The 288358-nt window shown below is 40.6% G+C and overlaps 2 long non-coding RNA genes across 9 annotated transcripts in view; one reads left to right on the top strand and one right to left on the bottom strand.

The window, feature by feature from the left end:
• The window catches only part of LOC138752378 (uncharacterized), a 98264-nt gene extending 75435 nt beyond the window's left edge, over nucleotides 1-22829 (bottom strand). For 5 of the 6 annotated variants that reach the window (XR_011350576.1, XR_011350580.1, XR_011350579.1 and 2 more), the window contains exons 1-3: nucleotides 22664-22829; nucleotides 21764-21848; nucleotides 19813-19921 (exon numbers count right to left, since the gene is read on the bottom strand). This is a non-coding gene — a long non-coding RNA (uncharacterized lncRNA). The remainder of the gene's footprint in view (nucleotides 1-19812; nucleotides 19922-21763; nucleotides 21849-22663) is intronic. The other variant, XR_011350577.1, reaches the window with a different exon arrangement.
• Nucleotides 22830-49826: 26997 nt separating this feature from the next.
• On the top strand, nucleotides 49827-205081 carry LOC138752377 (uncharacterized). Of its 3 annotated transcripts, XR_011350574.1 has the most exons (5): nucleotides 49827-49990; nucleotides 96795-96853; nucleotides 105803-105929; nucleotides 106935-107134; nucleotides 129654-129852. It is a non-coding gene; the product is annotated as an uncharacterized lncRNA (long non-coding RNA). The 3 variants fall into 3 exon arrangements; XR_011350575.1 differs by lacking the exons at nucleotides 105803-105929; nucleotides 106935-107134; nucleotides 129654-129852 and adding an exon at nucleotides 204131-205081; XR_011350573.1 differs by lacking the exons at nucleotides 105803-105929; nucleotides 106935-107134.
• The last annotated feature ends 83277 nt before the right edge of the window (nucleotides 205082-288358 follow it).

Raw genomic sequence — 288358 nt, 5'->3', positions numbered from 1 at the left:
AGAAAGCATTTGCTGGAGGAAAAGCCAAGACATGGGAATTAATACCTTCAACCAGATCATGTTAGTAAAAACCCAATGCGAGAAACTTAGCATACATAACCAACATTTCAGGCTTGAGCCCTTCATCAAAGTATGACAAAGTGCAGGCAGGTGCCCAAACAAAGTGGTGGGGGGGGGGGGGTGGGGTGAGAGGAGCAGGGTCCCACAGGCAGGAGGTAATAGGTGGATAACGGAGGGAGGGCACACTAGCAAGCAGGGAGAGGGGGGAAAGGCTCTGATGAGTGAATGGAGAGAAAAGGGGGTGGAGAGCTGGTGGAAAGAAGACAGAGGGAATGGGAAAGGAGGGAGGCTAGCAGAAACAGAAGTCAATGTTAAATAACCCACACTGCGATCTGAATTAAAGACCCAGGTATTGAACAAACTGTCATCCAAAAAGTGAATTCAGGAGAAAATCTTTACCCAGAATGTTTAATGAACTCCAAAGGGCATTTAAAGTTAAAAGATATCAACGTATTTAAGAGAGAGTGACATAAAAACTTGGAGAAAAGGTATAAAGGATTATGCTGAATGAGTTAGATGAGAGAGAATAGAGAGAGGACAAGTGGACCATAAATGCTGAAATTGTTGAGCCAAATGGCCATGTCTGAATTAATTCATGTAATTTTATGTACATTGGATCTTAGTTATCACCATCTTAAATATATGTCAGACTATTTAAGAATCCAATAAAACTGATGTCTCTCACCAAACATTGACTGCCTTTCCCTAGAATCAAAATTCTAGTAATTTGTGTTTTAAAAAAAATAATAAAACCTAATAGTCTTGAACTAACTCCAAAGTTTTGAATTTTAGAAGCATGTTTCAAAAGGCTACCTGCTGAGTTTATTTATATGAAGTTTGTGTGATGGCCACTTTAATCAAATGCTACCGCATTGCTCACTGGCATTCAAGAAATTGTATATCCAATGGTGATTGTTCACAGATTACTGCCCTTTGCCATTCAATAATCAAGGTGGAAATTCATTGTATGGTGAAGTCCAGGGCACTAGGGTATCAACCAAGAGAGAGAGTAGAAAAATCGAGAAGGCCAGTTGAGGGATTAGTATCCAATTTATGATAGGCTTTAAAAAGATCATGGTTCCCTTTTATTTGGAGAACATTAGTGGAATAGAAAAAAAATAGTGGAGTCAGCCGAAGTATGATGTTTAAACAACTCTCATTCCCTCATAGTACTGCACGAAACACATCTGGGCCTGGAATAATGTTCATGGTTTCTTGGCATAGCGTTGCTGTAGCCTTAATTTCACAGGCAACTATTTATCCAACTAATACACAATAAGAAATAAATCAAGCAATTTTCAGTTGGCTGAAACTGCTTATCTGACAGATAATAATGGAATGGAAGAAAAGGATCATCTTCCGTTAAAATGTGAAATTCAACTCTGGTTTGGAGCGGGGGATAAACCAAAACATTGAAATGGAAAACATTTTTATTGGAGATCAAATCCCTCATCTTTTTAAAGATGGATTCAGCGAGAAAAATGCTGTTGAATCGCAGAAGTGACTTGACTCACTGAAGATTATTGCTCTGTGAGTAATTAACCGAATGTTATTTGCTATTTATCTACACAAGCCTTTATTTTAATGTATTCATTCAGCAGATTTGGGCATAACTGGCAAGGCCAGCATTTATTAACCATGCCCTTATCACCACAGGAATGAAACTGCAGTTATCAGTTAACAATATCCATTGGTCTGGAGTAAGATAAAGGCCAAAACGTGGCAAGTATGGCAGACTTCTCCAACACTAACGCAAAGAAATGTTCTACTTAAGGTCTTTTCTGTAACAACCATAATGTGTGAAATGCAAATCGAAAACTGCCTACTACCTCAAAGCCACTGGCTCCCTTTCATTGGGAAATAAAATTGATGTACCACCAATGACTACAAAAGACTGAAGTTGAGCAAATTGATAGGGCTTTTATTTGCTATAGAATAAAGCTTGATGGTCGATGGTCCTGCACTGGAGAGAGGGCTGTGGAACAGACACCTTTATTTAGGAGCCTGTGGGAGGAGCCACAGGTACATTCAGCCAATGGGGATGCCCAAACAAATAAATATCTAAATACTGTGGTTTACCATATCCCCATTATTTAAATGATGAGTAAATCAAGAAGGGTGCACAAGGATTATTAAAACAACATTGTTTTGAGAAGCCAATTCTAGAAAGGGTAAAACGGTTATTGGGTAACTTCTTCTGCTTCAAGTTACCTGCGCAAAGTGGATAGAGGTGTTGAACCGCTCAGATATTGAAGAGGTTTTTTTCATTAGGTGCCTGAAAAATTGGGATAAAGTGCAAATATTTCTCTGAAACAACACAGCTGTTTTCAGAGGAACGAAAACAAGAGAAAGCAGTGTTAATAGTTCCAGAGGGAAGGGTGCAAAGATCATAAATATGGCAGAACATCCCAAAGAAATATTTCAATTCAAAAATTAACTTATTTCCTGGTAGTAATTCAAATCAAATGTTATATTCCTTTACATCATTGTAATTAATTCCTTAAATATTTCTGCAGATTTGTACAGGGGAATGTGACAGACTCCACATTCATTGAGCAAAGACAATTGCTAGAAAATGAATATGTGACATTTGCTACCATTTAAAGTGCTCTTTTTCTTTCAGCGTTTTAATTAGATCACTTCCTTACAGATCAGCTGTCTTTCGTCACGGATCTCTAATTTTAAACTTCTGCATTTTTCACCTATTTATTTTCCATGATTTTTTTGCCAGTTGCTTAAGGCTGCTGGTTGCCGTGCAGTGCTTTATTTGTCATTTTGTAACAAGTAAATTGAAAAGGAGTTGGTTTTGCAGCAGCAAGGTCGGCAAGAATGCTTTGGGATGGAAAACATCTTGAATTTTATCCTTTCAGTTTACACTGCCATCACGTTGTGCAACAATCTGCTCCATTCACTTGACTCCCTCACCAAGCCTGAGCAAAACAGATTTATATTCTGCTGTAGCTCTGTTCTGTCATACTCATTCAGGGAGATCAACTTGTGCTGCTGGAACATCACAATCAAAAGGGGGACCCATTCCCATTATATCCATGGGTAAATAAAAATAGATAGAAAGTTAATCCTACTTCCCAACTAATGGTTCAAGGTGAGACATAAAAGTCTGCAGAAGCTGTGATTGTAGTAAAAACACAGAAATGCTGGAGGAACTCAACATGTCTCGCATAGGAGGTAAAGATCTACCTGACATTTCAGGCCTAAACCCTTCTTCAAGAAATGAGTAAAAAGCACTTGAATTAAAAGGCTTGGGGAAAGAAAATATGAGGGGGAGAGGCCTAATGGAAACTGGAGAAGTCAATGTTAATACCATCTGGTTGGAGTGTTCCCGGATGGAATATGAGGTATTTTATCTCCATTTTGTGGGTCACCTCAGTCTGGCAGTGCAGGAGGCCATGGATAGACATGTCAGTAAGGGAATTGGGTGGGGAATTGAAAGGCATGGCCACTGTGAGATCCCCTCTATTGCGGCAAACAGAGCTGATGGGATAGCCATTCACAACCCTGTGCATTTTCATATGGTCTGAGGTAGTGCAGTTCCTGTATCATATAATGATTCATCCCAACAGGATACTGTCAGTGGTGCATCTGTAGTTGTTGAAGGATGCAAGTGACAAGTCACATTTCCTCAGGCTTCTAGAAGCTCTGGTACACTTTCTTAGCCATTGCGTAGACATGGATGGACTAAAACAAGACCATGGAGATGTTTACTCCCAGAAATTCCAGGTCTCTAAATGGATTTTTGGTCTTGCTGACAATGAGGGAGAGGATGTTGTCCTGATACCAAGACATGTCCCTTCATCTCCATCTATATTCTGACTTGTTGTTGTCAGAGATTTGCCTACAATGGTGTTGTCATCTGAAAATTTATAGTTGGAGTTCTGTTTGGCCATGCAATCGTGGGTGAACAGGGAGTATTCTAGGGGAGTGGATACATAGCTTGGAGGGCCCCTGGACAGACATGTGGAGTTGAGGATGATCAGAGAGGAAGTGTTGTCACAGATCATCTGATTGCAGCCTGCATAACGGGAGTCCTGATCCAATTACAGAGGAGGTGCTGAGGCCAAGGAAATGGAGTCTGGGGAAGAGTGGAGCTATTGCCTTGTTGTCCAGGTGTTTCAAGACTGAGGGAGATGGCATGTGCCTTGGACCTCTTGCTTGGTATGCAAATTGGTGTGGGTTGTGTGGTGCTGGGAGGTGGGGGTTATGGACCACCATATATATTCATGTAAAAGTCAAAATTTGGAGACCATTTTTTTAATGCTAAATTTCTGGGGTGACTATTACATAAGTACTACTTTTGAGGAGCTGAAATTCACACTAAAATCCAAAATACCCTATCAGTAACAGAAGTCCAAATGATCTCTGATGAATAAGGAACAATGAATTCAAGAATCCACGAATCAAAACACACGTCCTGCCATGTGGAAGGTTGGGACTGCGGTAAGTATGTGCGTCGTTGGAGGCTTTGGGAGTTCCGATGGGTCGGGACCAAGGTGAGAGTCCATGTTCAAGGTGCCTGGAGCTCTGATGGGTGCACGGCCAGGGCCGAGGTAGGTTTCCACATCGGAGGTGTCGAGAGCTCTGTTAGGCATGCTGCTGGGCTGAGGTGAGAGTCCACGTTCACGGCATCGGGAGCTCCAGTGGGCGGGCAGCCGGGGGCGGAGGTGCACATTCACGGGTGGGCGGGTAGCCAGGGGGGTGGAGGCGCGCATTCACAGATGGGCAGGGGTGGGCATTCACGGCTGATGCGTCGTGAGCTCCAACTTATGGGCAGCCGGGGCCAAGGTAAGAGACTGGAGTCGACTTATACACGAGATATGTGGAAAATTCAAGATTTCTTTGGCCAAATATAGGGGGTTGACCGTTACATGAGAATATATGGTATATTGACACCATGGAAAACTTGGTCTGTGATTCAATGAGCTCTCCATCAATTGTTTTAGCCACTGTCAAGTGGTTTGTCTAGTTTTATTCTTGTCATTCTTTGTAGCAGTTGAGTATACTCACACCTAGTATCCTATTATATTAGTCCAGATTTATTTAAATTCCCAAACCAAACCACTGCACAGCCATTGGGTTGTGTCCTGGCCAATAACCAGGATTAGTGATTACAAATCCAGTAATAAAAACATAATGTGACTGTATGCCAAATTATCAAAAGTATTTCAATTTTAGCAAGGCGAATGGGACAAAAAGCTTCATCTCACCATCAAAGTTAACTGACATGCAAGCCCTGTGGTCACTTTGTGTAAGGAAGAAAGGTCTACAGGAAAACATGATGAAAGAGATTAGCTAAAGATCGCCAATTTTGGTGGCAAAGTTTGCTTAGCAGTTAGCACAGTTTCATTACAGCACCAGTGATCTGGATTTGAATCTGCCACTGTCTGTAAGGATTTTGTATGTACTCCCGTGCCCACATGGGTTTCCTTCTGAAGCTCTGGTTTCCTCCCATGTTCCAAAGACTTGCAGGTTAGTAGATTAATTGTTCATGTAAGTGACTTTGGCCAGCCTGAAGGGCCTGTTACTGTGTTGTGTCTTTAAATTAAATTTTTAAAAATTTAGAGAACCATGGGTGGAAAAAAATGTTTATGCAGTAAATAGTAAAAAGCTGTCCTGTTTGCGCAGAATGCAAACTGCAATACTTCAAAGCTCCAGAGGCCATTCTCTTCAAGGCAACCCGACCTTTTGAGGGGGTTAGCTTAGATTCTAAAGGGCCGTTACCTTCCAACAACAAAAATGTATATTTTCTTACTGTAATTGATGAATATTCCAGGTTTCCCTTTGCGATACTCTGCCTGATGTCTCGTCAGCATCTGTCATTAAGTCACTTGACAGAATTTTCAGCATTTATGGTTTTCCCAATTACATTCATACCGATAGAGGCTCAGCATTCATGAGCGCTGAACTACGGCGAGCCCTGCTACGAAAGGGGATTGCCACCAGCCGTACCACGAGCTACAACCCACAGGGCAATGGGCGGGTTGAAAGGGCTAATGCTACAGTCTGGAAGACTGTTAATCTTGCTTTAAAAATGCATGGTTACCCTGTTACCATGTGGCAGGAGGTGCAGCCTGAGGCACTACATTCTATTCATTCTTTATTGTGTGCTGCAACAAATCAAACACCTCATGAACCTATGTTTGCCTTTCCTAGGAAATCAGGAACTGTGATGGACTGGCCAGACTGTTTATCTGATCCTGGAACCGTGCTGCTGAAGAGCCACACTCGGGCGTGTAAAACAGACCCCCCCTAGTCCAACCAGTTCAGCTACTGCATACTAACCCCAACTTTTTTTTTTCTTTGGCTTGGCTTCGCGGACGAAGATTTATGGAGGGGGTAAAAAGTCCACGTCAGCTGCAGGCTCGTTTGTGGCTGACAAGTCCGATGCGGGTCAGGCAGACACGATTGCAGCGGTTGCAAGGGAAAATTGGTTGGTTGGGGTTGGGTGTTGGGTTTTTCCTCCTTTGCCTTTTGTCAGTGAGGTGGGCTCTGCGGTCTTCTTCAAAGGAGGCTGCTGCCCGCCAAACTGTGAGGCGCCAAGATGCACGGTTTGAGGCGTTATCAGCCCACTGGCGGTGGTCAATGTGGCAGGCACCAAGAGATTTCTTTAGGCAGTCCTTGTACCTTTTCTTTGGTGCACCTCTGTCACGGTGGCCAGTGGAGAGCTCGCCATATAATACGATCTTGGGAAGGCGATGGTCCTCCATTCTGGAGATGTGACCCATCCAGCGCAGCTGGATCTTCAGCAGCGTGGACTCGATGCTGTCGACCTCTGCCATCTCGAGTACCTCGACGTTAGGGGTGTGAGCGCTCCAATGGATGTTGAGGATGGAGCGGAGACAACGCTGGTGGAAGCGTTCTAGGAGCCGTAGGTGGTGCCGGTAGAGGACTCATGATTCGGAGCCGAACAGGAGTGTGGGTATGACAACGGCTCTGTATACGCTTATCTTCGTGAGGTTTTTCAGTTGGTTGTTTTTCCAGACTCTTTTGTGTAGTCTTCCAAAGGCGCTATTTGCCTTGGCGAGTCTGTTGTCTATCTCATTGTCGATCCTTGCATCTGATGAAATGGTGCAGCCGAGATAGGTAAACTGGTTGACCGTTTTGAGTTTTGTGTGCCCGATGGAGATGTGGGGGGGCTGGTAGTCATGGTGGGGAGCTGGCTGATGGAGGACCTCAGTTTTCTTCAGGCTGACTTCCAGGCCAAACATTTTGGCAGTTTCCGCAAAGCAGGACGTCAAGCGCTGAAGAGCTGGCTCTGAATGGGCAACTAAAGCGGCATCATCTGCAAAGAGTAGTTCACGGACAAGTTTCTCTTGTGTCTTGGTGTGAGCTTGCAGGCGCCTCAGATTGAAGAGACTGCCATCCGTGCGGTACCGGATGTAAACAGCGTCTTCATTGTTGGGGTCTTTCATGGCTTGGTTCAGCATCATGCTGAAGAAGATTGAAAAGAGGGTTGGTGCGAGAACACAGCCTTGCTTCACGCCATTGTTAATGGAGAAGGGTTCCATTAACAACTAACCCCAACTAACCCCAACTACGCTCATGTTAAATACCCAGACGGGAGTACTGACACTGTACCCCTAAGAGATCTTGCCTCGCCTGGTTCGCCCCTTCCTCGCACCCCTACTCAGAAGGAGCCTGAGAGGTTGGACTCATCCCCCCCTCCCCTCCAGACTGTGACCCCTAGTAAGCTTTCGGATGAAAGCTTGTTGAGGCTCCACTGCCTCATGCTGGCGATTCTGGAGCGGGTTCAGAAGCCAGTCCTTCCCACGCTACAGACCCAGGACCTGTACCAGTTCCCAAGGTTGCAAAGGAGCCACCTGTTTTGAGACGAAGGACCTGAATTCGTAAATAACCTGATAGGCTGACATATTCATAGAACATCTCATTATATTTCGATTGCTTGCTAGATACTGGCGTATTTTGGCTTTTAGAGTATCTCAAGGCCAAACATGTTATCCATGTATCGCTTGCTTCAGTCTTTCCAAGCAGCTGTCCTTTTGATTTTAACTATTCTTCTGCCGGGGGAAGACTGTGGTGAATGTCTGCCAAGCTGCCTGTCTCTCCCCTCTGGTGAGCCTTGCTGTACTAACATTGGCTGTGCATTATCTCTACTGTTAAGGACACTCCCCTTGGATAAAACTGTATATGCATCTATTGTCTTTCATTATTGTACCATGAGTTTCTGCTAATAAAAGCCATGATTATTGTTTGACCACATCGTCTTTGTCTACTTCATCAACTGGCCCTTCAATAGTTATCACTGTTAATGTGAAGACTGGAAGTTCAGTGGATGCACTGAACTATGAGGAAGTAACAGTGAAGGGAACAAAGTGGATTTCTCTAAATAGTTTACATAGACATTCATCCCAATATTTTTTTTCTGCAACGATCCCATGATTTCAAGAAGACCTCAAGATAGTATCAGTGCTGTACTTATAATTAAACACAAACTATAGTTAGACATTATTATCCTAGTTATCGCATTGTGAAGGGAGATTTTCTTCTGGATTTTTAATGTCTTTCCTGGAACAACTGATAGGTGAATGCTATTTAAAGGATAGATACAACTGTTAAAAAGTATCGGTTTATACATTTTGAAATTATTATAGTTTTCTCTTTAGCTTCTGCCTCCATTTATTTTTTGCTTATTCTCCGTCCTCAGCTCAGTATGACGCTTTAATTTAATTGTGGGCAATTTGTCTAACTGTTGGCCCTGATCATAATGAAGCAATTTTCACCTTTAGTCTCAACTCCAGAATTCAGATTTATTAATGAAATTCAGCACTTTAAAACTGTTGAGACATTTCCAATGAAGAGTGTCAGGGATGGCACAGTTCGCGTGGCCGTTAGTGCGATTCCATTACAACACCGGTGACGTAGGTTTGCATACGGTGCTGACCGTATGCTCTCCCTGTGTCTGTGTGGGTTTCCTCCTGGAACTCTGGTTTACTCCTACCCTTCAAAGTGTACAGGGGTTGGAGGCTAATTGGGGTATTTGGATGGCACGTGCTTGTGGGCCTGTTACCGTGCTGTTGTCACACTGAAGGTCAAATAAATGCCAAGATAGATTAGAATATCCGGATTTTGAAATTAAGTAATTAGCAATGATTTAAAAAGTAACTACAGTCTAGTGGAGATCAGGACATGTTCATAAAATGGCCTATTTACAGTCTGTCTCTCTAATGAGCTGCGACCTGCTTGAGACTCAGTACTATGGGAAATCCAAGAGTATCTTGAGAACAAAATGCCGACTATGAAGTAATAATTCATGGCTTAAGATGTGCTTCGTTCATTTTGCCACTAAACTATGTCTTGCTTTTATATTTTTACTTTTTCATATTTATTGATCCAAGAGGATCAATGTCAAAAATCTCAAGGAGCCCAAAAAACCCTTTTTTTCATTCAGCACCTCACACAACCTGATGTAAGATGTTTTGATGTAAGAAAAATAGAAGGTTGTGGGTGTGAGGTAGAGAAAATTACATTGTTGCAGAGTAGATTTACATGGGTCAGCACAACATTGTGGTCTGAAGGGTCTGCACATGTTCTATGTTCTACCCTAATGACTCCTAAGCATCAGGGGTTGCAGGATGTCCACTTCTGCCAGATGCCCATCATAATTAGCACCTTTTGAAGAAATTCTGGGATTCCCCAAGAAAACATTGTGACTGATTAGATGAGATTAACCTGGAGGTACTTGAACTAAGTTGTAATAAACACAAAGCCTTCACGGAACAGAATTATCATCACATCTCAAGGGCAAAGGCAGAATTACAGACAACTGGTCCAATTTAAAAAAAAACTCTGGACCCAAAGCAAAGTGGAATCTTAATACATCTTTGAAGATTTATTCATGGTTGAAATATTTTACACCAAAGTTAAAACCTCCATGAACACACTAACTTCTACAAGATATTTAGATTAATGATTATTATACTTGACTAAAGTGAAGGAATTAAAATTAATTTTGCTGGGATATAATGCTAATATACTATATTTTTTCTCTATTGGAAAGAAAATCAAACGTGACAAATTGTAATTTTAAAATGTTAAGTGAGTTTATATTGAAATGCAAACCTCTTTTGACCCCTTTACTTATTTTAGAAATTGTCATGTTGTTTATCTAACATCTAGTACTTACATCCCTAACGTCGAAGTACTCGAGATGGCAGAGGTCGACAGCATCGAGTCCACGCTGCTGAAGATCCAGCTGCGCTGGATGGGTCACGTCTCCAGAATGGAGGACCATCGCCTTCCCAAGATCGTGTTATATGGCGAGCTCTCCACTGGCCACCGTGACAGAGGTGCACCAAAGAAAAGGTACAAGGACTGCCTAAAGAAATCTCTTGGTGCCTGCCACATTGACCACCGCCAGTGGGCTGATCTCGCCTCAAACCGTGCATCTTGGCGCCTCACAGTTTGGCGGGCAGCAACCTCCTTTGAAGAAGACCGCAGAGCCTACCTCACTGACAAAAGGCAAAGGAGCAAAAACCCAACACCCATCCCCAACCAACCAATTTTCCCTTGCAACCGCTGCAATCGTGTCTGCCTGTCCTGCATCGGACTTGTCAGCCACAAACGAGTCTGCAGCTGACGTGGACTTTTTACCCCCTCCATAAATCTTCGTCCGCGAAGCCAAGCCAAAGAAAAGTACTTATTACACTGAAGTTTCCAATAACTAAATTTAGTAAAATTAAAGTAATTAAAGTCACTCGTGGTTAGAAAATCATTCCCTACTCACCCTTCTCCCTGGTAATACTTAGGAAATGAAATAGACTTCTTCATGAAGAGTTTCCATAATACTTTATAATAAACTAGGTGTTATATATGACCTCAGTCTGAGCTTAGAACATCATATCCATTGCCATCTCTAACACTGTAACACTGTGTTCCAACTGCATTGCTTTTGCTTTCTTGAGACTTGACTATTCAAACAGACAGCTGGCGGGATTCCGAAGAAAATCAGAAGTCATCCAAATCTCCTCTGTCTGCCTTGGGGTGTTTTTGTTAAATTCAAATATGCTACATAAATGGAAGTTATCATTACTAATAAATTGTCAGTAAACATTGGATTAAGATGTACCGATGCCTATTGCTTTAAAGTTTTGAAGTTTTCTCGAATCCTAGCAGTTTGCGGAGAAGTATTTGCTAAAAACCAGGAGGTTCAATTGATGCACAGCATTAAAAAAGTAGAAACCTTTGTGTGAAAACATACGCTGACTTTTCAGGATAAAGCAGGAAGGGCCCAATGATTATCAGAGTGCCTGGGTTCACCATTTGGCTAGTAGAGCCAATCGAGTGGTCAAAAGAGTAGAAATGGCTGCTGTCTGAGAATGGAAATGGGTACCCCAAAGTTCATTCTATTGAAGCTGGTGGTTTGAAATTTTGAAGGAAGACTACCACACATTAACACTACTCTGTAGTGTTTATTTACCTGAATTTTCAGGTAAATATTCTGTACAGTTAATAAATGGCCTTGGATGTACATTCAGTGTAACGGTTAGCACAATGCTATACAGTTTCAGCAAATCAGGTTTGAATCCAATGTTGTTTGTAAGAAGTTTGTATGCTCTTTCTATGTCTACAACTCTGCGTGGGTTTTCTCTGGGTGCTCCGGTTTCTACCCACTCTTCAAAATGTATGGGGATTGTAGATTAATTGGAGTCGTTAGAGGCAGGATTGGGCTGGAAGGCCCTGTAACTGTGCTCTTGATCTAAATTTTAAAAATGATATGCTCAATATATAATGTATTTATCCATTTAAAATATTTGTGGTTTATTAAAATATTTTAACTAGCTTTTATTTTACTTTTGTGAAATAAAGTTAGGTATTCAATCTCACCGTTTATAAAGTTTAACCATTTTTTTGAGAATTATATAAGATGATGTATAAATGATAGGTTGCAGCGAAGTATTCTATACTGAGCTACTATAGATGTCAGGGTACACATGGAATCTCTGTACATGTTGTTGAGTTGATGCATGCTGAGCTTATATACATCACTGCTTCTGTCACATGGAAGGAAATGACATCATCAGTGATGTCATCGGTCCACGTTGGATGCAGGTCAATTTCCCACGTTTTCCACAGCACGTCTATCACCTTGAGAGCCACAACATGACGCCTCCCCAAGAAATGGCAATCCCGCTGCAGACCCCCAAAGTCTGTATATTTTTTTTTGTTTGGGCAGCCTTCCTCTATGCCAAGGTGCCTGAATCACGACTGATCCATCCAGATCCAGGTAGGCAAGTTTGAAGTGATCAATTGCAAAAGCTTCCTCTTTACCTCCGATGTCCAAAATGTACATTGAACCTTTGCATCTTAGTACTTCGAAGGGACCCTCATACAAACACTGGAAATGGTACTCGATGTGCTCCTTTCTGTCTGAAAACAAGTTCTGGGATATTTAAGGCCAGGTCTGATCATGTTGAGATGTCAGTATGGGCACTAAAGAACCAAGTTTCTTGTGGAGCTTGCTTAGGACTGCTGCGAGTCTCTCCATCCATCCTTGTGAGTCTGATATAAATTCTCCTGGAACCATCAGGGTGCTCTGTAGACCAGTTCTGCCAATGAGGCACCTATATCGTCCTTAAGTGCTGTTTGTATGCCCGAGTACTCACAGCAATTCGTCAACGCAGTTAGATTCCTGTAGATGCGCCATAAGGGCTGATTTCAAATGCCTGTGGAACCTTTCTACTGGTCAATTGGATTGTGGGTGCCATACAGTTGTGTGGTGCAACTTGGTGCCAAGCAGGCTGGCCATTATTGTCCACAGGCTTGATGTGAATTGGGCACCCCTGTCAGATGTGATGTGTGCTGGCAGACCAAAATATATTATCCACGTTTGGAAATGAGGGCCCTGGCACAGGTGTCGGTAGTCATGTCTGCCAGTGGAGCCGCCTCTGGCCTCCATGTTGCCCAATCCACTGTAGCAAGAAAAAACGAGAACCACGTGACAGCAGCGAGGGGCCTACAATGGCGACATGAACTTAGTATCGCCAAACTGAAGCAGGATCCTACACATCCCAAAGGTCTGGACATTACTGCAGTTTGCAGCTTCAATGATGGCCCAGGTTTTCTGTTACTTGTGTCATGCCCTGAAGGGGGGGAAAGCATGCTGATCTCAGCCACTGTATCCACCAAGAAATGCCAGCCAGAATGTTTATCCCAGACATATAAAAGGCTGTCTTGATGGCCAGCTGCCACAGCATTTGGCAATGGCTGGCTCCTGCATTTCCCTGAAATGCACAGGGAGGTCAGCAGTGGCAAGATTATGCGCCCCATGATTGATGGTAGAAACACCAATAGGTGCCATCTTCGTCCCGTTGTCTCCTGGTCGACTGGTGGTCTGTCAATGGATTTGATCGACCCGGCTGCTGATCTAATGTTGGCGTTGCACAGTCCTGCTGCTGTGAGCAGGATATGGTGACCTGTCCTATGAGATGTCACACTTTCTTGCTTAGCCCACCATAGAATGTTAACATGGGCCATGACTCTCTGTGGGTGGCTGAAATCCTCATCAGCCAGCAGCATGTGGATATTTTCTGGCAACTGCTCCAAGAAAGTCTGCTCAAACATGAGGCAGGGCCTATACCCCGCTAGTGTCAACATTTCATTCAAGAGCACAGAAGGGGTCCTGTTTCCCAAACTATCCAAGTGAAATAAACTGGCCTCTCACTCATTTTGTGAGAGGCTAAAGGTATGCATGAGCAGACTCTTGAGTGCCATATAGTTGCCCTCCTCTGGAGGTTGTTGCAGAAAATCAGAAATTCAGCATGCTGTCTCTTGATCCAAGGCACTTATTACATAGCAGTACCACATGGAATCAGATGTCATCTGCTTCAACTGAAATTGGGTTTCTGCTTGGTCAAACCATACACATGGTTGTGAAGTCCAAAACATTGGCAGTTTCAGAGCCACAGCATGCCTCAAAAAAATTTTAAAAAATCATGTCAGGGTCTAAATATCATTTGAACCATCAGGGTCACCAATGTAGCAAAGTATTCTATACTGAGCTAATATAGACATCAATATAAACATTATAGCATCTTGGCAGGAAGTGACATCATTAGTGATGTCATCAGACCAGATTAAAACCTTGTGTTGGATACAGGTCAGTTTTTCCACAGTATGACCATCATTTTGGGAGCTGGTTCACTTTCACGTATATGGGTTGCCACAATGTGACTCATATTCTGTATTGCACTATATAAAAGCTATTAATATCAAAACAAAGTATACATGTAATATTTTTCTCTTATCAAATTAATAAAATGTTTTAAAAAGAAAAATCAATGTTTAACCATTTAATCTCCACATGGTTGTGTATGATTAGCTCCAAATGCTAATTAGTGAACACGTGCAACCTCTACTTTGGTCGTAACCAGAGGCCACCCCTGCTTACCAACCAAATCACTTCATGTTTTCAGACATGAGACTCTCCTTTGTTTGTCCATTGTTTGACTCCCTTTTACTGCTCGAGTATTTGTGGGCATGAGTCTCAGCCAAGAAACCCCACATCCAATTCTGATTTACTACCTTTGGATAGAATGATTGCATTTGAAATGACATCTCTATCAAGTAGACATCAAAGTGATGTGTAGTTGTTAACTGTATCTAATGCAGCTTTTTGTTTCAACCCTTTCAGAGTTCATTATTGGCATTCAGAATTGATTCATCCCTTTGCTACAGTACATAGTTCTGATGAATGGTTGCAGACCTGAAATGTTGGATATTTCTCTTTAGAGAGTTGCTGTCTGACCTGCTAAGTGTGCCCAGCATCTTCTGTTTTAATTTCAATTTTATATTTTGAATTTTGCATTTTTATTAATCACATATTAAAGATGTCCCCTCGTAAATGAATCTCAAAAAACATTGCAATTAGGAAATTTAATGGTATTTTATTGCTGCTGGAAAATAAACTTGCTAATCAATTTAATCAGATTTTTAAACACAAGACATTTGAAAAAAAATGATTTCAATGAAGAGTTTGAATACTTGCCATGGAAGAAGTTAGCTTTCAATTCTGAGTGCTCAACATTCTGGACACAAACCATTTTAAAGCCATCACTGCAGCAGTCAGCTTTTCTTTTGTTGGTGACAGCTACAAGTCTATCTGTATATTACTTCTGAAAACAGCAACATCATTCTGCTGCTTTGAAGTGTGTGCATGCGAGAGGAAAGGAGTGAGAGCCTATCTGTGTACGTGAGAATGATTGTGTGCTTATCGATGTGTACAAGAGAAAAATGAGCATATTTATGTGTGAGAAAAAGCATGAGAGCATATTTTTCTCTACGATTAAAAAAAAAGTGCACGTGTGCTGGCATCCTCATTTCACTACATGTGATCTCCTTCTGTGTGGATGGATGCAATCCATATTTTCACATCCAAAAGCTTGAATATAACACAAGGGAGATATGCATTCCTTAATTCATCTGTGATATGTGGATATTGCAGTCACATTTAGCAATTATGGCCCCATTCCTATTGTCCTGGAGAGGTTTGTGGTGAGCTTCCTTCATAATAACTTGGGCTTTAAATGGTGCAGATCGTTGTCTCTTGTAACGACAAACTCTTAACGTGGGAAAAATGTAGCTTATAGATTTTAAATCACATTGGTGTTTATTGACAATGAATGGATTTGTGTAGAAAAAAATTTAAGTGAGTTGGCAAGAAGCGACAAGAAAAATGAAGAAAAACTTGTAGCTTACATGGTTAGCTGTTGATAGAACACACCGACTGAACTTGTGGAAGCAGATTCAAAAGAGAATTGCATTTTAATATAAAATAGGAACATGAGAACGAGATGTAAGAGTTGGCCATCTGGCCCGTTGAGCCTTTTCCTTGACAATAAAATCATGACTGACCTGGCTGTGGACTCAGCTCCACCGACCGTCCCTTTCCCCATCTCTTTAATTTGACTACTATGCAAGAACCTATCTTTGTTTTAAATATATTAATTAGGCAGCCTCTGCAGCTTCAAAGAGCAGAGAATTCTACAGATTCATTATTCTGGGAAAAGCAGTTCCTCTTCTCTGCCATCCTAGTTCTTGAGCCTATGTCCCCTTGTTCTAGTCTCACTGAGCAGTAGAAACCACTTTCCTGCCTCTATCTTCTCTATCTTTTCCATAATTTTATGTTTCTTTGAGATTCTCCTCTCATTATTCTGAATTCTAGCAAGTATAGTCTCAGGCAACCCAGTCTCTCCTTGACTGACCCTCTTGTCTTTGGAATCATCTTGGTGAACCTCCTCCCCAGCACATCCAAAACCCTTCTCCAGAAAAGAGACCAGAACTACATGCAGTTCCCCAAGCGCAGACAGACCCTCCCTGTTCTTAAATTCAATCCTTCTAGCAATAGAAATAAAAATTTCAATTGCCTTGATTATCTGTTGCACCTGCAAGCCAACTTTTCACTATCATGCTTGAGTACCCATAAGTCTCTCTGCACAACAGCATGTTGCAATATTTCACCATTTGTTAAATTCATGGAAAATGCAGAAAAATATGCAATGCTGTCAATTATGTTATTTGCAGATTAATATCACTGCACTTTCCTCACAGTCTCTGGAGACATGGAGTGTTCATGTGAACCATGTGCATGCAACAATTGCTGCAGTATATGGAAATGCTATGCATATGCAAACTCCCAAATGCCTGTAATCCGATTTCTTATTGTACCTGAACACAAAGAATTGATCGATGTGATGGAATTTTAATGAGTTGTTCTGGACTATTTTGAATTGAGTTGGAACATGCACATCTCATTATCAAATCTTAGCTTTTTATTTTAGTTTTAAGAGAAACAAATGCACACAGGAATGTGTCTTTGTGCCTGTAGATCATTATTTTCCGATTCTTGGCAATTGTTTCTTACTGTAATGAAAAATGGATGTGGAGCTTCTATTTGGCATTTAAGTCATTTCAACCAAATTGTTTGGAAGCGTATATTTGGCTTTGGATAGCTATTGCTAGCATCCACTAATGACATCCACCTCTCTTCCATGATTTTAATGGTGAGACTGAGCAAAATCTTAATTTAAGATTCCTTTATTTTCATGCAATAAAACAGGTGTACATGAAATGTGCTTTAGTCTGCCGTGAGGTAGAAATTGCTGGGTGCCTCTTACCGTCAGAGAAATGGAAGCAGAAGAGTGTTTCCTCTGGAGACATTGCATGTCCATGGATGTTCCTCCAGCACTTCCGCAGCCTCTGTAGCCACACAGACTCCAGTCCAAACCATCGGCAACCTGAGCTCCAGATCCAAACCTCTGACACAATCAGGATGTCTTCAGTGCCTTTGGCACCCTCTTGCATCCCGGTTCTGCTATCTGGTATGCCTTCAGTCAGTCGCGAGCCAGTCTTCAGCAGTCTATTGCCTGATGTGGGTCCTTTGACCGCAGTCACCAGCATGTTGCATGGGTCTCTTGCCTCGAGTCGCCAACACCCGTCCACGTGTGTCTTCAGCCACAAAGCCCCTCACTGGTCTGCTGCTGTGCCCACCATTCTGTGGGTCATCTCAGCTTCTCCCTCTCAAACAGGGGGTGGGCTCCCTGTTTTCTGGCACCCTGCGCCAGTCCTCTGCTCCCGGGAGTCTCAAGGCTGCCGCCAATCTTAGGTGCAGCCATCTTGGGCCCAAACTTTGGGTCGCAGGATTTTAAAATAAACCACTATTGGCTCCTTTAACAGGCACTTTAATGCCTCTACAGATCCATCAATAGTTTTGGACTGAGCAGTAGAACACAGAGGAGTGCTGTGTCTCCTCGCTCTCCGTGGGTCTACACCAGCAGACTCACTTCTGTTACAGCAGCTCTGGCAATACTGTCATTTTTCTTTATGCACAATTAAAGCACAAGAGGAAGTCATTTAGCGGGTCAAATCTGCACCTTGGTTGGGGGGGAACCTTGTCAGTGCAATTGATCTCCCTTCCCCCGTGACCTTGCACCTTATTTTCCTTCTAAAGCATATCTTTTCTTTTGTGAGACCCGATTGACTGTTTCATAGCTTTGCAGACAGAGCTGTTTGAATCACAACCAATCCCTTGATTAAACACCAGCTTTTTGTCACTCCCCCAGTGTATTTCTTTCTCCATCACTTCAAAGATGAGTCCTTGGTATTTGAAGCATCCACTGAATAGGGACATCTTCTCTCTGTTTACCTTATCTCAATTCATTATGGCCTGTGTCTGTCAATTGTATCCCCTTTTGTTCTTCTTTGCCCCAAGGATAACTCCAGCTTTCTCAATCTAACCTATGAACTGATATCCTTCAGTCCATCACTTCTGAATATGAATGGGGATGCCAACTCTCTTCTGCTGGGAACTCTCTCTTCCCTTTGAATCAGCACTTGTACTTGCTGCACTTCTCTGTCTGAAGAAGAGCATTTTCTGGTCGGCACACATTTTTCTAGTCAACGCTGAGTCCCACTATAAAAGCAAATTATGCTGTTGTGTATTTTTGTTTTTCAAATTAATTTTATATTGGGCATCTTGGGATATTTGTGAAACATTCAAAAATGAAGTTCTTTATTGTAAGTTAAGCATCCATAGTATTCACCACAAAAAAAAGACAATTACAGGCCTCCCTCACCTGGACTGATTTTCATTTTTTGTTTTATTTATGAGAAATTGTGATGTTCAGATCAGACTTAAATCAAAAATGCTTGGGAAAAGGATTTAAATTTGACTATATCTGATGTGGATTGGTTAATAGCACTTTGTCATGTACTTGACATTGTCTATTACAATTCAAAGTGGTACATAGAGTACATTTGTCTAAGGCTAAATTGTCTTGTTTTCATCCTGATATGACTCCCTGGTGTGTCAGTGTAAGAAAGGAGAAGCATCGTTAATTTATATGTTTTTGGACTTGTCTTCATCAAGAAAAATACTGGAGAGAGGTTTTCCATACTCAAAAAAACTTTTCATTGTAGATTTAACACCAAATCATTTGGTGGCCCTCATCGGCATGGGAGGGAATGGTTTTTCTTTATCTCTGGTTCAGAGTCGCACCATTTCTTTTTCCTCTCTTTTGGCGGGGTACGTGATTTTACTTAAATGGAGGGATGCTGCCCCACCTACTCATGATCAGTGGTTGCATGGCATGTCCTGTTTGAATATGGCAAATATTTGTAATTCAATTAATATTACAGCAGATAAAAGATTCCATAAGTTATGGGGGTAATTTATGACTCACTCTTACTTTATAATTTTAGTCCATTGTAATTGTCTGACTTGTTTCTTTTCCATGTTCCTTATTTTTTTTAACCTTTGTTTTTCTTTTAATACCAGTCATATATAGCATCTGGCAACATGGTTTGAGTTTTTCTTCTACTATTTACTATATTCTTCTTTGCTTCTTTTTTGTATTATTAGATTTTTTTTCTAAAAAAGTATATACTATTTAGAATATGAATTATGAAATTATCTACAATTTATATATGTTAGTGATGTATGGAATATCTTATTTAGATAAACTAAATGTCTATTCTATCTTTTTGAATTGTACCCTTTTTGTTTGTACAAGTTCTTCAGTAAAATTAATAAAAATATTAAAAAAATAAAATGAATTATTTCTTGTAATAACTACGATAATCTGAAGCCAATAACCTTCCCTTTGGCTCCATCTCCACCAGTAACATCTGATCGGAGAGTCCGTTCTCTACAGTGCAGTTGGATTTTTGTCACACAGAGTACACTTGCAAATTTTAAATTGGCAAACTGCGTGGGAAAGTTACCTTTTTGAATAAACTGTGCATAGGAATATCTGATGCCATGTTTCCCTGTTCTTCTCCCCACCGAAAAATAATTTTACAAGCAATCTTCTTTCTCGAAGACTTGGCAGCTCTGGGGAAACAGATTCCGCAGAAACCGTTAACGTGGCCATCTGTGCATCAAGAATACTGAATCTTGCATGCCAAAGTTCAGCAAGCCACCTGCATTTTTATTTTCTTGGCAATGAATATGCTAATAATATTTTAGACTATGATATATGAGATTAATTTACTCAATAATCTTTGTGGATTTTATTTTGTTACTGGCACAGTGGAAGTACATTTAAAACATGTTTTGCATATGTGTGCTTTGAGGATGTGATGAGGTAGAAATTTGTTCTTGGTTTTCTGTGCTGAGCAGGCAGTATAGCAGAGACTGCAAGTTGCACTGAACTGGAGTTCCACTAGAGGAACTGGGATTGTGGAATTACAAAAGCAGGATATGAAGTCCAACTTCCTCAATTGAGGACAAACTGGCATTAAGAAGTTTGTCATTGGTGGCTCTTGCGACAGAGATTAAAGATGATCAGTGCTTGCTTTAAATAGTTTTACCCAATTGAAATCGGTGGAACATAATGACAGGATGAAAAATTGAAATTACGGACACATAATCCCATGCTCTCTGTAAGGAGCTTGTATGCTCTCCCTGTGTCTGCTTAGGTTTTCCCCTGGCACTCCAGTTTCCTCCCGCCATTCGCAACATACCTGGGGTATAGGTTAATTGGGTGTAAATTGGGCGGCATGGATGGACTTGTGGGCTGAAATGGACTGTATGTCTTAAATTTAAATTTAATTTATGATTTTGTGGTTTAACTTTTGAATCTCTTGATTATGTTGGTACCTTACAATTGCACAAGTGTTTATTGACCTCTGCCCAAACCTTTCAACCCTGTCCACACTATACTGGCAATCTCACCCCCACTCCCCGCACTCTCAGTCTTGACAAAAACTTTTGACCTTGCTTTTTGTTTCTCTAATGCTGCTCAACCTGCTGAGTTCCTTCAGCAGGTTGTTATTTTTATATTCTGATTTGGTTTGCTCTAGACTACATCGCAGCCTTGAGGCAAAACAATATACTTTGGAGAGTAATGCTGCCAAGTTCTTGAGTAAAACTAACACCATTGATGATTATAGTGAAACCTGTCCAGCAATTGGAGCCAGGTCGAGCAGAAGAGAAAACACAGTCTGCTGAAAGAACACAATGGGCTGAATAACATCAATAGCACAAAATTAATAGTTGATGTTTTGGGCCAGAACCCTTTTCAAGACCCATCAGAAGGGAAAATGATCTGAGTGCATGTGCAGATTGCCTGATGAGTCCCAGTCGAGCTTCCACCATTCTAATGGATAGTTGCCATCGAGGTTCAGGCAGTTCTTGGGAATGTGTGTCAGTTCCTCCTGTGCACACGTTTTTAATCTCTTATTGTCAACATTTTCAGTCATCCTGACCTTCTCACCTTCTCTCTGCATATTACCAAACTCAATATTAATCTCTGTGAGTAGAAGATAATGTTTACTTCGATGCTAAATATCCTAGGAGAGCAGAAATTTTTTTTTGCCTCGGATTTTTTTTAAAATCAAGCATGTGTTTAAAGGTTGTACAACTTGAGAATATAATTGATGTTATATTCCTGAAACATCTGTGCATTGAATCTGTGAATTCAAATTTTGTCATAAAACAGGATTTTATGTCCTTTCCCTCTACTTAACCCTTGGGTTAAACATTCTTTTCTCATTATCTATATGTATCCAATTGTTTGGGTATTAAGATGTGTTGAGTCTTACAAACTGATGTGTAGCATATGTCCCATTGACTCTGCCAGTGGATTAGCCTTGGATGCATTTTGTGTATAAAATGTGATTTGTTCATTTGACAGATTCACTGTGCTTGAAGTAAAGTATCAAGCTTGCCTACCAATCGTACTTGTTTCTCCTTGGTCCAAAAGTGGGTTCATATGCTGTTCAAAAATATGAGCACTCAGATCCTTAGGAGCCATGTTCTATTTAAAGTAAAACAGATGAGTCCTGATTAATATTTGTCCATCAACAAAGATCACTGAAATTGTTGAGGTTCCTATTGTGTGTGAGATCTTCCTATACACTGGATTTCTGCTGCATTTTCAGAGCGTACAAACTCCTTACAGAGAGCATGGGATTATGTGTCCGTAATTTCAATTTTTCATCCTGTCATTAGGTTCCACTGATTTCAATGGAGTCAAACTATTTAAAGCAAGAAATGATCGTTGAAATTGACATGAGTTGAAAAGGAATGTTGTGAGATCTCAAGTTGCAACACACAGCAAAGAAACAATTTTCATTTTTGTTCTTCAAATAATATTTTGTACTTTTAATGTTACATTAAGTGTTGTGAAGGTAATGGCATAAGATAGTAGCCTTCAGATGGGAAACAGTCAACTATAATTTATAAGACTCAACTATTATTGCTTCCTGTAGCTATAATCTAACTAGTCAAGGAATCAAGACAAGCACTCTGAAGTTTGCTTTGTTAATGAAGAAGTTAAAATAGGACACCATTAATAATTTATGTAACACTCGTAGGCTTAAAATGATGTTTTATGTTCCCAACTGTTTCAAAAAGACATCAATCACCCCGGTGCTCCAGAAGAGCAGAGTGAGCTGCCTCAATGACTATCGCCCAGTCGCACTAACTTCTACTGTGATGAAATGCTTTGAGAGGTTGGTTGTGGCCAGAACTCCAGAATTGGGTACATGAGTAAAGTATAGGATCCACTGCAATACGCTTACTGGCACAATCGCTCCACAGCAGATGCAATATCACTAGCTTTCCACTCACCTCTGGAACACCAAGTCAACAACACCTCATAGATATGGCTGCTCTCCACAGCTCAGCCTTTAACACCATTATTCCTTCAGTGCTGGACAACAAGCTCCAAACCCTGTGCCTCTGCAACTGGTTCCTTAACTTCCTCATCGGAAGACCACAGTCAAGGAGCTTCAAGGATGTGTGCTAATCCCTTTCACAATAAATAACCTTTCCTTCAGAGAATGGATCAAAAGAATAGAAAATTGTTTTTTTTGGGAAATAAATCATTATCTTTTGAACAAATGAAGGACAAATATAATATAACTCACGATACAATGTTGCATACCACCAACTAAAAACCTACTTGAAGGACAAATTGGGAAACAGTTTGAGGTTACCAGAAGGAAGCAATTTTGAATATGTGATTACAGACACAATGATAATTAAAAGATTTATAACAAACATGTACATCAAACTGCAAGAAAAGGAAAACGACAAAACAAACTGTAAACCTAAACAAAAATGGGAACAAGATCTAAGCATAAAGATAAAGAATGAAACATGGGAAAAGCTATGCTCCGGAACTATGAGAAATACAATAAACACGAGGTTACGCATGATACAATATAATTGGTTACACAGGCTATACATCACACCCCAAAAGTTAAATAAATGGGACCCAACAGTATCAGATAGATGTGTTTGCTCTAAGAAGGAAACGGGAACAACAGTACATGCAATTTGGGCATGTGAGAAAGTGAAAAAATTTGGGAAGATCTAAACCAGATATTAAATAAAATCACAAAAAGCAACATACCAAAAAACCCAGAGATCTTCCTTCTAAGTAATATAAGAAATAAAGAATTTGGACTCGATTTGGATGGAGCACAAAAAAGATTTATTATGATAGTCTTAGCTGTAGCAAAAAAATGTATTATGTCAACCTAGAAATCAGAAGACAACTTGAGAATACAACAATGGTACATAGAAATAAATAAATGTATTCCATTAGAAAAAATAACATATAATTTAAGAAATAACATCACAATATTCAAACAAATATGGGAACCATACATGAAACACAATAGAGAAATCCTACCACGGACCTCCACCACCTAAAATGACAGAAGGAGGAGACAACAAAATGAACTGACTCAGTATATAAAAGTAAAAGATAAAAATTTCTTGTTTATTTTTAAGTGATGACATTGTTTAACCGGTTTAATGTATCTTATAGATTGAACTTTGAATAAATGGGAAGGGGGGGAGTGAGGGAGGGAGGGAAGGGAGGGGGGGAAATAGGGGAGAAAATGACACTATATATTCAAGAGAAAAATGTCTGTATGTATTTTGGTCGTTATGGCTTATAGTGTGAAAAATAAAAAAATTTAAAAAAAAATTAAAAATAGGATGTGTGCTTAGCCCACTGCTCTCCTCACTGTCAACACCCATTACTGGGTGGCTCGGCCCAATTCAAAATGCTATCTACAATTGCTGATGACATCATGGTTGTCAACAGAATCACAGACAGCAATGAGGAAGTGTACTGGAGAGATAGATCAGCTAGTTGAATGGTATAACAACAAAAACCTTGCACTCACCGTTAGCAAAATCATGGAGCTGATTGTGGACCTCAGGAGGAAATAAGGAGAACAGGAACCAGTCCTCATTGAGGGGACAGCAGTGGAGAGGGTCAAGAACTTCAAATTCCTGGACGTCATCATCACTGAGAATCTGTTCTCGAGCCTCCATGATGATGCAATCACAAAGAAGGCTTGTCAATTGCTAAACTTAGTAAGATGTTTGAGGAGATTTGGTATGTCACTGAAGACTCTCAAACTTCTATAGGTGTGGAGAGCATTCTGGCTGCTTGTATCACGATATGGTAAGTGTCAATGCTCAGGACAGAAAAATCTCCAGAGGGTTGTTAACGCAGCCTATCACATCACACAAATCTGTCTTCACTCTGTCGAGGACATCTACAAGAGTCAGTGACTTAAGAAAACAGCCTCTATCCTCAAGGACATCACTTTCCTCCCCCCCCACCCCCCCCAACACCCAGGCCATGGACACTTTACTCTGCTATCACTGGGAAAAGGACAGCTTCTTCTCCACTGTCATCAGATTTCTGAATGAACTTTGAACCACAGACACTAACTTACATTTTCTTTTTAACCATATGGCAATTACAGTATGAAAACAGGCCATCTCAGCCCCTCTAGTCCGTACCGATTTAAGTGATCTCCTCTCGTCCCACTTAACTGCATTCTGTCCATAACCCTCCAATCCCCTCATATCCACGCACCTATCCAACTTTTCCTTAAATGACAAAATTGACCTTGGTTCAACCACCTCTTCTGGAAGGTCATTCCACTCAGCCACTACTCTCTGAGTAAAGATGTTCCCTCTCATGTAACTTCTAAACTTTTGCCCCCAACCTTTAACTCATGATCTCTCATTTCAATCTCACCTACTCACGAGGGGAAGACCCTATTCACATCTACTCTATCTATCCCCTTCATAATTTTAAACACCTCTATCAAATCCCCCTCAACCTTCTAAGCTCTAATGAATAAAGACCCAGTCTACTCAATCTTTCTTTGTATTCTACATACTGCAATTGCTGTATCATTGCTGTATCAATGCACCAACCCTCTTTTCAATCTTCTTCAGCATGATGCTGAACCAAGCCATGAAAGACCCCAACAATGAAGACGCTGTTTACATCCGGTACCGCACGGATGGCAGTCTCTTCAATCTGAGGCGCCTGCAAGCTCACACCAAGACACAAGAGAAACATGTCCGTGAACTACTCTTTGCAGATGATGCCGCTTTAGTTGCCCATTCAGAGCCAGCTCTTCAGCGCTTGACGTCCTGCTTTGCGGAAACTGCCAAAATGTTTGGCCTGGAAGTCAGCCTGAAGAAAACTGAGGTCCTCCATCAGCCAGCTCCCCACCATGACTACCAGCCCCCCCACATCTCCATCGGGCACACAAAACTCAAAACGGTCAACCAGTTTACCTATCTCGGCTGCACCATTTCATCAGATGCAAGGATCGACAATGAGATAGACAACAGACTCGCCAAGGCAAATAGCGCCTTTGGAAGACTACACAAAAGAGTCTGGAAAAACAACCAACTGAAAAACCTCACAAAGATAAGCGTATACAGAGCCGTTGTCATACCCACACTCCTGTTCGGCTCCGAATCATGGGTCCTCTACCGGCACCACCTACGGCTCCTAGAACGCTTCCACCAGCGTTGTCTCCGCTCCATCCTCAACATCCATTGGAGCGCTTACACCCCTAACGTCGAAGTACTCGAGATGGCAGAGGTCGACAGCATCGAGTCCACGCTGCTGAAGATCCAGCTGCGCTGGATGGGTCACGTCTCCAGAATGGAGGACCATCGCCTTCCCAAGATCCTGTTATATGGCGAGCTCTCCACTGGCCACCGTGACAGAGGTGCACCAAAGAAAAGGTACAAGGACTGCCTAAAGAAATCTCTTGGTGCCTGCCACATTGACCACCGCCAGTGGGCTGATAACGCCTCAAACCGTGCATCTTGGCGCCTCACAGTTTGGCGGGCAGCAACCTCCTTTGAAGAAGACCGCAGAGCCCACCTCACTGACAAAAGGCAAAGGAGGAAAAACCCAACACCCAACCCCAACCAACCAATTTTCCCTTGCAACCGCTGCAATCGTGTCTGCCTGTCCCGCATCGGACTTGCCAGCCACAAACGAGCCTGCAGCTGACGTGGACTTTTTACCCCCTCCATAAATCTTCGTCCGCGAAGCCAAGCCAAAGAAGAAACATACTGCAATTCAGGCAATATTTTAGTAAATCTTCTCTGCACCCTCTTTATCTTATTGATGTCCTTTCTATAATTTGGGGACCAGAACTGCACAAAGTATCCCAAATTTGGCCTCACCAATGCCTTGAATAGTCCCAACATCACTTCCCAACTCCTATATTCTATGCTTTGATTCATAAAGGCCTTCTTCACCTCTATCCACATGAGATCCCACTTTCAAAGAATTACGAATCATTATTCCAAGATCTCTCTGTTCTTCTGCATTTCTCAATGCCATCCCCTTCACTGCATATGTCCTGTTTTGATTATTCTTCTAAAAATGAAGCACTTCACATTTATCAGTATTAAACTCCATCTGCCATCTTTCAGCCCACTCTTCTAAGCAGTCCAAATCCTTCTGCAGTCTCTGAAAACCACAACTTCCCCTATTTTTGTATCATCTGCTTATTTACTAACCCAATTTACCACTCCATTCTCCAAATCATTAATGTAAATGACAAACAACATGGGACCCAACACCAATCCCTGAGGCACACTGCTTGTTACTGGCCTCCATCCTGACAGACATTTATTCACCATGACTCTCTGGCATCTACCTTTTAGCCACTGTTGAACCCATTTGACTATCTCAACTATTTTATTTATTTTGTAAGATGTCTTATATAAATATTTGCACTGTGATTTTGTCACAAAGCAACAAATTTTGTGACATGTTCATAATAAGTTTTAATTCTGATGTTGAAATAAAAAATGGATTTGATGTTTTTTAAACTTTATTTATAAACTTTTAAAAACAACGTAAAATCAATAACAACAGCAGATAAAAAGATTTTTTATACAATATAATAAACCCCCTTCCCTCCCCCTTCAGCCAGCCCCCTCAAGGAGGGCTTTTGACAGGGATGCAGACCTGCAGCCGCACTGGACGAGTGGCAAGCGCGGCTGAAGAAGAAAGAAGTCCTGCCATGCTGGAATCAAGGCAGGAGGAATTTATGGAGGCTGGGATCAAGGAAGGTAGGCCTCAAGAGAGTAGTGAAACCTGGACTGGATTCTGTATTTACGATTTTGGAAGGGATTGCTCATCAGATGGAAAACATGTCAGTACAGATGTCTACACAGTTAAATCAGGGATTTCTGGAAATGAAAAATAAAATGAATAATATTTGTGAAGAAAAGTCTTCTGTGAAGAATGATATGAATGTGGTTAAGTGATGTTAATTGATGCATTAAGGCAGTGGATACTGTACAGGATAATTTTTTAAAAATTGAAGAAGCCTTTTATGAATGTAAAGATTAAGTGGAGCGAAATAGAGAAAAAATTGAAAAAGTGGAGGTTTCTTTTGTGGATTGGGGGATTCAGAAGAAGGAATTGTTTTTATCAGAGATAATTTAGGCTTCATGATTCAATCTATTTTGCTCTTCACCCCAGATATTTTGTTCTCATCACCCATCCCCTTGCTGTGAAACTTAAACTGTTCAATCTTTGAACTTTTCTCAAACTGGATGAAAATTCATTGATTTGATGTTCATTTGCATCCACTGTGACATTTATTTCCAGCAATTTTCCTCCTTGTTACATCAGATTACCAGCATCAGCAATTTTCTTTTGCTTTTTGATGAATTGCAGGCTTAATATCTGCACGTGGAGCAAGAATATCCGGATGATCCAATGATTTTTGGCTTTGTCGTCTTGTGAATCTAATGAATTGGTGTTAAACAATTCCACCTCTTTCTTCAATGGGTTGTTTGGTCTTTTAAAATATTCAGTATTGTTAGCAATTCTCTGAAAATTTCTGTCATTATGTAAAAACACAGAAATGCTGGAGGAACTTGATAGGTTAAGGCAGCATCCATAGCAGGTAAAGATATATTGCCAATAATACCTATACATCTTTATTGATGTTCTGGCTGGAGACTTTCTTCAAGGTATGAGAGAAATCTGCAGCATCTGAATAAACAAATAGCAGGGGAAGAAGCACAGACCAAAAGACTAAAGGTGATGGTTGTGGAGAAGAGGCCAGGAGAAAAGAGAGGTGAGACTTGATAAGGAGAGGGGTGGGGTTCCACTCTGTAAAGGTACAGCTGGGGTCACGGTGACAGGGAAAAGGGAAAAGAGAGACAGAGCTACAGGAAAGGAGAGGTGTGGGGGTGGGGAATGGAAACTGGAGGTGTTAATGCCATCTTGTTGGAAGGTGCCCAGATGGTATATGAGGTGTGTTCCTCCATTTCGCTGTCGACTCAGTATGGCAGTGCAGGAGACCATGGACAGACATGGCAACAAAGAAATGGGATGGGAATTTAAATGGGTGACCACTGGGAGATTTCTGCTACTGAGACAGTCAGAGATGAGGTTCTCAACGAAATGATCTCCCAGCCTCTCCATACAGAGGAGACCACAACAGGAGCAGTAGATGACCTCTGCAGATTCACAATTGAAGTGTTGCATCACTTGGAAGGACTGTTTGGGCCCCAAATGGTGGTGAGGGAGTAGGTGTTGCACAAGTGGAGCATCTCCTGAAGTCACAGGGATAGGAACCAAGGGGGTAATTGGTGGGAATGGAAGAATGAACCGCGGAAGCAGTCTCGGCAGAAGGTGGAGAGGTTAGAAGGGAAGATGGGTCATGGTGAATGGATTTGGTAGTAGGTGGTCGAGGATGGTATGTTGGATGTGAAGGCTGATGGCATAGTAGGTGAGCACAAGGGGAATTGTCCTTGCTATGCATAGGGGTAGAAGGGGCCAGGGCAGAGATGTGGGCAATAGTGATTAGGCAAGTGAGGGCTGAGTTGATGGTGGCAGAGGGGAATCCACTTTGTTTGAAGAAGGAGGATATCGGGGGGGGCGTGGCAAGATTACGTAAAGTTCCAGTCCTCTCCTGTCTCTTTGTTATTGTTTTGTCCCGTTGAAACTTTTTAAAAAGTTTATAAGTAGTTAGAGGTGTTAAACTAGCTTCTAATGGTACAATTGCTGAAAAAAAGTAAAAGAAAACGGAAACAGATCGCTAAGAAATTACATTTCCAAAAGTTATCTGAGCCTACCTGTTTACAAGAAGCCAGGACTCAGCGTGAAATGGATCCAAGATGAGAAGTTCAGGATTCGGCAAAGGAGCTCCGCACTGTACTGGTAGGGCTCTTTAAAGATGGCGCCTGGCAGCCTTTGGAACAAAGGGCTAGCCAGGCGCGTGTATTTCAATCAACGCCCGCTATGAGCGCTGTCACTGAACTTTTGACAGCTGAAACAGCTGGGATGCCGCCAGCTGAAGACTCGACTTTAAAGAGACGTTCACCGATTGATGTAGCGGTGGCACTGCGAAATGCACCGCCAGTTATGAAGACTTCAACTGATCCCGATGTAATGAAGGCTCTTGATGTAATATGGGTTAAGGATAACCCTGAATACCAGTCTTCTGATACTGCTGAGGAGGTTGTGGCAGGGATTTCTACACGGAGTCATACTGCAAGAAAAGCAGTTAAACTAAGGGAAGGAATAGAAGATCCTTTGACTCAGCAACAGCAGGATCCTATTTTCCCTGAATCTATTCCAGTTGATATGCTTATTAAGAATCTTGAATTTAAGTTATCTTCTTCAATCAAAGAGTTAGGTAAATCTTTGGTTCTAGTTAATACCAAGCTTAATACCTTGGTGGACATTAATACTCAACAGATGGTTGATTATGGAGCTTTTAAGCTTGAAACAAATGAAAGACTTGATGTTTGTGACCAAGGTACAGTTGAGGTACAAGACCAAATACAAGACGTAAATAAAACAATTGAAACTTTACAAATTCAGAATAAAAATTTAGCGAAAAAGGTTGATTATTTGGAGAATCAGTCTAGACGAAACAACATAAAAATTATTGGTTTGCCAGAAGATATAGAAGGACCAGATCCAAGAAAATTCTTTACTGATTGGATTCCTCAAGTTTTAGGAGAAGATAAGTTCCTGGATGGTTTAATACTGGAACGTGCTCATCGAGCTTTGAGAAGAAAACCTTTTTCAGGACAGAACCCAAGACCTGTTCTGGTCCGTTGTCTAAACTATTATGATAGAGAGACAATTTTGCGTGTGGTTATTAGAAATGCTCAACAAAACAGATCTCCTTTGATGGTCCAGAACAATCGTGTTTTTTTAAATCTGGATTTGAGTCAGGAAATTATGTCTTAACGACGTGAATTTAATCTTGTGAAAGAAGTGTTATGGAAAAAAGGATATAAAGCAACATTTAGATACCCTGCAGTATTGAAGATTTTTCAAGATGGATATCAACCAAAATATTTTGATAATCCTAAGGAAGCTATGGACTTTGCTCAATTGTTGCCAATTACACAATTCCAGGAACGACGTAGTCCTCCACGGTCTCCAAAGAGAGTGGAGACACAAGATGGGAATCGAATTTCAAGAAGAAATGGAAGCAATGGTGGTCGAAGTGACAAAGCTGATTAAATTTAAAAAAAATTTTTCTCAAGAAGATTTAGATAATGATGATAGTTTCATGTGAAATGGGAGTTAGGAGAGGGAACTGGGTGGGCATTATTTTCCAGAAGTCGTCAGCTACGTGTGAGTTATCTCACACCCAATATTTTGTGGGAGTTACCGCATTGTGTGGTTTAGACAGGAGGAGGTAGTCGTAACCTCTTACCTGTTTTTTTCATTAATTTTTGGATTAAGGAGTGAAGTTTCTTTTTATTATATTTTTTAAAATATTTTCTTTTTTTTTTAATTTTTTGTTGTAGTTTTAAGAGGGGATAAGGGGAGAGTTTTTTTTTTCTTTCCTCTTTTTTTCTTGTTTTTTTCTTTTTTTCTTGTTCTGTTGTGGTAAGAAATGTCTAAATTAAAGTTTGCTTCTCTTAATGTTCAGGGTTTAAATAATCCTATTAAGCGTAAGAAAGTACTTGCTTACTTAAAAAAAACTAAAAGTTGATGTGGCCTTTTTGCAGAAAACTCATTTAACAGATAAGGAACATTTGAAACTTAAACATGAATGGGTTGAGCAAGTTTTTTATTCTTCATTTAATTCAAAGGCAAAAGGAATGGCAATTTTGGTGCATAAGAATCTACCATTTCAGTTACAGAACGAAGAGAAAAATGGTGGAAGATTATTAAAACTGAATTGTACAATCTTTAACGAGGCTTGGACTTTGCTTGATGTTTATGCTCCAAATGTTGAGGATACAGCTTTTGTTGTGGATATGTCTTTATTACTTGGACAAGCAAATTCTAATGTGATGATTGGGGGAGATTTAATGTGATATTGGAGCCTTTATTGGACAAGTATCCAAGAGCAATTAAGAAATCTAAAATGGCAGTACAAGTGACTAATATGATGACAGATTTGAATTTAGTTGATATTTGGCGAAGATTTAATCCTACAGAGAAAGATTTTTCTTTTTACTCTTCACGCCATAATTCTTTTTCAAGAATTGATTATTTTTTAATTTCAACACATTTGCAAGATAGAGTTATATCTGTGGATTATAAGGCAAGGTTGGTTTCAGATCATTATTACTATTATTAGAATATCAGAGTTCACAAGATGTTCAGAGAACCCCAAGATGGAGATTTAATAGTATGCTATTACAAAAACTAGAATTTATTAGTTATTTAAAAAAACAAATTGAGGTTTTTATTAAAAACAAATTGAGGTTTTTAATATTAATTCTGTTTCTAGTCATTTTATTTTATGGGATGCAATGAAAGCTTTTTTTACAAGGTCAAATTATTAGTTATGCTTCTAAAGTAAAGAAAGAGAGAATTAGAGAGATTGAAGATTTAGAGAAAAAGATAACTGTTACTGAAAAAGAATTTCAAAAAAATCCTACTGAAATGCAAAAGAATCAGTTAACTAATTTAAAATTTAAATATAATGAATTACAAACATATCGGTTTGAATGTTTAATGAATCGAACTAAACATAAGTTTTATGAATGGGGTGAGAAAGCTCATAAAGTTCTTTCATGGCAGTTGAAAAAGAACAATTATCTAGGATTATACCAGCAATTAGAAAGAAATCGGGCTTTACTTTTAGACAAAAAGAAATTAATGAGGAATTTTGTAATTTTTATAAAAAATTATATACTTCAGAATGTAAAGATGTAGCTGAAGATGCAATAGATTCTTTTTTGAAAAATATTAAATTGCCACAATTGAATCAAGAAGATAGACAAGAGTTGGATAAATCTTTTACAGAAAATGAAATTGAAATGGCAATAAGAAATATGCCAAATGGAAAGGCACCTGGTGAAGATGGGTTTTCTATAGAGTTTTATAAAACTTTTTATGTTGATATATCTTCTATTTATAAGGATATAATACAGCAAATTTATAAAACTTTTCAATTACCTGAATCTTGTTCTAATGCTATAATTACAGTTATACCAAAAAAAGATAAAGATCCTTTACAGGTTTTTCTTATCGACCAATATTGTTGTTAAATGTGATTATAAAATTGTAGCTAAAGTTATGGCTAATAGATTAGCTCAATATTTACCTAAAATAATACATAAAGACAAACAGGATTTATAAAAAATAGATATGCGTCTGATAATATTTTGCATTTAATAACTTTGATAAACAAATCTAAATCTCAAATGAATTATCCAATAGTGGTTTTGTTGGATGCAGAAAAGGCTTTTGATAGAGTGGAGTGGAAGTTTTTATTTAAAGTACTTGAGAAATTTTGTTTTGGTTCCTCGTTTATTGGATTGATAAAGGTTTTATATAATTGTCCGAAGGCTAGAGTTGCTACCAATGGGCAGATTTCAGAATCCTTTGATTTAACAAGGTCTACTAGGCAAGGATGTCCATTGTCACCTGCTTTATTCGCTATAGTTATTGAACCTTTGGCACAATTGATACGTCAAAATGAAAATATTAAGGATATGAGAGTTTTGAATGAGGAATATAAGATTAATTTATTTGCTGATGATGTTTTATTATATTTGGTGGATCCTGATATTTCTTTACCAGCAATTCAAAAATCTTTAGAAAATTATGGTCAATTATCTGGTTATAAGGTAAACTGGGCTAAAAGTAAAATTTTGTCAATTTGTAAAGATGATTATTCAATATATAAAAATATTATAAATTTGAAGTGGACTAAACAAATTAAATATTTAGGAATTAATGTTAATACAGAATATCAAGATTTATATTCAATTGATTATATTCCTTTAATAAAAAAGATTAAGTTAGATTTGATTAGGTGGAAGGATTTACCTTTAGGTTTATTGGGGAGGATTAACACTATAAAAATGAATATTTTTCCTCGGATACAGTATTTGTTTCAATCAATTCCTTATTTAAAAAAAAAAAGTTTTTTTAAGGATTTATATAAAGCAGTTAGAGATTTTTTATGGAAGGGAAAATTTCCGAGGGTAGCAATGAGAAAGTTGATGTGGGATTTTCAATTTGGAGGTTTGAGATTACCGAATTTTAAATATTATTATGAGGCAGCTCAATTTAAATTTCTTAGTTTATTAATGAATACGGAAGACCCACCTAGTTTGGCAAAGATAGAAATGGCAGTTATTTCAGAAAAAATTCCACATGAGTTTTTGTTTCGATGGAATAAAAATTTATTACGAACTTATGATGTACCAATATTGAAACATTTATTGAATTTATGGACAAGTAAACTTAATAAATTGGGGCTTAAAAATAAACGGTCTGGGCGATTGCCATTATATAATAATCAACTTGTTCCTTTTACATTCTCCAATATTACTTCGAAACAATGGGAAAGGAAAGGAATAAAAAATTTATCAGATTTTTTTTTGAAGGATGTTTTTGTTCTTTTGAGAAATTACAAAGGAAATTTGGTATTAGTGGAAATTCTGTATTTGTATATTATCAGTTAAGATCATTTGTAAAACAGGTATATGGCCGACATATGATTTTATTGTCTGAAACTAGTTTTGAGAAATATGTACTTTCCATACCAAAAAAGGGGTATATATCTGATTTGTATTGTATTTTACAAGAAAATGAAAATAAGACAGATTGGGATAAAGATAAGTTGAAATGGGAAAAAGATTTAGGTTCTATAATAGCTGAAGAAGCTTGGATGGAAATTTGTCAGAATAGTATTCGGAAATTGATTAATGATAGATTAGCGATGATTAATTATAATTTTATACATCAATTATATTTAACACCAGAGAAATTAAAAAAGTTTGGTCTTAGTAAGGTAGATTGTTGTTTTCGTTGTGATCAGATGGCTAATACTTTTTTACATACAGTTTGGTTTTGTGATCGATTGCAACAGTTTTGGAAAGGTATTCAATCTATATTTAATAGTTTATATAATATCTATGTTGTATTAGATCCTGATATATTTTTATTAGGGAATATGCAATCATTAATCGATTTAGGCTTAAATGATTATCAGATTTCTTTTATCTATTTAGCCTTAGCAGTGGCTAAGAAATGTATAGCGCTTACTTGGAAAGATAGAAATATACTAACCTTAGATAGGTGGTATTTAGAGATGAAGTCTTGTTTAATTATGGAAAAGATATCTTTTTCAATTCAAGATAAGATGTCTTTTTATAAGTTGAAGTGGACTCCAGTTGTTAAGTACTTGCAATTAAGTCTGATTTAAATATGTTTTATGTGTGATATTTTAGATTTGATAACTTTTTTAATTAATATTTTTACTTGTTATTTTCTTTTGTTTGTGAGTGTTTTTTTAAATATATAATATTACTAACTTTATTAATTCTTCACTCTTTATTTTGGGAGGGAAGGGTGGGTTTTTTTATATATAGTTTTTTTTTAGTAGTCGTAATAATGGGGGGGGGTTAGATTGATTAAAGTTAGGTTATTAATGTGTTGCAATAATTACTTCGTTTTTATTTTTTCTTTAAATGTAATTTCTTTGTTTTATTCATGTAATAAAATCTTTAAATAAAGTTTCAAAAAAAAAGAAGGAGGATATCTTTGATGATCTGGCATGGAAGTCCTCATCCTGAGAGCAGAGGCGATAGAGACAGAGAATCGAGAGAAAGGAATGGAATCCTTACAGGGGACAGGGTGTGAGGATGTGTAGTTGTGATAGCTGTGGGAGGTGGCACATTTGTAGGTGTTTTGGGAGAGTTTGTATCCCAAGATGGAGAAGGCAGACAGTGTTGCTTGAGATGGACCAGGTTGGCAGAAAAGTGGATAAAGTTGATGAGCTCAGGAGGAGTTCATGAGGCAGCCCTAAAATATATAGGGACATTAGGCCCTATTACACAGTGCTTGAAAGCCAGATTTTCTCTGCCTTTGAGCTGTGTGTGTGTGTGTGTGTGTGTGTGTGTGTGTGTGTGTGTGTGTGTGTGTGTGTGTGTGTGTGTGTGTGTGTGTGTGTGTGTGTGTGTGTGTGTGTGTGTGTGTGTGTGTGTGTGGATCTCCCAATCTGCCTTTGAATTAAAAAAAAAATTGGGGGATCCAAACTCACCCATCTTCGATCTGCCAAGAGGGGTACTGCCAGCGTGGAGCGTAGCATTCTGTGACCAATCCAAAATGGTGCACCCATCTTGTCGGGTCGAAATAGGAAGGGCAGATGACATCTTCAGCCTGCGTTGAAAGCACAGGAAATTCAAATTCATTTTAACTGTGCAACAGTGACACTTCTGGGGATGTATGTTTTATGTCACAGTTGACACTGGTGCTGATGTAATGAATATCCCACCTCATTTTCTCTGGGAAGCCAGCTTGCAGTGTGAAACATCTCACGGAGCTGGCTTTTTTGTACTCAGTGTGAACATGCAAGCTGGCTTCCCAAGGCGGGTCATGTCTACAGAGATACTGTGGCTTTGCAGTCTAAAAAGCCCGATGAAATGCTCCATAGAGCCAACGAAAAAGCAGACATTGCCATGGCTACCACTTTGACTCGGAGAAAGTAGGATGTATGAAAGGAGAAGATGTTGAGAGTGAAGACAAGTTCTTGCAGCTGAAAGAGGGTGGTGGTGGTGGAGGGATATTGGTTGGGTCTATCATGGAGAGAGAAACAAAGGATATTGAGTACATTGGTATAGAGGTGGAGGTGTATAATGATTGGATGTCCATGATAAATTTGAATTCAGGGAACTGGAACTTGAAGTGTTGAAGGGTATGTGAAGGATTACAAATGTAGGTGGGGAGGGACAAGACCAGGAGTTGAGGTAAGTGGTGGTTAAGAGTTAGGAGAGGCAGGAGCATGTGGAAACAATGGGTCTGCTGGAATAATTAAGTTTGTGGATCTTGGGTAGGCGGTAAAATTGGAAAAGGTTGGCAAACTGAGGCTGGAGGCTATGGGAGGGAGAGGACTAGAAATGCTGAGGTCAGAAATGTTGCGTGAGATAATGGCTTGATGTTTTTATGGTGAGGTCCTGTTCAAAGGAGATGTCTGAGGGTTGTCGTCTAGCTCCCGCTATGTGCCCACTTCTGCAATGAGGATTCTTCATGCTCCACTGCAGACCCTTTCTCCTGCTTTAAACCTTTATCCTCTCCCTGGACAACTCATTCTGGCTTTCTGCCTGCTCTTGACCTTTATATTTCTAATGCACTGAAGCGGTCTCTTCTTTATAACACCTCTCACCCATCCCAATCTCACTCCCTCAGAATGTCTTGTCCTCCATTCTTTCTGCACTAATTTTAACCACACTGCAAACCTGCAGACAAGGGTGGGATTGTTGTAGTCTGACCTCCATCTGGCTGAACCCAGTCGACAACTCTCAGACACCTCCTCTTACCCATCCAACAGGATCCCACCAAATCTTATCAAATCACTAAATCTATACTCATAATTTCCGGTCATCTCCCTTGCACAGCCTCCAACCTCATTGTTTGCTAACCAGGTACTGCCTGGTAAAACCCCCTACACAAGATCCACAATCCCAATTGTCCCAACAGACCAATCATTTCTGCATGCCCCTGCCCCACCAAACTGGTATTTGCTTACCTCAACTCTGCTTTGTCTCCCTGATCCAGTCCCTCTCACCTATACCGTGATATTTCACAACCTATTCATAACTTTGATAACTTCCAATTCCCTGATCTAGACTTCCTCAACATTACTGTGAACATACAACCTCCATCACCCATACCAAAAGCCTTAAAGCCCTTTGTTACTTTCTCAGTAATAGGCCCAACCAATACCCCTCCATCACCACCACCCTCTGGCTGGCAGAATTTATTCTCATTAACCACTTTCTTCAAGTCAAAGGGGTAGCCGGTACCTGTATGGCCCCTAGCTACACCTGCCACTTTGTTGGCTACATGGAGCAGTCCATTCCATAAACCTACACATGCAAGGGCCCTCAACTCTCTCCTACTTTGGTGTTGCCTCATGTACCAATGATGAGCTCGTCAACTTTACTTCGCTGTCAACTTCCACCCTGACCCCAAATTTACTTGGTTGATCTCTAACATTATTCACTTCCTTGATCTTTCTTTCCCTATCTCAGGAGACAATATTCTCAACAGACATCTTCTACAAACCCACCAACTCCTACAGCTACCTCAACTGCACCACTTCACACCCTGTCCCCTGTAGGATTCCATTACTTTCTCTTAATTCCTCCATCTCCATTGCTTCTGCTCTCAGTACAAGGCCTTCAATGCCCGATCATCAGAGATGTCCTCTTTCAAACAACGCGACTTCCCCACCATCATCAAATCACTCCTCGCCTGCATATTCTCCATTATCCACACATTTACCCTGGCCCCTCTGCTCCCACATGTAACAAGGACAGGATTCCCCTTGTCCTTACCTGCTACCCTCCGCATCAAACATATCATCCTTCACAATTTCAGCCATCTGCTACATGATCCCACTACTAGACACATTTTCTCTGCTCTGCTCCTCAGTGACTCCCTTATCCAATCCTCCATTCACATTAATTGCCCTCTTGGCACTTACCCCTGTGACTGCAAGAGGTGCTCCATTATGTCAACACCTCCTCCTTTACCACCATTCGGGGCCCCAAACAGTACTTTCAAATAAAGCAACACCACATGAATCTGCAGGGATCTTCCAGCTCTGATGATCTGTTGTGCTCTCCTCTACATCAGAGAGATTGGACACAAACTGGGCAATCACTTCTCTGAGCACCTCAGATCTGTCCACTGCAAGACCAGGGATCTCCCAATCACCACCCATTTCAATTTCCTGCTCCATTTCCATGCTGAAATATCTATCCATGGTCTCTCATGCCCTGCCAGAATGAGACCACTCACAAAATGGAGGAACCACACCTCATGGGCACCCTCCAACCTTATGTCATTAACTATTAGAACTCCTCTCCATATCCAACGATTGTTGTTTTTTCATCTGTTGGTCTGTGCTCCTCCTCCTGCCATTTCTTTTATTTAGGCTCTGCTTGTTTCTTTTTCTCATACCTTGGAGAAGGGTTCAGACCTGAAACATAGTAATATATTTTTATCTCCTATGGACGCTGTGTGACCTTCTGAGTTCCTCTGGCATTTCTGTATTTTTACTACAATCACAGCATCTGCAGATTTTTGTATTTCACAAGTTTCTGTCATTGGTTGTTATATTCAACCTTTCACGCAATAACAGTGGAGGGGAAAAAAAAACTGTTGGATGAACTCAGCAGATCAAGCACCATCTGTGGAGGGAAAGTTGGGTTGACATTGTGTTTCAAGACCCTGAAGTAGGAACAAGACTGGAGAGGGAAGGTAGCCAGTGCAAAGAGGGGAGGGTAAGGGGTATGATAGGTGGACTGAGGAGAGATTGAGGTAATTACAGTATCTTTATTCTCTTGTACCTGCAATAATGCTGTGATTAAAAAGGTTTGACTCAGTGTTTCCCAAAACTTTTTCTTTCCACTTACATTACACCTTAAGGAATTCCTATGCAATAGGTGCTCTGTGATTATTAAGGGATTACTTAAGATGGTATGTGAGTGGGGGAAAAAAAATGTTTGGGAAACCCTGGGTTAGAGAATGCCGTAAACCAGGTTTCCTTGGTGTGTAATGAAACAGTGATGTATCCACAAGGACAAGGAAGCTCTCATGATGTAATCTCAAACTACATGGTGTTAATTGGTATCTGACATAGTGGGGTATGGATATTATAATGCCTTTATTAAAGACAATAAATCATACACAGTTCTGCTCTTGAAATTTACAATTATTCCCAGAGTAAGTTCAAGAATGCTTCTCCTGGACTCAACTAGCTTTGATATCCCTGGGGTTGCAATAGACTCTCTCTTAAACACTGGACACTTGAATAGTGTCAGAGTGTGAATCAATTCCACAAGACACTGCCTCCAATATGTGATGTATAGAATTAGTTATTGTCTTGAAAGTATCCATTGCAGGAAGGAGAAGCCCCATAATTATGTATCTTGTTCCTTATACTACAGTTATGGCTGGAATCAAACCCACACTTCCTGATGTCACAAAGCAATTTTTCACTTGGTGCTCCTCTTTTCAGATTTCATTTTTATTTTGAATCCATTGTTAACTTTTTTTTGGGGGTAAGGCCTCTTCCTCTGTGATTTGATGTCATTCAGAGCGTGAGAATGAATATCACACCATTTTAAGGAATGAGATGATTTGGGAAAGTTTCACCATTCAGCTGTAGGGTGTTAATATTTTTTTTGCTAATCTGATATTAATTTACATTGGAGTCACTTCAAATTCCATAACCACTTCACTAAGTCTTCCATAGTTTGTGTGGAGACATAGACGTCTGGCCTTTTACTTTTTGAGCAATTTTATGTCCAGTGTGAGGCCATTGCAAAGCTCAAGGGCGTTTGCTTCATTTTTGAGCTTGGCAACAACGGTTCTGAAAGGCCTTTGGGAGTTTGACCTGCCCAGTGAACTTCCTGAGATATAGGAGGATATTTGGCCTAGAATTCATTGCCTACTTTAATTACACACTAAAAGATGATCAGTTGGGATCGTTTTGTGTTTTGCAGTATGCTTCACTTTCTGGCCACAAACTTGAACTAATGATTTACAGATATATCTGTGTTAGAGCAAAGGAAAATAAAAAAATGTGAGAAGAAGCAAGCAGTATAGTCCCTTGAATCTGTCCAAATGTTAAGATCATGATTGATCCTCTCATCTACTGGCATTTTACCCTTTGGTCTGTACACAGTATCTCTTGATTTCCTTAGGTTCCAAAAATATATTGGAGCTATTCAACAAGGTTAGTCAGCAAAATTTAAAAGGTTCTTCACGTAATTGTTCAGTAAATATTACCTGCCACTTATCAGCCTGAATCTGGGTGTGTTCCAGGTTCTGTGGTTGGTTTGTGCAGGCTCAGAGAAGTTGTGATCAATGAATTGGTTTCCTGCTTGATAAGTGGCTGGAAGATGACGGCTGGAGTGTTGGAAGATGGTTGATCCGAGAACACTGCTTTCTGGAATTCAGTGACTAACATCGTCACAAAATTTCTTTTTCATCAGTCACTAGGAGTAAGTTCACTTTGAATGAATTGACCTTATCTTTGCTTGGGCATTTTGTGCTCATAATACTTCAGATCTTCTGTTCTCATGGCCCTCTGGCATTCCAATCTGGAATAAGTCTGGAGCCAAGCAAACTTGAGAATTCCTGAGTAAAAGAGCAAATAAGGAAATCTCAATGGAAGGTTATTAAATATGGATTTTACCACAGTTGGAGTATTATTTCTTGTTCTAACTCCCAGAAAGAGCACCATAGCAATTATGCTACTCTCATGAATTTCATACTACAATGAAGGTTTGATGTTTTGATCCAAATAATTGATTTTATGGGAGTAATGAAATGGTTGATTCTTTTTTCTTCACAGCGCTTTAAGGGTTAATGAGACTTAACAGTGTTGGGTGTTCAACTGTGCAATTACTTCCCTACCCCCATGCCGCCAAGATGACCATTCTGTGTCCTTTACTGGATTCCGAATGAATGATTAGAGCGGTTTGAGGCATGGGAGAATTGAGCAGACATGCAGATCTGCAGAGCAACATGACTGAGTTGAGTGAACACAGACCAAAGTTTTCCAGTGTCAGGAAACACTTCCTATTCCTTTCATTGAATTGGAGGCTGGCTTCACAGCTGTTTTGTTTTTAATACATCTTTAAACCATCCTACCTGGCATTTTTAACAGAATTTATTCATTCTTTTTAAACTTTTGCTTTTAAATTTATTATTTTAATTCTATTTGGTTCCTTGACATAAATGATGCCAAATAATAGGATTATTGTAAAATAATAAGAGTTATTTGACAAGATCTTGAATTTATTTACTCATGCCACACAAACTTAAACTTTTGCACTGGGATGTCCTATAACCACTTGGTAAAGAGCAGAAAGATTTACTGTGTAGGATGTATTTTGGTTATTTTAAAAGCTGGTTGAAAACGTCTACTAAACAGTATTCCACATAGATGCAGTAAATATTTTGTGAGCATGACATCCAGTTTTTTGTCAGTGAAATAAGGTCAGGTAATACTAAGCTAGGGCTAATGCATGCGGCTTACATTCAATGTTGGGATGAGAAATGTTGTTTGATGAAAGATTGTTTTCCCTTCTGAACTGGAGGTCAGATACGGAGCAAAGGAAATATGTGTCATACTCCCCAGCACATCAAGCAAGATAAAACTGGAAGCTCTGAGGAACTCCATAATGATCCATATATAGTTAGACAATGTAGTGGCAGGCCAGATCAACAAATTTCTTTATTTAGCAGAGTTTATGTTAGTTAATAGATAATTCTCCAAACCTCCCTTAACCTACTTGTCTTCCCACATGCCACATCTACAGAGTCTTCCAAATTTAGGTGTAGGGGTATTTTTTGTGAAAACCCTTGAAGCATGTTTCTGTCTCTTGTTTTTGTCACTATTTTGAATTCTGCAACATTTGTTACCCTGTTGTCAACAGCACAGAGACAGGATGTTAGACCCACCATATGCATTCCACACTTGTGCCTGCAGTGAGCTGATTGTGTGTAGTTCAGATACCTGGCTCCTCCCTTAGCTCCACCCTCACCTACCCCAATATAAACCCTGGTTTTCCTGCCTTACCTCAGATTTACCTGAGGACTATTGTATCTATCGGCCATTGATTGTAAGCTATTAAGTGCGTTTGTCCTCCTCTCAAGTCTGAGTGCAATCGATTGCATTACAATTGTAATAACTTAACTTTTGAAGCCAGGCATGCTTCAGGTCAACCCTCCGTCCACAGATGCCCCGGAGGAATTCGCCTACTGGCTAGAATGCTTCCAGTCTTACCTGACGGTCATGCAAGGTCTTCAACACCAATAGTCTCCGTAGGTCTGCACTTCTCACATGGTTAGCTGTCGTCAAGGACTGCACAGCTTGTGAATCTGCCATAGGAGGCTTGAAGGCCCACATCATGAGGCCTCAGAATGACATGCTGGAGAGACATTGGCTCTCTCAACGTTGGCAATGGGTGAGTCGCTGGATGATTGTCCTTGAACTGTGGGCCCTGACTAGGATGTGTTACTACGAAGTGGTCACAACCTGAGTGAGAGAGGAGGAACAAATCTGGGATACCCTCGTGACATGAGTGAGGTTGAGGTATGTGAGGCAGCGACTGCTAGAGTTGGGGAAGAAAGACTTGGCCAGCACCCTGGAGCTGGCAAAAGCACTCAAACAGGCCCAGCTAGGAGCTGAAAACTTCACGAATGAAAGCGGCACCTTTTCGAAAGACCAAATCAGTGGGCGCTGCCAACCCTCACAGCCCCAGCACCCACTGCTGTGGCCACGTGCAACCAGTGGACAGGCCTGTGCCCGATGCCCCACAAAGGATGCCATGTGCTCAGAATGCGATAAGTAGGGGCACTGAGTGCAAATCCAGAGGGCCAAGGTCACCACAAAGGGTGACCACATGTATGACCCCTGAATTGGTGTACGACCTGTGCCCGAGTTCAAAAGTGCCAGCATTGGCCTCTCCATGCTGCTTGCCATTAGCATCTTGTTGTGCTTTGTGGTGAAACCTGCCACTAGAAGTGAAGCATTGCGAGAAGCAATGGTGGCCGTCTTGCTATGCCTCGTGGTTGACGCCACCTAATCCTCCCTCAGATTAAGACAGAGGGCAGCCATCTTACCTTACCCCATGGTTGATGGCATCTTGTCTGCCTGTGGGCCAAGATGAGAGAGTTGACATCAACATGGGGAGCACTAGCTTCACTTATCCTGGATCAGGCAAGACCTCACCAATTGAATGCTAGAGGTGCTAGAGGTGAGGGTAAACGGATTCTTGACTGATTGCTTGGTAGACACTGGCTCCACTGAAAGGTTTATAAATTCTGGAACTGGTCTGCAGTACAACCTAAAAGTGCATCTGTCAGACTATTGTATTTTCCTTGCATTGCACTCACGACTATCCACTATCCAGGGGTATTGTATAATAAAAGGGGGGAATTATGCAAGTTCTGATTGTATGTACTGAAAGATTTGTGTGCTGCTGGGCCTGGACTTCCTGTGTTACCTTAAAAGTATAACCATGAGGTACTCTGGCCCACTTCTTCCAATTATGGTGGGTAACAGAGGGTCCCAAAAACCGGGTGCCACAAGTAGTCTCTCCAGCCTAAATACTGATTTCTCTTCCTCTCACAACTCTTTCCAAACCTGATTCCTGATTGCAGGCTGATGGCCACAAAGTACAGTGGATTGGGAATTTATTAGAGCTGAGACACAGTGGCTGCTTAAATAAAATATAATTGAGTCTAACAACAGCCCAAGGAGAGCCCAGATGGTAGTCATGAAAGGGGGAGAGAAGTCCAGGCTAGTGATTGACTACAGCCAAACAATTAATTGTTTCACACTCCTGGATGCATACCCTCTCCCTTGACATGGTAAACAAAATTGCAAGTTATTGGGTCTATGTGACCATTGGCCTGAAAGCTGTATACCATCAGTTACTGATCCATTCTGAGGACCATCCCAACACAGCATTTGAGGTAGACGGATAGCTTTATCAGTTCCGGAGGGACCCTTTTGGTATTACAAACGGGGTTTCAGTCTTCCAGAGACAGATGGACAAAATGGTTGATGAATATGGGTTAAAGGCCACCTTCCTTTATCTTGACAATGTCACCATTTGTGAACACTCTCTGGAAGACCATGATGCCAACCTTCAGAAGTTTCTCCACACCGCCAAATCCATGAATTTCATGTATCGCTCCAGAAAGTGTATGTTCTGGGCTATGTGGTGGAGGATGGCATCATTGGTTCTGACCTGATCGAATGCACCCCCTGTTAGACCTCCCGAAACCAAAGACCACGAAGACTTTAAGGAGGCGCTTGGGCTTCTTTTCTTACTATGCTCAATGGGTCTCTCACTACGTGGATAAGGTCTTCCCCCTCTTAAAGTCCACCTTCTTCCCACTATTGGCTGAAGCCCCAGTGGCTTTCAACTATGTTAGGAAGAGCTATATCACAAAGGCCACCATACATGCAGTAGATAAGAATGCATCATTCCAGGTGGAGAGCGATGCCTCTGACATAGCTCTGGCTGCTATCCTTAACCAGGCAGGAAGGCCGGTTGCCTTTTTTTACCCCCCACGCTTTACAAGGCCATGAGCTTCAGAAACCATCAGTGGAGAAAGAGGCCCAAGCCATTCTAGATGGTATCAGGCACTGGAGGTATTACCTGGCCAGCAGAAAATTTACATTGCTCACTGACTTGCAATCTTTGGTATTAATGTTTAATAATGAAAGAAGAGGTAAAATAAAGGATAAAATCTCCACCTATAATTATGATATAGCATACAGGCCAGGTATACACAATGAGCCTGCAGATGCTCATTTATTAGTGAAGAGCTATGCCAGTACCTGCTCGTAAGAAGTATTGCCTCAAGCAGGACAATTAGTTACAATCCCAGACAAGTTGAAAAGGAAATGCAATAGTATGGAAGATCATGAAATTAGCCCTCCTGTCTAAAGGCCTTCCAGACTCACACTAGCAAGAAGTCCTACCCATGGTGCTTCACTCTATCAGGTCACTTCTCTGCACAGCAACCAATGCAACTCCTCATGAGCTAATGTTCACATTCCAGAGGAAATCCACATCTGGGACCACCCTCCCATCTTGTCTAATGACACTGGGGTCGGTCCTGCTGAGAAAACATGTGAAAAGGAGTAATACAGACCCCCTGATGGAGAAAGTGCATCTGTTGCACGCCAACCCAACGTATGCCTATGAGGCATACCCTAATTGCAGAGAGGACATTGTGTCAATCAGAGACCTGGCACCTGCTGGAACTGAGGATCCAATGCCTCAAACAGGCCATAAACCACCGTACCGCCCCCCCCCTCCCCCCCGGGTTCTGGATGACACAGCTCACAAAATGGGTCAATCCACTCTGCGACCAGAGCTGGAGGCCTCGAGACCTATAACTCAGCACCACAGAAGGTCCAAGAAGTTCAGGAAGCCTGAAGTCCTCCAGTTCTGAGGCACTCAGCCAGAATAACTAGACCTCCTGACAGAGTCAACTTGTAAATATATATAAACTATTAGTTTTTTTTAAATGTAGGGGCTCCTCTTTTCACCCGCAGATTCTCTTCTGAAGGGGTGAATGCAGTGAACAGGAATTCACTGACTTTGTGTAGTTCAGATGGCTGACTCCACCTTTGGCTCCACACTCACCTACCCCAATATAAACCCTGGTTTTACATTATGAAACTGTTCCCTCAAGCTTAAACCTTCTCAACTCCTTGGTAAATATATATGCGTTTAATATGTTAAAGGCTAAATTTAATTGAAGTTATTATAATTTTTGTAACCTGATATCTTTTTCTTTTTCATACTATCTTTTTTCTTTCTATAACTCATTCTTTTTATGTTGTTGGGTTTATTATTTTGGGGGGAGGTTGCAGGAGGAATGGGGGAAATACTATATTATAATAATGAAAAATATCTCTGTATTTGGATATTAATACATGTATGAAATTTAAATAAAATTTTAAAAAAGCTAAAATGTGTTGAGGTGAAAGGTGACGAGAGAGTGCACCAGGATGGGTGATAGTTGAAAAAACTGAGAGGCCTTCCAAGCTTGGTGGGTGCAGAGGAAGGCAGCAGGGTACGGGACAAGCAGCCCGTGTAAGGTCAGGTAACAACAGAACAACAAATGGGGAGCAGTAATTGCATACAGGGACAGCTGGTTGATTGGATGAAGACAGTGAAAGGTGCTGGGACAGCGCACCCAGGAGGGAGCAGGTTAGACAGAGTAAAGCTAGCATGATCCACATTGGGCTCAGAGTTCACGTCTTGTTGTCTTGCACATTGTAGCATGAATAAAAGCTCTCATGACTGGAAGGAAAACAAATGCTTTTATTAGCTTATCGCTAGGGGGTAGGGTTTTGCAGTAGTCTTCAGAAGGGTTCTGGGTTTAGGCAGGAAACCAGGGTTATATGTGAGCAGATGGGGGGCGGAGCTGGGAGGCGGGGCCAGCCATCAATCCCAGTTCATTGCACACCTCTATATGTTTTCCACCCCACTTCCATTCATTTGGCTCTCCCTGTGGCGAATGAATGTGCAGTCATTGGAATGACGTGGCTCCTCGCCCTGCTCATCTCTGCTCCTGGTTTTCCCTCAGTGACCCGTAAATCCACCACCATTTCAGGTCCGCTTGAGCTGGCCGCATTTTGACATCCGATCAGCCTGCTCTCCCTGTGTTTAATTATTCTTTCGCATTCATTGGTTAGTTGCCCCAGAGCCCTGACCATTCCTCTACCTGACACAGTCTGATAGACCAGCATCTTTTCAGGGTGGACCTAAAAGAAAGCCAGCAGGGTGGCTTTCAAGTGGACCTGAAAGGGCAATGGCCATCGGTGAAGCAGGAGCAGCAAGAGGCTTTGCAAATGGGTAATGACTACACAACATCTTGAACCTCTTCGCATGTCATGGTCCAGCATCCATGGGTTAGTTGCTCTTTACACTCTCCATTCTTGCTCCTGATGTAATGGATGTGATGCTGAATGGGTAAGTCTGGAATAATCATAGCAAATGAGATAGGTACATTAATTAGACGTGCATGAGGTGATTTTTTTTTGTCTTGGCTGAACAGATATGAACTTAGCTCCATTGTTCCTTTGGACTGGATATAATGCCATTGGCTCCAGCTGTATGAGTGCAGAGGACTCCCTAGTAAAAGGTCCATACAGAGAGCATGCATGTGTGGAAAATTACAATGGAAATTCATCCCTGGTTCAGTAAATATTGCAATTTAATAACATTACTCTTGTGGTGGAATAATGCAATGCACGACTGCTCAATATATGGTGTTCTACTTGGTTTTGCTACAATTCTCAATATATTTTTATTTCTGTTAAATATGTCACAGAATATTAAATTTGAATTTTTCTCATGAACTGTTTTCTTTCATGGCGTGTTGTTAGCAACGAGATGTAGACAATGTTTATTTTTGCTTGTCTTACTGAGCCATACTGAAATTATGAGTCATTCTCCTACTACGATAATTCTTACACTGCTGTGCAATTTTTCTTCCTTCACTTTCCATTTACACAGATTCTGCTCACCGCCTGCTTATCACCTAATTGGGCACTAACAAGCCCTATACTTAGAGGATTCTATAAGAGGAACAGAATTGGGTGATTCAGACCACTGAGTCTGCTCTGCCATTAAAATCATAGCTGATGTATTTTCCTTTCAACCTAATTCTCCTGCCATCTCTTTGACACCCTTAATAATCATGAACTCCAACTACTTTAAATATACCAAACAACTTAGCCTCCGCAGCCATCTGTGGCAATGAATTCCACACATTCACTACCCTCTGGCTGAAGAAACGTCTTATCTGTTCTGAAGGGGCATTCCTTTATTCTGAGACAATGTCCCCCACTACTGCAAACATCGTCTCCATGCTCACTCTATCGAGCCTTGTCAACATTCAACATGTTTCAATGAGATCCCACTCCTCATCCTTCTAAACTCCAGCAAGCGTAGGCCCAAAGCCATAAAATGCTCCTCGTATGTTAACCACCTTCCTTAGGATTATTCTCATAAAACTGGAAAGGAATAATGCCCAAGCTAGAAATGAAGTGATAACATTCTCACTTTTGAATCAGAAGGTTGCGCTTATTTGATGAGATGTTAAGTGACAACTCCATCTTTTCTGTCATTTGGATGAGGAAGACCCCTCTGCATGATTCAAAGGCTCAGAATTTCTCCCAACTGCCTTCAACTATTCCCCTGCAAATATAGATGAGAGAAATAGATTATTACATTGCTCAGCTGTGACTTTGTCTGTTAAAGATCTTTGAGACAACAGGAAATCAAAAAATAGAGCAGCAAATCTCTTTGTTTTTAGAAACTAATGACTGTTTCTGTGACATGAAGACTGTGACAGTACAAATTCTATCACCAATGTGTATATGTACAGATTGTAGTGTAGGATGACTGTGATTGGCTGAGAGCGTAGCCACACCTACTGGCAGGTCTTAAAGGATTGCTCCTAGCCAGACCAGGTCATTCTGGACAGGTCGACCTACTTGTGATATGCTCCAGTCTTTTAGTTAATAAAACCCTTGGTTTGGATCAACAAGTCTTTGGTTCTTTCGACGCGCATTACAATTTTCGAAACTAATGACTGTTTCTGAGACATGCAGACACAATCTAATTCCAAAAAAGGTTCTTCATAAATGCAGGGCTTTTCTTCAGATTTGTATTAAAACAAGACCTTTGTGGTGCTCAGAACTTTTCTGAGTCCAATGGAGTATTTTGAATTTTTAGTGCAATTTTACTTGATCAGGATCATTCAAATCAAAAACTATTTTTTCTCCTTCTGTTGACATCCGCTCAGATCTATGATTTTGATCTTTTGAAACACAGTCTGAAATTACTTTCAAGGGGCCTTTTTCAAAAGGAAAGACTTTAATATTAAGGCTGTTCCATGTTATTAATAAGTTGGCCTGTTCTTTGTTGTGTTCTCTCATTTCTTTATTGGAACACTTCAGATGTGTAGCACCTGTAAACAAATCAACACAGTTTGTTCTATCATTCTCCAAGTTCTCAATTTAAGTTTGATGCACTTAGTTATTTATCTGTTTTGTCCATAAAAGTACCCTAAAAAAAAACATTATTTGAATTGAAAGGATAAATGTTGGCACTCTCCCATATCAGTAATTATCTGACTCGTTTGAAACGTTCATTCCTAAAATTGTCCAGCCATTGTGATTGGATTACTTTGCTCTCAGATTTCAAGAGGTTTTAGGTGAGATAAAATGCTTATTGTAGAAGTGAGTTTAAAAATTAACATTTATATTTTACATCGCCAAGCATCAAACCATATTTTATTCAGTGTTTTTGGCCTTTAATGGACCATGTTTCTCCCCCATCTGGTGGGTGACTCATGACAAATCATTGCTGCTGTTTCACTGTCATCAAATGACATAATAATAGAGTCCTGTGTAGTGTGCTTCTTACATTTTCTGATCTTGGTGCTGTGGGGTCCCATGGCATTTGACATCAATAATGTTATCAGTCTGCTAATTGTATTGAAGAATTGATATCTGGAGGGAAAATCCAATGATTTCAGCAACTTTACGGAATGGAAAGTAAAGACTGAATCCTGTGCATAAGTTTATGAAAATGGTAAACGATCATCATTATTTAAATAAAAATAAATACTTCATTATTTTAAAATCCACTGGCTTGGATTTGGCAGGGAAATACAGCTAGTTCTGGACCTAAGGGCCACTCACTAAGTGTGGCAATCCTGATCTGTGGAGGCCTTGAAAATGCTGCAAGGTATTCACCAGCATTCCCCAAAATGTCCTCGCTTGCGGCACATCAAAGATGATGCATGAAGCTGTGGCATTTTCCCTTTATTCTGTTAGTGGAACTGGTACCACAGCTCCTCAGCAGCTTGGGCTCAGTCCTCCACTTCGATGTTGTCTGTTTGGAGTTTGTACATTCTTCCTGGGACTGTGGGAGTTTCCCCCAGATTCCCTGCTCCCCCACACCCCAAATCAGAGAGATATGTTGGTTGGTTGTCCACTGTTACCCCGAGCATAGATTAGTGAAACTATCTGGGGGTGGGTGGGGAGAAATTAAAGACAATGTGGCTAATTGAAAGTAGGATTTGTTTAACTGGGTGCTTGGTTATCAGTGTGAACTAGATGGGGCCATGCTGTATGCTGTTTTAACGTGGCATGCACTATAACTTGAACAGTTTAGACCTGAGTAGTGAGTTCAGCCATGTGAATAGAGAAGGATGATTATGAAAAACAGAGGTAAGTACTTTATTGTATTTTTCACAGGATTGTATTTCATTGGTTTCAAATTTTAATATCTTGTGTACTTTTAACTTTTCTGCATAACTTTGCTGTCAGAATAATTCAAAAACATTCAGAGCATTTCAGTTGTTGGTTAAACATGGTTTATTTACCAGAAAAGATTTCTCTGTGCATCTTCTTGTGGGTAAGGCCCACTCTAGTCACTAACACTGGACAATGAAGAATTTACTTCCTGAAAACTTTTGGGTGTATTTTATGGATTTTGGGGCTGTTGATCATGAAAATCACTTTAAAAGTTTCCTATCACACACAGTGTTTTAGATATGAACTATTTTTGAGATTTCCTGTCGTATTTTAAGTCTACTTCAAGCATACAAAACCATGAACTGCAACGTGTCATTGAAAATTCATTTGCTGCATTCACACTTGAACTTCTTCCCTTCTGATCTTGGAGCAGTAAGTGACGAACATGGTGAAAGGTTTCACCAAGACATTGCGACCAAGGAAAAGTGGAATCAGGGCAAGTGGAATCCATCAATGCTGGGCATCAAAAAGTCTGAGCTCTTCTCAGAACCCATGATGCTGTTTTTAGGACAGGATTGGATGCCACTAAGATCAGCCAGGGCTGAACTCTCCCATGCAATCCAGAAGGTGAAGTGGGGGTACACACAGAAGAAACAAAGACAGCTATGCGACACTGGCAACATGTGGCAGGGGATCAAGATTATTATGGAGCACAAATCAACCTTGTAAGTTAAGAACAGTGATGTCTGCCTTCTGGACAGACTGAACATCTTCAACGCATGATTTGATGAGAAGAACAGGATGATGCCGAAGAAATCTCCATCCCCTTGATGAACGCACTCCTGCATCGCCATGTCCGAGGTGAGGAGAACCCTATCCAAAGTGAACCCACACAAGGCAGCGGGATCAAGACAACATACCTGGTTGGATACTGAAGGACACCTTCAACACCTCACTGCAGTATCCATTATTCCCATAGGCTTCAAGACAGCCACTATGATCCCGGAACCCAAGAAGGCGAAAATAACAGGCTTCAATGATTACTGCCCTGTGGTACTGACCTCCATCATTATGAAAATATTTGAGTGTCTGGTGATGAAACACATTAAAGCACACCTCCCAGAGATGGTGGACCCATTTCAATTCACCTATAGAAGAAACCGTTCCACAGACAATGCTACAATTTTGTCCCTTCATTCTATCTTGACCCATCTGGAGAATGAGACCTCATATGCCAGGCTGCTATTCATTGACTTCAGCTCAACATTTAATACGATCAGTCCTCACAGGCTGGTGAAAAAGCTGTCCTCGCTGGGATTCCACACCCCTCTTTGTAACTGGATCCTGGACTTTCTAATGGACAGACCAGTCTGTCCTGGTTGGTCATAGAATATCAAGCACTGGCACACTGAGCACTGGCACACCTCAGGGCCGTGTGCTCAGCCCGCTCCTGTTCATGTTACTGACCCACTACTGCATCGCCAGATAAAGCTTTAACAGTGTCATCAAATTTGCAGATGACACAATAGTAGTTGGTCTCATCAGCAACAATGATAAGTCGCACAACAGAGAAGAGATGGAAAATCTCATGAAATGGTGTGAGAATAATAACCAGATTCTCAATGTGGACAAGATGAAGGAGATGATCGTGAACTTCAGGAGGACCGGGAACAATCACCCTCCACGATACATCATCAAATCTGTAATAGAGAGAGTGGAGTAGACTATCAACATCTCCTCACTTGTGAGGAAGGCACAACTGTGACTACACTTCCTGAGAAGACTGAAGATGGAAAGGCTACTATCCACCGTTATGTCAACTTTCTATAGGTGCGTCCTGGCCGGCTGCATCACAGTATGGTATGGTTGTGGCAGAGGAGTGGATCGGAGATCAATTCATAGGACCATACATGTGGCAGAGAGGATCACTGGACCTTCCTTTCCCCAACCCCTATCAATGTGATCAACTGGGATCATTATCTGAAAAGGGTGCGCAAAATCATTGAGGATCCCTTCACACAGCATCTTTCAGCTGCTCCCATTGGAGAAGAGATACTGGAATATCAGAGCCAGGACCACCAGGCTAAGGAACTGCTTCTACCCATGTGCTGAACCACCTGAGGAACTGCTCAGACTGACCATCTGAGATGTATTGTTTGTCCGTATATGTGTTGTGTCGAGTTGTATTGTCTGCATATTTTGCACCCAGGGCTAGAGAACACTGTTTCGTCTGGTTGTACTTGTACAATCAGATAATAAATAAACTTGACTTGATTTGACTATTGTTGGACACTAACATAAGAGGCATGAGATGCTGAGTAATAATGAAAATTAGCGGCAAGACATTGTTAGATCAGTTGAATGAACACGTGTCAACATCATTATGGTTAAGTATGCTAAATTTAAGAAAGTTAATGTTCCTCCAACTTCCTTTGTGACATAGTAAATCTGAAATTCTTTGTGCTCAACTTGACGTTGTCTATCAGAATCCCCAATTTTTTTTCAGGAAACAAACCTTTGGAAAAAGTTTGTTGTCCAGTGTAATCAGTAATTGTGAACCATTTCACAATTAAAATTTTGGTCATAACAAGAGTGGTTTTGTAGTAACTGAAATTTTCCTCGATGAAGCTGGAGGAGGGTTTCAAATAATCTATTCCACTGGGCACAAAAATATTTTCCCTCGTGTTTCATTTCAAATGAATACCTTTAGTTTGTTGCTCTGGACATCCCCCCCCACCCACCCCCCCACCGCCATCCTTCCCCTTTTCTCTCCCAATCTTTATTCAGATGCCAGTCTGCTTTTTGTTTGTACCTTGAAGAAGGTCTCAGGCCTGAAATATCATTAGTATATCTTCACCTTCTATGGATTGACTGAGTTATTCTAATATTTACTGCATGTTTTTAACTACAATCACAGCGTCTGCAAAAATTTCCATGTTTCACGCCTTTGACTGGCATGCCTGGCCTTTACGCTAATTTTGTGCATTTTTTACCAATATTTTGTATCTATCCATCAAATCATCTCAGCTTTTTTTTTCCTAAGATTGACGCAAGTATAAAATCATTGCTGATATCCTTCATTGCTGGAAATATTTTCTCTACCCTTTCTGGGCCATTTACTGTACATCTACCAGGTAGCACACTCAGCCTAACAAGTCAGTTGGGCGTTATATCTGTCACAAAAGACTCAGACTGACAAATTCTCATCAAGGGTATTGATATTAACTGATACAAGCTGATGGGGAGCTACTTTATGGTAAAGTCCAACAAGTTTTGGGCTCATATCACCAATGTTCTATATCAGTAAACAGCATTGCTGATCTTTTGTTGCTGCAAAGGATCTCCCAACCCATGTTCTCTGTCCTACCCTTGTTGGACAACTCAACTTGACCTCTCTTACAGAAACACCACACTAATGTGTGATAAAAGAAGGGGAAAAACAGGACAGCAACTTGCATATAATCAAGATGAGGTAGTGAATAAAAAGGATAGGTTTAGTCAAGTCCACACTGAGTTCTTGTGGAGATCCTTTCCAGGTCTTCCCCTATGTTAACCCATCTCATCTCTGTCTCATTTGCTAGAACAGGCTGACATAGTCATATTAAATACAATGCCTACTGATGATGTGCTTTGCTATTTATGAAGGACAGATCTGGACAAGAGAAGGAGTATTTGATTCTCAACACAATAGGGAAGAACCCATTAGATTTCAGATTTATTGTCAGTGTACATACTGACAAACATAAAATCCTGGGATTTTCTCTGAAAAAATTACCATTTATTGGTAGTGCAAAAGAAAAGTACTGAATGTACACATGGACATAAATAAATAAATGTGAACCAACTGACTGATGCAATACTGAGAGAAAAAAAAAATCAATAAATTCCTATTTAATTTCCTAAATGAGTCCCTGATTGAGTTTGTTGTTGAGGATTCTGATCGTGGAGGGGTAGCAGCTGTCCCTAAAGTTGGTGGTGTGAGTCTTGTGGCATGTGTACATCTTTTCTGATGGCAACAGTGAGAATAGAACATTGCTGGGTGCTGTTGATCCTTGATGATTGCTGCTACTCTCCAACAGCAGCATTCCCTGTAGATCTTCTTGATAGTGGGGAGGGTTTTGCCTGTGATGACCTGGACTGTGTCCACGACATTTTGCAAGGCTTTACGCTCTGGGGAAATCGGTGTCCCCGTACCAGACCATGATGCAGCTGGTCAGCACATTTTAGTCAATCCCTTTGAAGGTAATATAGAAAAAGAAGAGGCACTGTTCTCAAAGGGAGGCTATGCTACATGGATTAGAAGGTTTCCATTCTGAGAGACGCTTTGATGTTCATGCATGGAAGATTTCTCCAAGTGTAAATGATAGTGATGGTATCCTGTAGTTTTGGCTTCAAGAGTATCTGTAGTGTCTTCATTGAGAAACTGAAGCTAAGTTCAGTTTGTAAGGTGAAGCCAAGAAGAGTACACCATGATACTTGATCTGGAGAAAGTTAAAGAACCTCTGCATCAGCCCAGACAGTTTAATATACCTTTAAAACACTGCTGGGCCTACTGATGACTAAACAAGTCATGGTGAGGCTCCCTTTCCATGTCTCTGTTCAAAACTAATGGAGACACTGCCCACCAGAGTAGGGGCAGTGTTTGTCTTCCTGATGTGCTTTCCTGAAGATAGGTGAGAGCAGAGTTTAGAAAGAGGATCGTATTGTGAAAAATCTTGCTTTGACTTGTGTGATTCATTGTGAACCATACAGTTATCACATGTGCAGTGGAAGGTTCTCCGTGAGATGGTTTCTTTTCTTTCAGAGAGAGAGAAAACAAAACGTCGATTGTTACCTTGGGCCTTGTGAAAGCCAACAACCTTATTCTACTCTTTACTGGTGACATAGTCAGTTTGAAGAATGAAATTGTTCATTAATGTAAATATATTTTTAATTCTCTGAGTAGATTAATCTACTTGCATAGATATGAATGTATTAGAGACTAAACAATGTCGTAAACCAAACCAAATGTTGACCCTGTTCTCCAGCTGTATACTCTCCATTAGTGCATTGGCCAACAACCGGGAAAGCCATGGGAATTTGAACCAGGAAACTGCTCCGGCTAACCATCTGATTATTGCATTTCCTTGAAAGGAAACCATCCAGATTGTTCGATACTCCACTGGCCATGTGTAGGCTGGATGAAGTCATTGAAGGGATGTCTGCAATGTGCTGTCAATCCTAAGGGACTTTACAGAAATTATGCACCGAGTTTCCGAAATCTTCTCTAAAGTGGTGATTCAGTGCTTGATTAATGAATAGTTTTTAAATGAGCATCCCAATCTAGTTATTCCTTCTATACGTAACCTAGTTCCCATTATCACTTGCCACTAATGTGAACAGATTGGAAGTTATTTGTGAATCATGAGAATAGGACGAAGGATGAGATAGAACTGGGAGAGGGGGTGGTCATCTGCCCTTGAGTTTATTTTCTTTTGAGTGCACCATTGGGAGCAGAAGCAATGACATGCGTGGCTCAGAGACTTTTTTTTATAACATGGCTAGCTTTTGTTTGAATTGAAGCTCTATCCTCAGTAAAATGCACTCCTTGAAGTCAATGGTAGTAGATACTGGGAGAATTAGGGGCAGAGACTGATGGATTTTTATTAGGTAGGACCAGTGGAATAAAGGGAGGCAGGGATTAATTATATGGAAGTGGATATTGACCATAATTGAGTTGAAATAGCAGGAACAACTGAACAGCTTGATGTTCTTAATATGAAAATGGCTATAAATAGTAAAATAAAACCCACAATGACAAGATACAAGCATTCTTCAACTCAATTTTTCCATTTAGTGTGCTTCACTTAATGATAGCAAATTGCTTGGTAATTTTGTGGTGACCTTGAGCTTCATTGTGATAAGAACTGAATTTAGCAGAAGCAATATTTAGTTAAAAAAAAACTCATGCAAACTTTGTTTTTTTTTCCCCCTGGTTGGCTCACATGTCAGTCAAATCAAATCGAAAAGGGAACAAATGATTAAAGAATGTCATGCAACTGTGACTGGGAATGCCATGTCTTTTAACTAGTAGGTAAGAGAATGTAGTTGGAATTTACCCCACAGGAAATCTGCAGACTCCTGCTGAGAGATAAAGGCAGTGCCTCTGACATTTGGGTCTGTGGAAGATTATTGAAGCATTTCTGACTGGTTAGTGCAAATAGTATCTTCCAGTGACAAAAAAGAACACTAATTGACTCATATTCCAATGATCCAGAAACACCAGAGGGTTTAGATAGCACCTCTGCAGATGTTTATGCTTGATTGACATTCAGAACTAACTCTCAAATGTATTTCTCAATATATTAACCTATTTCTACTTAAAATCCCTTTTATACAAATGTGTAAAGTAAAATTTAAAAAAAAAAGGACTACCAGGCATTTAGCTTTTGAATCTTTTCTGCTTTTTAATAAAATCATGAGTGGCTGATATTTTGAAATGTGTTCATAGAATTTGGGCATCACTGAGCAGGATGGTTGGCGTAGCGGTTAGCGGAATGCTATTACAGCACCAGCGACTTGGGATCGAATCTGGTGCTGTCTGCAAGGAGTTTGTATGTTCTCCCTGTGTCTGCGTGGGTTTCCTTTGGGCGCTTTGTTTTCTTCCCACCCTTTGAAACATACAGGGGTTGCAAGTTTAATCAGGGAAACCACCTCCTTGATAGTAGTGGATCAAAGATATTGGATGAAAAGGGTCTTCTATAATCATTTGAGCCTTATTTGAGCAATGGTCCTGGAGAATGTCAACATTAGAGACCCCAAGTCATCTTCTTGGGTGGCACAGGCTCATGGGCCAGAAGGGCCTGTTACCATGCTGTATATCTAAATTTTAAAAATAACTGAGTTAGCATTTCAATCCCTTTCCAAGTTCAAGCTCATTATCATCTGTCTGTGCACACAAAACCCGACAAAACAGCTTTTCTCTGGACTATGGTTCACAAACTACACAGGACATAATAATCACATATATACATAAATATGTAATTTAAAATAAATCTATAAATATTTTGGTAAATAATTTACTTAGTTACAGGGTACTCTTCATCAATCTTACGGCTAGCTACAGGATGAAATGGAATCAAATGACAATAAACCTGATGACACCAAGGAACATTTTACTCTCCTCTCTACATGATTGAGCTACTGTTGAGTAATGGAGAACAGTTGACCTTTATCCTGAAATCCGTAATCATCCCCTTTGTCTTGTCTACATTGAAATTCTGGTTGTTGTTGTCGTACAATTTTGAGTTTCCCATCCTCCTCCCTAAACCGACTCATCATTTTTACTGAGGAGACCAATTTCTGTTTTATCATCCACAAAATTGATGATTCTGTGTGAACTGAATCTGGCAGTGCAGTCATGAGCCAGCAGCGTGAACAGTACACAGTCAGGGGTGAGTACACAATCCTGGAGTGCGCCAGTGCTCATTATGATGGAAATTGAGATTTAGTTGACAACCCAGACTGACCGTGGTCTTTCCATCAAAAAGTCAAGAATCTAGTTACAGAAAGGGGCGTTGAGTCCCGGTGAGGACAGTTTATCCACCAGCCTCTGAGGTATGATCATGTTGAATGCTGATCTTAAGTTCCCAACTTTTTAACCAAGGCTGGATACACTTAACCCTGACTGGATTATATTGGCTTTTTTTTCTGTAATAAACATTGTTTTACAACAATCTAGAGGGAGTTTTAATCCAGATGATCCACTGAAAGGAATTGTTGTTTCATATGATATAATCCCTGCCAATATGGTGAAGTTGTACTCTTGGTTTTGGAATTAGAATGAATACATCTTTTCCTTTCAGTATTCAGATTTCATTTTCCAAATACATTGAGATTGTCAACTCTTCCAGTTTCTATCGGTCAACATTTTCAATGACAACTGTGTCCTTGAGGTTCTTGCAAAGCTTCTCATTTAGCAGAACTCTGAATGGATAATTAATCTGCATAAATAGTGTGTAAACTGCATACTTGGAATACTGGCTCATTCTGTTAAGATCAGTGGGTTAGGCAGAATCTGTTAACATTATTGTTAGCTCTTGGTGGGGGTCATGGTTAAGTGCAATAAATTTTAGGATCATACCCTTTGCATCTTAACTTTATCCCTGTATGGCTGAAATCCCAGGTATGCAGTATATTAAAAAAAAACTCCTTGAGCTCTTGACTGTCTCCTGTCTGTCTTATCAGGAGGCTCTCTGCTGTATTGCAAAGCAGAATTTATAAGTTGGATTGTAATTCAGCAAAATGATACAAATATTTTAATGAGTTTAATTTATTCCCTTCCATTCCCTCACCCCCTCAGTAACAGAAATGATAAATTAAGTATTTATGACAGGTAAGAGATAATAATTGCTAAAACAGTTAACATTGAGATATAGCGATGATGTTGGTTTTCCATTATAGAGCACATTTAAGGCAATGTAGACTTGAAAGAACACTACAAGATTGGAGGAAGAACACTTCGCATTTCCGCACTCTCCCAGTGTTCAATACGATCTTGGCTGATCTGACCAGCCCTAAAGTCCACTGTTCCACATACAGTGGCCCTCAATTCTGCAATGTTTCTAAAGGATGATCTGTCTCCCCTTTTTCCTGGTTTTCCCAACTCTCCTGAGTGGAGAATTCCAGAGATTCACCACTCTCTGCAGAGGCTTCCTAAACAGCTCAGTTTTAAATGACTACCCGGTTGCACATATGTTCCTTCATGTATGACTCTCCCACAAGTAGATTCATCTCAACTGTTGCCTCATCGTGTCCCACTTAAAATCTTGGATGGTGATGCACAATCAATTACACAAAGACAGAAGTTGCTGAAACTAAAGGCTTTTATTAGCAAGAGATGGACAGCATCCCTGTGTTGAGAAAGGAGAAAGCAGCAGGCAGGATCCTGATGACAATTGTAGTTCTGAGCAATGAAGTGGGCAAGTGAGTAGGTTTTAATGGGAGGCTATTTGGAGAAAAATTAAAAAAAAAAATCAGCAGAATGAAAAGAATTGTGGAAGATGACAAGCAACAATCCAGTAAAAAATTCTTAACTGAAAGAAAGCTAACTTTATGGAGAAAAGGAATGTGGCTCAGAGAGATTAAATTCCAATGTCAAGAGGTAAACCAGAATTAAACAACAAGGGAGCATAAATGGACACAGCAGAAATAACCCCGTGACAGTGAAAGACGTCAAAAATGAACTTCACTGATGACTAAAATGATTAGAGATATTATGACCTTTATTATCAAAGCCCAAACAAAATAGGAGAAAAATTAACTGCTGGAGAAACTGAGGCCAGGCAACATCCATGCAGAGAAATAGGCAGTCAATGTTTTAGGTTGAAATCATTCCCATCCAGATCAGGGTTATGACTAAGTCACCTGCCAGACCATTTTGACTCATTGAGCTCCAACAGCAGAGTGCTTTTCACTCTGGATTCCTGCATATGTGCTCTCTTTTGTCACTAAATTAAATATATCTGTACAACAAAGATCCAAAAAAAGAAATATCGAGGAGAGTTCAGAATACATCAGCCATCAAAGGGAAAAAAAAACCACAGATGACATTTAAGGTGTGAAAAAAATGGGACTAACTTGGAAAGTAATACTCTGGAGGCAGGAAACCTGAATGTTGCTCACCTTCTCTGTTAATTCCACAAGCTGCACCACAACCAACTGCCAAATTGAACCAGTCTAACCATTTAACCTCACAAACAACTTTCTCTCTAAGATCCAAATTCTCCTCTGCAAAACACTATGCCTCTCGCTGTCCCATTCTGCATCTCCCACCCACTTTCTCTCCCCCCACCTCAATTTGGCCTGGCTCCTTGCACACCTCACTCCCTGCCTTTCTCTTTGGGTCTCTCTCTCCCTTGGCATCTGTCAGTCTCTCTCCACATTCTCCCTCTTCATTCTCTCCATCTCCTCCTTTCTTTCTTCCTCCTCACTCTCCCCTATCTCTACCTGACTCCTCCTCCTCTCTGACCTTCTCTCTTTACATTTCCATTCCCCCTCTCTTTGCATGCTCTTTCTACTCTCTTTCTCTGGCTCCTTTGCCTCCTGCCACTGTCTGTTCTCTCTCTCTCACTCTCTGCCTGTCTCTGCTCCTCTCTCTTCCCCTCTCCCTATCTTTCTTTCTACATTCTCTCCACCTCCCTCCTTTTATATCCCCCTCTCACCCACTCCCTTCCCAATCCCCTTTTCCTTTCTGCTCTTTATCAGCCCTTTCCTCGCTCTGACTCTGTTCCCTCTCTGCCCTTTCTATCTCTCAGTTTCTCTCTGCTTTTCTTCCCCTCTTTCTCCCCCTCTCTCTGCCCGATCTTTCTCACTGCACCTCTACCTTTCTTTATCTCTCTCCCTCTCTGCCTTCCCCTTCCTTTGAATGCCCCAACTCTCTCTGCCCCCCTCTCTCTGCCCCCCTCTCTTTGCCCCCTCTCTCCGCCCCCCGCTCTCTCCGCCCCCTGCTCTCTCTGCCCCCGCTCTCTCCGCCCCCTGCTCTCTCCACCCCCCACTCTTTCCGCCCCCGCTCTCTCCGCCCCCCACTCTCTCCACCCCCCGCTCTCTCCGCTCTCCGCCCCAACTCTCCGCCCCCCTCTCTCCGTCCCCCTTCTCACCTCCCCCCTTCTCTCCACCCCCCCTTCTCTCCACCCCCCCCTTCTTCCGCCCCTCTTCACGCTGCCCCCCTTCTCTCCGCCCCCTCTCTCCGCCCCCCTCTCTCCGCCCCCCTCTCTCCGCCCCCTCTCTCTCCGCCCCCTCTTTCCCTCTGCCCCCTCTGCCCCCTCTCTCCCTCTGCCCCCCCTCTCTCACTGCCACCCCTCTCTCACTCTGCCCCCCCTCTCTTTCTCTCTGGCCCCCCTCTCTCTACACTGTGTTTTCCTTTTCTCATTTTCAATCTCTCTTTCTGCTTCAGTTTTCTCCATGTTCCTCCCACTCTTACTTCCTCCCTGACCTCTGCCTGATCTTTCAAATGTCACTCTCTTGCCCTTTCAAACTGCCATGTAAAATGGGGTTAGTGCCCCAGTTATGCGGCAGTTAGAAAGGGTCCCACAGGGTTAACCTCAATGGTACCCAACTGAGTCCTTGACCTATCTCAGAAATAGTCAGGGAAACCAATTAAACTTATCTAGGTCTCATCTATGACCAATTTGAAAATGAAAAATGCCGACTCACTTATTCCGGTGACATTAGTGCAAAACTGGACAGCCAGCATCTGAACATCCAGCAGTACTGCCAATGACTTAATGGGTCAATCCCCCTGCGACTTAAAAGGTGCTTCCAGCTCCTTTGCTCCAGTAGTCGTGCCTGGCTCCAAGGAGGGCTACCCAGGTGCTGCAAGTTAAAAGGGGATACTGATCCTCACACTCCTTTTATTCCTCTCTGTGATATCCATTCTCTGCACTGGTAGTGCATTGAGGAATCAAAACATTTATGCAAATTTCCTCATGTAATTACCATAAAAGACAGGTTGTGAAACTGGAAGACTTTTGTTGACTATAGACTACAGCAGCAACCTACCTCATCGATTGATCATGGCAGGGTGAATGGGAAGCATGCAAAGGGGTTTTGGGTAGGATTGGTCTTGGGAGCCGTGTCCAGCCAGCAGTATCCAATCATGGATTAACAATGGTTTACCACAGCGCAATGTGAGGTTTTATTATGAATTGTAGATGAATATGTAAAGATGCAGAATCTATTTCCACACGCAAATGTCGCAGGATTCGGAAGTCCTGGTTTGAGGGAAAGGAACAAAAAGAAGATACATTTAAACAGGAAAGTTTGCAGATGCCGGAATTGTAGAACAATACACAAAAGTGCTGGAGAAACTCTATAGGATCTACAGGAAGCAAAGGGTAAAAATTACTAACTCCTTATCCTGCAATTTTGTCCCCCTTTTATGACTCTCTCTCTCTCCCTCCCCCTGTCTCCTATCCTCCAGCTCCCCTTCCTTCTTCATTTAGAGAGCTACCCCTCCCCTATCACTTCTCAGCTTTTCCCTCTTCTGCCCTACCACTCAGATCCACCTTTGACCTCTTGCCTGTTGGCGTGCACTCCTCCCCCTGCCCTTCCTTCCTGTCCTCTCCTCTCCCCACCTTTTTATTAAGATGCTTGCCTTCTTTTTGTTCATATTTATGATTAAGTGCTCAGGCTCGAAATTTTAACCATATAACCATATAACCATATAACCACTTACAGCACAGAACAGGCCAGTTCGGCCCTACTAGTCCATGCCGTAGCAAATCCCCACCCTCCTAGTCCCACTGACCAGCATCCGGTCCATACCCCTCTAGTCCCCTCCTATCCATGTAACGATCCAGTCTTTCCTTAAATGTAACCAATGATCCCGCCTCGATCACGTCTGCCGGAAGCTCATTCCACATCCCCACCACCCTCTGCGTAAAGAAATTTCCCCTCATGTTCCCCTTATAATTTTCCCCCTTCAATCTTAAACCATGTCCTCTAGTTTGAATCTCCCCCTTTCTTAATTGAAAAAGCCTATCCACATTCACTCTGTCTGTCCCTTTTAAAATCTTGAACACCTCTATCAAGTCCCCCCTCAATCTTCTACGCTCCAGAGAAAAAAGCCCCAGTCTGCACAACCTTTCCCTGTTACTCAGTCCCTGAAATCCTGTCAACATTCTCGTGAACCTTCTCTGCACTCTCTCTATTTTGTTTATATCTTTCCTATAATTTGGTGACCAAAACTGTACACAGTACTCCAAATTTGGCCTCACCAATGCCTTGTACAATTTCACCATAACCTCCCTACTCTTGAATTCAATACTCCGATTTATGAAGGCCAACATTCCAAATGCCTTCTTCACCACACCATCTACCTGAGTATCAGCCTTGAGGGTATTATTTACCATCACTCCTAAATCCCTTTGTTGCTCTGCACTCCCCAATTGTCTACCATTCAATGTATATGACCTATTTAAATTTGCCTTTCCAAAATGCAGCACCTCACATTTCTCTGTATTAAATTCCATCAGCCATTTCTCAGCCCACACCTCTAGCCTTCCTAAATCACCTTTTAATCTACGGTAATCTACCTCACTGTCCACAACACCACCAATCTTTGTGTCATCCACAAACTTGCTTATCCAATTCTCTACCCCTACATCCAGATCGTTAATATATATAACAAATAATAGTGGACCCAGGACCGAACCCTGAGGAACTCCACTAGTCACCGGCTCCAATTGTACAAACAATTTTCTACCACTACTCTCTGACACCTTCCATCCAACCACTGCTGAATCCATTTCACTACCTCCTTATTTATACCTAATGCCTCTACCTTTTTTCCTAACCTCCTGTGCGGAACTTTGTCAAAAGCCTTACTAAAGTCCAAATAGACAACATCCACAGCTTTCCCTTCATCAACCTTTTTTGTAACCCCCTCGAAGAACTCAATCAGGTTTGTCAAGCATGATCTACCCCTGACAAAACCATGCTGATTACTCCCTATCAATCCTTGTACCTCCAAAAATTTGTAAATAGCATCCCTCAGAACACTTTCCATCAACTTGCCCACCACAGACGTCAGACTTACAGGCCTATAATTCCCAGGTTTGCATTTGGACCCTTTCTTAAACAGAGGAACCACATGCGCCACCCTCCAATCCTTTGGTACCACCCCCGTGGCCAGTGACATCCTAAATATCTCTGTTAATGGCCCCACTAACTGTCCACTAGCCTCCCTGAGTGTCCTAGGGAATATTTTGTCCGGTCCGGGAGATTTATCCACCTTTATCTTTTTTAACACAGCCATCACTACCTCCTCGGTTATCCTTATATGCTTCATGACCTCCCCACTATTTTTCTTTACTTCAACTGGTTCAACATTTTTTTCCCTATTGAATACCGAGGCAAAGAAATCATTCAAAATTTCCCCCATTTCCTCAGACTTCTCACTCAGCCTACCCTTGCTATCTACAAGGGGTCCAATTTTATCTCTCACTAATCTTTTACTTTTAATGTACTTATAGAAACCTTTTGGATTTATTTCTACTCTGTCAGCCAAAGCCTCTTCATGCCTTTTTTTGGCCTTTCTAATTTCTTTCTTAAGATTCCTTCTACACTTCTTGTAGTCCTCCTTCAACTTCTCAGCTCCCTGCTCTTTATACCTCTTGTACACCTCCCTTTTTCTCCTAACCAAATTTCCAATATTCCTCGAAAACCAAGCCTCCCTATGACTTCCAGCCTTTCCTTTGATCCAGACTGGGACATAACTACTCTGTACGCTCAAAATTTATTTTTTGAATATCCTCCATTTTTCATTAACATCCTTACCTGAAAATATCCCGTCCCACTCAATACTCCCCAAATCCCTTCTTATTCCTATGAAATTTGCTCTTTTCCAATCCAGAACCTCAACTTTAGGCCTCTCCTTGCTCTTCCTTAAAACTACCCCAAAACTAACAGAATTATGGTCACTAGACCCAATTGGTTCTCCAACATTAATGTCCGCTACCTGACCTAGCTCATTCCCTAACAAGAGATCCAGTATTACACCATCGTGAGTCGGTTCTTCTACTAACTGATTTAGAAAACAATCCTGAACACAATTAACGAACTCCAGCCCATCCAGCCCTCTAACCGTATGGGTATCCCAATCAATGTGTGGGAAGTTAAAATCTCCCATGATCACTACCCTATGATTTTCACACATATACGTTATCTCCCTACAAATTTGTTCCTCTAATTCCCTTGGCCCATTTGATGGTCTGTAATACACCCCTATTAGCACCCTCTTGCCTCCTCCACCCCTCAATTCCACCCAAACAGCCTCACTGGTCGATCCCTCCATACCATCCTGCCACCTCACGGCAGTAATGTCCTCCCTAACAAGCAGAGCAACTCCTCCTCCTTTTTTACCCCCTGATCTATCACATCTAAAACAAATGTATCCCGGAACATTAAGTTGCCAGTCCTGCCCCTCCTGTAGCCAGGTCTCACTAATTGCCACTATATCGTGACCCCAAGTATCTATCCATGCTCTCAGCTCATCTACCTTGTTCACTATGCTTCTTGCATTAAAATATATGCATCTCAGAGAATGACCCTCACATATATTCTCTTTTTTACCTTCTCCCCTAATCTCCATCCTACCTTTCTTATCTTTTTTATTCCTAGCTAGGTGGCCATACCCCCTGGACACTGCTCTCACCCTCTGTTCCCCACCCCCCTGCCAAACTAGTTTAAACCTACCCCCACAGCTCTAGCAAATCTACTTGCCAGCACATTGGTCCCCCTCCAGTTCAAGTGGAGTCCGTCCCTCTTGTACAGATCCGACCTTCCCCAGACGAGATCCCAATGATCCAGAAATCTTATCCCTTGCCCCCTGCACCATCTCTTTAGCCACGCATTCATCCTCCACATCCTCCTATTTCTACCCTCACTAGCTCGTGGCATGGGCAGCAATCCAGAGATTACTGACCTCAGCGTTGGTTACGCTTTGCTTCCTATGGATGCTGTGTGACCTGCTGGATGTTCCCAGCACTTTTGTCTATTACAAAAAAAAATCACATTTGTGTGTTAGAAATAATTAGTCAACAACTTGACAGGACAAGGTTTAATTGATACTTTCAAAGGGAAATTGAAAAGTACACACAGACCTTTTATGGGACTGTGGGGAGTGAGCCACGGACTGAGACAAATTGGAAAGTCTGTTCAACTGTCAGAATAGGTAAGAGAAAATTCTATAAATCTGAGCCGAAATGATATTTCCTCATATTCGAGCAAGAGCATTGCTTATGAAAACAAATTAAAGACTTGATTGGACATTGACTGGCATGGTTAGCACAAAACCTTTACAGTGCCAGTGATCAGGACTGTACCTGAATTTGAATCCCATGCTGTCTGTAAGGAGTTTGTACATTCTCCCCATGTCTGCTTGGGTTTTCTCTGGGGGCTCTGGTTTCCTCTCGCCCTTCAAAAACATACTGGGGTGTAGGCTAATGGGGTACCAATTGGGTGGCACAGACTTGTAGGGCTGAATTGGCCTGTTACTGTGCTGTCTGTCTAAATTTAAAAAAATTATCAAGATAATGTTAATAAATTAGATATGTTTGAAATGTTATGAAGTATGAAAAATGGCAGCCAATTCACTCATTTCAAAGTCTGTTACAGCAACAGCTGTTGTACCTTAGTGATGCCGTTGGCCTGAAACATTCTCTTTGCCTCCTATGGATGCTGTGGGCCCTGCTGAGATTCTTGTGTATTTACTACAATTACTGCATCTCCAGACTTCCTTGTTTCACTCCAAAATGTATGAAAGATAGTACCACTGACGCTCACAGTGAAAGGCAGTACCTTCAAGAGTGAACTGTACAGCGGATGGTACCACCAACAGTGCATGTTATCTCAATACAAAAGATGATGATTTTGACAGAAAACTCCCTCAGGTGATAAGATCATACCTCTGAGAGTGTGCACTCTCAGTACGTACAGCACTGACAAAAAAACTAAAAACAAAAGTTCACATGGATAAAGTTTGAAGTAACTCTCAACACTGCACTGCACTGTTGATTTAAATGGATTTGAAATGAGCTTTTGGATGTATAGCAAAAACTATGGCAAAGACAATTATTAATGGTGCTCATGTTCTGACTCCTTCAGCAAATATTATTGACCAGGAAAGAATTATATTGAAAGTGTCAGTTGGTAAGTATAGCTGTTGCTTTACTGGAGTTATGTGCAGCAATGTTTTGACTGAAATAATGCACATGGATGAGACTAACCTCATGAGTTTTCAACAGCAATTGTAAGGTTATTGTAGATTTATGCATTTGTAATTACCTGTATATTCAAGTCAAGTTTATTGTCATCTGATTATACAAGTACAACCTGACAAAACAATGTTTTCCAGTCCTCGGTGCAAAAACATGAACACATACAACCAGACATAACACACATACAAACAAAAATACATATGCAAGACAAGTATTATATCTATAAAAATAAATAGATAAACATTGTTTTTTGGTAGAAATGAGAGTCTCAGATGGTTAGTGTGAGCGTTCTCAGTGCCCATGGGAAGAAGCTGTTCCTCAGCCTGGTGGTGCTGGCTCTGATATTCCTGTATCTCTTCCCCGGTGGAAGCAACTAAAAGATGCTGTGTGCAGGGAGGAAGAGATCCTCAGTGACTTTGCGCACCAGCTTCAGTCAACGATCCCAGGAGATCATGTCGATGAGGGGGAGGGAGACTCCAGTGATCTTTTCTGCCTCTCTTTTGGTCCTGTGGATTGACCTCTGATCCATTTCTCTGCAGCAACCATACCACACTGCGACACAGCCAACTAGAACGCTCTCGATAGAGCTCCTATCGAAGATTGACATAATGGTGGCTGGTAGCCTTGCCCGCTTCAGTCTTCTCAGGAAGAGAAGTCACTGTTACGTCTTCCTGACAAGAGAGGAATGTTGAGTGTCCATGATAGGTCACTAGTTAAGTGAACTCCAAGGAACTTGATGCTCTCCCCTCTCTACTGCAAAGTTGTTGATGTGTAGTGGAAGGTGGTCATTCCTGGTCCTCCTGAAGTCCATGATTTTCTCTTTCATCTTGTCCATGTTGAGACTCAGGTTGTCACTCTCACCATTTCACGAGATTTTCTACCTCTTCTCTATAGTGTGACTCATTGTTGCTAATGAGACCAACTACCGTTGTGTCATCTACAAACTTGATGACACTGTTGAAGCTGGATCTGGCTATGTAATTGTGGGTCAGTATTGTGAATAGGAGCGGGCTGAACACACAGCCCTGGGGTGCACCAGTGCTCATCATGATGGTGCTCAATATTCTACTACTGACCGGGACAGACTGTGGTCTTTCCATTGAGAAGTCCAGGATCCATTTACAGAGAGGGGTGTTGAGTCCCAGTGAGGACCTATTGCATGCCAACATTACTTGAGTTGCAAGGTTTTTTAGTTAGTAGGACCTGAAATGCCCATTATTTCTCTTCTCCTTTTCCTTTCTGACAACATAGTTGATGATTGTTTCTTCTTTCTTTGGCTTGGCTTCGCGGACGAAGATTTATGGAGGGGGTAAAAAGTCCACGTCAGCTGCAGGCTCGTTTGTGGCTGACAAGTCCGATGCGGGACAGGCAGACACGATTGCAGCGGTTGCAAGGGAAAATTTGTTGGTTGGGGTTGGGTGTTGGGTTTTTCCTCCTTTGCCTTTTGTCAGTGAGGTGGGCTCTGCGGTCTTCTTCAAAGGAGGTTGCTGCCCGCCAAACTGTGAGGCGCCAAGACGCACGGTTTGAGGCGTTATCAGCCCACTGGCGGTGGTCAATGTGGCAGGCACCAAGAGATTTCTTTAGGCAGTCCTTGTACCTTTTCTTTGGTGCACCTCTGTCACGGTGGCCAGTGGAGAGCTCGCCATATAACACGATCTTGGGAAGGCGATGGTCCTCCATTCTGGAGACGTGACCCATCCAGCGCAGCTGGATCTTCAGCAGCGTGGACTCGATGATTGTTTAATTAACTGAATAATCTACAAATGGAACACATATGTTACAGTTATCTATTTTAATTTGTAGCTATTATAGTTTGGTTTGAGCTGAACATGATGTTGCTATCACAATTAGTTGCTGCCTCTCTGGAAAAAAAATTGGTAGCTTATTGTGCACGCAAGTATAGTAATAAGTTAAAATCAAATCAGGAGCTGTCATAATACTCTTGGGAGTTTGGTAATGAACAGCTAAAACATAAAGTTCGAGCTCTACTTTTGTGAAATGATTCACTGCATGCTCATTCACCATATGCCATCCTCTCCATTATTTAAAGATTTTCTATTACAGACACAAATATGTTGGAAATAACTAAAAATGGATCATCTACCAGGAATCTTTGTTTGCTGGGAATATTGCTTTGAGGGTAATCATTATATTCATTCTTTTGTTATGTGAAGAATGTTTCCTTTATTCACGTGATTCCAGCAATACAGTACATTCTTTCCAGAATATTTTCTGTTTTGCTCTAAAAGAATTTCCAAGGACATTTTTTTCCTGCCTCATAATCGGTAGACTGGTTTTGTATAAGTATTGTAGTTGGAAACTATAGTCTGTCTGGATTTTGGCATGAAAGACCATTCATTTGTCTCTGAATCAAGGAAGGCTGGCAGTTCCAGTAAAAAGGACATAATGTAAATTTCTATCATATAAATCTTAATTTGAAGTATTTCACCATTTTTGGTCCCTCACATTCTCAATGGAAAATATAAGAGCTGATTTAAATGGAAGACAACAATAGAATGATTGACAATAATAGAGAGAACAGCATTTAGCGCAAGACTATTCAGCACCAGCGCCCTGGTATGAATCCAGGACTGTCTGACAGGAGTTTGTATGTTCTCCCAAGGTCCTGCATGGATTTCCTTTGAGTGCTCCAATTTCATCCCGCCCTCCAAAAATGTAGGTTATTTGGGCACTCTAGGCTCTGGGCTGGAAGGGTCTGGTGTGCAATGTCACTAAATTAAAAATGAAATTAAAAAATAAAATTAGAATTGTTTATGATGAATATAATACATAATCTGTCCAAAATCTGCATACATTTTATTATTTAATTGGACAATTTCCCAAGTAAAATCTTGCTATCATTATTCAGTTACTACTCTATAATGTGACCACAGCTATTGATCAACAAAGTACCCTTATCATAAAATCTGAACCAAGATATTATGCTTAATATTTCTCCAACCAGATGGCATTAGCATGAACTTCACCAGTTTTTATTTGGCCCTTCCCTGCCTCTCGCTCTTTCCCTATCTTTCGGTCTCCTTACCTCTGGCTCCCCTCCCTTTTCCCTCTCCAATCAGGAGCTACCCCCTACCCCTTTCACTTCTCAGCTTTTTTTTCTCTTCTGCCCTCCAATCATATTCATCAATGACCTCTAGCCTGTTGGCCTGTGCTCCCTCCCCTGTCTCTTCCTCCCTCTTCTCTTCTCCTTCCCCTACCTTTTTAATTCAGGTGCCTATTCATACTTTGCTTTCTATAGACACTGCATGACTGTTTTTCGAGCACTTTTTTGTGTTGCACAATATTATGTTTAATGTTCTGTAATCAACAAAATCACTGATAATTTATAAATTCTAATACTCAACAGATAAAGATCAGGATTTGGCCACTGGGACCTCAAGTCACCCCTGACATTTAAACTACTCACAACTAATCTAATCTATTTGGTCTCAACTCCTCCTACATGGCAATTCATGCTGCTGCCAATTCCTTTATCTTTCAAATATTTATCCATCTCCACCTTCAGTGCATCTAGCCTCCACCATTCTCACTGGCAGCAAATTCCAGGGATTTGCTACCCCCCTTTGGGAGATGAAATTTTTTATGCATCACATTAAAAAAAATTACTAACTCCTTATCCTGCAATTATGCCCCCTTTTTACACTCACTCACTCTCTCTCCCTCTCCCTCTCCCTCTCCCTCTCTCTCTCTCTCTCTCTCTCTCTCTTTCTCTCTCTCTCTCTCCCTCCCTCCCTCTCGTATATGAAAATATTTATGGTGTCAAACCTTTTTACCATCATACTTGTTAAAATAAGGTCATGCCTCATTCATTCAAACCCAAACTGTTCCTGCCTCTCTTGCTGGGACAACCCTCTCATTTCAGTAATTACCCTGCTACTACATTCTTTTTGAAGTAAGGAGGCCAAAACTATGGGCAGTATTCCAGGCATTACCTCACCAATTACTCTGTATAACTGTACAAAATGTTTAAACTCTAGCTCCTTCGTAATGAAAGCCCAAATGCTATTTACCTTCTTTATTATGGAACCAACTGCTCACTCTTTGTGAATCAGGCACAAGAACACCTTGATTCCTCTGATTTTTCACTCATTTGCAGTGTCTCTCCACTTAGATAATAATCCACATTTTGATTCCTTCACTGAAGTGATCTTGCATTTCCCCACATTGAACTCTATTTGCAACGGTTTTGCCCAATCACTCAGTCTATCTACATTGCCAATGTCCTCATTGCTATATGTCCCTCCTCCTATTTTCCTACCATTGGCAAACATGGAAGTACATTTTGTTCCTTCCAAGCCATCAATGAATGTAGAGGGTAATTGAGGGTCAAGATCAGATTCTTGGAGTACTCCACTAGTTATAGGACACATTTATTCCAACTCTGTTTTCTATATCAAGGCTAGTTTACAATCCAACAAAAGGAGAAGTATAACAAAACAAAAGTAACTCACCAAAACCAATCACATAATTACTGTGGTTACAAAAAGTGGTCAGAGGTAGGATGTCCTAAGATCAACACCATTGAGGATAAAGCAGCATTCATTGCTTCCTTCCACATTGTTGGTCTTTACCTGCTGTGAATGCTATCTTAAAAATGTACTGCAGTTACTCACTTGGGCTACATGGACAGCCCCTCCCTACTACCAAGACACATACCAATAACACATACTCAAAACACATACCAATAACCTTGAACTTGACCTCGAAGGGCAATGGCAGCAGATACATATCTTTTTTTTTTCTGGGAGGCTTGGTTATTTATTGCAAAAGCAGATCTGCTGTGAAACCACGTGGAATCGTTATCTTAATTTTACTGATTTCTTTTCCAAAGTACATCACGAGTGCTTTCTGGAGCAGGCAATAAATATGCTACAAATGTGTAACATTCTTGGCGTAGTAGTTAAAATTAGACCATAAAAAGTTCTTTCCGAAACAACCTGGCCTTTGCAATTAGTCTAGAGAAAGCCTTTGAAAATGTGGCCTGGTAATGGCTCTAATGCAATTGGTGCAGCAATGAAGAGTTGCAAAATTGTCTTCTTAATGATCCTGCAGCTCTTAAGAAAGATCTTTTGAGAACTATCAGGAAGGTTGTGTACTAACATTGTGCCTCGAGGAACTATCACGGTCATTTTGAGGTTTGTGTTTGCTTCTTTAACATTTGAAGTTTCTGGAATTTACTGTTGACGTCTCAAATGCCCTTTAAATGACATTGCACACAGAGCATTAGGGTGTTTTCCCTCCGTTGTCAGTTACACGACTAGAAAATCCTAGGTAACTGGACTATTTGCATTTTTTAATGTTACTGATTCATCCTATTTACATTCCATGATCCTGGAAGTGAGGAAAAGGGTCTAGTTTTTGTGTCCCCTTACACACGGAAAACATGTTAAATCAAATCTCTCTGACCAACAGCATGAGATATTTACAGATCAATGGAAAAATAAAACTTTGAATTGAGCTTTGAGGAACTGCATTCATCGAAAGGCCGTAGTGGTTGGGGTAGTGGTTAGCACAACGACTTTACAGAGCCAGTGATTGGGATTGGGATTGGGGCTTGAATCCTGCACTGTCTGTAAGGAGTTTGTACATTCTTTCTGTGCCTGTATGGGTTTTCCCCGGGGGCTCCAGTTTCCTCCCGCTGTTCCAAACATACGGGCTGGGGAGGGGGTTGTAGGTTAATTGGGTGTAATTGGGCAGCACGGGCTTGTGGGCCGAAATGGCCTGTTACCGTGCTGTATGCTTAAATTAAAAAAGACAACGAAAGAAAGCTTGGATGCATTTCAAAGACACAAATTCTCTGTACCTGATGGCTGTCTTTGGCGCTGAATGTGTTATTGCACTGTAATTTATCTGTAACCCATTGAGGGAGATGTAGATAAGGGTTATAAGATGGTCTTGTAATGTATTCAACAGCTGGGTGTTGTGGTCAGTTCACCCAAGCTTCTGGCAACTTGACAAATTTGGATTATGTCTTCATTATCATGGATGAAGCAAGTAGCAGAAGAATAAATGAATACTTTCCTTCATAAAAGGATCTTCTTTTCCATTGTCACTACTGAATAATCCCATAAACTGTAGATAATCTCTATATTACAATCAGGCTTCTTAAAACCATGCAGAAATACGTTTAAGAGGTATGCAGGAAGAGGAAAAGAGGACAGGAGATGGAGGTGATGGGCAGGATAAAGGAAAAGTCCCAAGAGATTCTGTGGGTATATCAAGAGTAAAAGGATGGTTAGGGAGAGAAATTTCCCAATTAAAGATGTTAGTGTGGAGGTACAGGAAATGGGTGAGATTTTAAACAAATATTTCTCATTTAAAGAGATGATCATGGAAGCTAAGGAATTGAAGCAGATCAGGTGTGATGTCCTGGAGCATGCGAGAAGTACCAAGGAAGTGATATTGGTGGCTATGGGATGTATAAAGGCAGTCGGATTCCTAAGGCCTGATGAAATGTAATCACACACCTTGTGGGAAATTGGGGAAAAATTGTGGAAGATTTTACTGACATAGTTGCATCATTTTTGACATTGAAGGTTGGAGGTTGGCTGAAGTTTCCTGTTGTTTAAAAAGGGCAGCAAGGATGAGACTTGTATCTGAACTTTAGGAATGACTAACGTGGCATATTAGTGTGGAAGGTGGGATAGCTGGGGATCCAAGGAAGAATGACCCATTAGATTCAAAATTGGCTTGGTGGAAGGAGGCAGAGGGTAGTAGTGGAGGGATATTGTTCTGATTGAAGGCTTATGTCTGATGGTGTGTAACAGGGGTCAGTGCTGGACCCATTGCTATTTGTTATCAATATTAATGATTTGGATGGATGTGCTGTTAATATGATATATAAGTGGGGGGCATGGCAAGATGGCGTAAGGAACAGACGTGCCTTCCAGTCCTCTCCTGACTCTAACTTATTGTTTTGTCTTTAAGTGCCCATTAAAACTCTTTTTAAAAGTTTATAAATAGTATGAGGTGTTGAATTAATACCTAATGGTACATTTGTTAAAAAAAAGTAAAAGGAAACATCAACAGATTGTTAAAAAATTATATTTTCCGAAATTATCTGAGCCTGCTTGTTTACAAAAAGCCACGACTCAGCGTGAAATGGATCCAGGAAAAGAAGTGAAGAATTCGGCCTTGGAGCTCCGTTCTGATTCCGAAAGTCTTTCTGGAGGTCGTTTTCAGCTGCCTTTAGAACAAAGGGCTGGCCAGATGCCAGTATTTCAAACAACGTCTACTGAGACTTTGACTGCTGAATTAGCTGGGGCGCCACCAGTTGGAGAGTTAAAGAGTTGTTATTTGACTGCTATACCACCAGTTATAACAGCTCTTCCAGATATTGACGTAATGAAGCTTTTAAAGGAGGTTTGGATCAAAAATAACCCTGATCATCAGCCTCCTGACACTTCTGGGGGGTCTGTGGCAGGGACTCTTACACAGAGTCAAACTGCAAGAAAAGCTACTAAATTAAAAGAAGGGATTGAAGGTCCTCTGATTCCACAAGAACAGCAGGATCCCACCATGTCTGGATCTACTGATGTTGATATACTTTTCAAGAGTCTTGAACATAAGATATTTTCTTCATTGATGCATTTAGGTGATTCTATGAATAATCTTATTTCTAAGATTAATGCATTGGTGGATGTCAATACTCAACAGATGGCTGATTATGGAGCTTTTAAAGTTGAAACTATTGAAAGACTTGAGATGTGTGATCAAGGATTATCTGATGTACAAGATCAGTTGCAAGATGTGAATAAAACAATTGAAACGCTACAGATTCAGAATAAAAATTTAGCAAAAAAGGTTGATTATTTGGAGAACCAATCCAGACGGAATAATGTGAAAATTGTCGGCTTGCCAGAAGGCATAGAAGGGCCAGATCCAAGATAATTTCTCACTGAATGAATTCCACAAGTGTTGGGACAAGATAAGTTTCCTGAAGGTTTAATATTGGAACGGGCTCATAGAGCTTTGAGAAGGAGATCTTTTTCAGGACAGAATCCAAGACCTGTTCTGGTTCGCTGTTTAAATTACTGTGATAGAGAGACTATTTTACGTATGGCTATTAGAAATGCACAGCAAAACAGATCTCCTTTGATGGTTCAAAGTAATCGTGTTTTCTTCTATCCGGATTTGAGTCAGGAAATTATGTTTCAACGACGTGAATTTAATTCTGTGAAAGAATTATTGTGGAAAAAAGGATATAAGGCAACATTTAGACACCCTGCGGTACTGAAGATTTTTCAGGATGGATATCAACCAAAGTTCTTTGATAATCCTAAAGAAGCTATGGATTTTGCTCAGTCTTTACCAATTATGCAATTCCAGGAATGACGTAGTCCTCCACGGTCTCCAAAGAGGGCAGAGCTGCAAGATGGGAATCAGATTTCTAGAAGAAATGGAAGAAACGGTGGTCGCAATGGCAAAGTTGATTAAAAAAAATTAAAAAAAATATTTTTTTAAATTATTTTTGTTGAGAAGATTTTAAATAGTGATGGGAGTTGGGAGAGGGAACTGGGTGGGCACCAATTTCCAGAAGTCATCAGCTGCGTGTGAGTTATCTCACACCCAATATTTTGGGGGAGTTACCGCATTAGGCGGTTTAAACAGGAGGAGGTAATTGTGACCTCTGACCTGTTTTTTTTTCTTTTTAACTTTTGGGTTTAGGGAGTGAAGCTTTTTTTAAAATCTTTTTTAAATAATTAAATTTTTTAAATATATATTTTTAAAATTATTTTTAGTTTTTGGTTGTAATTTCAAAGGGGAATTAAGGGTTTTTTTTCTTTTTTTTAATGGGGTTTCTTTTTTTTCTTCTTTTTTTTCTCTCTTTTTTTCCTTTTTTTGTTTGTTTCTTGTTGTTGTGTTTTATTGAGTGTAAGAAATGTCTAAATTGAAGTTTGCTTCTATTAATGTTCAGGGTTTAATTAATCCTATTAAGCGTAAGAAAGCACTTGCTTAATTAAAAAAATTAAAAGTTGATGTTGCTTTTTTACAGGAAACTCATTTAACAGATAAGGAACATTTGAAACTCAAACGTGAATGGGTTGGGCAAGTTTTTTATTCTTCGTTTAATTCTAAGGCAAAAGGTGTGGCAATTTTGGTACATAAGAATCTACCATTTCAGTTACAGAATGAAGAGAAAAATGGTGGAAGATTATTAAAATTAAATTGTACAATCTTTAATGAGGCATGGACTTTGCTTGATGTTTATACTCCTAATGTTGAGGATACAGCTTTTGTTGTGGATACTTGGACAATCGAACTCTAATGTGATGATTGGGGGAGATTTGAATGTGGTGTTGGAGCCTTTATTGGATAAGTACCCAAGAGTAATTAAGAAGTCTAAGATGGCAATCCAAGTGATTAATATGATGGCAGATTTGAATTTAATTGATATTTGGCGAAGAGTTAATCCTACAGAGAAAGATTTTTCTTTTTATTCCTCGCGACATAATTCTTTTTCTAGAATTGATTATTTTTTAATATCAGCACCTTTGCAGGATAGGGTTACATCTGTGGAGTATAAGGCTAGATTGGTTTCAGATCATTCATTATTATTATTAGAATATTTGAGTTCACAAGATGTTCAGAAAGCTTCAAGATGGAGATTTAATACTATGCTATTGCAAAAACCAGAATTTATTAGTTTTTTAAAACAGCAAATTAAAATTTTTATTGGTATTAACTGTAATTCTGTTTCTAGTCATTTTGTTTTATGGGATGCAATGAAAGCTTTTTTGCGAGGCAAAATTATCAGTTATGCCTCTAAAGTAAAGAAGGAGAGAATTAAAGAGATTGAAGACTTAGAGGAAAAGATAACTGCTACTGAAAAAGAATTTCAAAAACATGCTACCGAAACACAAAAGAATCAGTTAACTAATTTAAAATTTAAATATAATGAATTACAAACATATCGGTTTGAATGTTTAATGAATCGAACTAAGCATAAGTTTTATGAATGGGGTGAGAAACCTCATAAAGTTTTGTCATGGCAATTAAAAAAGGAACAATTATCTAGGATTATACCAGCGATTAGAAAGAAATCAGGTATTACTTTTAATCAAAAGGAGATTAATGAGGAATTTTGTAATTTCTATAAACAATTGTATACTTTGGAATGTAAAGATGTAACTGGAGACGCAATAGATTCTTTCTTGGAAAATATTAATTTGCCACAATTGAATCAAGAAGACAAACAAGAGTTAGATAAACTTTTACAGAAGATGAAATAGAAAGGGTAATAAGAGACATGCCGAATGGAAAGGCACCTGGTGAAGATGGGTTTTCTATAGAGTTTTATAAAGTTTTTTATGCTGATGTATCTTCTATTTATAAGGATGTATTACAACAAACTTACAATACTTTTCAATTACCTGAGTCTTGTTCTAACGCAATAATTACAGTTATACCAAAAAAAGATAAAGACCCTTTACAGGTTTCTTCTTATAGACCAATTTCGTTGTTAAATGTAGATTATAAAATTGTAGCTAAAATTATGGCTAATAGATTAGCTCAATATCTGCCTAAAATTATACATGGTGATCAAACGGGATTTATAAAAAACAGGAATGCGTCAGATAATATTTTACGGTTAATAACCTTGATAAATAAATCTAAATTTCAGTTGAATTATCCAATAGTGGTTTCATTGGATGCAGAAAAGGCTTTTGATGGAGTGGAATGGAAGTTTATGTTCAAAGTACTTGAGAAATTTTGTTTTGGTTCTTCATTTATTGGGTTGATAAAGGCTTTATATAATAGCCTGAAGGCTAGAATTGCTGTTAATGGCCAAATTTCAGAATCTTTTAGTTTGACAAGATCTACTAGACAAGGATGTCCATTGTCACCTGCTTTATTTGCTATAGTTATTGAACCTTTAGCACAATTAATACGTTAAAATGAAAATGTTAAAGGTATGAGAGTTCTGAATGAGGAATATAAGATTAATTTATTTGCTGATGATGTTTTATTATATTTGGTGGATCCGGATATTTCTTTACCTGCAATTCAAGAATGTTTAGAAATTTATGGCCAATTATCTGGTTACAAAGTAAATTGGGCTAAAAGTGAAATTTTACCAATTTGTAAAGGTGATTATTCAGTATATAAAAATATTACAAATTTGAAGTGGACTACACAAATTAAATATTTAGGAATTAATGTTAATACGGAATTTCAAGAATTATATTCAATTAATTATTTTCCTTTAATAAAAAGGATTAAATTAGATTTGATTAGGTGGAGGGATCTACCTTTGGGTTTACTAGGGAGGATTAATACCATAAAAATGAATATTTTTCCTGGAATACAATATTTGTTTCAATCAATTCCTTATTTTTTTTTTAAAGTTTTTTTTAAGGATTTATATAAAGCGATTAGAGAATTCTTATGGAAGGGAAAATTTCCAAGAGTAGCAATGAGAAAATTAATGTGGGATTTTCAATTTGGAGGTTTAAGATTACCGAATTTTCAGCATTATTATGAAGCAGCTCAATTCAAATTTCTTAGTGCGTTAATGAATATGGACGACCCACCTAGTTGGGTAAAGATAGAAATGGCGGTTATTTTAGAAAAATTTCCTCATGAGTTTTTGTTTCGATGGAATAAAAATTTATTACGAACTTATGATGTGCCAATAGTGAAACATTTATTGAATTTATGGACAAGTAAACTTAAAAAATTGGGACTTAAAAATATATATTCTGGAAGATTTCCATTATATAATAATCAATTTGTTCCTTTTACGGTCTCCAATGCCACTTTGAAACAATGGGAAAAGAAGGGAATAAAAAAATTATCTGATTGTTTTTCTGAGGGTTGTTTTTGTTCCTTTGACGAATTACAAAGGAAATATGGTATTAGTGCAAATTCTATATTTGTATATTATCAATTAAGATATTTTGTAAAACAGTTATGTGGTCGACATATGATTTTATTGCCTGAATCTAGTTTTGAAGAATATGTACTTTCAATACCAAAAAAGGGATATATATCTGATTTGTATTGTATTTTACAAGAAATTTATAGTAAAAAAGACTGGGATAAAGATAAGTTGAAATGGGAAAAAGATTTAGGACATAAAATAGCTGAAGAAGCTTGGATGGAAATTTGTCAGAATAGTATTCGGAAATTAATTAATGCTAGACTAGCAATGATTAATTATAATTTTATTCATCAGCTATATTTAACGCCGGAGAAATAAAAAAAAATTGGTTTTAGTAAGTTGGATTCTTGTTTTCGATGTGATCAGATGGCCAATACTTTTTTGCATACTGTTTGGCTTTGTGATCGATTGTAACAGTTTTGGAAAGGTATTCAATCTGTTTTTAACAGTTTATATAATATCCATCTTGTATTAGATCCCGATATATTTTTATTAGGGAACATGCAATCATTAATCGATTTAGGTTTAGAGGATTATCAGATTTCATTTATTTATTTAGCTTTAGTTGTGGCTAAGAAATGTATAGCACTTACTTGGAAAGATAGAAATATACTAACTTTAGATAAGTGGTATTTGGAAATGAAATTTTGTTTGACTATGGAAAGGATATCTTTTTCAATTCAGGATAAGATGTCTTTTTATAAGTTAAAGTGGACTCCGTTTGCTAATTATATGCATTAAAGTTTGATTTAAATATATGTTTAAGTGTGATATTTTAGTATTGACAATTTTGTTGTTGTTGTTGTTATAATTGTTTTAGGTTAAGTTTTATCTCTTTTTTTGTAAGTGGGTATTTTTTTTCATATATAATATTGTCAATTTTATTAACTCTTCACTCTTTATTTTGGGGGGAGGGTTGGACTAATTTTAAGTTAGACTATTAATATTGTGTTACAATTAACGGGGGGGGGGGTTATTTTGTGTAGTTTTCTGATGTAATATTGTAATCATACCTTTTTAAATTTTTTTTTCTATTTTTCTTTAAATGTAATTCTTTATTGTATTCATGTTATAAAAATTTTAAATAAAGTCTTTAAAAAATATGATATATAAGTTTATAGATAAAACCAAAATTGTTGTATTGTTCAATGAGGAAAAATATTCAAGTTTGCAGCAGGATCTTCATCAGTTGAGAAGGAGGGTTAAGGAGTGGGAAATGGAATGTGCCTGTCACAGTGAGGTTTTGGATTTTGATAAGTAAAATCAAGGCAGTATTTGCACAATAAGTGGCAGAATTCTGGAGAGTGTTATAAAACCGAGGTTATAGGTGCATAGTTCCTTGAAAGTGGCAACTCAGGTAGGCAAGGTGCTGAAGAAGACATTTGGCACACTTGCCTTCACTGTTGGGTGGTTCCATGAACTAGCAGGCAGGCCCCTGGTATTTTTACTCTTTGTGAAAAACACCTAATACTGCTGCATAACTTTTTGTCTCTATCTTCTACCTTTTCCTAATTGTAACTAACTAATAAGAACACTAGACTGAAAGACATAGGAGCAAGAGCATAATTATTCTTTGAGTTTTAAGGTGAATAGGAAAGCCATGTTTCTTTAAATCTTGTCAATCAACCCAAAAATAAATAACATACAGGGTCTGATGACAACAATATAAAAAGAAAGGAAACTTACAAATATCCAGGCCTTGAGCAATGTCAAAGGCTTTAAAAACATGGGCTTACACATTTCTTTTTACAACTTCAGGGTGTTCCAATGTGCTTTACAGCCAATGAGATATATTTGAAGTACAAACACTGTTATATGGTAGGAACATTCCAGAGGAGCGACTGAGTGGTTAGCAAGGATGGAAAAGCCATTCCCTTTCGGGAAACATAGATTCACTTCTCAGAGATCATCTGATCAAATTATTGAGTTAAGATGCAACTTAGAACTATGTCTCTCTTTAGGGATGGGATGCTAACCTTTGAATGATGGGTGGACAGGTGAATGGGAAGGAGTTGTTAGTGGCCAAGAGTGCCAAATGACTGCTCCTTTGCGAGCATGTCAGAATGAAGTTTCTTTGCACACTGGTAGAAGCACAAGAGCCAACTAAAATAAGTTTTTTTGTGTACTTTGCAATAAAATTGAATTCCAATAATAATGAAGAGAAATGAAATGAGAATTTTATTGAGTTGGAGAGTTTTGCCAAATCACCAGTTCTTTGCATGGTCATGCGCCTATTCGGTACACTTAAGGAAATCTTCATTAAAATTAGCATCATTTTTCTGTGAGGGTCTGATTTTACATGTGTCTTGTGCTACATGGAGGATGTGGAAGCTCAAAATAATAATTTGTTGTTGCATTTTGCTTGTTCCCATTTTAATTTTTGATCCATGGGGCTGGTCTCTACTGGAATGCCCTTCATGGATATCGATAAATTAAAACATGGATTTCTCTGCTTTTAATTCTAACTTGCAGAGGTTGGGATTATATTCTTTCCTACTGTTATCAGACTCTTGAATGGATCTCACACTAGTAAAAGATACTGCTGTTACATTGTCTTTTATAACTATATTTACCTCCTACACTGTGGTCTTATTAATGTGTTTGCATTTATTGCACTTCCTGCTGGATGAATTGGATTGCCTAGAGAGCATGCAAAATGAAGCTTCTTGCTGTATTTTGGGCCATGTGACAAGCAACAATTAATTTGATTGTGAAGCAATGAGCAAGTGGAAGTTTATGTTTATATTTCAAGCATGCTCTTGGTTGGCTTCACAAGGAAACTATATTTCAACTATATTTCAGCTCTGGCACCAAGCTGTCAACTGTGATCATGTCCAGTTCTGAGCTCACATCAAGCCCTTCACCTTTCGTTTACTATCACAGCCTGTTTCTGCATCTTATTCCCACATTCACAGGTCTATCACTCTCGGCAGGTTTGGACAGGGAGCCATTTTTTGATATGATTCCAGGGAATTTGGAATGAAAAATGATCTTCGCTCTGCTAGCATTGTGGCCTCCCTTCACTCCCACATCCAACTCCCATAACTCCTTCTCCCCATTGTCCTGTTCCTCACACCATTCCTCTGTCCACTTTGATGAAAACCAGGGCATGTTTGCAAACAATCTAGAGTTCCAATGTGAATTTTTTTTAATTTTGAGACCCAGCAAACCTGCTGTGCAAAGTAAGATAGAGAAAGTACCTGTAATATTATTGAACAGCTCTTCACATTTCTGAATAGTTCAGCAATGCCTTGACAGATTGTACTTTGTTTAGCTGTGGTGCTATAGCGGTTGCCCTCTTGACTGTGCACAATGCAGCCTCTGTCCAGGAGATTTTTAAACAAAAAGCTATCTGGTCAGTGCACGTCTCAAAATGTGCTGACGTGCAGACAGGCTGCAATTTATGCAACATGCCCACGCATATGATGACATTTTATAAACAATAAATAAATATTTGGTTATTAGTTTTGAGAATTAGAGAGAAGAATGCCACATTTATGCTTCGCCACAAATTTTTCAGCAATTGGTGGCACAGTGTAGACGAATGTGAGCATTTGCAATTAAAAATATATATTTGCTCGAGACTTGCATAGAGAATTTTTAAACATGCCAAAAATAAATGAAGTATACATATAACTGCAGAGAGGTGAAGAAATTTGTTTTGGCCTTTTAGTTTTATGAATTTCCATTTGCTCCTGTTTAAGTTTGGAATCGAATTAATTTGTCGTTGCCTTTTGAAATATAACGATGCTGAACATTCCCAGCAGCTTTTCAATTAGATTTTCCAATCAACTCGAATACCCAAACTGTTATAAACTCAACCAAGGTCTTCAGAGACTGCTCTCTAACAAAGCCAGTTGAATGAATAGGGTGGGGTTAAAGATAAAACCAGAGGAGGGACCCACATGGTTTTAATCAACCAGGCGCCTTGGACAGTGAGCACAGGGATAGGATTGTATCATGGTTTAGAGAAAGCAGACTCCAGTAGTAGCCATGGAGTTGACATAAGCTTTAGTGTCCAAATTGTTACAGGCTCTTCTTCCTTTCAAGCCAAATGAAACTGATTTCATTTCTTTGAGTGATGCCAAAAAGTTCATTTCTATTTAATTGCCACATTGACACCACTTCCAACATTAATTCAATCAATGGAGTGCATGTCAACAACAGTGTACATACCCAGATTCATTTATGCAGCAAGTGTAATCTTACCAAACAAGGATGAATTTCCAGTTATTATTGCCATATGCCCCTTCAAATTGACATGGTGATTTCAAACCATCCAGTAACACAAGGGCTTTGTAGTGGATGATGTAGTGTTTCATATTATTTTACAATCTACTATTCTGCTCTGTTGAAACAAATATTTTCAATTTTCCTTGGAAAATAAAGAAAAATCTTCATCAGTATCCTGTACCTTTGTTGTGGACTGACTAGCTGTTTTTTTTTTTGAAGTTTTTTTTAATTCCGAGAACTCCAGGCTGAATTAAATTGAAATTGTGTATTGAGCCTAGGCTTGGCTTGAACACTGCAAGACTTTAACTGCTCAGAGACAACACTGTTTTGTTCACCTGTTTTCTTAAATATTCAATGGATTTGAAGGACAGAGCCTCAGTCAGTCTGAAAACAAAACCAAATTCTTCTCTTCTTCATATATTACTGGGAAATATTTCTTACTACTCTCACAGAAGCAGAAATATCCCAAAGATTTTCATGAGAATCGCCAAATTGTGTGGAAACATTGTGTGAATTTGAACTTCCCCAGCTCTGATTTGAATTTTGAAATCAACTCTTTTTGTTTGACTTCAACATTTCAAGTTTATTTTAAAATCATCATGTTAGACTGTGGAGAACTGGGATTTACAAAAGTGCTGTACCAAAGATTGGTTCCCCCCTCCCAGTTCCTCCCCTTGGGGTCCGTATGTAACCCTGGTTTCCCCCCTAAATCCAGAACCCTCTGAAGCCGATTCGTGAACCCTATGTGTTGTAAGCTAATAAAAGCATTTGTTCTCCCTCCAGTCAAGTGTGAGCTTTTATCTATGCCACAATTTTATTAGCTTAACAAACAAGGATGGAGGTGTTACTCAAGCCCAGTATGCTGCTAATAGACCCCCCAGTCCCCAGTGCGGCTGAGGAGTTCTGATATTGACAAGACTGTGTCCCAGTGTATGTGAACGCAACCGGAGGTCGGCGCTCATGTCAAGAGTAGAAACAAAGGGGTACGCAGTTGTCTGACACTGCCTGATGTATGAGGCCATTGTTGAGGCGCTGAAGGCCCACTGTATGAAGGCCCTAGTGAAGCACCGGCTCGCCCTATGCCGCCAATGGCCCTGAGAGTCGATTGACGACTACCTGCTGGAACTGCGGATGTTGGCTAAGAAGTGCAGGTACGAAGCTGCTTCGGGCTGCGTCCAGGAAGATGAACTCTGGTTGCAGGGGTCCACTTGAGGTACGTGAAGCAGCAACTGATCGAGTCAGGAAGGACCTCGCTAGCTATGTTGAGCTGGCCAAATCACTGGAACAGGCCACTCTCGAGAAAGATGACTTGGAGGCCAGCAAACTCGTGCTCTCGGGTGAGCACCTCCAAGGAATGGCTGCACCCTCTATGGCAGCCCCCACTCTAATGGCTGCCACTTCCCAAGCCTGGGTGTGCTTTTTTTGCAGCAAGGGACAGCACCCCCATGCCTGCTGTATGGCCAAAGATTTGGCGTGCTCCAGCTGCGGGAAGAAGGGATATTGGGTGAGGGTCTGCTGTGTGAATGATGGTCTGGGGAAGTCCACAGCCTGTACTGCTCCTGGATCTGATTCTAGCCCCAAGCCATCTGCCCTGGAGTCACTTGAGTTTGCTTGCTGCACAACCTGCCGCTTACAATGGCCATCTTGCAGCGGCCCCGATTTCAAATTCAGCACCATCATCGACAGAGGCAGAAGGAGGGCAGCCATCTTGCCGCGCCATGAGGTCAGCGCCATCTTACCTGCGCAGGTCGACTCAGGATGGAAGAGGCTACTCGAGGGAAGAACACAGTGTCTCCGGCGACCTGGCATTGCTGGTCCTAGACGAGAACAGACTTCACCAGCTCAGCAACTCAATAGTGATGGTGTGGTGGTACACCACCAGCCTACTGCAGGGGGAAACCTCTGTACCTGCAGGAGTGTAAGGGGACAGGACAACACCTGGCCGACTGTCGATCAGTCGACCTGATTGGATCAAGCCTCACCCAGTTGGGTGTCAATCAGCCTCCGGGATATAAGCCTGCGCCAGCCTCCAAAGTCTCACTCAGACTTACTGCAGCAACAGTAAGACTTCTGTGGAAGTCTTGGTTGATCAAAGCCTGTTGTACGGTCTTTACCTTGTGTGTGTCTGGTTCTGTCTAACAGCACACCACAGACGGTGAAGCTAAACGGACATTCGATCAAGGATCCACAGAAAGTCTCATAGACTCACAGACTGTGCAAAATATATAACTTAGCCTGTCTAATTACTGAATCTTCCTAACATCCCAGTCCCATTCGGTGGATGTACAGAAACATTGTATTGTTCATCTGTTGTTTGAAGGGGGTAATTTTGTAAATTTTGCTTGTAAATTTTGCATGCACATTTTCGATGAATTGTGTGCTCCATTACTGTTGGGTCGGGACTTCCTGTGTCACCATAAAAGTGTGACCATGGAATTTTCTGGTCCTCTTCTCCAGTAACAGTTCAGAATGAAGGGCCCTCAAAACCAGGACCCACTTGGAGCCTCTCCAGGCTGAACATCGACCCCCCCCCCACCCTGTTCTCAAACCTGTCTGCTGACTGTAAGCCCATTGTCACCAAAAGCAGGAGGTACAACGTGGCAGATGGAGTTTACAAAGACAGAGACCCAGTGCCTGCTGGAGGAGGGGGATCATCAAATCCAGTATCAGTCTGTGGGGAGCGCAAGTGGTGGGAGTAAAGGGGGAAAACAAATCCAGGTTAGTGATTGACTTTCGCCAAACAATTAACAGATGCACAGTCCTGGATGCATACCCCCTCCCTTGCATTTCGGATACGGTGAACAATATCGCGCAGTATCGGGTCTATTTGACCATCGACCTGAAAGCTGCCTATCACCAGCTCCCAATCTATTCTGAGGTCCATCCGAACACGGCATTTGAAGCTAATGGTTGACTCTATCAGTTCCGGAGGTCCCTTTCGGTATTACCAAAGGGGTGTCTATTTTCCAGTGACAGATGAACAAGATGGTGGACGAGTATGGGTTGAAAGCTACCTTCCCCTACCTCAACAATGTCACCATCTGTGGCCACACCATGGAAGACCATGACACCAATTTTCAGAGCTTTCTCCATGTGGTGAGAGCCCCAAATCTCACTTACTATTCTTACAAATGTGTATTCAGGACTACATGACTGGCTATCCTTGGCTACGTGGTGGAGAATGGTATCAGTGGCCCCAACTCTGCTAGGATGCACCCCCTGTTAGAGCTTCCCCTCCCCAGGATCACAAAGGAGATACCTTGTGCCCAGTTGGTTCCTCAATATGCTGACAAGTTTCGTCCCCCTCTTAAAGGCCACTACTTTCCCCCTTTTGGCAAAGCCTGGATGGCATCTAATTACCTCCGTAGTTACATTGCAAAAGCCACCATGCATGTGGTGGATGAGAATGTACCTTTCCAAATGGAAAGTGACGCTTTGGACGTAGCCCTGGTTGCTACTCTCAATCAGGAGGGAAGACCGGTTGCCTTTTTCTCATAGATGTTTCAAGGCCACAAACTCTGGAACCTGTCTGTGGAAAAGGAGGCTCAGGCCATTGTAGAAGCTGTAAGGCACTGAAGGTACTACCTGGCTGGTAGAAAATATACGCTCCCCATAGACCAACACTCCTCATGGACCAGCACTATGTTGCATTCATGTTCAGCAACGCCAAGAGATGCAAAATCAAGAATGACAAAATTAATAGGTGGTGGATCGAATTCTCCACGTACAATTTTGACATCGTCTCCTGGCCAGGGGCCATTATCGACCCTCCAGGTGCCTTGTCCAGATGCTGTGCCTCTGCACACAATGGTCAACTGGAGACCATACACAATGAGCTCTGCCATCCAGAGGTCACCCGCATGGCTCATTTTGTCAAGATCTGCAACTTGCCCTACTCAGTCGAAGTCATTAGGGAAATAACCAGGTCATACCAGGTCTGCGCTGAGTGCAAGCCGCACTTTTTTGCCCTCTGAAAGCGCACCTGATTAAGTCATCCAGGCCCTTTGAATGGCTCAGCATTGATTTTAAGGGAACTCTCCCCTCCACGAACGTGAACACCTACTTTCTCTTGGTTATCAATGAGTACTCCCGCTTTCTGTTCACCATCCCGTGCCCAGACATGTTCACCTCATCCATTATGAAGGCCCTAGACTCTATTTTCATTCTGTTCAGGTATCCCGGCTATATTCATAGTGACTGGGGCTCAGCCTTCATGAGCGACAAGCTGTGTCAGTACCTGCTGGTGAGGGGCATCACATCCAGCAGGTCTACCAGTTACATCCCCGGGGGTAATAGGCAAGTTGAAAAAGAGAACGCCACAATCTGGAAGGCTCTCAAACTGGCCCTGAAGCAGAGGCCTTCCAAACTTGAGCTGGTAGGATATCCTCCCCATCGCGCTCCACTCAATTCGGTTGCTACTCTGTACTGCGACCAATGCTACTCCTCATGAGCTCATGTTTACATTCGACAGAAGGTCGGCATCAGGGACTACACTCACTAGTCCTGGTCTGGTCCTTCTCAAGAAGCATGTGAGGAGAAGCAAGACCGACCCCTGGAGGAAAGGGTGAAATTGCTCCATGCCAACCCCACGTACACCTACGTGGAGTACCCGGATGGCAGGGAGGACACTGTCTCCATCAGGGACCTGGCACCCGCCAGAACAGTGGTCCCATTGCCTCAGATGCCCCATGAGCTCCCGTGTTTTTTCTCCCCACCCCCACTCAGGGCCACAGGTTCCCATTTCAGGAGGAGAATGAACCCCCCTCTATTGTCAAGCCAGAGCCTCATCCCACTACCCTTCCATCACAGGTGGACCAGGAGACTTAGGAGCCCAAAGTCCTTCAGTGCTAAGGCAATCCATCAGGATCTCCAGACTCCTGAACCGCCTGAATCTGTAAATAGCATTCTAAATATTTCTCTTCTGTGTCTATTACCGGCTACTGATCCTTGTTCTCTTCATCGACAGACCCTTAATTCTGAAGGAAGTGATGAATGTAGTGAACTAGGAATCACTAGAAGTGTCCTGTACTGACAACTGGTCCTGCCTTGCTCCTCCCCCTTGGGCTTGTCTATAACCCTGGTTTCCCACCTAAACCCAGAACCCCTCTGAAAGCCTATTCGTGAACCCTACCTGTGTTGTAAGCTAATAAAAGCATTTGTTCTCCCTCCAGTCAAATGTGAGTTTTTATCTACGCCACATAGATACAGGGAAAAATCCCCAAACTATGATTGGCAACTGGAATCACAGTGGACATGATGAAATAACCACACAAGGCATTTTTAGTGTGAATCAAATGTATTTACTCTTCATCACCCGCACAAACCTTTAAGAGCCAGAATCGTAAGCTGACATCATCACGCACTGAGATTACGTGGCTGGTTCGATGCCTCCTGGGAGTTGTAGTGCTGCCAGAGTGCTGCTACAACACCAAGGCAGGGGTTCTGATCAAGATGCAAAACTTTCTTTCAACTACAGGTTATATTTCCCTGCAGAGGGAAATACTTTCATATTGTCACGATCTTGCACTGTGCAAGGCCATCTTTAAGCTATGGGCAGACTCAAGCATTTAGCACATTCACTGGTTCTGGATTAACTCCAGGTTGTCAAGTTCCTTTAAAGCCCCACTTGTCTTGTGAGTTGGGACTGGAGCCAGATGCTGCTGGTGATGTATCTGAAGCGAGGTGCAAGAGCAGTAAAATGCATGTGTTGGTCAGAACAGGGGTGGGTACGTACACCGTGATGAATCGCACACATGCACATGGTCGCATAAAGAGGCGATTAGGAGCATCGTGGTCACCTGCATGGTAGAGAGCCAATAAAAAGGGCAGGGTGCTTGTCTGGGTGTGTTTGATGGGAAGAAGAAACAGTTGTGGAGCTGAGAAGAATAAAGAAAGTTGACACTTTTTTAAACTGAAGAATGAGTGCGTGTGTGTTCTTTTAATCGTGTAATTGTATAATTGTATAACTTGCAGTCTCTACTAGTGGTGAGCCTGAGGGTTCACACCACCCAAGTTGAAATGGGGAATGATGAAGACAAACCCATTAGAGGAGCAGGTGGGGAGGTCAAGCTTGAGATTCTTCCCCTACTTTTTTTAAAATCAACAATGCGCAGCCATGGCTCATGATCCTTGAGGCATGTTCCTCCTTGCTCCATGTGACGAGTCAATAAGCCAAATTCCGTCTGCTTGTGGCTTGACTCCCAGAACAGATTTCCTTTGATGTGGAAGACGTTCTAGTGAATATGGCTGATAACATCCCACATACATCCTTTTCAATTTTTTGTTGTTGTTATAATAAATGCAGTACAATGAAGAAAAGGGAACAAAACAGAAAATAAAATGTATGTATGTATCTATTTATCTATTTATTTATTTGCTTGTTTATTTGGTCCCCTCTCCAGTGCACTAGGTGAAGACAGAAAAGACATTAAAAAGTGTATATTTTGATTCATATACAGGTTAAAATATATATCATTTGGAAAAGTGAGTACGTCTAATCACATTAAAAACATTTACATCAAATGAAAATAAGACATAAAAGTTGGCTATGTTTCTTCAAATTTCACCGATGAATCAAATACATGATATCTAATTTTTTCTGAACTTAATCTATGCATAATATAGAAAACCAATGAAACACTGTTGGAGGTCGAGAGTTTTCTATTTGAATTAGATGGCACTTCAAGGCAACAAAGTAGAGAAGGCTACAATCCGTAGTGCAGGTACAGAAAAAATTCTGGTTCAATAACCTCAAAAAGATTGGGTTGTAGCTCCACCTGAAATACAGTTGAAAAGAGATTAAAAATTTCTTTCCAATAGATTTCTAATGATGGACAAGACCAAAATGTATGTGTCAATGTAGCAATATCAGATTTGCATCTGTTAATAGAAAAGATACAAGCCATCTTTGGGCTTGTGAACGTGATGCACCACTTTGAACTGGATTAATGAATGTTGGGTGCATATTGAAGATGTATTCACCCGTTTAAGAATCTTGTCCCATAGATCTTCCGATAAGGGTCTTCCAAGTTCCAGTTCCCAATCCTTTTTGATCTTATCATGAAGTACTGGACATAATTTCAACATCTATCATATAATTTGAATTAATCCTTTTGAGAAGGATTCAACTGAAAAATATTATCAACTAGATCTGGTGGATATACAAATGGAAAGTATAGTAATCTGGTATTTAAGAAATTTCTAATCTGTAAATATCTAAAAATAAGGAGTATTTGTTAAATCATATTTACCTGCCAGCTTTTAAAAAGACAACAAACAATCTTCCATACCTATATACATCCTTAAGGTTGATATTTTAGAATGAACTCAGCCATCCCAGGAGACTTGTATTGCTGAACTACTGGCCAACAACAGCCTAGTCAATAGGAAGCCAACACAGATGCTGACTTGCTGACTTGAAGGGGATGCATGGAAGCAAAGGTTTCTCCGATGCTTGCCTCCTCAAATTCAAGGCCACCTAGTAAGTGTCTTTTGGGCATCCACTCTCGATGAGTTAGTGAGAATGCTGACCTCCTTATGTCCATGTCCTCTGCAGTGCATCTACAGGCATTGACCACTGCCCTCAGTCAGCAAAAGAAAACAGAGCTAGAGCAACAAGGTCCAGGCTTTAACCACCCAATGGAATTACCAGGGTTTCCTGTCTGGTTGGAATCATGCTGCTCAAGGATTTGGTAGAGGTGACAGGCAGAGTATTTATTGGAAGCCCTGGAAATTTGATGCTGCCACCTGGTCTTATCCTCAAAGACCATCTCTCAGATGCTCAATTTCTTGTCTGTTCCAATGCAGAAATTTCTGTGGTCCCTCCAACTCCTGAAGAACACAACACCCTAATATGTCAAGTGTTTGGTCTGCTGCAAATGATTCTCATTTTCAGAAATATGGCCAGAGGTCACTCTCTGGATTTTGTTCACAGTAAACCATTCTGGTGGGTTTTTACAGTGCAAATGTAGAGAATTCCATCATAGGGGTGGATTTTCTGTCACATTTTTCATTGCTGGTGGATTTGGGGAATCGTTGTGTTGTAGACCACTTGTATTAAGTGAGCTGTATTCATTATCCCTCAAACATCGTCACTCGCTCGACAAGTCTTCAACCTAGCTCCTCCCATTCCGAGCATTGCTCAAGCACTTCTCTCGCTTAGTAATCCCATTGTATCACCATGGGGATATCAAACATGTAGTGACCCACGCATAGAAATCTGTTGACCTCCATTTGCAGCGCATGCTCATAGATTGCCTCGAGATTGTCTCAAAATTGCAAAAGCGGAATTTGAGCACATACAGGAGCTGGGAATAATTCATAGATCTGATAGCTGCTGGGTGTCACCATTGCATATGGTCCCGAAGATGTCTCCTAGAGACTGGTGGCCGTGTATAGATTATCATGTGTGGAACCATTCCACAGTACCTGACCGTTACAACATTCCCAATTTACAGGATTTCTCAGCAAACCTGCATGGCAAACGTGTATTTGAAAAAAAAGATCTAACATGTGCCTACTATCAGATTCCAGTGAAAAATTCTGATATTAATAAGATAGCAGTAATTACTCCTTTTGGCATGTTTGAAATTTTTCAGATACCATTAGATTTGTGGAATGAAGCTCAGACATTCCAACGGTTTACTGTATAGCTTACAGCCTCTACACACTTGTAGTAAATAGGCAGTTAAGATTTACTCCTTTCATAATCCATTTTTTTAGGTAAGGAACACACATAGAATGCAGTTACTCATACGATTTCTTTCAGACTTCCTTAGAATACTTTTGCTGAGTATCTTCTTCCATTGATGACACCTTTGTGTTGACTTGTACTGTTTGAAATTCATGGAGATTTTCCAGTCTGACATGATTGTCATGTGTGATTATGAACATGACCTATTCTTTTTAGGCCATTTCTCATATTGCTGTAGTTAATTTTGTTTTAATTAGACAAACGGCACAGTAACAGGCCCTTTCAGCCCATGACGCCCAATTACTTGCAATTGACCTACAATCTCAGTACATTTTGAAGGATGGGGAAAAAAACAGAAGCACCAAGGAAAAACCCATGCAGACCTGAAGAGAATATACAAACTCCTTGCAGACAGCACGAGATTCGAACTCTGGTCCTGATCGCTGGCGCTGTAATAGCGTTGAGCTAACTGCTACACTAACTGTTGTGGCACTGGATATAAAAATTTCACTAATATAACAGTGGATGTCCAATGGCCTGCTTTTATGGTCTGTGGATGCAGTAATATTACACCTTGTAAAGTTTAGTATGTTATTCTGCACTCTTGATGTATTCATTTTTTAATAAAAACCAGTTGATGATGAGTAAAACACAAATAAAGAAAATTATGGTTTAATAACTTTTCATTGAGGGATTTTTCAAAATTTATAGGTTGTTGTAAATGTCAAATATCATCCAAACCCTTAATTGTTTTAATTAAAGCATTATTGCTAAAACTAATCTGAGGCTGTAACTATTTTGGGTTATAAATGGGACTTTTGACATATGTTTTTTTTAAAGATAGAATGGGACAAGAGACAATACCAATGGCTATTGTTCTGATCCAAAGTATATCTGGCAAAGTGGCTCTGATGTTTAAGGAAAGAAATAGTCAAAAATGTCTACACCACAGAGACAGGTCACCTGGCCCACCATGTCCAGTATGATCATCGTGCATATCTGGACTAATGCCATTTACCCACTTTAAATTTGTACCCCTCTTTGCCTTGCTCATTTAGGTATCTGTCCAAGTGCCTCTTAAATGTTGTACTGTTTCTGTTTCCCCACCTCCTCCGACAGCTCACCCCAGATCCCAACTATATGTGAAAAATTTACCCTTCAGGTAAGCCTCCTCCCTCTCATCTTGAATTGACTTCCTCTAGTTTTGGGAGAGTGGTTGCTGAAGAGATCCATGTGACCTGAGGGATGCTGACTCCATCATCGCTTCTGCAAGCTTTCTGGTGGTTAGGTGGAAAATCAGCAGAGGGAGGCTGCAGTTGAGGATCATGAAGGAAGACCTTGGCAAAAAGAAGCATTGCAGGAAGTAATGTTGAATTGGCAGTGAGAGGAGGAAATTACCATGGGTGGATTGATGTTTTACAGGTAAAGATTAGTGAACACTTTCATGCATGTTTAATTTTTCAACCCACCTCCTTTCTCCACTTTGCAATTCAGTGTGGGGAGACCACAGGTTTATTTTGACTTAGTTGATTTGACCATTTTTCTGCTAATCTTGGTCACAACGTTTGTTTGCTTCCAGGTTGTTTGGCTGAAATTTGGCAGAAATGCATATAGCAACTGAGGATAGATAATAAATACAGACTTTTATACATTACTCACCTCTTGCAGCTAAAATACCTTTGAAAGTTTATGCTCATATTCTTCAAAAATAGATTTTATTCTTTTCCAATGGGAATGTTTTTAAAGAGCATTATTTTGGAAAGCAAAGTCTCCTGTAAGGATGTATGGTTGGAATCTTTTTAACCTCACGAGTTTTGCTTAAAGATTTTTAATGTTAAATTCATACCTGTTCAATTTGGATTTTAAGATCCACATGAAGTATATTTTACAAGGTACCAGAGGCCATTACTCTCAGCATTTAAATTGGTTCATAATTTAAAACTACTTCAAAAGTAGTTTTGGAATCCTTATTCGTAATTTAGAATCCTGTCCCAGAATGATATCTCAGAAAGTTAGTGAGTCATCTTAAAATAATATGAAGTCAGCTTGCCACAGAACCTTGCCACTTACCAATAATACTTAAGTATCAAATGTGCTGTGCAGGTTTAAGTATAATAAAATGTGCAGATGATTTAACATTCAATGTGTGTGCAAAGCCCAATTATCCACATCAAGACATTCTCAACTGTAGATTAGAGCCCACATGGCTGTCAACTTTGAGGCAATGGCTGTATTCTTATCCCTGGAATCCTTGGCTGCTCTGGAAGTACCTCCCAAATCAACGAACTCCAACACTGAGAAGGACAAATTCACAAGGCAAGGGATGATCATGACCTGGAAGTAGCTCTTCTGGTGTCGCATACTGACCTGGAAGTATATCGCACTTCCTTCATCATCACAGGTTCCAAAACATGGAAGTCCATATGAACAACACCATGGGACTATATGGGAGTAAACAGATTGCAGTGGTTCACTACAATCTATTGAGTAATTAGGATGGACAGCAAAAGTTAAAAAAAAATCAGAACATAAAATATTATAGGATATCATCTAAATGACCTCTCGGCCACTTATTGAGATCACGGTTAATAGATTGACTTCTTTCCATTTTCTTGCCCTTTCACTACAAACCTTGAGCCTTTTAGTGTCTGGAAATCCAGAAACGTGAACGAGAATATAGTTGGCTTACCATCCATGTCACTCAGGCACGGAGAATTCTAGAGATTCATGAAACCACTGAGGCATTTTTCCTCACTGTAATTCTCCAACCATTCTATTCAATCTATCTTTAAAAAAAATAATTTTATGATCGCAGGAATTGAGCTGATTGCACCTTATGCATGATGTGCTTGCTTTGTAAGGAGGCCAGTGTTATTGTAGATTTGGTGTGACCAAAACCCTTATTGTACAAGGCTTCCTCAGTCCTAAAGTCTAAGCAGCTTTCAATTGCCTTCATTATGACTTGTGTATTAAGCTGAAATCTGAGTTCAGACACTTTGAATTTGTGTGAAACAGGTACTATATCTAATCTAACACATTAGTGCAGTACTGAAGAATTACTGCAGAGTTAGAGATGCCATGTGTTTGAATGAAATATTGCACCAAGTCCTTGCTGGTCTGTCTTAAGTAAAAGATTTCACGGTAAAAATTTGAACAATGGCAGGAAAGTGCTCCAAGAAATCTGACCAAAATTTGGTTCTGAAAAAATGTGTACAAAATGCACTGTTTATGAAACATTTGGGCGAATGCATGGGGATACATTTAGAGGGTAAATTGGGCTGACCAAAATGTTTCACCCACACTAGTCCCACTTGCCTGCATTTGCTTGGATCTTCTGGTAGATCTACCAGGAGTTGCCAGTTTACACTTACAGTATATAAGCAGGAGCAAATTAAAAAATCTAGAGGAAAGACAGGGTTGCAAACTTTAGAACAACTGTTGAAGTCAGGAAATGGAATTGAATTGTTTATTGTTCCAAAATACAGTGTAAAACTTTGTTTGCTTGCTACCTGCTTCTCAACCTCTTCATAGAACTGCAGGTAGTGCAGGAATAAATGCATAATGTTGCAATAAAACAAAGGCTAAAGCGTAGTGTCACATAAAATTAAAGTGGAGGTTATCATCTTAAAGAGAAAGTTATGGTTTAAAAATACAGAACATCATCTTATACCAATGGAAGGTCCATTCAAGCATCTGAAACTGTCCTTGAATCTAGTGGTTTGTTTTTACAAGCTCGAGTATCTCCTGCTTGAAGGGAGGGGAAGAAGAGAGTGTGAGCAGGATAGGATGATTCTTGAATATGTTGAATAAGAGGCATCAGGAGGTGAAGATGGAGTCATTTGAGGGGAGGCTGGTTTGTGTGATGATCTCAACACTGCAGTTTCTAACAATCTTGGGCAAAGCAGTTCCCATAACAAGCTGTGATGCATCAAGACAGGATACTTCAAAAATTGATAAGGGATACTGGGGACTACCTGATTTTTCTCAGGTTTCAGAGAAAGAAGATGCCTTTCTGTGCTTTCATGCTGTGTCATCAACGTGGTTGGACCAGGATAGCTCATTGGTGATACTTATTCCTAAAACTGTAAAGTTCTCCACATCTCTTCTTCAGTGCAGTTAATATGGATAGGAGAGTGAATCAACGACCAGTTCCTTTGTTTTGGTGACATTGAGGGAGATTTTTTTTTTAAATCCTGACCCCAGCTGATTCTTTACCTCCTTCCTGTACTCCATGTGATTGTTATTTGAGATCTGTCCAACAATGGTGTTTTCTTTCCACAAATATATAAATGGAGTTGGAGTAGTACTTGGCTTCACAGTCATGTGTGCGTTAGGAGTATAGTCAGTGGCTGAGTAGGCAGCTATGCAGGGCTCAGTGTTCAGGACCATTGTGAAGGAGATGTGGCCATTCTGGAGGTCAGATAATTGCAGATTCATTTTCAGAGAGGGGTGCTAAAGCTTAGGTCATGGAGTTTGAGATGAGTTTGGTACTATGAAGGTGAAGCTGTAGTCAATAAGCAGAAGTCTAATATGTGCCTTTGTTATCCAGATGTTCTAGGGCTGAGGGATGGCCAGAGAGAAGGCATCTGCCTTGGACCTGTGGCACAGGTAGGTGAATTGCAGTCTATTGATGTTTTCTGGAAGGCTGAAGTTAATGTGGGTTGTGACCAGTTTCTCAAAGCTCTTTGTGATGATCTCAGAGCTATGAGGGAGCAGTAATTAAGGAACTTGGTCTTGTATTTCTTTAGACCTGAGCCTTTCCATTGCACTCCTTAGGGGAACACAAGTCCCTGCAGATTTCCCAGCATATGCTAGGACATTTGCCAACTGACCCTGTGAGTCACTTCGATTTAATGGATCGTGCGAAGAAGGAAAGTCCAAAATAATTTCATTCTTTTCTTATTTAATTCAGATTATTTTTAATTGTTTTGTTTCTTGATAACAATGTTTTTTAAAAAAAACGACATTAACATTAGCATAACATTTTCAACAGCTTTTTAAAAATTGTCAATGTCGGAGACACTTAATTTCCTTGACAGGTCTGACAACCAGTAAACCAGGCATGCCTTAACTAGCTGTTAATAAGGACTTGGATGGGGGACTTCCAATCAAGAATGGAGAGGCCCCGCAGCATTCTTGATCTTAACAATCAGACTGGGAACTGAATCATAAGCTATGGCTCTTCTCTGTCTTTTAATAATGTTAATTAAAACTCCATCTTTTTCATAGCACTTCTTATCATGGTTCATATCTCAGCCCTAGACTTTACTTGGCAAGGCTCCCATGAATCACCATGAGCTTTATTATTATGTTAATAATGGTGTATAAATCCAAGTTGCTGTTCATTGTTGATTCTGGCTTTGAGTCAGTTTTTGGAGTTCTAACAATGAAAATGTTGGCTTCTCCAGGATCAGCTTCCTTTTCATAAGTTGCATATCATTTACCACAGATTTATTTAATTATGTTTGGAATTGAGGTAAGAGAGATAAGTTTAATATACTACAATCTACTTGCATTCATATTTTCACAATTAGAAGTGGGACGCACTGTAGTAGTCCTGCTGGACATAGCTGAAGGAAACATGTCAAACCTTTGTTATTAATTTTGATGCAAAATGTAACTTCTTCCAAACACAAAACTTTAAAGTAGACTGAAGTAAGCACTTAGCTACTGCTTTACATTTGAACTATACCTCATCCCCATTCCAATACAAATCTTTGCATGCAAATACTTAAATTATGTTACTCTCCTTTGGCAAGTTTGTCACTTGCTGTATCTCTATAATCAGATCTAAAATGATGGGCCACCACAAAGTTCATCTGGATAATTTGTTCTCAAAAATTATTCATGACCTTCCAACTGTTATCAGAAATCCATGATGTCAGCATTTCAACAGACCCATGAGCATATACATTTATGCCAGATATGTGCAATTTCTTTCATCATATCAGCCAATGAGACTTCTCTTGTGGCTTGTATTTAACTTCATCCAGATGAGTACATTTGAACTTTTTGAGTGCTTGGTTCCAGATGTTAATAGTCTGAACCATTAGTGTCTAGAAAAAAAATATTTCTTTTTCCTTTGCATAAAATGATTGGAATAAATAGAAAGAAACATCCTGGGGTCCCTTGTACAATTTTTTTTTAAATGCAAAAGCTTGTGCTTTTGATTATTTTTTCCATTTACTCCATCCATTTTGGGTCTCACTTGAAAGTGAGATATGGGTGTGTTGTGTATTATTGAGCAATTAATGGCGAACTAGATTAAAAGATAAAGTGAGTAGTCAATCAAAGACACAATCAATGATTTTCCTTGAGGATAGAGTCAATTAAGCCTTTCAAAAGGGAATTGTGCAAGCAGGAGAAAAAGGAATGCTAGATTATTAGCAAAGAATTGAGAATGGGATTGCCTTGCTGTGCAAAGATCCAATTTTGATGGTCCTATGCCATAACAACTTTATGATTACACATGAACTGAGTTGCAGGGAAAAGTTGAACAGGTTAGGACTTTATTTCCTGGAACCTAGAAGAACGAGGGGAGATTTGATAGAGGTATTCAAAATTATAAGTATAGACAGAGCAAATGCAAGCAGGCTTTTTCTATTGAAGTTAGGTGAGACAAAAACTAGAGGACATGGGCTAAGGGGTCAAGGTGGAAAGTTTTAAGGGAAAATTAGGGGAAATGTTTCACGAAGAAAGTGGTGTGAGTGTGGAATGAGGTGAAGCGGTGAATTCAGGCTCAATTTTGACATTTAATTTAAAAATCAGTTAAGTCTATGGGAGGGCTATGGTCTGGGTGAAGATCAAGATGAGCACGCAGAATAGTAGCTTGGCACAGACTAGATGTGCTAGAGGGGCTGTTTTTGTGCTATTATGTTCCATGAGTAAAACAGTATTAAAATGGTCTTAGAAAGAAAATATCTAAATTATTGCATATTGCTTTTGTCTTAGCCAGAGAATAGCCAGTGAGGAGAAACTAAGATCAGGTTATGTTACCTAGTTTTTTGGAGGATCAAACTTATCATAAGTCTGGTTTGTTCTCTTTTTAACATCCAATTCCTGTAAAACAAGATTATTATCAGAGTGAAAAACATTCAATATTTTGTCCTTTGGATAATATTGGTAACTGAAAGTGGCAAGGACATATGAAAATGCTGATTATGGCAAGACCAGTAGCCCTCAGAAGACATGTTGTGGATGACTGGCCAGACCCTGTGTAACATTTCCTCCTTTACTACTGTAATGAAGTGTCAGTTTAGATTATGTGGTGAAGTTTAGATTATGTGCCAGTATGATTTCAATTCAAGACCTTCTGACTCGGAGACCACTGAGCCAAGTCTGACATTGATATGGGCACATTCTACAATGCCATAGTACAGATGGTTGGACCTTTAACACATGAATTTTAAACCATCTGTAGACTTTGGCTCTGCTTTCAAAATACCATAAATTATTTGTTGCCTCAATATATTTCAGTGGCATAATTATAGCTTTGATATCTGCTTAAAGCTTTGACAATGCTAGCACAAAGTTTGAAATATTTTTTTCATATGCTTGGTCAGGTGATAATATGGAACAGAATGTACTGTATATTGTGTTGCATTCGTTGGCATTTGCAATAAATCCAGCAGTTTTGTAAAGCCGCAGTTTGATTTATATGAGTTACTATGTGTGCAATAAATAGTTGTCTGCTAAATCAGAAATAAACTTCCTGCTGTACAAATAGATTTGATTTAGCTGTTTCAATGGAGAGCAAAAGTTGAACTTCAACGAAATAAACTTCTGGAGGAACTTTGCAGATTGATCAGCATCTGTGAGGAGGAAGGAATTGCTGATGTTTCAGGTAAAGACCCTACATTAGAACTGCCTTCAACTGCTGAATTCTCCTTATTGGAAAAATTAGGAAATCAAAAATGTATCTATTACAGAATGGCTGAGTAGCACAACTGGAAAACAAAATGGTTGGAAGAGAAGTATCACTCTGCATTGTAATGTTGACAGTCGCTATTTATGTATCAGAGACCATAGGAGCAACACTGGACTTGGTATTAATCAATTTTTTAAGGCACCTCAAAAGGTGTAAGTCTAGGATGCTAGGTGGAGAGCACTCTCCAGCTTGGGAGCTCTCCAGTACTGGGAGGTGTCTCGATGAGGGTATTAGAATGTGAAGCCAGATCACAATGCTCATCAGCAATATAACACCGACTTGTACTGGGTCTGCCATTTATCCAGCAGACACCATCCCTTGGAAAGGTACTGGTGAAAGTCTTAAACAGTTGGAAGGATCATCATTGACTAATTACTGGTTAATTGCTGATTGACCTCCTCTTGAAGAGATGATGAATAATTAGTGATTTTTTCTTTGCACCTGCACAAATCAGATGTCTGAATCTGTGGTCATTTCCTTGGCAATGCATCATGACTGGAAGATGGAATAGAGGGCAAGCAGGCAGGCAAAGTACTTGGACGAAGGAGAAGAGGAAGAGAAACTGACAGGTACTAGCTGGAGCTTGTATCAGCCTGAGTGTCATAGAATCAATTGAGTTATACAGGTTGAGCAGCAGGAGCAGGTAAATGAAAAGGCAGGAAGCCAGCGTCCAATAACCCCATTGCCAACTTTGCTTACACCTGAAGTCTTGCATTGGGACTGAACATTGCCTTGACAACCTGGCCACAGTTGAAACAAATACTAACTAAGTATTCTGTAACTGATGGACAAAGCAAAACACGATCTTCCATAAAGCAGTCAATTGACATCTTGTGCATTCACTCAATGCACAATAACTCACTCCCCTGACAATGCTCAATGTCTGCCCTTGTTCTTCTGTGCTGGGCTGTGACTGGAAAAAGGCAAATGACTTCAGATGGATTTGAAGGGTAATCTTGAACATTTTGGGGCTTAGATGAATATGCAATAGACTTCATTGTGAATATTGCCAGTAGCAGTCTGGGCTGGTGGACTGACAGGCAAGAGCAAGGATACTGGTAATGCTAGGAGAATGTTTAATGCTTGTTTGGGAAAAGTGAGCAGGTTGGTGCTTCATAGTACCATGAGTCTTTATCTTCAGTTCCTTTCTCCCTTTACTGCACTAACTGAACCATTTCAGTTTATGGTTATCTCAGCTTTGTAAGGGTACCAAGATATTGTAACCATGATGTTGTGGCAGTGGTTCCATATTAAGAGATGTGAGACTGACAGTGTGGTAAAGTTCATGAAATATGGAGCCTGGGAATGTTAAGAGTCATACTCGTCCAGAACAAAAACAGGCTCTTTGGCCTATTGCGTGCATGCCAACCTTTTTTTTGCCCATCTGCACTAATGCTGTAGATGGTGATTGTTGGAACCATAGTACATTACAGCATGGAAATGGGCTTCTTTGGCCCTTCTAGTCTATGCCGAACCACTTTTTTTTGCCATGTTTCACTAACCTGCACCCAGAATATAGCCCTCTATTCCTCTCCCATCCACGTATCTGTCCAAATTCTTGTTAAATGTTAAAATTGAGCCTGCATTCACCACTTCAGCTGGCAGCTGGTTCCACACTCCCATCACTCTCTGTGTGAAGAAGTTTCCTCTCATGTTCCCCCTAAACCTTTCCCCTTTCACTCTTAACCCATGTCCTCTGGTTTGTAACTCACATACCCTCAGTGGAAAAAGCTTATCGACTCAGTCTATCCTCCTCATAATTTTAAATACCTCTGTCAAATCTCCCCTCATTATTCTTTGCTCTAGGGCAGGGGTGTCAAACTCAAATTCACGGAGGGCCAAAATTAAAAACTTGGACTAAGTCGAGGGCCGAACTAAATATTTATTGAAAATTTTCAACAACGTCTGCATGTTTTCTCTTCTTTCAACATATGTAATGTTAAACTTTTTCTTATTAAAATAAATGTTTAATAATAGTTTTGGATAAACTCTTTCCAGAAGCATTAACAAATGAGAAATAAAATATTCAATAAATAATATTTCTCTATAGAGGATTTGTCAAATGTTGCTAGTGTGCTGTCAAATAGTAAAATCTGAGGGCTATTGAGAATGTGGGAGAATAACATGATTCCTGAAACAATCAAATGAGTGACTGATTGTGGGCATGAACTCTAGCAGGGTTATTTGCCATGCCCTTTTTCCATTGGTACAGATATCCTTTGATTTACACATTTTTCAAGTTTTATGCCTAATGAGCTTGTATCCAGGTGCAGGACCATTTTTAACCAGGAATATATTTATCACTGTGACATGAAACCATTGGAAGATCATTTTATCCTGAGATTAAAGTTCATAATACTTACTCAGGCCTGCGTGCGGGAGGGCGGGGTTTGCGGGCGATCGGGTTGGACAACGACAGTGCGGGGGCATCGGCTCTCGCTGCAGGGCGGCATCTCGGCGGATCAGCGGCCCTGTCACCGTGAGTTGCGGATCGGCCTGCGGCAGGGAGGGGGAGTGGGCAATGGTCCTGGCGAGGTCAGGCCCAAGGCCTCTGGTTCCGGGCGCTGGGAAGTGGCCTTGGCTTCCCCTGACACCGGCCAGGACCCAAAACCAGAGTCCACGGTGAAACCCTGCAACATAAACAGAGGAGGTGGGGGCGATTAGCAGGCTGACGCCAATGCATTCTGGGATTTGTTGTATTACTGTGCATGCGCTATACTGGCACGGCGGCCAGCGGGCCACCTCTAATACATTTTTGAAATGATCTTGCGGGCCAAATATAATTATATCGCGGGCCAAATTTGGCCCGCAGGCCAGAGTTTGACATGTGTGCCCTATGCCATCAGAACTCTGTAATTAGTAAGGGATTGCTTAAGGTGGGATGTGAGTGGGAAGGAAAGGGTGAGAATCACTGCTCTAGACCCAATTGTTACTGAAATATTTTGCTTGAGAAAAATTGTCATTGGCCCATTTCCTTTAGCGTTCTGAAACCATGCACATGACGAGTCAATGAGGGATGATTAAAGCAGTGGTCTTCAAACTTTTTCTTCCCACCCAAAGACCACCTTAAACAATCCCTTACTAATCACAGAGCACCAATGGCACAGGGACGCGAGTGGAAAGAAAGAGGTTGAGAACTGTTGTATTGTGGTAACTCCACATTTGATTAGGTTAATTGTTAGGCAAGTGGTCAGAGAAGGACCCCCCCCACCCCAAGAAAGGCTTAAATCACAGGAACAAAATAAGCTTCCGTCTCACTGCTCCCAATCTTACAGACAGTCCTGATGTGGAATGTGGGGTCGCAGCTCCACGTTCTCCCGAGTTCAGGTGCTGTCTGTGTGGAGTTTGTACGCTCTCCCCTTGTCTTGGACCAACAGGTCGGTCGCCTGACGAAGTCACCCGAACCCCCCGTTGAAACGCCGGCGTCCGGGGTGGTGGAGGAATTGGCTGAGAAGAGCGCGTTGCTCCCACCCCCCTCCCATGGTTGGAGAGGGATTAAACTGCGATCTCACGGCGCTGGGCTCGTCTCCAATAAAAGGAGCGGGAGGCCGCGCATGGAGTGAGGGGGAAGGCATCGCCAACGAGACGTTCAGTCGGTGTCGCCACTGAAGCGCAGACCCAGCGAGGATGGTCCCCAACTCCAGCTGCGTCTGTGTGTCCGGGAGCCAGGCGGGCTGAGTGCGGCGCTCCGATCCCCGGGATTCGGGACTCTGAGATCCCTCCACACCTCCGGCGTCTTCATTTCCACCTTCAGTGTGCATGCACTATTCTGGCACGGCGGCCAGCGGGCCAACTCTAATATATATTTAATATGATCTTGCGGGCCAAATATAATTATATCGCGGACCAAATTTGGCCCGCGGGCCAGAGTTTGACATGTGTGCTCTAGGGAGTAAAGTCCTAACCTGTTTAGCCTATCCCTGTAACTCAGTTCTTGCAGTCCAGGTAATCCTAGTAAATCTTCTCTGCACTCTTTCGATCTGCACACAATACTCCAAATTTGGCCTAACCAATATCTTATACAACTTTACCATAACATCCCAACTCCTATACTCAACACTTTGATTTATGGAGGCCAGTATGCCAAAAGTTCTCTTTAAAACCACCTGTGACACTATTTTCCCAGATCCCTCTGTTCTTCTGCACTACCATACCATTTACTGTCTATATCCTTTCTTGGTTTGTCCTTCCAAAATACAACATCTCACATTTGACTGTATTAAATTCCATCTGCTATTTTTCAACCCATTTTTCCAGCTGGTCCAGATCCCTCTGCAAACTTTGAAAGCCTTCGCTGCCCACAATGCCTCCAGTCTTAGCATCATCTGCAAACTTGCTGATCCCATTTACCACTATTACAAGTTCCTGTTTTATTTAGTGAGTGTCACTTTGGAGGGTAGTGCAGGCTGAAAAAATTCAGTTTTCACAACGTTCACAGACTGAGTGGCACCGTTAAGTACAAACCATAAACAAAGTTAATACTCTCAACTAAGAATAAAAGAACAAGGGTTGTTTATTCAGGAAAAAACAAATGGTTAGAGGGAGTCATGTAATTATAAGGCATGCATTTGGTACACTTAAAGAAACAGTATTTCAGTATTGATCAGCCAGCCTTCTGATAAAATACAGAGGTGAATGACTCTGTGAAATGGCTAATTCTCCTTGTCAGGGCAGTTATTGAAACTATAATCATTCTAATGGCCATTTTGATTGATTCATATCTGGGGTAAAGGAAGCAGGCAAATTCCTACATTGGCTTGTGACCTTTGTGATGGTCATTTTGACTGACCCGTGCCTTGGTTTTGGAAGCATCAAGGAAGTCACACGTATTGTTTCCCCTATGCATGGAAAAAGGGGGTTGTGATAATCATTCATATGAAAGGACATTTCACTGGAAGCAACTCGACAAAGATTTGTGAGTTTTGGCAGTCTGATCACTCAGTCTCCCACCACCTTCGGAATTACTTCTGAGCATCAGTTTAAAAGCCTGAGTTTTAACACAGGATTTCTAAGTCTGCATTGTGAGTTGACTTTCCAGAATTGTGCCTACTCTGTAATGGTTTGGGTGTTACCCACACACACTCTCTGTCTCTTTCTCTCTCCTATATTTGTGCATAGTTGGGAGTTAAGTTTAGATAAGTTGTTATATTATTAGCAGTTATTAATAAATACATTGTTTTAAAACAACACTGTCTTGGTAAATTTCTATTGCTGCTGGTCTGCAATGTAACACAACTTTATTATCCAGATCATTGATATAGACAACATACAACAATGGTCCTATGAGGCACACCACTGGTCAAAGGCCTCCAGTCTGAGAAGTAATCATCCACCACTACTTTCTGGCTTCTCCCATCCAGCTATTGTCGAATCCAGTTCATTACTTCACCATGAATATCACTAGTGTCTGAACCTTCCTGATTAACCTCCCATGTGGGACGTTATCAAAGGCCTACTAAAATCCACGTAGACAACATTCACAGCCTTTCCTTTGTCAACATTCCTGATAACCTCCTCAGAAAACTCTATAAGATTGGTTAATCTCTACCTACCATTCACAAAGCCATGTTGACTATCCCTAATCAGTTTTTGACTGTCCAACTAATTGAATATTTAATCTCTTAAAACAGCTTCCAATAATTTACCTACTACTGATGTCAAGCTCACCAGCCTATAATTTCCAGCGTTACTTTTGAAGCCTTTTTTAAATAATGGAAATGTGAGCTACCCTCCAATCTTCTGGCACCACACATGTGGGTAAGGACATTTTAAATATTTTTGCCAGTTTCCCTGCACTTTCTATACTGCCTTCCTCAAGGTCCAAGGGAATATCTTGTCAGGTTCTGATTATTTATCCACCCTTATTTGCTTTAAGACAGCAAGCATTTCCTTCTCTGTATAGATCTCACTCCATGTTTTCCTTACTACTTATGACTCTGTGCCTGTTTCCTGAGTGAATACTGATGGGAAAAAAATATGTTGAAGGGCTTCCCATCTCTTTTGGCTCCATACAAAGGTGACTACTCTGATCTTCAAGGGGTCAATCTTGTCCCTTACTATCCTTTTCCTCTTAATATACCTGTGGACATCCTCAGGAATTTGGGTTGGATGGGATGAGCCAAACACTTTCTGAGAAAAGAGGAATTCTTGGGAGATCTACATTTAAATCATGGATCTTCCATCATAGAGGTCCTCAGATATTAACTTTTGGTTCCAACCTCCAGGACCAATGACTCCTACTGCCTGCTTGGGATCTGTCTCTTTTTTTTCTTCTACCACTTGTGGTTGCAGGACATCTCTCTTTCTTTTCAAAGTTTCTTCTGAGGCATCCTGTCATCCACACTTTGAAAATCAGAGAGCATTCTTGCTTCCAAAAATTAGTGGTTAGCTTCAGTGTAGAAAACGACTGCTTCCAACATATAGCTCCCTATCAGGCTACCGACAGAAGTATTCAGCCAATGAAGAACATTATTATTGCTGGTTGGATGCTGTAATTGTTAGAATTAGCATGTAGCTCACAGTTGGCTTGTTGCTTATGTTGCACTGAATGAGCTTGGGTTAATTAATCACTGCACCTAATTTTAGAGGCAATTAATTTGTCTACCCTGTCCCCCAGTTAATCATCATAACCTTCTCTCTAAGAATGATTTGTTGATTTTAAAGTGTTGAAAACCTGAAGCAATTTCTAACCATAAGGAAACAATCTTAACAAACATTTTCATCAGATATTCTGCTAATGTTGTGTTCTCTTTGAACTGGCAGCTCACTGAAGATGTCAAATACTTGTGAATGTGCACTAGAGGAATAACTAACCTCTTTAAACAGACAGATATTCAGCAGGCAGATAAGTCTGCACGTAGTGAAGTGAGGTGATGTTTCATATGGCCTCTGAACAATAGTTGTGATTTGCATCTGGCTCCTTAACTTCACACCAATCATAGGTGTCCTCTTTGAGGGAAAAGGTAAATGCTTTGCTTCCTTTTATTATTTTGTTTGTTTTTCATCTTTATAATTTATTTCTCAGTATTTTTAAGTAAATACTTTATTTGAACTTTGTAATTTAAAAAAAAAATGTCTGATGATCGAAGTATTTAAAGACAATTTTAAGGTCTGATGACCAATCTGAAAGGACTCTAGAGTAGTCCAGTTGCAAGGCCTCATGATTTGCATTTGGGACTTGGTTGTTGCTCATGAACTGCTTCACCCAGGGAAAGTGCCATGACAACCAGGCCTCAGGAATATGAGAACTAGCAGGGGCACAGGAAGTAAATGTGACCAGGAGTAAAGCATGAGGCAATGCCACTAGGAAGGCAGAGGGAGCGCTGGTTGATGGTGCATTTGTTTGCATCAAACCATCAGCAATTTGTGTCTGATAATTTTTGTCACTGTCGCAAACAAAGGACCCATTTCAGCATCCTTCATACAAGGAAATAGATAGACTTACCATTGGTGTCGCAAGATAACCTGACGTCAAAGCATTGTCACCTTTTGAAGAATGGAAGTAGCAATAGAAAGTGGGATGACAAGGCGATCAATCAAAAAGAAAAGTGGAAGCTCTGGACGACCTGAGAGTAATGGTCTATAATGATATACTGGGAAAGGATAGGCCGGGGAGAAGAATTTAGGGGAGATATCAGAGACAGAGTGTGGTGAGTGCCTGGAAAGCATTGCTGGGGGCAGTGGTTGAAGCTGATGCATAGGCACATTTAAAAGACTTAGATAGGTCCATGGATACAAGAAAAATGGAGGGTTCTGAGTTGTATGGAAAGGAAAGGTTAGGTTGATATGGAATGCACAGATATCCTGGAGAAATTCAACAGGACATGCAGCATCCAGAGAATGTCATGTTTTCGGCCTCAACCCTTCATTGAGGAATGAACAAAAACAGGAAGGCACCTGAATAAAAAGCTGGGGAGTGCAGGAGAGGAAAGGGAGAAGGAAGGTTCAGGGGGAGTTCATAGGTGGATAAAGGTGGGAGGGTAAAAGGAAAAAAAGCTGAGGGGGTAGAGAGAGCGAGAGAGAGATAAGACTGGGAGATGCCGAACAGAAACTGAAGTCGATGTTAATCCTGTTCAGTTAAAGAGTGCCTATACAGAGTGTTGTGTGGTTCCTAAATTTGCAGGTAGCCTCCGGTATGGCAGTGCATGAGACAAGTCAGTGTGGGAATAGTGGGTGGAATTAAAATGCTTGTCAACTATGAGGTCTCTGTTATTGCAGCAGACAGGGAGAAGGTGCTCAACAAAATGATTTCCCAGTCTGTGCCCAGTCTCTCCAATGTAGAGGAGGCCACAACAGGAATACCAGATGCATTAATTGGCCCCTGCAGATTCACAAGTGGAGCGTTGCCTTACTTGGAAGGGCTGTTTGGAGCCCAAAATAGTGGTGAGGGAGGAGGTGTGGGCCCATTGCATTTCTTGCAGTCACAGATTAGGAACAGAGGAGACGATTAGTGTGAAATGTTGAGTGGATGAGGGAGTCCCGAGAGTAATCCCTGTGGAAAGTGGAGAGGGGAATGGAGGGGAAGAAGTCTCTGGTAGTGGAATCATGTTTGAGGTGGCAGAAATATGTATTGGGATGATGTGCAATAGGTCTATATAGGTTGGCACAACATCATGGGCTGAAGGGGCCATACTGTGGTGCACTGTTTTATGTAAGTTTGAAAAAGTACCTGAAGCGTATGGCTAAAGTGGAAAGGAAACCTTCAAAACAAGAAAAGCCATCTTTGGAGACATCTTAAACAATGCCATATTCAATCGTTGCAATTTTTTTGGAGATGTTACAATAAGATAAATAATTCTAGTGATCTGGAATACACTATTTTAGAGCCACAGTCACACAGCATGAAAATGAGTCTTTTGACCCATTAAGTCCACACCAAATATCAAGGACCCATTTACACTGATCCTCAATTGATCTTGTTTTATTTTTTCCACATTCCCACCAACAATCTTCACGTTCTACCATTCATCAGGGGCAATTCACAGAGGCTGGTAACCTACCCACACATCAATTGAATGTGGAGGAAACACAGAGCATATGTCATAACAGGAAGAAAGTGCATTTGTACACAGGCAGAAGATCAGCATTGAACCAAATCCTCCATCTTATGAGGTAGCATCTTTTTAAGCTACACCAATGTGCTGTTCCATTTTCATCTGTAATAAAACATTTTCTACATATGTTTTTCCACCCTTGTAAATTATATGACTACAAGATGTTTCAGATCATCTTTCAATTACATACTGCAATGCAACAGGCCAGAAACGTTGGTTATATATCTTTCCCTCCAATGGATGCTGCAAGACCTGCTGAGTTCCCCCAGAATATCTGTGTTTTAACTAATAATCACAGCGTCTGCAGACTTTTAAAAAATTCTATTCAGTTGTACCACTTCAAAATTTCTTTGAGGTATTCCTACCTTGAAAAAGTTCTCCTCTTCAAATGTAGTTCTGTGAGATTCTCTCTCACTGCTCCTCATCTGAGCTCTCTGCTGCTTTTAACCTCCACCATTATGTACTCACCCAAACTCGCTTCCACAGCCATGTATCTGTCCTGGCTACTTGTCTATGCTGACGTCTGGTGCCACATGAATTCCAGCTCTGGTTTCAAGCTTCCTAGTTTGGGCCCCCACCAGGATCTTAGGTACGTGTGCCATATGGACACTTGCTCATTTTGCTTCTCTTGCCATATCCAAGTGCTAGTTCTGCACTCACCTGGTGTTCATCAAGGATGAGAAGCTCACGTCCCTGGTGACTACCACCTGTGTGACCTCCCAGGCAGGACTCCACCCTGGCCATGGTGACTTACTGGACCCGATGGCCCACATAATCAAGTCTCTGTCACTCACCCCCCCTTGCTCACCACCCCCTTGCTCACCAACCCCTTGCTTGCCCCCCCGCTCGCACCCCCGCTCGCCCCCCCGCTCGCCCCCCCGCTCACCCCCCCGCTCACCCCCCCCGCTCGCCCCCCCGCTCGCCCCCCCGCTCGCCCCCCCGTTCTCACCCCTGCTCACCCCCCCGCTCGCCCCCCGCTCGCCCCCCCCAGCTCGCCTCCCTGCTCGCCCCCCCCACTCACCCCCCACTCCCTCTCTCTCCTCCCCAAACCCACCCTCTCTTGGATCCTTCCTATCCTCCTCCTCTCCCCCCTCCCCTACCCCTCCACCATCCCCCTGGATGGTAAAGACCTGGCAGGTGTTGAGGGGTTGCAATGGGATGGAGAATGTTGCTCTTCACCATCCATTCCAACCTTACCCTCTTGGAGACACAACACTCTATTCTCATTAGAGCCCTCACCTTTGTCCAGATCTCAGAGTTCCACCCATGCCATGATGCCCAACTCTTCTTCCATCAGCTCTGTCTCTGTGCCCATTTCTACAACCAAGATTCTCCACCCACCACTACAGACCCCTTCTCCAGATTTCTCCTCCTGGCTACCTCATTCCAGCCTTCTGCCTGCTCTGGACTTTTATAATTCTAACTGTTGCTGAGACAATGACCACCTAGACCTTACCACTCCTCTCACTCATTCCATTCACCTCCTCGAATCACTTAGCCTTCCACTCTCTCTATCTTAATCCCAACCTCATCACCAGACCTGCAGACAAAGGTCTGGTGCACTGATTTCTATCTGGCTGAAGCCAGACGACAACTCTCAGACACCTCCTTTTATTTAACAGTCCAACAGAAACTCCTGAAATCACTGTATCAGGTACTATTCTTGAACTCATCACTTCTGGTTATTTCCCTTACATGGCCTCCAACCTCATTGATTCCAAACTGCGCACTGCTTCGTTCTACTTCCTACTCAAGATTCACAAACTCAATTATCCTGGTAGACATTTCTGTGTGCTCCTGCTCCACCAAATTAGTATCCGTTTACCTCAACTCTGTTTTTCCCCTCATGGTCCAGTCCCTCCCTACCTACATCTGTGATACTTCATTCACATGCTTTATCTTTACCATGGATAGCCAATCATTAACACCTCTATCCCTCATATCGAAGGCCTCAAAGCCCTTTGTTTTTTTTCACAACAACTTAATCAATCAGTCCCCTTCCATCAGCAACTTCCTCTAGCTGGCTCAATTTGTCCACACCTTGTTTGAATCATTCCACAGTTTCCAAGTAAAAGGAGTAGCTATATGTATCTGCCTGAGCCCCAGGAATGTCTGCGACATGCTTATAGCATGCAGCAATTCATGCTATGAGTCTACACAGGCAAAGCTCTTCAACTCTTCCTCCATTACTTTGAGGACAACGTTGGTCCTGCCTCATGGACTTACGATGAGCTCGTCAACTTTGCAGCCAACTTCCACTCTGATCTCAAATTCACTTGGTCTCTCTCTAGCAATACTCACCCTTTTCTCGATCTTTCTCTGTCTCCATCTCGGGAGACAAACTCTTGAATGACATCTTCCACAAACCCACAAAATCTCTCAGTTATGTTATTTACACTTCTCCACACCCTGTTCACTGTAAGAATTTTTTTGAACATATTATTTAGAATTTTTCAAATATATATATATATATCTAATAATCCCCCTCCCCTCCTTCCACCATATTTGTAAGAATTTGATTCCTTTCTCTCAATTCCTTGCTGTCCATTGCTTCTGATCTCAGGATAATGTCTTTCATTGCCAGATCATCATAGATGTCATCCTTCTTCAAACAATGTGGCTTCCCCTCTGCCATGATCAACTCAGCCTTTACCTGCATATCCTCCATTATCTACACATCTTCCCTGGCTCCCTATGCCCCATGCACAAAATGGACAAGATTCCCATTGTCCTCACCTACAACCCCACTGTCTTCCGCATCCAACATATCATCCTCATCTATGTGATTCCACCATCAGTCACATCTTCACTTCTCTGCTCTCCACATTCTGCAAGGACTGCTTCCTCATGAATATCTTATCCACTCCTCCCTTCCCACCAAGAGCACCCCACTTCCTGGCACCTTTCCCTTTCTCCATTTGTGCCACTTCTCCTCTCACACCACCATTTGGTGACCCCAACAGTCCTTTCAAGTGAAGCAATGCTTAACTTGTGAATCTGCAGGCGCCATCTACTGTATTCAGTGCTCTTTGTGGTCACTACTATGTTGGAGAGACTGGACACAGACCAGGAGACTACTTTGTTGAGCATCTTGGCTCTGTCTATCGCAATAGTGTGGATCTCCCAGGGGTAATCTATTTTAATTCCCATTCCCCTGCTGACATGACTATCTATGGTCTCATGCACTGGCAGACAGGGACAACCTGCAAATCGGAGGAACAACATCTCATATTCCATCTGGACACCCTTCATCTGGATGGCATTAACATTGACTTCTCCAGTTTCTGTTACCCACCCCCTCCCAAACCAAGTTTCACTATGTCTGTGTCTCTTGTTCTGTCTGTCTCTCTACACTTTTCCCTTTGTTTCCTTTCACAGAACCAAAAACAACAGCCCTTCCCCAATCAATTCTCATCTTTCCTTTCTCCTGTCCTCTTCTCATCTATGACCAATTATCACATTTGTCTGTTGGTCTGTATTCTTCACATCCTATTCTTCCCTTTCCCCCATTCTATTAATTTAGGTGCCTGGCTGGTTTTACTCATAGCTTGAGGAAGGGCTCAGGCCTGAAACGTTGGTAATATATCTTTGCCTCCTATGGACGCTGCAAGACCTGCTGAGTTGCATCAGAATTTCTGTATTTTTACTACAATCATAGCATCTGCAGACTTTCAGGTTTCAAATCTATTTTTAAGCAACCAATCACCTTCTTAATTGAACACAGTAGAAACTTCAAAATAGTTTACTTCGCTTGCAGCCTTCAATTTTGTCTAGAAATGCACTTCAATTAAGTACTCACCAAATATTATTAGGAACAGTGCAGAAACCAGATGAAATATATTTGTGAAATTGCTGAGACGAGGTAAAAGAATTCAGTGTAAGTAAAAGGTCTGTTGGCAGTTTCTCTTGTTTTCTGAAGGACGGTGATTTATTCAGATCAGAGCCAGGAGCAAGAACACAGTGCTTGCAATGGAAGTGGCAGCAAAGTTCAGCCTGAGCAGACACAGTCTGTATGATCCTTTAATTATGGTTCTTTCATATGGAGAGGCACAGTTGTTGTTCACCATTTACACAGGTGTAGAGATGTGTAGAACTCCAGCATTGCTGTCTGAAATCATAAAATGAAGATAAATAGCTCACTGGGTAAAGAAAATCAACAGTTTATATTTGTGAGGGTGCTGATGTATACACTTTCAACTATTTCATCTTCAGCTGAAAAGCCTTTTACATCTCAGCAAATAGAAATAACATTTGGTCTTGCATGATAAACATACATTTAAATTAAAACAACCAGAAATAGCCTCATAGGGCTTGTGATCTCATGTGAAGCTGAGCCATTTTTGATCCAGTCTATCTTTCCATGCTCCGAAATGGCAACTCTTTCTATGCTATATTGGCTCTAGGAAGGGAAACCTACCCATCATAGACACAGGGTGTTCATTGAATATCATGCTCCATATTGGGAACCAGTTTATTTTATGCTCACAAGATTCTTGAGGAAGTTTGCACTCTGTTTATGTCCAAATTGTATGTTTCCTGTGATGGAAAGTTGGTATCTGCAAAACTTGACAATATTACATCTAATTATCTTAACAGGATTATTTTCCAGGCAGCCTCACAGGCAATCATTTACCTAATCATTACTCTTGTGTATTACATTTTGAATTCAGCCAATTGATTTTAGACTTTCTTACTCCTCTATTTGTATCTAATTTGATATGTAATTCATCTGCTCTAATTTGCAGTTCCTTCCCAATGTTCATACTGTGAATTTCAGAGTCCTTTAAACTGATTGGTTTAAAGGATATGTTGTTGATTTCCCTGTTTATCTAAGTTCTGGATTCCTGATTTCCTTCTCCACATTTCCATCAGTTTGCTGTAGCTTCAAAGTTCAAAGACCAGATTTATTGTCAGAGAGAATACATGATAGCACATACAACCCTAAGATTCTTTTCCTTGTGGGCTAGGTATTTCAACTAATTGCTAGTGCAAAAAAGAAACTACACAAGTGTAACACATTTTAATAATTTCATGGGGGGTATGGCAAGATGGCGTAGAGCAGGGGTGTCAAACTCAAATTCACGGAGGGCCAAAATTAAAAACTTGGACTAAGTCGAGGGCCGAACTAAATATTTATTGAAAATTTTCAACAACATCTGCATGTTTTCTCTTCTTTCAACATATGTAATGTTAAACTTTAGGATATAACTTTAGGAGGATAATGTTACAGGTCAGGAGTAGGTAGCTCAAGTTCACCCTTTGCTTGACCTAAGGGAAACATATTTGGTCCCTGTGGAGATGTAGTCAGCATTCACAGGCTGTGTCCATTTTGGCCTGCATCAGGACTCAGCATTTCCTGCTCACTCCTCAGGCTCTAGGCCTCTATTCACCCTTGACCCACCATCCCTCTACCTGACCAGTCCTTTACCCAACCTCTACTCACCCCTCACTCCACTCACTCTGCCTCTACCCACCCCATCCTATACACACCCCTCTACTGCCTCTCCCCTCAACCTGTTCCTCCCTCGACCCATCTCTTACCCTCTAATCACCCCTCCCCTACTCGCCCTGCCCCTCCCCTTTTACCTCTTTCCTATCCACCCCTCCTTCTACTCATCCCTCCCTCTAACTGCCCCTCGCACCACCATAACTTCCCCTGCCCATTACTCCTCACCTACACCCTCTGCCCACCCCTGCTTACCCACCCACTCAGGCCCAGCGCGCTGCCGATCAGCCTTTGCGGAACAGCGGGGGCCGTGTGCAGCCTGCCATGTCTGTGGCGCCGTCAGGAAATCACAGGCGCTCGCCAATCCGCCGCACCGCTCGACAGGTGGGAAAAGTGACTGGTTGTGCGGGGAGCCTTCCAACTGGCTTGCCGGCTGATAACATCAACAGATTTCTAGTGTTACAATTTTGTTTTCCCCGTTCTCAAAGTTTGCACGGTCAACCTGCAACACTCTTGCTCCCTCCGCGTCCCGTGGATCTGATGCCCGGGTGTTGTTAGGATTCCCAGCAGAAGGTTTGTGGAACTTTACCATTCTGGATTCCTTTTTGAGAATATTCTGGCCATCTTTTAAGGGGGGTGGTTTTAGGGGGGGGGATAGTTAGGGGGTGGGGAAGGATGTGCAATGAAGGGGGAGGATAGTGGGGGTGACATTACCAAAAAACAGCATCGGCTCTCGCTGCAGGGCGGGCCACCTCTAATACATTTTTGAAATGATCTTGCGAGCCAAATATAATTATATTGGCCCGCGGGCCAGAGTTTTACATGTGTGGTGTAGAGGGAAGATGTACAGTTCCACCTTTCCCCAGTTAGACTTATAAATACCCCGATTTTAAAACCTGTAAAAGTTATTAAAAATAGTATTTACAGACTTTGGAATAGTGGAGGATTGAAATGGCTACAAAAGTGAAAAAATCAAAAACTCAGTTACATGAGAAATTGCCCTATAAAAGTATTGAAGAATTGAGGCCTACCTACCAAGTTGAAGCCACGGAGTCACCAACTGGAGTTCCCAAACCTCAAAGCCTGCTCGGGTGAGTATTACACCGGTGCCAATTGCGCATCCACAAGATGGCGCTCATTCTGTGATGAGCTTGGTCGGCCCTGATTCGCACCCCCATGAGCCCAGATGTGCGGGCGGATTGGCTGAGTGAGGACAGATGTGTGAGCCCGCAGTAATGCCTGGTGGTCTAGGGACGCGCAGTGTAGTGTTGGAGGACGCACCTGTGCGGTCGGTGACTCTTCCAGGCATGCGCAGTGTGTCGCGAGATTTCAGGTGTGGGCTGTGGGGTAACCCAAAAGATGGCGGGCTGACGAGGTTGGCACGCTGTCAATGGGTATCCAGACCCACAGCCGCATTGTGTCAGAAGAGGAGGAGAGCTATGGGAATCAACACAGGAAGAATATATGGGGACTGGGACCAGAGAAGGTAGGCCTCAAGGGGAAGTGATGAAATCTGGACTGGATTCAGTGTTTACAATTTTGGAAGGGATTGCTCATCAAATAGAAAACATGTCAATGCAGATGTCTACTCAGATAAATCAAGGATTTATGGAAGTGAAAACTAAAATGAACAATATGTGTGAAGAGATGACCTCTAAGAAGAAAGATATGACTGTAGTCAAAAGTGATGTTAGTACATGTATAGAAACAGTTGTCACTGGACAGGATAATTTTTTAAAAATTGAAGAAGCTTTTTTTGAATGTAAGAATCAAGTGGATCGTAATAGAGAAAAAAATGGAAAAAGTGGAGGATTCTTTCATGGATTGGGGGATTCAGAAGGAGGAATTACTGAAGAAGATTGACTCATTACTGAATCAAGGTCGAAGAAATAATGTAGAAATAATAGGTCTCCCAGAAGATATGGAAGGTTCAGATCCAGTAAAGTTTTTTAAGAAATGGATTCCTGAGGTATTGGGCAAGGAATTTTTACTGGATGGTCTAGAGTTGGATCGAGCGTATAGAGCATTGAGGAAAAAACCGTTTCCAGGTCAACCACCGAGATATCAAGATAGAAAAATGATATTACGAATTGCGGTGCAAAAGGCACAGCAAAATCAGACTTCAATGATGGTTCAAAATAACAAAATGTTTTTCTATTCAGATTTGAGTCAAGAAATTATTAGAAGGTGCCGAGAATTTAATTCACCTAAAGAAGTGTTGTGGCAAAAGGGTTACAAGTTTGCCTTTTGTTACCTGGCTGTACTTAAAGTTTTTTATGGGAATGTTCAGTCTCAATTTTTTGAAAATGATCATGATGCATTAATTTTTGCTAATTCATTACCAGATCTGCGGGGAAATGGTCAGTCACCATTATTGTCGCCTAAAAGGAGTGTAAATGGAAATGGGAATGGAAGGAATGGGAAACATGGAAAGAATGGAAAGAAGGTTGAATTGACGCAAAGTCTTGGTGTTGAAAACCCGGAACGATCATTAGGATTGGAATCGCTGGGTTGAATATGTCTGTATAATTACTTTGTGAAAGTCTGATTGGGGGGGTGGATGACGCTGAGATCTAATAGTTATCTGCCACTAGTGGGTTTTGCCACACCCAAATTTTTCGGGAGTTATTACTTTTTAGTAGTTTACTCAGGGGAAGTTTACATATATTTTTTGTTTTTGTGGTATTTCTATATGGGGGGGGGGTGGGTTTAGAATATTTAGGGAATTAAAAAGGGGAGTAATATTTTAATAGTAGAACTTTTACTGAAATGTCTGACTTGAACCTTGCAACTTTTAATGTCCAGGGATTGAATAATCCTATTAAGTAGTATTGGCTTGTATATAAAAAAAAATGAGAGTTGATATTGCTTTTTTGCGAGAGACACATTTGACTGAAAAAGAACATATGAAATTGAAGAGAGATTGGGTTGGTCATGTATTTTCTTCTTCTTTCAATTAAGGCAAGAGGTGTAGCAATCTTAATTCATAAGAAATTACCGTTTGAATTAGAATCCTTTGAAGGTAATGCAGGGAGGGTTTTGAGGTTGAATTGTAAAATCTTTGCTGAATCATGGACTTTGTTAAATATTAACGCACCTAATGTGGATGATGAAAGGTTTATATAGGAGGCTTTTTTCTTGTTAAATCAGGCCAAGGAAAATATTTTGGTTGGGGGAGATTTTAACTGTGTTTTAGATCCTTTGTTGGATAGGTTTCCGAAAAATATAAGGAAATCAAAAATGGCAATACAATTAGGGGCCGTGAAGAAAGATTTGAATTTATTTGATATTTGGAGGAGAGTAAATCCTACAGAGAAAGATTTCTCCTTTCATTCATTTAGACAGGATTCATTTTCTAGAATAGATTTTTTTTGGTATTGGCACATTTACATGGTAGAGTCCTCCAAGCCGAATATAAAAGCCAGGTCATATCGGATCATTCTATCTTGTTTTTCTCTTGTGCAAGTCCAGAAGCGGTGCAATTGTCCTATAGATGGCGGCTTAATACAATGCTATTGAAGAAACCAGATTTTGATACTTTTGTTAAGGAACAGATTGCTTTATTTCTGGCTAATAATATTAAAACAGTAAGTAGTACTTTTGTATTATGGGATGCTTTGAAAGCATATTTGCATGGCCAAATTATTAGCTATACTACGAAAGTTAAAAAAACAATATGTGGCAGAAGGCTTAACATTGGAGAAACAAATTACTGAGTTGGAAAAGGAATTTCAGAAAAACATTACAGAAGATAAAAAAAAGCACCTTTAGCGAAGTTGAAACTACGATAAGTTGAAACTTATTAGTATGAGCGTTTAATTTGTCAATCTAAGCAATGTTATTATGTATTAGGTGAAAGGGCTCATAAGGTGTTAGCATGGCAATTAAAAACAGAGCAGACATCGCAAATTATTAATGCTGTTAAAAAGAATTCAATAGTTACCTATAAACCTCAGCAAATGAATGACCAGTTTTACTCATTTTATCATCAAATATATACTTCTGAGGGAAAGCAGGAAGCTGGTTCTATTGATTCTTATTTATCTAAATTAAATTTACCTGTTTTAGGAGAGGAGGTGGTTAAGGAATTAAAAGCTCCATTTACAGATTTCAAGATTAAAGAAGCTATATAAGAGATGCCGAATGGGAAATCATCGGGAGATGATGGATTTTCAGCTGAATGTTATAAAGTATTTTATGAAGATTTATTCTCCATATTTGGAGATGTTCTACACCAAATAACTGAAGATCAGGTGTTGCTGAAATCTTGTTTTAGAGCTAAAATTACTGTGATTTTAAAGAAAGATAGGGATCCATTGAAAGTATCTTCATATAGGCCTATTTCTTTACTAAATGTAGATTATAAAATTATGGTGAAGGTATTAGCAAATAGACTTGGTAAATATTTACCTCAGTTGATACATGTAGATCAAACAGGTTTTATTAAGAATAGAAATGCGTCTGATAGCAGTCTTAGATTGATTACATTGGTCAATGCATCTAGACAGCAACACAACCACCAACATAAGTAAATTAATGGATGCAGAAAAAGCTTTTGATAGGGTTGAATGGAATTTTTTATTTAAGGTGTTAGAGAAATTTAATTTTGGCCCTTATTGGTTGGGTTAAAGCTTTATATAAAAACCCAACTGATAGGGTGGTGACAAATGGTTAAATTTCTTTACCATTTAAATTAACGCTGTTGACTTGGCAAGGTTGTCCATTATCACCAGCGTTGTTTGCATTGGCTATTGAACCATTAGCTCAGACAATAGAACAGAATGATAAGATTAAAAGGATGAGAATTGCAGATGATGAATATAAGATTAATTTATTTGCGGATGGTGTGTTGGTCTATTTGACAGAACCGGAGCAATCTTTGAAATATTTGCAAGATTGCTTGCTGAAAATTGGGGAGTTATCTGGATATAAGGTAAATTGGGATAAGAGTTGGGGAAGGAGATTATTTGAAATATAAACATATTATAAAATTGAAATGTTCAGATAAAATTAAATATTTGGGATTAACAGTAAATGCAGATGACCAATCTTTATATAAATTAAATTATGTTCCTTTATTTAAAAATACTAAAATGGATTTGATTAAATGGAAAGATCTTCTGTTAATGTTAATTGGTTGAGTAAATTGTATTAAGATGAATATTTTTCATCGAATCCAATATTTGTTTCAGTCAATACCTTGTTTACTTTCAAAGAGTTTTTTTTCAGGATTTGAATAGCGCAGTGTGGGAATTTTTATGGAAGGTGAAATTAGCACGAGTAGCTTTACATAAACTTACATGGAAATATGCATTGGGTGGTCTTCAATTACCTCACTTTCAAAATTATTATGAAGCAGCTCAGTTGAAATTTGTTAGTAGATTGATGGATATGGACCAACCTCTGAGTTGGGCGAAGGTGGAAATGGTTTGTATTTCTGAAGTTGAGGTACATCAGTTCATATTTAAATGGAATATGAATTGATTATGGGAATGTAATATACTGGTATTAAAGCTCCTGTTAAAGATGTGGAGTAAAAGAAATATGGTTTTAGGGTGAAAGGGTAAACTATCAATTCAAACTTCATTATTCCATAATCAACTTATTCCCTTTTCAATGTTTAATAATCATTTAAAGAGATGAAATTCTAAGGGTATAAAGATAGTTCAGGATTGCTTTGAAGAAGGACAGTTTCTTTCCTTTAATCAATTGAGGGAGAAATTTGATATATCTGTAAATTCTTTATTTGTGTACTATCAACTCAGCTTTGATAAAAGAGAATTATAGTAAAGAGATTAATTTACCTATGTTGATGAAATTTGAGTCTTTGATTTCCTCTATACCAAAGAAAGGTTATATTTCAGATATGTATCAATTGTTACAAGATAGTATGGATAAATTGGAATGGGAGAAATATAGGCTTAAATTGGAAAGTGGTTTAACTTGTATTTTTCCTGATGACAATTGGGAGGTTATGTGTCACGACAGTGTAACTAAATTGACGAACGTAAGATATGGAATGGTAATTATAATTTTTTACATCAGTTATATTTAACTCCAGAGAAATTGAAAAAATATCAGTTTAGTAATTCGATGTCTTGTTTTCAATGTGGACTATGTACTGGGACTTTTTTTACATGCTGTTTGGTCTTGTATTAAAGTACAACCATTTTGGGAAGGAATTAGATTGGTCTTCAAAAAATTATTTAAGATTAAATTACCATTAGACCCATTGATTTTTTTTTTGAGTTATATAGTTTCTTTGAAGGGATTAGGGTTGGATAAATTTCAAATTGCATTTGTACATTTAGCGTTATCTGTAGCATGAAAATGTGTAGCTAGTACTTGGAAAGATAATGTGGAGATTAACATAGTACGATGGCATAATGAATTAAGAGCTTGTATTCTGTTGGAAAAAATTACATGTAATTTGTATGATAATTATTCCTCCTTTGTTAATATATGGTCTTCTTATTTGGACTATATGAATTTGAAAATACTTTGAAATATTCTCTTTTGTTTTTGTATTTGGCTCCCCTTAAGGGAGCTGGCTGAAGGGTTAGGAAGGTTTTTTTAAGTATCTAAACATTTCTTGTTGTTATTTGATTGTATTTTGTTTTTAAAAATTCTTTTAAATAAAATTTGAAAAAAAATTCTCTTAATTCTGTATTTGTGAATTTTATCTCAATGAGTCACTTGTATTTACTGTCATTTTAATAAAGTTTCCAGTGGAATGAGTTCAGCGGTGCACACCTCTTATGCATCTCCTCAGCCCTTCCTTTCCTGCTCTTCATACTTTGTTAAGGGAACAAAGGGGCAAGAAAGGTAGAAAACCCAGAAGGCAATGATAATATTATTTTGTCTTCTAAAGGGAACCAATACAGGCTGGAAAACAATTCCGTGAGTCGTCTCTTCTTCTACGCTGTATGTGAAACCATTGCACAAGTAAAGATGTGTATAAAAAGAGGGAAATGTAAGCAAGAAGCAAGTGCAAACAAACTGTGCCATATTCAATAATAAATAATATGCAAAATAAGAGTCCTTAAATGAGTCTCTGAATGTTTTGTTTAGGAGACTGATGGAATGACTCATGTGGCACCTCAACTTTTTTTCTGATGGAAGCATCAAGAACAGAATGAGTTCTCTCTGGTGTGCATCCTTGATGATTGTTTCTGCTATCCGACAGCAGCGTTCCATGTAGATGTTCTCGATGGTTGGGAGAATTTTGCCTGTGATGTTCTGGAGCTGTGTCCACTACCTTTTGCAGGTCTTTGTGATATTACGTGGTCCCATTTTCTGTTCATTTTGATTTGAGTGGGATTGTCACTTTAAGCCAACAAATCAAGCTGCCAGCCCTGCAAGGTATGGGATAGTGACTGTGAGCTGGCAGGCTGAGGACAGCGTTGCAGCGTGAATAATAGCTCTCACAACCGGAGGGAGAACAAATGTTTTTATTAGCTTATAACTAAGGGTAGGGTCTCACAGTAGTCATCAGAAGGGTTCTGGGTTTAGGCAGGAAACCAGGGTTAAATGTGAACAGATGGGGGCAGAGCCAGGAGGTGGGGCCAGCCATCAGCACAACACATGACCAGTGAATTCCAGTTCACTGCAATTGTGTACTCAAATTGGATACTTCTGAAGAGAACCAAGACAGTGTTCCAAGAACACAGGTGCACAGACCATGTGACCAGCCAGTCCAAGACACAGTACTGAGTTTGCACAGGGCCATTTTAAGGAAGCAGGACTTGAAACATCTTTTGAAGAGATGCTGTGCTGAAGTGGCCTCGTGTGTTAATAGACAATTTGTCAGATTTTTCCGCGTTATATGGCGAGCTCTCCACTGGCCACCGTGACAGAGGTGCACCAAAGAAAAGGTACAAGGACTGCCTAAAGAAATCTCTTGGTGCCTGCCACATTGACCACCGCCAGTGGGCTGATATCGCCTCAAACCGTGCATCTTGGCGCCTCACAGTTTGGCGGGCAGCAACCTCCTTTGAAGAAGACCGCAGAGCCCACCTCACTGACAAAAGGCAAAGGAGGAAAAACCCAACACCCAACCCCAACCAACCAATTTTCCCCTGCAGCCGCTGCAACCGTGTCTGCCTGTCCCGCATTGGACTTGTCAGCCACAAACGAGCCTGCAGCTGACGTGGACTTTTACCCCCTCCATACATCTTCGTCCGCGAAGCCAAGCCAAAGAAGAATAAGGGAATGAGTAGGGGCCATTTCAAAGAGACAGCACTTGGTGAAGCATCTTTTGAAGGGATACTGTGCTGAAGGGATACTGTGCTGAAGGGGGTCATGTGGTAATAGACAATATGTCTGATTTTTCTTTGTTATAGGGGAATGAGAATACCACTCTGTGGCCAAAAAAGGAAAGGTCACTTTGAAGGGGGACTTGCTGAATCCCATTGTAGTCAAAGGAAATTTGTTGAACTTGGCCCATGGCATGCCCTTGAGTGGTCATCTTGGTATAAAGAAAACTATACATAAGATCATGAAAAAATTCAATTGGCCTAGCCTGAGAAAAGATATTGTGACGTTTTGCCAGACCTGTTACACCTGTCAGGTTGCAGAGAAACCTAATCAGGGTCACCTTTAAAATCTATTCCTGCTTTTGGTGAACCCTTTTCCAAAGTTATTGTGGATTGCGTTGACCTATTTCCCAAGATAAAAACTATGAATCTATTTGCTGACTATCATGTGTACAGCCTCTAGGTTTCCAGAAGCAAAACTACTTAAAAATATTAAAGCTAAGTTTGTGTCGAGAGCTCTTGTGAGATTTTTCACTTTAGTTGGCTTGCCGAAAGAGATTCAATCAGACCAGCAAAGTAATTTTATGTTGAGATTGATTCAGCAGATAGTTTATAAATTTAGGAGCCAATCAAATCTCATTATCTGCATATCATCCAGAGTCTCAAGGGGCCTTGGAGAGGATCTATTTGACTCTCAAAACAATGATGAAGACTTATTGCATTTAGAATGAGAAGGGGATTGGGATGAGGTTGTCCATTTGCTTTTGTTTGCAATAAGAGAGTCTGCAAGAATCATTAGGCTTTAGTCTTTTGAGTTGGTGTTTGGACACCAAGTTAGAGGATCTTTAGTGATGTTGAAGGAACAATGGATTAATAAGGATGTGTGGTTGAACTTGATGGATTATGTCTCAAAATTTGAAGATCATTCGCAGAAAGTCTGTGAATTGGCCCAAGAGAACCTGAAAGTGGCTCAAGGTAAAATGAAGATCTGGCATGAAAAAAAGGTAAAGTGAGAACGTTTATATCAGGGGATAAAGTGTTAATCCTGTTCCCAACAAATATTAATCCTCTTAGTGCAAAAATCTTCTGGCCTGTATGAAATAGAGTCAAAGGTGAATGAAGTCAACTATGCAGTTAAAGCATCTGATCAGAGTTGTAAAATGCAGAGTTGTCACGTCAACCTTATTATGAGAACATGGCTTGAAGCAAAGAACAGCCTTCACCAGAGATGTTGGTTGTGGATACAACTGAGGAGTTTAGAGTCCCTGAGACAGCACAAACTGACTCTTGTGAGGGTCACTTCAAACAAAACATTGTCCCAGTTCATCTGTCTAATTCGAGTATTTTGCAGAATTTATATGCAAAGTTTGTTACAAAGTTGGACTTCTTAAAAGGTTACTGGTGTATTCCCTTAACAGAGAGGGGTAGGGAAATTTTTGCATTTGTGTTCTCGTCAGAGTTATATGAATATAATGTTTTGACCTTTGGAGTGAAGAATGCTACAGGGACATTCCAAAGAATGATTAATTCTGTAACTCAAGTTTTAGAGCATAGGGATGCTTATATTGATGATTTAGTTACAGGGAATGACACCTGGGAAGTGCATATCTCTGAGCCGGAGAGATTGTTTGATGAACGTTCAAAAGCAAACCTTACTATTAATTTAGGTAAAGGTGAATTTGGCCATGCTACTGTGACTTATCTTGATTATGTTGTTGGTCAGGGCAGGTTGGCGCCTGTTCAGGTGAAGGTTCTGAGTTTCCTGTTCCCGTGGATAGGAAAGCTATTAGGAGGTTTTGAGGAATGGTTAGGTATTACAAAAAGTTCTGTAACAAAGTTTGCAGGTATCTCCCTTCCTTTGATGAACCTTTTGAATAAGGGTGAAAAGTTTGGATTGGATAGAACTTTGTCAGGAAATGCTTGATAAACTGAAAGCCATTTTACGTCACCAGCCTGTGCTTAAGTCACCTAACTTTGAGAGGCCATTTTCTTTAGCAGTAGATGCTGGTGATGAAGCTGCAGATGCAGTGTTATTACAATGGAATGGTTGTGATGAAATTCACCATCCAGTGGCTTAACTATCCAAGAAAGTCAATGAACAGCAAAAGAATTATTCCACTAAAGAGAATTATTTACCCTTGTACTACCTTTGCAGTATTTTGATGTGTACATCTGTACAGCTTAGGGACCACTTGTTGTGTATATTGATCATAATCCTTTAGTGTTCTTGAGTAAAATTAAATACAAAAATAGACAATTGTTAAGCTGGAGTCTAATTCTTTGAGAATATGATATAATGAGAACTTGTATTAAAGGCAAAGATAATGTAATTGATGATTGCCTTTCAAGGTGTTAGGTTTACAGCATTATTGTCTGTATTGGGTCATGTAATGGATTATTTCAAACATTGTGGGTTGCATTTAAAAAATTTTTTGTTGGTAGGAGGTATTACGAGCTCCCATTTTCAGTTCATTATTATTTGACTAGGACTGTCACTTCAAGAGAACAAATTGAGACTGTGAGCTGGCAGACTGAGGGCAGCGTGTACTCAAATTGAATACTTTGCAAGCAGTTTCCCTAGAACACAGGTGCAGACACCATGTGACCAGCGAGTTGACAGCACAGTACTGAGCTTGCTCAGTGTCTATTTTAAGGAACCAGCATTCAAAGGCACAGCTTTTGAAGGGGTGCTGTGCTGAAATGGTCTTGTGTGTTAATAGACAATTTGTCATTTTGTCACTCTCGCTCTCTCCCAATTACTTCATGTACTTTTTGCATCCATCCAAAGCCTGGGTGTCACATCCATCCAAAGCCTAGGTGTCAACATTGGATTTTCTGATGCTGAACTTTGAACTGTTTTTCTTTTCAAGAATTGTACCTTGAGCTGTAGTTAGCTTGGGGTATTACACACATAAATAAGTATATTCGTGCATAGTTGGGGGATAAGTTTAGCTAAATTAGATAAGGTGTTATATTATTGTTAGTCAATAATTAAAATATTATTTTAAATATATTGTCTGGGTTAATTTCTATGGCTATGAACCTTTTGCAGGGTTTGCTGAATAACCAAGAACTGCTCAACTAAACATATGTACAAAGCAATATTTATTTATTTATTTGTATCGATGAAATAACTGCCCTGCATATTGTTGTTTGTCTGTATATGTGTTATGTCTGATGGTGTGTCTGTATATCTTGCACCGAGGACCAGATAATGCTGTTTCATCTGGTTGTATTTGTACAATCAGATGACAATAAAGTTGACTTAGCTTCTACTTAGAGGTATTGGTGCTCCCATTCCAGGCTGGTATGCAGCTGGTTAGCACACTTTCCACTGCAAATTTGTTGGATGTTTGCCAAAGTTTTCAATGCAATACCAAACCTCCGGAAAATCTTGAGAAAATAGAGGCACTGACATGCTTTCACACGATGACTTTCATGTAGTGGGTCCAGAAAAGGTCCTCTGAAATAATCACTCCAAGGAATTTAAATGTCCTCACCCTCTCCACCCCTGATCCCCCATTGATCACTGGATTGTATACCTCTGAAGTCCACAATCAACTCCTTGGTTTTGGTGATACTGAGTCTGAAGTTGTGTTAGTTCACCATGCATCCAAGTTTTCGATCTTCCTGTCTGCTGACTCCTTTAATACAACTCACTACCATGGTATTATCAGCAAATTTGTAGAAGGTGTTATTGTCATACTCAGCCACATTATCATGTCTATAAAGCGAGTAGATCAGGGTGCTAAGAATGCAGGCCTGTGGTGTCCCTGTACTGATGGAGATGTGGAGGAGATATTGCCAATTTGCACTAATTGGGGTCTGGAGGTGAGATATCACGGATCCAATTATGCAGTAGGGTATAAAGGCTTTGAGTTTTCTGAGCAGTTTTAAGGGGATGGTGGTGCTGAATGACAACTGTAGTCGATAAAGAGCATCCTGATGTATGCATGTTTCGTGTCTAGGTGTTCTAGGGCTTCATGTAAATTAGTGAGATAGACCTGTTGCTATGGTAGGCAAATTGGATCTAGCTTAACGGGTCACAAAAATTTCTTGAACATCAGAGGATAATGGAGATGTCAAAAAGTTCTCTGTAACAATATTGGGAGCCAGAGTTAACATTTCAAGCTGCTAATTTATCATGCGAACTGTAAGATATTGCTTCCCCTATTTCCTCCCCATTTCAATACCCCACTCCATTCCCTTGCTGACATGTCAGTTCATGGTCTCATGGAATGCCAGACTAAGATCATCCTCAAATTGGAGGAACAACACTTCATATTCCATCTTGGCACCCTCCAAATGGATGACATTAACATTAACTTCCCTGGTTTCTGTTAGCCACCCCTTTCCTTTTGTCTCCTTTCATTTAGCTCTGTCTCTTTTCCCTCTATCTCCTTTCACAGAGCCAAACACAATGACCTCAATCAATTAATTCTCACCTGCCCTCTTATCATATCCAATTACTATCTTTTGTCTGTTGGTCTGTAAACCTGCCCCTCCTATTCATCCCTTTTCCCCAGCCTTTTCATATAGGCGCCTGTCTGCTTTTACTCAAACCTTGAAGAAGGACTCCATTCCAAAACGTTGGTAATATATCTTTAGGATGTTGCAAGATCTGCTTGAGTTCCCCCAGCATTTCTGTGTCTTTACTTCTCTGCTTACCCCACCGTATAACCCTTTTGTTACTTGGATCTGTATATTCTTTCAAGCTGTTCTTCCTTAACCCCATTCTGTTCAGATGGAAGGTCCGAAGAATTACCCCAGTTTCATTCTCCACAAATTCTGCCTTATGACTTGAGTATTATCTGCATTTTCTGGTTCTGTCACCATCTGCAGCATTTACTTTGATCTGTTCTCTTTGAGTTGTATCCACCCTTTCTCTCTCTCCCAATCATTGTTTGACCTTTATTAACAGTGAATTAAATTTTTGCAACATTTTTTGTGACACAGTGTCAAGATTTGCTTCAGAAATAAACATTTTCTATACCATTCCTATGGTAATGAATCTGAAGAATATGATTAAATCTCAAACAAAATCTGCCTCCAAAAATTCTGAGATTTCTGACCCTAAAATGCCAATTCCATTCATCAGTCTTCTCTTCAACAACTGTTGCAATAACTTTAAAAGGCCACTTGGTGTATAATTAGCTGAATTGGCCCTTCACCATTAAAAAAAATCCCGCATCGATGTTCTTTTTTTTCATGTATCATTTCTGTTTCCAAACATTTCTGGAAAGTTTAGCTGGTAATTTTGCCTTCATCATTTATATTACTCTGTGGTTGATAGACAACCTCAGTTTGTGAATAATTACCCTTATTCTGGTGTAGATAAGTGACTAAAATGTAAATCATACCAATTATATCTCAATGTTTCTTTCTCAAAAATTCCTGTCATATTCATTGTGCAGGGTGTAAAGGGTGAGAGTGCATTGGACTAGGAGGCACTTGCAAGGTTTCCGTTGTTCTGCAGAGGAAAGTAAATGAGCCCAATTGAAATTCTTCCCATTTTCACTTTTCTCACTGGTATGAGCAGACAGTGTAATGATTTCCTTCATCCACATTTTTTACTCTAAATTTATTATAAAGGTGAAGAGGGATATAGAGAAATTTAACATGTGCATATCGGAGGTATCCAAATTTCTTTTTGAAGATTTTTAGAATGAATTTACATGAATGAGTAAAAGCAGAAATCTTATTTTTTTATGCATGAGATATTCTGCCTTCATGGTTTTTAAATACATCCACCTACACCAATACTTTTCAGACTAATTGGCAATGGCAAGAAAGATGACAAAAATTTCAGAACTTTGGAGCTGCATTTATTTCAGTCTGGAACTGAACTGTGGTGATCAGTTTTGCACTGTTGTGATAAAAGTTTTAGAGCACAATTACTTTTGTTGGAAATTATGAGCATTGATCAATTTACTATGTAATTTCCAGTGGATTTAAATTTAAAATAATCCTCCTAGCATTCAGTCACAATTGACCATTGTTTAAATCCATTTGAAAATCCTCAGCAAATTAATCATTCCTAAATTCAGAAAGATCTGAAAATTCCAGCAAGCACAGATTGTGGCAACATTAAAAACACACATCTCAAGAAAGTTTTTGGCTCATTTATGTTTCTATTTAACTGCTTAATATATTTAAGTTTATATTTATATATATTAGTTGTACTTGTATAATTTTTGTCTTGGCATGTCTGTAATAATTTTTTTTACCTCAAATAATAAGTACTTCTATTTTTTGTTCTCTCTAGTGATGAACCCCAATTGTTAGGCCTCCTTTCAGATTCTTTCTCCCTAAAGGTCCTTCTCCCCACCCTGATCTGGTATCTTTTGTGTTTGTCTTAGATATTTTTAATATAATTATCCTCTTTGACTCTATGTTTAGCATCAGTAGAACTCTTTTCATTCCATATTCTTCTCAATTCATGATATCTTTCCCAATCCCAGTACATTCTGTTATTTGGCATCCATTCCTATCCACATTGTCTGGTAAATCCCTTTGAATATTTAAACATGTAAAAGGCATTATATTAAAACAAGTGACCTTGTTGTTCAGTTTAGTCAATGCCATTGCATGTCAGTGCCTTGTGGTTATTAAGTGCTTTGACTGCAATTTTTAATTATTCCATTAGGGCTATTTGGGTATATAACCATCTTTTAGAGAATAAATATGGCACAGTTGCTTAATCTGTATTTTGATTCCTTATTTACAGATCAGGATGAAGGCTACAAGACTAACTAGTGAAACAAATGGAAAAAACTTGAATAAAAAAAAGATAGTAAAGAGGCCAAAATAGAGAGTTATATAATTTGCCAAGTAATCAACAAACCTGCAAAAAATTATTCAGACCACTGGGGATCAAATCCCACTATAGCAACTTGATATTTAGAAAAAAAGTCTTTGAATAAAGAAACAGCTATGTGTGAAAATATCATTATAAAGCCCACTGCCTCAATAATATTCTACATGATGGAAGTAATTTGCCTGAACGTGCTTTGGTCTATCTGTGGTTCCTCTGTGCCTATATAGAGTATTGCCCTCGAAGACCCTGCAATGGTCAGTAATGCTAATCTCACCCACAACACACCCAGCCTTTGAGACTGTGTTCTGCTGTTAGGTGAATTAACTTTAGACAATAGACAATAGACAATAGGAGCTGGAGTAGGCCCTTCGGCCCGTCGAGCCAGCACCGCCATTTTACAGATCATGGCTGATCACTACCATCAGTACCCCTTTCCATCCTTATCCCCATAACCCTTAACTCCTTTGCCCACTAGAGTCTTATCTAACTCTCTTTTGAACATAATCAGCGAATCTGCCTCTACCACCCTCTGTGGCAGAGCATTCCACAGATTCACACTTCTCTGGGTAAAAAAATGTTTTCTCATCTCCGTCCTAAAGGGCCTACCCTGTATTCTTAAACTATGCCCTCTAGTCCTCGTCTCCCCCATCATTGGGAACAAGTAATCCGACTTCACCCTGTCTATCCCCCTGATAATTTTGTTTTCCTCAATCATGTCCCCCCTCATCCTTCAAAACTCCATCGGATACAAGTCCAGTTTTTCTAGCCTTTCAGCATATGTCAACCCCGCCATCCCTGGAACTAACCTTGTAAATCTGCGCTGCACACCCTCTGTAGCTAGTATGTCCTTCCTCAAAATTGGAGACCAGAACTGGACGCAATACTCCAGGTGGGGTCTCACCAGGGCCCTGTGCAACTGCAGAAGGGCGTCTCTGTTCCTATACTCCAATCCCCTCTTTATGAAAGCCAACATGCCATTAGCCTTCTTCATGGTGAAATGCCACTTTGAAAAGGAGAAGATGATTCCACATGTGTGTGATGTTTTGTTTTCTTACTTTCCTTGATTCTTTTTCTATGCTTTTTAAAATTTCATTTATTTTCCTTTTTTTTCCTTTCTTGGGGTTTGTTTAAGGAGAGAGGGAGTTGGGGTTTATATCATCATATAATGGATTTGATACTAATATTTGATTATTATGCAGCAGATAAATCTGTGAAATGAACTTCAGGATATGGATTAACCAAAGACAAGGTAACAAACTAAAAAGGAGATAGGGCCACTGAGCCTGTATTTTCAATAGGAAGAGGAGCTTAAGTAAGAACTGACAGAATCCACAGAGTATCATTGAATGCACCAGCTTTATCTCTCTGAGAAATGTTGTTTACAAATCTACCCTGCATTTATAAGTAGGCTATTGAGGAGGTCAGTTGGTGGAAGAGCCAGTGGACGTGAATAAGCAAGCAGTACCTCACTGAAAAGGATCCAAAAGGTTTCTGGTATGTGTGGCTTGGAAACGAAGAAAGCTAATAGGATGAATAATTGGCAGACCTTCAGACGAGGGAAACAAAGCTCCATATTTTCTAGAACAGGAAGACTGAGGTATCTGCAAAATATGTTGTGGAGGTAAAATGAATTTGAAGCAATTTGTGGCACGGAAAGTAAAAGGAAAGTATTCCTTTCTTCCACGTGGAAGAATACATTTATCGATTGGCTTCTATTTTGACTAAAAAGTTTGAAAAAATCACTGTGTTCCTTTGTGATCACAACAGGCTCTGAAAGGTAATCTTTGGAGAGCATTCCTGACCATTTCAAAGTGCCTGGAGGAATTAGTTTTGCTGTCTTCAGTTTATCAGGATTGGGACACTGATGAAATAGATGTACCTGATGGATGCACTTGTAAATCCAGCAGTTTTCATCATACACAATGTTAAAATCAGTTGTGCAGTTCTAAATCTGACTCTAGAAATAGTATCATGATAATTAGCCAAATATGAACTAAATCATAAACTTATGGCAGGCAGATATTGAGGATTTGTCGGTCACTTAAGTCCCATGAAAGCCAAAGTAAAAATTTCTGTCTCACCCTGTCTCAATGGAAAACTTCCTTTTCATTCCTATCTCTGCTGTTTGTATTTGTACAAGTTTCTTGTCACTTACCCGATCGATACCCCTTCATAATTTTGTACACAGCTTTATCTTCTCTGAGGAAAACAAAGCCAGTTTGTTTGGTCTCTCCTCATAATTGAAACACACCATTCTTAGCAATATCCTGCTATCTCTTTTCTGCATCCTCTCCACTGCCATCGTATCCTTCCTAGAACATGGCAAACAGGATGTACACAATATTCTACTTCAGGCCTTTGCATTATTTAAAACCCTAAGTTCCCTGTTCCGGTTCTATATCCTGGCTATTGAAGGCAAATATCCCAGATGGCTCCTTCACCATCTTGTTTCCTTGTTCTGCTCTCTCCAGGGATTCTTGGACTCATTCAAGGACCTTCTGTTCCTCAATTCTTCCTAAGAACCCCAATCATTATTGTGTGTATTCTACTCTAATGAGTTATCAATCTCATCCTGTAGCCTACGACAGTTCTCACTATAAAACATTCTATTAATTTTACATCATATACAAACTTACTAGCCACATCTCCTGATTCATATCCAGATCATTCATATATAGTAAACAATTGGTCTAGTTTCATTCCAAATGGTACCTTACAGGTCACAGACATATAAACACAAAATCAACCCTCTACATTACTCTCTGCCTCCTTGCATCAAGCCAGTTTACCAATTTGCACTGGGCTCCTTTAGACAAATCTCTCAGGTGGGACCCTGTCAAAGGCCTAAATGAAATCCAAGTAGATGACTTTACCCACACTACCCTCATGTTGTTACCTCTTCAAACAAATTAATAGGATGTCACACTGACTACCTTTGATTAATCTCTGCCTTTACCACTGCAGTTTATTCTTGATACTCTAATATTTTTCGATAACTTACCTACCACTTCACTATCTCCTGTTACTTCTACTGCACCTTCTTGAATAAGTGAACTACATTTGCTGTCCTCTAATTACCTGGTACCTCACCTGTGACCAGAGAAGATTTAAACATTTCTTTCAGGCCCCCTGCAACCTCCTACCTTACTCCCTACAGCAGCCAGGGATGCAGTGGAGATTTATCCATCTTTAAGTCTGCCTATATACTGGTACCTCCATGTTTTCAGCAGTAATCTGTTTTGGAATGTCTCATGCTCTTCTCCCTGAACTTTCTTCTCCATGGTGAACGCAGGTGAGAAGTATTCATTCAAGACCTCGGCTATGACCTCTGACTCCAAGCAAAGATTGACATTTCATCCATCACGAACCCTACTATTTCCCTGATTACTCTTATTTTATTTATAAAATACTTTGGGATTATCCTTCATCTTGCCTGCCAGTGATATTTTGTGCCCATTCTTTGCTGTTCTAATTTCTGTTTTAATTCCATCCACCAAAACTCATCTTTCTATTCACCTGCAGGAGCTTCCTTTTTCTTGTCTCTGTTCTCGTCCAATACACAGGAGCAGGAATTTGCCTTGGATGGTGTTATGCATGGAGGAAACATGGCCTCCCTGTCTGTCTGGAATGTGTGTATTGAGAGTGGTTACGTGTCCTCCCTGTCTGAAACTTGTTCAGAAGTCACATACCTGTCAATCAAGGTTGGACTCCGGCCACTCATTAATGCACACCTTGCCGTTGGCTAATTTAAATCACCTAGGCTAATTACTGGCTAGAAGCACAGATTAGCTCTGTATATACCAATGCAGCACATTCTTTCGCTCTGCCTCATGGTCCAAGCCCTGGACATTGCTCCACGTCGGGTCGTTACTGTGGACATCTCTGGAAATGTTGTGGGTAAGGTGTGCTCTACACTGAAGCTGAATCATAGTACTGCAATAGATCAATAGTTGCAGAGAGTTGATGGTACAAGGAACCAGGTGTAAGTGTTCCCATTTATAGTGTGTCTATTCAAGTGTGTGAACTTGTTGAGTATAGGTTTACTATTGTCGGAGTCCGACGTGGGTCTGAGGTGAATGTTTATATCATTGCTTAAGTGAAATAGTAAACAAGTGTACTATTTAACGTTTTCCCTTGTTTGTCTCCTGTGGGTTAATTAAAGTTGCGTGTGATTGTAACGCTTGAGTCAAGACTTGTCTCTGTGAACCTGATACTCTTCCCAACATGACAGAAAGATGTTCCCGTCTCCTGAAATCAATGATATTGAACAGCAATCAGAACACACAATCTTTTTGTTTTGCAATATCCTCTTTTATACAGAGCTGATACTAACACAAATTTGTCCGCATTCAGCTTTTGTTTTGTGCACCTATTGGCTATTTTGAGGTTTGGATTCTTTCAGAATATTTGATAACAAACTTTGATTTTGTAGATGCTCATTGAAAATATTTTCATCTGGTAAATGAGTCAACATGCAAGACGGAGATTGAAAACTTGACTGAATGGTATATGAACAACTTCTTCGTACTCAATGTCACCAAGATCAAGGAGCTCTGTGTACTTCAGAAGGGGAAAACCAGAAGTGTATGATCTAGTGATGATTGGGGGATCAGAGGTGAAGAGGGTGAGCATATTTAAATTCCTGGGAGACACAATTTCAAAAGTCCTTTCTGGACCCAACACTGGAATGTTATCATGAAGAAAACATGTGAGTGCCTCTACTTTCTCAGGAGTTTGCAGAGGTTTGGTATGACATAGGCAACTTCTAACAGGTGTATCATGGAAAGTGTGCTAACCAGCAGTATCCTGGTATGGGGGCGCCAATACCTCTGAGCGGAAAGCCCTGCAAAAGGTAGTGGATATAGAACTTGTACAACATGGGAAAAACTCTCTCCACTATCGAGAAAATCTACATGGAATGCGGCTGTGGATAGCAGCAACAATCATCAAAGATCCACATCATTAAGGACATGCTCTGTCTTGCTGCTACCAACAGAAAAGAGTTATAGGTGCCATAAGACTTGTTCCACCAGGTTCAGGAAAAGTTGCTATCCCTCTACCACCAGACTCCTCAACACCAAACTCAATCAGAGACTCCTTTAAGGACTCATACCTTGCACATTATTTATTGTTAAATATTTATTTTGTGTAATGCACAATCAATTTGTTTGCACTTTTTCTTTGTTTACATTTCTCTCTTTTGTTACCCATCTTTTCTTTCTTTTCTTTTTCAATCTTTTTATTATTATTATAATTTATAAACACATACAGTTCAAAGAGATATAAAAAATACATAGTAAGTAATGAATTAATACAGAGATATTAAACAATAATATTACAGAATAAATATATGTCATATATAAAAAAAATTAGATCAGTTTAGGGTGTGAACTATCTCTAAAAAAAAGATATAATTAATAACAATATATGAAAAAAGAGAAAAAAAAAACTCAAAAAAGAAGAAAAAACAAATCTGAATTAAAAAAAACTTTAAAAAAAAACCTACAGATATAGCTAAACCACGCCGATCACTCCGATCTCATCTTACAGCCCAATTATCATACATAATCATAGAAAGGAAACAGAACCAGATCAACTCACCACAAATGAAAATATTGAATAAATGGTCGCCAGGTTATCTCAAACTTAGAAGGGGATTCATAGACAGAGTTTCTAATTTTCTCTAAATTTAAACATAGTATAGTTTGGGTAAACCATTGGAAAACAGTGGGAGGATTTACCTCTTTCCAATTTAATAGTATAGATCTTCTAGCCATTAGTGTAAGAAAAGCAATCATACGATCCGCAGGAAGAGATAAATAAGTCAAATCTATCATAGGTAATCCAAAAATTGCAGTAATGGGATGTGGTTGTAAATCAATATTCAAAACAGTAGATATAATGGAAAAAATTACTAAATTATATAAACAAATTGATAATCCAATGGCTAAACATACACTACGTATATGGTTTCAATTCCGGAGATTTTTTGGCCTAAGTCATTTTATCTTGGAAACTCCTATTGTACTAAATTTCCTTTTTCATCCCTCTCTAATTGATCAAGCTTATTTACTCTGGAAAGTTAAAGGTATAACATGCTTTTCGTCTTTTCTTGAATGGAATTTTATTTTTGCACTGTTGAATAGTAGTAATTCTGCCTGGCCTGCAGAAGGAAGAATTTTGGGGTTGATGTGATGTCATGTACTCGGACAACAAATCTAAACTTTGAGTTTGACTTTGACTTATGAATAAGGATAGATCTGGGCCTCGGGTTGAGATTCTCAATTGGACAAAGACCACTCTTAAGGAAATGAGAAAGGATCTAGAAAACGTTTTCTGGCAAGGATGCCCTTAGTGTGTGGGAGGCCTTCAAATTTGAAATTTTGAGAGGATAATGTTTGTATGTTCCTGTCAGGATTAAAAGCAAAGTTAGCAGATATAGGGAACCTTAGATTCCAAGGGAGATCAGGCATCTATATTAACTGAAGAAACTGGCACATAGTCTATAGAAGCGATGTAAACAAGCAGTGAGATCATGGAACCTCTATGGATTAAAGAGGAGGAAGCACATTCTCCACTTTAAGGAAATAAAGGTGGATAAATCCCCAGAGCCTGACAAGGTATGTCCTCAGACTTTGAGGGAGGCTAGAATAGAAATTGCAGGGATCTGTAAGATATATTTAACATGTCCTTATCTACGAGTGAGGTGCTATTGGATTGGATGGGAGCTCGTATTGTTCTGTTGTTTAAAAAAGGCTCAAAAAATAATCAAGAAAATTATAGTCTAGTGAGCCTGATCTGAATAGTGGGTAAGTTATCGAAAGGTGTTATAAGAGTTTGAATATACAAATATTTGGATAGTCAAGGACTGATTAGAGATAGTCAGTATGGCTTTGTGCATGGTAGGATGTGTTTAACTGATCTCATAGTTTTTGAGAAGATTACCAGAAAAAAAGTTAATGAAGGAAAGGCCATCGATGTTATCTACTTGGACTTCAGTAAGGCCTTTGACAAGGTCCCACATGGGAAGTCAGTCGGGAAGGTTCAGTCTCTTGGTGTTCATGGTGAGGTAGTAAATTAGATTAGACATGGGCTTTATGGGAGAAGCTAGAAAGTGATAGTGGATGATTGCTTCTCTAACTAGTGGCCTGTAACTGATGATGTGCCTGAAGGATCAGTGCTGGGCCAACTGTTGTTTGTCATCAAAATCAATGATTTGGATGATAATGTGGTAAAATGGAGCAGCAATTTTGCAGATGACACAAAGATTGGATGTGTAGTGGACAGTAAGGAAGGCTTTCAAAACTTGCAGAGGGATCTGGACCAACTGGAAAAATGGTCTGCATAATAGCAGATGGAATTTAATGCAGGCAAATGTGAGGTTTTGCACTTTGCAAGGACAAACCAAGGTAGAACATGCACTATAAACTATAGGACACTGAGGAGTGCGGTAGAGCAGAGGGATCTGGGAGTATAGATATATAATTTCCTGAAAGTGTAGGATACAGTTTTTGGCATATTAGTCTTTATAAATCAAAGCATTGGGTATTGGAGTTGGGATGTTGTGGTGAAGTTGTAGGAAACACTGATGTGACCAAATTTGGAGTATTATGTGCAGTTTTAATCACCTATCTATAGGAATGATATCAATAATGTTGAAAACGTGCAGAACAGAGGAGATTTTCAAGGATGCTGCCAGAACTTGAAGAATTGTGTTACAGGGAAAGGTTAAAAAGATTTGGATTTTATTCCCTGGAGCATAGAAAAAGGAGGAGAGATTTGAGAGAGCCACACAAAATTATGAAGGTATAGATAGAGTTAATGCAACCGGGCATTTTCCACTGAGGTTAGGTGAGATAAAAACTAGAGAACATGAGTTAAGGTTGAAAGGGGAAAAGTTTAAAGGATATATTAGGGGAACTTCTTCACACAGAATGTGGTCAGAGTGTAGTGCCAACTGAAGTGGTAAATGCAGGGTCAATCTGAACATTTAAGGAAAAATTTGGGCAGGTGCATGAGAGGGAAGGGTATGGGCGGATATGGTATGAGTGCAGAAAAAAAAGATCAACTCAGAATAGACAGGCTATAAAATTAGTTGAATATGTCAGGTAAGAATTTTTTCTACATTTAATATTCAAGTAAATAGAATTGAGATCTTAAAAACAATCCTTTCTGTCAATTATATTTCCACACAATTCATTCGTAATGATTTAATAGGTGTTGCAGATTCTTCTGGTAAAGGAGTCAGTGTATGACTCAGTTATTAAATCAATTCCAATCCCTGCTACTATCTACAAACCAGGAATACTGAATGCTAAGCATTGTTGGAGTTTTATTGATGTAGAGGCCAAAGTATTCTTGTAGGTTGTAACTAATGAGATTAAGGATTGCATAATATTTGCCTGATCTTTTCCTTTCAAACATGCACTGAAATCCATTCAAATCATTAACTATTGAATGCAATCAATTATAAACATTCTTAAAAGCAGGACTTTCCTATCATTAACCAATCTCTATTGTTCCAAAAGTGCCATGATCTTCATAAAAAGAATCCAGATGATATCATAAACACTTTCACACCTTAGTTTCCATTTGTAACAGGTTGAACAAGGCCAAATAATCCTTAGATCCATATAAAGTTGGAGTTTGGTGTTAGGGGAAATGTGATGGAATATACTGTCAGTTGTCCGTGGAGGTGAGTTAGGATTATTATCATCTTTGGACTAATACTTGGTGCACATGAGGACATTTCCTTTCAAAGTTATCTATACTATTCTACTGGAAAGGAAATTATGATCTTGAAGTTCTGCTGCAGGGATGGAGATTATTTTTGGGGAAGGCTGAGAGCAAAATAACAATGGTCTTTTTATTGGTGCTGAGGTAGGAAGCGAGGCTTTATAGAGCCCACCCCCAAATCAGTTATTGTTGAATGCTAAAGTACAAGATCCTTTGTCAAGCTTCTGTTAGTCCTTAGTTCCTGCATTGCATACTCTTCTGTTATTTACCTTAAGGCAGAATTCCAATTGAAATGGATTCAACTCCAGGTTTCTGATGTTCTTTTGCCCAGGCAGATAATTGATTGGCCTCTTCTATTCCTGGCCCCGAGTATTTCAGTGCTAATGAATCTTAACTATGATAGGTTAAAAAAGAATACTTGGTTCTCCATCCTGACATGAAATTCCATCTCTTAATTAATTTACCATATAATTCCATATCATTATCACCTTTAAGTAAAATACTACTTCATGTCTGTTTCAAATTCAATTTTGAGTTAATCCACATCTTTCCATCTGACTCACTTTACTAACAGCAGTCACAAGTTTGTCTTATCTACATTACATTTTAAATAGCTCTAGGGAAACCTAATTTTATTTATTTATTTAATTTTGTGTGTGGGGCCCCTGAGGTTCCATTCCTCCGAAAGTGATAAATTGACTCAATCTGTACAGGAACTTCTAAAAGATTCTTCAGAAAACTTGGCTTAATGACACCAGCTTCGCTGGTTCAATTGTTGCCTTTAAGGTTCAAGGTTCCTTCTTTTTGTTATGTAATAATACATAAAAATTTAAACATATATGATAACTTTTCCATGCTACAAGGCAGTCAAAGAATGAGATAAATTTGCCATTAGTATTGCCCAGCACCCCTGACAGAAAGAGAGAAAAAGAAGCAAAAGAGAGTCCCTTCAGAGACACTGAGTGTCCATGGATATGCAACTCCTCACTGGTCCATTGCTGTGGTCACTGATCTGTAGGGTTCTTCAGCCGCTGGGCCACTCGATAGTCCACTGCTGTGGTCACTTTCCCAATAGAGTTGTCTCCTCTGCTTCTCCTTCTCAATGTAGGTGGGGGGGGGGGGTGGTGGCATGTTCTCCCCATTTCTGGTGGCCTCCTATGGTTTGCTGCTCCTTGGAGTCTGCAAAACCTTGTGGCCGCTGCAGAACACAGGCGATGCCATCTTGGGCACAGACCTCCATGGTTGCAAGATTTTTTATAAACACCATTGGCTCCTTTAACAGGCCATTTAAAGCATGTATGGAGCCACTGGCATTAACGGCAGCACAGGGTTTCCATTCTCCACTCTCCCTGGTCCACTCCAGTGGCAGTGTTGCCATTACAGCAGCTCCGCCTGTGCCACTATTTTTAAAGATGCTGGCAAGAGTTGCATCTCTCATTTCTGTGCAGTAAACCTGGCAGCTGGTCCCATTATCTCCATATTCACAGTAAAATCCAGAATTTCCGAGCTGATTTTTGCTTTGTTTCCCAGTTCTCTGCTCCTTCAGCAAGTTCTTAGGGCACCAGGAACTTGCTGACAGATGAATGAAGAGTCTGAAGTCAGACATATTATACTGATTATCCACTGAACATACAAAAAATTCTTTCGTCCTTAGCTTTCAAGTGAAAGTGAATTTTTAGTATCAAGATACTCTTAACCAAGATAGGCCAAATGACCTCCTTAAATGTCATGAGGAAATGTAATATGAAATTGCTCTTTAATGTTTTATTTTGAATGTGAAAATAAAGTTTCCCAAATTTGAAAGGTTTATTCAGCATTTCAATATTTTAACAAATTGCATTTCAATTTATTTTTTTTCCTCTAGACCTCATACTTCCTTTCATATCACAACTTCCCTCTCCTTCTTTGTTTTGTTATTCAAACAACAACTTACCTTGAAGTAAATATCCTAAATTCAGCCAAGTTCCAAGGGCTAGTTTGGTTGTTGAGACTCACTTTTGTCTTTCAGCAAATGTGATAGACCACATTATTAACTTAAAATATTTCAGAACCATCTTGACCACTTGATTAGTCCATTTGCACCAAAACATAGATGTCTTGAGTTAGAATATCTTCACCATCAGTTCAAGCTGTTTGAAGAGTTTGATAGGATGTTCTGTAAGATTTTTTTCACATTCATTTTCCTTGGTGTGGAGGCTGCAGAAGCACAAGTGCATGTTTTCAACTTCCGTTAAGATGCTCTTGATCTTCACTGCCTCTATTTTCACTAATATTGGAACTGCCCTTGATCTCCTTTTCTCCAATTTCATATCTTTCCAAATATCCAAGTTCCTAACCTTCGGATAATGGTAATGGTATAGTCATACATGTTACAAAAATGTACTCTGTGCCAGAATTCTTGCTGCAGCTGAACAGGTTTTTTGTTTAATAAAAACAGAAAAACAACTGCATAATTAATACTTAATTGAATTAAAACGACAATAATACAGAAAAATAGGAGCATGATAAATATTCACAGTTATCCTAGTGTAAAAAATATTGTGATATGTACTATATTTGATAGTTGATAAAACCCACATTTTTCCCCCAAAATGGCTCAAAAATATTCCTTGGGTCTTGTGTGCAAAGGTGAAATTAGGATGATTATGGTGAGTAACGCTGACAGTAATCATTATCACTGTGTGGCTCAATAGCATCACGGCCATCTATTGTTTGGGGCTGTTGGGTGGGGGAAGTGGGGTGGTGGGATCAGTGTGGGGGGCTGGTGGTGGGCTGTCAGGAGACTCTCTCAGCAGCCCACTGTCAGTCCCTGCACTGGTCCCGCTGCCCTGCTCTCTCCTAGTGGCCCGCTGTCAGTTCCCACCCTGCTCCTTCCTGAAAGCCTGTCACCAATTCCCACACTGATTCCACCACCCCACTCTGGGGAAAGAGCGGGACAGTAGGACCAGTGCGAGGACCAACAGTGGACAGCCAGGAGAGAGCAGGCCATTGGGTCTAATGCGGGGATGGACAGCGGGCTGCAAGGAGAGAGCAGGGCAGTGGGATCAGCGTGGAGACCGATAATGGCAGTTTGTTTTTCTAAAATGTTTTCTGCTATAGATAAGCTGCTTTAGTTTTCTCTTGTAAATTACAGCAGTATTGTTATTAAAAAGATTTTTCCTGTTGTCCTAGTTGCATGAAAAAAAATCTTAATATACCCCTGCTGAAATGGGGTGGGGGGGGTGGAAGGGAGGGGGAGTCTTATATACCCATGGTCTTGTATGCCATCAACCAAAGTACTTCATAAAATGACAATAGTGTAGTAAATGAAAAAGGAAGACTGTAATATATTAAAAGTTGGATAGTTAATCAATATTCAAAGTTAACCTAATGCAAAAAGCAGTGTGACAATAGTGGTGACAGTCCTCTTGTGGGTTGGAGTAGTTGTTGATTAGTGCAACAAGAGCCTGACAGCTGTTAGCTTGAGTCAAGAAGTGCTGGACTTTGTTGCTTTACCTGATAGTCAGACCTCTTAGTTATTTGCACATCTTCAGTGTGTCTCCTTCAAAGACACATTCAGTAATCTAAATGTGAGCATTTGTGTCATCAACTTCTGGACTCCAACACTCTTAATTTATTTCAGTTGTTGAGCTATCCCACTAATCAATGTACTGGAATTACAACTTCCAAAAAATTCTTTCAAATTTCAGAAGGCAATGAGAGAAATCTTTAAAAAAAAGTACTGCGTGTAATAAAATTCGTGAGGCAGTTGGCAGATAACATCTGAGTTTTTAGCAGGGTCCTTTTTTAAAAAAAGCCAACACCGAATAATTGAACTGGAGAAAGCCAATTCAAGAGACTGCCAAAATTGGTGTTAGGATATTTAAATAGCATCATCCTATTGTAGATGGTCCTGGTTATCCTCTGCTTTATATGGTTACCGGACTTTGGGTCACTGTATTGCCTGGAGTAGATCTTTGTTGGATGATAGAAATTAAGTCAAATGGTCTCCTTTTGTATCATCAGAAATGTAAGATGGAGGATGGCATCAGTTGTATTTAGGCAGGTTTACAAAACTGGAAAGAGGAAAAATTGCATTTTCAGGTTGAAGACCCTTCATCAGAACTGGACAAGAGAGAAAACTACCAGTAGTCTGTTTTCAGTAGCAGTGAAGGTGGGGTTGGAGGGGCATAGAGGGATTGTTATGGATTCACAATCCTTGAACATTTTGTTTGGGGCTCAAGGGACTTTGTTGGCACTAACACAGGAACAGCAATGGAAAATTCACCACACAATAGTAAATTCAAAATAATAGTTTTTAATTAAACTATTAAGAACATCTCTAAACTTAATCCCACTATGTGCAAATGTAAGAGTGTGTGTGCATCATTTTAGTCTTGCATGAAGGTCTTAAATTCTCAGTTCAGAAATAATTATAAAGCACATTTAACCATCATATCTTCAGGGCTCTTTACTCACAATGTGGCCATTTTCTTCCATGATGAATTCACAAACCCAGACAAGGGTTAAACAAATCTGGTTATATTTTTCCACAATAAAGTCACAAACAAGACAAGGGTTATTGAAGTGGCCATACAATAATAGACCCAGTAAAAATCTGTCCTCTTTTCTAAAGAGACAGTGAAATGGTCTTCTGTGTTCCTCTCTTCCCAGTGGTAATACAAAACAATGCCATCAATTCTGATAAATGTAACTCAACCCTGTCTTTCACAAGGTTTCAACCCCTATATGTCATAGAGTTTTGACTTCTGTCAACTCCAAACTGAACTGACTAAAAATGTCTAAATTCACTAATATAGTTCTCCAAATCTGGTGACCATTTACATCAGTTTCAATTATTTAAAATGAAAGTGCCCTGAATTAATTTAAAATGGTGGAATTTTAAGCAATTGCCAACCTCAGTATCTTGTAAACCATGTGATCTTCATACTTTTGTCCTGTAGACGGCACAACTCTGAAAGATTACCTCATTTCTGTTCCAAAGGCTTAAGAATATTACTCACATGGCTCTGAGTTTCATTTCTCTTGTTCAAGAGGCCTTGTGGTTTAGTTTAAAAACAGATGGCTTCCTTAGCAGTTCTTATTGAGTAATCAAGGCCAACTTCAAATCCATTAGCTCTGTTCTTCCCAGACACGTCGATTCCGAGAATGAACTCTCTTTGAAAACAATGGTTCTCCATAAATGTGCTTTGACCTGTGTATGACCCTGTACCAGGCCACAACTAAGAGTACAGATACAATATTTAAACTCTATAAATTTACTTTACTAAGACATTTTTATATATGAGAACTATAGAAATCTAAAGATGAACACATCTGTTGCAGGATGGGTACACAAAAGGAATTTCTCTGATAGAATGAAGCCAAGTAAGTAAAAAAAAAACATATGCTCTCACTCTGAGAGATTTTTATTCTTTCCATCACTCCCCTGTCCTCTCTGTGACTGAAAATGATTGTTTTCCCTCTGGATTTTAATTGTATACATAAACCACAACCTGGAACTTCAATGTTTTCCCTTTCCTCAGATGTTTCCTAACATGCTGGATGTTTCCACCAATTTCTGTCTTAAATGCAGTGATTTGTTTTTTTTTTCTCTGACAAGAGTTCTTATTCTTACTATATGGTTGAATATATTACGCATCTTTACATGTTGAATTGGGAGGGAAGGGAGGAGAGTAAACTTTCTTCCTTGGTCATGGCTTTGTGATCACCTCAAAGGATTTTAACGTTGTACTTGGAAACATTGGTCATCGTTCCACAGCAGATGCAATCTCACTGGCTCTACACTCAGCCCTGCATCACCTGGACACAGCAATGAGTAAATTAGGTTGCTTTTCATTAATTACAGCTCAGCTTTCAACACCATAATCTCCTCAGTGCTGGTCAGCAAGCTCAAAACGGAGGCCTCTGCATCTGGATCCTTGACTTGCTCATTGGAAGACCACAGTCATGTGGATCGATAACAATTTCTCCTCCTCACTCACAATCAGCACAGACACATCTCAAGAATATGTGCTTAGACCATTGTTCTACTCTCTCTACACCCATGACTGTGGGGGCAATGCACAATTCAAATGACATCTACAAATTTACCCATGACACCAGAATCTCAATGAGGAAGCATACAGGAATATGATAGATCAGCAAGTTGAGTGATGTAACAATGACAACCTCGCCCTCAATATTAGCAAAACTAAGGAATTGATTGTGGACTTCAGGAACAGGAAGCCAGGAGAACACAAACAAGTCCTCCTTGAGGGGTCAGGAGTGGTGAGGGTAAAGAAGTTCAAATTCCTGAGTGTCAAAATCTCTGAAGACCTATCCTGGAACCATCATGTTTTTAAAAATTTAAAAAAAAATTTTCACACTATGAACCATATTATCCAAAAGACACACAATCATTTCCCTCTTGAATATACACAGTGTCATTTTCTCCCCTTTTCCCCCCTCTCTTCCCTCCCTCCTTCCCACCCCCTCCAAACCCATTAGACATTAAACATATACAATACAATAAACCCATTAAACAATGTAATCACACAATGAAAATAAACAAGAAAATTGTGTCATCTACTTTTACACACTGGGTCAGTTCATTTTAGGGGGTGAAGGTCCGCAGTAGGCCCTCTCCATTGTGTTCCATGTACGGTTCCCAAATTTGTTCAAATAATGTGACTTTATTTTTTAAATTGTATGTTATTTTTTCCAATGGAATACATTTATTCATTTCCATGTACCATTGCTGTACTCTCAGGCTCTCTTCTGATTTCCAAGTTGACATTATACATTTTTTTGCTACAGCTAAGGCTATCATAATAAATCTTTTATGTGTTTCATCCAGTTTGAGGCCTAATTCCTTACTTCTTATATTATTTAGAAGAAAGATCTCTGGATTTTTTGGTATGTTGATTTTTGTGATTTTATTTAATACCTGATTAAGATCTTCCCAAAACTTTTTCACTTTCTCACATGCCCAAATTCCTGGTTAGGTCCTGTTGTTCCTGTTTCCTTCTTATAGTGAAAACATCTATCTGATAATGTTGGATCCCATTTATTTAACTTTTGGGGCGTGATATATAGCTTGTGTAACCAATTATATTGTATCATGTGTAACCTCGTGTTTATTATATTTCTCATAGTTCCGGAGCATAGCTTTTCCCATATTTCATTTTTTATCTTTATGTTTAGACCTTGTTCCCACTTTTGTTTGGGTTTATAGCTTATTTCATCATTTTCTTTCTCTTGCAGCTTGATGTACATGTTTGTTATAAATCTTTTAATTATCATTGTGTCTGTAATCACATATTCAAAGCTGCTTCCTTCTGGTAACCTCAGCCTGCTTCCCAGTTTGTCCTTTAAGTAGGTTTTCAATTGGTGGTATGCAAACATTGTACTGTGAGTTATTCCATATTTGTACTTCATTTGTTCAAATGATAATAAATTGTTTCCCAAAAAACAATTTTCTATTTTTTAAATCCCTTTTCTCTCCCATTCTCTAAAGGAAAGGTTATCTATTGTGAAAGGGATTAATTGATTTTGCATCACTAATAATTTTGGTAGTTGGTAATTTGTTTTTTTTCCTTTCTACGTGAATCTTCTTCCAAATGTTGAGCAGATGGTGCAGTACTGGTGAACTTCTATATTGCATCAATTTTTCATCCCACTTATAAAGTATATGTTCTAGTACTTTCTGCCCTATTTTATATAACTCTATCCTGGTCCAATCTGGTTTTTCCCTTGTTTGATAAAAATCTGATAGATATCTTAATTGTGCTGTTCTATAATAATTCTTAAAGTTTGGTAGCTGCAAATCACCTTGTTTGTACCATTCTGTTAATTTATCTAGCACTATCCTCGGTTTCCTCTCTTTCCATAAGAATTTCCTTATTATTTTCTTTAGCTCATTGAAGAATTTCTCTGTTAAGGGATTGGTAACGATTGAAATAGGTATTGTATCCATGGGAAGATATTCATTTTAATGCAATTTACCCTTCCTATCAGTGTTAGTGGTAAATCTTTCCAATGTTCTAAGTCATCTTGTAATTTCTTCATTAATGGCTGATAATTTAATTTGTTTAGATGGCCTAAATTATTATCTAGTCTAATACCAAGGTATCAGATTGCTTGTGTTTGCCATTTATATGGTGATTCTTTCTTAAACTTTGTGAAATCCGCATTATTCATTGGCATTGCTTCACATTTACTTGCGTTGATCTTGTACCCCTATATTTCTCCATATTTCTTCAATTTTTTATGTAATTCTTCTATTGATAATTCTGGTTCTGTTAAGTATTCTTTCTTTCTTCTTTTTGGTTTGGCTTTGCAGACGAAGATTTATGGAGGGGTATGTCCATGTCTGCTGCAGGCTCGTTGGTGACTGACAAGTCCAATGTGGGACAGGCAGGCATGGTTGCACGGTTGCAAGGGAAAATTAGTTGGTTGGGGTTGGGTGTTGGGTTTTTCCTCCTTTGTCTTTTGTAAGTGAGGTGGGCTCTGCGGTTTTCTTCAAAAGAGGTTGCTGCCCGCCGAACTGTGAGGCACCAAGATGCATGGTTGGAGGCAATATCAGCCCACTGGCGGTGGTCAATGTGGCAGTCCTTGTACCTATTCTTTGGTGCACCTCTCTCAGTGGCCAGTGGAGAGCTTGCCATATAACACGATCTTGGGAAGGCAATTGTCCTCCATTCTGGAGACGTGACCCACCCAGCGCAGTTGGGTCTTCAGCAGCAGGGATTCGATGCTTGTGGACTCTGCGAGCTCGAGTACTTCGATGTTGGTGATGAAGTCATTCCAATGAATGTTGAGGATGGAGCAGAGGTAGTGCTGATGGAAGCGTTCTAGGAGCCGTAGGTGATGCCAGTAGAGGACCCATGATTCGGAGCCGAACAGGAGCGTGAGTATGACAACAGCTCTGTACATGCTGATCTTTGTGTGTTTCTTCAGGTGGTTGTTTTTCCAGACCCTTTTGTGTAGTCTTCCAAAGGTGCTATTTGCCTTGGCGAGTCTGTTGTCTATCTCTTCGTCGATCCTTGCATCAGATGAAATGGTGCAGCCGAGGCAGGTAAACTGGTTGACCGTTTTGAGTTCTGTGTGGCCGATGGAGATATGGGGGGAGGGGGTGCTGGTGGTCATGGTGGGGAGTTGGCTGATGGAGGACCTCAGTTTTCTTCAGGCTGACTTCCAGGCCAAACAGGACGTCATGTGCTGGAGAGCTGGCTCTGAATGGGCAACTAAAGCGGCATCGTCTGCAAAGAGTAGTTCACGGACAAGTTGCTCTTGTGTCTTGGTGTGAGCTTGCAGGCGCCTCAGATTGAAGAGACTGCCATCTGTGCAGTACCGGATGTAAACACCGTCTTCATTGTTGAGGTCTTTCATGGCTTGTTTCAGGATCATGCTGAAGAAGATAGTAAAGAGGGTTGGTGCGAGGACGCAGCCTTGCTTCAAGCCGTTGTCAATGGAGAAGGGTTCGGAGAGCTCATTGCTTTATCTGACCCGACCTTGTTGGTTTTCGTTCAGTAGGATAACCATGTTGAGGAACTTGGGGGGGCATCTGAGGGGCTCTAGTATTTGCCAAAGTCTTTTCCTGCTCACGGTGTCGAAGGCTTTGGTGAGATCAACAAAGGTGATGTAGAGTCCTTTGTTTTGTTCTCTGCACTTTTCTTGGAGCTGTCTGAGGGCAAAGACCATGTCAGTAGTTCCTCTGTTTGCGCGAAAGCCACACTGTGATTTTGGGAGAACATTTTCGGCGACACTAGGTATTAGTCCACTAAGGAGAATCCTAGCGAAGATTTTGCCTGCAATGGAGAGCAGCGTGATCCCCCTGTAGTTTGAGCAGTCTGATTTCTCGCCTTTGTTTTTGTACAGGGTGATGATGATGGCATCACGAAGGTCCTGAGGCAGCTTTCCTTGGTCCCAGCAGAGCATGAAAAACTCATGCAGTTTGGTATGCAGAGCTTTGCCGCCAGCCTTCCAGACCTCTGGGGGGATTCCATCCATACCTGCTTCTTTTCCACTTTTCAGTTGTTCAATTGCCTTATATGTCTCTTCCTGGGTAAGAATCTCATCCAGTTCTAGCCTCAAGGGTTTTTGAGGGAGCTGGAGCAGGGCGGATTCTTGGACTGAGCGGTTAATACTGAAAAGGGATTGGAAGTGTTCTCATAAAAACCCCTGAAGTCGCCAATGTTGGTGCTAAGCTGGGTTCATTTGGCGAGGCTAGTCCACCACTCATTTTGGATCTCGCGGAGTTTGCACTGAAGATGACTGCATGCAAGACGGAAGGCTCGTTTTTTTCTCTGGCCAGGAAGCCTTTGCAAGGTGAGCTTGATGGGTAGATCGCTTCTTTGCCAGCAGCTCCTGGATTTCCTGGTTGTTTTCGTCGAACCAGTCCTTGTTTTTTCCTGGAGGAGAAGCCCAGTACCTCTTCAGTGGTTTGCAGAATGGCCATTTTCAGCTGATCCCAGTGGGTTTCAGGAGACGTGTCCGTGAGGCAGTTTGCATCCTCGAGCTTTGCTTGGAGGTTTGCCTGGAAGTTTTCTCTCACTACGTCTGACTGCAAGTTTCCAACATTGAACCTCTTTCTGGGGGCTCCACTGTTCTTGAACTTTGGCTTGAAGTGAAGGTTAAACTTGCAGCAAACAAGCCGGTGGTCAGTGAAAAGCGCTGGGCATGACCCTGGTGTGGAGCACATCTCGTTTGTCTCTTCCTCGCACCACAACGTAGTCCAGGAGATGCCAGTGTTTGGATCGGGGATGAATCCAAGTAGTCTTCAGGCTGTCTCTCTGCTGGAAAAGGGTGTTAGTAATGACAAGTCGCTGTTCTGCGCAGAGTTCCAACAGGAGGCGCCCGTTGTCACTGCACTTGCCGACACCATGCTTGTCAAATTTATGGTTAAATCAATGCAGGAAATGCAACTTTTGGATATATGGAGGAGATAACACCCAAAGGAGAAGGAATACTTATATTATTCAAGTAGACATAAAACATACTCAAGGATTGACCTGTTCCTGTGTCAGCCCATATCCAAGGGAGAGTTAGGAAAATGGAATATAAAGCTAGATTACTATCTGATCACTCACCCCTGTTATTAGCAATAGAACTGGAGGACATCCCACCAAGAACATATAGATGGAGATTAAACTCCATGCTACATAAAAGACATGATTTTAGAGAATTTATTGAGTGCCAAATTAAAATGTTCTTTGAAATAAATATGGAATCAGTGAAAGACAAATTTATATTGTGGGATGCAATGAAAGCCTTCATTAGAGGGCAGATAATAAGTTATGTAACTAAGATGAAAAAGGACTACAATCGGGAAATAGAACAGTAGGAAAGGGAAATAGTAAGTACAGAAAAAGAACTAGCAACAAGGGAAGATACAACAAAAAGAAGAGAATTGCAGACAAAAAAATAAAATATGAAACACTACAAATGTATAAGGTGGAGAAGAACATAATGAAGATAAAGCAGAAGTATTATGAGCTAGGAGAAAAAATGCACAAAATACTGGTTTGGCAGCTTAAAACAGAACAAGCTGAAAGAACTGTATTGGCATCAAGGAAAAAGGACAAACAAATTAGATATAACCCAACAGAGATCAATGAAAACTTTAAGGAATTCTATGAGCAATGAACGAAGGGAAAGAAGACAAAATAGATGAGTTTCTAGCTAAAAATGAATTACCAAAATTGCAAGAAGAGGAGCAAAACAAATTGATAAAACCATTTGAAATAGAGGAAATACAAGATATATTAAAAAAGCTACTGAACAATAAAACGCCTGGGAACGACAGACTCTCATTTAAAGAGTTACTAATTCCTCCTCTCCTGGAAGTAATGAACCAGATGGAAGAAACACAAAACATGCCAGATTCATGTAAAACAGCAATAATTACAGTAATACCAAAGACAGGGAAAGATCCAATAACACCAGCATCGTATAGACCAATATCTCTACTTAACTTAGATTATAAGATAATAGCAAAACTATTAGCAAACAGATTGGCCGACTGTGTACCAAAAATAGTAAAACTAGATCAAACTGGATTTATTAAGAAAATATGAACAACGGACAATGTCTGTAAGTTCATTAACTTAATCCATGCAGTACAAGGAAATAAGATGCCAACAGTGGCTGTTGCTTTAGATGCAGAGAAAGCCTTTGACAGGGTAGAATGGAATTATTCATTCAAAGTATTACAGAGGTTCGACCTACCAGAGAAATATATTAATTGGATTAAAGCATTATACTAGGATGTGAAGGTGACAGTAAATGGATATATATCGAACCAACTTAAATTAAGCAGGTCAACTAGGCAGGGATGTCCACTATCTCCCTCACTGTTCACTTTAGCAATAGAACCATTGGCAGAACTGATAAGAAGAGAAAATAAAATAAAAGGGATAAAAATAGAAGAGAAGGAATATAAAATCAGTCTATTTGCAGATTACATCATAGTATATTTGGCTTCATGGTCAAGAACTCCATTGCCTCCAAACTCGAAAACCTCCCGACAGGCCACTCTGACCGGATCATTTCCATGCGACTCCCCCTTCAAAACAAGCGATGCATCACTCTCATCAGTGTCTATGCTCCAACCCTTCAGGTGGAACCAGCAGCAAAGGACAAGTTCGACACTGATCTGCGCAACCTCATCCAACGCACCCCTACTGCCGACAAGGTTGTCATCCTTGGCGACTTCAACGCTCGCGTCAGCAAAGACTCAGAAACCTATTTGTTCTTTCTGCTAGTCTTTTGTCCAGTTTTATCCATCTTTGAATCCAAATTAAGGTTAAAGTCCCCTCATATCAATATTATTCCCCTACTTATCTACAATCTTCAAAAAAATATCTTGCATAAACTTTTGATCCTCTTCATTAGGTGCATATATGTTGACCAAATTCCAGAGTTCTGAATATATCTGAAATTTTAACATTGCATATCTCACTGCTGGATCATATATTTCCTCCTCTATTTTGATTGGTACATTTTTATTCATTAATATAGCTACACCTCTGGCTTTTGAGTTATATGATGCTGCCATTACGTGCCCTACCCAGTCTCTCTTTAATTTCTTGTGTTCCACTTCAGTTAGATGTATTTCCTGCACGAATGCAATATCAATTTTTTCTTTTTTCAGTAAATTTAATAGCCTCTTCCTTTTAATTTGGTTATATATTCTATTAATATTTATAGTCATATAGTCATATAGTTCAACATGCCCATCTCATACTTTGTTTACATCTCATTTCTGCTTCCTCACCACCACATTTCCATTTCTCGGTTTTCTTTTTTTGAACGCACTGTATGACAACACTTCTAAAACATAAAATATTTCAACTATTCCCACATCTAAAATTCCCTTAACCCCAAGTGTCCCCCCCTCTCTCAGTCGCCCCTTGTCCCTTGCCGGGCAACCACAACTCCCCTCTCCATTTGGACTGTGAACCCATTCGCGTGTCAACTGATTTCGCAGTGACTGTTATTCTCTCCCACCCAACTCCCTCCAGAAAAGACTTTTATCTTCACATTACAACAAAGCTCCCCCTCTTTTTCTCTTTTTCTTTTTGTTTTATTTATTCGTTTTTTTAACCTCTCCTCTTTTTTCCCCCTTCTCCCTTACTTCCCTTTTCTTCCCTCCTTTAGTTCTTACTTATGCAATATTTTACTTCTTTATATGTAGTTTGTCGTCATTCTTTCTTCTTGTTACATCTCTTCATCTCTCTTTCTGTCTTTCAGGCATTCTGCAAATTCTCGTGCTTTCTCCAGATCCAAGAACAGTCTGTTTTGCTGACCCGGGATAACTATTTTAAGCACTGCTGGGTATCTTAACATAAATTTATAGCCTTTCTTCCATAGGGTCGATTTTGCTGCGTTAAACTCCTTCCTCTTCTTTAGGAGCTCAAAACTTGTGTCTGGATAGAAAAATTTTTTTTGACCTTTGTATTCCAGTGGTTTTTTGTCTTCTCTCATTTTTTCATTGCCTTCTCCAATATATTTTCTCTTGTCATGTATCTTAGGAATTTTACTAAAACAGATCTTGGTTTTTGTTGTGACTGTGGTTTTGCGGCTAATGTTCTGTGTGCCCTTTCTATTTCCATCCCTTCCTGCATTTCTGGCATTCCCAGGACTTTTGGGATCCATTCTTTTATATATTCTTTCATATCTTTGCCTTCATCTTCCTTAAGGCCCACTATCTTTACATTGTTTCGCCTACTATAGTTTTCCATTATATCCATCTACTGAGCTAACAACTCCTGTGTTTCTTTAACCTTTTTGTCACTTTCTTCCAATTTTCTTTTTAAGTCATTCACTTCCATTTCTACCGCCATTACACATTTTTCCACATTTTCTAATCCTTTCCCTACATCTGTTATGACCAGCTCTATTCTACTCACTTTTTCTTCTGTACTTTTCATTTCACTAAATTCTAGTGTCAGCTTTCATTTGTCCTTGAATTTTTTAATCTATGTACTGTCCATTCATTTTATCTTCTATTCCTCTGTGCAGAGCTTGGTGTTCTTCTTCTTCTTCTTCTGTGTCTGCTCTTGGGTTTTTGTCTTCTATTTCTCCTTGTATCAGTGTCTTTTCTGACTTCCTTTTTGAGCTGCTTGTCTCAGTTTGTTGAGTATTTTTTTTCCATGGTTTCTTGATGTTGGTCCTCTTCTTCTGGGCTGGTTATCTGTTGTGTCTCTAGTTTCCTTTTTTCTTTCTCCTCCCCCTCTCATTCTTTATCTTCCAGCTGGGAGCCCTGCTGTCAGTACTCTCTCAGCTCTTCGTGCTGTGGAGTTTCACTCCACAGCTGGTCCCCCCTCTCATCGGTGTTCTCTTTGTCATGCGCAGTTGTGCATTCCTGTTTGGCTCCGTGAGCCATTTTTGCAGTCCAGTGGTGGGTGGGTCGTGACCCTGCGGGGTCTCCACTAACCTTGGGGTGCAGGCTCCTCTTTCCATGGTGGTTCCCTGCTTTTTCGTGCAGGTAAGGCTTTCACCGTTCTCTTCCGGCGTCTTTCTTTCTTCTTTTCTTCCCGTTGTTTTTGGCTTTTCTTTCTTAGGTGCCATTTTCGCCACACCTTTATTTTTTATTTGTTGTGATTTGTGTGTCTGGCGGTTTGCTTTTTCTTCACTTTTTTCCTTCTTTTCTGGAGAGGGCTGATATTCTCCTACCAGCCATTAGTCCATCACGTGACTCCTCTTTACTGGAACCATCACGTTGATGCACTCATGAAGAAGACTCACCTGCAGCTATATTTCATTAGGAGTTTGAAGAGATTTGATATGTCACCAAAGCTTCTTGCATGTTTCTACAGATGTACCAGGGAGAGCATTCTGACTGGTTGCATCACTGCTTGGTGTGGAGGTGCCAATGCACAGGACAGGAAAAGACTACAGAGGGTTGTGAACCCAGCCAGTGCCATTGTGGGCATTAGTCATCTCTCTAATAAGGACATCTTTAAGAGGTAATACCTCAAGAAAGCAGCTGCAATTCTAATAGACCCTCACCACCCAGACACACCCTATTTTCACTGCTACCATCAGGAAGGAGGTACACCCAACATTACAAATCCACTTCTTCCTTTCGGCCATCAGATTTCTTCATGGACAATGAACCTATGGACATCACCATATATTTTTCTCTTTTTTTAGCATTAATTTATTTTACATCTTGTATTAATGGAATTGCCATTTATAGCTATTTTACAACCCGTACTGCATAATAATCGTGTTATATGGCGAGCTCTCCACTGGCCACCGTGACAGAGGTGCACCAAAGAAAAGGTACAAGGACTGCCTGAAGAAATCTCTTGGTGCCTGCCACATTGACCACCGCCAGTGGGCTGATAACGCCTCGAACCGTGCATCTTGGCGCCTCACAGTTTGGCGGGCAGCAACCTCCTTTGAAGAAGACCGCAGAGCCCACCTCACTGACAAAAGGCAAAGGAGGAAAAACCCAACACCCAGCCCCAACCAACCAATTTTCCCTTGCAACCGCTGCAATCGTGTCTGCCTGTCCCGCATCGGACTTGTCAGCCACAAACGAGCCTGCGGCTGACGTGGACTTTTTACCCCCTCCATAAATCTTCGTCCGCGAAGCCAAGCCAAAGACTGCATAATATGGCTGCCGCTAAGATGACAAATTTCATGACATGTTTATTTGATAATAAACCTGATTATGATTCATCTGAGGGAAAACTTTACGCTGCATGTCATCAAGATGAGATATGGTGCCAGGTAGCAGAATGCAGAAGTGAGTTCACCACATCTGGAGCTGGGATCTGAACTTAGCTTATGTTCAGGAGGAATGGTGAGAGCACATTGCGCCACTAGTCGAGACTGAGATGGTGGTATTTTTTTTTAATTTTTAAAAATTTTTCACACTGTGAACCATATCAACCAAAATATATACAAAATATACAAACGTTTCTCATTAAATATACACAGTGCATTTTCTCCCTTTTTCCCCCCTACCCTCCCTCCCCCCTTCCCACCCCCCCTCCAAAACCAATAAATATTCAACATATACAATACAATAAAACCATTAAACAACGTCATCACACAATGATAAATAAAGAAGAAAAATGTGTCATCTACTTTTACACACTGGATCAAATCGTTTTGTCGTCTTATTATTTTAGGGGGTGGAGGTCCGAGGCAAGCCCTCTCTGTTATGTTCCATGTATTTTTCCCAAATTTGTTCAAATAATGTGACTTTATTTTTTAAATTATATGTTATTTTTTCCAATGGAATACATTTATTCATGTATTCTCAGGCTCTTTTCCATTTTCCAAGTTGACATTATACATTTTTTTGCTACTGCTAAGGCTATCATAATAAATCTTTTTTGCGCTTTATCCAATTTGAGGCCTAATTCCTTGCTACTTATATTACTTAGAAGAAAGATCTCTGGATTTTTTGGTATGTTATTTTTGGTGATTTTATTTAATATCTGATTTAGATCTTCCCAAAACATTTTCACTTTCTTACATGCCCAAATTGCATGTACTGTTGTTCCCATTTCATTCTTACAGTGAAAACATCTATCTGATAATGTTGAATCCTATTCTTTTAACTTTTGAGGTGTGATATATAACCTGTGTAGCCAGTTATACTGTATCTTGCATAACCTTGTGTTTATTATATTCTTTTATTGATATTTCTGGTTCTGTTAAGTATACTATGATGTCATCTGCAAATAAGTTGATTTTATACTCCTTTATTTTTATCCCTTTTATTTTATTTTCTGTTCTTATCAGTTCTGCCAATGGATCTATTGCTAAAGCAAACAATGAGGAGAATAATGGGCATCGCTGTCTAGTTGACCTATTTAATTTAAATTGGTTCAATACATATCCATTTACTGTTACCTTCGCCAATTGTCCATTATATAATGCTTTAATCCAATTAATATATTTTTCTGGTAGGTTGAACCTCTGTAATACTTTAAATAAATAGTTCCTTTCTATTCTATCAAAGGCTTTTTCTGCATCTAAACCAACAGCCACTGTTGGCTTCTTATTTCCTTGAACTGCATGAATTAGATTGATAAGTTTACAGACATTGTCCGCTGTTTGTCTTTTCTTAATAAATCCAGTTTGATCTTGTTTTACTATTTTTGGTACACTTTCGGCCAATCTGTATGCTAATAATTTTGTTATTATCTTATAGTCAGAGTTAAGTAGAGATATTGGTCTATATGATGCTGATGTTAATGGATCCTTCCCCATCTTTGGTTTTACAGTAATTATTGCTGTCTTACATGAATTTGGCAAGTTTTGTGTTTCTTCTATCTGGCTCATTACTTCCAGGAGAGGATGAATTAGTAACTCTTTAAATGTTTTATAGAATTCTATTGGGAATCCATCCTCTCCAGGTATTTTATTGTTCGGCAGCTTTTTTTTAATATATCCTGTACTTCCTCTATTTCAAATGGTTTTATCAGTTTGTTTTGTTCCTCTTCTTGCAATTTCGGCAGTTCATTTATAGCTAAAAACTCTTCTATTTTATCATCTTTCCCCTAGTTCTCAGTTTGGTATAATTGTTCATAAAATTCCTTAAAGTTCTCATTAATTTCCATTGGATTATATGTAATTTGTCTGTCCTTTTTCCTTGATGCCAATACAGTTCTTTTAGCTTGTTCTGTTTTAAGTTACCAGGCTAATATTTTATGTATTTTTTCTCCCAGTTCGTAATTCTTCTGCTTTATTTTCATTATGTTCTTCTCCACCTTGTACGTTTGTAATGTTTCGTATTTTATTTTTTTTGTCCACCAATTCTCTCCTTTTCATTATATCATCCCTTTTTACTAGTTCCTTTTTCTGTACTTACTATCTCCCTTTCCAACTGCTCTATTTCCCGATTGTAGTCCTTTTTCATCTTAGTTACATAACTTATTATCTGCCCTCTAATGAAGGCTTTCATTGCATCCCATAAAAGAATATAAATTTGTTTTTCACTGATTCCGTGTTTATTTCAAAATATGTTTTAATTTGGCGTTCAATAAACTTTCTAAATTCCTGCTTTTAAGTAGCATGGAGTTTAACCTCCATCGATATGTTCTTGGTGGGATGTCCTCCAGTTCTATTGCTAATAACAGGGGTGAATGATCAGATAGTAATCTAGCTTTATATTCAGTTTTCCTAACTCTCCCTTGAATATGGGCCGACAACAAAAACATATCAATCCTTGAGTATGTTTTATGGCTACTTGAATAATATGAGTATTCCTTTTCTCTTGGGTGCTGACTCCTCCATATATCCATAAGTTCCATGTCCTGCATTGATTTAACCATAAATTTGGCCACTTTATTCTTTTTGCTTGTCTTTTGTCCAGTTTTATCCAACATTTTATCAAAATCCCCTCCTATCAATATATTTCCTTGTGTATCTACAATCTTCAAAAAGATATCCTGCAGAAACATTTGATCCTCCTCATTAGGTGCATATATATTGAGCAAATTCCAAAATTCTATATGTCTGACGCTCTATCATTACATACCTCCCTGCTGGATCTATTATTTCCTCCTCTATTTTGATTGGTATATTTTTATTCATTAATATAACTACACCTCTGGCTTTTGAATTATATGATGCTGCCACTACGTGTCCTACCAAGTCTCTCTTTAATTTGTTATGTTCCACTTCAGTTAGATGCATTTCCTGCACAAATGCTATATCTATATTTTCTTTTTTCAGTAAATTTAATAGCCTCTTCCTTTTAATTTGGTTATGTATTCCATTAATGTTTATAGTCATATAGTTCACCGTGGCCATCTCATATCCTGTTTACACCTCATTTCTGCTTCCTCACCACCACCCTATTCCTCATTTTCATCTCTCAGTTTTCCCGTTTTAAACTCAATGTGTGACAACACATTTAAAATATAAAATACTCCAACAACTCCCACATCCAATATTATCTTAACCCCAAATACCCCCCCCCCCCACCCCTCTGAGTAGCCCCTAATCCCTTGCAGGGCAACCACAACTCCTCTTTTCATTTGGATTGCGATCCTGTTCTCAAGCGTCAACTGATTTCACAGTGACGGTTATTCTCTCCCCCCCCCCAACCCCCAAGAAAACACTTTTTTAACACGTATAACAAAGTTCTCCCTTTTTTCCCCTTCCTTCCTTCCCTTCTCTTTCCCTTCTTTAGTTATTTACATAAACATTGTTTTTACATCTTTATATATACTTTATCGCCGTTCTTCATTTTTATTACATCTCTTCATCTCTCCTTCTGTCCTGTGTTCTGCAAATTCTTGTGCTTCCTCCGGATCTGAGAACAATCTGTTTTGCTCCCCGGGGATAAATATTTTAAGCACAGCTGGATGTCTTAACATGAATTTATAACCTTTTTTCCATCGGATCGATTTTACTGTATTAAACTCCTTCCTCTTCTTTAAGAGTTCAAAACTTATGTCTGGGTAAAAAAAATATTTTTTGGCCCTTGTATTCCAATGGTTTATTATCTTCTCTAACTTTATTCCTTTCTCGCTCCAGTATATTTTCTCGTGTCATATATCTCAAAAATGTTCCTAAAATGGGTCTTGGTTTTTGATGTGTCTGTGGTTTCGGAGCTAATGCTCTGTGTGCCCTTTCTATTTACATTTCTTCCTGCATTTCTGCCATTCTTTTATAAATTCATTCATATCTGTGCCTTCTTCATCTTCCTTCAGGCCCACTATTTTTATGTTGTTTCGCCTACTATAATTTTCAAACATATCAATTTTCTGAGCAAACAACTCTTGTGTCTCTTTAATTTTTTTATCACTTTCTTCCATTTTTCCTCTTGTCATTTATTTCCATTTCTGCAGCCGTTTCTCATTCTTCCACATTTTCTACTTTTCCCTATTTCTGTCATGACTAGCTCTAATCTTTGCTCTTTATCTTCTGTTCTTTTCATTTTTCTTTTAATTGCACTAAATTCTAATGATAACCATTCTTTAAATGGTCTCATTTGTTCTTGAAAAAAAGCTTTATCTATATTCTGTCCATCTGTTTGACCTTCTATTGCTCTGTGAAGATCTTGGTCTTCTTCCTCTTCTGTGTCTTTCTCTTCTCTGCAACTTTATCTTTTATTTCTTATATTTTATATTTGTTGAACTTTGTCTTTTCTTGACTTTTTTTCTTCTTTTCTGGAGAGGGCTGGTTTTACCCTACTGGCCACTACTCCATCACATGACTCCTCCCTGAGATGGTGGTATTAATGATGTTTTATTTTTATTTTAATGATGCAGTACGATAGAAGGCCCTTCTGGCCCATGAAACTCGTACTGACCAATTACACCCAATTACCTACCAACTCTGTATGCTTTGAAGGGTGGGAGGAAACCCAGAGAAAACTCCACCCTCCCTTCTGAAGAGTTCTTAGAAGGGCTCCTATTTATCAAATGAACTACAAAACCATGAACTGTGCATTTGGTAGCTGAAGTTAATGTCGAACTCTGCTGCAAACGGTTTGTAGTGAAACACTAAAGTTTGCAGGTGCTGTGATGTAGTAAAAATACTGAAATGCTGGAGGAGCTCTGCAGGTCTCACAGCCTCCAAAGGAAGTAGAGACATATTTCTGATGTTTTGGGCCTGAGCCCTTCTTCAACGTATGGGAAAAGCAGGCAACATCTGTATCTTGGATGAGTAAAAAAAAATATTTTGAACAGGTACAATGCAATCTTTATATAGGCAATGCTGTTAAATGTGCAAGCAAGTGGCACCGTCATTAAAGCATGGAGTGTTTTGGGGAAGGATCTCAATTTTATTTAGGCAAATTTATTCTGTTGCCTGTAGTGGGAGTAACTTAAAACCGACATAAGTTCATTCTTTCATCAGATGTACCTCACTTCATATCTATTGCTCATTACAGAGATTGGTGCAGGGTCAACTGCATTGCTGTCTGGAGTTGCAGCAGGCCAGATAAGGCAATGATGACCAGAGGGTCTGTGAAGGACATTAGGGAAGGGCATTTACAACAGTTAAACAGTTTCAGCAACTGGACTACTGATACTAACCTTTTCATTCTAGGATAGTTTAATTACCTGAATTTAAATTCCCAGTTGCTGAGATAGGATTTGAATTTGTGTCTCTGGATGAAGAGTTCAGATCACTGGATAGCGCAACTTAATCTCTGTTGTATTTTGGTCAGAAATCTTTACCTTGCACTTAATTATGAGTGATCCAAAGTCAGAACATATTTGGGAAACTGCAGGTCTGAACTGGCCTCGGGTTCATGATTTGCACAGGAACCCCTGTCCCATCTCTCACCTTGGTTGGTTGTGGTGCCAATGGAAAAATTCTGAATGCATACATTTCTCCAAGTACTTTTGCAATGGAATAACATGAACGCCTCTGCTTTCAATATTTAATAGTTTGAAACTTAAAAGTATGGGATTGTTTTAGCACAATCCCATCAGATGGGGCAATAAGCTTGTCATGATCTGTAGTAAATTGTCCAGTCTGATGTGTTTCAACTCTGTAACCAGGAAAAAATATTAATATCTTAACGGTTTAATGAGAACATACCAGTGGAAATATGTTTTTGAAGATTGTTATGATCTGTTTTGCAGTTTAGATAATTAAAGACAAAATCTGGGGGAATTTTTAAAGAATCTATTGTTTATTTTGACACACACTTTATATTCAGACATTTATCTGTTTGTGCATGTATGCGTTAAATAATTTATAACGTGTTGTGAACTTTGCAAAGCACACTGACTGCGAGGGATCTTTTTCTTTTAAGTATAGCTAATGAATTGTTCTGTTGTCTTGACTTTAACACTCTAATCCACACAACTAAGTAGAACTCAGGATTATGGGAATTTCTGAGTCTGCTGTTGAATTTTTCCTGCAAGTGAAGTCCCGACAATAAAGTGTTTCCTTGTTGCTGGTGTGTGACAAGGTATTTTCCAATGTTGACTCGATGATGTTTATTCTCAGCTTTACCACTGCGTTTTGTGACATTGCAACTCAGTGTTAAGAATTTTCCCATGGTTACGAATAGTTCTCATCCTTGGAGGCACCTTAATCATACCACTAGTTCCCATCCTGGATTTAACCTCTGCCATGTAAATCTAAAACTGCCATTGCCCGGTGGTACTCTGGCAGTTGCTGTTTGTTTTTCCTCTTAGCATTGTATACTCTGAATATAAATCAAATGCTGAAAGAAAGACTGGATTAGAGTAGTTCAATGCAGGTTGATGGTGTTAACTATGAGGGTCCAGCTGCAAATATGGTCCTGTAGGACAAATGAACAGAGTGCACATACATTGTGAAGAGTGTGTGAACTAGACCAGGTAAAAATGCCACAACCCCACTGAATCTTAGAAACTTCTGGCCCATTATTACTCAAGAAGGAAAAGGAACACTCAGAATGGAACTAACATGGAGCCCATTGGAAGCACACCAAGCTGACACAGTGCAAGGAGCAGACCACCTCACAAGCTAACTCCTTCTTGTCCCATCAAGTACCTCCTGCCTCCACCCCCTCCCCCACAATGGAAGATTTAATAGTTCCCTCATTGGCCACGGCATCTCGATGAGAACCTATAGAACTGGAATGCAAATGAGTCATCCTTGATCCGAAGAAAACACCTGAGGAGAACAGACTTGAACCTTCTGGAAAAATGCTGATGACCTGTCGTTATTTAATCAGCATAGATGAAGCTACCATTTCAACTGCTGCTTTTTGGTTTTTATTCTGATAAAATTAAGATGTCTGGCAGCATATTAGTTTTCATTTGTGTTTGGTTGGGCCAAAGCTTCATTGTTATGGAGATTATTTAGTTTCTAGGGAATGGTGTCTTCTTTTCCCTTTTCCATCATTCAAAGCTGCCTTGGAAAATATTTTTCTGAGACAGACAAGGCAATTTTCATTATCTTTTTTAAAAATTTTCATTCAGTAAATTTTTGAGAAATTTTTCAAACCTAAAATATTCAATGGTCTACAGGTTGTTTTATTTCTGGACTAAAGTTCCCAGAATCTCATGCAACGTAAATTTGTTGGAGATATGTCTATGGTAGAGTCAAAATATTTGACATGAATCCTCATCTTGTTTCCATACAACCAGCCCTGCTATTTGTATCTGCCTTCTATAACTAGCAGGCAAATGTATAGATTAGGCCAAGCTGAATTTCAGGGCAACAGGTGACTTTAACATATCTGGTGCTGCCTGGGTGAGTCACCTTATGGTCCCAGACTCTGCCAGATTCCTTCATGCTACCAGCTGATCCATGCAAAATATAGCATATTGGCCAATATCAATAGATTCCTGGAGCTGAAGTCATGCTTAGCTTACAGCAGATGACAGAACACATTTGATGACGATTGCTAGAGAGGCCTAATGTGAGGAATGAAGCAGAAGCTGAAAACTCTTACACAGGAATAGATTTCAGGATGTTTATTCCTGGGAATTCTGCAAAGAAATATTGAGGAAAAGCAATGATTTTTGTTTCATATTTCCCTACTTTTCTCAATTATTATGGACACTTTGTTCTGCCCAAAAGACAGTAAACTGAAAGGGTTGAGTTTAACTTCATTAACAGTATGGTCATCTGTGATTTAAACTAAAATATTATTTTTTAAAAATGTATTGAAAATTCTCTGTCCCCTTTGTTATTCATTTGGTAGGAACTATGCAAGCATAGCCATCTCCCATCTACTGGAGGGAATGATGCATCAGTGACACTGGTAAAATGATAGCACCTTTTGTGGCATTTAAAAATGCTTATGTTTGCTCCAGTCAAATTTCAATTCTTTTCCATAACCTCCAAAATCTTTGTCCTCGATCTTGCTAGTCCTTGGTGAAATCTTTGAGCCTGAAACATTGGTTTCTATTGCCTTCCACTCTGACCTTTTAAGTTCCTCCATAATTCTGCATGTAGTTCCAGGTTTCCAACATCTGTAGTCCTTTTTGTTTAACTCCAATATTCTGCTATCCGACTATTCAGAAATCTTGATATTTCGGTTTCTGACTCACAATGTTGTTTTCAGTGCCCTCTTCTCAACCCACTGGAACCTTGGTTTATGCGCTCCCTATAAACCTATTTGGTTCACAGGAAAATTTATGATAATACCATGCAATATCCATAACAATGTGCTGGATGGGAATGACCTATAATAATGTGGAAAATGTGCTTATAAACTCAGATCATCCAGGCTATCATAGTCTTACTGCACCCTATTTCTAAGTAACCTTCAGACAAACTGGGCTTCAGAAATGTTGTGCTGGACCAATAGTACACATGTGTTTTAGTCACATTGTCACCTTTTTGTTAGTCATTGAGAGTGGCAGACCATGCCTCGCAAAGTTCTCCTGGTGATCCGAGGGCAGGTGTCATCAGCTCAGAATCTCTCTGTAGCACTATACTGCCTTATTTACCTTGGGCATTTATGAAGCAGATATGACTGCATTGATTCCTTGTTGACAACAGGATAGCACCATGAAATATTCTTGCAAAAATGTAACCTAGGAATTATGGAAAATGCTGGTTTTCTGCATCTCAAGGAATGACTGATTTCATGTTGCAAACCAATCTATAAAACGCAGTAAACAACTTATGAATCTCATAGGTATTGAACTTCAAACATATTAGGTCACATAAAATTTTAATTAATTCCTTAAAAGTAGTGTGGGTGGAAATATTACCCTAATCATTTTGAGGGTACAAATCTGGATCTTGGAAGCAACCACAACAGTTCTGATCCAAATGGTATCCACAGATTACAGTGAATGGTAGGTTAAGTGAGACCAAAACTTCTTCAACAACTATCTTCTTGAATCACAGTGTGGCTTTCGCGCAAACGGAGGAACTACTGACATGGTCTTTGCCCTCAGACAACTCCAAGAAAAGTGCAGAGAACAAAACAAAGGACTCTACATAACCTTTGTTGACCTCACCAAAGCCTTCGACACCGTGAGTAGGAAAGGGCTTTGGCAAATACTAGAGCCCCTCGGATGCCCCCCAAAGTTCCTCAACGTGGTTATCCAACTGAACGAAAACCAACAAGGTTGGGTCAAATACAGCAATGAGCTCTCTGAACCCTTCTCCATTAACAATGGCGTGAAGCAAGGCTGCGTTCTCGCACCAACCCTCTTTTCAATCTTCTTCAGCATGATGCTGAAACAAGCCATGAAAGACCTCAACAATGAAGACGCTGTTTACATCCGGTACCGCACGGATGGCAGTCTCTTCAATCTGAGGCGCCTGCAAACTCACACCAAGACACAAGAGCAACTTGTCCGTGAACTACTCTTTGCAGACGATGCCGCTTTAGTTGCCCATTCAGAGCCAGCTCTTCAGCGCTTGACGTCCTGTTTTGCGGAAACTGCCAAAATGTTTGGCCTGGAAGTCAGCCTGAAGAAAACTGAGGTCCTCCATCAGCCAGCTCCCCACCATGACTACCAGCCCCCCCACATCTCCATCGGGCACACAAAACTCAAAACGGTCAACCAGTTTACCTATCTCGGCTGCACCATTTCATCGGATGCAAGGATCGACAACGAGATAGACAACAGACTCGCCAAGGCAAATAGCGCCTTTGGAAGACTACACAAAAGAGTCTGGAAAAACAACCAACTGAAAAACCTCACAAAGATTAGCGAATACAGAGCCATTGTCATACCCACACTCCTGTTCGGCTCCGAATCATGGGTCCTCTACCGGCATCACCTACGGCTCCTAGAACGCTTCCACCAGCGTTGTCTCCGCTCCATCCTCAACATTCATTGGAGCGACTTCATCTCCAACATCGAAGTACTCGAGATGGCAGAGGCCGACAGCATCGAATCCACGCTGCTGAAGATCCAACCACGCTGGGTAGGTCATGTCTCCAGAATGAAGGACCATCACCTTCCCAAGATCGTGTTATATGGCGAGCTCTCCACTGGCCACCGAGGCAGAGGTGCACCAAAGAAGAGGTACAAGGACTGCTTAAAGAAATCTCTTGGTGTCTGCCACATTGACCACCGCCAGTGGGCTGATATTGCCTCAAACCGTGCATCTTGGCGCCTCACAGTTCGGCGGGCAGCAACCTCCTTTGAAGAAGACCACAGAGCCCACCTCACTGACAAAAGACAAAGGAGGAAAAACCCAACACCCAACCCCAACCAACCAATTTTCTCTTGCAACCGCTGCAACTGTGTCTGCCAGTCCCGCATCAGACTTGTCAGCCACAAACGAGCCTGCAGGTGACGTGGACATTACCTCTCCATAAATCTTCGTCTGTGAAGCCAAGCCAAAGAAGATAAAAGTGATTATTTATTTTAGATGGAGAATTTGTTCATCTATGAGAAACTTTCACAATTAATCTCCATCATGCTTGTTTAAACAATGAATGATATATTAAAAGTAAGTTGTGATTTTCTTTCAGTCACAACAAATGAAGTAAGTATGGAGCTTTTTAATGTAGTAATAATGAATGAATCAGCTTGTTTGGAAGAATAACTTTTTAAGCATGTTGTGTCCCATTATTAAAAGCATGAAGGTTTTCCATCCTTGAATATCAAGGCCAAGGAGCAAGAGCAGAGCATTAAGTTCTCAAATAATTCCCTTTTGAACATTAAGTAAATCAACATTATGCAAAAGAATTGATGGATTGCTTAGTTCAAAATGTCAGAACTCCTTAAAAGTAAATTCATTGCTTAGCTGTACTTTTAGTTCAGAATTTTTAATAATAATAGTTTTTTTCTAATTGACCATAGGTCAGCAGAATTACATGCCAGAGTGGTCTGATTTCATTCAAGGATAAATCTAAACTTGGAAACCAAAGAGTATGTTAAAGAATATTGAGCTATTAAAAAGGCTTTGTTTCACAATTGGTTTGTGCATCACTTCCTAAGAAAAAAAGTCTCTGAATTTTTGGAATTGATGGCATAAGGACAATAATTACTAAATGGAATAAACAGCAGAGGCCAGAAATGTGGTTTTGTTTCCAGGTATAATGACCAAATGCAGGCAAATGAGGCTAACTCACATAGACAATTTGGATTGCATGGACAAGATGGGCCAAAGGCTCTGTTCCTGTGCCATACAACCTATCTGTTCTACCACAGTTTGAACAGCATGTCAACTTTACCACCAGTGGAAAGAACACCCTAGATTGAGTGTACTCCAATGCCTCTCACCCCAACCTTGAATATTTGGATCACATATCCATCCTGCTAACCCTGACGTACAGAGGGCTGGCAAAACAAATGAAGTTCAGGATGTGGGAGGGGGAGGGGCTGAGGGAGGGATACAGCAGCGCCACAGGACTGCTTTGAGACCATGGACTGGGGCTGTTTCTTGGAGGTGGCACTTAAAATGGCCACTTAAACATTGATGCATACACAAGCTCATTCAGGGCTAACCAGAAACTATAGTTTGATGCAGAGTCTGTGCACTTCTTAGAGCTTGAAATGCAGACTTCAGGACAGACATTTGCACTAAGATCAACTATAGCTGAACTCTCCTGTGCAATCTGGAAGGCAAAGCATAGCTATGCACAGAGAAGCCATAGTCAGCTGTGCAACGCGAGGCACATGTGGCAAAGTATCAAAACAATAAAAGATCACAAGACAACCTTGCGACTCAATATCAACAACGCTTCTCTTCCAGACAGACTATACATGTTTTATGCATGGTTTGACATGAAGAACAGGCTGATGTTAAACAAAGATCTGTCTCTCCCTGAAGAACAGGCCCCCTGCATAGCTGCAGCCGAGAAGAGAAGAATATTACTTTGGGGGAACCCACACAAGGCAGTGGGACCAGACAACATACCCAATTGGGTACTGAAGGACTGTGCTGGCCAACTGACAGATGTCCTTACATCTTAAATATTATAGCAATCCATCACCACCATGAGTTTCATGGCAGTCACCATCCTCTTGGTACCCAAGAGGATGATAATAACAGGTCTCAATGATTACCATTGGGTGGCACTGACTTTCACCATTACAAAATGCTTTGAGCGTCTAGTGATGGAATGTGTTAATGCACACCTCCCAGGGGCACGGGATCCATTTTAATTTGAATACAGCAGAACTGTTCCAGTGATGATCCTATGACCTTGTCCCTCCACTCCTTTCTGACCCACCAGCCTCATGCTGTTCATTGACTACAGATCAGTGTTTAATATATTCATATCCCAGAAGTTAGTGGAGAAGATGTCCTCACTGGGATTCAAAACCCCTCCCTCTCTGTTACTGGATTCTGGACTTCCTAACGGAAAGAGCACAGTCTGTCCAATAGGCAAAAGAACATCGAGCACCATCAGGCTGAGCACTGGCACATCTCCCAGCTGTTTGCTCCTGTTCACTCTATGACCCTCGCCAGATTCAGCTCCAACAATGTCATCTAGTTTGCTCAATACACGACAGTAGTTGGCCTCTTCAGCAACAATAATGAATCCCAATTCAGAGAAGAAGTGGAAAATCTCATGAAATAGTGCAGGAATAACAACCTAAGTCTTAACATGGGTAAGACAGAAGAGATAACCATGGACTTGAGGAGGAACAGGGGCAACCATCCTCCACTACTTGTTAATAGCTCAGTAGTAGAGAGAGTGGAGAGTATCAAGTTTCTCGGAGTCCACTTCAAAAGACCTGGACACAATATCTACTCACTTGTCAGGAATGCATAACAGCGACTGCATTTGCTTAAAAGGCTGAGGTGGACAAGGCTACCAGCCACCATTCTGTTAATGTTCTACAGGAGTTCCATTGGGAGCACCCAGGCCAGCCACATCACAGTGTGGTACAGTGCTGTAGATCATCAGATCGAAGGTCAATCTACAAGACCATAAAAATGGCAGAGAGGATCACTGGGGGTCCCCTTCCCTACCATTGATGTGATTTACCAGAATCATTGTTTAAAGAGAGCTCTCAAAATCTGTGAGGACCCCTACCTACCAGTGAACTTCATCTTCCAGCTACTCTCATCAGGAAAGAGATATGGATGTATTAGAATCAAAGACACCAGGGTGAGGAACAGCTTCTTCCCTCGAGAATGCTGAATGACGGTTGAACAGCTAAAACAACTCCTGTGACTCTACTATTTATCAATAGATTCCCCCTCTGTAGCCCTCCACTGCAACTGGATCCTCGACTTTGTATAAATTTGAAACAACATCACCATCTCACTGATTATCAACACAAGCTCACCCTAAGGATGTGTGCTTACCCCACTGCTCTCCTCATTATACACCTATGATTGTGTGCCCAGGCACAATTCCGATACTCTCTACATTTGCCGATGATACCACAGTTGACAGAATCACATAAGGCAATGAGGAAGCATACAGGAGGGAGATAGATCAGCTTGTTGAACAGTGTAATGACAACCACCTTGCGTTCAACATCAGCAAAACCAAGGAGATGATTATGGACTTCAAGAGGAAGTCAGGGGAACGTGACTCAATCCTTATCGAGGGATCAGTAGTGGAGAAAGTCAAGAACTTCAAATTCCTGGGTGTCATCATCTCCGAGGATCTGTCCTGGAGTCTCTATGTTGATGAAATCACAAATATGCTCACCAGTGGCTATATTCTGTGAGGTGTATGAGGAGATTTGGTATGTTACCGAAGATTCTCATAAACTTCTTCAGGTGTACTGTGGAGAGCATCCTGGCTCTTCACTTTGCTACCATTGGGGGAAAAAAGGTGCAGGAGCCGAAAGACGAGCAATCAATGGCAAAAGGACAGGTTCTTCCCCGGTGTCATCAGATTCCTGAATAATCAATGAACGAAAGACACTGCCCTACTTTTCATCCACTGTAATTTATATTATTATTATTTTGTTTTACTTTTTATAGTGATGTTGTAAGATGGTTATAATAAATGTTTGCTTGATGACGCTGCTGCCAAACCCCAAATTTCATGACTTGTTCTTGACAATAAATTCTGATTCTGATATATGGTGATCTCTTGATTGCTTAAACCCTATCTCATCATAGCCCTTGCACTGTTTTAAATATGCCTCTCTGTAAAATTATACTGTGCATTTTTGTTTTATTTTTGCAAAACTTTTGGATTTGAATATAATTTGACTTCCCTGAATAGCATGCAAAACCAAGTTTTTTTAATTAACTATAACAGTAATTCAATTCAGTTTTACAGCTGAATATCCCATTCTTCTTGTGTATCTTCTTCAAACCAATAGCAAGATACTTTCTTATAAACTAATCTTGTTATGATACATGTGGATATCATGAACCATGAGAGCAATTGTTCCTCATTTTTCATTTGTAACTCAAATCTCTCCTTTTAAAGTTGCTAATCTTTTCAACTGTCTAAACACTTCAGTTTCTTTGTGCATACCTTCTTGTTTTTATCCAGTCTTTATATTTAAAACAGAAGGGAATAACTATTTGGTAATGTCATTCTAAGGCATTTACTTCACAATGAGGCTCAGTAAAATTGGCATTTAATGTAAGTCAGCTTTTGAGATCTTCGACAGAGCAACACTGAGATCGCAGCTATGTCTGCTTGAATAATAGATTTTATGCTTAGAAGATCTTTGCAATGCCCCAAATTTTAAACTAACAATTAGAAACAAAGTAAATACAATGATCTGATAAATCTTTCAGAAAAGCTGAATTGTATTTATATTGAATTATTTAAAAAAACTTGGTCAGACTGACAAATCAGCTGATTTAGTGTTTATAATGAAGAGGCAGGAACTTTTCTGGATGTCAAAGAGTTGAGCAGTTCTGAATTTGGAAATTAAGTGTTAATGTTTGATATATAACAAAAATGAAACTAAAATCAATGGTGTTCTTCAATTGCCTAAAAGTTGATAAATTGCTAATGGCAATAAATTAATAAGAGGATCTACAATGGGAGCTGAAATAGGCCAGTAAGCCTCTTAAGACAGTTTAATTTATCATGGCTGGTCCAATTGTAACCTTAATTCCACATTCCTGTTAACCCATGGGAACTGTTGCTTATCCAAGATTTATTTACCTTTGCTTTGAAAATATTCAAAGAATCTGCTTTCACCACCCTTTGAGGAAGAGTGATCCGAAGGCATGACCTTCCGAGAGAAAATATTCACCTCCTCTCACTGTCTTATATTAGTGATCTCAGCTCTAGATTCTCCCACAACAGAAAAAGTCCACCCTGTTAAGACATGACAGGATCTTCAATGTTTCCACCAGGTTACCTGCTCCTCTTCTAAACTCTATGGATGCAAGCCTCGGTTGTCTGACCATTCATCTGCTGTGTAATTAGTTGAGGAAAACCATATTAACATTTTTCCTTAAACAAAAGGACTAACAATACACATCGTGGTCAATGGTAACATCAGTAAAATCCCTTATACTAGGGTGATCAACCTCTTTTAAAACTCACATTCCACCTTAAGTATTCCCTATGCCATAATGGCTCTGTTTTGGTAAGGGATTGCTTAAGGTGGTATGTGAGTGGGAAGGGAAGGTTGAGAATCACTGTTCTAGACCCAATTGTTACTGAAATATTTTGCTTGAGAAAAATTGTCATTGGCCCATTTCCTTTGGAGTTATGAAACGGTGCACATAACGAGTCAATTAGGTATGATTATAACAGTGGTTTTCAATCCTTTTTCTTTCCACTCACATACCACCTTAAGCGATCCCTTACTATTCGCAGGGCACTTTTGGCATTGGGAATACTTAAGGTGGAATGTGAGTTTTGGAAAAAAAAGTGGGCCACCCCTTCCTTATACTAAAGCATAACCTCCCAAATTTTGTATAATTTTCCCTTGGAATAAATAGTGACATTATTTTAGCTTTCCTAATTGCCTACAGTATCTGTTCATTTTTGTGAAACCTGCACTGAGAAAGCCAGTTCCCTTTGAATCTCACAATTCTTCATTCTCTTGCCATTTAAATAATATGCTTTCTTCAGGTTTTTTGTTCCTGTCAAGTGGTTAATTTCACATTTCCCATTTGCCTCCTCACTTAACATGTCTCTATTCCTTTGTGACCTAATTTAGTTCTCTTCACAACTTACTTTTCCAGCAATCTCTGCTGCTATCCCAGTATGGTTGAATTTTACATAGATTACCTTCTATTAACTAATCCTACTGGTATAACCTATTCTCTAGTTGGCTATTTTAAAAACCTACCTTAAAAGTACTCCTCATCGAGGCTACCTTCTTAGAATTTTTGCCTCATAGGTCTGGAGAATTTGGTTCAACCCTGACTGTGATTTGCCTGTTCTTCCTTTGACTGTTTGTGTTTCCTCCTGGTGCTCTGGTTTCCTTAAATATTCCAAAGACATGCTGCAAGATTAATGGACTTTTTAAAATTACCTTTGAAATAGTTTAATGACAATAAAGAATCAAAAGGGAGTTAATGGGCATGGTTGAGAGAGAAAAGGTTTCAGGGGTACAAACAAATAAGAAGAAGGATGGTCTGCTTGAATCTGGCAATGAACCAAATGTTTTGTTTTTTTTTCCGTGTGGCTATATGATTCTTTTGCCTACCTATTTTTTCTCATCTATACTTTGAAAAAAATTTATCTGTGTACCTTTCTGACACGCTTCCATTAATGGTTCCATAATAACAAATATCTGTCTTTCCAATGGAATGAATCAGATATCTCTGCAGGATTGATTTTTTGTTGTTGTTTGCAGTAGACAGAGCATTGTTGCTAGCTTCCATCATTTTCCAGCCAGAAGCGGAGACATAACCGTGGCACAGACCAGCTCACTGGCAGGGTCTGCTGCAGAAAATCACCAATTTCTTCTTTGGCTTGGCTTCGCGGACGAAGATTTATGGAGGGGGTAAAAAGTCCACGTCAGCTGCAGGCTCTATTACTGGACCAAACAGGAGAAACGACAGAAATGCCTTGGTTACAATATCCTCCTTGACTTTTAAGGAGCTACACGATAATCCAAGTTCATGACATGAATGAAGAATGATTAAGGTTTTCAGCCGTGAAGAGGAGAAGGTCCACCTCAAAATGTATTAACTTTGGAGACATTCCTTGATTTGGGGAGGGAAGGGTGAATCTCCTTTTGCAATGAGACAGATTGTCGTATACAACACCAGACGCAATGCGTGGTTCTGAAACTGAGCAGCTTGTTATTCAGCGTAGTTAATGCCAGATGACCCAAGATCTAGGCTGTTTTTCCATTTCATGGAATGCTTCTGTATTGCCACAATTGAATGTAATTTTAGGCTTTTAAAGCAATTCTACAGCACAGTGTGACTTTGTTTTAGCACTGGATAAACTATTTTTGAAACTTGATTAGGTAACTGGCGTAGTATTTGCGTTATTCAACTGTGTCAATGGAACATTTGCCAGAATTTTAGTTACAGGTGAACAAAATAGTGTAAATTCAGTAGCTGTAACTATAAAGCTATTATTGAACTTCGAGTCAGTCCCAGATCAAAAGCTCATCCTTTCTCGGGGCAAATCGAACTGAATGTTCTAACATTAAAGGACTCCAAGGTTAATTCACAAGTCAAATTTCTCCCTTGGTTTGGCATTGCTGGTCCTATGTGATTTTATCAGAAATCTTCCCCAATAAAATGTCTTTTTATTGGGGAAAACATCATTCACCTAACTTAAAAAGGTATTTTATTATTTTCGATTATCATTTTCATTTTGTGAGAAACCCCAGAGAATACTTTCATAAATGTGTACTAAATGCAGTAACACAACGCAAGGCTGAACATGTGTGGATCTGGAACATTAATTTTCTATCTCCACAATTGCTGCATGACCCTAGAGATTTTTCAACACATTCTGTTTTTATCAGGGTTGTCTTGAAGATGGTGCAAGTTAAAATATAAACAGCAGACTGACATGGAGAGCTTTGGAACAGTTGAGTTTAAAGGTGACAAAGGCACAGATAATTATTTCAGTAGCCCCTGACTTAGAGTGACCGAAAATGTGAGATCAATGGTCAAATTCCATGAAAAATTTGGTTCATTTGTAGAGACCGAATGGGATGTCAGCAGCGATTTTGGTAAAAGTTGTGATGGGGATCAAAGGCAATAATATTGTACTTCTATTACTTCATGGTGGAATTTTGGGCTTATGGAGGTCATACAAGTATAATGACAAATTAATGGCAGTAGTGTGGTGAAAAGAATCAGAGCTGATGGATGATCTCAGTTCACATGTAAAATCCTGCAGGAACAAAGTCAAAGGCAGATACCCAGAATTCTAACAATAAATTGCTGAAATTAGGAGAAGCCATCTTGGGCCTTTATGGAATTGATTGGAGAAGGATTTGGCTGGAAAAGGTTTGTTTAGCAGAAGGCAGAGGAGAGTCATAAAAATAAATGACGTGGCCAGCTGCATCGGACATCAAGAAGGATGAAGGAGAATAGTCTACTGAGGTCACAACCCCACTCTATGCAACTTAAATAAGGATCATTTTAGTGATGTAAAGCATTCAGCAGTTGAATAGAGTATTCCATACATGGAGATGTGGTATTAACATTCACTTAGGTCTTAAATATTTCCATTACTAAGCTACTTCTCGGAATATTTTGTTAATGAAGGATCCTTCTTTTGCTTTGCATAATACTTGTGTTGGTACTATGGGATTACTATTCAATTTAAATACTTCTCCCACAGTACCAACTGCAACATGATTCTGCTTCCACCTCAGGTACTGAGGAAAATAACAGCTGCTACGAAGTGAGTCAGTGGAGAGGAAGATTGATCATTTATTGTTTGAGAAAGTCATTGTAATTGAATCTGCATTCTTGCACTGATAAGTTAAGCATTAATTGTATTGAAAGCTTCAATTCATATAATTGTGTAAAGCTGAAAAACAACAAACTAGGAAAAGCAGTATTTTTTAGACTTCTGTTTTCCTGAATACAATAAAGAGTTTGATTTCTTTGTAGTGGGATCCATATCATTAATGCAATGTCTTGTTGATAATTTGGAAAAAAATTACAGCTACCTTTAATTAACTCTGATATTTTTGGCCAGAAAATCACCAAATGTATTTATTTATTGTTGATAAATTTAGTTGAGAATGTTGATTATCTGTTAATTCTGCTTTGTGAAAGGAATTAGTTTTTTCCTGGGACGTCAGTTAACTGAAGATAGTTGTACGTAGGTTTTTTGAGTGTATATTTGTATCTATGGCTGTAATTTTAAATGTGTTTCAATGTATCAGTTTATATATCGATGTTCCTTTGTTGTGTGTGTGTGTGTGTGTGTGTGTGTGTGTGTGTGTGTGTGTGTGTGTGTGTTTGTATGTGTGTGAGGGTGTGTGTGTGTGAGGGTGTGGGTGTGCTTGTGTGGGTGTATGAATGTGTGTGTGTGTGTGTATGTGTGTGTGTGTTTGTATGTGTGTGAGGGTGTGTGTGTATGAATGTGTGTGTGAGGGTGTGGGTGTGCTTGTGTGGGTGTATGAATGTGTGTGAGTGTGTGTGTGAGTGTGTGTGTGTTTGTGTGTGTGTGTTTGTATGTGTGTGAGGGTGTGTGTGTATGAATGAGTGTGTGAGGGTGTGGGTGTGCTTGTGTGGGTGTATGAGTGTGTGTGTGTGTATGTGTGTGAGGATGTGTGTGAATGAATGTGTGTGTGTGAGGGTGTGGGTGTGCTTGTGTGTGTGTGTGTGTGTGTGTGTGTGTGTGTGTGTGTGTCCATATGTGAATGTGCCTCTATGAAACATTTTATACCGATATGACCATGATTTATGTGCCTTTTCTATCTTAGATTGAAATATGTTTTGAACTGTTTTCAAATGCAAATATGAAATTTCATTTCAAAGGTTGAAACTATTGGAAGAATGAAATATGAAATAAACCAATAATTCTACAGAGATTACTATATTTAATATGCTTCATACTAGAAATTAAGTGATACAGGATTAGAATTAGGGTTGATTTAGAATCTAAATTATGCACTTTTTGAAAGTTAGTTTTATGCCACTTCACTTTTATGAAAGACCTACAATAGTATCTTTTTTCATTATCTGAAAAGAAATCTGGAGGGTTTTCACTTTTACGAAAAAGGTGAAAAGCGAAAATAGTATTCATTTGGCTGCCGGGAGAGCGCTGGGCAGTGGAAGCAGTGTGGGGACTGAAAGTGTGTTGTTGGGAGAGTGCGGAGCAGTGGGATCAATGTGGGGACTGAGCAGGCAGGCGGGGGAGCGTGGAGCAGTAGGAGCAGTGCGGGGACTGTGGTGGGCTGTTGGGAGAGTGTGGGGCAGTCGAATCAGTGTGGGAACTAATCGTGGTCTGACGGGAAAGCACGGAGCACTTGGATCAGTGTGGGGACTGAGTGGGCTGTCGGGAGTGCACAGGACAGTAGTGTACTGACAATAACCACACCAGCAGTGCGAGTATAAGACAGCTTTAATAAACTAATATGTACACTAAGAGGTCTTGTCTCCCTGCAAGACCAACATGGAAGGCTAGACTGCTTTATATACAAGGTCATCAGGATGACCCCTGGTGACCTAGTAGTGTAATTACATATCACCGCGTGGGATCAGTGTGGGCACTGAGAATGGGCTGTTGGGAGAGTGTAGTGGGATCAGTGTGGGCTGTTTGGAGAGTGCAGGGCAGTGGGGTCAGTGTGGGAAGTGACTGTGGCCTGTTGGGAGAGTGTGAGGCAGTGGGGTCAGTGTGGGAGCTGATAGTGGGCTGACAGGAGAGCACGGGGCACTTGGATCAGTGTGGGGACTGAGCGGGCTGTCGGAAGAGCAGGGGCAGTTGGATCGGTGTGGGGACTGAGTGGGCTGTCGGGAGAGTGTAGTGGGATCACCGTGGGGACAGAGCAGGTTGTTGGGAGAGTGTGGGGAAGTGGGATCAGTGTGGGGACTGATAGCGAGATGTTGGGAAAGCATGGGGCAGTGGGGTCAGTGTGGAGACTTATAGTGGGCTGTCGGGAGAGCGTGGGGCAGTGGGATCAGTGTGAGAATGGATAGCGGGATGTCAGAGGAGCGAGGGGAAATGGGATCTGTGTGGGGACTGATAGCGAGATGTTGGGAAAGCATGGGGCAGTGGGGTCAGTGTGGAGACTTATAGTGGGCTGTCGGGAGAGCGTGGGGCAGTGGGATCAGTGTGAGAATGGATAGCGGGATGTCAGAGGAGCGAGGGGAAATGGGATCTGTGTGGGGACTGATAGCGAGATGTTGGGAAAGCATGGGGCAGTGGAATCAGTGTGGAGACATAGTGGGCTGTCGGGAGAGCGTGGGGCAGTGGGATCAGTATGAGAATGGATAGCGGGATGTCAGAGGAGCGCGGGGCAGTGGGATCAGTGTGGGGACTGATAGCGAGATGTTGGGAAAGCATGGGGCAGTGGGGTCAGTGTGGAGACTTATAGTGGGCTGTCGGGAGAGCATGGGGCAGTGGGATCAGTGTGAGAATGGATAGCGGGATGTCAGAGGAGCGCGGGGAAATGGGATCTGTGTGGGGACTGATAGCGAGATGTTGGGAAAGCATGGGGCAGTGGAGTCAGTGTGGAGACTTATAGTGGGCTGTCGGGAGAGCGTGGGGCAGTGGGATCAGTATGAGAATGGATAGCGGAATGTCAGAGGAGCGCGGGGCAGTGGGATCAGTGTGGGGACTGATAGTGAGATGTTGGGAAAGCATGGGGCAGTGGAGTCAGTGTGGAGACTTATAGTGGGCTGTCGGGAGAGCGTGGGGCAGTGGGATCAGTGTGAGAATGGATAGCGGGATGTCAGAGGAGCGCGGGGCAATGGGATCTGTGTGGGGCTGATAGTGGTCTGTTGGGAGAGTGTGCGGCAGTGTGTCTGGGAATGTTCACAATTTTTTCCTATATAAATTAATAATTGATTCATCACTTTATTCCATTTCAGCTTATGAAAGGTTTTATAGGAACACCGTACTTTCAGATAGTGGGGGATACCTGTAATTGTAAGTTTATTGCAGTGTTAGCGAGAATTTTATTCCATGTCTCCAAAGCCAACACAGAGTTCTACTTGTGATTTACTTCATCTGTTGAACAAATTGGCAATTATAAATGATCTCTTTCCTCTTAAAGGAAATGTATCTCAATACACAAAACAGCAAGGTTCATCACTAATGCGAGTTGTCTGCATGGCCACAGTCGAGAGAACCTCGAGATTCATGAGCTCCCACTCCTTGGATATAGTTCTTATGGCCTTTAATCATCAAATGCTGCCATTACAGCCTGGCATCCTTAAGCTACTGAACGGACTTCAAGGTGAGATAGAGTGAGAGATGGATAGTCAGGGCACATTCCTAGACTAACTTTAATAAAACAGAAAATATAAGAATTGCTTAGCAGGTTAGGCAACATCCATAGAGAATATAACAGGGTTAGTGTTTGAGGTCAATGGTCTTGCTTTTAGTTAACACTTTGCTGGAAGGGCGATAACAGTTTTGAAATAAGCCAAACAACTCAGTTGGCCAACATGTCATTTATCCATTCCTGTTTATCTCCTCTATTTCCCTTCTCCCTGCATATGCATGACGTAGCATGGATGATGGAGATGATAGTGATGTGCCAGTGGCTGCAGCGGCTTCTCCAGACCTGATGCTACTGCAATGGTTAAGTAAGGTGCCGTGCACAATTCTTAATTGATGAACATTGAATGGTAGAGCGCTGTGGAAATGTGAGAACCGCAAAGTAAGTACAGATCTTCAGAAGAAAGCTGTGGGGCTCCCTGGCCTGGTCTGCTGTGGTAATCATGCCTCTGTGGTGGGATGAGGCCTCCAGACCGACATGTTTTGCTGCCAGTGACCGAGGAGGAGACACTGTGGCGGGTTCTGCGGAGGTGGTCCAGAGTGGTGTGTGCCTGGCTGGGAGGATCTGAAGGCTGTGCTGTCTTAGAGAGTGGGGCCCTGTGGCAGATGGTGGGGTCAGTGAGGAGGTTGTTGGGTCTCTCTTATCAGTTCTTCACTTCAAGCTACTAGACTTTTTAAAATCAAAGTCTACGAAAATGTAACCTGTATCTGCTGTGACTACTATCTAGTTTTCCATCTTTTACTGTTGCAGTGAATTGGAATTCACTGTATTGTTCAGATGGCTGGCTCCACCCTCACCTACCCCATTATAAACCATGGTTTTCCCACCTTACCTCAGGTTCACCTGAGGACTATTGTGCCTACTGGCCATTGATTGTAAGCTATTAAAAGAATGTTTGTACTCCTCCCTTGTCTCTGAGTGAATTCAGTTGCGTTACAATTTTAATAGCTTACTTTGAAATGGGATGGAAGTCCTGTTGAAGCCAGGCATGCTCCAGATTGACTCTGTTCTCTGAGGCCCCGGAGGAATTCACCTACTGGTTGGAGTGCTTCCAGTCCTACCTGAAAGGCACACAAGACGTCTTCAATTTAGATGGTCTACGGAAATTGGCACTTCTCTCTCGAGTCTGGCCCAAAGGGTACGCTGTCATCAGAGACTGTGCTACCTATGAGTCAGCCATAGAAGGCTTGAAGACCTGATACATGAGGCCCCAGAATGTGATGTGCTGGGGATGCACCAACTCTCTCAACATCAGCAGTGTCTGGATGAGTTGCTGGATGACTAAATATTTGGACTGTGGGCCCTGACCAGTACATGGCCTGAGTGAGAGAGGACAACAAATCCAGAACACCCTGTGGCAGGAGTGAGGTCGAGGTATGTGAGGCAGCGACTGCTGGAGTTGGGGAAGAAGACTTGGCCAGCAACCTGGAGCTGGTGAAAGCACTCGAGCTGGCCCAACTGAAAACTGATGACCTTGCAGGTGAAAGCGGCGCCTTTTCAGAGGACCAGGTCATTGGGGCATCGGTGACCCCCACAGCCCCAGCGCTCACCACAGCAGCCACACACAACCAGGAATGCTACTTCTGTGGACAGCCACAGCACCCCCGTGTTTGATGCCTTGCGAAGGACTCCATGTGTGTTGGATGTGGTAAGCGAGGGCACTGGGTGAAGGTCTGCCAGGCTAAAGGGAACCCAAAGAGCGTGACCACGTGTGCAAACCCCCGAATCATTGCTCGATCCATGCCCGAATCCTGAAGGACTGGGTTCCGTCTCACCGTGCTGTTTGCTGCCAGTGTCTTCTTGCTGGACCTTGTGGCAGGACCAGCCACTAGAAGTGAACCATCGCAGGAAGCCACGGTGGCTGGTCCCACCTCAAGGTCCAGCACCACCTAGTCCTTTGTCAAATCAAGATGGTTGGCGGCCATCTTGCCATGCCTCGTGGTCTACGCCATCTTCTCTGCCCATGGGCCAAGAGTCCTGGCACCCGCCGGAACTGAGAGTCCGATGGCTCAAGTGTTCCAGGAACTACTGAGTACTCCACTCAGGGTCCCAGAACACACTACTCAGGAAGTGGACCAATCCACCCCATGACCTGAACCGGTGCCCTCAAGACCCACAGGTGATCCAGGAAGTTCGGAAAGCCCAAAGTCCTCCAGTATTGTGGTACTCGACCAGAATTACCAGACCCCCCCCCTGACAGGTTTAATGTAAATATTTGTAAAGTATTTTTTATTTGAATGAATGGACTCTGTTTTTCACCCACGGGCTTAATTCTGAAGAAAGGGGTGAATGCAGTGAACTGGAATTCACTGTCTATGTATTGTTCAGATGGCTGGCTACTCCCCTGGCTCCACCCTCACCTACCCCAATATAAACCCTGGTTTTCCCACTTTACCTCAGATTCACCTGAGGACTATTGCTTCTACTAGCCATTGCTTGTAAGCCATTAAAAGTGTGTTCGTACTCCTCACTTGTTTCTGAGTGCAATCAGTCGCATTACAAATATATTGTTTGCACTGTTATTTTTAAAAAATTCACTATGTAGCTCTGTGTAGGTGTGTTTCAGTTTCATAGTGTAGGAATGGTGTAGTCTTGTGTTGTGTACATTGTTTTTGTGTAATCTCATGATGTGTAGGTAGCATTATGGTTTGGAGGAATGTTATCTCATCTTTTACTGTGTACCGTTTTGCAGTCTAGTCTTAAATGACAAGAAAGATATAGAATCATATCGTAAAATGGGAGAAAATGGATGCGAAATTTATTTGGCACTCTCCTTACTGTTTCACCAGCTCAATGATTAAATACCTTTTTGCTTGTGTAAAAACAATGTTAAAACATCCTCAATAAGAACTTACACAATGAGTTAACATAATGAAGACAGATTCCAGGAAGAAAGTAAAGGACATTTGGTCAGTGGGTTACCCTATAGGGTGAGGAGCAAGAATTAAGAAAGGTGAAGACACAAATAGGAATCCATGAAACCATGATTTTAAAAAAAACTCAGTAAAATTTGTGGTTATATTGTTGTGTGGGAAACTTTTCACAAAAATGTGAAAAATCCTTCTTGGCAATTTTTATAAGATCCTGCATCATAATAGCTGTTCACTGACCAGAAATAAATGAGTCCACAATCCAAAAGGATTTCTGCAAAGAATAACAATGCACAAAGTTCTCTGGAAGTGTGTACTTCCTGCTAGGTCTGAAAGCGATATGTAGGATGGAACAATATCAAGCCAGTTTCAGGCAGGACTGATAGTGCAAAGAGGTATAAGATTATCAGTAGCAATCCTGCTTTGGAGAAAAGGGAAGTGGTCTTTTGAGAGGGTGCTCATGAGATCTCCTGGGAGCCACAGCAGTGCAAAACGACATGAAGTTGAGGTGTGAAGAAAACAAAAAAAATAGACTTTTGTCCATGAAAGTTTACATAATTCAGTCCTTTTATTTATTTCCCATTTCTTTTACAACTGCATAGCTTGTTAAACCGTCAGGGGGGATTAAGGTTGAGGAACTTTAGTGTGAGTTGACAAGGTAAGTAAATTGTGCTTCCTTCACTAGCAGACTAGTGAGCTTGTTTTGCAACCTAACTACTTAATGCCACCATGCCTCAATGTTTCTTGTAAATTTTTTATACTTGAGTTGTATGTGCTCAAAGAGGCCTGATAGGATTCAGATTCTTATTCATTGCATTATTAGTTTGATTAAATAATGACATGCATCAGTTTCAAACTGCTGAAAGGCATACTTGGAAAGGAGTTCTCTCCCAAATAGCAGTCAACACTTCAACAATAATGTTGAGGAATGTGGTTTATCAGTAATTTGAGACAGAAACTGAGTTAGACGTACTTTAGATGGGAGTCATGGGCAACTAGAGCGCCAAACTTCACCACCTGTGGGCTATTCTGTAAACTTTATCTGAGCCTGATGTAAATCATTGAGATATAAATTTATTGACATGGTGAGTCAATATTGCCACTGTATCTTGCAGCTACCAGATGGAAGAAGACAAAAACAAGCATTCAATGAAATCAAAGTGCTGGAAATAGCAAGTCAGGGAGCATCAGTGGGGAGACAAACTGAGATCATGTTTGTTTAAATGACCTCCCAAGGAAAGATCTTCTACCTGAAATGTTAATTCTGCTTCTGTCTCTGAAGGCTGCCTGGTCTGTTGCTCGATTCCATAATTTGCTTCTGTTATTTCAAATTTCCGCATCTGTGATTGTTTACTTTTCGACAAATTAAATAGAAGTTGTCTCTTTTTACTCTGGCAATGTAAAATTAAGAAGGAATTCTGTTTGGGGTCAGATAGATCAAAACATTGGAATATTATGAGGAGTTGGACGGGGAAGAGAAGGTTTATTCCTGTTGGAAGAAGTGGGATGGTTAAATTTTCCTCTTCTACAGCTTTTTGTCTCAATGTTTCTTGTAAATTTTTATAGCTGAGTTGTATGCGCTCAAAGAGGCCTGATGGAATTCAGAAACTTATTCACTGCATTATTTGTTTGGTTAAATAATGACATGCATCATTTTCAAACTGCTGAAAGGAAAACTTGGAAAGGAGTTCTCTCCCAAATAACTTTCCTCTTCTGCAACTTTTTGCTCAGCAGTACGATTAAAGTTGCATTTTCCAAAGGTGATCAAGAGTTACGGGCAAATTTAAATTAGATGATGTCCTTGCTCAATAAATCATTTTTATATTGCCTTGAAATGTTTACCATCTCAATTTCAATGAAAGGTCACGTCTGTTTGAATGCCTTTGTTGTTAATGTCATCATCACCGAAACAATTCAGGCATTTCTGAAAGATAGAGTACTTCCTCACATCCTCAGCAATTTCCAAAATCACAGTCAATAAATTATTTTTGAAGTACAGTTGCTGCCACCAAGTCAGGATGAGACAATAGCACAGCAAGATCCAAAAAACAGCAACCATGATGAAGACCAAGTAAGCAATGTTTGGTGATCTTGGTTTAGGAATGGACACTAACCAAAGCATTATTGAAATGTCTGTAGTTAGTCAAACAGCACCAAGTCCCTCTTCATATCCACAGCTCATCAGAACATCTGCACTTTGAAAAAATTGGCAGCTCCTACATTTAGCAACGAAGGACAAAAGAAGTGTTGGCATCAAAAGTTTTATGGCATTGAGCTGATCAATGATTTCACTGCTGTAGCAATGCATCTGTGATTAAACTTACCTCAGGAGCTTGTGGTATTTAATCACAGTGGCGTAGGAGGATTGGCCATTTCCTGTTCACTGTTCATCACCAGTAAATTATCCATTCTTACCTGGTTGCCTGCCTGATAAAACAAAAGGCAGATCTCTGTCAAGTTGTGGTTAGGAAAACTATTTTTACCTGATGATATCTCTTCATTGCAGTCTCCCTCATATAAATCTACCTTTGTCATTCTGGATTGGAATTTCCTGCCTCCTAAATATTTTATCCTTTGAATAGTCATGGATGGTCATCCGATGAGATCATTGCAATCCTTTTGCCTCCAGTTGTGAGGATAAAACAGAGGTGAGTTCAAACTTTATTTGTCATTGTGCATACAGGTGACAAGTGTTTAATAGTGTGATTAAAATTACTGCAACATAACACTGAAAAAATTAAGAAGGAATTCCCTCTGCTGTATCTTTTAAAAGTGTCAGTGCTTTGCTCCGTTATGTGATAAAGCCATATTAACTCTGGAATGATGAGCTTCTTGTACTCCACCTTCTCGAGCTTTCCCCTTCCCTGAACCCTTACAGTCCCTATGACTGTACTAATTGTGACCCGACATGTCTGATCAAATTCCAGGTCCTGTAAGCAGAGCTGTCCACAAGCAATGAATAAGCCTCAGAAGGTGGATCCATTTAGCAGGCCATTTCTACAACTTCGAACCATCCCTGATTAGAAACATTTGAAAACATTCAAAACGGATTGAAATCATTTAGAAAAAAATATTTAATCTTCAAAAAAATTATAAATCTGCATATAATACATTCACTGATATAAATAATTAAACCATGTTTCTGCAGTAAATTCATTCAGCCATATTCCTGAGATAGAATAGCCAGAAAACTGAGTGTCCAGGTGTGAAGTGTATCCAGTTATTTAGTTCAGTAGTATTGAGGTCTCAAATTCTTAAACCAGAATACATTCAGTTTATCTAATATTCTGCAGAAATAACATTGAACAATGAAGAAATCACCTACTTTGGAAGAGGGTTGAGTAACACTTCCATACATCATAATTTATAACTAATGACAAATAACAACAACCAACAGGCCTCTGAGAGGTTCTTGAAATAAAGAAATGGCTCGTACATTTCATGTGGGAAAACATGGCTCATGATTGCACTCATAGCTTATTGCTTGCCTACAAATATCCACTTGTGGTTGAAAATAAACCAAGGATAGCAGATGCCAAGACAGTAAAGGGTATAAATGAAGTTATAAGTAGAAAGGTAATTCTTTAGCAGTGAAAAACTATGACCTAAACCTAATGATGAGATTATTGCCTTATAATAAATAACTCTTTCTATATGATTGGGAGCAGTTCTTTTACTGTCATTCCTGACTGTTCCTGAACAATTCCTGTCCTTGCTAGCAAAGGTTTAAAATATTGCAGCACAAATTTGCAATTTCACAAAGATTGTGTGCAATTGTAAGGAAGTAAACAGGTGCATTATTTTTGTTAAAATTTGGTGCCTTCATGAGCAAATTTGTAACCAATTTTGTTTACCTTTCCTATGCTTGAAAACTGCCTGCCACTTTATAATATAATGAACTTAGAGTATGTCTCAGAAAGGTAGTCCTGATATGTGGTTCAGTGAGAACACTTGTTGCTGGTGGCAATAACTTTGCACAGGATGGTTGAGTAACCTGCAGAAAATACAAGAGGGAATAACTGATCCTGACCACAGCACATAACTACTGTAACTGTCTTGGGTCTATCAGATTGGCAGATGGGTGTTTTTAATACTTTTAGGCCAAATAATTTATAACAAAAATCAAATATATTTCTTGTGATCACTGCATCTCCAGAGGATTCATTTTATTTTAAAAAAATTCTCCCCCCCTCCACCACCGATTCACCATCCCTTTATCAGTCATAATTTATTAGAAATTGGGAGGTTGCCAGGACTGTTCAGGGGGCAGATGAGGCAAGCTTACGAGATGGAGGAGGCCAGCATGGACAAGAGAGAAGCAATCAGGAAGAAGAGGATAATGAGGAGAGGACTGTGAAGGCTGCCACGCAGATGATGGCAGTGGCCTTTGGGGCTGCCTTTGAATTAGTGGCAACACCTCTGCACCTCCCAACACCACATGGGGGCAAATGCTCATAAAAGAACCTTAAAAATACAGCTGATTGCAATCACTGTTTACCTACCACTGGTTGCATTCAGGTAATCTTGGGTTCATAAAGGGTGTCTCGGAGGTTCAGGGTACCAAATAGTTACTATCTGTCTAAGGTGTGGACATTATCCATCTCATTTTGCGCCTTTATTTCACTGACTTGGATGGAAGCACCAGCTAGCTTGTATTCATGAGTATTTTGGCCTTGTCCTCCATAAAGGACATGGATGAGCACCTCTCCGTCAGCCACTGTTTGAGTATGGGCTAACATTTGGATTCCTATTTTCTCGGGCTCCTATTAAAATAGGGGCATTTTTTGCTCCTGTCAATTAAATCCTTCAGTGATTGGAGGAGAGGAAATCTAAAGGGCAAGGAAGTATATTCCTTGATGAGAACCACTTTCTTTTCTAGTTAACACTCCCGAAATATTACAGGGAACAAGATATACATTTAGTTGTTGTTAAAACATCACAAAAAGGTTAGTTTATTCAAACTGCTTTGAACCTGCTACAGGTCCACAAACACCCTTAACCACTCAGGCACCTGCCTGCTTTATGCTCATATCTTGATGAAGAGCTCAGGCCCAAAACTTTGATTCCTCTTTACTTCCTATAGATGCTGCTGAGTTTCTCCAGCATTTTTGTGCACTGAACTACAATCACGGCAACTGCTGACTCTATTACTGCAGTTTACCACTTGTTGAGATTTAGTTTGCAGATTGCCAAGTGCTCCCGATAACCATTGTTGGGGGCGGAATAGTGCAGTCATATCTGAGCTCAGTCCATATTTATCAACTGGAGATGAAGTGTCTCAGCAATCATCTCAATCACAAAATCTTGCATATGTTGTTGCTAGTGACTTCCATTTCTTTAATTTCTGATATGTGGGTGCTGCTTCTGGGCACACTGCCCAGGTGCTCAGGTGTGGCCAGGAGTTGAACTTTCTGACTGCAAAAGGGAGATTGGCACATGGGCTGCTGGTGGCTCCGATAGAAGTTAAGGCGAATTACTTTCACAATGCCATCTGTTGTCAATTGTGAATTAAAATTCCCACATCACAGAGCAAGAGAACTGCGTGTGGCATAATGAAATACTACACTTTGTTTCTTCACAATTTAAAAAAAATGGTAGCAATGAAGCACTTCCAAAATAAATCGAATTGGGATGTTGTGGTTCAGACGGAGAAGGTGCATGTCTATTTCCATAATTACTGTGAGGCCGTCAGAATGTGGTTGAAGAAAACAGTTCTGAGGACTTTGGAAAATTATTTTTTAATTTCTTAGAGCTGAAGAGGTGCAGGCTGCATCAACCACCCATAGTCATACAGCAGACTGATTTGAGTCATGATCAACAAAGCACCTGTCACATGGATCACACAGCCAAAAAAAAGGCTTTGGTCTGTGCTAACCATCAAAACACCATTTAAACCATGCCCTTCATAAATTCTCCGCTCATTCCCATCAATTTCTCTCAGATTCAACTTCTTAACTACACGCTAGAGACAACTTACTGTGGCCAATGAACCTACCAAACCCACACAATTCGGGGGGTGTCTGAGGAAACCAGAGAACCTAGGCAAAATCTATGTGATCACAGGAGAATGTGCAAACCCCAGGAGGGAGCACTGAAAGTCAAGATTGAACCTGGGATGCTGGAGCTCTGTTGTAGCAATTCTATGAAATGCACCACTCTGTTGCTCCAGTTGTTTATGCTTGGAGAACTGGAGGATAAATTTCAATTTCTCTTACTTCTGGAAGATGTTGGAGTAGATATTTCACCTGGCAGGACACGCTGCTACTATATGACCTCCCTCCTCCTTTTTATGCAGACACCTTTTCTGTTTGTTGCTACTGTATGACTGTTTTAATCTGTTTGAATCCTGGAAAAAAGGGCGAATCATTGAACCTACTCATGCTATCTCTTGGCCACCTAGCTATCAGCTACTCATGTCTCAAGAGGTCTCAAACGTGAGTACATGTATGGCCCAATTTGGAAGACGAAGAAGTTTTGAAGGTTAGGTGCTTACACATTGGACTCTCAGCTCCATGGTTGGGCATACTACTGAGGTAGTCTCAGACCTGCCACTTACTCAGGCTGTGCTCCACATTGACCTAAATCTTTCTGTTCAATGTAATTAAAAACAAAAGCTGAAAGTTTCCAAATTAAATCTAATTGGGTGACTTCAACACAGGGGTGGATAGATGGCAAACTGTCAGTGATTCCATTTGTTTGAATAACGTTGCTGACCCTCATTTGATAAAAGTGCTTTGTTTTAATTTTTAAAATTATTTTTTAGTTTTAATGATTTTTCATTCACATGTATTTTTAATTGTTTAAATATATTTTTACTACTTCCAAATGCCACTGAACCCCAGGCAAATTTTGAAACAATTCAAAAGCTTTTAAGAATTGGCAAACAGACAAAAGCTGTTCATGCATCTGGGATCATAACGCCAGAGTCCTGGTCATGTCTCAAAGCCCAGTCTGCTTCAATCCTAGTCATGTCTCAGAGCCCAATCTGCCTCCGTTCCAGTCATGTCTCAGAGCCCACTCTGTCTCAGTTCCAGTCATGTCTCAGAGCCCACTTTGTCTCAGTTCCAGTCATATCTCAGAGCCCACTCTGCCTCATACCTAGTCATATCTCAGAGCCCACTCTGTCTCAGTTCCAGTCATATCTCAGAGCCAACTCTATCTCAGTTCTAGTCATGTCTCAGAGCCCACTCTCAGTTCTAGTCATATCTCAGATCCCACTCTGTCTCAGTTCCAGTCATGTCTCAGAGCCCAATCTACCTCAGTTCCAGTCACGTCTCAGAGCCCATTCTGTCTCGGTCTTGGTCAGCTCTCAGAGCCCACTCTTTCTCACTCCTTTCAGTTACCACTCTGTCTCAGTTCCAGTCACGTCACAGAGCCCACTCTGTCTCAGTTCCAGTCATGTCACAGAGCCCACTCTTTCTCAGTTCCAGTAATATCTCAGAGCCCACTTTGCTTCAGTCCTGGTCAGGTCTCAGAGCCCACTCTTTCTCACTCCTAGTCATGTTTCAGTTACTACTCTGTCTTAGTCCCAGTCTAGTCTCAGAGCCTGATCTGACCCAGAAGTCCACTGCCTCAAGAGTTCCATTTATTCCTCAGAGCCTCTGGGCATAGATGGAGCTTAGATGGATGAGGGTAGATCTAATTGAAACCAACTGAATATTGAAAGGACTGGAGCAGATTTTTGTGGAGATGACATTTCCAGTAATGGGAAGTTCTCGGACCAAAGGGCATAGTCTCACAATGAAAGGATATTCCTTTAGAACAGAGATGAAGATAAATTTCTTCAGCCAGAGAATGTTGGATCTGTGAAATTGGTTGCCTCAGATAGCTGTGGAGGCTGTCATTGTGAATCTTCAAAGTGGAAGTTGATACGTTCTTCATTAATAAGGGCATTAACATTATACGGAGAAGGCAGAAGAATGGGATTGAATAGAAACATATATCAACCATGATTCCATTGGTGGAGTAGATTTGATGGGCTGAATGGCCTAATTCAGCTCTTATGTCAACCAACACCTCCATCTGTTCTACATAAATAGTAAAAGGCTCACCTACTTTATATTGGGACCCAACTGCATCCTCCACTATTCCTGCTGCAACAGTCTGATGGCATCTACTAAGTTATCTGTATTTTTTCTCTACTCATCCTGAACTCATGCCCCTTGGCTTCTCATCTGCACATTAAAATTACTGTGAATAATTATTGTGTTCAGGTCCATTCAACCACCAAGAACAAGCAGCAGCTCAATGCATTTGACAACTGTATTTAGTTTGGACAACTTCAAATAATTTCCATTCTACTTTCTTTGCTAGTATCATATAATAGTCTCCAGTGATCTAACCTTGGAGAGTGCAGAGCAATCAACAGGAAGCAGAGAATTTTGAATGATGCATCTGGTTTATTTGTGGTTCTTCTCAGATTTGTTCACATGTTCACAATGTCACATACATGATCAAATTGGACTTCAAGGGTACCTGTCACATCAAAGACAGCAGCTTAACGATGTTCACTATCTTACTGGTTAAGTGAAGTGGAATATTCAGAACCTTTGTGTAATTTTTTTAAATTCAAGCTATTAACATTATTAGAGCATACTTGGGTCTGTTTCAATAGTTCTTTAGTTAAGGGATTACATTTCCCTGTACAATATATTTTCTACCCTGGTTGATACATTTGTAACACAATTCCACAAGTGTTATTCAAACAGCTCTTTAACAGAAAAAAATAAATAGAGACTTCCTTAAAATTGGAAATTTTACAGTTGCCTCAAAGACATTAAGGTTTTCACACCAAAATGTTTTAATTCAGTAGCTTTCTATTTGGACTGGAACAGAAGAGCTGCTGTTTTTCAGTTCGAGTTACCTGGGTTTAGTCCTGAACTATCTGCATGGAGTTTGCATGTTCTCCCTGTAATTGCATGCATTTCCTCTGGGTGCTCCAGTTTTGTCCCACATTTCAAGGTTTTGTGGGTTGGGAGGTTTATTGGCAACTGTGAACTGCTCCTAGTGTTTGCACGAGTGGTAGAATCTGCAAAGTATCATTGGGATTGTGGGGAGAATAAAACAGATTGGGTAGGATTATTGTAAGTGGGTGCTCAATAGATGGTGAAGATAGTGGACTGAAGGGTCTCTTTCGGTGCTGAAGGGGGTCTATGATATTAATTTCCAATCTACAGTTTGTACGTGTGGCCATTTCATTTATCCAGCTAATATCCATCAGTGACATCCTATGAATTTATTGTTACTTGATTACTGATTTTTAAATTAGTTTTGTGCACCATTTGTTCTAAAATGATAGTATTATTATTATAATACATTAAAACAGGGGTGTCAAACTCAAATTCACGGAGGGCCAAAATTAAAAACTTGGACTAATTTGAGGGCCGAACTAAATATTTATTGAAAATTTTCAACAACATCTGCATGTTTTCTCTTCTCTCAACATATGTAATGTTAAACTTTTTCTTATTAAAATAAATGTTTAATAATAGTTTTGGATAAACTCTTTCCAGAAGCATTAACAAATGAGAAATAAAATATTCAATAAATAATATTTCTCTATAGAGGATTTGTCAAATGTTGCTAGTGTGCTGTCGAATAGTAAAATCTGAGGGCTATTGAGAATGTGGGAGAATAACATGATTTCTGAAACAATCAAATGGGTGACTGATTGTGGGCATGAACTCTAGCAGGGTTATTTGCCATGCCCTTTTTCCATTGGTACAGATATCCTTTGATTTACACACTTTTCAAGTTTTATGCCTAATGAGCTTGTATCCAGGTGCAGGACCATTTTTAACCAGGAATATATTTATCACTGTGACATAAAACTATTGGATGATCGTTTTATCCTGAGATTAAAATTCATAATACTTACCCAGGCCTGTGTGCGGGAGGGCGGGGTTTGCGGGCGATCGGGTTGGACAACGACAGTGCGGGGGCATCGGCTCTCGCTGCAGGGCGGCATCTCGGTGGATCACCGTGAGTCGCGGGTCGGCCTGCGGCAGGGAGGGGGAGTGGGCAACGGTCCTGGCGAGGTCAGGCCCCCCCCTGAGTTTCTGCTGGACCCCCCTTGACCTGCTGAGTTTCTCCCGGACCTCCCTTGACCTGCTGAGTTTCTCCCGGATCCCCCTTTGACCTGCTGAGTTTCTCCCGGACCCCCCTTGACCTGCTGAGTTTCTCCCAGACCCCCCTTGACCTGCTGAGTTTCTCCCAGACCCCCTCCCCTTGACCTTCTGAGTTTCTCCCGGACCCCTCCCCCTTGACCTGCTGAGTTTCTCTCGGACCCCCCTTTGACCTGCTGAGTTTCTCCCGGATCCCCCTTTGACCTGCTGAGTTTCTCCCGGATCCCCCTTTGACTGCTGAGTTTCTCCCGGACCCCCCTTGACCTGCTGAGTTTCTCCCGGACCCCCCTTGACCTGCTGAGTTTCTCCCGGACCCCCCTTGACCTGCTGAGTTTTTCCCGGACCCCATTTTCTTTCCGTGCCGGTGTCCTAGGACCTCTCCAGGGCAGTCTCCGCGCTCAGGACCGCGCTGGGATCCCGGTCAGCGGTGGAGGAGCAGGTGAGCGCGGCTAATCCCGATCCAGCCTACGCCACTCCCGAGATTGGCGGGGGGTTCCACCCTACCTGCCCGACCAGCCTCACTCTCCACGTGTACTCCGGGCACCCGCCGCTGGTCCGGTGGGAAGGCGCAGGGCGGCCGGCGCCCCCATCACCCGGCGGGGAGCCCCAATCTTCCCTCCGGCGTCCCGACTCCATCTGCAGCTCCAAGAAACGCTGTGCCACTGGGGTTCTGGGCGCTGGGAGGCAGCCTTGGCTTCCCCTGACACCGGCCAGGCCGCGCTGCGGTGGGGGGGGGTGTGGGCGGGGGGACACGACAGCGAGTTTATAAAACCACTCACCACTACTTTTCAAGGACCAGGATTTTTCTCTCTCTCTCTCTCACCCTGGGACACAGCGGTTACTGTGCATGCGCTATACTGGCGCGGCAGCCAGTGGGCCACCTCTAATACATTTTTGATATGATCTTGCGGGGCAAATATAATTATATCCCGCGGGCCAGAGTTTGACATGTGTGCATTAAAACATTATTTTAACTCTTGTGGTATTTTAACAGTGATGTAAATACAGTTTTATTTTATCTGTTTTACTCTGTAGGATCTTAAAATCTCTGTCATGCCATTCCTGTACTAGCTGCAGTATATGTGCAAAATTCACTGAAGGACCAGAATATTAATTTTGAGTGTATTATTCTATGGGTAACCTTGGTTTGGCAGTGCATGATGCCCTGGGCAGACATATCAATGTGGGAATGGAGCACAGAATAGAATTGGTTGCCCCCGGGACACTACTGACATCCCTGATGGAGTTCTATCTGGATCCATGACAGAGATCTCCCCATGGGCAACCACTTCATTTCTGCACTCCCACACTGACATATCTGTCCATCTCCTCATGCACTGCCAAACCAAAGTCACTAGTAAATTGAAAGAGTAACACCTAATATTCTGTTTGGTAATAGCATCAACTTCTCTGGTTTCTGCTAGACCATTCCCTGTTCTCCCTATCCTTCTATCTCCTCCAACTCTCCACCCCTTCCCTCTCCATTCACAGAGCCATCCCTCACTCCTCCTGTTTGTTGGTGTGCTCTCCCTCCCTTATTCACCGATGACTTCTTGCCTGTGAGACTGCACTTCTACCCCTGCTCCTCCCACCTCCATTTTATTCTGGCGCCTGCCTACCTTTTGCTCATACCTTGATGAAGGGCTCAGGTTGTTTATCTTTTCTATATAGAGTACCCTGTTTGACCTGCTGGGTTTCTCTAACATGTGTTTTTACTTCGATCATGGCATCAGCACACTTTTGTGTTTTACTTAATCCCTCAATTAGAAGTTTCAATGGAGCATTAAACAAAAACTTACCGGTATCGACTATTATTTGAGTAATGGGAGTGGTGAGATAATATGAGATCCCATTTGCAGCCGATCTTTGAATCTCAAAAATTCTGTCAAAGGAGCATTTTATTATGAGGCATACATGCAACACTAGAAATGACCGTAACAATGTTCGAAGTAATTATGGGAGGGCGAGGAGGGCATTTCTCACCACTCCCATTACTCAAATAATAATCATTAAGCTTCAAACTGGTAAGTTCTTGTTTAATGGTCCAGCATTTTTCGTAATGCTTGTTGGTTCGCTAATATGAGATTTCAAAGCTCAGTGGTCTCTTTTTCGCATGGTTTGAAAGACCATAGGGAGATCAATAGACACCAGTATGTGGCACAATTCAAATGGGAGCCTGAAAAATTACTGCAGTGAAATTTTGCCACTCTGCCCTCAGAGGTTTATTGTAAAACCTGTTAAGTGTTCTTTTATTTGACCATCCAGCCTGAGTGATGATATCCCAAATAGGGACTTCTGCTCTACTAGCAGTAGACTTAGCTGTCACTCTGGTTGAATGAGCCCCAAACGGAGTGGTATCCACTCCAGCCAACCTCATGGTCCTCTTTAGCCATTTAGCTCAGGTCTGAGAGGATGCCCGTTGATGCGGTTTGCTGTCACATACAAACAAGAATCTCTCTTCCCCTCTGATATTGAGAGTACATTCAATATATTGTCTCAGATACTACACCACACATAATCTTTCATCCTCTTGATAAGCGTACAATTTAAACTTTGTTCATGAACATGAAATTCAACAAAATCATTTTCCCAAATGATATAGTCCAAGTGTGAACAAGTTAATGAGCAATTTCAGTGATAAATCACATAAGTCCAAAGTGTATGCAGACGACAAATGTCACAACAAATCCAACACAACTTTAATATCCCAGATAGCGTGATAATGTGACGTAGGTGGACATAAATTAAATACTCCTCTCATGAATCTTGAAATTAGGGGATGATTCCCGATAGAATGTTTGGTGTCTCGTAGAGTCAGGAAGGCCTCCAAAACACTCTTGGCTGTGTTCATAGCACTATAACTGGCTAACTGAACATAAAACAAATCAGTGAAGAAATGCAAAACAACTGAAATGTAATTAACATTTAAACTCTCATTAAAACAAAACAATTGCCATTTGTTAACGTAAGTGGTGTATTGCTTTTGAGTTGACTTTCTCCATGAAGCATAAATAATGTCCATTGTTTTCAGCTGCAGTCCTTTTACACCTAACTTTTCATGCCAATCTTGCAACAAGATTGAGTGAGATCAAGATGAGTGAGAGGATGGGGCAGGACAGATACTGGATGAACTAGCAGTTCCTTGCTTCTTCTCAACAGTAAAAAGCTGTTCTACTAGCATCCAATTCAGCAATGGGAGCCAAGATTGAGAAGGCCAATTTGGCACCACCAAATGTCCAGTGGCCCCGTCCTCCTGAACTTTGTGCAGACATTTAGCTACTAATGAGAAGGGGGAAAAAGCATAAAAATTCAGTTCTGCGCAGTCAATCATAAAGGTGTCTATGGCTTCTGCCTGGTGGTCTGGCAACCAGGATATATATCTCGGTACTTGGGCATTTCAATGTAATGCAAACAGATCCATCTCTGGCAACCCAAAATTTTGTACTATCAGATTAAAACTCTCTTACCCCAACATCCATTCCGCTCTATCATTAAACTTTCTAGACATCAAATCCGCCTGATAGTTCAAATGCCCTGGCAAGTACACGGCTGTTATCCAGATATTTCTTTCAATACACCAACTCCACATCTGTATTGCGAGCCAGTTACATGATGGGGACTTCAAACCTCCCATTTTATTCAGGTATGCTACTGCTGAGGTGTTGTCTAACCTCATCAACACATGTATACCCCTTTTCTCTGCACAGAACGACTCAGTGCCAACTGAGCTGCCAATGTTTCTAGAAAGTTAATGCAAGATGCTGATGCCAGTCTAATCTCTTGAATAGTCCACGGCAGAGGTAGTTAAATCTGTGGCGCCCCATCCTTCACCACTAGCATCTGATCGGATTTCCATATCAAACTTTCTAATTTCTATCATGGCGTAAGCCTGAGATATATTTGTTGTCCACCACACAAGTTCTGCTCTTGCAATAAGATCATAGGCCTATCAAAATGACCCCTGGTGGCCTTTAAGGAATCTATATTTTAGCAGACTGTACTGATCAGCTGGGAAATCAACCACCAATTTCCCAATTACTTTTGCTACTTTCCATATAGAGGAATGTGATTCTGCAATCAAAGCACTACAAGCCTGAAGAATTTCCACCTTTTTATCTTCTGGCAGGGTTATTCTCTTCGATTTTGTATTTAAGAGGAACCCAAGGAATTTAATTTCTCTGGTTGGACTGAAGACTGGTTTTTTTTTTTGAGTGTATAATAAATCCCAGTTCCTGCAGCAGCGCCGTAATGGGGTTCACTGCTCTCTGTGTTTCGCCCATGGACCTGCCGATCATGATGGTGTCATCCTTTCTGAGCCAGGAGAAAACCGGTTTCAGCAATTTGGCAAATATTCTGGGCGCAGAACCAAGTCCATTAGGTAGTTCCTTATATTGCCACAATTCGCCCTTCCAAATAAACTTCAGGTACATTCTAGAGAGCAGGTGTGTAGATACTGAATAATAAGCATCTTGTAAATTGACGGATGCCATAAAATAGCATAACGGGGTGAATCGTGTCCATTTAAAAATGTTGGTATAAGACATACTCTACATACTCTTGTTCCCCCACTTCTCTTAGGTCTCGTGAATATGTTTGAGATGAACTCATTCTCTTCCTGGCAGCAGCATTCTATTACATTTTTGCATTCTAAAGTCATAATCTCTTTATGTGTAGCTTCCATGAGTATGGGGCTGCATACATAATTGTATAAGCCCCTTCTCCTAACCGGAGGGAATTTCTGTGGGTCAAACTCAATTTGATACCTAGACACTGTATGGTATACATTAGCATCAGTAGTAAGATTACACCATTGGTGAAAGAACATTGTTAATCAACCGCCCACAATCTTATCATTGTAATTAGAAAATGAAGTCAGCTGACTATAGGTGGAGCTCATCTTTTCGGCGTGCTTGGCCGGCATGGCTGTCCAATATGGCTTGACCTCTGCGAAGAGCTTTGGATGGGAAAATTCTGCTCCCACTCTTTCCACAGAGGGTGTTGCCCAAAAAAATGGCTGCGTGGTGGTGCCACCTGAGAGGGATATCCTCTCTTAAAGTCCCCCGTGTACCTGCGATAGGGATGAAACATAGCAGTTGGTCTTGCTTGTACTCTCGAGCCTCTAACCACTCCAGCCGTTGCCTTCTGCTGCTCATTCAATCCTTCATCTGTTTACTCAGATCATCACCAAAGAGAAATTTAGTGACAGGATTGGCGGATTTACATAACTGAGCATATTGAGCTCCTTCCGGAAGGCATAAAGTTTGTAATTCACATGGGAGAGCAACCCCAGCGCATCTTTTTGTGTCCCTGTAATATATGATGACAGGGTCTGGGCAAACACAGTGATATCTTTAACTTGAGAGCCCTGTAATCTTTGCAGCTTCATGTCCTTGGTTCTCATGGGGACATTCAAATTATCCCAAATTGCGGGGTTTACTTTTGGTACATCCAGCAGAGGGCAATTGGCTGGGCAGAGATATTTTTTAATCGAGTCCTCTAGCACCGTCTTTTCGAAGACATTAGATACCAGATATAGTATTAACCCCGCAATTTCTTCATCGAGGGGTTGCCCAGCGCCCGTCAGTACTGCAAATTTTGTTGCAATTGATGGAATTGTTGCAATCTCATCCCAACCAATAAGAGTGGTGTATTGGGGGTTAGGGGACTTGATTTCTATGTCTGCCCCCTCAGGCTCTCCCTTGTCCCATTCACACTGGAAATAAGATTCCTTCCCCTGCTCGGCGCTTGTGTTTTACTCACGATTGCAGATATCATGCCTTACAAATCTCCTCATTGGTCATAGGCTCTGCCCTCTGGCAGGCTTTTGTGATGGACCCTGATCGAGTGGGTGCCCATGAATCAGAGACATTTACATTGCCTTTTCTCAGGCACAGGTCATCCTCACCCGTCAAGTGGGCAGATTAACTACACCTAACCAGCGGGTCATAGAGCGGCCAGGCCTTGTCTTACTAAGTGAAGGCACCTCCATTTCACTGCCACTAGAACTGAAGAGATGTGCCCTCATTGAGCTCGCTTCCTGCGGCAGCATTTCTGTATCATTGCCAGACACGTCAGGTCTTAACTTGATCTAAACGAGGTCAGTGCAGCCAGCCTTGTGCCCCACCCTCCACAATGGTAGGCCGCTGTTGCCTGAACCCATCCCCAATGGAGATAGATCGGCTTGCCCTGACCCAACCCCCATTGGAGGTAGGTCAGCAATGCCTCTTCTCAGTGGTTTGACTGCTCCCCGGCAGGCCCGCTGGTTCTTTGGCACTTTGATTGTGCTGTAGCTGCACTCCTCCCCCACCTCAGGACCTGGGAACCTCCCACCAGCTGCCCTGGATCACGTTTTGCAGAGCCTCCCTGGGGTTCATGCTAGGCCTCCATAGGTTGGTCGGACCGTCTTAAACATGATTTACCGACTTTTTGCGAACTTTTATCGGTGCTCAAAATGGCGCCCATGCTGAGAACTGCAAGTAAAACAGATTAATTGGCTGCACATGGGCAGATGAGATCTCATATTAGCGAAACAACGAGCATTACGAAAAATTAATGCAAATTTCCTGCTCCTTGTTAAATTGCTGTTTGTGGAAGGCTCTTTTGTGGAAACTTACACTGTTGCTTCCAGTACCAGCAATGTTTCTAATTCCATGGTTACTTCTCTGACTCTAATGAAGAACTTTGATGCTAAGAAAAGGATCTTAAAAGCCCCATATAGTAAATACAATTTTATTCTTTCTATTACCAGTGAATTCAGAATATTTTAGATTCTAGTACGTTCATGTTTATTTTTATTCCATACGTTTGTAGCAGCCCACCACTAGGCAGGTGAACCGGGCCTGCTTGTAAGCCCCGTTGCGGGGCAGCTGGCCAAAATGGCGCCATCGGGGGTTTTCCCTTCCTCCCAGCATGGGGCTCAGAAGCCCGCACTGGGGGACAACATGATGCCTGGGTGACGTCAGCGCCCTCCAGCACAGTTCTCAGCCAGGTTCGGGCTGGGAGTATAAGTACAGCCTAGCAGACTGCAATAAACCAGTATGCTCACTGAGTTCAACCCGTCTGGTTGTGGGTGTTCCTTCAGGAGCAGTGTAGCTGCCGCTACAATTGGTGAACCTGACTGGTTCAAACGTCTTTGAACCCATCATGAGTGACCCTGGGATCAGCTCTATAGCTGTGAAACTGCCTGAATTCTGGGTTCAGGAGCTAGAGACCTGGTTCAGCCATGTGGAGGCTCAGTTTCACCTCTGCCAGATTTTGTCTGACATGACCAAATTCTACCATGTGGTCGCTGCCCTGGACCAGGCCACTGCCAGATGCGTGCTGCACCTCGTTCAGCACCCACCCGCCAAAGACATATACAAGACCATCAAGCGAGTGCTTACCAGATCCCTCGGATTATCCAGACACCAGCATGCTGCTCGGATGCTGCAACTTGGTGCCCTTCGGACAGTTCCCCAATGGAGCTGATGGATGAGATGCTCGCGCTCATGGGTGAGCACACCAACTGCCCACTCTTCGAGTGTATTTTCCTCGACCATATACCTAGGGACATCCGGCTGCTGCTGGTCCAGGAGAGCTTCACCGACCAGAGGAAGGTCGCCCAGAAGGCCCAAGAGCTATGGCTCGCACGATTCCTGCAGGGCTCAGTGGTCCAGCAGGTCATGAAGCATGGGCACAACCATGCCAAGCCCACCCCTAGCGCTGTGGTAGAGCATCCAGCCACTGCAGGGGCCCCCAAGAGCATAACCAAGGCCACAGCATCTGCTCCAGACATCTGCTTCTACCACCAGCGCTGGGGAGCCAAGGCTCAGAAGTGTCACCGGCCCTTCTCATTCCAGGGCAACGACCAGGCCGGCCACTGTTAATGGCCTCCTCTACCTGCGGGACTCAGTCAGTGGCCGACAGTTCCTCGTTGACACTGGAGCCCAAATCAGCGTCATCCCGGCCATGGCTGTTGAGTCCAGGAACCGACTTCATGGACCTCCCCTTCATGCGGCCAACGCAACAGAAATCCAGACGTATGGAGACAAGACAGTCCACTTCCAGATTGGCCAACAAAATTTCACGTGGAAGTTCACTGTCACGTCTCTCCCAAGCGCCATCCTAGGTGCAGACTTCCTCCTCACACAAGGGCTTCTGGTGGACATTCGAGATAGGCGCCTGGTGGACGTCCGTATCTTCCAGGCCATTCGCCTTGACACCTCCAACTCGGAGCAACCGCAGGTGGTCACGATCAGAGATGAATTCCAGCAAATCCTGGATGAGTTCCCGACACTCCTCAAGCCACAGTTCTCCGCTGCCTCACTGCGCCACGGGGTGTTTCACTACATCCCCACCCAGGGCCCACCAGTTCATGCCAAGGCACACCGGCTGTCACCTGACAAGCTCCAGGCGGCAAAGGAGGAGTTTTTGCACCTGTTGGAACTGGGGATCATTCAGTGGTCCGACAGCCCGTGGGCCTCGCCGCTCCACCTGGTCCTGAAAGCCTCCGGCGGCTGGCGTCTCTGCGGAGACTTTCAATGGCTCAACGAGGCAACAGTTCCTGACCGTTAGCCCATCCCTCACATCCAAGACTTTACAGCCAACCTGCACAGTGTGAGGGCTTTCTCCAAGGTTGACCTGGTGCACGGATATCACCCGGTGCATCCTGAGGACATACTCAAGACAGCCATCATCACCCACTTTGGCTTGTTCGAAGACATGCACATGCCATTCAGGCTCAAGAACGCCGTTCAGACCTTCCAGTGCCTCATTGACTCTGTGGGCAGGGACTTGGATTTCGTCTTTATTTATTTGGATGACATCCTTGTCGCCAGCAAGGACCGGATGCACACAAGACCCACCTACATGCCATTTTCTCCCGGCTGGCCGATTTCTGCCTTACCATCAACCCGGCCAAGTGCCAGTTTGGGAAAGAGTCCATGCAGTTCCTGGGCCATACCATCATGGCCGAAGGAGCCATGCCTGCTGCTGCGAAGGTCACTGCTATCAGGGAGTTCCCACGCCTGAACAGCCTCAAGGGGCTGCAGGAGTTTGCGGGTATGGTCAACTTTTACAACCGCTTCATCCTGGGAGCTGCGCGCATCATGCAGCTGCTATTCACCCTCATCGCAGCCAAGCACAAAACACTTGCTTGGAACACAGAAGCCTGCACCGTATTCGAAGCCACCAAGGAAACCCTTGCGAAGGTCACCATGCTCGCCCACCCGCACACTGACCTGCATACGGCACTTTCTGTCGATGCCTCTGCCACAGCTATCAGTGCCATCCTGGAGGAGCAGGTGAATGGACATTGGAAGCCGTTGGCATTCTTCAGCCGCCTGCTCTGCCCACCGGAACGCAAGTATAGTGCCTTTGACTGCGAGTTTCTGGGCACATACCTGGCTGTGTGGGATTTCCTCTATTTTTTGGAGGAGAGGACTTTTACCATCTTCACCAACCACAAACCCCTCACCCAGGTGCTCGCGATGGCAAAGGATCCCTGGTCAGCCCACCAGCAGCGTCACCTCTCCTTTGTGTCAGAGTTTACCACCAACATTTGGCACAAGGCGGGGAAGGACAATGTGGTTGCCAATGCACTCTCGCGACCAGCCATCTGCACGCTGACACCCAGCCTCAACTTCGACCAGCTCACCCGGAACCAGAAGTCTGATGAGGAGATGAGGGCCTTCAAGACCGCCATCACGGGCCTGAAGTTCTGAGACCTCCCGACTCGGAGCTGCGAAGGCACCATCCTGTGCGATATCTCCATGGGCACCCCACGACCAGAGGTTCCCCAGCAGTGGCGCAGGCAGGTTTTCCTTCACATCCATGACCTTTCACATCCATCCATCAGGTCCACGGTCCGGATGGTGGCAGAACGGTTTGTATGGCATGGACTGTGGAAACAGATTGCGGGCTGAGCCAGAACATGCACCCATTGCCAGACATCCAAGGTGCACAGGCACACCAGGGTGCCCATACAGGAGTTCGAGCACATCCAGGAATGGTTCAGCCACATTCACGTGGACATCATCGGGACCTGACCTGTTTCCCAGGGCAACCATTACCTGTTTACGGTGGTGGACCGCACCACTCGCTGGCCCAAGGCAATCCCAATGCCAGATGCCTCCACCGACTCCTACTCCCGAGCATTGTTGCATGGTTGGGTCTCCTGGTTCGGCGTCCCAGGTCACTACACCAGCGATGGGGGCGCCCAGTTCACATCTGCGCTCTGGGCATGGCTCACCAACAGGTTGGGGATCCAGCTACACCACACCACGGTCTACCACCCGGAGGCCAATGGACTGGTCGAAAGTCTGCACTGCCTCCTTAGGTCGGCACTCAAGGCCCGCCTCACCAGTCCCAACTGGGCGGATGAACTGCCTTGGGTGCTCCTGGGCATCTGCTCCACTCGCAAGGAATATCTGCGGGTGTCATCTGCTGAGCTGGTCTACGGTGCACTGCTGGCACTACCTGCTGAGTTCGTCAATGTACCTCACAATCCCCAGCAGTCGCCGCACGAACTACTTCCTCACTTCAGAGCACACTTGGACTTGTTCGAACCCCCACCGCCGCCCAGGCATGGCACCCACCCTGGACATGGGCATGGACATGGGCGGCAGGCGGGAGCTGTTTACCATGGACAGGCTGAAGCCAGCAACCTCGATCCCACTGAGCCCACGGTCATAGCCCAGCCCAAGAAGCGAGGCCGCCTGGTGAAAAAGGACATTGGCGCTGGTTCTGGGGGGGGGGGCGGCTGTGTGGCAGCCCACCACTAGGCAGGCGAACCGGCCCTGCTTGTAAGCCACGTGGCAGGGCAGCCAGCCAAAATGGTGCCGTCGGGGGGGGGGGGTTTCCCTTCCTCCCAGCATGGACCACATGACGCCTGGGTGACGTCAGCACCCTCCAGTGTGGTTCTCAGCCAGGTCCGGGCTGGGAGTATAAGTGCAGCCCAGCACTCCTGCAATAAACCAATCTGCTCACTGAGCTCAACCCGTCTGGTTGTGCGTGTTCCTTCAGGAGCAGGGTAGCCGGCATTACAACATTCAAATTTTACTGACACAATTATTTTCTTGGAAATAATGCATTCCTTTGAGATAAACAATATTTCCTGTTAATAAGTGATGGAATGCAGAGATTATGGCATTGTTTGTGGTAAGCTAAATTTATATAATCAACTGAATGGCTGAATCTGTGAGCTGTCTGGTCTACTAAGATTTCCATGAGAGAATATGTTTATTCTGTCCCATGATCTCTGATGTGAATATGCATTTCTTTGGATACAGGGGAAGATGGGGAGGGGGGGAGACACATTTTCTCTAAACAAAGTGCGAAGTTCTATTTGAACTGATCTATAATTTCATGGATCACTCATTGATTATGTTCCTTGTCTCCTGAAATTCTTGAAAGCCAGGGCGAGTAAATAAACAGTCGACATTGCCACAATTGATGCCCAAATGATTTTGAAAGACTCTTTGGCCAACATGAGCCACGGGCTCATTCTCTGGAAAGCAAACCAGAGCTTGGAAACCCTTCATGGGATTAAGGAAAAGATGTATGAAATTTAAACCTAAAATGGTGGAAACACAAAACAGGTCAGGGAGCATCTGTTGAAATAGAAACAAAACTAATGCTTCAGGCTAAAGACCCTTCATGAGAATCTTCAACCTAAACCATTCACAGTATTCCTCTTTCCACAGATGCTATCTGATTGGTTGATTGCTTTAGGGGAGATTTTCTTTCCAGATTTCCTAAATCATTCAAAAAAAAAATTGACCCAAGATCTGGAGGTCTGGAGTTTGCTTTTGATGGATATTAATAGTAATTGGCAAGAGTTTAGCACCATTTACTAAATGCTATGCTCTGCTGGCCTTCATTAGTCTGGGGATTGTGTTCAAGAGCAGCGAGGTAATGTTGCAGCTCCATAAACATCGAGTTAGACCACACTTGGAGTATTGCATTCAGTTCTGATCACCTTATTACAAGAAAGATGTAGATGCTTTGGAGAGGAGACAGATGAGATTTACCAGAATGTAGCCTGGTGGGCCATAGCAAGTTTCCATATGGTCCACGGAGACTTCCCAACCCATTGAAGTCATGAGTGGGTCTGAGATCATGTTTTGATCCTCCTGGGTGACCTTGAATGGAGTGCAAGCAATCTGCCACTGAGGTCAGTGAGGTCATCTAGCTGTCTCTCAATATAAACAGCTTAACGCTGAGCACTCATTCACAGTTCCTATCGGACTTCCAAACAAGACAGATTCAGACTGATTCAGAGTGTGTGTTTCTGTCTTCCTACTGCTTGTTCTTCATTTAAATCAAGATTCGAGGTGCCTGTTTACAAGGTAAGACACATGATATATTTCTTCAATAAAATTGGATATAAATTATTTTTGGCAAAATTTTTATTAACGATTTACCCTGAATGGGATTACATGACTGTAGGATATGAACAAGTGTACTTGGCTATGGTGAGCAAATGAATAACCCTTAATGATCAAGGAAACATCCTGACACTATAGAAATAAATTAATCATAAACTAACAGACTGTGCTTTTATGTGTGGTAATTATTCGGAAGACGAACCCTTCATAAATTGGAATAAAATTCATGTTTTCTTATGTTATTTGATGTGCTTTTTATCATGATTTTGATATTCATTTTCTCCAGAAATTACTCATTTTTTTAGATATAACACTTTTTAGACTTTTGGAATGGATGAGTTTTTGAGACAAATTGGAATAATAAAAGCCTGATAACTACTGGTTATGTCAATAAACATTGATTCTATATATTTATAGTTAAAGAACAAACCATGAAAAAAAAACTAAAATATGACTAATTAAAATTAGCTGTTTTATTTAATATTTTAATGTAGTGTTATGAGCCCAGAGGACTCATAAACCCAGCGGCAATAGATATTCAAGGCAAATGGTTACTTAAACAAAAATTGCTTTAAACATGAAAAGAGAATCAAACTTTTTTAAATCTCTATTAACTTACTTAACCTAACTTAACCCCCTTCTAATTCTAAATGCATGTGTATGTAACGTATGTGTAAGTTCAGAAAAGTTCTTTGGTTCACAGTCCAATCTCCCTTCTCATTCCTCCAAATTCACCGGTTGCAGGCAATTCTTATACTGTGCACAGAATTTAACATTTATAAAGTTCACCAGGCTTTGGTGCTTGAAAGGTCAATGGTTACCACTCAAGAAGATTTTTTGTTGGTTTTCAGAGAGAGATTTGTTGTTCCAGGACATCCACAACTTGTAGTTCCATCAGCCACTCCAGTGTCTTGCAGATGAAACTTGCCCCTTCAGGGTTCTCCAGATGATAACCTCTTTCTTTTAGGTCATCATAGAGTTCATTTTTATTTATCTTATTCCAAGTGAAACATTAGACAGCCAGTCCTCTCCTCTTGCATGAACCACAAGGGCTTTGACCAGGATGCCTTCCAAATGGGCTTGCTAGCTTGACCTGTTCCAGCCCCAGCTACTTCTGCTGGCTGTAACACTTCGTAAGTGATCTCTGTATCTCTCTGTGAGAGAAGCATGTTTGACTCTCTCTGCTTGCAAAACCACATAGCCCTCTTACAACAGCAAGCTCTCCTCCAGACGGCAGTGGCTCCAGCAGGTTCTTTCATCTTTTCCCTTTTGCAAACAACAACCCATTAATGAAGTCTCTTGAGTACCTATCAAAGCTCTTGCAAAAACTGTGTAGCCGATACATCTATCATGGGGCAGAGCTCCAGTATTTTAAATAAGATCTGTTTTAAAGTGTTTATATGTGACCTACTCTAACAAACCTTTCCCAATTTGTCTCCCAAAAACATATCTATTTATATCTATATACTCTGTCACAGTAGTATCAGTGTTTATTGGGATAATGGATATGGTTATCAGGTTCTTTATTATTATTTTTATCTCAAAAACAAAACTAGTTCCAAAGTCTAAAAAGAGTTATATCTCATATTTCTTTTTTTCTGAATTTCTTACTCAAATAATTTTTAAATTTTTTTTTAGTCTCTTTGAAACTGATGAAGTGAGTGTACAATGAACAATACATGAAGTTTGGATTCACATCCTTCTACAATCATGGAGAATTAAAAGGACACTGCATCCTGTGCCATGAGGTTCTCAGAAGTCACTCTCTTCGGCCAGCCAAGTTCCAGCTATACCTGACCAAGATTCATCTGCAAAACCAACATAAGGATGTGGACTTTTTCAAGTGAATGGAAAGGATCCTGAATTATTAGCACTTGGATGGAAGTGGAGCATTTCTACAACAAGAAAAGCATCTCATAGCATTTTCTTAAGCTGTCAGGTTCTCATTGCACAACAGAAATCTCACACAGTTGAAGAGTCACTGATCAAGCCATCTGCCCTGAAGATGGTTCAGATTGTGCATGGAGAGGAAAGTGAAATGAAGTGAAAAAAATACCTTGTTAAATTCTACAATGCATAGGAGGATTGTTGATTTATCTTCAGAACAAGTGATTGCAGAAATCAAGGATTCTCAATTCAGTTGGAAGAATCCATGGGTGTTTCGTCTTGTTCCCAGCATTTTGCCTTTGTTCGGTATGTGAAGGGGTAATCCATCAAATAAGAAATACTATTTTGTTAAAATCAATTAAGTCCCTGATGATCTGCAAGATGATCTTCAAAGTGATTCTGGATGCAGATTATGTGTTTGAGACCTCGGGTAAAATTTGGCCAAAAATGATGGATAATTTCACCAACATTGCGAAAGTTTCTTCAGAAGATCCTGCCATTCACAACCACTTATATTTGTGAATCAGGCTTTTCAATGTTGCTGCAGTTGAAGACAAAGGTAAGAAACTGCATTGAAGTGGAAGCAGATTTCAGATGTGCATTATCTGCCACAGAACCAAGGATGCAGAAACTGGTGAAGAAACTTCAGGAACAGGTTCTCATTAAAGTGGTTTGATCTTTGATTTTGATTGGGAGATATTATGTTCAGTGTATGCTTGCAGTGTTTTTTTTGTTCTTTCAAAATGTGAAATAAACTACTTTCAATTAGATAAAGATGTGATTCTTACAGAGCTGCCTTTGACTTGAAAATATTGCTCAGCCATTGCCACTAGTGGGCCATGGAATGATAGGCCAGAAGCCAGATGGGCCTTAGAACAAACAAGGTTGAGAACCACTGATTAAAGTTTCATGGAGATGTCAGAGGTAGGTTTTTTTTTACTCAGAGAGTAATGAGTGCCGAGGTTGGTGATGGAGGCTGGTACAATAGGGACTTTCAAAAGACTCTTATAAAGGCTCATGGATGTAATAAAAATAGAGGGTTATTGGTGTGAGTTGGGGAGAAATTTAGATTGTTGAGGAGTATGTTTCCATACGTTGGTACAAAAACGTGGGCTGAAAAGCCTGTACTGGCTGTACTGTTCTATTTTCCTATAAGATTTTCAGTTGATAAGTGTATGAAACTTGAGCAAGAAGTTTATTAACAGATTGTTCACTGTTGAAAGGCTGTTTTTAGACACGTTGAAATTGCCATTGAAAAGGTAACACGCATGAGGCCGCTTGACAAGGTAAGAGCCCATGGTAAAACAGGTAACATACTAGCACGGATAGAGCACTGGCTGATTGGCAGGAAGCAGAGAGTTGAAATACAAGGATCATATTCTGATTGACTGCCAGTTGCTAGTGATGTTCCACAAGGGTTAGAGTTTCTGTTTTTTTTGTTGTTGTGTATTAATGATTTGTTTATGGAATAAATGGCTTTGTGGCCAAGTTTCCTGATGATTTGAAGGTAGGTGGAGAAGCAGATGGTGTAGAGGAAACACGGAGGCTGCAGCAGGACTTAGACAGATTATGAGAATGGGCAGAGATGTGGCAAATGAAATATAATGTCAGAAAGTATACAGTCATGTACTTTGGTTGAAAAAATAAATGAGCAGACTTTTTTTTTAAATGAGGAGAAAATTGAAAATATCCAGATGTAAAGAGACGTGGGAGTCTGTGTGCAGAATAACCAGAAGGTAAACTTGTAGGTTGAGACGGTGGTGAAGAATGCAAATGCAATGCTGGCATTCATTTCAAGAGTAATAAAATATAAGAGCAGGGATGTGATGATGAAGCTCTATAGGTGCTGGTGAGACCTCATTTGAAGTATTATGAGCAGTTTTGGGTTCCTCATTTAAGAAAGGATGTGCTGATGTTGGAGAGAGTTCAGGGGAGGTTCACAAGGATGATTCCAGGTATGAAATGTTTATCAAACGAGGAGCATTTGACAGCTCTTGATCCGTATTCATTAGTATTTAGGAAAATGAAGGGATCTCATTGAAATATTTCAAATATTGAAAGGCGTGGGCAGAGTAGATGTATAAAGATTGTTTCTCATGTTGGGAGAGTTAAGGACTAGAGGGCACAACTTCAGGATCAAAGGGCTTCTGCTAAGAATAGAGATGCATATGAATTTCATGGTCAATCTGTGTAATTTGTGGCCTCAGGTGGTTGTGGAAGATTGTTTATCAAGGGCATCAAAGATTATGGGGAGAAGGCCAGGTAGTGGGGCTGAGAAAGAAAATGGATCAGCTCATGATTGAATGGTGGGGCAGACTTGATGGGCTAAATAGCCTATATCTGCCCTTACCTCTTAATGTCTTATGGTCTACTTCAATCTCTGAGAGTATGCTCCAAGTTATTTCGAAGGCATATCCTGCTGCATTATCTGAGTAATTTCTAAAGATATGGCTGGATGAAAAAATTGGCCAGAATCTTAATGTGACTTCTGGGAAAATTATCAGTAACTATGTTTTGTTTGGAAAAGCAACACTCAATTTTGTCATGTTGGGAAAGCAAAACCTTCCATCTCCTCATTCTGAGGCTACTATGATTAAATTTACATAATAGGTTTAATGACTTTGATCAAATTGATAGTCACTTGAAGGCTAAGTAAGGCACTTATTAGTGACACACTTTCAATACAAGTCCGGATGAATTTGAATTCTTTATTTTAACACATAAAATTGAAATGATCTTCTTTATCATTAACATGAAATATTCATAAATAACATCTGGACTGATGCTCCGTGAATACAGAGTAACATTAGTGCTAACGGTCAACTAAAGTTATGGTGATCATACTCACCCTTTTCATATGTTGCCACCATGTTTAATGTACTATTTAAAAACTCCTGATTAAGGCCCTTCCCCTCCATGAATGATCCAATCGGTACTACTATGTCCACTGTGCATAACAACAAAGGTGGCAGTGGAAAGTAAAATTAACCCAAGGCACCTCCAAAAACCACACAGGGACCAACGGGACACTGACCTAACAAGGGAAGTAAATTCTTTTACACATTTTTTGCCATTATGGCCCTTACAATACCAGCTCCTAATTATTATAATTAGATAATATCTTAAATAATAATCACACAATTATAAAAATAACATAAAAATTAAACATATACATTCAAACAATATAGAAGCCTTCTTTCTTCATAAGGCCAGAGGTTACCAGCACATAGCCTTGAAAAAGAGTGATCTTCACCATCACTCTAGATCAATAAACTCTGTTACCTGTATCATATGCAAACAACAAAATAAGCTCCGTTTGCACTTATAAAAGTTCCTTTGTCTCTAGAATCATTGATCAGTAAACCTCAAACCTTCCTCAGACAAAATAAACACAGCTTTCCCTTTGAGTTTAACATGGCTTTCTTCAGCATTCTGCTTCTCATAGGAAGAATTTAAACTCAACACCAAATTTTGAAAATTTATTTGCTTCTCTCAATTTCAATAAACACGTCTCTTTGACCTTCCCTGCAACAGATTTGTTCATCTTTTTCTTTCTTTTCTGCAGTTGGTTATAAATAAGACGAGATTCAAATGACATTATTTCTTCATCTTGTTTTTCACATTATTGAAATGCAATTTTTCTTTCTTTCTGCATTGTTAGTAACTGATCCTTCAAGTTACATTCTTGTTTGTTTTCTGTGTTTAACCAATGATTTGATCTCTTTCAAAAGATGAATTTCTTCCTCCAACCTTTTACATTTTGATAATGCTGAATCGCTTTCCTCAATAATTGTATTATTTCTTCAGCAGTTAGTCTTTTCTTTCGTTTTCTGACCTTGAACATTTTATTTACATCCTTATTCTGGTCAACTTTTTTCCCTTAGTCACTTTCGAAACTGAAGAACCACTGGATTCATTTACATCCTTTTGTAATCCAGTTTTGTTTTCAATTACAAAGTTAACATCTTTCTTTTCAAAGGATATTTCCAAATCCTTTTTCAACATTTTGCTCTCTGAATGCAAATACACCAAATTGTCTGTCACAAGTTTCTATATTCCATCGGTGCAATTTTCTGCATTCACCAGTTTTCTTCATTAACTTTCTTGTAACCTCTGAGCTACAAAACTACTTCTAATACTTGATTTTCATCTATTTCTGATGAAAATAACTATTGTTTTAGATGAGTTTGATTTATTTTCACATTGATCTGTTTTCTTCAGAAGTAAACTTCTTATTTACAGTCTTTTGCTGTTCCCATAACTCATCAACTTTCACAACGGAAATCTTGTTGACATTGATCTTTAACTGTTCCTGAGCAATATAATTATTTCCTTGTAAAGGTCAATTAACTGTTCATCCTAGGCTGGGTTTAGCAGCATAAGGTCCATTTTCCCTACTTCATATTACTTCTAATGGTTACAAATCCTTGGGTATATTTGAACAAATCAGCATCTCTAGTTTAGAATTAATTTCATGTAGATAAATGTTCCACAGGTAAGAAAACTGATAGACATCATCATTATGTGGAATATTTTCTTTGTGTACAGGCATAGAATTCTAAGTGTATAAAATTGGAAGATCACAAAAAAATTTGTCATGCCATCCAGCAACCTCTAAGCCTGAAACAATGCTGGTTTCAAAGACCTTTTCTTGTCCCGTGGTTTTCAACATAATCTTTGACTTTCTCCCTTGAAGATTGCTTGTTTATTAGTCCCACCATGCAAAAAAGATGCAGTACTGCTTGGGTCGAGAAATGCATAAGTACCTATAGTTGCATTGCCGTTCTTGCTCTTGACTTGTACATGCACTATTGAGAATTTACTTATCCACACCAGCCCCAGTAAGACCACTTGTCTGAACTGAGGCTATAAATTATTTTCTGATGTTTCTGGTTGGTCTCTAGGATATGCAGAATTTTAGGATGCTTCATATTGCATATGTTACAACTAAGTCACTTTTTGCAGTTTTTGCTAATGTGGCCTTTACACTAACAGCCAAAACATATTCAATTTTCCTTTAGAAAAGCTATTTTCTCTTTGTGTTCCTTCTTTTCCAACCATAAACACATTTCCAAAGCATATTATTTTTACAGAACAAACAACTCTTCTCAGTAGGAAAACTCTCTTTTTCCTTAGTTATTTTATCTTTTTTCTCTATTCATAACTGACACAGTAGTAACAAAACTACTCCTTTTCAATTTCAGACTAGACTGTGGTTTAGACCTCCTTACATCTTTGTTCCCTGGTATTTCCATATATTGGATCTGTTTCAAGATACACCTGCTGTTATAAAAAATCTACCAAACGCATTAAGGTCGTTCTTTGATCATATTTTTCCTGGAAATAACAAGCGTTCTTCTCCATCTATCCCATGTCTGGTAGCGTAATTTATCCAAGATGATTCACATATTACCAGTCATTTTAAGGTCACAAGTATTGTTGATATCTTCCAATGCATTACAACATCCTCTTAAAAAGAGAGTATATGCTTATAGAGCCTTTGCATCATTCATTTTTATCGATGACTATTTAAGAGCCTCATGCATATAAGCTAAAGCAATTTGATGTTTTTTTACCAAAATTCTTCTCTAGTAAATACTTATCCTCTCACCGAATACATGTGTTGATAACTTTACAAGTTCCTTTGGCAGTCCTTCTGTGTACATTTCCAAATAATAAGGGCAATCTTCAAAGTCTTGACAGCAACCTTCAGTTGTTCAGTGACACATTTTCTAAAAGATCTCATGAATGCTTGAAGTGGTTCTGAAGTGGGTCTCCATCACATGTTTGAATCTCCTTGGGTAAAGAAGATAGAGATTGTTGCTGGATCAGTAATTCAGCTATTTCATTGTTTCTTCTCATGGATGTTGCCCTGTTCACTGCTATTTGTAGCAGATTATATATATGGAAACCTCACTGGTGTAGGTTCACTCATATATCTGATGCTTGACTCACATACCAAAGAAGATGCAGCATTTAATTTAACCCAAGCCGCAGTTCTGTCAGCAGATGTTACCACCGGTGTGTATGGCTTTATAGCATCACGCTCTGGAAAGATTTGTTTTGTACATGCTTGTCTTGTACCCATAGTACTAAGATATTTAATAATTGGTTTCCTTTTCTGTGGCTCTTTCTTAAAATATGATTCTATATTATCATCCACTTTAGATAAATATCTTTGACCACCAATTATCAATGATAATTGAGCCTTCTAATACCTCCATTCAAACCCGAGTAATAGCAATGTTTTGCTTCCAGCTCCTGCTGCGCCTTTCTCTTCCTTAGCTTCTCCTCCTATTCTTGTAAAACATGTCTATCCTTCAGCAATTTTTGTTGTGCAAGAAGAGCTGCCATTTCAGCTTTAATCTTTGTAAGGGCAGATGTTGTACCAAAAACACTGAAGGTCACTCTAGAACAATGTATGTTGTTTTCTTGTTTTCAACAGTTGGCACACTGACCTGCTTGTATTTCTTCCTGCAGGCTATCTGTTATCTTCTAACTTACCTCTTTATTAAATTTGAATAGTATATCCGTTGCATCTTCAGCCTTTCCTTAATCATCTTTTGGTGGGATATATTCAGCCATTTGCACATTTCTGTCTTCATATTCAGTCATCTTCTGCAATGATTTTGTAATGTCTTCATTCCCATCAACTGAAACCTTGGCTTCTTCTATTGCCACTTGTATCTCGACTCGGTTTACTCTGTTTTTCTCTAAGTTCCGCAACCTATGTTGTTCCCTAATAGCAAAGTTAGCAGCTGGATCAACCATTTTTACTTGTCCCACCATCCTTCAAGCACACACAACACAAGCCAATTCAACAGTCCCCAATAGATAAGCAGCAACAAAATCCAAACAATCCACAAATACACAGAGGGAGTCCACAGACTTAAGCCTACCACTGCTGAAGGCTGTAATGCGCTGATATTAACAAATGAGTTTCCACAGCAGATCATTCAATAATATTGCCGATTTTCAAGAAATGGGTTCACCAACGTGACACTGTGAAACTTTAATCACTCTCTGGTCGATACTCATAGAGGATGGATGGGGATTACAAACTGCCCCCAACTCGAGGCATTTCCAAGATGGTTGTTGTATAACTTTCAACATCAATCCAAAGCACAGACAGTTTCTTCTATTTCCTAACCTTCAATTTTCTGTTCCAAACAATATCTTTAGTTGACTAAATATAACGACTTTGATCCAGAAATATTTGAATTCTTTATTTTAACACATAAAATTGAAATGATCTTCTTTATCATTGACATGAAATATTCATAAATAACAACTGAACTGAATACAGAATAACGTTAGTGCTAACGGTCAACTAAAGTTATGGTGATCTTACTCACCCTTTTTGTATGTCGCCGCCATGTTTAATATACTATTTAAAAACCCCTGATTAGTGTCTGCTCCTCCACGCATGCTCCAATCGGCCTTACCACAACCGGACGCACTGCGCATTCTCCTGAAACCATGCATGTGCATAACAACAAAGATGGCAGCAGGAAGTAAAACTAAGCCGGGATGCCTCCAGCGACCACACAGGGACCGACGGGACTCCAACCTAACAAGGTCAGTAAGTTCTTTACACATTTCTGGCCATTTTGGCCTCTACAATAAGATGCTGTGTAATCCTCTGGTCTTATTAGTAATGGTGCTACCATGATCAGGGTTCCCCATTCACTTTGACTAATTCTTCTACCTGATTTTTTTGAGAATATGGTACTGGTTGAGGTTTTCAGGACAATAAGTTTATGTTGATGTTGATTTAGTGGAGAGGTAGTTTACCAAAGAAGGCTGAGATTTGATGGAGTTGTATTAAATTACGTGGCATTGGTAGAGGAGATGGTCAAAATCTTTTGAACATGTTAGGAGTATCAAAAGCAAGAGGAATAGGTTTAAGGTTAAAAAAATGAATTTTAAAGGATATTTGGGGAATATCCTCACCAGTAATGTCAGTTGCTCAGTGTAGACAACTATAACTATTGGCTGTCCCTGGCCTTTATCATACTGCATTTGTTCTGTTATCTTTCAATATTTCACCTGAGTAGCTCTATATTCTACCAAAGCTATGAATGAATTTCCCATCATAGGTATGTTAACATATAATAGAACAATTTGCATTCTTTTGATCTGTGGTGTGGCTTTAAAATTGTTTCCCATATTGCAAAATTCTGTTTCAATTTAAATTCTACATTATCTGCATCAATTTACCTCCCTCTCTCTCTTTCTCTCTCTCTCTCTCTCTCTCTCTCTCTCTCTCTCTTTCTCTCTTTTGTTGGAAAGTTTCTTTCATTGTGCAGGACTGCAGTGGTAATATTGCATTTTGCCCTATGTGTAAAGTTGAGTGCAATGGCTACATGCTTAACACCAGTTTGCTGAGGGAAACGGATGTGTGTGTGAATGGCTACCATTACATGCAAACTACTTTTAAACATAGAACATAGAAATCTACAGCACAAAACAGGGCCTTCCTCCCACAGTGCAGTTCCAACCTAATAACTTACTCCAACAACTGCTGAGAATTTCACCACTGCATAACCCTCCATTTTTCTGAATTCCATGTATCTATCAAATAATCTCTTAAAATATTTTATTTTAACTGCCTCAACCACAATTTCTGGCACCGTACTTGCAAGGTACTTGATCTGGTTTCTGGAATGGAGTTTACATTGCTGTCTTTAAAGTACAAGCTACTGCTTTATTTGCATCAGGCATTAAGGGAAAATTTTGAGCATATTTTATTGCTATTTTCTGAATGTTCAATCTTTAAAGACAGATTGAAGCTATTTGTTCTTGGATTTGATCATCTTTTCAGCCACAAAAAACTTGTCCAACAATGAACAATTCATCAAAATTCTCCAATATTTCAAGACTGCAATATAGCCACTTACTGTTCTGCCTGTTTCCTATTTGCACAAGTTGTGTTTGTTGTTCACTGAAATGGCGGAAGAATGGGCTTTTACACCACATACATGTATCCTTGAAAGGAGCATCTTGAACTTTCTGTGGGGCTTCTGGATGAATAAGTATCCAAAATGTCTCAGGTCTAAACTTCCTCAGCAATACAGCTCTCAGCAGCAGGGTTCAGAGCTTGCATATTCTCTACAAGAACTTCCAGCTCAAGGATATTGTAAAAATAAAGGACATTCCCACCTTTCTACATACACTCTGAATGACTCATTTGTGCACTCATGTGTCCTGTCTATACCTGAACTACAGTTTTGACTTGTTTCCTGTCCAAGTAATGCTTTTGCTTTCTATAAACAGTATTTCTCTCCAGGGTATAGAAAATTGCTGATGTGTTGTAATGTTTAATTGCCACTGCCCACACAGACTTGCTAAGTCATTGGGCTCCCAAGAAAATATTGACAGTCTGAGTGTTATGGTGTGTGTCGAGCGCGACGAAAGAACCAAAGACTTGTTGATCCAAACCAAGGCTTTTATTAACTAAAAGACTGGAGCATATCACATGTAGGTCGATCCTTTAAGACCTGCCAGTAGGTGTGGCTATGCTCTCAACCAGTCAGAGTCATCCTACACTACCATCTGTACATTGGCACATTGGTGATAGAATCTGTACTATCACAGTATGTGGGTGCAGTGAACTGGGCTTCACTGTTAGTATGTTGTACTGATGGCTGGCTCTGACTCCCAGCTCCGCCCCCATCTGCTCACATATAACCTCGGTTTCCTACCTAAATCCAGAACCTTTCTGAAGACTACTGTGAGACTCTACCCTCAATTAAAACTAATAAAAGCATTTGTTCTCCTTCCAGTCGTGAGGGCTTTTATTCGCGCTACAATTTTATTAGCTTATTCCCTAAACGATGGAAGCTCTTCATCCAGGTACGCTGCTGACAGACCCTCTGTCCCCTGATGCAGCTGAGGAGTTCATGTACTGGCTAGACTACTTCCAGGCCTACCTGAATGCGACCAGAGATGTCTTCCACATCGATGAACTAGAAAAAGAGGTCAGCACTTATTTTGAAGTTAGGAACGAAAGGGTATGCAATCATCAGGGACTGCACTACATATGATGCTGCCATCGAGGTGTTGAAGGCACAAAATGAGGACCTAGTGAGACACTGACTTGTTCCACACTGCCAACAGCCAGGAGAGACCATCGATGATTACCTGCTAGATCTGTGGACGCTTGCTAAGAAGTGCAGGTACAAAGCGGCTATAGGCCACATTTGTGAAGAAGAACATATCCGGGACACCCTAGTCGCAGGGGTTCGCTCGAGGTACATGAGGAAGTGACTCCTTGAATCGGGTAAGAAGGACCTGGCTAGTCTCGTTGATCTGGCCAAATTATTGGAATAGGCCAAGAATGACAGCCTCGAAGCCAGCGAGCTCGCTCACGCAGGTGACCCCTTCGAAGGACCAGCTGCTCCTGCTACCCCAGCCCTAATGGCTGCTGCTTCCTGCGCTAGGGAGTGCTCCCATGTTAGGGAGTGCTTTTCTGCAGCAAGAACCAACATCCCCGATCTCGTTGCCCGACTAAAAACTCAGTGTGTTCCAGCTGTAGCAAGACATTGGATGAGGGTTTGCCATGTGACGGGAGGCCTGAGGAAGTTCACAGCCTGCACTGCTCCTGGATCCAATTCCAGCCCCAAGCTGTCTGCCCTGAATTCAGTCAAACCCACTTGCTGCACTACATGCCGATGGAGGGTGGCACTGAGGAAATGGCAGAAAAGACTTGGCGGTCATCTTGCTGTGACTCAAATTCAAACTTGGTGCTATCATCAGAGGAGGAAGGAGGGTGGCCATCTTGCCGCACCACGAGATCGACATCATCTTACCCATGCAGGGAAACCCAGGATGATGGGGTCCACAAGTGAGGAGTATGGAGTCTCTGGGGTCCTGGCCTCAATGGTTCTGGACCAGGATAGACCTCACCAGCTCAGCAACTCCATAGTGACTGTGAAGATAAATGGACATTCCACTAAATGCCTAATCGACACAGACTCTACTAAAAGCTTCATAGACTCAAGGACTGTGCAGGAATACAACCTAAAGATGTATCCTTCCAATTATCTCATTTTCCTTGTGTCTCATTTGCATTCTATGCATATTCAACAACATTGTATAGTGCATTTTTTGTTCGGTGGGGGGTGGGGAGATTTTGTAAAATTCACCAGTATGTATTGATGAATTGCGTGCTCCGGTGTTGTTGGGTCTGGACTTCCTGTGTCACCTTAAAAGCGTGTCCTTGGAGTATTTTGGTCCCCTCCCCCCATAATGGTTCAGAACAGAGAGCCCCTAAAATTAGAACCCACATGCAGCCTCTCCACACTGAATATTGACCCCCCCTATCTCTCTTCCTGAATCTGTCCTTGGACTGCAAACCTACTGCTACCAAAAGCAGGAGGTACAGTTCAGCAGACCGAGATTTCATAAAGTCTGAGACACAATGTCTGCTCAACAAACCTAGTACCAGCCTGTGGAGACCACAAATGGTAGTGGTAAAAGGGGAAAACTGGTCCAGACTAGTAATTGACTATCATCAAACGATTAATCAATACCCACTCCTGGACACATACCCCCTCTCTCGAATTTTGGACATGGTGAATGATATTGCGCAGTATCGGGTCTATTCAACCATCGAAAGCTGAAAGCCGCTTAACATCAGCTGGCATTCTGCTCTGAGGGCTGTCCATATATGGTATTTGAGGCTAACGATCATCTCTATCAATTCCGGAGGGTCCCTTTCGGTATCACTAACGGGGTTTCTATCTTCCAGAGGCAGATGGACAGAATAATGGATGAGTATGGGTTGAAGGCTATCTTCCCCTACCTTGATAATGTCACCATCTGTGGCCAAACCTTGGAAGATCATGTCACCAACCTCCAGAGTTTTATCCATGCGGCAAAAGCCCTGAACCTCATTTATAACTCTAACAAGTGCGTGTTCACGACTAAACGTCAAGCTATCTTTGACTATGTGGTGGAGAATGGTATCATGGGCCCCGATCCCCAAAGGATGCACCCCCTGTTAGAGCTCCCCGTTCCCAGGACCATAAAGACTTTGAGGAGATGCCTGGGGTTTTTCTCATTATGCCCAGTTGATCCCTCAATACACTGATAAGGTTTGCCCTCTCTTAAAAACCACTAATTTCCCTCTCTCGACTGAAGCCCAAACAGCTTTTAACTACCTTCAGAACCACATTGTGAAAGGCGTCATGCACATGGTGGATGAGAATATACTTTACCAAGTGGAAAGCAACACTTCAGATATAGTCCTGGCCGCTACTCTCAACCTGGCGGGCAGGCTGGTTGCATTTTTTTGTTGGATATGACAAGACCACAATCTCTGGAACCCATCTGTGGAAAAGGAGGTTCAAGCCATTGTAGAAGCTGTAAGGCACTGGAGAACTACCTGGTTGTTAGGAAATTTACACTCCTCACTGACCAGCGCTCTGTCGCATTTATGTTTAATATGTCAAGAGGGGCAAAATCAAAAATGACAAAATTTCTAGGTGGAAGATCAAGCTCTCCTCCTACAATTATGACATTGCCTATCAGCCAAGAGCCCTTAATGACCCTCCAGATGCATTATCCAGGGAAAGCTGTGCTTCTGCACACACTGGTCAAATGCAGTCTCTGAAGAATGAGCTCTGCCATCCAGGGGTTAACTGCATGGCTCATTTTGTTAAGGCATTCAATCTGCCCTACACCATGGAAGATGTCAGGAAAATGGCCAGGTCTTGCCAGATCTGCGCAGAGTACAAGCCGCAGTTCTACTGCCCCACAAAGGTGCACCTGATCAAGCCATCCAGGCCATTCGAATGGCTCAGTGTCGATTTTCAGAGACCTCTCCCCTCCACTTAGGTACAACTGGATTTCCTCAAGCCCTCATTGAGGTACAGTTGGATCTCATTGAAGTACAGCTGGATATCTCCATCCCCTCACTGTAATAGTTGAGTAGCCTGATCCCCTCTCTCAACTCCTTCCCTGACATACATTTGCCTCTCTCAATCTCTCTGCAGAGATGCATATGGATATACAGATTCCCCTCACTAAGATTCAGTTGAATCTCCCTCTCGTTCTTTCTGGATCCGCCCCTCACTGAAATTCAGCTGGATCTCCAGATCCCCCTCACTGTAGTACAGATATCTCTCAAGATCCCCCCTCACTGATCTCTTTAACTCAGTCATCTAACCCCAGAAACTCCTCACTGAAGGACAACAGGATCTCCCGATCCTTCTCAATGAGGTACTGTGAGATCTCTTGATCAAAAAGCTGAGATTACCTGTCAGTTACAGCTCTTTGCAAATTCATTACTTATACAGTGAAAAGAAGTAATTCCATATGTCAGTTGATCTAGATTCCAGATGTCCTACAAAGCATTACAGTTATTACCCTGTCATCCCCATTAGTTCAGTAATGTGGAAAATTTGTGGATTTTAAACTATCAAATATTTTTAAATTAGATTAGCTTCATGCTTATTTCAATGATGCTGCAGTTCGTAAAAGATTTTGTGACGATAACAGGGCTTTCTCTGGTAAGACCTGCCAGAGTTTATCTTGCGTTCCCTTAGCTACAAATTGGATTCCTATGCTTCCATGAATGATATAAAAAAGTGAATAAAGGAGGAATGTTAAGTGGTCTGAGCATCTAGATTAACATAGGGAGTTGCGCAGTTCATGGATGATCTGGACTATAATAAGAACATTGTTTAGATGTTAACAGTATTCATCATTATCCCACAACTGATTTAAAGAGGAAACTCTGTTTTACTAATGGCCTAATATGGTGATTTCCACTTTGGAAGCATTCATTTACAGGATTAAAACCCAAGTTAAACATTGCTTTCCTATCTCTTATTAGCACAATATCCTACGGAAGCTTTCATTATCGCTCACTATTGCAGCACGCATTCATTACTTCAGTTTGATAGAAAGCACATTTTAATTATCAGTACAGTGGAGCAGGGCTGGTTACTGACAAATGTAGTGTAAAATGTCACGTCTAGCCTAAAGAACCACCATTTTGGACTAGAGTTCAGTTTAAGGGAGTTAAACCTTTTGGAAAGACTTCCTACCAATTATAGACAACAATTTTCCAGTTCTATTAATTCCATAAATAACTATTTTCATTTGGAAAAAAGGCCCAGAACATTAAGCTTTGAATTGATTGGATTAACTACTCCTAGTATAAGGCATCAGAACAAAACCTGAAGTTGATTTTCCCCCATTGATCATGCAGTACCTTGGACTAGGCTAGATCAAGTACATGTCACCTCTTGTGTGTGTCGTTGGTCAACAGAAAACTACCATATGTCTGGAAGTTTTTAGGCAAACCAAATTTTAGGTCAATTTTAGGCATGAGAGAGGTGTTGGCCAAAGTTAAATTGGAAGGCGACCCTAGCAGCGATGATGATCACGCAGCAATGGTAGGGCTTTCTGGGAGTAATTTAGGTGATGCAGGGTCACTTTACCCCAAAGAAGAAGCATTGTAAAAGGAAGATGAGGCAACCATAGCTGACAAGGGAAGTCAAAGACAACATAAAAGCAAAAGAGATGCCATACAGTATTGCAAATATTTGTGGTAAGATAGATTGAGAACCTTTCAGAAAAAAAGAAGGCAACTTTGAAAGCAATGAGGAGAAAAGATGAAGGTAAGTTAACTAATAATATAAAAGAAGATGCCAAAATTTATTTCAGAGATAGGGAGTTGATGGGCAGAATGGACATCAGACTGCTGGAAAATGACATTGGAGAAATGGTAATGGAGAACAAAGAAATGCCAGATGAGCTGGGCATTTTGTACTAGCCTTCACTGTAGAAGTCATCAGCCACATGCCTGAAATCTGAGAGTCAAGGGAAGATGTGGATGTTAACACTATTATTAAGGAGAGATGCTTGAGAAGCTGAAGGGACTGATGGTGGATAAGTCACCTGGACTGGATAGACTGGATAGACTACATTCCAGGGTCAGAAAGATTGTGGAGGCATTAGTAGTGAATTTTCAAGAATTTCTTGAGTTGGGAATGGTTCCATAGGACTGAAAAATTACAAGTGTTCCTCTATTCCTGAAGAAGGGAGAAAGGCAAAAGGCAAGAAATTATAGACTTGTTTGCCTGACTTCAGTGATTGGTAAAATTCAAGAATCCATTATATAGGAAGTGGTTTTGGGGTACCTGAAAACATATGATAAATTGAGGCTAAGTCAACGTGACGACCTTGACTGATAAATTTGCTTGAGTTCTTTAATGAAGTAACAAGCAGGACAGACAAAGGAGAGTCAGCGGATCTGCAGAAGGTATTTAACAAAGTGCAACAGTCATGGCGGGGGGTATTCACGGGACCATGTTCCCCCCCCATGAGTTTTTGTGCCCCCTTACCCACATGCAGCACTAGTGTCATTAGGGGGTTGATGACCTGTTTGCTCGCGATGTGATCACCAAGTGTAGGACAGAGATGGAGACTAGCCTGTGAGCCTCGTTACAATAAGTGAAAAGTGAAGCAGCCTTCCAAATAAAGTCCCGAGAGTGGTCGCCAAGAGAAGTTGCAGAAGGCAGAGGAGTGCTGGATCCACCCAGCAAGGAGAGAGGACATCTCTAGATAAAGGTGGTACACATGGAGATAAAAGTGAGCACGAACACAAGACCAGACCCCAAATAAATCTCCATCCTTGACTTCGACAGAAAGCAAGTCAACTTTGTGAACTAGGACCAGTTGAGAGATGAACAGAGTGAGGGAGATGGGGCATTCTACCTTTAGGAAGAGACACTAAGTCCATGTTCAGGGCTAGATTTGTCCATTGAAGGACGGGAGTTGAATGCAAAGCAGCATGAATGGTTGAAGATGGGAACTACTTGGAGCTCATCACCTGGGCAGCAGAACGGACTCCCATCACTGGGGTTGGAGTCACCACCACAGCACTTGCCACGATCCTGATCTTCACCGTCTTCATGGACATCTTGGACAACGTACTGTCATCATCTCATTGCTGAGGAACAGGAAGGTGAAGAACCCTAGTAAGGCAGAGACGGCATTAGGAGCTTGGCAAGGTGAGAGGTCTGACAGATTACTGGATGTTTTCACACCTGGAAAGTTTTCATTGGATGAGGAGAGACTGCCAAATACTTGGGACGCTATTCCATTAAACATTGACCAAAATGAAAGGGTGGTGATGAGTGTCAGGTCAAGTCAGTGATAAGAAACGTGAGTGAAACAGGAAAGTCTGCATACGCTGATTGTAATAAAAACAGAAATGCTGGGGGATCTCAGCAAAGTTTTGTAGTGTCCATAGGAGGCAAAGATACTTATATATAACCAACGTTTCAGTCCTGTGCTCTTCCTTAAGATATGAGAAATGAAATATAAGACATTGGAGAACCTGAATATATATATAAATATTTTTAAAAAACTTTGTTTCTCTCATCTTGACAAGCATTTTTGAGTATATAAGGAACGGCGTGTGTGCTTAGTGATGAGCAATGGAGGGTTTTAAAAAGCACGAGTTTCCCAAGTCTGGATCAGTTGCATTCTTCTGATGCCACTGATTTGATCAGGAAGGATTAAATTGGGAATTTGGAAATCCAAGATCAGCCGAAAAGTCAGCTCCATATAACAGTGGTTAACAGTGCAATTATTCTCCATGAGTTCATCTAACCTTACATGAGGTTACAGAACAGATTTTAACAGATTGTGTTGCTCCAGGCATTTTGTAAATCTCACAAATACAAACTGAGCAGATATATCACAATCAAACAGTGTATAACACGAGCTCATGTGAAATAATACTAAAAAATCTCAAAGTACAGTGCAGGGAAAAGCAGTTTGTTTCTTATATAAATTTCAAAACCTATCAAGTGCCAAAGTGTCTGACTTCACACTTTAAAGTTAGATCAAGCAAACTGGTCACTTCTCCTTGTACTGTATTTTGAGGTAGTTGATAGTTCCATGTTGAAACCGTTCCCTTCCATTCGACCACTTTAGCTTATTCTTCGATAATTATTGGACACAGACTTCATTTGGTTCCTAACTGAAAGTTCTGCAGAGTCATCTTTGGATTGTGAATCTGATTCAAACCCAAAAAACAGATTATCATTAAATTCTCGGAAGTAAGGTTTTAACTGAAGAATGAAATAAAGAATTGAATCATGCAATTCAACTGTAAATAAAGGACAAGATCATACCAGGTGACGCTATCAGAGGTGGTGTCACCAATATGAATCATGTAGTTTCATCTCCACATGCTATAAGCATGCTCATTTGTCTACAATGCCAGAGGGAGGGGGAAGTAAGTGTGTGTGGTGCGCTGTTAGCCAGAATCAGGCACACACAAGGTAAAGACTGTACAACAGGCTTTAATCCACAAAGACTTCCACAGAGCCAGGCTGGCTATGGCTGCAGCAACTCTGAGTGAGGCCTCGGGAGGCTGGCGCAGGCTTATATCCCAGAGGGTGATTGACATACAACTGGGTGGGGCTTGATTCATTCAGGCCGACTGATTGACAGCCGGCCAGGTGTTGTCCTGTGCCCTTACATTCCTGCAGGTAACGAGGTTTCCCCCTGCAGTAGGCTGGTGGTGTACCACCACAGTGTGATGACACAGCAGACGGAGGAGGTCCATGGCAGGCATGGCACCCACTCACCCCACCCCTGTTAAGTGAGTTCTCGAATGGCAGTTTGTGGCCCACAGTTACCCTAATGCCCCTCCCCCCACTGATTAGATCTTTTCTGACATCAACTCTGCAAGATAGGAGCCCATGGTATTAAAGGGAGGGTATGAACACAGAAAAAAGATTGGCTGGCTGGCAGAAGACAAAGAGTGAGAATAAATGAAGCCATTTCTCATTAGCTGCTGGTGACGTATGGTGTTTCACAGAGGTCAATGTTGGGCTCACTACTTCACATGTTATGTGTTAATGATTTAGATGATGGATTTGATGACATGAAAATAAATGACTCAGGGGCAGGTAGAGATGGGGAAACAGGGAATCTGCAGAGGGTCATTGACAGGGTGGGAGTATGAGCAAAGAAGTGTCAGAATGGAATAGAGTGTAGGGAGGTGTATGCTCATGTACCTAAGCAGAAGGATTAGAGGTGTAGAGGAAATAAAGCAGGGACTAAGCATGCAGCCTTGGTCAGTCATCGGGGGGTGACGTTGCTGATTTGCACTGATTGGGGTCTGGCAATGAGGAAGTCGATGATCCAGTTGCAGAGGGATGAAAAATGTCCCAGATCCCTCGGTTGAGTTATGTTTTGTTGGTACGTTGGTGTCGAACACTGAGATGTTAGTCAATGATCTTCTGGTTGAGGTGATCTAATCCAGAGTGGATGGCCAGCAAAATGGTATCATATTATAATGATGGGTGAATTGAAATGGATCCAGATCCTTCTTGCGACAGAAGTTGATCTTCTCCATAACCAGCCTTTCAAAGCCCTTCATCACGGCAGATATAAGGATCACCAGCTAATAGTTGTTGAGTTAAGTCATCTTGCTCTTATTGGCCATTGGAATGATTAATGTTGTTTTGAAGCCAGTAGGACCTCTGATCGTTGTAGTGAGATGTAGAAAATGCCTGTAAAATCTCCAACCAATTAGTTCTCACAGGTTTTAAGGTTTGTTGTCTCATATTCCATCTGTGCTGGATGCTTTTCCATACTTCACCATGACTGTAAGATCCTTCCTAATCGGTAAACCTCACATGGAACATGAACCTTGAAATTGGTTTGTACAAACCAAAAATCAATATTCAGCTTGAAAATTATGTTAGCAGTACTGTAGGGGTGTAATCTCTGAGGCCTGTTATTGTCACCCTGTTGGGTACTGGGATGGTGGTGGCTGTCATCTGTATGTGTGTGTGTGTGTGTGTGTGTGTGTGTGTGTGTGTGTGTGTGTGTGTGTGTGTGTGTGTGTGTGTGTGTGTGTGTGTGTGTGTGTGTGTGTGTATAGATAAGTCATTTCCATTTCCTCCAGTAATTCTACCCATTCCATATCTCCCAGTCTGTCCATTCTAAACCTCCACTCCCTTTCCTGACCATGAGATGCAACACTCCACCTGCCCACAGGCCACCCCATCTTGCCACACACACACACACACACACACACACACACACACACACACACACACACACACACACACACACACACACATACACGTGTCCACGCACATGTGATGGTTACAGGAAAAGGTTAAATTAGTTAGTGATGGTCTTGAGGCAGCAGCCAAAGAGGACGAGTAGGCCCCACATATGACTTTTCAATGCAGGGCCCATTCACGTGACCTGCTCAGACCAATCGTGCATCAGCCTTACAAATGGCCAGATCTCACCCTTGATTGGCAGGTGATGTGAGTTCTGACTAGGTTCCAGCCGGAGAGGTCACATGGCCCTCCGCAATCCACAACAAGCATTTAACCAGCTCCTTGGTCTTGCTGATGTTGAGGGAGTTGTTATCCTGGCCCTAAGCCACTAGTCCCTCTATCTCCCTCCATCGTGTTATTATTAGACATTTTTCCTATGACAATGGTGCCATCTATGAATTTATAGATAACAAAAATAAAGGTGGGATTTATGAGTCTAGACTTTTTCTCAGTGGTAAAGGTAAAAATGACCCTTTTTATCATTACTAGAGTAGCACGGTCATTATAATTATAATTATAGGCTGTAAAACATTGGCTTATCTTCTCAAAAATTGCTTATGGTTTTAGATTCCCCTTTGTGGAAATGCATTAAAGGCAAAGAATGTGGCACGGTTAACGTAGTGGTTAGGATGACTGGGCCAGCAACCCGAGTTTGAATCTAGCGCTGTCTGTAAAGGGTTTGTGTATTCTTATCGTGTCTGTGTTTTTTTTTCCCCCGGATGCTTTAGTTTACTCCCACCCTTCAAAAATGTACAGGTCGTAGGGTAATTTGGATGTAATTGGGTGGCATGGGTTTAAATGTCCGGAATTGGCTTCTACTGTGCTGTAATTAAAGTTTAAATTTAAATATATAGCAGAGTATGCAGATGCCAAGAAGGAAAAACTAGTAATAATTAATTATTCCCTCTTAGAATGCAGTTATTGCTGGAAAAGCCAGAGTTAACTATCATTCCCTAATTGTAGAGGAGTTTGCCATACCTCCAATTATGGTACTCCCACAGCTCTATGAATTAGGAAACTATAGGATTCAGATCCAACACCAAAGGAGCAATGGTAATATATTTTCAAGCCAGAATGGTGTTTGTCTTGGAGGGGTAATTGAGGTCATGTTTTCCTTGTATCCATTGCCCATGTCCTTTTAAGATGTCAGAGGTCGTGTTTGGCAGCTACTTTAAAGATGCCTTGGTCTGTTGAGGCAATGTATTTGGAGGTGGATGGCAGACATTACAACCAGTCATGTAAGTTGGAGTGTCAATCATGCATTTTAGGAGGAGTGTGATGTCTCTGTGTAACTTGGGAGGCTTCTTAAATAACTTAAATAACAGAAGAGATTTTACTTACTGTTGTCTTCCACCATCTCAGGAAACCGTTCATGCACACTCATACATATACATATGCTCCAAAGTGGGGCACTACGGTTACTACAGTGAGAAGAGTGCATTCTTATGCGGTTACTAAATAGTTCACTTTATCCTGACTATATAACAAAGAGCATTCATCCAGACATGTGGAGATTCCCACATGTGGCATCGTACTCCCAGCTTGGTGTAAAGGCTTTGAGAGTTCCAGAGAGGAGTGACTTGCTCCATAAAACCTAGCCTTTAACCTCTACATCTAGTGCAGTCGTCTGTGCTTAAGTGTGTTTGATATGTTTCAACTATTTCTACAGGAACAGGAAGGATTAAGAGATTTTTTCAAGTATGAAGGGTCCAGGGAGAGTGAATAAAAATGACAATTTGCTCCTGTAGAGGAAGTTCGAAGGATAAAGTCAAGGCTGAAATTATTGTGTTGTTTAAAGAAAAAATAATATAAAGCAGAACCATTAGTGATTGGGGATTATTTGGAGGAGGTGATACTATGATTAGTTATGGATTCTTTCCAAACAGGAAGTACAGACACGTTGAGCTTCATGGTCTCTATCTGTACTGAAAACGTCTATGTTCTATGTCAGCCTTTTAGAAGCAAGACCCTGATTTACAAACCAATGTGAAATAGAATTTGAAGCATTTCAGTAGACTGAGATAATGATTCTTCAAAGAACTTCATTTCCTCTGAGACAGCCCATTCAACATTCCTTCAGTCTTGTGCTCAGAGAAATGATTTAATGAATTTCACTGTAAAGTTTCCATTGCATTTTCCATTACTTTCATGTTAACATATTTGCAGTGTTAAATCAGGAAACTTCCATTTTAAATGTAAAGATGCTAATTTATATTTTCATCTGAAGGTGAATTAAATATCCAGATCACTTTGCTCAGAATTTCTTTGAGAGCATTGTAATATTTCAATTTAAAGATTGGCTTTCAACAGCACAGGAATAAAAATGTTAAAAATATTCTTTTCTTCTGTGGAACAAGTTGCAGAAAAAGATCTTATCCTTTACCAGTTCTGACAGGGCCAAATGTATCAGTCAGCAAAAATGTCCAGGATATCCAAAATCCTCCCATTCCATTACATAGCTCCAGTGCTCCGCTCTCCAGTCAATCATTTGTTTTGTCAACCAGCCACTGTCAGTCCTACAGTCAACTAATCACCTTCTCCTTTGCAGTCCAATGAAACATGTGCAATTCAGCTGCCACCAGACCATTACGCAATTGTCCTGAATTCTGTCCAGCACTCTGACTCTCACTGATTGATAGACCAACACGTTCTTCGCTCTCATTATACACTGGCTCACTTTGGAAACTGTTTATAAATGGGCAGAATGTAAAAATAAACATTTTATATCTTGTTGTTAGAACCAAGTTACAATTTTAATATTAAAATTAAGATCCATCCAGAACAGAATCTCCTTCATAGATCAGATGTAAGGGACTGGATTTGTAATTTTATGTAGAATACACACTGAAATGTTTACCTAATGTGAGAAAAATGTGTCCATTTCCACAGAATACAAGTTCTATGGAGGACAAAGTCTGGTGTGTTAGAAAGTGGAGGAATTAGGTGAATTTACTTAATCTGGTGTAAATATAGCCCATCCAATCCATGCTGGCTCTCAGGAGAGCAATTTCTTCAGATCTGTCCCTCGTCTTGTTTCCTTTATGGTGCAGCTACATATTCTGAAACAAGAACCCATTTACTAGCCTTTTTGAAATCTTTTGTTACTTGCCTATTGTGGTGTGCTGCAGTGCAAACAAACAAGCTCAAACTATGAAGGCTGTACTACAGGCTTTAATTAGCTTAAAACTTGCACCCGAGGTTCAGTATCCTTTCTGGCTCCATGTGCTCTACTGCTTACACAAAGGCGGGCATGAGCCTTTATATGTGACCAGTGATTAGTGGAGCCAGCTTCCCAGGTTACCTCCCTGCAGGTACAGTGGGTTTCCCCCGACAATAGGCAGTGCAAGAGTGCTGACAGGTACAGCCAGTCACGGACAATCCAGTGGTTGTATCACCACACCTACATTAAAGAGTAATCTACCAGCATGCCTTTAGATGTTAAAAAAAAACTAGAGTTTTGAGGTCTTCATGTCATTATGAGATTGTATACATTGCACACCATACACATGAGGTTAAGGTCAAATATAGGTCCCTGGAGTTGTAAGGCTACCTGCTGCATTGTTATTCCACCGTTCAAGATAATAGCTGATCTTTTACCTCAGCTCCATGTTCAGTTTTTGTTACTATTCACATCCCATCATTTACCATTCAGAAACCTATCATTCTCTCTTTTGAATCAACTCGGAGAGTCATCGTCCACCATTCCCGAGATTAGATAATTCCAAGAGTCACCTGTGAAGTTTAACATAATTGAAGTGGCTACATAAAAATGTTGCTTTTGTTCCTGTTATTGGCATGAGGATGAACTGATTTACGTAATTTACATTATTTAAAGTATTAATTAATTGAATCATTAAATTAAATTATACATTAATTTAATCATGACACTGTGCTTACAATGTGCAATCTAAGAAGAAAACTCTTTAGCCTTATAGCACTGTGATTCTGCAGATATTTTAAAATGTGGCTGATAGTTTCTCATCATTTGGGAAAGAGGTTCATGGGTGTAGTTCTTGTTCCTAATTTTTATTAAGACATAGGATGTAGGAACAGGAGTAGGCCAAAAATGGTCCATCGAGCTTGCTCCGCCATTCAATACGATCATGGCTGATCTAATTTATGACCTAACTCCACCTACCTGCCTTCTCCCCATATTGCCTAATTCCTCTATCATGTAAAAATGTATCTAACTGAATTTTAAATATATTTAATGAAGCAGCCTCAACCACTTCCCTGGTTAGAGAATTCCAAACATTCACTACTCTCTGGGAAAAACCAGTTTTCCTCATCTCTGTCCTAAATCTACTCCCCCGAATCTTGAGACTGTGTCCTCTCATTTTAGTTTCCCCGGCCAGCTCAAAAATCCTTCCTACATCTATCCTATCCATACCCTTCATAATTCTATATGTTTCTATAAGATCTCCTCTCATTCTTCTGAACTCGAGCGAATACAATCCTAGACGATTTAATCTTTCATCATAAGTCAACCCCTTCATCCCAGGGACCAACCTAGTAAACCTCCTCTGGACCGTCTTCAAAGCCAGTATATCCTTTCTCAAATATGGAGACCAGCACTGGACACAGTACTCCAGATGCGGTCTCACCAGTACCTTATACAGTTGCAACATTACCTCCCTACTCCTGAATTCAATTCCTCTTGCGATGAAGGCCAACATTCCATTTGCCTTCTTAATAACCTGCTGCACCTGCAACCTAACTTTTTGCGATTCATGCACAAGCACTCCCAAGTCCCTCTGCACAACAGCATGCTGTAGTTTTTCACCTTTTAAATAATATTCAGCTCTTTTATTTTTCTTGTCAAAGTGGATAACCTCACACTTACTAACATTGTACTCCATCTGCCAGACCTATGCCCACTCATCCAGCTTAACTATATCCCTCTACAGACTCTCCACATCCTCATTACAATTTGCTCTTCCACTCAATTTGGTGTCATCCACACACTTGGCTACACCACATTTTGTCCCCTCCTCCAAGTCATCAATGTAAATGATGAACGGTTGCAGGCCTAACACTGACCCCTGCAGCATCTCACTTACCACTCTCTGCCAACCTGAAAAACTCCCATTTATCCCGACTCTCTGCCTCCTGTCAAACAACCAATTTTCAATCCAGGCCAATATACTTCCCTGGACTCCACTTTCCTGAAACTTACTGAGAAGTCTCTTGTGTGGCACCTTATCAAATGCTTTCTGGAAATCCAAATACAAAATGGGAAAATTACTTGCTCTGCTGAAAAGCTTCAATGCTAAAATGATCACACTATTTAGCCAGTTTAGAATGGGACTTCACTGATTCCCTGGTCTTACAAATCATTTTTTCCCAAGCTGTAGTGAGGCATAATATGGATCTGCTGATGTGGTCTTTAAGCAAGCAAAGGAACTGTTCTGTTTTGGTCAGAAATCAAGGATCAATCATCATGTGTTTGTAAATGTCATTCTTCAGAGCACCATGTTGTATAGTTTATAAGTGTGTACTACACAACTGGAGTGCAGTTCCCTATATGGAATTCAGATGTCAGGAAGTAACCTAACTGAAAGCAGCATCCCGATGTTCGAGTTCTTTTTCAATACAAGCCATTAGAAACAGATGTATTTCTTTACTATGTTTATTTCTGCGGCACTAGATGATACTTTATTGTATACAGTGTCTCAGGATGTCAATTGAGGCTGATAGCTTCCCACAGTGCGAGGATAATGCATAGCTTCCATTAGCTCAGCATTTCATTTTTCCACAAGTAAATTGTAACATACTGGCACGGAGGGAACTATAATGACAATGGTAAAATGCAATCCAGTTGGGTAAACGAAGGTAATTTCTTTGACTGCTTTTTTTACTTGGAACACTCACTCATTAGACGTGTCATGATGGGGTAAGTTTGTAGAAGGGTGAGGGAAGACAATTCATGGCTTCATGTCAAGGCAAGCCATGCAGTGTCTTCTTTCACCATTTGCTCAAGTGTTATTGGTGACTGGGTCAGTAGACTCCTGTGGTTTATGAGCAGAGGGATTATAGGAAACTCAAGAGGAAAACAAAATAGCCAATGCAGTAGATTGGTCTGGAGCTCTTGTCATTGTTGGTGTTCAGGTGAGAGATAACCTGCAAAAATGACTGACGTCCACAATGATGAAGTGATCTGAGAGCCTGGAGATGAAGCATTTCAGTTCCTGTCTGAGAGGCAACATTGATCTGTTCCAATTTGCCTACCATAGTTTCAGGTCTATGGCAGAAACCATGTCACTAGCTCTACACAAAACCCTGGGGCACCTGGACAGCGAAGACTCATACAACAGGATGCTCTGAATGGTCTACAGTTCACCATTCAACATCATCAGCCCCTTAAAACTTATCAGCTAATTTCAAGACTGCGGTCTCAATACCCCATTGTGGATCCTCGATTCCCTCACTTCCAGACCCCAATCAGTACAGATTGGTAAGAACCTCTGTTCAACAATCTCCATCAGTACTGGAGCACCATAGGGGTGGGTTCATAGCCCCATGCTCTATCATTTTACACCTATGACTATGTGGCTTTGTACAACAACAACACCATCTACAGATTTGTTGATGACACCACAGTAGTGGGCTGTATTAAAAAGGGGTGATGAGACGGCATATGGGAGAGATTGAAAACTTGACTGAATGGTGTACTAACAACAATGTTGTACTCTATGTTGCCAAAACCAATGAGCTGACTTTAGGAAGGGAAAACCAGAGGGGTAAGATCCAGTGATCATTAGGGGACCAGAAGTTGAGAGGGTGAGCAAATTTAAATTACTTGGAGTCACTATTTCAGAGGACCTCTCTTGGAATCAACATCTTACTGTCCTTGTGTAGAAAACACATCAGTGCCTCTACTTCCTCAAGAGTGTCCAGGGGTTTGGTTTGACATCATAAACCTTAGAAAGTGTGCAGACCAACTGCATCACGGTCTGATATGGCGGCACCAATACTGTACCTCTGATTGAAAAGCCCTGCAAAAGATAGTGGACACAGCCCAGTACATCACAGGCAAAACTCTCCCCACCATTGAGATATTCGACATGGAACACTGCTGTCAGACAATGATCAGCAATCATCAAGGATCCAGGCTACCCAGGACTTGCACTGTTCTCACTGCTGTCGCCAGGGAAGAGGTATAGGTGCCACAAGATATGTACCATCAGGTTCAGGATCGGTTGCTACCTCCCCACCATCAGACTCCTCGATGACAAACTCACTCAGAGACTCATTAAGGATTCTTACGTTGCACATTATTTATTACTGAATATTTGTTCTCTGTACAGTTAGTCCCTGACTTACGACTTATGCGACCAAAAATAAATTCTGTATACATTTTTAAAAATATATGTAAATATAAATATTATGTTTTTGGGTGAAAGTATGGGCCTATCTATGGAAAATAGCACCAATGGCAGGGGTGGCCAACCTCTTGTGAGAGCCAGCCTTGGTGGCCGCCAGGTTGTCCTGGCGTCCATTTTGAGAAATGTCCTGTCAGTTAGAACGGTACACAGTCATAAGTTGAAGAGTACCTGTACTGCACAGTCAGTTTACATTCCTTTCTTTTATATATGTTTCTTTTCTTGAGTATAGTTTGCATTATTGATAAGTAGAAATTCTGCCTGGCTGGCAGGAAAAGGAATCTCAGGGTTGTATGTGATGTCATGTATGAACTCTGACAATAAATTTGAACTTTGAGTGTACTGCTTTTTGATGTCAGATGTGATCACACAGAGCCTATTTTGAAGAGATGGTCCTGAATACTGTCCATTATTTATCCCTCAACAAACCCTGGTATACTGCACCTATGGGAATTGGTAGATGCCGGATAAGTGAATTTGCCGATTGCTTGAGACAGCGTATTGAGTGATTGGAGAACTGACTGCTAGAGCATGCCAATTTTAAATTTTTGTGTTTTTTACCTCTTTATTTCCGCAATTGTTTTTTTTTGCCAGTTGCTTGAGGATGCTTCAATTCTGGATAATGGGATTTTACCGTGTGTAAAATGAGCAGTGTGATTCTGACTGCAGATGCTGATAACAAAGTTTGAAGCAGCACTTCCACGAAATCCCAGATTAAGAGAAATGTGAAGGGACAAGAATGAATCTCAAGGCAGGTAAATGATAATGACAATGGATTTATTGTCATAAACTGTGTACAGTGTACACTGTACACACGCACCAAAATTATTACTTGCTGCAGATGAACAGGGGTTTCATAGTATAACAAATTAAAAAGAGGTAATAAATACAAAAGGTGGATAATTATATAATATTCGCAGTTCCGATAGTGCAACAAAAAAATGGTGGCATAACAACAGGGCAGACAGTTCATTTGTGGTCTCGGAACAGTATAGCAATGAGAGATGCAAGAATCCACTAGTCCATTGGAAAGAAACTGTTCTACCTAGAGATGCTGATCTTTAGACATGTGGTGGAACATGGTGAGGACCTCAGGCTGGCCTGTCTCTAATCATAGTTTCCCAATAAAAGCTGATCGTCCTCATCTCCTCCCTCAATACCAGCCTTGGATCCAGGCCAGAAGCATGTTATTATGTGCTGGATAATTCAGGATATTAAAGCCTTTAATCGCTTGCTTCATGTCTGCTTGTGGTTATTGATTGTACTACAAGGTCTCTGTGCCTTTAACCTGAAGATAGCAGTGAGAAGAGGTTGTGATCAGTGCGATGGGGTTCCTTTTTGATGTTGGCTGTCTTCTTGAGGCAGAATCTCAAGTGTATTCAATGGATAGGAATTAAATGAGCTACAAGTTTTACTGACCTGCTAAAGGCTCTGTGTAAAATGAGCTTGTGATGCTTCACTTCGCTGCTGAAAGTACCTGTCATGTCTCCCAGCTGGTGTCTGCTCGCATGTTGCACAACTCTCCACGGTATTACACGTGAACTTCCTGTCATTCTTGTGCAACAGTGAAGGCGGAAGTCAATTTAATGACTTCATCAAAGTCATGGAGCATTGCAGCACACAAACTAACTTTTTGGCCTTTCGTCCAATGTAAGTGTGCCATTTAATCCTTCAAATAATTTTTCAGATGAAAGCAACAAAAGTAGAAAAAGCAAATTTCATTTTCTGATCAGAAATCATTGCAGTGTGATAGTTTGCAACGTTTCTTATTCAATAATCAATGCCAAAAAATATAATGAATGAATTATTATTTTACTTTTGCTCCATTGACAGAGCATCTGCACACTCATCCTCAGTGGCCATCCTGAGTTCCCTGATGCATGCAATTTCAACTCCTTCTCTCGTTCCTACTCTGATCTTTCTGTCCTGGAAATTCTCCACTACCAGAGTGACGCCCAAGGCAAACTAGAGGAACAACATCTCATATTCCATCTGAGTGGTCTACAGCTCCTGGTATGAATATAGAATTTTCCAATTTCAGGTAATGAGTCCCTTCTCCCTTCTGCACCTCAATTTTTCCTCCTTTTTATGTCCCCTTTCCCCATCATAGGGAAGCACATTTGGTGTAGTGGTTAGCGCAATGGCTTTACAGTGCTAGAAATCAGGTCTTGGGTTCAAATCTCCCGCTATCTATAAGGAGTTGGTATGTTCTCCTTGTGTCTGTGTGGATTTTCCCTCAGGACTCTGATTTCCTCCCATCATTTGAAATGTACTGGGGGTGTAGCTTAATTGGGCAACACGGACACGTGGGGCAAAATTGCCTGGTACTGCGCTGTATGTCTAAATTAAATTAAAATCTTCCTTCAGGCCCCTATCTATCTTCTCATCTCCCCTCCTTTTGGTTCTATCCCCTATTCCTGCTGGATTTTTCTGATCTCTTCCCCCACTCTCCTTCAGTTTCATCTGATATCTCTTTATGCCACCATTCTCACCTTACCAGAGTCCAGCACTGGCAGCCTTGGTCTTCTAATCACTCTCTCCATCCTGATCTCTTTGTTTTTCTTCACCCGACCCCTTTGTTTTACTCCAACTAACCCCTTCATTTTTTTTCCCACCTGACCCCCTTGTTTTTCTTGGTTCTCTCTTCTTTTCAGAATCGGAATCAGTTTTAATTTATGATCAAGTCATGAAATTTGGTTTTTTTGCAGCTGCATCATCGTACAAATATTCATATTATAACCTTCTTATGAAATTACTATATATAAAAAAAAATAATAATAGTAGATGAAAATTAAGGCAGCGTCTTTGCTTCATTGAAATTTCAGGAATCTGATGGCAGCATGGAAGAAGCTGTCCTTGTGCCGCTGAGTGCTTGTCTTTAGACTCTTGTACCTTTTTCCCAATGGTAGCAGAGTGAAGAGGGTGTGGCCTGGGTGGTGGGGTCTTTGAAGATAGAGGTTGTTTTTTTTTAAGACACCGCCTCTTGTAGACGTCCTCGATGGAGTGAAGTCTGGTGCCTGTGATATTCCAGGCTGAATTAACAGTCTTCTGCAGTATATTCTTGTCCTGAGAGTTGGTGCCTCCATACCAGGCAGTGATGCAACCAGCCAGAATGCTCTCCATTTCACACCTGTAGATGTTTACGAGAGTCTTCGGTGACATGCTGAATCTCTTCAGACACCAACATGGAAGTTCCAGGACAGATCCTTAGAGATATTGACACCCAAGAATTTGTAGTTCTTGACCCACTCCACCAATGAGCCCTCGATGAGGACTGGGTCATGTTCCCCTGACTACCTCCTGAACTCCACAACCATCTCCTTGGTTTTTCTGTCATTGTTGTCATTACACCATTCAATGAGCTGATTTATCTTCCTCCTGGACGCTTCCTCATTGCCGTTTGTGATTCTGTTGACAACTGTGGTGTCATCAGCAAATTTGTAGATAGCATTGGATTTGTGCCTGGCCCCCACAGTCATGGGTGTATAATGAGTAGAGCGGTGGGTTACAATTGCATCCTTGAGGTGCACCTGTGTTGATGATGATGTTGTTTTCAATTTGTACTGACTGTAGTCTTCCAATGAGAATGTCAAGGATCCAATTGCAGAGTGGGGTACAGATGCCTCTGCCAAACCACTGTCCTGGCCCTCATGTTTCACTCCACATTGCTTCCTAATCCCTCATGAGGCCCTGTCCCACCCTTCCATCACTATCCTCTTTATTCTAGCTTCTCCTGCATATCTTCAGTCTCAACATATCAACCATTCTTTTTCTCCCACTGATGCTGCTTGACCATGTAAGTTTCTCAAGCAGAGTGTGTTAATAAAGTATCTCGTATCATTCAAGTCAACTCTGCAACTAAGGAACTACTTCTGGTCTTGGTTTGTTTTGTAGGAACCCCCAAATTTGTCAATAAGGAAGGGGTGAAGTCTTGCTGTATCAACTCATTGTGGCACCTATGGTAAACCATTGTTATACTATGAATGGCTACTGTTGGCTAGACATGCCTCCCAAGGCTGATCCTACCCATTATCCCTTGCATGCTCCCAAGTCTTCCTGCCATGATCAGTTGATGAGGTTGGTTTGTTGGTGCTCCAGTCTATAGTCAATAAAAGCCTATCAGTTTCACAACCTCAGTCTCTTATGGTAATTGATGGTGCATTAATTTTATTGACTATAATTTTTCAAAGAAAATAGAGCACATCTGAAACCAGAGAGACTCAACATAGACCCTCGATTCTTTGACACCCTGAACACATTCGAACTCTGGCTACATTGCTTTGAGGACTTCCTGATGGTGACCGCGAATGTTGTTAACATGGATGAGGACAGACTGAAACTCCTCTTCTCATGAGTCGAACCCCTAGTCTTCCCAATGTTCAATGACACCAAATCATATGCAGAGGCCACGAGTACACTAAAGATCCATTATCACAGAAGGGTGAACAAGGTCTATGCACAGCATCTCCTGGCCACCAAGAAGCAGCAACCAGTGAGTCAAGTGCTGAGTGCCTATGGGCCCTCCGGGCCCTCTGTAGGATGTGCAACTCTAAAGCTGTGATGGCCATCCAGAACACAAAGGACCTCATCCAGCATCCAGTCTGGATACATAAGACAGTGACTCCTGAAGCAGAAGGTACTTGACCTGCAGCCTAGATTATTTTGTATGTAAATGAGACTTGGTGTCTCAGAGATGTAAATGGTGCCAATTGAGTTTCAGTTATCACTTGTTTATATTAAGCATTTTAGCAGCAAAAGGATTGAACAAAAATATTCTCTGGCCAAATTGAATTCACATTGAATCATCTCTGATCAGTTGAGGAATGGCAACAGGCAAGCAATTGTAAGTTCACATTCTACTATGTTAAATTATGAAATTTAAATTATTAAATACATTAAATTATGCTCCAGGGTCAGAACATAAAGCAACACCAGCCAGGAAGGCTGTAATCCTGATTTTAAAATGCAACCGGTCTACAACGGTCATTTCGGAATGGCAGCTTCCCACTTTCACCTATTTGGCTAATGCTTAGTTCCTGTTCAATTAACTCAGTATGAGAATAAATACTATCTTCTTAGCACCATGCTAGAAGCAAGTCTAATATTTGATGAGAAAGTTAAATTGTCAAATCTCACAGCAAGATATTTTTGTAATATGCCCTCTGTTCCAAAACAGCAAAATTCCAGGATTTCATTCTGACCCAACAGTTTTGTTCACAAAGTATTTTTTCACCTTATCCTTCTTGTATGCATTTAAAACCAATTATTTGTCCAGATTTCCTTGAATACAATTATTCTCCCAATTATCTCCCATGAGGATAAGATGTCTAATATGTCCAGAAATACCTTCCCTCCTTTTTCTTCTCAGTTATGAAATAGATGCCAGGGGTCCCAAAGCAGCCTTTCATCACACTATTTATTGTTAGATGTGTAACCTTTTAAGTGAATAAATAGACAACAGTAAAAAAAAAATTAAAAGTAACTGGATTTGTTTTTAAACATAGATATTCTGTTTCAACTTCTCCGTGTATATCGAAACAGTACAACAGCCAAATATTTGTTGTTAATATGAAATATTAAATTTAATCTGGCATAGAATTCTCTGTAAGCTACCATCTACAGTTGCTGCAGTCCTTGCCGAATAGGGTGAATTACAACATTCTGACTCAACTTCAATGAAGTACATTGTAAATGTGTACATTTACAATGTTCAAAGAACATTTGGACAGATTTATGGAATGGACAGGTTAGAAGAATATGGACCAAATACAGGCAAGTGGGACTAGCCCAGAATGACAACTTGGATGAGTTGAGACAAAGGGCCTGTTCCGAGTTGTATGAATTTATGACTCTCATGCTGCCCTTGCTTTGAACTAATTTATCTTTTTTATCACTGTAATTGTGTTCTTGTTCTACTTGATATGAATGTTAGTGTTGACCTGTCAGACTATTCACAAAAGAACCCCTCTCACTACAACAGGTATAATGAGACAAATAAACTTTAATTTAAATGCATGACTCTTATGACCTGTGTCCTGATCAGGATGCGGTTTGACTTATTTTTGAAAATTGTATTTGTCATTGTATCAATATGAAAAAAAAATCAATAATATATAGTCATACATAGTGATACAATAAAAAGGACTTAAAATTTTCTCCCCAACCCCCTTCCCTCCCAAAAGAAAGAAAAGAGGACACCTATTGCTACATCGATAATATTGTTAGCATATACATATTAATTGATTATTATTATAGTCTCTAATGGAGAGGGGTGGGTGAAATGGAAGAGGAGGATGGAAATTTATTTCATAAAATCCATATATGGTTTCCAAATATTATAAAAAATTTAAAGACGATTCCTTAAAATGTTTTTTTTTTCTAAAGGTATACAATTTTGCATTTCACTATGCCATCTGCTTAATGATACTACATTTTCAGTTTTCTATGTTATTTCTATACATTTCTATACTAGAAAATTCTTTTTGACATTTATAAGATGCGGTTTGACTTGAAGCTGAGCTTGTCATGAAAAGTGATGCTATCATTTTCAGTATTAGAAATGGAGTGGGGGGGGGAGGGAGGAGGGAGGTAGGTGCCAATGAAGAAACCTTTAAATCTCATGGTGTGGAGTGGGAATGAAGTACCAAGTGGATATAGAGCCTTATACAGAGGGGCTGATCATGTGATGCATTCTGTCCTGGATAGTGTAGAGTTCTGTAAGTACTATTTTACCTGAATCACCCAGACTTGGCTTGAGATGGTAACGAGGCAGATCTAGGAGGTCGGAAAGCACAGCACACTTTACCTAAATATGTAGCCCATCAAGATCATATAGTTCATATGACTGATCCACTTCAACTTCAATGTTACATGAAAACCAAAAGTTGTAAATTCTAGAACAGCTCAAACTTAAATATTCAGAATTTCTCATTCTACAGATACCAGGCTTGGCAGTTTCTGTTTTCATTTTAGCTTCAATTACAATATTGAATCCAAGAATTATATCTTATGGTAGGACTCAGTCATTAAAAGCTGTGGAAGTGCCTGGTTTGTTTTGATATGGTCCTATATTTTATGGTAACTGATGACAATGCAGTCCTGCACCTCCTTTTTGTATCAACATGAATATGTTCTGCTGGCTCAGTCACTAGAAGACTAGGAAATATGTTTGGAATAAGAACAGAAAATCCTGGGAACAGTTCAGACAGAATCTGTGAAGAAAGAAAAAAAAACAGCTAATATTTCAAGTTGATAGTTCTTCATACTTTTTTCTGGTTCTGATGAAGGATCTTTCATCTGAAATATTACCTATGATCCATTCTTCACATGTTATCTGATCCATCATCTACCTCCAGTAATACTTGTTCTTATTTCAGATATTGAGTGTTTCATCTTGTGTGAGTTCTTAGACAACACATAGATGAAGGAAAAGGTTATTTATTTTAAAGTTGTTGTAAACAGCACATGAGGCATACCATGAGGCTGAAAGCCTCCATTACAGATCTGCATACTGTGTGTCAGCCAAGTCTAATCAAACAGTAAGGCATTGCTAGTGGCCATGCAACCATGATCACTATCATTACATCTCCCTTTCTTAAAACAAAAGTAGCTTACTTTTAACATGTTTTCTTTGTATAACTCTGCATTTTTAACTTTAACACTAAGAACTTACATTTTCATTATTATCAACATTGTTAACATTTTTTAAACTTGTTTTGTGTGTTCACCTTTGCATACACTAAAACTTGAAAAGCGAATAAGATAGCACTACTTCATTCCATAACAGGAGTCTTTAAATTTGCTTAATGAGTCTCTTAGGAGGATTCACATGTGATCTCCTGATTGATTGTCCTTGAATATAAGTTGTTGGCTCAGATGATATCTTCTCAGATGTGCATTCAGGTTATTCAACAGTATTCTTCTTTCCATCTATTTTGGCTGGGACTATTTGAAGATCTCGATGATTTCTTCGCAGAACAGCACCTTCATCTGTCTGAATGATGAATGATCTTGGTTGGACTTCACTCAGGACAGTTCCCTTCTGAGTCCATAAGTTTTTGTCTTTTAGGCTTACTTTGTCACCAGTGTGGAGTTCTGATAGGTTTTTTGTTCCTCTGTCAAAGTAATACCTTTGCTTTTTTTATGTCATTCTTTGAACTTCCTCACTTTCTCCCCATCTTTTGATTTTAGGAGATCCTCCTAAATAGGTAGGCTTGATCTTAGCCTATGTCCCATAAGGAGTTGTGCTGGTGACATCCCACACTCGAGAGGCGTTGTATGGTTATACTAGTATGCTCTAGTAGAAGTCTCTTCCACTGTCTTTTGCCTTGTTCATTAGTCTTTTCACTGTCTGCACTGATTTTTCCACTAGACCATTGGAATGTGGAAAATGAGGACTTGACATGGTGTGTACAAAGTCCCAGTATTTGGCAAACTGTCGGAACTTTAAATTGCAAAACTGGGGTCCATTGTCTGTGAAGACTTTGTTTGCCACACCATGTCTGGACAATATGTCTTTCGTACCTGTATTAAAGCATCTGTAGTGGTGGTGTTCAGTTTGCACACCCTTGGATACAGGGAGAAATAGTCTGTGACTAGAAGATAGTCCTTCCCTTGACATTCGAATAGGTCAGCACCTACCTTCTAATAAGGTCTGTATGGAGCTGGGTGTGGCTTTAGTGGTTCTGCAGGATTGCTTGCTTGATATTTCAGGCATATTGTACAGTTTGACACTTCATTTGTTATATCATTGTTGATTCTTGGCCAGTACATCACCTCTTGTGCTCCTTTCTTACATTTTTCAATTCGAGATGTCCTCCATGGATCCTTTTTAGCATCTCTTTTCTCAGACTCTTTGGGATAAAGATGTTCCTTCCTTTGTAGACGATGTCTTCCACCACTGATAGTTCCGCCCTGCAGTTCCAGTACTCTAAAACGTTAGGTGAGCAGTCCTATTTCTTGTTGGGCCATCCATCCAAGATGTTTTTTCTCAATTGTCTCAGTGTTTCATCTTTGTTTATCTCTGATTTTATCAGCTCCATTTTTGCATCTGATATGGGCAGTGCATTTGTGATCATATCCACGAAGGCATTCATATCTTCATCCGTTTTGGTGTTTGCGGGCTCTCTTGTGTCAATGGCTCTAGACAATGTGTCTACTGTGTACATTAGCTTACTCAGAGTGTACGCCACATTCAGTGTATAGCATTGCAGCCTAATCATCATTCTTTGTATTCTAAGTGGACATTCATTTAATGGCTTTTGGAACAATGTAATCAAAGGCCTATGATTGCTTGTCCTGACACAAACTGATGAAATCTTTCACAGATGTAAGTGATGCTGAGCAGCTCCTTTTCAATTTGAGTGAATCGCGTCTCCGCATCTGTCATTGAGCGTGATGCATATACAATGGGTTGCCAGTCATCATATTTTTGCAAAAGGACTGCACCAAGCCCACTATGTGATGCATCTGATAATATCTTGATGGGTCTCGCTGGGTCATAAAACCTCAGAACTGGTTTCTCTGTGAGTAGTTTCTTTAGTTCACTCCATGACTTTTCATACTCATGATTCCACTCCCATTCAATGTACCTTTCTTCTCAATGGAGCCATCTTTTCTGAGAGGTTGGATATGAATTTACTCATATAGTTGACCATTCCATTAAACCTCTGTTCATCTTTTCCCAATTGCAGACACCTTTCTGGGATCTGGTCTGATGCCTTCACTGCCAATAATATCTCCTACAAATGTTAGTTCTGCCACTCTGAGCTGGTATTTCTCTCTATTCAGCTTCAGGGTTGCTTTCCTTGTTGCTTCCAGTACTTTCCTTGGTCTCTCATCATGCTCCATTCTCATGATTCCCCATACTATGATGTCATCCATTGAGGTATCAACTCCGTCCAGGTGTTCATATAGTTTCTGATACACTTCAAGCAATTCCGAATGATAACCTTAGGAATCTGTCTCTGCCAAATGGACTATTGAACGTGCACAGTCTTGAACAAGATTCATCCAATTTTAACTGCCAAAATCCTGATGATGCATCTCACTTGCTGAAAAACTTTGCATTTGCAAATTGTAACATCATTTCTTCATGCGATGGAAGCTTAAAGTGTTCTCTCTTTATTGCTCTGTTTAGATCTCTTGGAGCCAAGAAAATTCTAAGCTTTCCATTCTTTTTGTCCACAACAATGAGTGAACTCACCTACTCATTGGCTCATCTATCTTCTGAATCACGTTCAGACTTTCCATCCTGTCCAAATCTACCTTTAGTTGCTTTTGAAGCACAAATGGAACTTTTCTATATGGTGACACACGTTCATCCACTCTGATGGTCTGTTCTCCTAGAAGGCAGCCTCGACCTTGAAATAAGTCAATGTACTCTTTTATGAGTTCATCATAGACTGTCTCTCCTTCACTTTTCACAGGTTCATTTTCTCACAGGCTGTTAAACCTCATATGGCCTGAACATCATTTGGTACCATGATGAATGCAAGCATGTGCTCTTTGTCTTTGTGTTTCACTTTGACCATGCATTCTCCTTGCGCTGGTATTTTGGTACCTGAATATCCTGTCACTTTCACTTTTGTTCCATACATCTTTGGTCTGGGTCTAATCTTCTTAAAATCAATCTCTAATATTACATTAATTTGTGCTCAAGTATCCAATTTAACTGAAATGTGTATGTCATTCACTTTTAATCTCAACATCCAGTCTCTGTTTTCTTTCTTGTTTTTAGTCACAACATCTACATAGAATTCCTCTCTCTCCTTTTCATCTACTGCATGAACTTTGTTTTGTTGCTCTTGGTTCTTATAGCAACAGGCTTTTGTTGCACATATTGCATGCTTTACCATATGTTGGACATTTTTTTGGTAGGTGTTGTGTACCACATCGATGACATGGCTTTCATTTTTGTTCACTGGCCACACCTCTCCTTCCACTTTGGGATGCTTTTGTTAATGGTTTATGTCTGTTCTTGCTCACAGCATTCATGTTGCAGCTAGTTTCACTGAACAGCTCTTTTGCCTGCATTTTTACAGTTTCTGTAGCCCTGCAGAGTGCTATGGCTTTTGGATTTTGCTCTCTTAGCAATCTTTCCCTTAGACTATTATCTGGAATACTACATGCAAATCTGTCTTTTATCAGCGAATTGGTCAATCCACCAAATTCACAAATTTTGCTTTTTTTTCTCAATTCAGTCACATACTGATCTATTAATACTTCCTTCCGTTTTCTGTGTACATGTGAAAAATCTGTGCCTCTCAAACATCACGTTATGTTTAAGTATGCAGTATGCCTCAAACTGTTCCATTATTTTTTCCAGTTTCATTTTGTCTCCTTCAGTTGCAAATGTGAAGTTATTAATCACCTCCAGGGGTTCATCAGCCACGACATGTAAGAAAACTGATGCTTTAACTTTATCACTTTTCTCATCAGCTCTGAATGCCACTAAATACAATTCAAAGTGTTGTTTAAATCTATTCCAATTTTCAGCCACATTACCTGTCAGTTGAAGTTTCACTGGAGGATGTAATCCTTCCACTTTTTACTGTGTTAGCTTATCTTATCTTCATTGATTAGTTGGTGACTTTAGATTTTACCTTTTAAGGTATTTCCTTCTAATTTCTTTCATTTCACTTCTAACACCACGTATGAGTATCATACGAAGGAAAAGGTTTTTTACTTTCAAGTTGTTGTAAACAGCACATGAGGCATGCCATGAGGCTCCAAACCTTCAGTACAGATCTGCATACTGTGTGTCAGCTGTCTGCTGGCAGCCAGGTCTAATCAAACAGTAAGGCATTGCTAGATGCATGCAACCATGGTCACTATTGAGTACCTGTGGTTATTTGTTACTTAATTAAAGGAGTCACCATTATATCAAAAAGTGCTGAAACGCCACGATAAAAATGTGGTTGGCTTAAAATTTTATCCTCAGTCGCAACTTTCAAATATTTAATCATTTGCATTAATTGAGCGGTCTCATATTTTAATTGGCTAAATCAATCTGATAATATCATTGTTTAAACCTCTGTAAAATTATTTACCATATATTGGATATTTGGAACAATTTTTTTTATATTTAGCAGAAGTTTTAAAAATATTTCCAAAACACCTAGAGTACTGCTTGTGATATTTGTCCTCTTATTTAAGAAAGGATATATTAACATTAAAGCCTATTCGGGAGAGATTCACAAGGCTAATTGCTGGGATGAGAAAGCTGTGCCATCATAAAGAGCTCAAAAGTTAGATTAATATTCTTTGTACTTTACAGGAATAAAAGATAATCTTGTTGAAATATACAAGACCCTAATGGGGCCCCACAGGGTAAATAATGAGATGTTTGCTCAAACCATCAGACACAGTTTCAAGATAAGTTGGTGGTCATTTCTAGATGAGTTGTGTAAGAATTTCTTCACATAATAAGTGTCCAATCTTTGGCATCTTCTGCCTTGGAGGGTTATAGAGATCACTGAAGGTATTTAAAGAGATGAATATCTTTTTTTAAAGATCGTTGAATGTGGAATTGGCACAGAAGAGGAGCTAAGGCCTGAGTTTGGTCAACCATGATGATATTGCATGACGAGGTGGTTTGAGGGGCCAGGTGGTCTTCTCCTGCTTGTGTTGACTTGTACTCATGTATTAAAAATCTTCCTGAGCTTTGCAAGATAGCGTAACACCCCCCCACCCCCTCCACATCAGTGAGGGCAATGAGTTGGCAAAACTGACTACATTCAAAATCAAAGTCCAAAATACACTATTTTTAAGCTTTGATGCTACTGATGGCTGTTCAGTTGAATGCGAATAGTTCAATAGGGAAACTGGCTGTTCGTTTAATAAATTACTAGGAGTGAGATATTTCTGGCAGATTGTAGCTTTTTAATTTTGATTAAAAAGCTGCAATTTGCCAGAGTTCAAGCAGTTGAGCTGAATTTGCACCCCATTATTTAAGTTAAGGTACTGCCAGTAAGATAAAACTGGAGAATAAAGCAAAAAAAAGCAGGAAATAGTTCATAAGCAAGACAACGTCAGTGGTAATCAACATGAACAAGTCAGTATGTCATCCTGCAAAATCATCCTAAAGGCTGGAGAAACTTTTAAAAGCCATTTTAAATGCAGATGACTACAGAGCATCTCAAAGATGTATTGTTTTTGTTTTCTTCTTTACGTCTTCAGTACTTTAGTTTCAGATAATAAAGCTGTTGCCCTTGGGCTGGAGAGAAAACAATTACATGCCACAGTTCTGTAGCTAATTTGGCAGAAGCCCAGATTGAGAAGTGTGTAAATCTCCTGCCAAATAATCACCTGAATGGTAACAAATATGAAAGAGAAGAAAAAAGACTGAGCAGAACACTTTTCATCATTCTAATGGATAGCAGGTGTCTCGGGCATTGCCTGTTAAATGACATCGCCATTTATCTGTGGGAACATCTCATCGTATTTGATGAGGTTCTAGCTGAATTATTTTGTTTCATTGATCAGCATGGACCCAGATCAAAAGAACTCTGGAATGGTTTTGCAGCTGGAACCTAAATAACAGTTTTTCAGAAAGTTATCTCTCGGCAAGCAACAGATTTTTTTCAAAAGATTTGGTTCCTGAGGAAAAAAATTGGACATTATGATAGACAATTTCACGCTGAACGCAAAGATAATTTCAAATTTACCATCTCATGTAGGAAGTTGGAGAATCATTAAATTAACTTTTATTGTATTTAGCATTAAGCATATACTCTCCACGAATATAACAATGTATCGCAGCTGTCGCATCATTGACGAGACATTTCTGCTGTATTGAATCTTCCTGAAGACAATAAATGCTATTAAGTATATTTGCTATGCTTTTTCATAAGAAAATATGCATAAACATGCATTCAATCTATATTAAATGCACAGCATCTTTAAATGTGAACTGCTTTTTGTAATTTTCTGCATCTATTCTGACTAAGGATGCCCAGGCCAAGGATATTTGCATAACACCTACAGTGTGTGCATGGTCAGGCATGCTTGGACTGACCAAAACAGCTTGTTTTATGGGCAATATACTAGTACATGACCGGAAATCACAAAATAGGTTATATCTAAAAAACAGTACAATAGGAAATTTTTAAGGTGATTTTCGTGATTAGCAGCCAAAAATCCATAGTGCTCAGGAAGCAAAATCTTCATTGTGCAATGAATGGGAATTACAGCTTTTTAGCAATATTCTTACCTTATTAAGCCCCCCTCATTCCAATTGTGCCTTTATGTTGGGTACTATGTAAACCATAATTCAGAACCGTGTTTACCACAACAATGTATAATGCTTATGTTTGATGCTTCACACCAGGATTCACTGGTGTCATTCTTACTGCATTTCACCACCATTAATATATACATTTTTATTTGTATAATGTAACCATTTGGTAAAGTACTATAATCTGAGAAGAATACACATTATTTGTGTATGGTCTTTTGGGCTCTATTGTAAAAAAAAGTCATACATCAATGAAGCCTTTCTTTCATGCTCAGATAAACAATATAGTTCGGTAAATTATTAAACTGAATCAAAGTACAGATACACTGAAGAGTGAAATGGAAACACAGGGACCAAAATCTGAGTGATGGGAATGCCATGCATAAGAAAGCATTATCCGGTGGCTTCTTTGACAGAAAACACTTGACTTTGTGTTACGTGCGTGTTTCTGCGTGCAGCCAGCACTAGCTGGTCCATCTGTGGGAATTAGGAGCAGGTGTCATTCAACTGCTTGACAAGACCATGACTGATCTTCAACCTCAAGCACCATTTTATTGTTCCATCACCATAATCGCTTGATTGCTTAAATATCTGCAAATTCATTAATCTCACATTAAAAAAAAAATCAGTGTGGATCTCCTCAGCTCACAGGGGTTGAAAATTCTAAACATTCATCATTCCCTGAGTGGAAATGTTTCATGTATTTTCTTCCTAAATAACCTACCTCTAAGTTTAAATCTATAACCCTTAGTTTTAGATCCCCTAGCCATGAGAAACATCTTTTTTGGCATATATCCTGTTGACCCTTGCACGAATGCCTTGACTCTCATTATTCTAAATTCTAAACAATAGACACCTGATCTATTCAATCTCTCCTCATATGACAGACTGGCCATTACACAAATCTACATAGACTGGAATCTTTTCTACACTACTTCTGAAGCAAACCTTTTTTTCAGCTACAGAGATCAAGAATGGACTCAAAACCCTAACTGTTTTCTCACCAAGGCCCCCTGTATCTGTAGCAAGTTATCTTTACTTCTGCACTTGAATTCTCCTGCAATGAAGACTAATTGGGTTCCTGACATTTTTGCTTCCAGAGATTTGTGTGCAAAGACACCCACACAGGAACACACCCACACTTTGAATATTAACTTTTCCTAATCTCTCACAATTACAAAAAGGGTCAGCATGCCAATTTCTTCTAAATTTGCATCCTTTCTGCTTTGTTACCCAATTTTGTCTCACTGGCAGGATTTCTCATCAAAAAAATGGGGTGATAATTTAGCTTAAACATGTCAATTCTCCAGCAAATTGTAGCTCTTAATGTTGCCTTAAGCTTGGCCAGAAATATCTCTTTCCTAATTATCCATTATTTTTTCCACATTCTCTTCATCTTCCATGTTGTCACTCACTCATCTGAACCATATCCTATTAACACAGCTTTGTATCCCCCTTTCCATGGGCAACGAAAATGATGATCGACCAAAGGAGCTGCTCACATTAACCATCCAAGATGCATGAAACAATGTTTCTTTCTTTATTTGTGCATATGAATACTGTCCTGCATATGTATTGTTTATTTGTCTGGATGTGTGCCATGTCTAGTTGTATGTCTGCGTACTTTGCACCAAGGACCAGAGATCATTGTTCCATCGGGTTGTACTTGTGCAATCAGATGACAATAAACTTGACTTAGCTTGGCTATTAAAATCCTGCTTAATCCTGAGTCATTATCTAATTTAGAGATTTGGTCCTTGAAGCCAAATTATCTCCATAGATTGTGAATATTGGGCCAAAACAGAGTTCTGGTCACAGCCTTCGAAGACCCTGTTTATTTGTTTATTTCTACTCTGAAATATATAATTTCACCAGCTCTCAGTCAAAGCTGATATGTTATTTCCATGTGTTCTAATCTTGTTCAGCGGCCTCTTGTGTGGGAATTCATTAAAAAAAAATTTATGAACATCCAAATGTGTCACCTCCACTGGTCCCTCTCTCATTGACACAGTGAGCTACATCCTGAAAAGAACTTCAATCGATCAGTCAAACTTAATTTCACTGACAATAAATCAATGTAGTACTGAGCAGGGGAGCACTTAGGGGTGTCATTTTTTTGTTATTAATTAATACCAGATAAATTTTCTCAAAGAAGTGCTGGAATGTGGTTGACAAACATTCTATACATGCAGCCAACCTGGGAGATGATCAGACATCACAGACAATAGGAAAGTGCAGGCTCCAAAGGTTTCTGATGCTCCTGTAGATGCAGAAAGTGGAGACAAGGTAAAATATTATTTTTCCACAGGGCTGAAGAGGCAGATGTTCAGAAAGAGGAGGAAATTTGGTGGCTTTGGAAATGCTGGATTCTCTCTGGTGGTTATTTTCCAGAGTTCTATTGATTCCAGAATTCTTCTCTGGATTGAAGGATACAGAATGTGACCTTACTCTTTGAGAAGGAAGGAGAAAGAAAACAACCACTGGCATCTTTGCAGCAGAAGTGAAAATGCTGCAAACCACAATGAAAGATATAACAAAATAACACCTTGAAAGGAATAGTAGAATTAAGGAAAGTCAATGAAAGATCATTTGTGCTTGACCAAACTGATGGAAGCTATTGAGATTGTGACTTGCAGAATTCATAAGAGGGAACCAGTAAATGTAGTGTACTTGGATTTTGAGATGTCTGTAAAATTCCACAAATAGGAAGTTGTTTAATAAGACAAGTATGACATGGTTACAGAATTTGTTATTGGATAGAAAACTAAAAGTAGGAATAAACAGATTCTTGACAAGTGGTGACGTGGGATGGTGCTGGGATTAATGATTTTTCACAAACGACAGCAGAAAGAAATCTGATGGGATAAAATTTGCTGACATTACTGAACTTAACAGTATTGTGAGTACAGAAGGGGATATAAAGAGGCTTCAGAGGTATATGCACAAGCTGAGCGATTGGGAAAGAATCAGAATATTGATCAGAATCCGAATTTATTGTTGGGAATGTGTCACAAAATTTGTTGCTTTGCAGCAGTATCACAATGCAAACATTTCTATAAACCATATTTTAAAATGAAGAAAATGGTGTAAAAATAAGAGAAAGTCGTGCAGTGTCTGGGGTTCATTGACAATTCAGAAATCTGATGGCAGAGGGGAAGAAGTTATCCTTGTGTTCATCTTCAGGCTCTTGCACCTCTTTCCCAATGGTAGCTGTGTGAATTGGGCATGGCCTGGATGGTGAAGGTCTTTAAGGATAGAAGCTACTTTCTTAAGACACGGTCTCATGTAGATGCCCTCGATAGAGTGGAGACTGATGTCCGTGATGGCGCTGGCCAAGTTCACCACTCTCTGTAGTCTTTTCCTGTTCTGTGCATTGGCACTTCCAGACAATGATGCAGTGAGTCAGAATGGTACATCTGTAGAAGTTTGCAAGAGTGTTGTGTGACATAACAAATCTTCTCAAACTTCTCATGAATTGTCACCACTGACGAGATTTCTTTGTAATTGCATCAATGTGGAGGCCCCAAAAGAGATCCTTAGAGATGTTAACACTTGGGAACTTAAAGTTCTCAACTTTTTTCACTGCTGTCCCTTGATGAGGACTGGTTTGTGTTTTTTTCTGATTTCCCCTTGAAGTCCACAATCAGCTCCTTGGTTTTACTGGCATTGAATGCAAGGTTGTTGTTGTTGTGGTACCACTCAACTAGCTGATCTATGTATAAATCCATTTTGTATGCTTCTTTATTGTTATCTATGATTCTATTGATGACCATGGTGTTATTGGCAAATTTGTATTGTGCCTAGCCACACAGTCATGGGTTTATAGCGAGTAGTGGGCTCAACAAGCATCCATGAGATGCACCTGTGTTGATCATCAGTGAGGAGGAGACGTTGTTTCCCATTGGCACTGTCTGTGGCCTTCTGATGAGGAAGTCAAGGATCCAGTGGCAGAGAGAGGTGCAGAGGCCCTAGATTTGGAGCTTGTTGACCACCACTGAGAGTATGATGGTGTTGAAAGCTGAGCTACAATTGATGAAGAATAGCCTGATGTATGTATTGCTGTAGTCTAGGTGATCCCTTGAAACCCAGCTAGTTGGAAGGCACAGATCTTCAGTATCCTGCCAGGTACGCTATCAGGTCTTGACTCCTTGCGAGGGTTCACTCTCTTAAAAGATGTTCTGACATTCGCCTCAGCGACAGATATCACAGGGTGGTCAGCTTCTGCAGGGATTCTCATTGATTCTCAAAGTGAGAATAGAGGTATTTAGGTCTGTAGTGAAGTATTACAGCCATTTATGGTGTTTGGCCTTGCCTTGTAGGTTGTAACTGCTGCCATAACTTGTTTGTATCTGATTCTGTCCATAGCTTCCCTTCAATTACCTCTTCGTTGCTGTGATGGTCTTCCTCAGGTTGTGTCTGGACTTTGTGTAGAGATCTTGATCACTGGCCTTAAATGCCCTCAGCAGGTTACAATTTTTTTAATTCATCCACGACTTCTGGTTGGGATACTCTGGGTATATATGCAAGCCTTGATGAAATCGATGATAGCCGCTGCATATTCATTCAAGTTTGAGGATGAGTCCTTGAATATGGCCCAGTCTACTGATTCAAAGCCATCCTGCAGGCACTCATTCATCCAGCAAGACCATACCTTTGGTCTCCTTATCTAAGAATGGATCTACTCATCAGAGAGGGCAGATAGGATCCACTTGATGTTCCAAGGATGGCGGGTTTGCTGCATGAGAAGAGATTGAACCTGTTAAATTAAAATTGTGCATTGGCTGGAGCAACAAGAATTGCTCTGATCTTCATAATCTTGAAAGGACATTGACACTAAATAAGTTTCTAAGAACATTTGGTCAAATAATGTCAAGGGTGAGATATAATATTGATCAGGAAGTACTAATGAAGTTGGGAACATTAATCTAGAGGACTCAGAGTATTGACCTGATTGAGGTATAATGATTTGACAAATTGGATCTGATTTGACAGGTAACCCGGAAATAAAATTGCTTTGATATTAGACCCATTTGTTCTCAATTTTTAAGTGCTCTTTGTGGATAAAAATTGTTTTGCATACTCGAGTCACACGAGTGATCACTTCAAAGTCTTGAGAAATTGGCCCATAAATTCCTAATTGTAAGTCTTCCCAGCACCAGATGCCAGCTAATGACATTATAGCTCACTGCTAGCATTTCCTTGTTTTGAATCAGAAATTGGTTATTATATGAGTGATATTTAGAGTAAACATAGAATGTATCCTGCAGTCCTGATGCAAGGTGATAACACAAAATGTTGATAATTCCTCCCCCTCCTCCCACTGATGAGGTGCAACTCATTGAGTGCTTCAACATTTGTTTTTCTTTTGCTTTATATCCTACAGCAAGGTGGGAAAGAGTGGTAAGTGGAAGGCTGTCTATTGGAACATCAATATTTTGTCCACAGCCTCTATGACGCTCATTTTCTGTACTCCATTTAGACCACAGATATCACTGACAAAGATTACAAGAAGCATCAGAAGCTAAGACTGAGAAGGCTGAATTTACTTGCTGAAAGATCAATAACTTCACTGTGCAACACCAGGTTTTCATTATTGGATGATGTGTGTGGGCCAAAGAAACCCCACCCACAAAACTGTTGAGGAAGCCGTGGCCACACAGAAAAATTATATCCAGAACTTTACTGTCAGCTTTGACATACTTCAGAAAGATCCTTGATGCTCAGACACATTTAAAAATTATTGAAATTAAAATAAGCAGCCAATATATTGATAATTTTAAACAAAAAAAATTACTTAAAACACTTTAAAAATGTAATCACTGTTGCAAACGAATGGTAACAACTGACTCACATCTTGTTCTTCCCAGCTATAAAAATCTCCATTCAAATGAATGGTCCCCTACTCCAACTCAAACCTGGCACAGGATTGCTTGTGTCGGCCTTGTCAGGGAGGTTAAACTACTTTCAACCACTAATGTGGGATCTACCAAAATTAAGTTTGTGTTTATTTAATTATTTTGGAATATATATGGCACAGGAAAGGCCAATATTTGACATCCACCCCTCTCTGCATCTGTGGAGCATAAACATCCTGAGCAGAGCAGTTGATAGGAATTTGTATCTGGCCCCTAAGCATTACACCAGCCATGGCTAGCACTCATGCACAATCTCATTCACTTGAATAGGGCCACCAACCTGGATTGAAGAGCTAGGTGAGTTAGGATTTTTAAAAATTCTCCTTAATCTTAATGCTTTTAATTGATGGAAGCTAAACTAAGTATTTTTTGTAGATCTATTATTATTTTGTGCATTAAATTATTTAACTTCCTTCAGACTGGTTTTGAAAATCTCTGATCAAAATAAATACTGAAAAGTAAATGCCACTCATGAGTTCAAAAGCCCATCAGTGTGATCTGACTAGAATCTCAGGATCCACCACATGAGGGCTAATTCCCATTTGCAGATGGTTCCATTGCACATCTAATTCTGTTAAAGCTTCTAAATGTATATGCAGTAAAACCCCTGTTATCCAGAATTCAAGCATCTGGCAGCCTCAAGCAACCAGCAAAAAAATCATTGAAAATAAATTGGTAAAAAATATGGAAGTTTAAAATTCACATGCCTTGCTGTTAATTTGCCAATCACAACACACAATGTCAAGCAACTGGAAAATTCACTTATCCAGCATCTACCAATCCCCATAGGTGCTGGATACCACAGATTTTACTGCATAAAGAAAAACATTACAAAAAGCAAATGTATGGCCTTTTCAGCTTGAAGCAGGAATTTTCTTTTTAAGAGAATTTATAAAAGGAAATAAAGATGGTGGGTTATTACACAAGTATTTTGATTGTGGCATTGTGGAAAAAGACACCAATAACTTCCTGGAAATGCTTTTTGAGTCAAGAATATAATGAACGGAGGAATCAAACAAAATTAATAATAATGAAAAGGTAGTGCTAGGAAATCTCTGGGACTGAAAAATTATCCACAGACTTGATCATCTCTGCGCCAGAATACTAAAGTACTGGTGCATCATTGCCAATCATCTTCTAAATGTTGTGGATCAGTGAATGGTTCCTGCAGATTTACGAGTGTTATAAGTAGAATGGAAAATGGATAATCGGAGGGTGTGGTGTACTTGGATTTTTAACAAACTCAGAATAAAGATCCACATCAGAAGTCAGTGTGCAAGATTACATCACATTCGATTTGAGGCAATATAGGTTCTAGCTTGGATTGAGAATTGGTTGATAGGCCAATGGGTCCTTTTCAATTTGGATGAGGAAACTGAAGAATATACATGAATGCTGATGAACTGAAATTGTACACTGTTGTGAGGAGGATGTAAAGAGCTTAGACAAGCTGAGCGAGAGACCAAGCGCATGGCAGGCATGAATAAATATGATATTATCCATTTTTATAAGAGAACTGAAAGGCAGAGTACTTCTTAAATGGTGATTGATTGGGAAACATGGATGAACAGAGGGATCCGGGAGCTCAGGACAGAGCACAGGTAGTCTACATTGGGTCTTGCTGTGGAAGAAAAGACCACATTGGGAACCCTGAATTTAGTAGTTAAGTTGGAGAGGTTGCACATGAATCTTTGCCTCCTGAGCAATGGTGAGGACACATAGTAACAATTGTTACAACTCTTGTATTTGCAAGGAAAAGTGGCAGGGGTCAGAGTGGAATGGGTGACAAGGGATGAGAGGTCTAAGTAGTTGTGGAAGGAGTGGTTAGTGTGGAAGGTGGAAAAGAGGTGCGGAGGGGAAGACATGCTCATGGTGAGATCCTATTACAACTTGCAGAAATGATGAAGGATGATGTGCTGGATGGGAAGGCTGGACAGGTAAAAGGTGAGGACTGGAGGAAACCTCCTTCTGTCTGAAGTCAAGGGGGCTGAGAGCAAAAATCTGACAAGCATAACAAATGTGAAAGGGGCCTTCATCAACCACATTAGAAGGGAATTCACACTTGATAATAGAGAATATTTCAGTTGACCTGGAATGAAAAGCTTCATTTTCAGAGCAGATACAGTGAAGACAAGAGAACATAGCAGAGAGGATGGGAAATGGTTTCATCTAGGTAGCTATTCAAGTGTGTGGATTTATAGTAATTGTAATCAGGTAGCCTGTCTGGAGATAGAGACAGAGAGATCCAAGAAGGGAAGAAAAGTGTCATCGATAGTTCAAATAAATTTGAGTGTGAGTTCGCAACAAAGTTGCTATTGAGCATTGAATGGCAGAACAGGGTTGAGGATTGAATGGTCCATGCATGCTCCTACGTTTTATGTTTTAAGAGTAGTGATGTAGGCTGTGGTCTGAGTGGATCATGATCTGGCCAAAATCTGACCATGATCTATGCAGGCAAAGTGGTTATTCAGAGCCGTGGCAAACATTTCTCCATCTTGTCTTTGAATTTCACTTTCCTTTCAAAGCACTTCATTATTAATGCAAGTTGAAGGTTAATGCTTAATGGACGAATGACTATGTGGAATTACTATCATATTTAGCAAAGCTTTGTTGGATATTTTATTTCATTTTGTTTGACTTGTGCTTGGAATGATGCTAGAACAGTGGTTTTCAAACTGCCCCACTAAGCTCACTTTCCACCTTAAGCAATCCCTATGCCATAGGTGCTCTGATTAGGAAGGGATTGCTTAAAGTGGGATGTGAGTGGGAAGGGAAGGTTGAGAATTACTGCTCTCAACCCAATTGTTACTGAAATATTTTGCTTGAGAAAAATTGTCATTGGCCCATTTCCTTTGGAGTTATGAAGCCGTGCACATAACGAGTCAATTAGATACGGTTAAAACAATGATTTTCAAACATTTTTCTTCCCACTCACTTACCACCTTAAGCAATCCTTTACCAACCACAGAGAAATTATGGCATAGGGATTGCTTAAGATGGAATGTGAATTTATGGGGGCAGTTTGAAAACCACTGTGCGAGAACATATTGGAAGCCAATGCATCAGTCTATATTACATTGTATTTTCACTGAAACAGCCAAGAGTATTTGAAGTATTCAAGTGTTCACTTAAAAAAATGGATTAGTAACAGATTGCTGTTTATCATTAACTGGTTCAAAACACATCGGTTGCACTTAGCAAAGAAGGTGAGTTGTTATGATTATTCCATTCAAGGTGCCTACAAATTTCCTCATCTCACAAGGAACAATAAAAATTGTGCTAATATAAAGTAATTAACAGAGGCATTTTTCTCTACCTGAAACTGTTTGATTCAATTGTAAATGATTAAAATTCATGAACTGGGATTGGCAAAGAAGGGGAAATGGTGTAGGCGAAAAAAAAAGTACCCTGTCAAGAGAGTAATTCTTGTCGAACATCCAGTGACTTAGCTTTCTAAATGTAACTTGGATACCATTTCAGAGAGATGTTGTTTCTCTTTCAGTTCACCTTGCTCCACAAATTTGTATAGTGTAATCGGCCAATGTATTTCTGTGTATTGGACTGCTAAACATTCTTAAATGAGTCTAAGCGGCAATGATTTATTTGAGTACATTATTTCTGACAAAGGATTCAAATTTCTAAAATGCTGATAGTTGCAGAAATAGGATGCTTATATATCGATCAATATGCAGTTGCATTGAGTGAACATCTGTAACTCTTTTAACCCATTTTTTAATTGTTTTTTTATTAATTGCGTGGCATGGTGGAATAGAGGTGAAATGGTTATTCAGCTAATTGGGTGGAACCGTGATTTGGAAACCCAAGTTTACGTCATGATTGGGATTTATACATTTTGAATAAAAATCTGGTATCAATAAAGATAGTCATGAAACTACCAAACTGTTGTGAAAAGCACTTATGACCTATCAGGAAGAAAAGCCTGTTTATACTCCTCACCTTTCAGTTAAATACATCTTAATGGACAATTAAAAACAGGCATTGAATGCCAGTGTTCCTCTGATATCCAGAATCTGTGGAAGAAAATGTCATAAACCATCCATTCTTAGGTCCCTGCTCTACTCTCTTTACACCTACGTCTGTGTGGTTCGGTACAACAATCACACCATCTACAAATTTATCGACGGTACCACAGTAGTGGGTTGTATAAAGGAAGGGGATGAGCCAGCATACAGGAGGGAGATTGAACACTTGCCTGAATGGTGCACCAACAACTCAATGTCACCAAAACTAAGGAGCTGATTGTTGACTTCAGGAAAGGAAAGCCAGAGGTATACAATCCACTGATCATTGGGGCATCAGTCATGGAGTGGGTGAGCAAATTTAAGTTCTTGGGAGTCACTATCTTGGAGGATCTTTCCTGGACCCAACACACCAATAGCATCGTGAAGAAACCGTGTTAGCACCTCTACTTCATCAGGAGTTTGCAGAGGTTTGCTATGACACCAGAAACCTTGGGAAATTTCTACAGAAGTGTGGTGGAAAGTATGCCGACTGGCTGCATCATGGTTTGGTATGGGAACAGCAATACCCTTGAGGGTAAAGCCCTCCAAAATGTAGTGGGTGCAGCTCAGGACATCACAGGCAAAACCTTCCCCACTATTGACTACATCTACATGGAATGCTGCTGTTGGAGAGCAGCTGCAATCATCAAAGACCCTCACATGCTCTGTTTTCATTGCTATCATTAGGGAAGAGGTATAGATGCCACAAGACTCGCACCACCAGGTTTAGGAACAGCTGCGACCCCTCCACCATCAGACTCCTCAACAACAAACTCAATCAGGGACTTATTTAAGGACTGTTATTTGTGCACTCATTGATTTTATTTTTTTTAGTTTCTCTGTATTGCAGTCAGTTTTTTTACATTCATTATCTGTTTACAGTTCTTTATTTCTTTACATGTATACGCTGTGTTTAGTTTTTTTGTATTGTACTACCAATCAGTCGTAGTTCTGTCGCGCCCACAGGATAAGATCTTAGGGTTGTATGTGGTGTCATGTATGTAATCTGACATATACCTGTCCTATTGGCTGCCAATGTCCAGTGTAAAAATGACACCATCCTGAAGCAACACCTTGAATGGGCCTTCATAGGGCACTGTAGGTGTGTTCCTTTCTATCCTCTCTGCACAAAAACGTAGTCGGTCAAATGTAGGTCCATGGAGATGTGGCAGGGTGGAGACCTGTGTCAGGAAGGTGGCGGGTGCTCCTGTTTATCTGCTTGAACCATCAATCACCGGAGGACATCTAGGGTGCTAGGATGTGGGCTGGGGGGAGGGGGATTGAAGTGAATTTCCCCAGGGATGAGGGTGAGGCTGGAGGGTCTTCCTTTGGTGCTGGGAAAATGCCTGAGAGCACCCATAGGAATTCGCCCATCCATTTCGGGCCTTGTAGAGCTACCTTCAGGTGGCAGTGGAATGCTCAAATAGGCCGTTTGGCTGAGGATGATAGGTCATGGTGTGGTGCAGCTGGCTGCTGCAGAACTTGGTTAGATCAACCCAGAGTGAAGAAGTGAACTGGGTCCCTTGGTCCGAGGTGATGTGGGTCGGGATTCTGAAATGTGTGACCCAAATGGGCAAGAAGGCTCTGGTGCAAGTCTCTGTCACATGTGGGTACCACATTCTGACCAATGGGTAATACAGTCAATTATTGTGAACAGATACTGCATTCTTTGGCTCACAGGGAGTGGGCCAACAATGTCCACATGCACGTGCTCAAATCGGCGCTGCACCGGCTCGAAAGTCTGGAGTGGTTGCCTGTGTACTTTGGCGTGTTGGCACTGCAAACAGCTTTTAGCCTACAGGATCATATTAGGGTGGAAGCCGTGCCACACAAACCTGTCGGACAACAGGCGGAGCATGGACCTTATGAAGAGGAGGGACAAGTCACAGATTTGGTCGAACACCCTCAGTCACCAGGTCACGAGTAGGATGGGTCTAGGGAAACCGGTGGATAAGTCACACAGTAAGGATGGGTCCCCTGGTGAGGGGCAGAAATTGTCAACCTTCAGGCTGGTGATGGTAATCCAGTAGGCCTGGATGTCTGCATCCTCTGTTTGGTCCTTGGCCAGCTGAGTGATGTCGAGCCCCCGAGGTGGTGACGATTGTGGGTCTGGATAACACTTCAGCCACCACGTTGAACTTGCCTGCAACATGGCAGATGTCTATTGTGTACTTGAAAATGTAGGAGAAGTGACGCTGTTGTCTCGCCGACCACGGGTCTGAGACTTTGCTGAGTACATAGGTGAGTGGTTTGTGGTCTGTGTAGGTGGTGAAAACCCTTCCTTCTAACATGTACTGGAATTGTCGTATTGCCAGGTACAGGGCCAACAGCTCACAGTTATATGCGCTGTATTTGAGCTCTGGTATCTAGAGATGTTTGCTGAAGAAGGTCAGGGGGCACCATTGCTCATTGACCCATTGCTCCACCGTCATGCCCACTGCTCTGTCTGACATGTCCGTTGCAAAGGCCAGGGGGATGGTAGAATCTGGGTGGGCCAGGAATGTGGCCCGTGTTAGTGCTACTTACGTGGTCTGGAACACTTCTGAGGTTTCTGGAGTCCACTGGAGCGTCTTGTCGCTGAGCTTGATGAGGTCAAAAAGGGGCTGCATGAGGGTAGCTGCTCCAGGCAGGAACAATGATAAAAGTTCACTATCCCCAGGAACTCCTGCAGGCTTTTGATTGTGCTTGACTTGGGGAAGTTTTGGATGGCTTCTACCTTGTCCAGCAGTGGTTTGACTCCCTTTCAGGTGATTTGGAGTCCCAGGAAATCAATTGTCTCTAGGTCGAACTGGCACTTGGCTGGGTTCACCATTAGTCCAAACTGCTTCAACCTGTCGAAAAGGCGAGTCACGTGCATCTTGTGTTTGCTGGCCTCGGTGTTGATGATGAAGATGTTGTCCAAGTAGACGAAGAGAAAGTCAAGGTTCATGCCAATCACGTCCATAAGCCGCTGAAACGTCTAGGCTGTGTTCTTTAGTCTGAATGGCATCCAAAGGAACTTGAAAAGGCCGAAGTGTATGATGATGCCCATTTTCGGGATGTCACTGGGATGTACTGGAATCTGGTGGTACACCTTGACAACATCCACCTTCGAAAAGATCTGGCAGCCCTGGAGCCTCATTGTGAAGATCTGGACGTGTGGGATAGGGTACCTATCTAGGACTGTAGCATCATTTAGTCTCCTGTAGTTGCCACATGGGTGCCAGCTGCCAGAGCTCATCTGTACCATGTGCAGTAGGGAGGCCCAGGGGCTGTTTGAACATTGGATGATCCCCAACTCTTCATACACTAGAGGCCCAATGGTCTCGATGTGGTGCTCCATGCCATGTGGCAGTCTCGCATCATGGAAATTGGGCACCAGTAAGGCCGGGTACTTGACCTGTAGGCAGGAATACTCATTTCAGTCCAATGTGTGGATTTCTAATGGCAGAAAAGGACATTGTCAGAGAGTAAGGGGATATGATTGGAATGTGGTAGCATCCACCAAATGGCATCTGGTCACATCCACCAAAAGTTCATGTGCCTGGAGGAAATCTGCTCTGAGTAAGGCCTGTCTCACTGCGGTGATTATGCACTTCCATTGGAAAACAGTGTCCGGGGCATAGATTGTGACCAGACAGGTGCTGTAACTCAGAATGGAGGAGCCATTGGCTGCTTGTAGAGGGAGGCCCTTGGGGTTGTGTTTGGTCTCGAAATACTACGGAGGGACGAGTCTTATCTCTGTGCCTGTGTCGACTAGGAAGTCCCTCTTTGTCTGCTGGTCCCTGAGGTAGAGTAGGACTTTATGAGTGCCAATTGCCAAGGCCAATATCAGCGGCCGGCCTGCCTGTTTCCTGTCACCGTGTTTGGTTTGGTGGTGGAGTAGGAGCACAGGGATGCACCACTAGACGTTTCGGCCCCATCTGTGGTGGTGGAAGCAGTATTTGATCTGTTTGCGCGCTCATTGCGCTGTAATTAGGTTGTGGCTATGAATGGTGCGCTCGTGCCAGCTGAGTTCCAGGGAATTGAGGAGGAAATGCCAGAATTGGTCGTACTTATGCTCCACGGGAGCATTTTCCACAAAGGAGCTTACTTTGGCTGTGGTGGCAGTATTCAAGATGCTGATGACATACCAGAACTTGGTGTCCTCTGAGACAATTCCCCTGATGTGGAACTGTGACTCAGCCAGTTGCAGCCAATTCCTGGGCTGATTTCCCAGCAGGGAGGCAAATACACGCCCAGCCACGTTGTGGCTGTAGCAGTAGCAACATCCTGCATTCTGTCACGCTCGAGGTGGGTTCTGTCGGGGTCACCACTGTAGCATCTGCTACGGCAGTGCTATGGAATCAAGACACATCCACACAGTGCAAAGGTGAACTAGTAACTGACTTTATTGTTTGAATTACTCTTGCTGCTTACAGGGAAACATCCACTTCCGGTGACATGTGCGCCGGCTTCTGGAAGTGATGTCAGCGTGTTGCAGCGTCACCCTCTGACTACTGTGCCACTTGGAGCAGTGATGTCCCCTAGGCTACACATGTGGTTAACCATGGGCTTCTCGTGAGTGAAGGGGGACCCATGCTGTTTTGAGTCAAGCGACTGGGGCAGCGATTCAGCCTATCGAACCGCACGGTCGCTTGGACTGCTACCAATGGTCCCTTTGGCCACAGATTAGAAGTTTCGGTGATCAATCTTGTCCTTTCTGAGTATTACATACTTTTAAGGTTTAATGGACAGATATCTCACAAGTAGAGTATATTGCCATTACACTCCATATCTCTATGGTGCCATGTCCAATAGGCCCACCCTATGGTTAGGGCAGGGAAAATCAGAAACAAACACAAATCTTCAATCAATACCAGGACTCCATAACTCCATAGTTAACTTTATAAATCGGTTAAAGTTTTTAATGTTAAAATTTTATTTACAACATGGAAGAAACCAATTCCAGCCATTGGAACCCAGTGGTGCCCAATTTCATGCAATTAACCAATGACCCCATACATTTTGGAAGGTGGGAGGAAAGTGGAGCACTCGGAGAAAACCCAAGCAGGTCACGGGGAGAATGTACAAACTCCTTAGAGTCCACACTGGATTTGAACTCAGCTGGTGCTGTAATCAAGTCATTATAACTGCTACATTAACCATGCCATTGATTTTTGTCTGGGGACAAAAAAACTGGAGGCACAAGAGACTGCAGTTGCTGGAATCTGGGGAAAAAAGTCTTCTGGAGGAACTCGGTGGGTTGAGCACCATCAGTGGGAAAAAGGGAATGGTCAACATTTAGGGTCAGAATCCTTTGTCAAGATTGGGCATGTAGATTGGTATAATGAGGTCAGGGGCTTGTAGGTGATTAGTGAATCAGGGAGTGGTGAAGGATGATGAACGGATGGGAATGTTGTGAGGCGGTTGATTGGCTGGTGCCAGACATAGAGAGAAGCAAGAGAAAAAAAAAGTGTCAGATGAAAAAAGATGAGTCATACAGGGAGACAGATAGATGGAGGGTGATAAGTGGAAACAAAGGCTACCAGTGCTAGAATTTTAAAAGTAGAGGAGATGATAAAAATACAATTCATTTTCAATGAGTGGTGAAGAACAAATTGGATCAGATGGAACTGGAATGCGAAGGGATCCTGATGGTGAAATGTGGGTAGAAGAGGATGGAACTAGAAGGGGGAGTGGGATGAGAATGAGTGCAACACTACCGGAGTTTGTGGGAAATGGCTCAAAAGTTAGTAGAAGGGGGGAAGAACAGAAGCGGATTGGAAGAAAAGGGAGCCTAAATTGGAAAATTCTATGTCAATACCATTGAGCTGTAGATGCCCAGGTAGAATATGAGGTGTTGTTTACATTTCACCTTACTCAGGAAAAGGAGAAAGCTGAGGATGGACGCGTTGGTTCAGAGGTGCGCAGGGGAGATGAAATAGCATGCAACTGGGTGCTCACGATAGCCATAGAGGACGCAGCATAAACACTTTGCGAAACCACCCCAGGGTTTGTGCTTGATCTCACCAATGTAGAGAATGCCACACTAGGAGCACTGAATGCTGTGGATAAGGGTTGGAAGAGAAGCACATGAATCTTTTCCTCCCCTGGAATGATTATTTAGATTCCTGGATGTGGCAAGGGAGGAGGAGTAAGAGCAAATGTTGCCCTTCCTGCTGGTCAGAGGGGTCATGAAGAGGTGGTCGAGAGGGATGAGCAGATAAGGTAGTCACAGAGGGATCTATCGCTGTGGAAATAAATGTTTAATAAATTTTATTTTTATTCTCAAAGGCCATGGTTTCATGTGAAAGCAACTTTAATGGAAAGGATTGTCATGGTACTGCTTCTTTAATCTGCCTGTCTGCCTTGTGTGTGGTATGATCATTGAGCTGTGCTGATGGTACCTGCCAGCACTCTGCATCTATCCTTTTGATGCAGTTGGAAACTCCAGGGATTCATGTCACAGTCCAACCAGGAGTAATGACCCTGAAAGTTAATTGCACTGATAGTCACTTGATAATTGTAAGTTAAGTTTAAAGACAGGTGTTGGGTATATAGAAATGGTTAATACCTGTAAATTGGTGTATTCTGAACTGTGTATTCAAAATAAATTACCTTAGAATAATACATTTCTTTTAACAATAGATATTTTATTATCTGTGGATAATTAAAGAACATAATTGGTGGAAGTTTTGCAAAAGTGAAGATTAACAGTTAATTATTGAATAAAAAAATCCTACTAAAGTAATTTGAACTAACATTGTTTTATCATGCATTTAAAACATCAATCAAAACAAAGGACTCAATGGGTTAGAGAAGATCCTGAAATAAGATTTGATATTTCCCCATTGTTTGCTTATTCTATTAAAAAATCATTTGGCTTTCATGTCTTACCATTGCCATGTGGAGGAACTATAATTAAGGAAATGTATTCCTTCCTGATTTTAAATGAGATCATTATTTATAGTTGTAATCAGAGTAGTCCAGGAAATAAAAGGCAGGAGGAAGAGCAATTCCATGTGTTTTCACAGGACTGAGCCAGTGATACATAATATGTGATTTGGCAAGATGTCTGAGGCATATCTCCAATCTCCAGGAAAACCTGTATCAAGCACTGAAAGACTATCAGTAGACCAGAACAATTAAGAGAAAATGGGAGCCCCAACATTAGTGCAGTAACCAATTGCAGTGTAGCAAAACTAAATATTTACTTGACTCCAAAAATAGGACAACCACTTTGGAGATGGTCAGTTTTGCAATTTTCTATTCACTGCATAAGTTGCAAGGAATCTAAGAGTTAGAATCAAAGTGAACTTTTCTGTTTGATTATGCAGCAAAAAGATAACCTGCTGATAGATTTTATATTTCTTTTATGCATAGGAGAAATGCTAGAAACCCAATTCTGAAGATAACTGATGATCTCTTTATACAGAGGAACAATGCCAAATGCTGTGATTTCTCACTTGTGCTTTCAGAATGTAAGTTCTTAGGTTCATCGTGGGGTGTTGGTCTGGTGATTACATAAAGAACCGATTCTCGTCAGTTGAGTATTTTCTGAAGTAGCTAAACTAGTTTTGCAAAATGCAGTGGAGATCTGTTTTCTGTAAATTTTTTAGAGAATTCATTTTGAATGCACAATTATAAACAAAGGAATAGAAGTTGAGAGCCAGTAAAATGAAAATAATGTGTGGTTAGACAGTGACTCGAAAGCCCGAGTGCACTTGAGCAATGTCAACAAAAATACAAAAAGTCCATTGACCTAGAATCCAGATGTAATTGATATAAATATGATTTGGTCTAAATCAGAATAGATGAATAAGATAAAGGTACAAATCACAGCACAATTTAAAGAAAGTGAAAGAGACAAGATACATTTGAATAAGATACATTTCATAATCCTAAAACCAGAGAATTTAATTTCATTTGTGTGTCCTGCAGTAATTGCAGTATCCTCAGCAGCATGGGCCACCCAGTTCCTTGTATATTTTGATGTTTTTTTTAAACCCCCTCCTGTTAGTTAGGAATATGCAATTCAATCTCACTGTATGCATTTCTATTTTCCATCCTTTTTTATTTGCTGTTAATTAATTTTAAATTGGCTTCAAAACCCAGATTTGTTTTTCTTTTATGAATGTTGGCCCGGCTGCTGGAATCTTCAATTTAAAGCCACTACATATTAATGGCGATGGTGTGCTTCTATGCAAAGGTATTTTCATTTACTACCAGCCAATATAATCAAATCTCTGTGCAGTTCTTGACCACATAGGCTTGCTAGAATGTTACAACCTGCATGGTAAATCGAACAGTGTGCACTTTCATGAGGTTGAAATTCCAGGGTAGGGAGAAAGATTTTAGTGTTTTCCCGCTGAGGATAACCTTTTATATCTTGACAGCTTTTGAGAATGAATGTCAAAAGTCCACAATGAATAATTAAATCCAGGAGTGTGTATCCTAGGTCAATTCACTTGAGTGTAAGTGGAAGGACAATGGGGAACATCGTCTGAATATTCACCAGTGCACCACTGAACAAGTGTTTGTCTAAAGGGAATAGCTGAGTGGAGAAAGATGCTTCTGAGTGCACAGAAGGAGAACTGTATGATCTACTAGCAATTCATCTATTTGCTGCTTGCTAAAATAGATCAGTTCACCCTGCTAAATTTAGGGAATTGGTAGATACCTACAAATTAATCTGTATTTTTATGTCATTGAAATTCATTGCATCAATCTCAAGGGAATAAAGATTTTAGGGAATATACAGGACTCAATCAGTGCACGAGATGAACAAATAAAGTTACTGCTGGGTTTTGAGTTGCTTCATGAAATAGAACAGATTGAGCTGTTAAGTATAGGACCGCTATGTAATAAGGTTCAGGATTAGTCACAATGGGACTCCAGAGACTAAAGTCAGAAGTAAGAAAAGAACATAAAGTTGGATCTGATAAGGGAAGTTTACACTGGTATTCATTGGCGGAGACATCGCCGTGACTGCTAAGTCACAGCAACTCAGGCGACTCAGGAGACTAAAAATGGCTTGTGCTCTCACAAAGGTGATGCCAGGGCGATGTCCGCGATATCTCCAGACAAGGTGACAACTAATTCACCCGGAAGTCGTGGTGACATCTCCACGACGTCTCCGGCAGTTGCTGCGACATCGCCGCAATGTCTCCTCAGTCTCCAGCAGGTCTTGGAGATGTCGCAGACAAAATTAGTCTCCGCGACTTCTCCATCAGTTGCGGCGACGTCGTGGAGACCTGCTGGAGACTGGAAAAATTCTCCAAAAATATCGAGCATGTTTGAATTTCCTGCGACTCCCCGGAGACCCGGCTGGTCTCCAGGAGACATCACGGAGACTTGAGTCTCCAGGCCAATGAGATAGGCCCTTAAGTTAATTACAGTATGTTTCCAATTATCCAAAATGTTTGGGACATAGCCTGTTTCCACTCCGTAAATGGTTATATGGTTATATGGTTATATGGATCTATCTTGGTTAAGCAGATTTTTCAGATATTCAGGAATTTTGTCTAAAGCAGCTCAGTGCCATCAAAAGAATACTTCTATTGGCTGTCGCTGATCTCCGACACCTCCCCACCAATCCTGCCCAGGAACCTGAGGTCCCTGCTCCTGCCTGAGAGCCCAAGGTCTCATCTCACCTGTAAGTGGTAGGAGATAGCACAGGAATTGTCTTCTAACAGAAATTCAGTGACCCCACTGAAAAGGTATTTGACAGAGGTGTGGCTTGGCTGAATGAGTGGGTACAGAGTGGCAGTCCGCTCGGGCAGGTGAGTGGAGAGAGAGGAGGGAGAAAGCATTGCTCTGGTGGACGAGCTGGAAGAGAATGTGGTTTGGGCAGGCAAGTGGGGAGAGAACACAGTATTCAATGCAAAATTGAGGAATATCACAAAATTGCAGTAACTCATGGCAAAAAAAAAATGACAATTTATAAATAAATAATCAGTGCTATCCTTTCCTTCAATGTGTAACCTATGGACAAATGTCTCTTTTGTAAAACTGATTCCCTATAGACCCACTTGAGCACGGTGGGTAATTTTCTTTTCAATTTTTCAAATTGTGACGTCATGTCTAACCTGATAAAACCTTTAGATATTTGGAGTTTTGGTTGATCGTTTTTTAGTTATTTGGAAAATGTACTGTTTTAATATTTTATTGTTAAAAGCTAAGTAAGCAGAGAAGGAGAGCTCAGAAAGCCCAAAACAGGCAAGAATTAATCCTTTATCCATTGTGACTCCATGGATAAAGGGTTAATTTAATCTAATTAGTAAAGGCAAATAAGAAGTGTTTAGACATTGAATACAAGGAGGACAAAAATGTAAATGGAGAGTGCAGGAGAGAAATTCATGTCATCATCAGGAAGCCAAAGTGAAATTACATAATCGACTGAGAGGAATATATAAAGAAGTAATACTTTCTCTGCTTAGAGGACCAAAGGAAAATTCAAATAAGAGCAGGGATTGTGGATGATGAGCAAGTCAAATGTAAAGGTAAAGGCTCCATTATTGTCATGTAATACTATATTTAGAATGTAGCATACTTGAGATTTTTTAACTTGGTCTACTATAAGGAAGACAGAGAGCTGCCACTTTGACCAGCACCCCTCACAAAGGTGAGGCACCAGCGAGGAACAAACTCACAACCCCTGATTTACAAGACCAGTACTCTAACCACTGAGTTATCAGAGCCTCTATAAGGTAATGACAGAATGGCAAGAACGTTTTGCAGTCAACATCCATTCCTTTTAAGAAATTTTTAAAAAACACAAAATGCTGGAGAAGTTCACCAGATACTTTTCTTTAAGAAATGAACTTAACAAATGCTTAGCCAGAGGCTAAACTTAAAATAACTATAAATTTTGTTGTTGAGATAGTTGGCAAAATATTAAAACTAATGAACTAAGGATACGATTTCAGGTTTAGATGTTATCCATGCACAGCACTGGAAAGGAGTCGAAGCAAATGTGGTACTTTAGTAAACTTCACAAGTGAAGTATAATGAGGAAGTGCTGGAGAAATAAAGTATTGATGAACAAAACGTGACAGAACAAAAACTATGATACGCACCTGTCAGCTGGATGTCAGTGATAGGAGCAATACTGGAATTTATGTTTGATAATCATAGAAACATACTTTACAGTCCTCTGAAATAAAACACAAAAGTCTGCACACACTGTGGTTGAACTAAAATCACAAGGCTGGAGAGGCTCAGCAGGTCAAGCAATGTCACTTATATTGTAAAAATAAAGATACATAACCAATAGTTCAGGCTTTCATGGTATGAAAAAATGTTGGCAGGTGCCTGAACAAAATTCCACCATCCATGCTGACCATGATGGCTGTATCCCTCTCTGAATTTCCTAAGTAACTGTCCATTTTAAACAATGGAAGCAGATCTGTCTCCACTGCTTCCTCTGGCATCTGGCTCCAAATAATCATCACCCTTTGTGAAAAAAAACTTACTCTTCAGATTTCCTTTCCAATCACCCGTGCACCCCCCCCCCACCCCACCCCACCTCACATTAAAACTGTGCCTTCTAAATTCAAGACTCCCCTTCCCTGGGATAAAAAGATTTGGACTCTTGATCTTATCTATGCCACTCAAAAAGCCAATATAAGATAACCTGCAGTTTCCTACATTCCACTAGGAACAAAATCAGGCCATCCTATCTCTCCTTTTTACTGCAGCCCTCAATCTTTTTGGCACTCTCTGTATTGCTAACACATCCTTTCTGTGGTGTGGTGACCACAACATTACATGATACTCTTAAGTGTAGTCTAACCAAAGCTTTGTGCAACTGTCACCCAACCCTTATACCTTGGCCCATGGAGACATACATACCAAATGGGTTTTTTATAACCTAATCCACCTGTCACCTTTTTCAGGGGACTATCAACACACCCCAAGGTTTCTCTATTTATCAATTCTCCTTTTACTGCCATTCTGCCATTTACTCTATGTGTTCTAACAAAATTTGACATCACAAAGTCAGGATTAAATGTGTGACTGAAGTTCAGCTAGAGGAAGAATGTGAAATCAGGGAAATAAACTTGCTTGGATATTTAATATTGTTTGGAGAGCTAATAACAAGATTAGGAGAGGGCAAAATGGTAATGTCCTTTCAGCAAATATTTCAAAGGGTCTTGGTGAAGTTCTGCATATAAGAGATCGAGTAGCATCAGAGTGAAAGAGATGAACAAAGAGCAAAATCTGCTAAAAATATAATTGCAGGAAGCTGCTTGTTCCAGTTACTTATAAAATTAACAGTAAAATGATCATTGCACATTAGAAATATAGAGATTGTAAATTGCAAGGAATAATCAAAATTGTTGGCTACTAGGAGGTCACTGTTGTTGTGGATGGAGAAGAGGAGCTCAGCAAAGCGATCTTCCAATCTGCGACCAGTCTCTCCGATGTACAGAAAGGTACAAAGGCATTTACCAAATGCAGTAAATAAGTCCTGTGGATGTATGTGAAGAGTTGCTTCCCTTGAAAGGACTGTTTGGGCCCTGGATCATGGTGAGGGAGGAGGTGTGGGCGCAAGTGTAGCACCTCCTGTGGCCACAGGGGAAGGTGCCAGTAGGGGAAATAGATGAGGAGGGATGAGTGCACAAGGGAGTCTTGGATGGAGCAGTCCCTACAGAAGGCTGAGAGGGGAAGAGAAGGAAAAAGGTGTCTGGTGGTGGGATTCTGTAGTAAGTGTTGGATATTTCAGCAGATAATGTGTTGGATGTGGAGGCTGACGGTATGGTAGGTGAGGATTATGGGAATTCTACGCTTGTTGCTTCTGGGGGCAGAGGGAGCCAGGTCAGATGAATAGGAAATGGAGTGGATATAGGTGAGGGCTGAGTTGATGGTGTGGAGGGGAACCCATGTTTGTGGAAGAAGGCAGACATTTTGGAAGATCTCAACTGGAATATCTCATCTTGGGAACAGATGCAGTGGAGAGGGAGAAATTGAGAGAAGGGGATGGAATCCTTGCAGGGGACAGAGTGTGAGGAGGTGTAGTCCAGTTAGTTGTGTGAGTTAGAGGGTTTGTAGTATATATCGGTGGAAAGCTTGCCTCCTGAGGTGAAGACAGAGAGATCCAGGAAGGCGAGAGTGTTGTTGGAGAGGGACCAGGTGAGTTTGAGATCAGGATGGAAGTTGCTGCAAAGTGGATGAAGTTGACAAGCTCATTGTGGGTGCATTAGGCAGCCCTGATGTTTTTACTTCACCAAAGTGTCTACAAATTTTCATGATTTATGGGTAATTCTATGTTCACTTATCTTAGTAGAGAACATAACCGATAGAGGAGTTGAACATCCAAATGTGATGAACAATTTCCTTCCAGGAAGACCGTGTGGAGACATTCCAACTCAGCTGTTGGTGTTGCGTTGATAGCAATGGAATGTATGCTCTCTCCTTGAGAAGAGCAGTAAAGTTTCAGTGAATGCAAACATTGCGTTTTTTGGCACACAGCCAATCAGAAGACCCAACACAGTTATTTAATTACAACAGCAGGAAACACAAGACATCTTTTTCAACTTCTTTGATTTCTCTATAATCCATTTAATTGCAAGTGAAAACTTTGTTCTTTTGGCCAATCCCATAGTTGAAATCTGGATTGTGTTATCATTAAAAAAAAATCAAAATGGTTCTATCTCTTCAATTTTTCCCCCCAATAATTTTAACCACATGGTGTCATTTTCCACACTGTCAGATGGATGGTTCTGGCACTTCCATAATCTGAAATATCCACAGGCTGCCATCATTGACTTTCCCTTCATTACAATTACATCATTTAAGTAAATTGATTCCTTTTTCCCACCACTCTGTGAAACCAAGCTAATGCATAAAATGGAATGAGAACTTTACAGTTATGAACTAACAGTTTGCCTTAAGCAAAAGTAAATATTTGATCAGATTTTGCCATGCGGCATGGTTAAAGCAACGCTTCTCCACCACCAGAAACCTGGGGGTTCAAATCGGCATGGTCTAAGAGGAGTTTGTATGCTCTCCCTGTGCTCCATTATGCTCTCCTCCAGGTGCTCCAGTTTTCTCCAACCATCCAAAATATACGGGGTAGGTTAGTTAATTGGTGTAATAGAGCTGCACGGATTTCATGGCCCAGAAAGACCTTCTCCTGTGCTGTATAGTTAAAATGTAAGAAAAAATCCGTAGAAGTGTGTGAATATGCAGAGATCCTACCAGTAACATCAATAATTGTGAATTAATTAATAAATACTGCCACTGAATTGGCTCGTGAATTGATGCACTCTGCAGGCTGTGGACAAGATCTTTAATCCAAGGAACAAGTCCGGTAGCTGTGCTGCATATAGGGCTCATTAATTATTTGTGGGCTTGTTCAGGCAGTCAGTTTAGGAAGATAATTAGTTGGTCTCAGCCTGCATTGTGAATTTGCCACAGTTTTGGAGTTTTCCGAGTATTTTCTTTGGATGGAAGACTCCCAAATGATTCTTTTGTGTCAAAAGAAGGAGGAAAAGGGTTGTGGGTTGAACAGAGTAAAAGAGAGAGAGAGGGAGAAAAAAAAACTTTGGAGTCTAACCCTCAGAAAATTACTAGGAGCAGCATTCTTTTTCCCAATCTATCCAAAAATTAGCACACTCAAAGTCGATGATGACAAGCTCATCCCACCATTGCCCACATAGCCTTGCCTCCACTGCTATGCCTGCAAAGCTCAAAGATTCTTGAGTAAGATCCTTCAGGCCTGCTGATCTGAGATTTGCTTTCCTGCTCAAACACATTAAGTCCTGTGGTGATATGTGTGTATGACTGTGTATGGGTAGCTGGCTTGCTCACTGATGACTCGCTCCCTAGTAACTTCTCCCCTTGTGACCCGGCCATAAAGGTTGACCTTTCTCTCTCTGTCCTTCATTCGCACATAGAATAGGACCAGCTACAATCTAAAGTGTATTAAAGCCTATCGTTTCTCACTCACTGTCTTTGGAGTTATTGATAGAGTATATCAAGTCCTTAGTCACACACAAAAAACATGATCAGACCCAATTCTGATATATTCAATATCTGATTATTGATGCTACAGTCATGCAGCAACTAATGCTGCTGTTGTACATCTCCAGGGTCTTGGGGTCAAACCTGACTTACAATGTGGAGTTTACATATTTTCTGGTTTTATCCTACATTCCAAAGATGTGCTGGTAAGTAGATTAATTGGCCACGGTAAATGACCCCCAATGGAAGCGGGTGCATCTGCTCATGGTGCAAATGAACAATTTGAGAGATCTGGAACACTGGCACAGACAGATCTGTATTAGTTCACTCTTTATTTGTAAGTTTAAGAACATCAGGTCTCTTGTGGAGTTAGACTGTTAGTCAATAAGGAATTCGTTAACACTGTAATTGCGCAGCCTGATCTAGTGGTGGTAGTTAAATCTGGCACCAATATCCTTTCATCTTCTCTCACCAGTCATCAGCCCCAAATTAAATCTGTTTTGAGCATTTTTCTCTGTTGATTCCGCTTAAACCATATTCCCACAGACAAGAATGTATCTGCGAGTAGCCAATGTGGAATACTTGCCAAAGTTCTACTGACAGGTTATTCTACTGACAAACATATCCTCAGAGAAATGTTGATGCATTTCTTTGAATCAATTGTGTTTTGTTTAAAACTTGGTTCAATTAGCTACAATTATTTAATAATTTGTAACCAGATTTACTTCCCAAGTAACAGTATTGATAGAACTACACTCTATGAAATATTTATTCTCAGGTATATAAGTTGCTCCTTTGGGAGATTAAATATAATTGTAGAATTTTACGACATTTCATGGGACTCTTCAGTGAACTCATGCTTTTAAGGCTATTTAATGACTTAAAAACTGATGTGAAAAATTTAATATTAGAGAAGCAGCAAGGTGACAGGCCCTTACGTGACCCCACGTGCCCAAATGTACTCATATGCCTAATTAGCCTACTAACCTCTTGCTTCTTTGGAACATGGGAGGAACAGTACAACCAGAGGAAACATAAATGAACAGAAATTTAGAATTGAAATAATGGAAGAAAATTTTCAAGTTCTGTTTTAATTTCCTTATCTCACTGAGCAGAATAAATCCATATTCAACATCACAGTCCTTTCTTTCTGTTCCACTATCACTCCTTACCACCACATCATCCCAACTTGCAAACATCACCATTCCTTCGTCATCCCTGTGTTTTAATCCTAACGCTCGCGTCTCATGGGAAAGTTGTAAATGTAAATGCACCCTTTTTATTGTGCATTTATGCTACAATTACACAATTCTTATTTTCACCCCTCTTGATATCATTATTCTATTTTTCTCTCACTTTTTCTATAACTCATGATAATATTTTTCCTCATTTATTTACTTCCTTGATCTTCAAACCTCAATCGTGTCCAAACAGATTTGTATTGCATAGGTTTTTCAATAGCAAACTACATTTTTTAACCCAACAAAGACAAACAATTTGGTAACATCTTGCAATAATTCCTTTATACTCCCAAAATTAATAAATAAGCTCTGGCAGATTGTGGCTTCAGCTGGGTTCATTGTGGAACAAATGATAACTGGAAAATCACACGTGCAAAAATTCCTTCTTTTATAGACTTAGCAACTAAATTCCCAACGTATTAAATGTAAATTGTTATTCTTTCTTTATTGCTGGGATGATTGTGTCAGGTGACCATTCATAACACTGCAGCAGGAGAACAATTACCAAAGAGTCCACAACAATGCAAGGGGATGATGACCCAGACTGTACATCTGAGACCAAGGGAGCCCAGGTCTAAAAATATACCTTTTCAAATACTACTAATTGTTGAAGTACATGGTCATTTCCCACTGAGGATATCCTCGCAACTTAGCAAATAAAGGGGTAATTTTCAAAGTTTGACACTTTTGTAAGTTTGGGAATGCAGCAATCAATTTGATTCAAAAAAGCTCCGAACAAATAATCTACTATGGAAATGTTGACTGAGTAACTGTTCTTCTTTTCAATAGTACTGGAATGAACTTTCATCTCCGTGTTCAGGTAAACATAACAGATCGTCTGAAAGGTGACACTTCTGCCTGTCCCATGCTCACTTAGCAGCTCTCTGGCATGTTAGCCAAAGTCTCTGAAGGACACTTGAACTTGTAGTATTCCACCACAGAAGCAAGTGTGTGACCAACCGAGGATCAACAAACAGGCTCTGTATCCGAACATTGGAAGGCATTTGGTTTTGGCTTCCGTTGTTTCAATTATGTGGGGATAAGAACTAAAGCAGATTTCCTCAAATGTCAGAGAAGATTTTAAAATTTATTTAGTTAAATCAGAAAAAAATGAAAACACAACAATCTTCTTATTGTTGTCTACCACAGGTTTGGACATCAATAGAACCTTTATTCTTTCCAGCATTGCATGGTTCTGTCCAACATTTGTAATAATAACATGACTTAATTGATGTCTTGCCAATTTGTTACTTTATCCATTATACCATAAAGCATAAAACATAAAGCACCAGGTTGAAATTGATTTTGCCTGTAATCTCTTAAGACAGTTATTTATGGTATTGTTTGCATCTCTGTGTAACTGGTTTTAGATACAGAATTGGATGTGTCTGGTAACAGAAATCTTTCATGTCTTTTTTTAAAATTTAGGTATGCAGCACAGTAACAGGCCATTTTGGCCCATGAGTCCTTGCCACTAAATTTACGTACAATTTGCCAATGCCCCCGATGCATTTTGAACGGAGGGAGGAAATTGGAGTCCTCAGAGAAAACCCACGCAGACATGGGGAGAACGTACAAACTCTTTTGAACCCCGCTCCTGATCGCTGGCGCTGTAAAGGCGTGGCACTAACCACTTGTATTTGTAGTACACATGTATACTTGTCCATCAATTTGATGGATGTGATTCATGATGAACTGACAGTTTAGATCGGAATTGGCAAACCCACAGAAGAGACAGGGTAGTTGGGAAAGGGTATTATTGAGACCTTGTTTTTTGTGATATATAAATATAGGATGAAAAATAGGTGGGTGGGTTAATAAGTTTGCCGATGACACTAAAATTGGTAGAGCTTTGCATAGTGGGAGGGCTATCAAAGAATTCAGCAAGATATTAGATTGGTTATAGTTATGGATAGAGAAATGGCAGAGGGAGATTAAACAAGTGTGAAGCATAGAACATAGAAATCTACAGCACAGTACAGGCCCTTCAAATCATAATGTGTTTACCTAATAACAACGCCTAGAATTTCTCTACTGCAATACCGTCCATTTTTCTCAGCTCTGTGTAGTGATCTAATAGTCTTTTAAATGATCCTATTGTATCTGCCTCCATCACTAATGTTAGTAACACATTCCATGCTCCCACCACTTTGTGAAAAACCTACCCACCCCCCCCCCCCCCCGCCCAATACTTACTCCAAAGAACCTTAAAACTAAGCCCCCTTATGTTAGCTATTTCAGCTCTGGGAAATAAACCTCTGACCTTCCACACAATCAATATCTCTCATCAACTTGTGCAGCTCCATCAAGTCACCCCTTATCTTCTGTCGCTCCAAGGAGAAACCAAGTTCATAGGCATGGTCTCCAATTCAGGCAGCATCTTTGTAAATCTCCTCTGTACCCTCTCTGCTCCATTAAATCCTTAATCCCTGTCGTGAGGTGACCAGAGCTGAACATATAGTTTTATTTTCTTTAATGCCCTCCCACCCATATCCACATATGATCTCTTGACTGTTGGCCTGTGCTCCTCCCCCTACCTTCAGGTGCCTGCCTGCTTTCTGCTAGTATCTTGATGAAGGGCTCAGGTCTGAAACATTGGTTATATAGCTTTGCTTCCTGTGGATGCTGCGTGATCTGCTGAGTTTCTCCTGCACAATATTACAAGGTCTTATATAGCTGCAAAATTACTTCACAATTCTTAAACTTAATCCCACAGTGTGGCGATACAACCACTACACTGGCCTCACTCCTACCAGCCTACTGCAGGGGGCAATCACTACCTGCAGGTAGGCAACCTGGGAGGCTGGCCCCACCTGTCAATCACCATCCCATATAAAGACTCGAGCTGGCCCCTTCAGGGACAGTCATACACATGGAGCCAGCAAGATTCTGAGGCTGGTGTGTATAAGTTTAAGCTAATTAAAGCCTGTTGTACAGTATGTGGACTTGGCGTCAGAATTATTCACACAGCAGGGCTTACCCACAGTTAATGAAGCACAAGAAACCATACCCCTTCTTAACAACACAATCAATCTGCACAACAGCTTGGTCATGGGTCCCAAGATTGCTCAGCTATTCCACATTGTATTCTGCCTTCAAATTTGACCTGGAAAAATGAACCATGAAGTATTGCACTTTTGCAGGACAAATGTAAGGGGAACATACAGTGTTAATGGCGGGAGTCTTACAAGTTTTTACATGCAGAGGGATCTGGGGATTCAGGTTCATAGATCCTTGAAAGTGACCATGCAAGTAGATAGGGCAGTAAAGAAGGTGTATGATATGCTTGCCTTCATCAGACAAGGCATTGTGTACAAAAGTAAGAAAGTCATGTTGCAAAAACTGTATTTAAAAATTCAGTTAGGCCACACTTGCAGTGTGGTGCTCCCCACTATAGGAAGGATGTGGAAGCTGTGAAAAGTGTACAGAAGAAATTTACCAGGATGGTGTCTGGTTTAGAAGGTATAATGGAGGTTAGACAAACTTGCATTGTTTTCTTTAGCGTTTTGGAAGCTGATAGAAGTTTATAAAATTATAAGAGGCATAGACAGACAGAATCTTTTCCCCAAGGTAAAAATGTAACATACTAGAGGGCATGTGTGTACATTGAAAGAGAAGGAAATGAGCAGGGCAAGTACTTTTGCACAGATAGTGGAAGATGCCTGGAATAAGATGCCAGGAGTAGTGGTGGAAGGAGATACCGTGGTAGATACAAGGCTTCGAGATAGACACATAAGTATGCAAGGGATGGAAGGACATGTATTGTGTGAAAATCACAGAAGTTTAGTTCAACTTGCCCACTGGTTATGCAGTAATCAATGGCCTGAGAGATCCGAATCTATCTTTCTTGTATCAGGACTGTCTATAGATTTTTTTAATCTTAACTTTCAGGAGTAGGATATTTAACTCCCTGAGCCCTTTCTAATGTCCTGAAAGCACTTGTCTAGGGAATACTTTCAAACTATAGTCTTTATAACAAGAAGCATGGAGTTAATTTCCAGATGCTACAATTCTACAAATATTGTTTACACCAAAAATGTTTCCTAGTGCCATTCAATCTCTTTCATTCTCAAGACTAGAAAGCATTTTGGCTTAAGATCTGATTTGAAAGTTAATGGGTTAGCATTTGCTTCGCAAATCAAGATGTTTATATGATTGATACAAATTGGTTTTGTGGGAAAAATACTTTTGGAAGCAAGAACTGGGATTTCATGAGGTCCTCTGGCTGCTCTGTGCATCTGGTGTTTTAATATGTGAAGATGCCCTTATAAGACATGGATTTCTCTTTTCATTGGTGCCCTACATTATCTCCCTGCTGCATTAAGCATGCTATCTGATGTAAAGTTTCCATCTTTTCTCATACTGCCCATTAAGATGCTATCCAAGGGCTCTAAATCTGATTGCATCCTATCTCTTTGGGGAACATGTTTGATCTGATCAAGTAGCTATTTCCAGATCACCTTTGTCTCATAAAATTGACCATGTTTAGGACATTTACTTCCAATATGTCCTTTTTCATAATTACAGTATACTATTTCCCACTAAATTATCATTATTACCACAAAACGGTTCTGCCACTAATACTCCTTCCAGCTACTCAACTGATTTTATAAACATTTCCCAAAATTTCCACCCTCCCCTTTTTTGGACTGTTCTGGAGGAAATTTTGAAATTCTATCCCCTATATAATTTATATTGACTGTGGATGGGTCACGTCTCCAGAATGGAGGACCATCGCCTTCCCAAGATCGTGTTATATGGCGAGCTCTCCACTGGCCACCGTGACAGAGGTGCACCAAAGAAAAGGTACAAGGACTGCCTAAAGAAATCTCTTGGTGCCTGCCACATTGACCACCGCCAGTGGGCTGATAACGCCTCAAACCGTGCATCTTGGCGCCTCACAGTTTGGCGGGCAGCAACCTCCTTTGAAGAAGACCGCAGAGCCCACCTCACTGACAAAAGGCAAAGGAGGAAAAACCCAACACCCAACCCCAACCAACCAATTTTCCCCTGCAGCCGCTGCAACCGTGTCTGCCTGTCCCGCATCGGACTTGTCAGCCACAAACGAGCCTGCAGCTGACGTGGACTTTTACCCCCCTCCATAAATCTTCGTCCGCGAAGCCAAGCCAAAGAAAACAATAAATATAAGCATTATTGAAAGTTTGCTGACAACTTCACTCAAAATGCCCCTATTTAATTTAGTTTTAATGTTAATTTAATGTTGAGATACAACACAGTAACGGGCCCTTCTAGCCCACAAACCAAATACATCCATTTAGTTATTTATGTAACTGGTCTCAGATTTTTTGTTTACTCCTTCATAACTTCTATCTGCTATTCAGGTTACTTGAATGAAATGAGTTAGGGAGAATGAGAAGGTAAGCAACCAAGCTGAGGTCATCTGGATCTGTATTACACTGAAGGAATCTCCTTTCCCAACATGTTACAAATAGTCAAAAGTGAATCAATAGTGTATGAAGATAACCTTTCTGGATCCAAAAGGTAGAATTTTGAGTAAACCATATTGAGGCAATCCCTATCTTGCATGACAAAGCAGATTAGACAATACCAGTAGGTCCTCTTCCCAGACTAGAAATATATTGCATGACATAACATTCTGTCAGTTGTGGGGCTGATGCAGGCTATCAGGAAGCAAAAAGTACACAGCATATCCTCACTTATTCCTTTTCACCATGTTCCTACACTCCCCTCCCCACCCATTTCTTCTGGCTAATCATGGCATTATTTTTATTTTGTTAGAGGGATAGAATGGTTACAAGCCCTTCTGGCCCATGAACCCATGCTGCCCAATTGCACCCAAGTGATTATTAAACTAACCCAACCCCACACGTCTTTGAAATGTGGGATAAAACCGGGAGCACCTGGATTTGAACATGTGATCGTGGTGCGGTAATAGGATTGTTCTAACCATTCAGCCCAAAACTGACATACCTACATCCACTTGTAATGTTTTAAAACTACACATCTATATCTTATAGATCTAAATTTGCTATTACATGGTGAGAGATCAACATGTGAACTCTAACTACAAGAGTTAATTATTGTGTTGTGCTGTTACAGCTCAGTATCCTTTCTTTGGCTTGGCTTCGCGGACAAAGATTTATGGAGGGGTATGTCCACGTCTGCTGCAGGCTCGTTGGTGACTGACAAGTCCGATGCGGAACAGGCAGGCACGGTTGCAAGGGAAAATTGGTTGGTTGGGGTTGGGTGTTGGGTTTTTCCTCCTTTGTCTTTTGTCAGTGAGGTGGGCTCTGTGGTCTTCTTCAAAGGAGGTTGCTGCCCGCCGAACTGTGAGGTGCCAAGATGCACGGTTGGAGGCGATATCAGCCCACTGGCGGTGGTCAATGGGGCAGGCACCAAGAGATTTCTTTAAGCAGTCCTTGTGCCTCTTCTTTGGTGCACCTCTGTCTCGGTGGCCAGTGGAGAGCTCGCCATAGAACACGATCTTGTATCTATAGTATTATAGTTATACAGTGAAAGTGACCTGCACCCACTATTACAGAGGTACATCTACATGTATTGCATTTTCTTCAACCAACTGTTAACACCTTCCCAGCCTCAACAATCAAATCAACAACAGCTCCACCTCAGAGAATCTATAATTGTGCCATAACTTGCTCATATTTGCCTGTTATACCTTGGATATTTGACAACTCGTCCTCCTTATAATTTTGGATAACTTAAACATATGCTTTTAATTTAATTCATGTTCACAACAGTTAGATTTTCAGGATACAGTGCTTCTGAGAATATGCAATTTGAATTTTTGTTCCAAATGATGTCTCTCAGAGTTAAATATCAGTTAAAGTCCAAAACACAAAAACTGTTTTATTCTCACTACCTAACAAGCTGAGTAGTTTCAACATTTTCTTGGTTTATTACAGATTTCAAGCAACTCCAGCATTTTATTTATAATCATGAAGCAACATTGGGACCACAATCCCTTGGCATTATTGGGTCTGCTTTAATGCGCTTGAGGAGGATGGCAGATAACTTGCACCTTCAAAGCACATAATAGTCACAAAGTGTTTTCGATTCACTCCTAACAACAATTTGAGACATTGAAGTGCAATAATGTCCTGCAGAAAAAAAATGTTGGAGTAGTTAAGCAACTTAAAATCAATGCAGGTGCTTGCTGGTTGCTTTCATCAAGGCTGGAAGGTGGTGGGGGGGGGTGGGGGGGTTGAGGGCATGGGGGTTGAAGAGGGGTACTCCATTTGATCGACTGCTAAGCTTCCCAATTCCCAAACAGAGAATTCAGAGGGTAATTTAGAGGTCAAGTCTGATTTCCTGTTGAGCTGCAAAATTCATGGTTAGGAGTGATTGAGGAGAGACATAAAAGTATTAGCATGCGACGAAAACATTTATAATTAGAAAATTGAAAAGAGGCTGTGTGCAAGGAGAGCCAGGTATGCTGAGATCTATCCTTAATTGAAAGATTTACAAATAGATCTAAAAATCATAATTGCTATACCATTTATTGATATATAAAAGGAAATTAAATCATCTTGATGTACATATGATATCACTTGAGAGTTACAGAAAGGTGCAGCAAGGAAATAAGTCTTTCAGCCACAGATACACAACAGAAATCACAAAATATAGAATATAGGATCTGCTGAGTCTGAGCAAGTTTCAGCCCACCAATTATGTTCAGTCCAGCAAGCACCTATTTGTATTTTAATCCTCCTTCTCGATTCTCTTTATTCCAACCAGTTCCTCCCAGATTCCACCACCAGGGCTAATTTGCAGCAATCAATTTAACCTGCCAGCCGACACATCTTCAGGCTGCTGGAGTAAGCTGGGTGAAATCCTTTGAGCCACCAGTGCCAAATCCACAGGGACAGAGCCAAGGCCATGATTGAACCTGTGTGGCTGGAGCTAAAAGCCAGCAGCTAGACCAGCTGCAGGGGAGGGGGAGGGGGGGCATTTGCAGCATTTCCCCTACAAATGAGGTATTGCGGTCTCTCCACCTGCTCTCAGTCATTGCGCCCCCTCCCCCCAAATGAGATACCCTCACCTAGCATCACTATCCACACAATATCAGCTGTGTGTTTGTCTGCTCCAGAAGAGGTTTTTGTGCATCAATTTGTTTCCTCCCTGTTTACCCTAAAGCCCCCCCCCCCAAGATTTTTTTCTGGCACCGACCCTGACCAGCTTTGCATTGTGCCACCTTCCTTGAATACAGTAGAATCCCTGTTAACTAGAATTCAAGCACCTGGCAGCCTCAAGCAACTGGCAAAAAAAAACCATAGAAAATAAATAGGAAGGTTTAAAATTGGTGCCCCCTTGCAGCTAATTCATCAGTTGCATAACACGCCGTCTCAAGCAAGCGGGAAATTCATTATCCAGCATCTACTGATTCCCAAATGTGCCAGATACCAGGGGACTTTTACAGTATTTATGAATGTATCTTATAACGTTTGATCATCAAAGTGAACTTGAGGATATCAGTGAAACGATAGTATCCCTCATAGGTATAACCACTAGCACATTCTAGCAGGTGATAAGCTGTGTTGGTAAAGTCCAGAAAATCATGTATATATTGTGTGGTTACAAGAGAGCTTTGATCCAGAGAGAATATCTCATGCCGACTCATAACTTAAAACAAAGCTTAGACAGAAATCAATATTGTACCTTGCAGTGGTAATGTGCACGTGACTGGCTGTAGCCCAAATTCCAACGGAGAAACAGAAATAGCGATCAGCTGATTTTTCACTCTTGGTTCTTACAAATGACCCAAATGTCAGAAATACACTTTCACTGGCAATTCTGTGATGTTCTGGGATTTTATTGCTGCATGCTCTCCTTGGATGAAACAACATGTTGCCATTGTTTAATTTTAACCTAGTGTTTGAAACAGAGAACATTAATTTAAGACATTTTTTTGAAGATATCTCCAAGTTTTCCTTTCTGTAATCTGGTCTGAGTGGATTTATGTGGAAACATTTGAGAGTATGAAAATGATAAGAATGTCAACAGCCATGTCAATACATAGCAGACCTGTTTGAACGTTTATAATTTGTTTCCATTTATCAAGAATTGGACACTCAATGTAGAAAAGAAGTGTTATTCCTGTCCATATCTCTCCTTGTTTTCTCATTTTTCGCTTTCTTTTGAAGGAAAGATTTTGCCTGAATCACCAAAGTTTGCTATATTTTTATTTAATCAACTTTACATCTTAAACAGGATTGGATTATTATGTATCAAAATGGTAAAAAAAAACTTTTTAATGACTATTACAACCACTGACGTTTTCTGAAATATTTTTACTGATGAAGCATTCATTCTGTGCACTGCAAGGTCAAAATAAAAAAAGTATCTACAGTTTCTTCGCACAATCTTGCATGCTTTGATCTTCTTAATGAGCATGACAGATAGGTTCAAGGTTCCTTTTTTATTGCCACATAATAATAGATAAAAATCTAATATATTACTTTATGAAAATAGTCTTTGGTAGTAGACTACTTGGAGAATGGGTCTTCGCTTTACGCCATTTCGGCTTACAAAAGGGTTATAGAAATGGTCTAGTTTCGTAAAGCAGAGTATACCTGTATATGATATATGCCATCATTTGTCTTCTGTGAGGCAAAGAGTCACCACGAGCATTATCCAGTATCCCTAACAAAAAGTGAAAGAGAAGCAAAAGAGATTAGCTTCAGAGACACTTAGTGTCCATGGATATGCTTCCAGTTTTCGCACAGCCTCTGGTACCACATAGATTCCTGTTCAAACCACTGATAGCTTGAGCTCCAGATCCAAACCTCTAATCCTACCAGGAAGCCCTCAGCACCCTCTTGAATCCTGGATCCAATACCTGATTCCCATGAGCAAATATGTAGCAGCCCGCATCCTGGTGTGAGTCCTTTGACTGATACTCGCTAGTAGCCTGCAGCATGTGTGGGTCCTTCAGCTTCTGAACCCTTTGCTGGTCTGCTGCTATGGTCACCTTCCCTGTAGGGTCGTCTCCCAGGTTTCTCATTCTCAATTCATGTGTTCTCCCCTTTTCTACTGCCCTGCATTGGTCCGCTGCTTTATTTCTGAAACTCATCACGGTGTGAAGCCCAGCACAAGCACCGCCATCTTAGGCTCTGATGTCTGTGGTTGTAAGATTTTTTCAAAATACCGTTGGCTCCTTTAGTAGGCCATTTAAAGCCTGTATGGAGCTGTTGGCATGAGAACCAGACAGTAGGACCCCACGAGCAGCACCCTGTCTCCACTTCCCATTCTCCTGTGTCCACATTAGCGGCAGCACTGCTGTTACAGCAATTCTGTCAGAACCACCTTTTTTTTTAGCATTACATCCTTAAAAAAAAGAAAATATAATTGCAACAAAATATAAAATCAAAATTTCTGAAGTGTAAAAATTTGTTCCTCCAGTAGATTAACTTGATTGTTGGCCTGAATTGTGGGGTGGGGAAAAAAAACAAGAATTAAATCACAGAGTTGCATAAATTCTCATTGCACTCTTTTAGCTGCCTTACAAACTCTGAATTGGCATAGGTGTCCTCCAAAATGTTTGTTGCACCATTGGCAGAAGATCTGCACTTACATTTTATTGTCTGTTTTATGGATACACTAAAACTTTGGCAGTCAATTGGAAGAAACCACAATGCCATAAAAAAGGCAGACTAATTCAATGTATGCAACTGATTATATAATGCACTAGAGGAAGTAGATATGAAACAACAGCCAGAAGACAAGCAGAAGGTAGTACTTGACTTGGATTTGGAGCAGCAAAAATTATTTGGAAGATTATCAGAATTAATGCAAACATCAGGAAGGTGGATAGTCTCACTGAGATGTTAATGGTCATATGAACCTATTAACAATGGAGAAATAGGACAGCCTTCGATGAAGCTGGTTAGCAGGATTATTTAAGCAGACAGATGGTGATAGTGAACCCGCTAATCTTCCATGAATTCTTATGCTTTGTTGTCTGTTTATTTTTATATATATATATGCATATCTACACACACATTATAAATTTATATTACCATATATTTCCGCGTTTAAGATGACCTTCAGATAAGATGGGTCCCATTTTCAGCCTGAATTTCATGGTTTTATATATCATGTGTTTAAAATGACCCTCCCCCCAAAATTGTGTTGACTGAGCTGTTGGGCGTAGCCAGAAGGAGGATGTATCATGGAACCTCCAGCAAAACAAAGTAAGTTTAAAGTTAAAAGTCATTGAAGTGGAATCTACCAGCTATTGCTGCCATAAGGACATGGACATATTCCGACTGATCAGATTCAGAGTGGGACCCGTAAGATGACTGTGTACACAGTGAGATTCCAGATGTGCTTGCTGAGGTCTTTGTCTCAGACGATGATAGTGAATTTGATGGATTTTATATGTGTTTCTGTATCTAGTCTATAAGATGACCCCTGTTTTTTGTGGCAATTTTGAATGTTCCAGGGTTGTCTTATATGCCGAAATATACGGTAATTTTAATATGAAAATTAAAAACACAGACTGATACATTTGGTGTGTCAGGGTTGTGTTATTTTAAGTGACTCAAAGATTTGGAAGTTAGATTGGAAAGTGTAAGAGGGAACTTTGGAAAGAGAAGAGTCTGAAAGTGTGGCAAGATCATTTCCAAACAAAAAACAAAGGATGAAAATGGTTTAAGTGGAGAGGAAAATGATCAGGATGAAAGTATGAAGCAACTGGATGAATGTCGTGGAATTATATAAAATAATTGGCCAGTTCATTGCCTGTTTTGAATTCTTAGACAGTTCTTTTATGTTTCTGATGCTAATAAGAATAAGGAATGTTGGACTGCTACTTGTGTTATGTGGCAGGGAGGTGGAAGAGCCCTGTTAATGGACTGTCATTTAGTTGTGGTATTTCCTCGCAACAAAAGGGCAATGCAGTCCATTGGATTCCATTGCATTCTGTGGTGCAGTTTGCTCAGTTGCCCAAATGTGCTCAAAAAAATGAGAAATTTCAAATCCAATGTAATTTGTATGTTGACAGTGTAAAAGATTAAGCATTGGAAGCTTCATCTATTCATATAGCTTGCCAGTTTAATCACCTCCAAAATTGTATTAAATGTAACCATTTGGTGGCCTTCATCGAGGCTTAAAATTTTAAGCATTTTAGTTGAAATGAATGCAATAGACACCTTCTAAAGGCATTTAACATAAAAATATATTTCATTAGATGTTGACTACAATACACTATTGCAATTAACAAATAATCATGTATTCCTTTTTCAGTCAAATTATTTTAGCAGGTTCCAAATTTAAAAAAAAATTGCTCAAATCCATTTCAGTGGTATTAATAAGGCACTATTCTTAAATACATCAAGGAATAGATATAATTGCAAAAAAATAAAACAATTGCATGCATTATTCGCCTAGTTCACAAATTTTCTGTACATCATTTTATAAACAAATTTGAATTGAAACTTAAGCAAAATATTCATGTCCAAAAGCTTGTGCAATTTGAACCTGGATTACCGAACCTAAAGTATGTTCTCCTCCCTTTGGGTACATGAAGCTACCTAGTTGTGAACAATAAGTGATTTTCTTGTCATAAAAAGAAACATTCTGAAGCTTTACCAATGCTCTCTCGTCTTTAATGATCAAATTGTCTGAACAACAGAGACATACTTTACTTCAGTAATGACATTGGAGAAAATGAATTGAAGAGCTGAAGAGTAATAAACAGAGAAGAAGAGAGAGAAAGGAAGGAAGAAAGAAAAAAAATGAAGAAAGGAGAAAGAAAGTAATAAAAAAAGAGACAGAACAAAATAAAGAAGGAAGGAAGAATCCTGATTAGATGTGTTATGTGTAATCTGGTAGACAGAAAGTTCCCCTGATTCTTTGCACTGCAGAATTAGTCAGCCAAGGGGGACAGGGGAGTGTGAGTACGAGTGAGAAAGATATCCTTGGAAGAAACTCAGCCTCTTGAGCATGTCCAAAAGATATAAGTATTTGCAGGGGATGAGAACAAGAAGAAAAAATTGGCCACAACACTGAGGTGGGGGAGGGGTGTTGGGGAGGGGATGCATTTAAGTTGTGGGAGTGAAAGGAAATGTAATAGTGATAGGGCAAAAGTATAATTATGGGAACATATCCTATGCTATGAATTCCAAAGACTGCATTGACTGTCCAGTGCCAGGATTAAGGATACCACTTCAGGCATGGAGAAGAACATGGAGTAGAAGGTCCATAAGGTAACCAATGGCAATGGTAGGGTAAAAGAAGTTCAATGGAATCAGTATGAATAAGTTGAGACTATGTTAAATGCAGAATCTATCAGTACCTGAAGTGGGAATATACAGCCGCTGTGATAATTTACATCAACAATTTTCACACTTACCTTCCAGAGTGGCTGTTCACACAGGAAGGAGATTTACACTAAGTACCTGAGTTGCAGTATTTTTGTAGGCTGGACGTGGGTCAACGTTGACTGTGACATAGGCCCTGTGTGCGATGTACAGCATCACTGCATCAATGTCGTCAGTGGCATCATTCATCTGCGTCCAAAAGAGTCTCCAGTCAAAAGAGCAAAATGGCTCTCAATCCACAGATCATATTAAAGTTAGCAGCGAGTATGTATAGCATTTATCGAATGAACCTTAATTTCATCCATTTCATGCATACAGATTAAAAAATCCTGCATTGCAGTTATGTGAGCTGAACATGTCTTCATGTATATTGTATTCATTAACCCATTGTTGTGGACTGCCTGCAGTTCAGTTTAGACTGTAGGCAGTCCGCAAAATTGTCTAGGGCTGCTGCAGTAAAAATTTTGGTATGGGAATGAATTACTCATTTCTGTTCTATTGCAAAAAATTCCCTTTATGTAGTGACTGTGTAAAAACCATATTTCAGTTACTTATTGAACAAATTGCAAATTGACATCCAGGTAGACCCATTGTTTCTGCTTCCTCCTGCTCCACCTTGAGTCTATCTTTTCTCCCCTGACCCAATCCCTCCCCACCTATACCTGCAATTCCTCACTCACCCTCCATCTCCTCAATGACTTCAAATTCCCTAAACCGGACTACCTCATTTTTAATACGGATGTCCAATATCTTTACACCCCCATCCCATATACAGAAGGTTTCTTTCTGGACAAGAGATCAAAACAGTCACCCTCCACCACCACCCTCCTCTGCCTGGCAGAACTTGTTCTTGCTCTTAATAACTTCTCCTTCTACTCATCTCTCTTCCTTCAAATCAAAGGTGCAGCCATAGCTACCCACAAGTGTCCTAGGTACTCCTGCCTATATGTGGGCTTTGTGGAGCAATCCATGCTGCAAGCCTACACAGACAAGACCCCTCAACTTTACATCGGGGTGGCCTCATGCACCCATGATGAGCTTGTCAAGTTCATTCACTTTGTTGCCAACTTCCACCTTGATCTCAAACACACCTGGTCCATCTCTGACAACTCTTTATCCTTTCTGGATCTTTCTGGCTCCATCTCAGGAGACAAGCTTTCCATCAAATATATTACAAACTCACCAACTCCTACAACTACCTCGACTGCACTTCCTCGCCCCCAGTTCCCTGCAAGGATTCTATTCCATTCTCGCAATTTCTCTATCTCCACCACATCTGTTCCCAAGATGAGGTCCTCCAGACCAGATCATCTGAAATGTCTACCTTTTTCCACAAACATTGCTTCCCCTCCACACCATCAAATCAGCCACCACCCGCATCTCTTCCATTTCCCGCTCATCTGTCTTTTGACCCCCCTTTGTCCCCATATGCAGCAAATACAGGATTCCCCTTGTCCTTACCTGCCACCCCACCAGTCTCCACATCCAACACATTATCCTCTGTAATTTCCAGCCCCTACAACTTGATCCCACTACATCTTCCCCTCCTCCCCTCTCTGCCTTCTGTTGGGACTCTTCCCTCCATGCCTCCCTTGTGCACTCATCCCTCCCCACTAATCACACCCCTGAATCCCTGGACACTTGTGCCCACGCTTCCTCCCTCACCACAGTCTGGGTATTTCAAGTGAAGCAACATTTCACTTGTGTATCCGCAGAAGTGATCTACTGAATCTGGTGCTCTACATCAGAGATCGGTCGCAGACTAGGAGATTGCTTTGCTGAGCACCTTCACTCTGTCCACATCAGTGACGGGGATCTCCCAGTGGTCAACCATTTCAACTCAGCGTCCATCTCCCATCTTCTTATGTTTGTCCATGGCATCATGTACTATACCACCAAGACCACCTGTAAATTGAGGAACAGCACTTGATTTTCCATCTGGGCACTCTCCAGCCAGATGGCATTAACATTGACTTCTCCGAATTCTGCTAACCTGCTCTCCCTTTTCTGCTCTGCTCCCTTCCTCTTGTCTTTTTTCCCTCAGCTCTCCACCTCCATCCCTCTCTATACACTGAGCCATCCCTCCGCTCCTTGCTGGCTAGTGTGCCCTCCCTCCTATCTCCACTTATTACCACCTGCCTTTGGGATCGTGCTCCTCCCCCCCACCCACCTTTTTGTTCTGTCAACTACTTTCCATATCTTGATGAAGGGCTCAAGCCTGAAATGTTCTTAATGGATCTTTATCTTTGCTATATGAAATACCCAGTTTGACTTGCTGAATTTCTCCATTGTTGTGTTTTTACTTCAACCGTGGTGTCTGAAGACTTTTGTCATTTACATTTTTGTATCTTGGCTCTTTTTAACTTTTTCTTTCTTGAAGAGCTCAGCTAAAGGGGGATAAAGTATCAGGAGATGGTGGGATATATCCAATGACCTGGAGGCAAAAATAAGAATGATATTGAAAGCTGGAGAATTTATATTTCCAGGTTCTAATAAAAATGGATCTATGCCAGAATATTCATTGTCAAAAAGGCAGTTTGTTTGATTAAAGACCAGACATTCTCAACAGAGGCTCTATCTATGGCTCCCCCAGAGCCACAGAACATTTACATAAGTAAAACCCTTGTTTTCTTTTCACCTCACGTATATTTATGAAGGAAGGAGAGTAGGAGAGAAGTTTGGAAGAACCCAAAACTTGATCAGAGTCCTAAGTTGCCCCAAAGCTTAAAAAAAAGAATGGCTGAACTAGACAATAGCAAAAAAAAAAATATTTTGGGATACTTGATTTAGACCAGAGGTTTTTCAAATTGCCCCCCTAAACTCACATTCCACTTTTAAAAAATCCCTATGCCATAATGCCCTGTGATTATTAAGAGATTGCTTATGGTATGGTATGTGAGTGGAAAGAAAAAGGTTTGAAAACCACTGTTTTAATCGTACCTAATTGCCTCATTATGTGCACGGTTTCATAACTCCAAAGGAAATGGGCCAATGGCAATTTTTCTCAAGCAAAATATTTCAGTAACAATTGGGTCTAGAGCAGTGGTTCTCAACCTTCCCTTCCTACCCACATACCACCTTAAGCATCCCTCACTAATCACAGAGCACTTATGGCATAGGGTTGCTTAAGGTGGAATGTAAGTTTAGGGAGACAGTTTGAAAACTATTCTAGAGCAATGTTGTTCAATACTTGAACAAAAAAGTACCAAATTTAAATTCCAGGAAGGAAAACTGCTCTTGATAAACTTGCTTCAGCTTTCAAGGAATAGATGTTCAGGTGATATGGAGTAAGTGGTGCAACTGGACTTTCAGAAAGCTCTTGATAGGAGAATAATAAAAAATGTTAAGGGTGATAAAATTTGTGCAAAAATTGATTAAAAATAAATCAGAAAGGAGAAAATAGAATAAAGATTAAGGGCATTTCCCCAGAGTGTTTGGAAAGGGGATGAAAGTTCTCATGGTCTGAACAGAGCCACAGCTGTTCACCCCAGCAAGTTGGGTGTATATCCAAATGAATTGCATGTCTGTAATTTCAGCAAATACTAAAATAGAATAGCAAATACATTTGAACACAATAGGAAGGAAGCAATTGGATATTGATAAGCAAGAAGATTGTGCAGAAGAATGGAAATGGGATCCAATGCTAGGAGTGAAAGGGCTAAATGTGTTAGTCAGTGCATTATGACATGCTGAATCACTGACAGTATTTGTAACTTGCAGAGTGTGAGTGTAAGTCATGGAGTATTAATGATTGAGTGTCCTGAACAGTAGAGACTGTCCAAGGGTGAGTGATGGGCTATATCCACCCAAGTTGTGTGTCAGAC

Source organism: Narcine bancroftii, chromosome 2 (assembly GCF_036971445.1).
Source record: "Narcine bancroftii isolate sNarBan1 chromosome 2, sNarBan1.hap1, whole genome shotgun sequence".
Taxonomy (NCBI): Eukaryota; Metazoa; Chordata; class Chondrichthyes; order Torpediniformes; family Narcinidae; genus Narcine; species Narcine bancroftii.
The sequence above is the reverse complement of the archived record's forward strand: the minus strand, read 5'-3'. Positions and strand labels throughout refer to the sequence as shown.